The sequence below is a fragment of the Styela clava genome, chromosome 3 (genome assembly GCF_964204865.1).
Source record: "Styela clava chromosome 3, kaStyClav1.hap1.2, whole genome shotgun sequence".
Taxonomy (NCBI): Eukaryota; Metazoa; Chordata; class Ascidiacea; order Stolidobranchia; family Styelidae; genus Styela; species Styela clava.
Genome location: NC_135252.1, coordinates 6,244,837 through 6,533,194, shown reverse-complemented (window position 1 = coordinate 6,533,194; position 288,358 = coordinate 6,244,837). Strand labels below are relative to the sequence as shown.

General features: G+C 34.3%; 21 protein-coding genes and 2 long non-coding RNA genes across 30 annotated transcripts in view; 11 read left to right on the top strand and 12 right to left on the bottom strand.

Moving 5' to 3' along the window:
* Positions 1-983, bottom strand: part of LOC120342949 (sialate:O-sulfotransferase 2-like) — a 6,684-nt gene extending 5,701 nt beyond the window's left edge. Inside the window, exons 1-2 of the mRNA XM_039412006.2 lie at positions 767-983; positions 225-436 (exon numbers count right to left, since the gene is read on the bottom strand). Coding sequence (XP_039267940.2) covers positions 225-436; positions 767-855 — 301 coding nt within the window. The 5' untranslated portion in view covers positions 856-983. The remainder of the gene's footprint in view (positions 1-224; positions 437-766) is intronic.
* A 17,872-nt stretch (positions 984-18,855) lies between these two features.
* LOC120342894 (excitatory amino acid transporter 3-like) lies at positions 18,856-29,206 on the top strand. Its single transcript, XM_039411933.2, has 12 exons — positions 18,856-19,152; positions 19,825-19,947; positions 20,390-20,471; positions 20,565-20,607; positions 21,817-21,969; positions 22,300-22,460; positions 23,606-23,807; positions 24,523-24,623; positions 24,897-25,022; positions 25,384-25,518; positions 27,878-27,995; positions 28,229-29,206. Exons 1-12 carry the CDS (start codon positions 18,918-18,920, stop codon positions 28,277-28,279), a joined length of 1,530 nt encoding a protein of 509 aa, XP_039267867.2. The 5' UTR covers positions 18,856-18,917; the 3' UTR covers positions 28,280-29,206.
* A 1,965-nt stretch (positions 29,207-31,171) lies between these two features.
* LOC120342616 (N-acylethanolamine-hydrolyzing acid amidase-like) lies at positions 31,172-37,229 on the bottom strand. Its single transcript, XM_039411531.2, has 8 exons — positions 36,924-37,229; positions 36,710-36,775; positions 36,131-36,316; positions 35,389-35,509; positions 34,179-34,343; positions 33,828-34,003; positions 33,299-33,428; positions 31,172-32,145 (listed from the first exon to the last, which is right to left on the bottom strand). The coding sequence occupies exons 1-8, from the start codon at positions 37,061-37,063 to the stop codon at positions 32,005-32,007; spliced, it is 1,125 nt and encodes a 374-aa protein (XP_039267465.2). The 5' UTR covers positions 37,064-37,229; the 3' UTR covers positions 31,172-32,004.
* Positions 37,230-38,557: 1,328 nt separating this feature from the next.
* LOC120342316 (uncharacterized) lies at positions 38,558-40,640 on the top strand. Its single transcript, XM_039411097.2, has 4 exons — positions 38,558-38,753; positions 39,090-39,178; positions 39,508-39,645; positions 40,367-40,640. The coding sequence occupies exons 1-4, from the start codon at positions 38,684-38,686 to the stop codon at positions 40,487-40,489; spliced, it is 420 nt and encodes a 139-aa protein (XP_039267031.2). The 5' UTR covers positions 38,558-38,683; the 3' UTR covers positions 40,490-40,640.
* Positions 40,641-42,915: 2,275 nt separating this feature from the next.
* Positions 42,916-49,260, top strand: LOC120343142 (uncharacterized). Its single transcript, XM_039412258.2, has 5 exons — positions 42,916-43,074; positions 43,380-43,504; positions 44,551-44,688; positions 48,495-48,650; positions 49,063-49,260. Exons 1-5 carry the CDS (start codon positions 42,978-42,980, stop codon positions 49,147-49,149), a joined length of 603 nt encoding a protein of 200 aa, XP_039268192.2. The 5' UTR covers positions 42,916-42,977; the 3' UTR covers positions 49,150-49,260.
* A 135-nt stretch (positions 49,261-49,395) lies between these two features.
* On the bottom strand, positions 49,396-51,472 carry LOC120343143 (uncharacterized). Its single transcript, XM_039412259.2, has 3 exons — positions 51,261-51,472; positions 50,571-50,717; positions 49,396-50,185 (listed from the first exon to the last, which is right to left on the bottom strand). The coding sequence occupies exons 1-3, from the start codon at positions 51,420-51,422 to the stop codon at positions 50,099-50,101; spliced, it is 396 nt and encodes a 131-aa protein (XP_039268193.2). The 5' UTR covers positions 51,423-51,472; the 3' UTR covers positions 49,396-50,098.
* Positions 51,473-53,174: 1,702 nt separating this feature from the next.
* On the bottom strand, positions 53,175-54,847 carry LOC120342581 (uncharacterized). The gene is made up of 3 exons (XM_039411466.2): positions 54,615-54,847; positions 54,028-54,174; positions 53,175-53,745 (listed from the first exon to the last, which is right to left on the bottom strand). Exons 1-3 carry the CDS (start codon positions 54,777-54,779, stop codon positions 53,665-53,667), a joined length of 393 nt encoding a protein of 130 aa, XP_039267400.2. The 5' UTR covers positions 54,780-54,847; the 3' UTR covers positions 53,175-53,664.
* A 4,313-nt stretch (positions 54,848-59,160) lies between these two features.
* On the top strand, positions 59,161-63,070 carry LOC120343155 (acyltransferase PGAP2-like). Its single transcript, XM_078111261.1, has 5 exons — positions 59,161-59,324; positions 60,217-60,363; positions 60,694-60,793; positions 61,505-61,696; positions 62,535-63,070. Exons 1-5 carry the CDS (start codon positions 59,190-59,192, stop codon positions 62,645-62,647), a joined length of 687 nt encoding a protein of 228 aa, XP_077967387.1. The 5' UTR covers positions 59,161-59,189; the 3' UTR covers positions 62,648-63,070.
* Positions 63,071-64,344: 1,274 nt separating this feature from the next.
* On the bottom strand, positions 64,345-68,857 carry LOC120342853 (uncharacterized). Its single transcript, XM_039411840.2, has 6 exons — positions 68,618-68,857; positions 68,459-68,548; positions 67,562-67,695; positions 67,220-67,316; positions 66,324-66,370; positions 64,345-65,034 (listed from the first exon to the last, which is right to left on the bottom strand). Exons 2-6 carry the CDS (start codon positions 68,541-68,543, stop codon positions 64,810-64,812), a joined length of 588 nt encoding a protein of 195 aa, XP_039267774.2. The 5' UTR covers positions 68,544-68,548; positions 68,618-68,857; the 3' UTR covers positions 64,345-64,809.
* A 3,044-nt stretch (positions 68,858-71,901) lies between these two features.
* LOC120343161 (uncharacterized) lies at positions 71,902-74,894 on the top strand. Its single transcript, XM_039412286.2, has 3 exons — positions 71,902-72,082; positions 72,723-72,823; positions 74,187-74,894. Exons 1-3 carry the CDS (start codon positions 71,941-71,943, stop codon positions 74,406-74,408), a joined length of 465 nt encoding a protein of 154 aa, XP_039268220.1. The 5' UTR covers positions 71,902-71,940; the 3' UTR covers positions 74,409-74,894.
* A 3,292-nt stretch (positions 74,895-78,186) lies between these two features.
* On the bottom strand, positions 78,187-80,297 carry LOC120343137 (uncharacterized). Its single transcript, XM_039412253.2, has 3 exons — positions 80,147-80,297; positions 79,591-79,748; positions 78,187-79,221 (listed from the first exon to the last, which is right to left on the bottom strand). The coding sequence occupies exons 1-3, from the start codon at positions 80,275-80,277 to the stop codon at positions 79,115-79,117; spliced, it is 396 nt and encodes a 131-aa protein (XP_039268187.1). The 5' UTR covers positions 80,278-80,297; the 3' UTR covers positions 78,187-79,114.
* Positions 80,298-83,557: 3,260 nt separating this feature from the next.
* Positions 83,558-94,390, bottom strand: LOC120342865 (uncharacterized). The gene is made up of 16 exons (XM_039411855.2): positions 94,215-94,390; positions 92,787-92,928; positions 92,532-92,671; positions 91,799-91,989; positions 91,303-91,448; positions 90,971-91,088; positions 90,648-90,742; positions 90,014-90,216; positions 89,365-89,486; positions 88,863-89,023; positions 88,344-88,481; positions 87,168-87,301; positions 86,534-86,801; positions 85,862-86,033; positions 85,029-85,228; positions 83,558-84,402 (listed from the first exon to the last, which is right to left on the bottom strand). Exons 1-16 carry the CDS (start codon positions 94,352-94,354, stop codon positions 84,208-84,210), a joined length of 2,565 nt encoding a protein of 854 aa, XP_039267789.2. The 5' UTR covers positions 94,355-94,390; the 3' UTR covers positions 83,558-84,207.
* Positions 94,391-98,150: 3,760 nt separating this feature from the next.
* Positions 98,151-100,618, top strand: LOC120342411 (uncharacterized). Its single transcript, XM_039411228.2, has 2 exons — positions 98,151-99,047; positions 99,815-100,618. The coding sequence occupies exons 1-2, from the start codon at positions 98,204-98,206 to the stop codon at positions 99,922-99,924; spliced, it is 954 nt and encodes a 317-aa protein (XP_039267162.2). The 5' UTR covers positions 98,151-98,203; the 3' UTR covers positions 99,925-100,618.
* A 1,356-nt stretch (positions 100,619-101,974) lies between these two features.
* LOC144421014 (uncharacterized) lies at positions 101,975-104,892 on the top strand. The gene is made up of 3 exons (XR_013474873.1): positions 101,975-102,232; positions 102,782-102,912; positions 103,330-104,892. It is a non-coding gene; the product is annotated as an uncharacterized LOC144421014 (long non-coding RNA).
* LOC120342909 (tyrosinase-like) lies at positions 104,622-107,418 on the bottom strand. The gene is made up of 2 exons (XM_039411958.2): positions 105,336-107,418; positions 104,622-105,064 (listed from the first exon to the last, which is right to left on the bottom strand). Exons 1-2 carry the CDS (start codon positions 107,383-107,385, stop codon positions 104,880-104,882), a joined length of 2,235 nt encoding a protein of 744 aa, XP_039267892.2. The 5' UTR covers positions 107,386-107,418; the 3' UTR covers positions 104,622-104,879.
* A 2,556-nt stretch (positions 107,419-109,974) lies between these two features.
* LOC120341823 (serine/threonine-protein kinase TAO3-like) lies at positions 109,975-137,125 on the bottom strand. 3 transcript variants are annotated; one of them, XM_078110793.1, is made up of 21 exons: positions 136,920-137,121; positions 136,377-136,448; positions 135,355-135,456; positions 134,366-134,470; positions 133,656-133,807; positions 132,633-132,930; positions 130,117-130,275; positions 129,705-129,761; positions 128,730-128,942; positions 127,763-127,917; positions 126,189-126,272; positions 124,175-124,342; positions 123,587-123,812; positions 122,689-122,889; positions 121,826-121,953; positions 121,292-121,403; positions 114,631-114,747; positions 114,460-114,555; positions 113,799-113,981; positions 112,208-112,876; positions 109,975-112,130 (listed from the first exon to the last, which is right to left on the bottom strand). In XM_078110793.1, exons 1-21 carry the CDS (start codon positions 137,061-137,063, stop codon positions 111,774-111,776), a joined length of 3,798 nt encoding a protein of 1,265 aa, XP_077966919.1. In that variant the 5' UTR covers positions 137,064-137,121; the 3' UTR covers positions 109,975-111,773. The 3 variants fall into 3 exon arrangements, with proteins under 3 accessions (XP_077966919.1, XP_077966917.1, XP_077966918.1); XM_078110791.1 differs by lacking the exons at positions 109,975-112,130; positions 112,208-112,876; positions 113,799-113,981; positions 114,460-114,555; positions 114,631-114,747 and having other exon boundaries at positions 115,186-121,403; positions 136,920-137,125; XM_078110792.1 differs by lacking the exons at positions 109,975-112,130; positions 112,208-112,876; positions 113,799-113,981; ... (1 more) ...; positions 114,631-114,747; positions 126,189-126,272 and having other exon boundaries at positions 115,186-121,403; positions 136,920-137,124.
* Positions 137,126-142,771: 5,646 nt separating this feature from the next.
* On the bottom strand, positions 142,772-181,883 carry LOC120343567 (liprin-alpha-1-like). Of its 3 annotated transcripts, XM_078110457.1 has the most exons (32): positions 181,639-181,883; positions 180,907-180,972; positions 180,048-180,146; positions 179,479-179,580; positions 178,722-178,886; positions 177,210-177,284; positions 175,677-175,793; positions 174,529-174,659; positions 174,345-174,438; positions 173,534-173,680; positions 171,831-171,923; positions 171,314-171,439; positions 170,949-171,080; positions 170,131-170,193; positions 169,476-169,535; positions 168,539-168,741; positions 168,043-168,118; positions 167,495-167,603; positions 166,760-166,877; positions 166,103-166,316; positions 154,688-154,785; positions 154,072-154,228; positions 153,653-153,825; positions 153,045-153,126; positions 152,217-152,417; positions 150,881-150,946; positions 147,864-148,039; positions 146,305-146,402; positions 145,584-145,759; positions 145,190-145,264; positions 144,576-144,702; positions 142,772-144,211 (listed from the first exon to the last, which is right to left on the bottom strand). In XM_078110457.1, the coding sequence occupies exons 1-32, from the start codon at positions 181,720-181,722 to the stop codon at positions 144,126-144,128; spliced, it is 3,789 nt and encodes a 1,262-aa protein (XP_077966583.1). In that variant the 5' UTR covers positions 181,723-181,883; the 3' UTR covers positions 142,772-144,125. The 3 variants fall into 3 exon arrangements, with proteins under 3 accessions (XP_077966583.1, XP_077966584.1, XP_077966585.1); XM_078110458.1 differs by lacking the exon at positions 150,881-150,946; XM_078110459.1 differs by lacking the exons at positions 142,772-144,211; positions 144,576-144,702; positions 145,190-145,264; ... (1 more) ...; positions 146,305-146,402; positions 147,864-148,039 and adding an exon at positions 149,490-149,546.
* LOC120343568 (uncharacterized) lies at positions 154,825-165,714 on the top strand. Its single transcript, XM_078110460.1, has 12 exons — positions 154,825-156,296; positions 156,812-156,923; positions 157,978-158,151; positions 158,742-158,903; positions 159,150-159,246; positions 159,529-159,643; positions 160,239-160,875; positions 161,545-161,949; positions 162,308-162,444; positions 162,765-162,945; positions 163,308-163,417; positions 164,037-165,714. The coding sequence occupies exons 1-12, from the start codon at positions 155,936-155,938 to the stop codon at positions 164,696-164,698; spliced, it is 3,153 nt and encodes a 1,050-aa protein (XP_077966586.1). The 5' UTR covers positions 154,825-155,935; the 3' UTR covers positions 164,699-165,714.
* A 12,074-nt stretch (positions 181,884-193,957) lies between the features above and the next one.
* Positions 193,958-196,330, top strand: LOC120342146 (actin, cytoplasmic 1-like). Its single transcript, XM_039410844.2, has 4 exons — positions 193,958-194,127; positions 194,200-194,524; positions 194,853-195,014; positions 195,629-196,330. The coding sequence occupies exons 1-4, from the start codon at positions 194,005-194,007 to the stop codon at positions 196,144-196,146; spliced, it is 1,128 nt and encodes a 375-aa protein (XP_039266778.1). The 5' UTR covers positions 193,958-194,004; the 3' UTR covers positions 196,147-196,330.
* Positions 196,331-211,498: 15,168 nt separating this feature from the next.
* On the bottom strand, positions 211,499-217,072 carry LOC120343218 (uncharacterized). Of its 2 annotated transcripts, XM_039412351.2 has the most exons (4): positions 216,886-216,972; positions 216,285-216,637; positions 214,918-215,366; positions 211,499-212,597 (listed from the first exon to the last, which is right to left on the bottom strand). In XM_039412351.2, the coding sequence occupies exons 2-4, from the start codon at positions 216,631-216,633 to the stop codon at positions 212,010-212,012; spliced, it is 1,386 nt and encodes a 461-aa protein (XP_039268285.2). In that variant the 5' UTR covers positions 216,634-216,637; positions 216,886-216,972; the 3' UTR covers positions 211,499-212,009. The 2 variants fall into 2 exon arrangements, with proteins under 2 accessions (XP_039268285.2, XP_039268284.2); XM_039412350.2 differs by having other exon boundaries at positions 216,285-217,072.
* A 9,516-nt stretch (positions 217,073-226,588) lies between these two features.
* Positions 226,589-230,220, top strand: LOC120342673 (uncharacterized). Of its 2 annotated transcripts, none has more exons than XM_039411606.2 (5): positions 226,589-227,976; positions 228,157-228,539; positions 228,668-228,909; positions 229,072-229,328; positions 229,414-230,220. In XM_039411606.2, exons 1-5 carry the CDS (start codon positions 227,016-227,018, stop codon positions 229,605-229,607), a joined length of 2,037 nt encoding a protein of 678 aa, XP_039267540.2. In that variant the 5' UTR covers positions 226,589-227,015; the 3' UTR covers positions 229,608-230,220. The 2 variants fall into 2 exon arrangements, with proteins under 2 accessions (XP_039267540.2, XP_039267539.2); XM_039411605.2 differs by having other exon boundaries at positions 226,591-227,976; positions 228,154-228,539.
* Positions 230,221-230,835: 615 nt separating this feature from the next.
* On the bottom strand, positions 230,836-241,021 carry LOC120342674 (bone morphogenetic protein receptor type-2-like). The gene is made up of 12 exons (XM_039411608.2): positions 240,890-241,021; positions 239,416-239,470; positions 238,706-238,924; positions 237,583-237,690; positions 236,047-236,092; positions 235,453-235,542; positions 235,192-235,250; positions 233,885-234,048; positions 233,711-233,813; positions 233,283-233,425; positions 232,457-232,613; positions 230,836-232,032 (listed from the first exon to the last, which is right to left on the bottom strand). The coding sequence occupies exons 1-12, from the start codon at positions 240,992-240,994 to the stop codon at positions 231,572-231,574; spliced, it is 1,710 nt and encodes a 569-aa protein (XP_039267542.2). The 5' UTR covers positions 240,995-241,021; the 3' UTR covers positions 230,836-231,571.
* A 15,812-nt stretch (positions 241,022-256,833) lies between these two features.
* LOC120342444 (uncharacterized) lies at positions 256,834-286,605 on the top strand. 2 transcript variants are annotated; one of them, XR_013474945.1, is made up of 9 exons: positions 256,834-256,955; positions 257,559-257,623; positions 258,793-258,911; positions 260,348-260,379; positions 260,902-261,022; positions 268,628-268,731; positions 269,545-269,582; positions 270,193-270,313; positions 286,490-286,605. It is a non-coding gene; the product is annotated as an uncharacterized LOC120342444 (long non-coding RNA). The 2 variants fall into 2 exon arrangements; XR_013474944.1 differs by having other exon boundaries at positions 268,628-268,750.
* Positions 286,606-288,358: the final 1,753 nt, after the last annotated feature.

Here is a 288,358-nt window from a genome sequence, read left to right as displayed (position 1 = left end):
GTTCTTAACTAATGATTGATCTTATGGTATCGGGGTATACATATACGTACACAGCAAATTAAATGCCAATTTTTGGATACCACTTCTAATTTTATTTAATTACTTTGAAATTTAGATACACAAAAGTAGCATTTTTTCTATTATTATTCGTAATCTTCTACTCAAATTCACAGTTATAGAAAAGTCAATTTTTTTTGTAATTATTCGGTGTAAATAAGACGCACCTTTACAGCGAAGAGTATATGGGTCCAATTTGGTTGTGGGTTGCGTTTGGGACTCCCACTCTAGTACTGGATCTGGGTCTGGAGTGTCTGGTTGTTTTGGTTTAGTTGATTTCGACATTGGTTTCTCCGTTGTTGATATTGTGCTGGTGGCTTGTTTTGCCGTTGAGACCTTGTCTATGTCATTAGTCTCTTGAAGTGCAGATAATGTAGTCCTAAAAATAACGAAATCTTTGTATAATGTCAAAATTCATTGTTATGAATGGGTAATAACAATATGCATTACAAGTATAAAAAAGGTATTCCTTTCAAAGTGGTAAAATTTGATAAATTGGGTATACATTTCACAAAAAAGTAACAATCAGTATCAGTAAATATCACTAAGAGCATTCTCAATAGTGGTTTAAACTGCTTTAGTTGAAACATTTTAATTATAAATAAGATGAAACTTGAACCTTAAGACTTAGTACCCAGTTGTCGTAATCGTTGCTGACAATAGCTCATTTTAAAACAATACTGAAATATCATATTTTACAAATTACTACCTGCGTTCCATCTTCGAAGAAAAGGTTAGTATGAGCAAAAGTGCCATAGCCGCTATGATTAAACTACATTTCTTTTTATTGCTTAACATGACGGCGTTTCCTATATGTGCCCCGATTGATGTAAGGATGCAAACTGATCAACGTATTGCAAAATATAAATTAGTTAAGAACATAATATTATATTTATTCCTTTTATCTAAACAATGTAATCTGAACAATACAGGAAAACCAAAATTTATATTTTTTTACAACGTATTCGTTAATTAAATATAAAGCGGAGTTGAACTGACACCAAATTGGTGTCATTAAATTCAAATTTAAACCCTAATGTTCGCAAATATATATCTTATTAGACATAAAGCAAAATTAAGAAGGGAATCGGATTGCATTATTCAATTAAGAATAGAAAAATCTGCTAAATCTGTTCATAGTACAGGTAGTAAGATTTCTTTTGACGAGGCCCACCTCAGAATAACCTCGACAACCTGATCAGTTGACTATGGCAGGGGCACATCACGCATTTGATATACAGAAACAAACGCGTTATACATCTGATTAGGCAAGCACTGATAACCAGTAACAAGTCCTTTGTAACTTTAACTTACATGATTGAATTGTCTTGTAAAAATGTAAAACTAATTTTCGAACAAAATTCAGGCCACAGAAGATGAAAAAAAGGATCAGTAAAATAATGGATTGCTCATGGAAAAACGCTTAACAACAAATTTGACACACTAAAATTGCTCGAACATCTGACTTCCAAAATTTTTGTACCGTTTTCATCGAATTATCGAAATTTTATTAAAAAGTGTCATGAATGTGTTGGTCCCTTCAGTTTAATATTAAAAACACAAATGTACAATTGGGGTACAATATCCATTCTCAATTGTGAAACCAAAAAAGCGTTTAATGAGCCGGTTATCATCAATGTACTAATTGTTTACTCTCAGGGGGTATGCTTCATGGCTGTCAGTATCATGTATGCATATGTAGCATAATGGTAAATCATATCAGCTATCTTTATTTATTATCGAGTCGTTTCACATGCTGTACAATACAAAAGAAGACGCTTGAAATAACTTCTCGAGTTCCTATATATATATATATTCATAATACTTTATTTCAAGTATTTCTTCTTTTGGGGTTAACTTTTTATAAATGATAACTTTCTACCAAGGTATATACGACACTTTCGACTGTCCTTTGATACATCGTTGTACAACTAGTTGAATCCAGATATTCATATAAACGCCTATATTGCTAATATACTGTATTTCTTACTCTGGGTATAGTGTTACTCAAATTAAGTACTGAGCTTGCTCGACTGCCTTTCATGACGCTCAAACATAACCCGAGGGGATATCTACGTTGGTGCGTCAGGATAAAAGTATTATGTGCGATGTTCACAATCCTCATTCCCGAATTTGCCGTAGATCTGTTTAGCAATCTGCACTGACGTCGACGTAATCGTTTGTTTCGTTTTCATTGATATGAAATTAAATCATATATAATTTCCACCTTCGATCTCATCCGATTGCAATAGACTATTAGTATGAACAATATACGTTGATGTTTCTTACCAAGCGTATAACGGCGACTTTACACACAAAGAATGAAAAATAAACCCTTTCATTAGCGTAGTAAATTTACTTTTTACACACTCTAGTCCGAATATCAGAGCAAAATTATAGGTCGAATTGTTGAAGCATATAACCACTCAGGATTGTTGAAATATATTTGTAACATTTATTCAATCGTTATAGCTTGCTATAGCATGAGTTAGTATTGAACTTGATTTTCACGAGATGTTTTTGGGAAGCAAATGTAACAACACAATAGTCTAAATAAACACTTTTTGCCGCAAACCACAATGAAATAAAACGTATGATTAGATAATTAATCCGAACTTGAATATAACGTCTTTATGTAGTTGTAAATTTCAGCAAACGTTGCTTGCTGACAATGTTCTTCTACTATAAAATGCATATTCAGTCAGCAATATACTTCTACCCTATAATTTTTGAATAACCCTACATATTTGGAAAATTCAATAGTTCGCACTCTTAATTCATACAGTGATGTACTTAGTATTGCATTTATATGGCATATGCAGTGAATATTGGACGCCACTGCTTGTTCCGAATCATCAATGGGCTCTTAGATAACTGTTTTATTGAAGTCTTTCCGGATGAGGCTTTTTTGGTCTCCAAGCTGTTTTTGTTGAATGTAATGTATAGAAAACAAAAGGTTTTGCAATTCATCGGTATTAGAGAAACTCGTTACACTTTTAAACGGAAGTAACACTCGCGGCAAAATGGAGTTATTAAATGTTATATGATACAAGGAACATTCACATCACCGATTAAAATTATGATAAAGATGCAGTGGTCTGCGAATGCGCAAAAAAAATATAAATAAGATAATGGATCAGGGCTAGGTTGAGCAAATTCTATGTAATTTTGTATCAACATTGCGACCAAAAGTTGTTCTTAAATTAAATCATTTCTGTTATATGCTAACTAGGGTTGCCAACCGTCTTTTTTTTCAAAGGACAATTCTTTGGTTAAGCTTTTCGGTCTTTGTCCTTTTTAGCATTCAGAAAAGATGCTAATTGTCCTTTATTCTTTCCAACGTCGTTTTGCCCGATAGTTATAGTACTGTGTTTGATATTGTTCAGTTCTCAAAAAATCGCCTCCGTTTATATATTTGCAAGCTTTTATTTATTCTTTTTAATTTCGCTTTGATCCGGCTCAAATAGCCAAAGAAATAATAATTTTATTAACATTGTTTGGGCCAATGTTAAATTAACATTAAATGAAAAACACATGAAGATTGTTTTAGTATATATTTTTAGCTTGTATACAATTTTTATTTCATTGTTTTATATTGTTATTTCCTGCAAGTTACAAAATAAATGATGACGGTAATCTATGTATTTTATTGAAACTTTTCATAGTTGGCAACCCTAATGCTAACACTTAATTGTATATTGAATATGAATTGATATCAAATACCCGGATAATTTACAGAAAAGTATTATTGATACATATCGTATTCTTCTATTTTATAAACGGCCAAAACGTTAAAAATTATATTCTGAAAATGAATTAAAATATTCATAACGACTGGAGGAATATATATGGTCGTATACCCCAAAAACAGTGCTCTAACAAATAAACTCTTTTCTCTTATGTTGAAAATCTATTTACAACTATGAATGTGACTAGTATAGATTTATTTTTAAAAGAATGTTAGGGTTTAAAGAGTGGTAAATTTATCCGTTTACATTTTTGGCCTGAAAATCTTCAATATTCTGTCGAAAATCACGTAAAATGAAAGATATCAATTACTGTAATTTACCAGAGCATTTGCAATAATATTGTTGAATTCGAGGCAAGTTTTCTGATATTTGTAAAAAATACAATTCAATTCAAACAATTCAAAGAAAAGTTCAAATCTTGTTCTAATTCACAAATCAGAAGTATCTGTTAAACAAACTATTCATCACAATCGGAAACTTTATTCTTATATAAACAAATTAATATTAACAGTTTTCCCTCGAGGGTATCTGGTTTCAATGCATCATTATATTGTTTGGAATGATGCCGAATCACGCAAGCAAATTTGCCGCACGTTGTTAGTGAATATATTATATAGGTACATGCCTTTCAAAGTTCAAAAATTAATTTTGAGGGAAGCCTATTACAAATTAAAGAAGGAAGTTTCGGAAGAACTGAAGATTATATGTAATAATTATAAGTTTTGTACTCCTACGGTCTTTATTGTACGCGTCACCTATCTCCTTGCTTTTCTAAGGCGTGTTTTTTTCGTTTTTTTTTTTCATTGTTATTTCACATCAATTTTTACCCTCTTTTCATTCTTTCCCTATCATCCTTTCTCATTATCATTCTTTTCTTGATCACTTTCAACCTCAGAGTCAAAGGTTTACTTGCCTTACTTGCAAAGCCTACTTGCCTTTGAATGGCGTGCGTCCCGCGAACGAGTTTTAATTTAGTTTATGCTGGTAGGTGCGGGTAATTCCAATTTCTTTGTGTTGCAAAGCCTATAACTGAGTTCAACTTACTATCTATGCTAGTGACGTTACAATTGTGTGAAGCGAACAACGCTTTTCATAAGATCAATAACCGAATTTTCTTTGCCTTCAACTATTAGTAAGACTATGTTTAAAATAAAGTTGCCGCCCGCGATTTTACTTACTTATTTGTATTTGACCCTCGTGTATTAAAAGGTTGCTCAGCCTGGTTTACATGAATACCGTAATTGTAACATGCATTTGCAGCTCAGTGCGCCAAAATAAATAAATTTTGTGCTTCAACATTAATATTCTAATTCTATATTATATATAATGCAATTATACATCCAATATTCTATATATGTCAGGGGTGGCCAACACGTCGATCGCGATCGACCGGTCGATTGCCACGTTTTGAGCAGTCGATCAGGCGTTTGGTGAATTTTATTGAAATACCCCCAAAGATTGCCTCGAACCAGTTGTGTGTTTTACAACAGGAAGAATACAGTCAGTGGTGTGCCTAGAGGGGGCGAAAGGGGCCCCGCCCCGGGCAGCATGTTGTAGGGGGCAGCAAACTCAAGCTGTAAAAGAGTTCGAGTTATTTCACATGTTTTTCTCGATGTGTCTTTATTTAATTAAAAGCTGACATTATGTGTTTAGTCATGTGTGACTGACTGACTTTGGTGATGGTGAGTCAACAACGGATGTTTTACCGGCCATTACCCCAGAAAAATTCTTCCTATTCTATTTTACAATTGCAACATTTTAGATGCTCATTTTAAGGGTGGTTTCGCGAGTTGGCGCTTTGAACTAGTTTATATGTTTCAAATAATCATTTTAATTCAAAATATTCAACCCTGTTATTGTCTATCTGTCTTAACAGTGGTTCCCAACCGCCGGTCCGCGGACCGGTGCCGGTCCGCGAAGCTTTTTTGCCGGTCCGCGAGAAATTCCGTTGTTTTTATGCTGTATCAATCTCTTTACCGAAGACTTTACCGAAGAAGGTTGCGTTGGTTTATTACGCAATTTCTCTTCCGCCGTCATATTGCGACGTATTTCGCGACATCTTGGCGCCGAGTAATCACACTTTTCGCTTTTTTGGCTCCGATTCATCGCGAATGCACTCCATGAAATCTGGCAAAATTCAGAAATCTAAAAATCGACACGCATGCTTTTTCTGTTCTGCGTCATATTCCTGATTATTATGACCATCTATATAAAACGTTATGCATATTTCCTTTGTGTAAACCAGAAAACAGTCAAGAGCAGTATAATAATATAAGAGTAGCAGGCGCGGCGGTGTGGCTCAACGGGCTAAGCGTTGAGGCCTCGTTTGCAATCCAATATTGGAAACGAAACAGCAGCAAAATTCTCACTAGAGTTAATTGTGTTTATACATTATTCGGCATGTACATGTTTTTCTATGTGAGATGTTTTATGCGTGCTTTTCTTACGCATAATGGGTACCCAGTACTGCTTTTTATTACGAAAATAGATGGTAGTACATTATGTTTTACCCATTTTAATTTTTGGCCGGCACATAATTTGATAGTTTTTCTTCGTGTGAAATGTTTTTAAGTGTGCTTTTTTTGTCTAGAAGCGTATTGAGTGCCCGACATTGCATAATATTATCTGTTCCGGTCATTTCAATTTTTTGCCGGTCCGCGAGTACATTTAATTTAATTTTACCGGTCCGCCAGGATAGAAAGGTTGGGAACCACCAGACTCTATCACAGCTATTACTAATTTTTGATTTTTGCAATTAAACTATACGAGAAAACAGTATAATCATTGGGTTCCATTATCTTTGTACCCACGGACATATGCACCCGCAGATTTTAGCACCCACATACAGACTGTACCTATGAACATTGGAACCCATGAATATTTGAATCCATGGACATTTGCACCCACATACATTTGAACCCATTAGACATTTGCACCTATGTACTTTTGAACCCAACAAAAATTTGCTCCCACTACCTTTGCACCAACGTACATTTGCACTCATGAATCTTTAACTTCACGGATATTCGCATCTATGGGTGCAATGTACGTTGGCGTAAATATCCGCGGGTGCAAATGTCTATAAGTACAAATGTCTGTGGTGCAAATGTAAATGTCCGCGGGTGCAAATGTACTGGTTGCAAAAGTGCATGGTTGCTAATGTAAAACTATGGGTACAAATCTATGAGTGCAAGTTGTTACGATATGACGTAATATACCGTACAGCGCCATCTGTGTTTAATGCGCTTGGTTGTCCTTGTAAAACGTGATAGTCCTATTGTAACTGTCTTACTGTGCAGTGCTTTTTATGTTTACTGTTAATATAAGTTGAGTGATGTCGAGTCATGTGTTGAGAACCCGCAGAGAACGAAACACAAGTGTCGGTAAGTGCAAAAGTATACAGGTGCAAATGTCCTGACTGCAAATGTGCTTTCACCTAATCATTGAAATTCCTGATTCATTCTAAAATTTCCAAAACACAACCAAAAACTAACAAATACTATGCGAAAACAAGGCAATGTTAAAACCATGCCAGAAAATCCATCTGTGCGACTGCTAATACGTCTATCGTTCTATCCTCAAAACGTATACAATGAAAGATATCTAGAAAATTACATAAAATGCAAATTTCTGCTCTGGTGATGACATTCCCCATTAGAGCTAATGTTAAAAAATATTTTTTTACATCACTTTTTTTGCGCGTAGGATGGGTTTTTAATGAATAAGGTCTATTGTTTCGTCGTAATGAAGCATCATTGTTACCGCAGGACTATTGTGACCTCACAAAGGCAAAATAACCTCGGCGAAGTATTTTCGAGTTTTTGCATTTCGGATTCTAGCTTAGCGCGTAATAATTTAAATTTATACTACAGTAGTACAGTATAGGAAGGCGTGCACTTGTGATATTCACTGTCCGAGTCCAATTCACCTTGGTTGGCTTTTATATTGGATGCATTGTTGTTTTATTCTTTATATTTAATCTTAACCTTATTTCGGTGGGTGTGCAGAACGTGTTATATTGATATAATATATATTTTTAAACATAAAAAATAATGTAATTGAAACTGATTAGCTATTTTGGGGATTAGACATTCCAGATACTGAGAATTACATTCGTTTTTGGAATGTTTAGTTTTCAGGACTGGTGCATATAGCCAAGTTGCAAAATTGCGTATGTCCCCAAGTCATAGACACATTTCTGCCTAAGTCACAGTGCGCCATTATGACGTCACCTAACTACATCATACAAATTAACCTAAATCCGGTTACGATCAAAAAATTGAACCATGGCAAATTATTGACTCTCAATGGCATAACAATATCATTAGGAAGTTTTTTACGTTTTTCTCAAAACTGCTAAAAATGACTTACGCAATTCGGTTATTAGCGTTACGATATAACACTTAGGCACATTGCTGAGCGTTCACACACAATAAAAACACGTTTTATCAATAACTCACTACAGAAAAGAGTAATATGTCAGAATTGCGCTGAAAAAATATGGCTTCAATAGGAAAATTGGGAAATTTACCTCGACCATTGGCGGAAATAAAAAAAAGTTGACGGTGATTCGAAATTTTGCTCTGAACCGATTCGAATAATTTACTATTCGATTCAAATATTCGATTCGAAATACCCAATCCTAATTAGGGGCAGCATTATCAGAAACTTGCCCCGGGCAGCAGAAAAGTTTGGCACACTCCTGAATACACGCCTGAATTTCGCGTGTCTAGACCGACAAACGAACCTAAAATAACATCCGCAGTATGCAAAAGTTATTGTCTCACTCCAAGAGTAGTGTGATAAATTTCTTTCGCAATGGTAGCAGTGGAATCAAACTGCCTAATTTTTTCCAATTCTAAGCAAGCAATAAACCGCGTTGAAGGAAATTGTAAATTGGATACTGAAGTTTGAGTGTCAAGTGACATTCGTGGTTTGAGAATATTTATTTTTCGCTATTCAGATAATACATGATTACTTGGCAAGGTTCTTGGGGAATTTTCAACACTTACGACTGAAGATTAGGCAGGTCACATCTTTGAATTATATGATTTGAAGAAATATTAAATAGATGATGAAACATTTACTCCGTGTGCAATCAAATATTCAAGTTAACAATTTAAATGGAACAAAAGACTATACAACTAAATTTTTTTGGGTGAATTCATTATAGAATGGTGTCGTGCCCGTTGTTTGGGGTCCCCTAAAAGTAGATATCGTTTGTGTAGCCCCAACGAATTCCTTTATTTTTGTCGTCAATTTCAAGTTGTTAAAAGATTTAATTCAATACTTGAATTAATAAACGCTGTTAACTGCTACATTTTCTTGATAAATTACGTTAACTAACATTCGAAATGTCTCTTTATCTATCTGATCTTGATTATATTTCGGAAGCAAAGTTTTGAAATAGTATTCTAATCATTCACGGAGTTTTCTTATGAAGAATAATAAGATTAAGTGTTTGCACAAATGCTTATTACAGTTTTAATTCGGGCATGTGCGAAGATTTAGCTTATGTTTGAATCCAGTTTTGCCCAGAACAGTTATGCAGATCATGATCAAGTCTGGTAGACTTTATTTCGCATTAATGATATATCGCTAGAATATTGTTTGCAGGAATGCATTTTTGTAGGATTAGAATTGGATTGTCAAACTCCAGGATGCCTCCCAATCATAAAAAGAATGTATCATTTATGCTGGTTAAAAGTAATACTTACTCTGGACTGTTTTGAGGAATTTGTGCCTGTGAGCACGAATACGTAATATGGATTTTCATGTAAAACTAGTTTTCCAAATTAATTGGTGGCAATCTCGTTAAATTTGCGCCACGTACAATCTAAACTTGCGAAATAATTAACTCTTGGTAATGCCTCTCTAAAGACTGTTCAGCCACGTCGCAGTTTTAACAATAATGTTTATCTAAATTCTGAAGCATCTTGAACAAGAAAGAGAGCAAAAGGTAATAGGGCTTTTCGTCCTCATTATTTGCCGTTTTTTTCACGTTATGGAACAAATTTTTTGATTTCCAATCAAGTCAAGAATATATTTCTACAGAATAATATTAATCTCTACTATCTTTGCGCAATGCGTTTTTATACACAAACTTTGGCCATCAGTTCCGGCTTTCTTATGCTTATCATATTCATTCTGAAACGTTTCCCACCTCAAATCAAACATAAAGTATTTCTTCAATAAAACTATGAAGGAACAAGTGTTAGTGAACTTATGAATATTTACAACGTTGAACAACTAGAAAAAAGACATGAATCGAGATCGAGTGTGAATTTTGTGGTTGGCACAATTACAAAGCCGAAGATGATATTATTTTGGGGAACGCCAAAATTTTCAACAAAGTATTTGCTAGTTTCAAAGACTTTATCAAAAGCTTGCGGTGGTTGTATCGTTACTCCGGACAGGAACTATTTAAATGATAGTGATGTCCTTCTTTTTCACCTAGCATACTTTTCTACGAAAAAAACGATTATGCCACCTACGAGGTAATTTTTGCGTATAGATATTCAAGTTAACGAACGAATGACTTTGTACGTTAACTTTGACAACTTTTTCTCTATATGAACAAAAATATTTCAAAAAAAAACTTAAAATTGAGTAATCTGTGAATTACTAAATTTGCGCTTCGCCGAGCCTTGCCTTGAATAAGAATTCTTTCTATATTTACCATTGCAATATTTTTGATGCTGATTTTGAGAGTTTTTTTTATTTTGGCTCTAATCTATCGCAGCTTTCGAAAACAAGAATTGAAATTGACAAATGGTCCAAGTAAACACATAAACTTTAAATGGAGCACCTACCGCCTATGCTCACTTAAAATACTTCCAGTTATTTTCAGTCTTTCATTCACTGGTCGGTATCGATACGCGTGGGAAATTGGTGTTATTGCTACCCTACTCCCCTACTAATGCTCATTAACAAGTTCGAATTTTATTGAAATACCCCCCAAAAATTCTTCGAACCAGTTGTGTGTTTACAACAGAAAGAATACAGTAGGCCTACTTTACATGCGCAAAATACAATATACACATACGTAAAAAATTGCAAGTTTTTCCCTGCAAAAGTTTAAAAATGTATACAATTAAATAATCAAATTAACAACTTAAATGAAACAATAAAATATAAATTCTGTGTCAATTTCATTAGAAATGCGCCCACAAAGCCGTACGTGTGTGCAGTTATCTGCTTATTCAGTATCCATTCGTTTTTGTGTATGCCCTTATTATCGATCAATCGATTGCAAGCCTTTTTCAGGATTTTAGTCGATCGCGATCAAAAGCAGGTTGGCCACCCCTAATATATGCGATAAGAACAATTAGTTGGCTTTGTTGAATATAATGATATCTGGAAACCGTTGATATGCTTGAACACAAGAACAATACTCCCACAAATAAGTAAACTGTATATATATATATATATATATATATACTAAAAAATAGCACAAAAACAGTAAAGTGCTGGCACAACTCGGATAATCGGGAGCACCTTGCTGATCCGAAAATTACAAAGTTAACTTTGAATACTTTAATTGGGAAACTTGACGGTGTAATAAAGCGACATGGGACCAGAAATTCCTACGTCCCAATTATCTGTTTATAGTAGCGAGAGGTGGGGAGCATTACCCAGTTACTGATAAATATAACACAACTGATAAATAAAATTATCACTCCATTTTTTTAAATAAACGGGTCTTCAATAAAATTATTCAAAAATGCAGTGGCGGCGCGTCAATAGGGCCAACCGGGGCAATGCCCCGGTTGTTTTTTCGGTATAATAAAAAATATTCGTAAAATACCTCAATATCGGTTGCACAGACCGTATACACTAGCCATATTCTCCCGACATGGTTCATTTTTCGCTCGCAAAGCCTTCGCCGAACGTCGACGGGGCGACGCCGATTTTGCCCCGGTTGCTCATTGTATATCGTATTCTCTCTTTTATCTTCCACTCGCCGCGTTTGTCTCGTTTGTTTTCTGTTTCTTTCACTAAATCATCGGGGCCGATCGGGGCTAGCCCCGAAATTATGACGACACAATGCCGACGTTCCTTACAACAACGTGTTGACATATTCACGCATTCCTTCTCGTTCGTTGGTTGCTTGAAGAGTTGATAGTTTCCTCGCCTTCGTTTTTGTCGCTTGTTTCGCTATTTGAATCAGTTAGAGACCTTTAGTCCATTTGCTTTCGATTTTCCACATTCCTTTTGAGCTCCTCACTTCTTTCCGGCTTCGCATTTCTTAGCCTTAGACCTCATAATGAATAAGGTTGATGCACTACTTCGCACTCCGTTTTCGCAGCTGCCGCTGGAACAAAAATTAGAGGTACAACGTCTTGGGCCTTATCAACCAAAAAATTGTTCACTGGAACAATCCCATGACGGAGGAAAGCGTCGGCGTACATTCTGCGCAGAAACTTGGTATAAAAAACACGAATGGTTGTGTTACAGCGAAGACAAAAATGCACTTTTTTGTTTTTATTGCCTACTTTTTGCTACCGCCCGTGTAAACGTTGGTGTAAATTTGGTTTTAGAGATCTTAAACATCTTTCCGAGCGTGCCAGGGATCATCAATCTTCTATAGAGCATCTGGACAATGCAGTAAAATATCGAACATTCGGAAATGTTAATATTGCAGCACAGTTGGATGAAGGACGCGCGGTTTCTATTCGTTGGCACAACCAAAACGTCGAGAAAAACCGCCATGTTCTCGGTCGATTGATAGATGTTTTGAAGTTCATTGGTTGTCACGAGCTGTCCTTCCGTGGGCACGATGAACGGGCTGGCTCTTCTAATAGAGAGGTATTTTTGGATATGGTGGAATACACCGCATCCCTAGATACAGTATTGAGAGATCATCTTGATGCCGCAACTGTTTCGAAAGGGACATCTAAGAATATCCAAAATGATTTGCTCGACTCAATGTATAAAATATATTTACAACATTTGGCTCTGGAAATTGAGAATTGCCAGTTCCTTTCGATTCAGTCTGACGAGACAACTGACATCACGTGCGTTTCCCAACTGGCTGTGATTTTTCGGTTTGTGAAAGATGGTAAACCTACCGAGAGATTTCACAGCTTTGTACCAATCGTTGATCGCACGGCTTGTGGGATATCGGTTGTACTGAAAGAAGTGTTACAGCCTTACAACGCGAAGTCAAAATTGATAGCTCAAACTTATGACGGCGCGGCAGTCATGAGTGGGTCGAAACATGGTGTTCAAGTTTATATAAAAGAAGATTTTCCTCATGCGCATTTTTTACATTGTTATGCACACCAATTTAACCTCGACGACACATGGAGTGCTTCTTTACGCCGCAGGCAAACAACGCAGCGTTTGATTTTGTCTGCAAAGGAATGCTGTGACATTCTGGTGAATCATATAGGCGATCGTCTGCGCACTGAACACTTTGCAGCGTTCTCTTTGATGAACCCCAAAATTTTTTCAAAATTTGCACGTCAATTTCCCATCCATTTGTTGGCTACTGTCTCCAAATTTTACCCCATGATAAACGTGGGTAAATTGGAAAATGAATTGCGATGTATATACACCAATCAAACTTTTTTGAACATCACATCAACTTGCGCGCTCTATGGGTTCCTCATAGATAACACTCTAGTAACTACCTTTGCGGCGTCTGCAAAATTTCTGGACATCATTTTGACGACGCCTATTTCTTCCGCCGACGCAGAGCGAACATTCAGCACGCTGAAGCGTATTAAAACGTATCTCAGAAACACAATGAAGCAAGATAGATTAAATTCCTTGGCTGTTTTATCCATTCACATAGACGTTATTTCTGGGATGCATGACTTTAATCAGCGCGTTATTGAGCATTTTGCTTCCAAGAAACCGCGGCGTGTTGCATTTATGTTCAAGCAGTAGAAGTCTAGCAGCATATATAATTATGAGTGAGCGACGCATGTCCTTATCTTTGCATTATCTATCTTTCCTTTCTTCATTGTAACGTTTTAAACCTTATTTTAGGTTTTGTCTGCTTTCCCGAAGTTTCTGTTAATATGTCATTGTATTTATCTGGGTAAATATTGCCTTTTCTTTTGAAAGAGGTTTCAAAATAAACTATGTCTATATTTATTAATCCCTTGACTTGGACCGGTTTTAAAGACCCTTTCTTATCGTTAAAAATTGTCGCTTTTGCCGATTGGTTGTTACCGATGGAATGGTTTTTATACTCATAAAATGATGGGAGAACTTACAGCGCTCATCCTGTCCCCGTAGATGGGGGTGACTTGGTCCCGCAGTAGCTTGCCCCGGTTGTCAAAATGACCACGCGCCGTCACTGCAAAAATGATTAATTTATTAAATCTGAATATCGTTGCGGCTGAGATAAATTGGTACAGCTAAAACATATTTGGATCAACAATTATTAAACTGATTGAAAAATATAACAAATATCAATTTTTTTAAACGTTTAAACCGATTATATTGTACTACTTTATGCAGCAAGCCTTCAAAATTGGAAAACAACCTAAAAATAAATATTGCTCCAAACGTGAATACCGCGACTCCAAGGCTTGAGGTCCCCTAGGCTGAAGTCCACCTTGCAGTGATATCAAGATTCGGTTAACTGAAATTTCAAAAAATATTTGTTTACGAACTCGAAACACAAATGATGTATGGAGGCGACTGACCACTCCGTAAAGCTGTTCATATTTAACATCTTATTGTGATTCTTTTGTTGCACATACAACAATTTGCTCCGAGCTCACAAATAGCTTTTAGGTTTTAGGGCTTTCCTGTAACTCCGCTTATAATTGGGATTATTCAATCGTCGGTGACGAAATTTAAACTTGTTTTGATTGAACTGAGGAAGGCATGGTATTTTGTGCCCAGGCAATGCACCCACTGCAAATCGCTGTATAGCATATATACATAGCAATTTTATTGGCCAAACCGACAATATGATTGTTACTTCTGGTAGAATTATTGACGATTTTCACTGGAAAACTGCTATTCACCGAACCATCGTTATTTTAATGGATGAGTCAAGTATTTGTGAAAGCACTTCAAATGGATTAGAATAATGCCCTAACCTAAATTCCTGATAAGTCTAAATATGTTATGACAGGAAACAGGTCATTGATTTCAGACTACAATTTATACTTGATTCAAAGTCTAATCTTTTGTCTGAGTAGTTGCAGTGTAAAAAAATCATATCAGTAATTAGATATTTTGCAATATTTTTGAGGTAAATTTGTTTTAGAACAGTTGGGTATTTGCCTACTTGTGTTTTTATTTACTATCAATATAACATTAAACCAAATTAATCCATATGCGATACATCTGAAGATTTCCACTAGTGTAAGATCGTAAGAAAATTATTCATTGACATTGAATTTTTTCATTCGGTTTACTTACAAATTCAATAAAATTACCCATTATCGCTTCTTGTGTTACGGGAAACCCTTTTCTGTTCGTATACACGGATAATTAGGATTGAAACGCTTTTCTACACTCGAATGATCTCCTACTATTTTTCAGTATTATTTGGAAAACAAAAAACGCAATAGAATCTACTTATACTGCACGATGATGAAGCAATGTTTGAATATTTTGTCAAACTAAAGAAGGATAAGTATAGGAATCTACTCGATTGCCTTTGTTCGCGCTGACAGTAATGCGGACGATAAACCTTTTAGATAGTATTTCCTGTCCCCACAATCACACATGTAAACTTGCTCGAAGCAGTATTATTCTACAATGCGTAATTTACACGTCCGTGAGCAACGAAAAATTCAGTAGATACTTTCGCCTCTGGGTTTTGTAGGTATCAATAAGAGGCGCATTGAAAAATAGTTGCGAGTACCTTGAATTGTCTAAAACAAGCTGTATACTACACAGAGATTATCCGGAATATACATTAGCCTATGCTATGTTTGAATCTAACTTGTAAAACAGAAATTCAAGGTTCGATCGCGATTACGGCTCCCGAGGATACGGAAAAAACGTGGGAAAGATTTTAGTTTTATTTCAAAGTTTTAAAATAAGTATATATTTTTAGTGCAGACAGGGATCAGACATATACTGATTGTTAAGCAGTTTTTTCACTCTGTTAAATTTAGTTATTAGTACCTAGTTGACTAAGCCTTCGACACACATATATATAGTTGTTTTATGACTAATTGAGTTTTATTCTAAGTCTATTTTGTGCTGAACAACACTTGCTGGAAGCTATGTCATAGCGATACCACATACGCGGAATAAGAGAAACGCAATATTCACACCAAAAGTAATGGTTGTTTAAAAATATTACTACATATCCATTCACTTGACAAGTGTATTTCATTTATATTATTAAACGTGTATAAATGTATTATTCGCACTGTCTCTCCATAAAGTTTAGACGTAAGAATACGGAATTCAGAAGTTAGGAAAATTTTACCCAATTTCATATACGAATGTTTTATTTTTGTAGGATTTTGAATTTGCGAAGAGTATCAATGGTAAAAAACATCTTAGTCATGACGCGTTAGCCCACGTGAATTTGATCATTGTGCGAAAATTGTTTTTTAGAATCTTGTTACTCAGAATGACGCATATAAACCTACGTTTAAGTTTTCTTAATAACCTGAAACTTATTAGTTTATAGGTAGTCAAATTATCAGTCTGCAATATATATCTGTATTGGAGTATACGCATTTTTGTATTGGAAGCTGGTAGCCTTTCACAAAAGTTTGGGGAATTTTGAGCAAATCGTACGTCAAGCTTTATTATTTAAAATTAGAACACTCGAGTGAGACTTTCAAAATGTTTTGAAAAATTAATAAAATGTTTTATTCAATATCGTTATCGTCAAATACTGTGTTCAAACCAAAAAAGTATTTTGTACAATTTTCTATTCCACCCGTTACACAAATTTTTAAATTTTTTTTTAGTATTAATAGCCATGTACTTGCGATGTCGCATTGCTATTTTGCCGAAAGCTGTTGTTATTTCAATTGTTATTTGTAACCTTGTTTCTACTGCTGGTTACGTGCAGACAAAAGAACATTTTTACCTATACTAAAATAACAAGTTACTCGCAAATGCAAGTAGAAAGCACTCCTATTCTACGTACGATTGATGCGTATTGTCAATTTTAATTCTTGCACAGTGCCATTCGTCAATCAATCATCACACGAAGAAAAGGGGGTGGAGTCGTGGCAAGACTTTTTATTTATTTGAGGTAAACAAAAGCACTCACGTATTTTGGTATTTTTAGCTGAATTGAAAAGCCCTCTGTCTATTGTGCTGAATTTACTTTTTAGAAATACAGTTGGTTGCAGATCAGCATAATAAACGGAAGTGGTAGTATAATGAAAGTAAAGGTAATTAATTCGAAATACGTGAATAACGATTTACGGTATATTCTTCGTAAACTAAACCTCACAAGATGATTAGAATGACAGAAAAGATAGAGTGTTTATTATGTACATTATTAGTAAATTTGATTCAGTTTTGCATTTGAATTGAACGAAAGTTTTATTGTTAAGCGAGTTTTGAATAATAACAGTCTATTCATTTATCTCAGAAATATTGACATCTTTTATTATGTTGTAGAATTGCTGTTACATACTTTAACCAATATTGAAATTAACACCCGAGCACTTTTCTCTATACCCCCGAGCATAATAATTCTGAATTACTGTCTGAGAAATATGTACATAAAAACACATTGCATGTGCAAAACACATAAACAATATAATATACTATCCACAAATCTATGTGGCATTTTTAGTAGGTGTCTGTTAGTGGAGAATTTATATTGGCAGAAGATACGTCAAGATTTGGCATAGCATTAACGTTTGGAAAATGCAATTTTGACGGAATGCTCTGAAATAAACATCTGTATTACTTTTGTTATGTCTTTCCTATTCCCCCTAGTCATACAAATTAAATTTAGAAATTAAATGAAACCTCGAATCGTTTGGAGATAAAAGTGATTTGAAAATCGAACATGAACTTGACAAATACCATACTTTTTTCGACTAATTATTGCTAAACGATTAATCATTCTTGATTTATTTCAATTTACTGGCATATATAATAATGCTGAATATTATGCTTATAAAAATTAAAAGCGATCAGTTTACAATAATATAATTTAAAAAATGCCAGACCAGCAAGACGTAAACTATTACTTGGATGTATACGCATATGAATATAATATTAATTATTGTGAGTGAATATATTCACACTATGCTTATTCACGCCGTTCGACTCGCGCAAGGCCATGTATAAGCAATTATTATTATAAGCAGCTATTATTTTTTAATAAGATCTTGTCTTTCCGCAGTTTCCACCAAAATTATTAAAGCTGGCTGAGGTAGATAGGGGTCTAACCCTGATGTGTACGATGCCAACACATTCACGTCTATCGCTTTAACCGCTTGTTAATTGCGGGTATTGCTGTTTTAACGCGGTGTCAAGGGAGGGCAATTTGCAGAATCGCGAACTGCTGTTTCTGATATTATCCTCTTTGTTCGGTAGAGTTAAAACGCTGTTGATCGTGATACCAGGTGGGGAAACATAATATGCTGAAATGAAATTGTAAACGCAATATCATATTATTTACATATCGTGTATTACAGTGAAAGCGAGTCAAAAGAACTATGAATGATATAAAATATTTTGTGTGTGCCAAGTCTTTCAATTTGATTTTATTACTTTTATTTGAAAATATTTACACAATAAAATTTTAAAATGGGCATATGTGGTTTATCACGCAAGGGTAGAAGGATTCTTCCTAATTTTCCATATTTTGAATATTTGAAGATAAATTTACCTTGCAACTAATTACAATAATATTTTAACTCTTGTGCAAGTAGAAAGCATTGCAATAGCAATTAATTTTATTTATTAGGATTTCATATCCACATATAATATATATGTCTGAGTGGAAGGTAATTTGTGTACAAGAAAACTTATGAATGAATAATCGCGGGTATCTGATAGTAGACATGTTTTTTTGGAGATACTTTAAAAAATGGAAAATTGCTTGAAAATTGCCACAAATTTGTGCTCATAATTAAATATATATCTTATCATGTTAATACAGTTTTAACGATTTTTAGAGCTCGCTTATTATATAAAAACTTTACCATGGCACGTTGTCGACCACGGTGTTCAAAGGCTGATTGCAAGCAATGGACAAAACAAAATGCTTTGCTTCTTGCTACTGTAGCTGGCGTCGTACTTGGAGTCGTTCTTGGTATTGCAATGCGTGAGGCAAATTTATCGAAGTTGGACATCAAATATTTCTCGTTTCCTGGAGAACTTCTTCTCAGAATGCTGAAGATGATAATAGTTCCGCTTATTATATGTAGTCTGATTACAGGTTTGTTATAAATAATTCCACCGATTTTTCTTTTGTAATGGCGGGTTAGGTGAGAATTCAAAAAAATTCTGGTCTCGGACTTGTGGTGGTTCAAAATAATCAAAATTTGTTGCCTCAGATATCATGAATTTGGTTATTGATATAACGAGTTTTTCCGAATAATATAATGTCACTCTTATGTGTTATTTTACGCGACAGTTTGAAAATCGTAAACCTGTTTTGAAATATTGATATATCCTTTGAAAAAACGCACGCATAAGTAAAATATGGACAATGTGCTCTGAATGTCAATGTTTTCGATATTTTCACATTCATATGTAGAATTACACTATTACTACAAGTCAAAGTAAAATTTTTAGAAAAATCTGGTTTGAGATTTCTTATAATTAAGCTGTTTTATTATAAATCGGTTTGACGCAATTCCGGCCCATTTCTGCTGTTGTGATATATTTTTGTCGCTGCCCTGAACAAAGCCGTGCAAATAACTCTATTGAAAATTCAATTTGATAATGAGTTGAATGAAGTTTAATTCCGTTAAAGGCTTTCTTGTTTAGGCCAGCATCTTGACAGATTGTAACATCTTTCATGAATTTTTCAGAAAATGAAATATGATTATAGTTGCGATTGATTATAACAACAAAAAATCTTCAAATTTACTTGTTTCCCATGCAGGTGTTGCTACGTTGGAAGGAAGAGCTTCAGGAAAGCTGGGATTGCGCACAATAATCTATTACATGGGAACAACTTTGCTGGCAGTAATATTAGGAATCGTTCTTGTCGTATCAATCAACCCAGGTATGGTGTCATCAACCCCTAAACTGAACAATAAAATTATTAATTTAATATTCTAAATCTTAACAAAATATAAAAGTTAATGCACATAATGTCAATGATTTTATTTACTGTTATCACCTTTGCCCTGCTGTAACTGGTTAATTATTGTCATATGGCCTGAAGCTTTTACGTCGTAAAAGAAGTTTGATAGTTAATAAATTTTTGGAAGCCCGACTTCACACCTTCATTTACACCCAAATTTCGATGGCTTTAATTGAATATGAAAAGAATAGGGTTTCAGATCCTTAACTTGCGATTACCATGAATGGCTCTCAAACTAAGTTCTGGTACAGACCATTTCTCGAGTGAAAATTACGTATATCATTCATTACATTCATGTAAAATAATATCTAAGTCTATTTTATCTTTTGTTTATTCAATAATAAAATTGTATTTGTAATAGGTCGTTACGGTAGAAACTCTGTCAGTTCTGGCAGCAATGATCTTCAAGTTGAACCTGTGGACGCGATCTTGGATTTAATAAGGTAAAAATTTAAAAGAGTTTCACTATTATGACAGAATTTGATTTATTTACCAATGTATACAGATAATATTAACAAAATTTCTTCTTGTTCCAGAAATGCTTTCCCGGAAAATTTGGTTGAAGCGTGCTTCAGCAAGGTAAAGATTTTGAATATAGCATTCGGCAACAAAAGCAATGGTTCAAATTTGTTTGGTTTGGTCTTCTACTAATGCTGAAGCGACCATAATTAGGCGAAAGATTGTTGTTAATGAAACTCGAATTTCGACATTGACATTTTTTTCCGGTTGATAGGACTGGTCGGCTATTATTATTGTACATGGAGCTCAAATGTAATCGAAAACAGATAATAAAAACATTTAGAGACACATTCCCGCATTTTTTTAAGTCAATATATACAAACTAAGTCAAAATCTAATCTACAATCTAAGTCAAAAGTCATTTTATGCGTCGACTTTTTGCGTTCTCAAGCCACGGTTATGCTTCCTTGGTAATGTTTTTTATAATTGTCCAAAGTCTAGTTTGCGCACTATTGCAAGCTTTTAGTGGGTCAGTGGTAGCTTGTTGCAATTACCTTTATCAGGATTTATTCAATTCTTAGTAGTGGACAGTAACATACTTTTCCATAAGTAAACTATATATTAAATAAATATACATTGACATATTTGTGCTTGAAAGACTCAAGGCTTTGGAACGAGCATATTGAAAATTTTGTTTTAGATCTTCCGTAACTTTTATCAAAAATTTATTAAATACATAGAACATAATGAAAGACAACAAACACTTCGGTGCTTCTGAAGTATGCGCACCAAGATGTCGCATAACCCTAACCTGGTACACAACCTGAGTTCAGGTTGTGCGCCATCTTGGTGCGCATACTTCAGGAGGTCCAACATTTCAGTATTTCACAGTTCTTATGTAAAATGATATATTGTTATTCAATCGTGCGGATCTCCTATTTGCTTTAAATTCATGGTTCGCATTTCCTAGAAACCATTTTTAGCTTGTTATTACGACGTTAGAAGTAAAATATGTAGCAAAATGCAAAACACGTCGACACCACGTTATTCCAAATCGCCAAATTTAATATTATCACGGTTTTTTAAACAAAAATGTTCTTTCTAATATTACTTAAATAAAAATGCTGGCCAACGATGCTAAACATTTTTATTGTCTTTTTCTAAATGTAAGTTTGTGCAGAAGTAGAACATACTCACTGGCCATTGTCAACATTCTTGACCACCTAAAATAGCTGATGCATTGCAAAAATTCTAGCTAATGCGTATACGCTTGATTTGCAAACCGTTGTCTCACAAAGATTCTTTGTAAAAAAGTTACCTTTCAACTAGATCAAATCAGTTCGTGTGCCAATTATGGTTGACAGAAACGTGACAATGATATACCAAATCAATAGCACAGCCATACCAGGTGGAGCTACTACTGTCCCGGTGAAAACGAACACGATGGTTGTAGAAAAAGAAGTTGTTGGTGACTATAAACTGGTAAGTAAATTTTGCATTACGTGATCCGAAGACGTGACCTCTTTCTTTTTTTTCAAAAACTTGGAGAATTAAATTATGTTGGCATTCGCATTTATAAGATTTTAGTTTTTTTTTCAATATTCCGAATAGGATATCATTTTTTTTATCAGAAAAGGTATTGCGGTTTTTTTTTATCCATAAATGATAGCTCAAAACCCAAATGTTCAACGAAGTTAAATTTATTTTTTATGAGTTTTCATGCCTCATAAGAATTTGTGAGTTGTCGTAAACATGAAAGTTGCGATTACAATTTTATTCTAAATTTTCACTTATTATATTTTGTATTTCAAGATCATTGAAAGCAAATCCGGAGTCAATGTTCTTGGACTCATCGTCTTTTGCTTGACATTCGGCCTGATTATCGGAAAAATGGAAAACGAAGGGAAAATTTTGGTTGACTTCTTTGTTGCTTTCAACGAAGCAATTATGAGAATTGTTTACATTATTATATGGTTTGTATATTTTTATTGGCTTTATATATCTTTTACCGTATATGATAATGCATTGAAATACCTAATTCACTCAACAATGAAAAAGGTCCCTTCCACCCTTCAAGTTTATATATATATAGATTTTATTCAATTCAAAAAAATTATTTGATCCCCTTCTGAAATCATCAGTTTTTCCAAATGCCCAGCTCTAGTACAGAAAGTTACTCTCGTGCAGAAGGTTTTCTTATTTTTGTTACATTACGAATTCTGAAATCATCAGTTATTCCAAATGCCCAGCTCTAGAAATAGTACGATACAGAAAGTTACTCTTGTGCAGAAGGTTTTCTTATTTTTGTTACATTACGAATTCGGGAGCTGTCTATGTTGGCCAAGTGGATATACCCCCTCTGCATATAGATTCCAGTCCATTTACAGAACTTGATGTGAAGTAGGCGAACAAAATTAGTCATCTCCTTCTTGGTACACACACTTGAAGGCATATCGAAGGCATGATCAGTGGTTCAAATGATACTCTACACCAGGGGTCGGGAACCTTTTTGGTCAAGAGAGCCATAAAATATAAATATTTTCAATTGCATTTCCGTGCGAGCCATATAACATTTCTTCACTTAATCAGGCCTGAAATGTTTACTCAAAAGTCAACACATACAATGTCTGTATACACTTAATGTGATTATCTGATGCTGCATGTAGTCGCTGCGGGCCTTGAACGGTTGCTCACATGCAGCCCAAGTTGAAATCTACGATACTCATCGCCCTTTTTCGTTTAGGTATCTCCGTAGTGTTTTTAAAACTCTATCGCTCCGTGATGTCACAATATATGTTCCAGAATCCCCTTGTTTGTCACAATGCCTGTCTGGTAATTATCTTACATAACATAGACATGTGCTGGACGCGCCTTCTCAAACGTATTGGTCATTTCCTGCCAAATTTGGCTATAAAAGAGTTTGAAATCTCGTAACAATAGTAAGCTTAGTCTTGGGATATTAGATTTTTTTTGGGAGCCATATGCCGTCACCAAAAGAGCCATATATGGCTCGCGAGCCATGGGTTCCCGACCTCTGCTCTACACTCTACAGAACAAAATGTGTATTATAATCAATTATGCATTCATTCAAGTGGTTCTAAATATTTCAATTCTCCAGGTACTCCCCGGTCGGTATCTGCTTCTTGATAGCGAGCAAGATTATGGAGATGGACCGACCAGAGGAAATTCTCACTCAGCTGGGCTTATATATGGCAACAGTCATTGTTGGCCTGTTCATACACGGTCTCATATTTCTTCCTCTGTTGTATCTTATCTTCGTCCGAAAAAATCCAATCACATACATCGTTGGCGTGTCACAGGTAAACCATTCCAAAAGAAACCCTTTGTTTTGATTGCTGAGCTCAAATTTATATTCAAGAAATGATTTGTGTCTCCCTGGATATCGTAAAACATTCTAACATTACCACAGATAATTAGTACAGTTAAAGTACACGATTAGTACAATAAGGTATTAAATATTGGGCTATAGAAATACTTTAATAATTTTAGTAGGATTTCACTGTTGTTTTTCAAATTAATAATATTAAACACAGTCAAACCAGTTAATTTAGACTTTGAGCCAGTTCACCAAAACTATCCAGTTTCAATATAATTATCTCAGTTTCGCGCTTGATTAGGATATTGTCATGCATGGTAAAATAGTATATACGCTGATTGTAATTCTCTATTTGATTACTTAATAATATTGTACTGCGATCGTAAGTTGGAAGCTGACAAATAAGGACATTGTCTGGCAAAATTTTGGGTGATTGGTGAAAGGCGCTGCGATTGTATTCGTCGTTTGACGACAGACGATAAGCTGTCTTGTCGTTCACCATGATACCAACAACAAGTCGATATATAATTCTTGTCACTAAATTGGTGACATATTTAACTTTTTACACCTCCATAACAAACAACCAATCAAAGTCAATATATACTTTCTTACTCATGGGGGGCTATAACCAGTCCATATTTTAGAAAAAAAAATCATAGAAACTATGATAATCATTCTACATCCCATGCAATTGACAGGCTCTACTGACTGCTTTGGCCACTGCTTCAAGTTCAGCAACATTGCCGGTAACGATCAAATGCCTTGAAACTAACAACAAAGTTGACAGAAGAGTTGTCAGGTTGGTACAACATACCATATTCCAACGCAAAAATTCAGAAAGAATAACGGTCTTGCAATGGTGCTACAAAGTTAGTTTATGCATTGTGTTAGTTTCTGTTCTATGACCGCGTGACATTCAGATGCATAAATATAGTGTAAGTTGAATATATGCCATAGCTTTTTCGGTTTCGTGTTCATCCTTTTAAACGGAAATCGTGCAAATTTGATTATAAAATTATATGTGTTTTATTGTTATATCAGTGCTAATTCCTAACCTAATTTGTCTATACAGACTTGTACTTCCTGTTGGAGCGACAATCAACATGGATGGTACTGCATTGTATGAAGCAGTTGCAGCAATTTTCATTGCGCAGTCTAACAACATTTACCTCAATTTTGGACAGATTGTGGTTGTCAGGTAATATCCTAAACCCTTTCGAAGAAAAACACAAAATTCCATTCCGTTTCATGGCCAATAAAGGAACACAATTTATCAACGATAGACATGTATTTCAGATATATATTTTAATTCAGAGAGTTTGAGAACGCGCCAATGTCGTAAGGTCACTAATGAATAATTTTGTTGTATTGCTATACAACAAAAGTAAGTATTGCTACTACTGTAATTTGAAGGCTGAATATTGTAAGCTAAGAATTGTTATAATGAACTTCAGGGAAATTAGAGAATTTAATACTCTCAAGTATCCTAACACGTTCAAGTATTTTAGAATCTAGAAGACTAAACTGACTCACATAAATCATTGTATGATATTCCCCAGTATCACAGCGACAGCCGCCAGTATCGGAGCAGCTGGAGTACCGCAAGCTGGATTGGTGACTTTGTTGATTGTAATGGCTGCTGTTGGATTACCTGCGGAAGATATTGAACTCATCTTGGCCATTGACTGGCTTCTGTAAGTATTTGCAGTATATTGTATCTTGAATTTATTTTTAAATACCGTATTTTCCGGCGAATAAGACTACCCGGCCAATAAGACGAGGCCTGTTTTTGGCACCAAAAAAAGGGGTTTTTCCGTGTATTCGTCCAATAAGACGAGTAAGAAAATCGCAACCCTGCGTCTCCGTTCGACAGTTAAGCAAAGAAGCGCACTATTATTTTTAACCGATTCTGTTGTTGTATTTTTCAGTTACGCGCTAATGCACTCTCTTTTCATTGATCTTTGTCGTGTTGACGATATACGCGCCAAATTGAAAGCGCCTCATTCACTGCGTCATCAGTAATATAAGTTTATTATTTCCCCGTGAAAGATGTCTACATCTACAAAAAGAATGCGTTATGATGCTGCTTTCAAACTAAAAGTAGTTGAGCTAGCCTTACAAACAACAAACGTGAAAGCCGCTCTCCAATACGGTGTTACCGAAAAACTGGTCCGTGATTGGAAGAAAGCAGAATGTGTACTCAAAGAAATGCCGAGAAAAAGTAAATGTAACCAGAAAAATCAACCGAAATGGCCAAAACTGGAGGAATGTGTAGCGGAATGGGTGGAAGCAAACCGAAAGAAAGGCTTGACTGTCACGCGTGCACAGGTGCGTCTTTATGCACTAAACTGGGCTGGTAAAAACGAAGAAGATTCATTAAATTTCAGATCAACTAACAGCTGGTGTAATCGCTTCATGAATCGGCACAACCTAGTACTTCGTCAAAAAACCAAGATTGCGCAGAAATTGCCAAGAGATATGGATAATAAAATCGCCTCGTTCCAAAAATTTATCATTCGTCACCGTCAAAAACACGATTACCCGTTACAGATGATCGGAAATATGGACGAGACACCTGTATATTTCGATATGGTAGGAAACAAAACTATTAATAAAGTTGGCGAGAAAACTATATGGGTTAGGACATCAGGCCACGAGAAACAACGTTTCACAGTAGTTCTATCGTGCCTCGCGGATGGAACAAAATTGCCGCCTATGGTAATTTTTAAAAGGAAGACCTTTCCAAAAAAACAAAAATTCCCGAATGGAATGATCGTCCACACTCAAGAAAACGGATGGATGGATGACGAGGGGTGTATAAGGTGGATAAATGAAGTGTGGTCGCGTCGTCCTGGTGGACTCCTGAAACCAAGATCCCCGCTTGTTTGGGACATGTTTAAATCACATCTCTGTGAAAATGTAAAACAAGCAGTTAGACGGTGCAACACAGATATTGCCGTGATTCCCGGTGGTCTAACATCTGTCACGCAGCCATTGGGCGTATGTCTAAATAAACCTTTTAAAGATCGGCTGCGTAAATGCTGGAATGAATGGATGGCTTCCGGGGACCAAACTTTCACTCCAGCCGGAAATATGCGCGCCGCATCACTGGCCACGGTTTGTGAATGGGTTTTGAAATCGTGGGGAGACATTAAGGTTGGAACAGTAGAACGGTCTTTTAAAAAATGCGGCATTTCGAACGCTATGGATGGGACGGAGGACGATCTCTTATGGTTGGATGACGGCGAGGACGACCGCAATACTCAACCAACACCAACCGAAAATGACCCCTATGACGATCAGGTGTCCGCCGAAGACTGGGGTCGATTGTTTGACGATAACGATGATGATGAAAAAATTTACTTGACTTGAATTTTGTGTTTTTAAAAGTTATATATTTAAATGTCCATTGTTAAATTTAGTTTCCGCTCAAATGTTGTTTATTTGCGTTAATATTATATTATTCAAATATTTCTGCGGCTAATTATAAATCCATGGTGAGACCTCCGTATTTACGCATGGGCAATTCAAAGTATTGAAATTTGATATTCGGATTCGGTCATCGCGCAATAACTTTGATCTGTCTAGTAATGATTAACAGATTGATGTTTCTCTCGCGATGGCGTGCGCGCCCGCCTCTTTCATTTCATAGATTACTTTTGCTCGTGATGCACACGCAAATGTGGAAACTTCAAATACAATAATTAAAAAGCGTTTATATTCCAGATTTACCAAGCGAGAACGCCTATTCATCAAACTAAACTGTCGGGGAGGGCATATTATCGCTCGCAAGATATTTCATGGTCCTAATTGCAGAATAAACTGACATCGAAAAAAATTAATATTACCATATTCGCCCAATAAGACGACCCCCCCTAAATCAGGCCAAAAATTTAGGTCTAGAAAATCGTCTTATTCGCCGGAAAATACGGTTTCTTAAATAGAATAAAAACATGTAATCGGGCAGTGAATATATGTTAGTGAAATTCTTTCCATTAGTTCATGTTAAGCATTCATTCAACACGAGAAAAATAATGTATTTAATTTGTTTAGTGATCGGTTCCGTACAACCATCAATGTTTTGGGAGACAGCATAGGTGCAGGCATTATTGCTCATCTGTCACGTGATGATTTGAAGGACATCGATAAAGAAGATCCAAAAGTGCCCAGAGTAAGCATCACTGTATATTACTATCATTTTGCACTGTATGTTACAACTCCGAAAATTTTCAAATTATATTTTAATTTGTTAAAACCATTCAAATAAAACTAGCGAAAAATCTGTGTTCAGTCGGGGTAATAGATGGATGGAACGGAAGACATTGATTTCACTGTTTTGTGGTTTTTAATCGGAAATTCCTAATGAATCAGAATCATATAATAACATGAAATAATTTTCTTCAGAAGGGCACTGATAATTTTGGATACGAAAACGAAGAGGATACTCACGTTTAAAATTGTTCTGGAGATTACATATTTTGAGTTCGATTCAGGAAATTTGAGCTCAATTGTACATGTTTACTAACTTTTTTAAATTTAGTCATCATCTTGAAATCCTCTTGCGAATCTTGCGGAAATAGTTTTTCTCTACAAAATTTCATTACAAGATTACAAGATGATAAAAAAGAAAATATGTATAGGATTTTTTTTTTAACTGTTTTAATGTTTTTAACTACAGGATGACCTTAAAATACACAACCCATAAATTTCCCAATTACGTCTACAAAAATGAAGCAAATTAATTCAATTTTGTTTACTCTTGAGGTTCTGTTTTTGTATTATCATGCCCGAAAGCTTCAGTAATCTAGGGCGCTTTGCACAAAAAATTATGTCCTCTCTGGAATATACCATTTCCAAACATGTCATACTGGTCTGTTTTGATTGGAAGACGAAATTCAAGAGGTAAATATGGAACATTATGTAACTGGACTGATAAAGTGCTGATGATTAGTGGTTCCAGCAGGAAGGACGCTCCACATATTTAATCACGCCTCTGACTGGGTATAAGTGCGATTTCAGAAAAAGATAATCAGAAGGAGGTGTAACGTCGATTGGGAACCTCAGGCATTGGACTTGAATCCTCCTGATTTTTATCTCGGGGATCATGTGTATGAGAACATTCTTCAAACAATTCGTGAACTCAAAACTGCAATTGCAGAGAGATTGTTCATAGAGAAGTGCGCGTCAGTGATTGACAATTTTGCGCAACGTATGCAAGGCCGTTAAAGAAGTTTAAACTCTTTGAATATATTTTCGTAGAAGTAATTAAGAATTTATGGGTCCTGTTTTTCGGGGCACTCTGAATGATGTAAGCGTATTTCTGAATGATGTAATATAAAAATAATATTATGGAATCTATGGAAAGCTAATGAAATATGTTGATTCGTGTTTTATATTTGGGGTCGAAGGACTTTGTAGGATGTTTGTAAGGAAAATGAATATTGATGCTGTTCAAAAACCATCGATTAATGTAAGGCTGATAAAGTGAGTATTATACACATATATAGATATGAATATAGTGGGAATGGAAACTCAGACATACAATCTTACAATTAGATAGGAGCAGTTTATTCTGTTTCATGTGGCTATTATTCTGCTATCTGTATAATTATTATGGCTGGGAATGGTTAACGGTTACGATTTATTTTGATCGCTAACTGACATCTCAAGTAATAATTACTTTTATACGGTAGGATTTTTTCAAAAATCATTAGTTCATCGCGAATATATCTCCCGTGGCGTTTAATTCGAAAGAATATCACTAACTCAATTGGTAATCATCGAGAAATTATCAAAAATAATTGAAGTACTAGTATTGCTGAATATGAAAATTTGACAATGACAAATTCAGAACAAGTTTCCGGTCATGGTTAAGGATTTTATTGTAAAAGCGTCAATGTCATTCAACAAGTGCGCATTCTGTCGCAGGAATAATAGCATAAATATATTTTCATAAAGTAGCGACGAACGTTTCACAATATTTCCTGCCGCACTCATATAGTAAATACGTATCACATCGTACGGAACTGGTAGCTTCTAATCGCAGCTGATGCTATTTTTTATGATATCTTAAAGAAGTTGTACATCGAACACCAAAAATTTTGTCTAATAAATAACAAATAATTTCAGAATTTGTTTTACTAAAATACCTCCATATGCCCGAAGCACGAAGCGATACCATGACAAGATCACGCGAAATTGCTTTGAAACCATTGTGACGTAACACGCCTTGACTATACCTTGTAGTCGAATGTCATGCAACGGTTAACCGGTTAATTCTACCCGGTTAACGGTTGAAATAATTCCCCCCAAAATTTTCTGCACTAATAATTATATGTTTGTGTAAAACGTCCTATCGTATGTAACGTATCCTGGCCCGAGGGCAAAACAGCGGAGCACTATTATATTTTCTGAATTTTAACAATTAGGAATTAGAATGTTGATTAAATTCAAACTCCTAAAACAAAAGAATTCACAGAACAAGAGAGTAATTCTCAAATAAAAGAAAACTAAAGTAGGACATACTTATCGGGCTGAGTGGACTCAGACAACAAGAGGCCTGCAGGGTATTCCATTTGTAAGGTCCCTTTTCAAAGTGCCTTCAAAATTGATGTTTTAAACACATTAGGACGTAATAAACAATTTTTCAAATTGTGAAATTCTTAACTTAAGCAAACATTTAAAAAACACTTGAAAACTAGGTTTGTGTAGAATTTGTTTACTATGAAGGTTCCAAGTTTGCACAGGTTTCGGGAGGGAAAAATTTGTACGAGGCGACAAATTTCAATCACTGCGTTCGACACTCCAGACTTGTAAGATAACGACGAAAAGACTTAAAGATCAGGCACAATGTAGGCTAGTGTAGTTGGTATATGTCCGAATAGTTGAACTAGTGTATTCAGTCTTTAGTTTATAAAGTGCATAAACGCAGAATGATACGATATAAACGTTGAGATATGGCAAATGTCAGATAGTTTTCGAGAGTTTTTAATGATCATAACATGTCGTATATATTTTTTGGAACCTGTAAAATTACATTTTTATATAGTAAGTTGGCAATATATGCGTACATGCAAAGCTCAACATATAGACAATGCGAGCAAATTTAGGGATGGGACGAGTCCGGCATTACAGAGATTCGACGAATCCGAGTAATAGGTCAAAGGCTCGAATCCCCCGAGTCCGTTACGTCACAATGTAAAAGCAGAAGAACGCGTTTTTGACCATGCTACAGCATCGTGCGCTCACAAACATACGTAGTAGCTCATATTGTTTGCCTAATGGTTTCGCAGATAGCTGTTGAATCATTTTAAAAATATATTTATTTTCTTTTTTGACGGCCATAATACAAACGTAAAAGTGGGTCAATGTGCGCCTTGGCTGTGAACTGGATTTCCAGCCCACCACCTTGCGCCAATATCGGGCGGCTATTCACAAATTCTTACATGTCAATATGAAAAATAAAAAGCTTTTGACTACAATGCTTTCCCACAATTCCAGATATTTCTAGCCGTAAATTTACTATGTCACGTGCGCAAATGGTATGAAAATCGACTAAATTTGTTTTTGCAGAATGCCATTATATTTGGTTTTGTGGGACTTCTCCTTCATCTCGCCATTTCATGTTTCAAAACTAAACTCATAATATTTCAATTTATTGCACGGAAAAGACATTTTGCAACAGTATAACATCTCGTATATGTTTAGTTTTTTGAATAAAATAATCATCTATTTTAGATGCCCTCCTAAATCTACCCGTCTACAAGTGACCTCGTGTGTATGTGATTGTGAGGACGAATTAGAAGAGTTCTGTGACGACAAAATAACATGCTCGTTTAAAGTAACAAACCAAAAGTTTGGTGATCCATGCGTTGGGACTGAAAAGTACATGTGGGTACGGTACCGATGTCGGAAAAATACACCTAAAGTTGTGACTTAAATGGTCCCAAGTGCTTAACCATGAATTCCCAGCATTTAGTTAGAAGGATCGTTTGTGATTTGCGTTGATACAAATTAACGTGACTGTATCTTCAGCTTCAGCTGATACGATAAGTTTGTATTGATTTATCGATTTTTCTTTTTTCAACTTCGTGTATATTTGTGATAAATATATAAGAAGTAATATTATTAGTTAGATTTGTTATATGAAAGAATAAAATTTTGTACGTTTTTACATGAAATTAAAGTAAAATATCATCTACGAAATCGTCTTTTTCTGGAGCATCATATCTTATCATAGTTCGGTAGAGATTCTTGTCCTGAGCACTCATGATCGTCGTATGAACTGTGATTTCGTGAAATATTGGAGATGTAGATAGAACCTGTCATGTGATAAAAAAAATTCTTCGAATTCGAAAATCATAAATTAAATTATACTTACGATATAAGCAACAATATTAGTCTCGACATAACAATGAAAATAATTTAATAAGTTTGTTCAAAGTGATGCAAAGTATAGAGAACTAAATATTGCGTTCGTGTTCATAAAATTTGAACTGGAATTTGAGAGTTATTCATGACGGCACATTTTGCTCAATTAACGTATAATATGCGTGGTAGAAGTATGGTACTTCGCTACACGCAAATTAATTCAGCACGTTCATATGAAGGCTTTGATAAGGGTATAAAAATACATGCTATCCGGTCGAAAAGGGTAGGCTCGCAACGCAACTTTTGAATGTGCGACTCTATAATGGCAATTAAAATATTTTTTCCCATGTCCAACAAACATGTTGCCATGGAAAATGATGCTGGGAACTTAAACACATATCACATCACGTAGGGTCACTACATGAATCTTTGCTGATCTGATGTGGGTATATCGTTTAATTATCCCTACAGGAAAGGCGGTTTGGTGTCACCCATATAAAAATATTTCTAATGGGAGTATTGTTATTACCAAGGCTGAGGACCTGGTTCGAAATCACAGTGGCTCTGGGACCAGCTCTGAAGTCACAGTATAATCCAACAGATTTTTGGGAGCTCCAGAAGTATGTGCACCAAGATGGCGCACATCCTGAACATAGTATGTGTATCAGGTTAGGGTTCAGGTTATGCGCCATCTTGGTGCACGTACTCCTGGGGCGTCTGTTTTTGAGTGTGACCACCACCATGAAATATCTGCTTAAATGCAGTTTCGTCAAAGCTGGACTCAAACTACAAAATGAAGGGTTTAAATATATATATTCAACTTGAAATTTTTGAATTAATATTATATATTGAAATTTATAAAAATGAGCTGAGAAGGATAAATTTTATTACTTGTATGAAGTATTAAAAAATTATAAATGTTAAAAAAAATAGATGATTAGGAGTTGGAGCAACTATAATTTCTGGTAGCTCCGGCTCAACCTAACACGGTAAGCGTGGCTCAGGCCCCACGAAAATGTCAAAGCTTCATGACTCCCGGCTCCGACTCCCCAGTCTTGGTTATTATAATGTTCCGGTACATTCTAGTTCGTATAAACATCTCACTTTATAAAGTGTGTCTGCATTAATATTCTCTTGTCCATTCTCATTCATATATTCAATAACCGCATCTCTTCTGTCATCTTTAGCAGGTGGACTATTCCATGGATCGTAATTAGTTTCAACTATAAACCACCTGAATAAGTGCCAGCGAATTAATTAAGAAATGCTGACGAATAATTGAAAAATAAAGCCTTCTGAATTTTGCACTAAATTTTAAATTATAGTGAACCATTGTCTGCTAAACCTTTTCCCTATTCCCTGTTGGGGTGGTTCTTAGATTTGAATGGATAGAAAATTAATTAAAGTTAGTTCGTTAGGAGTCTGAGTTACCAGATATATAGCTCACCCAACATTTAAGAATGTCGACTATGTAAATCCTGACATAAAAAGATTAGAATTAAGTATTATATTGGCTAATTTCAATTTCACTAATAACATTTGAAGTAGAGTTAAAATACTAACTCAACAATAGCACATTACACTATAGTGTTTGACGCAGTGGCATTGAGGAATAGTATGGGAACAACGTTACCTGTTATGAGTCTTGTCTCTCATTCTGGTCACATTTATCCCTCCCCATCTATCTCTCGTTACAATAGCACCATTACCTGCCTCAACGCCACCAACTATGAAATAAATAGGAGCTATTGTTGCAGCTGTCATCAGTAATGAAATTGCATTTTCATAATCGTTTGCCTTTTCTAAAATCTTGAAAGTAAAAAGACATGTGTTCTAATCTGTAGGAAGAAGTACAGAAACAAAACACATTTATATATATATAATGATGATTATAATTATTAAGGAAGTCGTGGAATTTTTTTATTGGTGCTGTTTTTTCTTATCCAGAGATAAGTCTCTGCAATAATAAGCACTTATAATGTACCTGTCGGGCAAGGAGCAAGGTCGGCATAGATCCATTGGAAGCAAATTGGACGTTCTTCTGCCATCCACCATAATCTCTTTCATCGGCAGATAATGAAAATTTTCCAAATTTTGTTGCTGTCAAGACACCAACGTATCCCACCACAGTTGTCACCTCGTAAAGTGTCTGAAATTGTAAAACATTAATTTAAAAACATTTGATATTGTCTTCAAGAAATACGTTTGGTTCAATATAGTTTCATATGGGTATCAAGTATTAATCATCAAAGGCGTAATTTGTGAAATAGGAATTTACTATCTAATTTTGACTGCAAGAATGCGGTATAGACAGGCTTGTCCATGAAAATGGGATTCCCATGGGAAAGGTCCCATAGGATGGGATGGGACAGCATACATTTGTATTTCTCATGGAACACGAAAACCGTATGATTTTTGGGGATATGATGGTAAAACATTCCGTTATGGATTTCGTGCCCATATATTTGAGCATAGTTCTCTTGTTAGTTATAAAGAGCAAAACATATTCAGCAATAACAATATACTTCGTGGAGAGGCTGATGAACACATGTGTAATAGTTATGAATATAAAGTTAACGAAGTCCGAAAATTTTGTTGTTTTGCATGTCTCTTTATACATGTAGTCATATTTAGTAAACGCTTAACCTAAATTTAACAATTTTTAATGAATTTTATTTTAATGTGAATCCCATAGGACGGGAAGGGATGGGACAGGCATAATTGCTATGGGATGGCAATGGGACAGTAAAATATGTCCCATGGACACGCCTGGCGTATAGATCGTTTAAACGTTATAAACTACAAAAATACATTGGAGTTGAGTTAGTTTGACACGATGCCCGGTAAAAAGGTATCATCTCACAATGATCAGATGGGGTGACGCACATCTATCAGAAAAATTGATCGGAGAAAGCTTCTTCTTATTTTTAATTTGATTACAAAGTGATACATTTATGTTTCTTTATAGATATCGGAATATTTAAATACGTTTTTAAAATACATAAAAGTTTGATGAATTCCAATATTCCTGTTTTCTAATTATAGCCTTGTGGTAGCGCTGTTACACCCTGTCTGGGTGATAGTCCCCTCATTGGAAGATATGCGATATAATTAGTCACCATATATATAGATAGGTGTATCGAGACATAGATCAAAGTAAAAATATATAAGTCTGAAATCAACACATATCATACCTTACCGTTGTGTTGGAATTCTACGTCTATAGTCATGTTACGAACAAAGGGATAAAAATCAAGATTTCGTCCGTGGAAGATTTCACCTTTTGTATTCATTGCAACAATACTAGTACATGCTCTGTAACAATAATTTTAAACACTGGTTGTTACTGATAAATTAATGGATTTGCCTGGTTTGGTGTTAATTTCTAACAAGACTATACCTCCCAAAATGTAAACAAAATGGATATTTGAAAGATCCTTTCTGTTCGGGAGGAGTGTGGATACAATAGCAGACAATATCCTTGACACTTGAAAGTTTGAAGCAAAGAGCTTATTCAAATTCAGTATGGCTAATTCGCTGAGAACATAATAACATACACTTTTAATTAGAAATTGGTTTATGTGTACTCGAGAATCCTACCAAACCTATGATTAGGGGCCATTCCGATATTCGACTATGGAGTTGATCTACAAAAATCTTTCAACTTCCAACTGACTTTAAATTACAAATTTCTGCTTTTCAAAATCTACCCACAAGTAGAGGGCGCCAGACTAAACTGGAAACCCAGCACACAAGGAACATCAAATAATGTAGGATACATGCCTAACTGGTAAGCTTGCCCAGAATCTCTATGATTACTTCTGTGAACCCTGGTGATGTGAATTCTACAGGAAGTCATCAATGTTACTTGATCAAAAAAGCATTACAATTTATAATTATTTTAATCGAATATTTCAACGCGAAATAAATGCTTACTTTCCTGTACTAGATCCAAACGCATCTGCATCGTAGACTAAGTTTAAAAGAAGAATCATTTTGGCATCAACTCCGAGAAATTTACTGATTCCTGTAATTTCCTCGGCGTAAGTTTTTGGAATATGCTCGTATATATTATCAGACAATTTTTCAACAATTTTCCAAATTTCGGTGTCTTCGAATAATCTAAAATATACGAACTGTTGAAGGAACAAGCATGTTTCACAACTGTCATACTGAAAAAACTTTCAAGGAATGACTATGCATTTTTAAATACGTGAGATAATACAAGATTCCATCTAGCAAGAATTTGGCAAAAAATATCACAGCATGATTTCCATCATGAATAGTAATGATATATATATATAAATTATTGTGTATTGAAATCAGGTCATATTGGAGGTAATTATGCGTTCAACTATTGTCGATATATGGCTAATCTAATGATAGTCGTATTTGAACTGGGTGAGCAAGCTGAGGCATTGTGCTACATCACAATTAACTATCATACTAATTTACTATAACTGTCTGATAATCTGATTACTAGAGTCTGACAATGAAGCTCAACATTCAACTCACTTGAATATAATATTATAGGAGTCAATGAGAGCTCTTCTGTCAAAATGTTTCAAAACATCATCCCATCTGCAATAAAAAAGTTTGCATTGAAAGCTTTTCAAGTTTTGTTCTTATGCGCGAAGTATTGAATACCTAAAATACAGCACCAGATTGTATTATGAAAATAGTTCACAGCTGCTTTAACTCGGATATTAGAATAAAATATAAAAGTTACTTATGCTCTGGGGGTAAATCCAAATTGACAACAAAGATCGGAGCTGGAACGGCTCTTTTCCCAGTACTGCCATGAAATGATTCAGCAGCAGTCAAATCAAACAATAGTAAAATAAAAGTTATCTTCTTCTCCCAGTACATATTCTAATCAATCAATTTGATCCTATTTTCGACTACATAAAACAATGATAAAAATGCCTTATATTTATCATTTTAGTGCGAAATGTATTGGTATATTAAGAATCCAATAGCGGGCATTTAAAGCCATAAACTACTGCTCTGTTCTACATTGAGTGTTCAAAAGGTTGTGTTTGGTCATCGACCGAATCTGGTTTAATTATTCTATTGACTTCATGAAAAATATAAAGTATCTATGTCTGCAAGAATTATTTGAATTGTCCCCAGTCAAACCTGCCCTAAGCGTAAACCAATCAATGGATGTGTATTAGCTATCCCTAGATCAGATTGCATGTTGCACAAAAATCTGTTGACTTGCATCTTAGAGTTAATTATTATCAAAGCTCTGAGGGTGTTCAAATATTGTGAATACGTGTTAACGCGCGAATAATCGAACGACGGATAAGCTTTGGTAATTGTGTGGCTGATATATTCAAAGATTCGAAAGTATTTTCACGGTTGGAAAGGACATAAATAATGTCTTGTAATTGCAACTTCTATTTGTCATTTAGAATAAAAATTCATTTGTCAAACGTTTGTCCGGATTTTACTCTCTATCTCTACCCACGATGCCGAATAAATTTCTTGCAGAAGTAATCCACAATTTAGGTGCCAACGCCCAACCATTCATCTCCATCATCTTGTCCGCCCATTTATACACATACGTGTACGAATGGCATTGCATTATGTGAATTGATCATGACAGGATTTCAAGACTATATGACGACATTGTTTTTATTATCATTCAACAGTTACTTATTTCAAACAAGATGTTTTAAAGGGGTAAGCTGTATCAAGCGAGAAAATTTAGCCACTCCCACTCCTATAGTTCATTACAGCTTACAGTTTTTTTACTCGTGGAATCAATTGGTGCAAGCAACCAAGAAAAATATACTTACATACAATGTAAGACTGGGCTGTCTTTCATGAACCTACGCTTGACAGAAATATCGTTTGAAACACATATGCTCTGGCCACGGCATGCTCTTTAATCGAATAAAACGAGAACAGCCCAGGTATTATTTTGATTGTAACCATACGTGATCTAACATACTTTGACGATCGTAGTTTGACAGTATATTTCAGGTATGAGCAATGATTATTGTTCGCAGTGTATTTAGTTGGAACGCAATTAATATTGATGTCAGTAATTATCGTGTAGCGGGAAGTTGTATCGTTTTTATTATGTTTGTTTAATAGCGTAACCGCGAAATTATTGTCCTGTCTTTTGATTGGCGATAAAAGCATGCGATGCATGAAATCACTCCAACCATTAAAGTAGATTTTCAAAGAACTTCAAAAACCAAAATGTTAATAAAATGTATAACGCCCTTCCAGAATACCTATTACGTACCAATCGGATATCTATAAACATTTAAAAGCATCCTCGTTTATTAGTTGATTGACACCTGCAGGGCGTGGTAACGTGGAGTATGCAATATATAAGACGGAAAATTACGGCAAACAATATAAGTCACAGTTAGATTTGAGATTTGAAACATAATCTCCAGTAAGTTGTGTCAACATTTAACAGTCTTATAAATTCTAGTCTGTTGTTCGAAGAATTATTACCAAATTTGAAAAATGAAGACAGCAATTATCGTAGCACTTTTCGTCGTCTGCATCCAAGCTAGAATTGTGAAAAGACAAACCGGTGAGAAAGTCGTTATCAAATTGCGTTCAGTGGAATTGCTAGCCTAGAAGCAATATTATTGTATAACTAACAATTTCAAATGCCTTTATACGGTTTCTAAAACAAAAACAAGTTTTTAGAATGGAAAAATAACTATGTAACCTATATCTGATGAATCGGTTCGGGATGAACTGAAATGAGATAGAATAACTTATATAAAATTTAATATTCTTATATAATTTTACATAAAATATAATATTCAAATAATTTTAATTCAATTGAGAGAAAGTTTTGTATTGTGTTTTATAATTGTTTTATTCTTAAGTATAATACATTGTGTTTTTTTCACTTTTTCAGATGTCTTGTTTGATACCGATGTAAACGGCAGGGTTTGCTATGTTGGAGAAAATGGAAATTACACCATGGATATCTGCCCTGAAAGCGAGGTAAGATAACGCTAATAATCATGATTTAGAATTAGATAATACTAATAAAATTGGTGATCATTAAATCGTGATAAAAAAATCAATTGTAAATTTCAGAAATTGTGTCGGTGTGCGATATTATTTGCCGTCTCATATATTAGGCAACACGCAATTAGCATATAGGTTCTTAACACTGATAAATTCCGCTCTGTTTTTCATGCAAAGTTAACTGGAAGGATGTCTTATACATGCGTTCTGTAAATATACAGTTGGAAATGTCTTCATATTATTTAAAATGATAAAAACTCCAATTAGATTTCACTTTATCAATTTCATGCTAATTTTTACAGCAAATGTGTCAAACCGCTATCAGAATAGAGAATGGCAACATTCAAATCACCAATTCCTGCAAACAAGATAAAGCTTGCATGAATAACCAAGATATCAACATACAGAACTGCATTGGTGATGAAGCCTTCAGAAACAATGTGAGTAATGTATTGTTGAATAAAACTAATTATCTCGATATAAATAAGCGAGACAGAATGATCACATATGATGTGTAATGTGATACATTGTAAAGCAATAACGTAACACAAGCTAAGATCTATCCACGCAAAGTTTATTCAAGAAGTGTTCTTGTTAATATTAAAATAGTTTATTCACAAAATGATCGGAAATGCCAAATCAGACCAGCACTCTAACATGTTTCTTGATAAAGATTATAGAACGAGGATTCGATTCTTAGCATGCATCAGGTCTTTGCCGATACAAACCCACCCCGCTCAACTAAGAGAAAGATAAATGGAATTTTAACTTTGATAGCGCATTTCGATTTAGCGTATGCCTATATAAAAATCGGTACTCCTGTAGTATATGAACCAAGATGGCGGATACCGGAACATAGTGTGCGTAACAGGTTAGGGTTAGGCCATAATTTTATCCAATTTTCCATATTTTAGTTCTACTACGATTTCAGAGACTAGTCAAGTGACTCCCGTAGTATTTGTACTGCCCTACTAACCTGGTACACATACTACGTTCCGGTGTCCGCCATCTTGGTACATATACTACGTTCCGGTGTCCGCCATCTTGGTTCACATACTACCTAAAAATCTACCCTAAAATGTGCGAAAATATATATATAAATTTTAAAACCTATCTTTATTATTTTTGCACAAATATAATATTAAATTTTCATTTTTGTAGGTTCGCGTCTGCCACTTTTGCTGTGAAAGTGATCTCTGTAACAACGAATACGATCTGGATACCTTGCTGCTTATCGCCGGACAATACAGAGAACCATCCACTGTTGCCACATTTCTTGAATAGATTTTAAATTATAATGGCTGCAAGTTATCTGCTTACCGATATAAGGGACTTTTTGAACATTCATTTAGTCGAATAAATAGTGATTTTTATTCTATTTTTGATATAAACTGGCATAACATTTGTTTATTTAATAAATATGTTTGCATACCTATTTTGTTATGTTTTGAAGTGGAAGATTTCCATGATGTGGCTCTGTAGCACGTCGTTGTTGATTTTGCCAGCTGGCTCGGGCTCAATTCAAGGTTTCAAAAATACAGTGGTTCTCAACCTTTGCTAGCCTGCCGAACCCCTTCGATCTTCTGCGCGCTCCCGTCAAACCCTATACAGAGGTAGAAGAATCGTATATGACTCAGCGCCATGTTGAGAATTGTCCAGAACGAATGTTGATCATTTTAGCAAAACTCTGCAATGAAATATTTTATTTTCACAAATTTATCACTTAGTAAAATTTTATATGGATATAACATATAAGCACTCTCACTTCTCATCTCCGACTTGTCCGTAAACTTGAGTTGCATTTTATTAGTCGATCGAACCCAGGTTGAGAAACACAGGATGGAGCAGATGGACGATTATCAACATGTGTTGCTTCAATTGAAGTAGTTCCCTTGTAATCTAATGTGGAGCTAATATCAAATTACCTTCAGTAGAATCAGTTGATATTATAAGCATTCTTTATCTCGGTGTCATAGATGAAGTTAAAAATACATTTATCATTCTTTAGTAATCAACAAGTAATCAAGGCCGATTCGAGTTCTTATCAGCAAAACTTGTCGTAATGTTTTATTATGAAATTTTGCTTTACTTTTTAGCAATTTTGCACACTGAATAAAACTCGAATTTTGCAATAACTGAAAACGTTGATTGAATATCTCTCAGCATCCCAGTTGATTTCATGACATTGGTAGTTGTCGGTGTTTCTCATGGGCTGATTTATTCAACTCGCAGTCAGTTTTGTGACCGACTTTGAGAAAACATTCATATATACATTTGTTTCTTTTATTTTTAAAGCAATGTGGGACAAAGTAAATACAAAATGAAGTTAAAAAACATATCCCCCAAACAGATGAGGTTATTACAAGTACAAGTAAGTCTCAAGTCCGAAATACTAGCAGATGATATACATTATATAGGAAGATAGAATATATAAGAAAATATTAGGTATTAAACTAGAATATATAGAAAATATTAGGTATTAAACTAGTTACTAGAAGGTGAAATAAACTGGTAACAAATTATGCTAACGAAAATGACTCATGCGCTTCGTTTGTTTCAAAACCGGTTAAACAAATGTCAACGACAAGTGACGTGCCATCATTTGAACTATAATTTAAACACCTTCGGCAAAATGATATCAGATCAGATAAGATTTTTATTACAAACAATGCAGCCGAGAACGGTCAGAATGAGAGGCTTTGAAGTAAATTGGAAATGAGGTCGTTGTTAAGGCTGCAATAAAGGATAAGTTAGTTTAGCAGCATTTCAATATTGACATCGATATTATAAGATAAGATAACCTTAAGATTATATAAGTTTATAAATATAGCCTGAGGAAATATGTTTTATACTAAAAGGGACGCTTATTGTATTGTGTGTACTTAAAAAATAAACGAGTTTTCTATAACAAAATGCAGGTAAAATTATCACATTTTTATAAAGTAAATTACCCTTTGAATAGTCGTGTATATTATTTCTGACAGATTGAGTCATTTTCCAATTTTGTCAGGGTCGTTTTGCAGTAGATAATTCTTCCCTAACGCAAAAGTTAATTATTTCAAAATGTCAAGCTATTTTCATTTCACGAAGAGAATGTAAATATTATCTATTCAAGAATGGCAGACCTTTATTGTTCATATTTTTGCTTTTACGTGAAGGGTACTTAAAGGGTCAAGAATTTCCAGATCTCACAAGTCAGCTCTTTCAATAAGGTTCACATGGTTCCACAAGGTTCAAGTTTAATTTAATATAATCGTTGTGCAGTAAATGATGGTAGATCTGACTTGTGCAAATTTGAGACCTGGATTCCAAGTTGTCAAAAGATGACTATACTTTTACTTTTAATTGTTGTGAAGTGCCATACGTTTTACGTAATGATTCCCTAGACTTTCATTAGACATTCAGTTAGACTGTATAGTTTATCTGCATTGGAAAAAGTAATATTTACTGCTAAACATATACAATCATATTAACATGATTGAAAATGTGGTTAAGCGAGAGATCCTGAACTAACCAGTAATCCAGACCGAGGCTATGGCCTTGAATGCCATTCGCTAAGTGCATGAGCATCTATTAGTTATGTTGAGTTGTAGTTTATGTTATGCTTGCTAGTTTTCACCAAATTAATCTTTCACACCGATTTACTAGGAAATAAGAGTGTGGCAGAAGCGGAATTAAATTGTAGCCAAACGAAAGTCAAATGCACTGTATATCTATAGAATAAAATGTCACAGTTTACTATTTTTTCAGTTTAATAATTTTGATCATCGTGATGGCAAACTATATTTGGTTATCCTTAGCTTTTCTCTTTCTCTTGCGGCATACCAGCGCACAGACTTCTGGCAACGCTACTGCAGCATCGGCACCCTGTAAGTTCATAACGAAAAATAATGTGTTGAATAATTAAAGCAATTGATGGAATAATTTGAACCATATTTATTAAATTAAAATATGAACTATCAACCGTCAACTTGGCATTTTAAGAACAATAGTGAGCTCTTGTAATTCTTTCCTACTGTGTTATTTTTATATCGTATAGGATTTAAAACGTTGTACTCAATCCATCAAAATTTAAACTGAACGTCAACTGGACGTTTTTCGATATTTTAAATAGATGCTATAAAATTCAAATTTGACTCTATATGCAATATTTAGTTCAAATCATTTTTAACAGCTTTTGCCGGTCTGGTGAATGCTATTCTCGCTTCTGGAAGATTACAGCAATCGATTTCTGGAAGCAAAACTTGTCTTACTGGAGAAAACGATAATTTTAAAGAAGTTCGGTGTCCATCACAAAAGGTATAAAGTTGATTTCAATTATTTATAAAATATGGATATGACACTCGAGGGAAAAAAAACTGACGTCTTCTGATTACAACTCGCCAAAAATAGGGTTTCTTCAAGTTAAAAATCTTGCTTCTGTTTTAATAACATTTATTTTTTGTATTTTGATTTAAATATTCATAATATATTGCACGGAAACAATTTTTGGTTCTGCTAGAGGCAATATTTATAAAGAAAAATGTCACTCAGAATTTTGTCATGGCATCTTGGCGCTGTGTCTTCGGTCGTGATTAAACTCAGAAACTCAGTCTGAGGCCTAAATTCAGGTAGCACAATCATAGGCATTTGATTAGTATGAGATTATTTTGCCAATATATGGACCAATGATGTCTCATATAGTGTAGCCTGTAGGGATTATATCATCGGTGCTAAAGCCAGTCCATGCAAACAAATCCAACAAAAATGCACAGAATCATGTGTAGGGTATGTTGCTATGGTCCCATAGACTCTCCGTGTCGAGACTGCGCTTCCTTTCAGCTGTCCGCTTTCAAGTCTCTAGTAGTTAAAAACGTGTAAAATCTTGGTTGTGTATTATATTCTTCAGTTAAAATGATAACAATAAATTCGATATGAAGATGCAATAAAACGGTAAAATAACTTAACTCAAAGTTGAGACAAAAGCTTGTAGTCGCAGTCGGGGTGCGTGTCGCGCGCTATCCCTCAGCCGAGTGTCCTAATTTTGTAAAACACAAAAGCCGAAACGTGGCAAGCGCGTCACGGGGTCACATGACCTGGGCCTAGGTGTTACTATAAGATCCCATCCCATAAAACCAGCCACACCAGTCCGCCATGTTTCATCCAACAGAGAAACAAGATTTTTATGTCCAAGCTTATTTAGTACAAAAACGATCATTCAAATTAAAGCAATTTTGCAAGCCTTCTAGTAGAAATGAAAAAAAAAAAAATTGAGAGTGAATCTCGGTCGAATGAACTAAAAAATTAGATTAGAACAATACGAATTAGAACAAAATCAAAGGTTTATTATTTGCATATTTTATTAGGGAAATTGCTTGACGAAGATTGTTTACAATCATGATTTGGTTCATGTGATGAGAGAATGCAAGGAAGAAGAACCATGCAAGAATCTACAAAGTCAAAATAGAATACAATGTAGGGGACCTCAAGCAAAAAGAAATCAGGTGATAAAACTCGGTTAGGCAGTATTGTTATCATTACAGAAACGGTGATCTTTATCTTTTTACTAGCACAGACAAACGTGGGCTGGTACTAAATTCCCTCAGGACTGAAATATCCAACGCCTTCAGAGGACAATATAACCCACAGTATGTCCATATAGGATACTCCTGAAGTATGCGTACCAAGATGGCGGACACCAAACGTAGTATGTGTACAAGGTTAGGGTTAGGCCCTAATATCAGGTACAAATACTACGGGAGCCACTTGGCTAGTCCCAGAACTTGCAATAGAACTAAACTACGGGAAATGAAAATAACATTATGGCATAACCCTAACCTGGTACCTGCAACCTGGTTCGCATACTTCAGGAGCACCCCTTATAGCGTAGTAAAATATAGTGCTGTATCACAGTTCACAGCTTCAAGCACTGCTTGATCTTGCAATTTCTGAGTAAATATAGCCGTAGTAAGCATTAAACATTTAGTCACAATACAATATTTCTCGAATAAAAATAAACAAATTGGGTTGGAGTGTTCTTTTCTACTTCTTGTAATTTATACCGTCTGCCCGAGTGTTTTATTGTTTCTATATATAGAAAATTCTACTAACTTCGAAGTACCACTGCTAATATAATTGTATTAATTACAATGAAGCGGAAGTTAATGAATAGGGTCACAATACTCAACTGTTGCTCCCGTTTCTTGAAATAAAACGTTCGAATTTCCCAACTCAAACACTAAGAACAGGTTACGAATTTGATTCCATAAAGTCGTTCTCATTCCAATCAGTCAGTCTATATTTTCTGAGAAATACAAGAAAGTTCAACTCTATGCAACTATATCAAATTCACCAGACAATTTTTCTTGAAACTATAAATGCATGTTAAAATGCATTCACTTGAACACAGATCAAGTAAGTGGCATATTTCAACGCATCGATACCATTGAAAATCAGTGTGCTCTTTTTCTGATTTTTCCTCAGTACAGCAATATTTGCTCAATAAATAAGAGATTGTATAATCCAAGAATAGCATCTGATATGGAGTCCCAAGCAAATCGAACATTTTCTGGTTTGAGTTGTAGCCTATTATTTTTTCTGTATCATGCCCCGGCGTAAATTGGGCCTACATTTTTTTTATTTGAATTTCTAAAACTTTTAATATTGGGAAACGTATATGACATTCCTAATAAAATTGATGAATTAGCATGGATTGATAAAGTTAGGAACAAATTTTAAATATTTGAATTTAGATTTCAATCTTAAGCCAAAACACGAAAACTATACCCGACTCTTAACTCCATAGCGTCGTAGATTCAGTGTGTCCTTGCTTAGGCGTTTGTACCAATCGCCCAGTGATCTGAGTGGTTAAAACCTAATATATACAGCATCGAAATATCGATCCAAATTATTATTACAGGTGCAAATATGCCATTATTGCTGCAACACAAGCAATTGCAACGACAATGTTGCCCTCGAGAAAATATTGCAAGAAAAGTTGGGAAAGAAAGAAAAATAATCTTGGGAATAAAAGGCACGATTGGGACGAGTTCTCTATGAATGTGTGTTAGACTAATTCTGTATCTTGTGACAAACTATCTTTGAAATACATTAGATATGGTGATGAAATTTATTTTAGTCATACAAGGTTTCAGTAAGCAGGCGGAAAAGTGACTACAGCGCAGTTTAAATTTGAAAATTTAAGAAAATAGCGCATACAAAATAAATCAATGGACGAATTAATTTGGATTCCTGGTTTTTCTAGTTAGTCCTAACTTGCTTCCCCTTAAAATATGTTTTAAATAGTGTGTAAAAGCAAGCCCAAAAATATCATGAATAGCACATCTTTTATATTTTAATTTTAATAATTTAAACCTGCTTCTAAGGTAAAAGTGATGCACTCTATACAAAGTCGTACTTGCTGTGAACTCAATTGCTGCTAAATTCCCGGAGAGTTGTTCGCAGAAATATTTAGTCATTTCCTATACGGGGGAAACTTGAGAAGGATTCAAATGGATACAACTTTGCCTTAGAGATTCAGACTGGGACGGAAATATCAAAAAGCCGAATTCAATGAAATAAATTCAATAGCTTGTTTATACGATTTCCGCTTGAGCTAAAAAGGCTTTAAAAGCCAGAGCAACAGGAAATAAATTAATTTGAATCTGTACGTTGACACGCTATCGAGGTGTCATTCTCGTAGTTGAATTTAGTTTGGTCGCGTAGTTTGATTTATATATTGAGCTTTACGTTACATTGCTATTTAAAATAAACCCACGCAAGACAATATAACAAATTGCTAATAACAAATTTCAAAATTGGTTTTCATGATTTATAATAAAAACTCCGAAATATGATATAGCCTACTGATTTCGACGGTGCTTACTTCGATCAAAAAATGTAGTTTCCTGTGGGATGCAGTCAGGATGATTTATATTTATGCATTTAAGTAATGCATGACGCTGTCTGCAGCGGAAACATTTCAATACTGGATTCAATAAATTTGCACGTTCTGTACACAAGATTTCATTAGTTCCACTACACCCAAGGGAGACGTCAAGTACGAAATATGATAGTTGACCCTTTTCATAAAGATTATTGAATTTGTAGTGGGACCTGTTGATATGGTGCGAAGCTAAGAGTTAGTGAAAAGCATTGGCATTTTAAAACCTTATCGGACTAAAATAACGAGTAATAATATCGGTTTGGTTTACCTTTCCGTCAGAAAAAATGAATAAAACTCATGTGCGGAAATTGTTCTTCCAGCGTACTTTCTTGGACTCTAGGCTGGTATAAGCGAGTAGATTTTCCTAGAAACATAACTTTCCTATTTGAAAAAACGGTCTTGAATTTGGCGCCCATTATTGCTGAATTACTTCAAAAATTTAACATAATCAAACTCACTTGGTTTTTCTGCTTTCTTAATGGTATAATAATGTGTATACGTCAACGGCAGTTAGTTCAAGCAATTGTAGTATAATATAAGGTACCGCAAACAAAAAGTCGTGAAACAAAACTATGACAGAATTCTATAAAAAAAATGGAGCATTTTCTTAATGTTTGACTCGTATTGTGGATGCTGATTTGTTCGCCAGGTATTTTATCATTGTTTGGGACCGATGTTTTCAAGTTCGAGATTCGATTATATTATCTTGAAGTTTATGACATATTTCTTGCATATATACGATGACATTACCAATTTATATATTATTTATATTTTATTAAAGGTGATATCATTAGCATAGTCGATTTATTTGAAGTTACAAGGCATAAATATGAAAATTGCAGCGATTTTTCTATACACCTTCGTATCATTGACGTTGGCTGCTGAATGGCCGGCAATAACGACATCACCTAAATGTTACTTGCGCTTCTCTGAGAAATCATTTCGATTTCAATGTTCCACGCGTCAGATTGTGAGTTAACTTCCTTCATTTCAAGGTCACAGAATTATTGTATGTGTCTTGCCCATACATGCTCGTTCTAATAAATCTTATTTTATTAACTTTTCTGATTTTTAGTAAATTGGAATTAGGTCATAATTTATGGCAGTTATATTGTTCATTATTATGTCCATGTTCATATTTGAAATTAGATAGGCATCAGATTTTTCAAAAATATTTTAACAAATTTTTTTTTCTAAATCCAATTTTAAATTTCGACTTATTATCATTAAAAATGATTAATTATTTGGAAAATCAGAAATAACAACATTCATTGAAAATTTTGATCAGTTTGTATAAATTGTAGCTGACGTTGATGTTCTAGTCTAAACATATAAAAATACCGAATATTTGTCATATATTTTTAGATGGCGTGCCACACCAAGATTACATTTACGAACGGATATACGGGCCTACACGAAAATGCTGAGGTTGAAAGTCAGTGCATGCCGGTATCAGAATGCCTAGAATTGGGCAGCCAAAATGTGGAAGCGTGCAAAACTGCAGGAGAAACTGCAATCGATGTAAGATTTGGGTGTAACAGCAGAATTTCAGATAATATTTATTCAAACCCGGGTGTAATTGTTGAGCAAATCACATTATATGATCATTTCGTTATGTCAGCACTGATGCCAAACAAAAATTATTAGGAAATTAGTGCAATGTTGAAAAAAATAAAACAAAAATGCAACAAAATGAATATAAACTTTTGCTTCTTTTTAATCTACCATTTTTAGAATGTGTCAGCGTCATATATGCTATGCCTGCTGATAAGCTTTATATATATATATATATATATATATAGAAAGTAATTTTAAACTTTGCTGTAACGGCGTTTTGCTTACCAACAGTTCGAAAGCAGTTTTGTGTCTAATGTAACATTAATATAATGAAGCGTGTGCATTCTTATGAAATTATAAATATATTATTTTTTAGGGAACAGTCTGCAACTATTGCTGTTTCACAGATGGTTGCAACAACGACAACTATGTCATTGAGAGAATAGAGAGAGGGTTAGCCTAGGTTGCAACTCGCAAGATACTTCACTTCAGATTTTTTTCCAGCAGAAAAAAATCAAATAAAAAAGCGAGCATTGTATGTTGGAGTGTAATAAAACATCAAAATAAAATAAAATTGCTTGTTGATTCCATTATTTTAAACCGCAAATAGGAAGTTGACAGAGAAATATATTTTCGATCTAAAATCTAAAGGTTCTCACTCGTTCAGTGTTTAAAGTCTGGCAGATTGAATTCAGACGCTCAATTGAGCTTTAAGATTTGACATCAACGTTGTTCAATGTTAATGCAACATGAAACCAATTTTTATATCTTGCATAGCGATTGATCAGATTTTATCAAGTATATATATCGTTAGTTGTATTGTGACTTTCAGATGATGAAAAAACACAAGGATAATTGCTAGGATGAATTTTGCTTAGAAAAATATTTGCCGTTGTTTCGTAAACAGTATTGTATTGTTAATTGTACGGTATGTTGCTTCTCAACTGTACTGTCCAGACTGTAACTCCACAAAATACTGTAATCCCTATCTATTAGTACGTTATGCTAGACATATGCTAGCAAAAGCATTACATTTAATAGTATAATTGCTTCTTACTATTTATCATTGGTTGATTAAAGTACGCAATAGACATATAAAACATAGGAAAGATTTTTTGATTTTCGTAGTACAAATAAAAATGATTCCTCCCATTTAGCAACAGTATTATAAAGTGAAACGAGACACAATTTTCATTTGTTACAATAATGTTTCCAACAAGCGAACAACAAAAGTAGATGAATTCGTAACTAAATAAAAATAAAAACTGGAAAATGCAGTAACGAATAAATGACTAAGCATTGTTGAAAACGTGGGAATATACGATAATGCAAGATGATATGTCATGGGGTATGAAATTTTCATTTAAACAAATTGTGTTAGCATGAAATATACAAAAATATATTTTGAATCTTCAATCGCTAGTACTTTTGGGAATAATATTGATTTGTATCTCTTGATTACAATCATCGGTATAACAGCAGTAGTAACACACACTTTCCTGTAAAAAGTATGATACATAGTTTATGATAGAATTATAACACTCGAAAAAAAAAGACATTAGAAAACTAAACTTTTCGAAATTTGTGATATCACTGATGAATAACATTCTATGATACAGTAGTAAATAGACCACACGCTTACACTTGAGCCTATTTTCCCGTACTATGTTTTATTATTATTAACCAAACTCAGAATGAAGACTATGGCAGATAATAAAAAGTTGACAATCATCAATTCGTGCTGTATTTTGCCTCAGAATCAATAATCAGAGTTGGATTCAGGCCTCGCCATGTTCAGCCCGCATTGGGCTATCCCACTAACAACTGTCAACCACTCATTGCTTAACACCCTTAAATTTTGCGTTTTATTTATTATAAACTCACTCCTTCTGCGGATTCATCATTAAGACACAATTCATTGTTTTTATTCGAGAGTTCCATGCACTCGTTTTTCTCCATACACGATTTTGTGACTATTGCTGATTGGTCTTGATCAACGGGCAAAAGTAGCTTCGTTACGCATGCAGCTAACTGCAAAAAAGTTTGGTTCATTTTTAACTAATAAATTTCATAGCCATTATTAAAAATAGGTACATTCCATTCGAGTTTCTATCTTTCGTAGTTTTATTCTCATAGATGGCAAAATTAGTTTTTTTTTGAATAGTTCACCCAGCCTATTATTGCCAGCGGTTATAAACATATAATTGGACATGCGAGCAATACTTGAATTACACGGACACGACGTTTGTCCATACGTGCCGGTACGGTAAGAACTTAGACTACCGAGCAATACGGATTGAAAAGTATGCCTCTTCAATTTAAAAATAAAGTAAAGTTTGGATAAAATGTCGTGTACCATAAAAAAAGAAAACTATTTGCGTTCAAGGGACCCAATCCATGTTTAAATATTAAAGGTTTGAAATCGAACAGTCTATTAGCATTTTTTTAACAAATAACGACAAGAATTTGGCAAAACGCTGTGTGTGTTAGATGTGATGTTAATGTGATATATGTGATGTGTTAGATAAAAAATAAAAATTGTATCAAAGCAATTTCAAATAACAATATACTCACTCCGTCAATTTCGCATGAATCACTCATATATTTGTCATTTTTTCCGACGTAACATTTTTTTGATGAGTTCACCATAGATGAGAGACGCGTTCTGAGGAAATATAACGTGAAGGCCTGAGATGATGTCACGCAGACGACTAAAATAATAACGAAGATTTTCATTTCATCCAGCAATATTCTTTTAATTATTGAAAACTGGAAATACAATATTACTAATTGTTACTGGTGCGCTGTCATTATAATTCACTTACGATTCGATAGCGAGTAAATCGGTAACACAATTGGTACAATATCAATCGATGTTTGGAATCGATAGGTCACATGGGGGAATAATTGCCGTATTTGAATTATTTGTTTCTACTTCGTGCTGTCGAATTGAAATCACGATCTAGTTACTTCGAAATAACCCCTAAAACAAAGAATTTGTTATAAGAAATACTCTACTGTTTATTACAAGGAAGCAAAGGGCAGTCGAGGGCATTACTGAATTATAATCATGATAAGTTATCTCCCTAAGTTGCAAATCAGGTTTTAGTCTGGCATTAGGAATCAAATTCAACTTGGACAAATGATGTCGAGAATGGATTTTTGTCGGTGCTATGAGCAATATAATGCTGCTTTTTCTTAAGGTTCTTGCATATTTCGATGGCTCTTTTCCTGGACAAAAAGCTTGGTTTGCGTTCACCTCACCATATCCACAAAGAATTTATAAAAAAAAAAAATGGACAAGCAATGTTGTTTCAACTAATCTCACTGTATCTGAAATTTCTATATACCAATCTCGTTGTAGCGCTTTTTCAACAAGCGATTTTAATTCCGGTAGCGCGTGACATTTATACAAAGTGTATACGTTTAATCGAAACCGGCAGCACCCGTACCTCTGCAAGAGTAGCATCCGTACCTCTGCTCTTGATATAATTTACGTAGACTATTTATGCTTTATTTATCATTAAAAAAATAGTGCAATGCAGTACATATATGCAATAGAACACCATGCAGCACAACAAGAAACACTGCATCCTGTAACTACACCAACCGACAATGAAATCATCTGAGTTTTAGTTGATTTGACATGAATAATTACTATCTGAACGATGCATCCGTAAGTTTGTCTCATATTGCTACTCTTTGTTTTAAAAGTAGTTAACTTGCTATTTGAGAATTAAGTAGTCTGTCGCCTATTATGAAATAGATGAACCTCACCTAGTGCAGCATCAACTGCCGATCGGAAACGAACTGTCTCTGAAAACTACGGCGATGTAAATGGTTTACATGAATATTTGAAAATGTTAATTAGGTTGTATAAATTTGATTTAAGCATGTGTAATTTAAGTACGTGCATGGCGATGTTGTGACAGTAAACAACCGAATACTACTGCAAGTGTACATCTTTTTTTGGTTGCGATTGCCTCCTTCATAATTCACAAGAAAGCGGCTGTCGCCAAGTCGCTCTACCTTCCAATCTATCCTACATATTGTGATCTTTGTGCAAACGCCACATCCAGTGTACAGATAAGGTATTTATTGCATAATTAGATACTAGCAATATAAGTCAGTCATTAAAATTGTTTCCCCTAATTCGAAAAAAATCAGTAATTTAGAGTTGGTTACTATGACGTGCGTTGCTTCAGAACTCGTTTTTATTGTGAATGGGGCAGCACTAGTTATATACAAACGTGCCACTTTCTTGTTATAGATATTGTATAAATCTATTGAACAACCGGTGTCGAGGCTGTATTATCGGCAAAATGTTGTTTATAATCTTGTAGATAAAACCCCTGCTACGATACCACACGCGTAACCGCGATCCGACTCTGGGACCCCACCCGCTGGTTAGTTATGCTAGACATAATGGTGACTGCCGATTGATTACTATTCACTCTGTTTTCAAAACTGAGAAGCATGAGACAAATATTCTTTTCGGACATTTAATATTGTAATTGCTTTTTTGCATTTATGATTGATTGATAAAAGTACACAATAAACATGCAAAAACATGAGAAAAAAACTTGTAGTGCTTCATCACATTTAGAAACAGTTAAATTAGGCAATGACGAAACATGCAGAATTCTTTTTTTATATATATATTTATTAATATATAAAACACAGTTGATCGGTACATCTACAACTTACTTGATCACTAATCATAGAAAATACACAATCAGAATTCATCATATAAGATATTCAAGGTAATCAATTATTGTGCAAACATCTTAAAATTTCCCATTTTTGTTTGCAGTTCATAGTGACATTTTTTTTTATTAATATATGCAGAATTCTAAGCTAAAAAAAACTATAAAACTCATTAGCGCTTCCACGCGCCGTTGTACATAAAGAAATGCCCCTAACAAGTGTGAATGTAATATAAACAAATGTTGTCAACAAAAATATATCATAAAGTGTTCTAATCGTCTTTGGAAACAATTTTGATTTTTATTTCTTGATTACAATCATCGGTAAAACAGCAGTAGTAGCACACTCTTTCCTGTAAAAATGATGTCGTATGTTAGAGTAAGAATATACTAAACATCTACAGTTAAGCATACTGTTTCGCACTGTATTCATTTCTTAGAAAAGCGAAAAATTGCAAAACTCGTTAGCAATCACCAGTTTCGCTGTCGTAGGGCTGAAAATCAATAATAAGATCGGGCTTAGGCTTACACTAGGACTAGGCCATGTTCAGCCTCCACGAAGCTAGCCCACTTGCAGCCATAAACCACTTATGGTTTCATAAAGTTTTAATTTTGCGTTTTATTGCTCAACTTACTCCTTCTGCAGACTCATCATTAGGACACAATTCCTTGTTTTTATCCGAAAGTTGCATGCATTCGTTTTTTTCCATACAAGATTTTGTGACTATTGCTGACTGGTCTTGATCGGCGGAAAAAAGTAGTTTCGTTACGCATGCAGCTGACTGAAAAAATAGTTTGGTGCATTTGTGTTAATTTCTAACTAATAAATCTTACAGCAATTATTAATAAAGTTGAGTTTACAGCTTGGGTTGCTTTTCAATGATTAGCTCGAGATTCTGTTCGCATTTTTAATCGCATTGAGGTCGCAGACAAGTTTATTGAGTAACACATCAATCCAATTATAGTCTTTGATCGATTCCGGTTTTAAGCATATAATTGGACATGATGGCAATACTTGAATATTCGGACACCTGGAAGAATTTCCAAAAAAAAGGTCCTCTCCTAAATTATAAAAAAATAGCAAAGTTTTGGGTTAAATATGGGTCTGATGGGACAAAGTAAAAGTAAGTTCTGGGGCCTTTTGTTTCTTCAAGTACCTGAAGTTTGATATCGAAATGTCCGGAAAATGTTTTAAGGCAATTTTCAATAATAATGTACTCACTCCGTCGATCTTGCATTTAGTGCTCTTGTATTTTTCATCTTCTCCGACGTAACATTTTTTTGCTGAGTTCACCATAGAAGAAAGACGAGCTCTGAGGAAATCTAACGTAAAGGCATGCGATGATGTCACACAGACGACTAATAAGATAATAACTGAGATTTTCATTTTATCTAGTAATAGTCTCTTAATTATTAGGAACTGAAAATCTAACAATGCTAATTGTTAGTGGTGTGTTGCCATCAGTTGACAGTTTGACAACAGGTAAATTGGTAACTCAATTGGTGAAAACTTAATCGGTTGAAATCTAGAGGTTTGCATCTGTGACGTTTTATTTTTTGGTTATTGCGCCAGCCAATAAAATTATCAACTAGTATGACACAACGCGCATGGGTTTGCAAAAAAAATTATAGCTAGCTACATGATCATTTTATCTACAAGGTTGTTGAATCTTATTTGTTTTGCGGCAAATAAGATTCAACAACCTTGTAGAAGATTCAACAACCTTGCGTGCGCATAAGAGATACACAGTACGTTCACTTTCTTGCGCGAACGCTTAAGTGATAAGAAAATCGAAGTACATCTCGCAAGTACAGCACTTACACATATGCTCTGCGCCAAATAGACGTGGACTATTTATGCAGTATTCCTCGTTGAAAAAAAAAATATTTGCAATATAGCATCACAAAAACAAGAAGAAACTGCATCCTGTAACTGCTACATCATCCAGCTTGATTCGACATTAAGATTAATTACTATAAAGCGATACATCCGTACGTTTGTCTCATACCGTTTCTCTTTGTTTTGAAATAACGTACATTGTCAGTTGATAATTAATTACTGTAACGTCTGGCGTGACATGGACGAATTTCACTTATTCGGTGCTTGCGTACTGGCGTGTTGGACAGCTTATTTATGAAAAGAAATATATGGACCAGTCAACCAAAACTTTCAACTGTGTTTGTTGGGATGCACTCTTGTTTTTTATCAGCTTCGATACTTTTTCTTATATTTGATGGTACAACAACATTTCTTTGTGTATATAGACTCATTTTTGAACATGCATACAATTAACAGGAATGTTTATCGTCTTCTAAAAAAGTACAATTTCATATGACACTCAGGTACGCACAAATACCGATTTTCTTTACTACGTAGAAAACTATGTGGTTCGTTTATCAAACATTGGCACGAGATGATTATACATTCTATCTGTTGTTGAGGAATAATATTGGCTATAGTCTCTGAATACCTCATTTGGCTCGTAATGCCAGAGATTGATTTCATATTCTAGATTGAAAAACAGTACAAACCAAACAAATTTTGCAATCACAACGCCGTTACAAATCACACGTGACTGCAAACTAGAAACGTGAACGTGAATTCAGCCATATATAATTCGCGTTAGCACTGCTATGTTTGATGAGTTGGATAGACACGATAAGTTCTATCCATACAATCAACTGGCAAATATTGTAAAATTTAAATAAAATGTCAGTATTATCTTAGTCGTTAGTAACATATTAACTAATAACTAATGTAACTGCGGTAATTATAATTTATCATTGATGTGACATCTTATTTTCGTACGTTAATAGGAAATCAGTCAACGGCGTCAATTTATTTATTCTATTAAATACCAAGCAAGCTTATAAAACAGTTATCAATTACGTACGATCAATTTCAAAATTATGGGTTATTTTCAATAACTGTTCAACGGTTTTTAAGTGTTATCCAGTGACAATGGAGAAAGTAATACGTGAGTAGGATAATATGCTATTGTCATTACAAAATCGAAAATCAGCTGAGTAAGTATTTGTAGCTAGATTTAAATATCTGACGCCCTCCAGCCAAATGGGGCCAAACATAGGCACCAAAAAACGTTGACAAACAACTTAATATTAATAAACTTAACGGAAAGCGATGAGTGACATTTATAAAAGATTGCTAGCACGTAGATTGTTTTCGTAACGCCGACTCGTCCAAATATGTCGTTAAATAAAAAATTGTATGAAACGTATAAACCAAACGTGTCGAAATGATCGCATTATATTGAATTCTTCTCCAAAAATTGACCTTTCTACGTTATACAGTTACACTATTGTCCCACGATACAATTCGCAATTTCTGAGTTGGTCCTGAAGTCAGACAAAACTGGTTTCGTACACTCATCAGGTCTGCTTCAGTAATATTGTGCATAAAATGTCGTACAGCATGAAGCATATGAATCGGATTTTCATTGCCAAACTCGATCGATCCAGTAATTTTATGTACATGTCATCAAACTGGAGTGTCCAGTTTTTTTGTTTGAGTTAGTTACACAAACAGAACTTATGTTGACTTTATAATTTATTCTCTCTTCAATATCCTATCTTAGTTGCTATCCGGATTCTATGAGACTCGGAGTGTAGAGACTGTAGACAATATAATCGTTTATATATAATTTAGGCGATTCTCGTTTGCAGACTGAATTGAACAAATTACAAGGATCTGGATAGGTCAAGAAGAGGAAACTTGGAATAAAGTCACTGGTTATGAAGGGGTGGATAATTAGGTTTATATCAGGAGCTAATATTAAAGTGAGTTTCACTCAACTAATAATTTGTAATAAATATTACATTTTATCACCTGCTTGATTCTACTCCTCGTTTTGTTTCAATTCAATAGTGACTGCAAATCAAAACAAGGTTCTTCATTGTAGTTTGATTTAGTTCAAAAGGTTCGATAGATTACGTATTCAATTTTCAAACTCATAGCAGTTCTGCTTAACTTCAAACAAAGCCTGGATTAAAGCCTGGTCGGGAAATTCCAAGTACCCGAGTTTCGATGTCTCGCTCGAGACAACAAGTAGTAGACTCGTTTTGTTATGAGTAATATGATATTTTCCAGGTTTGCTTATGACTGTGATTGGTACTTCATTGCTTGTGCTTGGGTTTTAAATAGCCAAAACAGATCATGGAGACCCCCGCTAATAAATATAGATCGACACCGTATTATAGTAAAACATTGATATCGTTTCTTTTCAGTAGCATGGGTACAGGAAAGAGAGAAGGTATGTCTAGAATCTAGATCAGGGTCGTCCAACCCGTGGCCCGCGGGCCACATGTGGCCCGCCGAAGAGTTTTGAGTGGCCCGCGCTGTATTTTCGGAATTAAATGAAAAAAAATTGAGTAAAACTTCTATTTTTCGAGTAATGTAGTTAATATGAAGTTTTAATACTAACAATTTGTTCATTTTTCTGAAATGCGCTCTGCTAGCCCTTTCAAACGAGCCATGAGTGCCATTTGGAATCGAAACCAACTGAAAGATATCGATACATAAATAGTCGTATACACTTGGGCAGACAAATCCCCTGTGAGATCACTAATTTCTGACAGTCATATGGAAAATTCGCTTCGCATTGCTACATCGTCCATTTCAGCGAATATTGACAAACTTAGCGAAAAACATTGCCAAACTTCACACTAAAATATCTACGTGTAGAAAAACTTTGTTGACTTTACTGTATCTTCGTTTGTTCATTGTTATTATTATTGAGAAAGTTTGGTGCGAGGGTTTTTTCATTAAATTTTAGTCAGTGTAGCAAAACTAGAACATAATTACCATGTTAAGTGGCCCGCGCAATTATTAGTGAACAAAATGTGGCCCGCCGGCCAAAAAGGTTGGCCGACCCTGATCTAGATAGTAAAGTATTAACGATCAAAATTTTGACAACTGTATCTCTTTGTTGAATGTTTCTTTTCATAGATAGCACAGGTAGTCCTTAAAGGATTAATAAATAATATTATTAGTAACGTTAACATATGTTCAAGTTTTCCAAAGTGAATTGAGCTTGTAACTTAATGTGCCTGTGAGGGAGTCTTTTTAATCCCCATTATTATTGTGTGGTTCGGACGTGGACAGAACAACAGTAAAAACATTCTGAAACATATGAGCTTCTTTATCCGCAAAATACCCATAACTTTCTGTTCGGCAGAAGCAATCAAGTTTAGTGCCTTCCAGAGCAACGTACGAGATAGTAGCAAGATAAGATTGTTTTCACCGTCAACATAATTACTATCAGTTGAATAAATTCACAGCATGTTTTTCTACCAAACTCACCGCTTGATATTTGTTTGCACTAAGTTTATTTCTTTAATATTGGAGATAACCGTCGAGTAACGTTCACGATTTGAATGCTTGCGCAACAGCAGTTAAGTTATAAACTATAAGCATTATTTTAGCAAAGCATACACAACTAAATTTAGATTCCTCAAATTCAAAATAGCTGCATGAAAAAATGATGATAATTTGCTAGGGTGAAAAAGCATTGTTGCCACAAATGGGCATTAGCACATTGGTGGATGTGAATTGTACACGTGAAAAATGTATTCACATTACACAGCATTTGGGCAAGAGCAACCATAGGTAGCTATCTCTGGGTGGCATGTCAGGATAAAAACTGCGTCGCGGTTCAGACGTTATGGTTGCAGATTTTTGTTATTTGATTTAACATATTCTTGTTGATGAAAACATCATCAATATTTTGTTGTTTTCATGTTATAGATGGACTACTTGATTAGTTTGAACAAAGGGCAAATGGACCCTCTCGTCGAAATACCTGTGCCAAAATTAGCATTTAACACTGTTCTTCTACCTTTGATTGGATTGATATTCTCCATACTTTGGTCACTATGTTTTGATTTCAACAGGACAACGGCTACACATTGTGGGGTAAGTGGACGTGACAGCATAGAGTTTCGAGATGCTCAAATCGAATTGGCAATCCCAACACATAATTTGGGTAGGCTATACTGCATCAGAAATCATCCGGTCGTTTCAAACTATAAGTAAAATCGGTTTATTATTATATATATATACTGGAACGTAAATTTGAGTGGAATTTTGCTGAATTGGCAAGCAGTGTACCCGCAGAGTGTTTTTCCAGCTCGATTGGTCATGGCTACTGTTGTGAATGAAATTTTAGATAATGCTGTTAGGCAAACACTAGCGCAGGTCCCAACATTTAATACTGGTGAATAAGTAATAATATATATATATATATATATATTATAAATAAAAGGTCCCCGTACATTTGAACCCACGTACATTTGAACACACGACAATTGCACCTGCATATATTGCACCTATGAATTTTTATTTTGTTTTGCGGATATTTAAACCCTACCTAACCCATGGGTTTTACCACCCGCATATAGGTTGAACCCGCGGATATACACATGGGTTCAAATGTACGTGAGTTTAAATGTACGGTCACCTAAATATAAATATATATCAAAGTATCGCAATTTTGTATGGTTGAGCGTAAACCATCATAAGTCCTAATCGTTACTTGTGGCATTGTATTGCATTACAAGACTACTTGTATGTAAGTAAACTGCTGCAGCAAACGTGTAAACGATATACTGTGTGGGGTGAGAAATTTACATCACGAATCGGACACGAAATGTCGTTGAGATCTAGTGGTCACTCCACTCGAAGTCGGGAAGACTACGATACCAGTACTCGAAGATATATTACCCGTACTACTTGGTTTTGGAATTCGTGTCTATATATTTGAGCATTGCTCTATTGTATTAATAAAAGTCATGTCCTACCATAACAGGTGATAAATTATTTACCATCGATCAGCGCAGCAATTGACCAGCCACCTTCATCTGTAGTCTGGAAAATATGTATCGCTCTTCATTCAGCACCAAGACTTCTTATTGCAGTGATACACGAAATGAAAGCTAGAAAATTGGGTACATCGGTAAGTTTATACTCATAGCTTAATGAAAAACAGTTTTGTGATCAAATAATATACACATGTTTCGAAATAAAAAAGAGATGTCGTAACATGAATTTAGTAATTAACGTTAATTTAATTCTTGAGTTTTGAATTACAAAAAAACTGTTTTTACACTATACTGTCCACTATATACTGTCAATGATTCGCAGAAATTTGATTTTTATTCTCCGATGATAACACCTCTCGTGTCATTCTGTTCAAAGCATCTTAACCAATTGTTGTTGAAAATATAGCTAGATTTTTGTATAACTACACAACAAAATGTAAAGGAAAAACCTTGTGTTTGTACAGAGATGTCAAAGTATAAAAGCCTTCTTCAATTTGAGTTTGAATACAATTGAAGTTTTTAGTTTACTCATTCTCACAATGATGTCATCAACCGAGTATAAATGTTAGTATATATATATTTTTTAAATAAATAAATGTTTATATACATTCTGATTTTTGAGTTTTTTGATGCAAATAGACAACCCTCTAACATCCATCACACTTGTGATATTCATGGCCCAAACTCTAAATCTTGCATAAGCATGGTGAAATGAATATTATAGGCAACGTTACAGCTAAACAGAAATAAATTTATGCACCGTTTATTTTTATCTATAAATATTCGTCTTTGGAAATATTGAGAGATTTAACTAAAAGGTAATAGACTTACCCAAAATGTAAGCGGCAAGTTATCACTACCTGAATAAACTACTTGGTTGCCTAATTTCCGAAAAAGAAAATTGCCAAGCAAAGTTTATTTTGATATATATATTTGATGTAGAATAGCCAGAACATACATATGTTTTGTCCCATTAGACTTTTTTGTACAGCATCCGTTTCGTTCTCTGTTTCAGCGCGTCAGAACTATGTATATACTATAAATTTAATAGTAAGTTACTATACTATCTAGTTTGTCATATTTAATTACTTTTGGTAAGCAAGCGTAACTGAACAATGAAATTTTGCACATCAAAAGTAGGCAACCACAGCAAATATTTGTACATTTGAACCTTATCTGATAACAACTTACCTCTGGTTCATTTGCACTATTTGTCATACCTTTAACTTATTCAATTTTTCGTCATTACTGAGAGTTGTGATAACTATGTTTCAGTATGGCACAAAATTGGCTTTATAACCTACATTGCTTCGTCCGTTATATATTGTTGTGGAAGTAGTATATGTGGCACAGGAGATAGAAAGGAGTCTAAAAAATGGAAAAGAATATTATGTATCATCTACCTTCTTTCGCTATCTTCTTCGATGTATTTTTACTATCGGCACAATACATACTGTGAAGATCAAGGTATGTCATACACATTATGAATATAACCTAACATGTTTACATCGTTTTCAATCAAATTTCCTCAAGTAAAACAAGGTCGCCAAGACAATAAAACTTTCTAGAACAGTCGACTCGCGAGGGCTGTGGTGCCAGGGGAAAAAAGACAGATTGAACTTTCTAGCAGTCTATAGAAGCATTAAATATGCCAAACTTCTTATCAAAATTTGATTTTCTCATGGGTTCCACGCCAGAGTTGTTAAAACTCTTAGTCGAGAGTCAGAGTCAAATTCTCTCCAACCCGAGATCGGTTATAAATTTTTCCCGATCACACAGCTCTACTCTCTGAAGTCATGACTGTCATGAAATCTCCGAGCTTGTTCATGGGAATAGAATTTCCATGAGATACGTCCCGTGAGGTGGGATGGGACAGCATATTTCCCATGCGACACAGAAACCGTATGATTTTCGAGGAAATAATGGTGAAAAAATTTGTTAGGGACTTTGTGTCCATATATCTGAGCATAGCTCCGTAAATTTTGTTGTTTTGCATGTCTCTTCGTACGCTAAACCTAAATTTAACAATTTTTAATGAATTTTATTTTAATGGGAAGCCCATGAGATGGGATGGGGCAGGCATAATTGCGATGGGATGGGAATGGGACAGGAAAATATGTCCCATGGACAAGCCTGGAAATCTCCACACCAGTAGATGAAATATGGAGGTTTCATATTCCCAAACGTATATATATAAAATGTAAATAAAATAACTATAACTTTGATTTATTGTATATTATGTTTTTAGCATTGGTGCTCAAATTTCTTAGATTGCTGATCATTATTATTTTTTATTAATTTACAGTGTACACATTGTTCGCATTACTCGAATATATTGTTGTGATATCCAATATCTTCTTCCATTACGTGGCAAGCTTCGACTTTCATAATTACAGCATCAGCGTTCAAGAAAATTGAAGATTAGAATACCACTTTACTAAAGTTTGCCGAACATATTTTCTAATCTCTACCCATTGTCTGCTGGTGAATGTGGGGTATGAGAAGATTCACACTTATATTCTGTGACACGTAGGTTATATATAGCCTTGTACTTCACAGAGTTTACATGCAATCTGAAGACTGTAAATCGGAGGATTGCAAACATCATCTTTAATGGAGAGAAGTTTTGAAAAGATTTTTGAATGTTTCACTCACATAAATAAAGACTCGTTTTTTAGAATATGATTTATTGCAATGGTCGGGGCGGTGTTATCACCTGCAAGCTGCAACTATATCTCGATACAGACGTTATACCAACGTACTGCACTTTGTGTAAACAAACGTACAGTTTGACAATATTTATTTAAAATGCTGCGGCTTGAAGGTTACAATAGTTTCGTAAGATGAGTAATGAACCAAATGATGTTCCTTGGTACTGTAGACTTTGCTTACAGAACAGCTTCCCATTCAATTCTTTATCTAATGCAGAAGTCAATAACCTATGCCTGAATAAACCCTCCTTCTTAAGGCATCATCACCAAATATGGATAATGATGAAATGAGCGATTCCACGAAAATTAGTATATATGTCAGATTGTCACTACCTTTCTGCTGTTAAATCAGATATTCTATGCAAGGATTAGGTGAACCCACTTATCACAAGGTGTATCAATTTGCGTTTCTTAGTCAATCCAAGCTGTTCCAAACTTGAAGCTTGTTTGGCCTCAGTGACAATTCACTCGGATTTGATAGCAGTCAATGAAACATGACTAAACTGGCAACATGGCAACCCAGCTATATGATCCCCAGGCTTGTCCACGGGACAAATTTTTCTGTCAAATCTCGGCGTATCGAGACGAAAAATAGTAATGACAAAGATGCAAAATATATCTTTTATTCGTGCGACATTATAGAACATAAAAACAGATAAATACTAGATATGTCATGTACCATTGCAACCAGATAAATACCAAGAAATTCAACACTGACTTCTCAGTCAAGAATATTTGCATTTTACATTGCTGACTGACTGAATAATTACTAAGGTCCATCCGGTACCTCACAAGATGTCATTCGATTTGAGAACATTATTTGTCAACGGAACTATAATAAGCAATAATTTAATATTACAGCGGTTGAAGGGTTTTTAGGCAGTTTTTTTTTAATTTATGCGGTCTTTCAATAATAAAACGAGTCAACTTTTAGCATAGTGAAATTCTATAACACTGAGCATTTTTTTTTACATTTTAAATTGAAATTGCAATGGCCCTCGAAAAAAACTCACACATATATATGGTTATAATAAAAGTTCTAAAATCTAGAACAAAAATTTCGCAAATAGAAGTTCATGACTATTTTCGAAAGGTGGCCATCGACATCGTCTTTGTAGATTATCGGCAATCGGACCACACCGATCCTGGCAGCGTAACCTTTTCACAAAAATTGCAATTTTGAGCATGCTTTTGAAGAAAATATAATGCGGCAATATTCCGTATTCAAAATTAAATTGAAATCAAACTATGAAAATGATATGGTGCTGTATAAAATATACAAAAAGAATAAAATGGAAATATATAACAAGATACCAAGCAGCTACAGTGAGTGCTTGAATCTTTAATAGCCTATTTGTGCATGCATATTTGTAGCTCAGACTCTCATTGAATAATTTATTTAACAACAACAACAACTAATTTACGTATTTTCCCCATATACTTGTGATGAAACTATTCCTTGCCACAGAAAAGTTATCGGCGCTTCTAGGTTGGTCATTGAAGCGCACCCATACGGTCGATACATTCTGATTCATAGGAAATATGAAAAGGAACATATCAGCAATATCTATGTGATGAAGGGTTTGTGATAGAATATATTCATTCGATCGTTTGTCAATATTGAGATGAAGCTGGCATTGGAGAGGCGTCTTCAACCTTCTACATACGGAAATAGCAAATTTAGTTTGTTTACGAAATCTGATGCAAAATTCGCCCGTAAACGGCGAAATGCACATCCAGACTAGATAAAATGTGTGATATAAATTATCGTTATGCATCGTTATTTCTATTTAGATATTCGCTATTTGTATCTTTCCCTTCGTTCTGATGCTTCATCATTTAGAATTCAAATTTAAACAATCGAAAATGTTACTTTTCACTGTCTATTTTTCTTCTGTCTAACTGATTAGTGATCTGTTTAGGTAATTCTTTATCTTCAACGTAAGAATACTTTTCATTTTTATCGGTTTTTAATTCCTTCTCTCGATGCAATATTTGAGATTTTATCTTTGAAAGAAGTTGCTGGATTTTCTCCAAACTTGATAAACTCTTTTCTTCTTGATTTTGTTGTTGATTCAGTTCTTGATTTAGTTCCTGGCAATGAAATTAAAGGAATTGAAAACGTTCGAAGATTTTGAGGTAATGGATTTAAAATATCCACTAGTAGGGAGTGTTTATATTAAAAGTCCAAGCTTCCAGATTCTACATCTATTTTTTGTTTTAAAGTTTCATTAGATCTTGTTTGAGACACAGTGATGAGTCACAGGTTAAACATCTAGTATTTTAGACACGTTATATTAATGTGACTGCCCATACATTATGTGACAACTAGGGCTGGGAATTTCAGGGAAAACACTTTAAACGTTAACCGGGTAAAATTAACCGGTTAACCGCAGCGTGACGTTTCACATAATAATTTATAATTTTAGCTTGTTACGCCACAATGGTTACACAGCAATTTCGCGTGACCTTATCCCGGTATTGCTCAAAATTATTCACGAATCGAGATAGTTTCGTGATCGCTCTGTTGCAATATATATGTAGCGTGGATAGGACATATGCAAGTATTTTAGTAAAACCTGATTCCGTTATGAAATGTCATTTATGTGACAAATTTTCAGTGTTTGATGTGCAAATTCTACTTTGAGATATATAAAGAAAAACAGCATCAACTACGCACTTATTGGTTGGCATTGAATATACAATATACGGTACAATTTTGAAATAAAATCGTGAACAATATATTTCGACCGAAAACTGATTCATAATTAATTATTGTCAAATTTTTATAATCAGCAATCTTGATACTTTTTTAGGTATTTAGCACATTTATTAGGTCCTCGCAAATAGAGTTAGCGATATTCTTTTGAATTAAACGCCACAGGAGATAAATTTGCGATGACGTAATCATTTTTGAAAGAATTGTACATTATAAAAATGATTTGTACCTGAGATGTCAGTTAACGGTTATAATAAATCGTAACCGTTAACCATCTAAAATCGGTTAACCGGTTAACCATCCCCAGCCCTAGTGACAACATACATCACACAGGGATTTATCAACATACTTTACGGCACATAGTAGGCAGCTAACGAATTTAGAAGTATATATAGCAATCTTTCTAATTCGACACAATCTAACCAATTTGTCGATTCAGTGCAATATTCTAAGATTAAGTCAACTAACAAAGGGTTTCTAGTCTAGAACCTAACCCCAAGTAATTATCTTTAGGCCCGTTTTAGGGCATCGCTGTATTGAAGATTGTGTGCTAATCAAGAAAAAAATTATTTTACTAGCCTTGGATTTTGTTTAATAAATCATATATACTTTCATGTGAGTTATTATCAGATAAAATATACTATACAAGTCAGTATTTACTCACTTGATCAGCAATTCGTTTCAACTGTAATCTGATATTTTCAATTTCCTCTAAATATGAATTAAAACGGCATCAAATAGTTATTTCTAGAATGCGTGAAAATTATGTATTTACAACTGATTTGTATTTATAAGTAATAAAAAAATATCTCTAGGTTTTACTAAGTTATAATTCGCATTGTACTTGTACATTGTATGGCACATTAGATTCTCTTATTGCCTAAAATTTTAGAAATTGTTCGAAAACTCTTAACAAAAACAACAGTCCATTTTCAGAAAATAGTCTTTGTCACAGGAATAGATATTATTATTGTAATGTAAAGCCCCTTATACCTTATGGACCAATACAAAAGTCATCTTTCAAAGTTGGTCCGGATTTCACAACGTCGCCTTCTTTGTTTAATAAAATTTATATAAAAACCATTTTGCATGGCATCGGGATAAGAAGTCCGTACGAGAATCTCCATACAGCTGAGTTTGAAAACTTTAAAACTATTGTCTAACTAAATTTGTTTATGTAGGTAGGTAAAGTTTAGAAAAAACGTGTTCCAGCTTATTTAAACCATTTTCTCAAATAGGATATCAATAATGGTTCATTTTTAAGTCAGCCAACAAGTGTAATGTCATCATATCACACGGAGTGAAGAGGCCCATTTCTCGTTTTTGGCAAACGGTAGACGCCTCTCGAAATTGTAATTCGACAAATCGAAATCATGATTTTAAAAAGTCATTACTTTCTCTCACTATGAATTTCTGGCAATTTTTTTTAATTTAATACTTAATCTTTTGATCAGAAGTTTATCAACTCATAAAACGAGAACGTCTATATTTCACAACAAAAAAATATCTAACCTATTTAAAAGAACGCATTTTTCGACTTATTATCTCAGTTTTTCCCACCTGACTGATTTTTCAATTCCTTCGCAAATTTTTCTTCTAATTCGTTTTTTTGTTTTTCCAGTTCTTCCGTTGCCGATTTTTTCATCAAATTCATTACCTGAATAGGATGATGTAAATTTATGTTATTTTTTTCGTTTATGCCTCATTTTGAGACCCCATACACAATGGGGAAAAACGTAAACTTTCGTATTTTCTTTCTATGAACATTTCTAATTTCATATTGAAAACATCATTTACACCGCAACAAATCTCTATAAATTACTTGAAGCAAATTGAAATACTTACTAAATAAAATTATTTGAACATCCCTAATCGTGAATATAAAACTGGGTCATAAATTACCTGTTGTACTTTCTGTTCGTAAATCATTTTCATGTCCGCCATCTTCCTTTCATATTCTTCCCTCACTAGTGATATTCTTACTAATGTCTGATGATCTCGTTCTGCAATTATTTTATCTTTTTTCTTTGCAACACCTGAATTAAAATAAGAGGAGGGCATCACAATTTTTCTACCCATGCTTTACCCTACTGAAGTTTATCCAGCCCCTAACCCTATTAAAAGCCGTTTGCTGTGTGCGCGATCTTAATGTATTCAAGGCTTTCAGGGACTTAAACGTAAAAGCCAGAGACGAAACAAAACAACGTTGTTTTGTAAAGTAAATGGTGTATAATTGATTTATAGTTAGTAGTATAGGAATGTATATGCTCCCGAGCGACCGTCTTCATGTACAGGGCGTAGATAACAATTGGGATGTTATATAAACTTTATTAATATTATAAAGAACGGTTGGTCATACAATGAGTGTAGAATCTGTACACATTGATGGAATGAATTAACATTGATAGAAATTTGAGCGCATTTACAGCTATTCATTGTATCAACTTGAGTGTCGATCGGACGTTTTTATACATTCTTGGCTTGCGTTGTTTTGATATTTTACGATACTTGGAATCTGAATTGTCATAAAGAAACCATGCAAATGTCATTAGCAGTTGCGATGCAACATATAAACAGAGTGATTTCTAAATAACACAAGCTGATAACTTAGAAAAACTGATCAATTCACCAAAAATCATTTTATGTGGAGAGACTTATACACAAAAGCTAACAGTTATTACATGTAAAAGGAGAATAAATTATGGTTTCCAATTATTGTATAATTGGCGTCCTATACCGAAAACGCATCCACAACTTTCCAATTTCATAGTACTGACGACTGTTAGGAAAACAACTTACTGTTCAAAATCACTCCAAATGTTAGAATCGTGCATATAACAAATGCCGTCTTAAAAAGCTGGACAATCGTTCTGTCACTGTTCATTTTATCTGAGAAGCAAAATTGCAGCTGTCAATAAAGGAAAATGCAGAAAGAAAATCAAAAAGTTCCAGCATTACCTGAGATGGTCACTAATCTAAGACAATCCAGAGATCAGCCCATGCCCGATATTTTGTGTAGGCGTATTAGGTAGTAAGATCCCGTTATTCTGAACTTTGTAATGCCTAGTGCTGACTCATTTAGTCTTTGTTGTCGCTCGTTGTTGGCTTATTCAGTTAAAAGATCCAAAACTATATAAACTCATTTATCAAATACCTGTACCACGATGTGGACACTGAAATATGAGAGGTAAAAGAGATAACGGTCAAATCATTGAATCGTTCATTCGTGCTTGACGAAACCCCGGGGTATACATTGAGTTCAAGCGGAACAATTCGAAATTAAATGTCGACAAGCGATTGAATTCACTGCTATGAAATCCATTCTTGATCCCTCTATATCTCCATTATAGCCTAACATTTGGAAAATTTAACTCAATATCCAAGTATTGCACAAGATAGATGGATATTTAATAAAGTGAAAAATAATCACTCACGATTTTGGCTATGACACATACGAAGATACTATACCCAATCACAGTAATCTACAACATCGAATGGTTCATTGCGCAAGACCAATAACGGCATTTCAGTGTAATTCACATCAGCATCTTAATTTTGAGAATTGAGGGGAAAAGACATTGAATGAGTCCTAAAAATTCTTCGTTGCATTGCACTGAAGGGGGGGGGGGGGGACAACCTAGATTTGCCTGCATTGCCTATTCCTGCCTTCGGTACACACACACTAGTCACGCATGCTAATAGTAATTAATCATTATGTAATCCATTTTTAAGACCATATTTCGGCATTCTCCACACTATCTACAGCATATGGTATTTTCCCAAGAAAACATCACAAATTTATCTTGATAAGCGAGCGGCACAAGAACCATATGCGCTGAAAAGCTAAGTTTATTTGACGCAGAGGTAACGGAAGTGACGAATCGTGCGTGATATGATTACCAATATTGTATCATGGGTTGATATTTATATTAGTTTCACATGGGTAGTAAGTAAGTATATCGATATATGAAACTATGCAGAACTCTCGAACTGGAACTGGTAAACAAGCTTCCAAGAAAAGCTGATATTACTAAGATATGAAAACCCATTTTTGTTTTTCCGGAGTAAACAGAAGGACAGTAGCTATATGGAATTAAATAGATCATGCCGTTTTTCTTTACCTTGACCTGTCAACAGTAGAAAAAATACGAGACGCTCTACGGGAAAAGACTATTTCTTGAATCGTACCATATAGACAAATAGAAAGAAATCGATGAAGGATAAAGGGACGACCCTATTCGCGCCTATGTCGCTGTATAAATAGTCCCGGAACTTGTTTGAACTTTCGCTAAATTATTTAGATCTAGCATCAGATATTATGCGCTGATAATTTTTTATTCTACGTAGTCCTATGTAAGTCATCAACACATTACGCTCTTTCTGTATAGAAACTCAAAATCTTTTTGCTGACACCGACTGTGCTCTATGTACCCCAAAACATATCTCACATCATTGATACTGATAAAACACGCAGACTTGTATTGTGCGACCGAAACCTATAGAATTATACGGTTACCACTACAATAACAAGCTAAGATTAATTTGGAACTCTCTCCGTCTTATATCCGGGTTCGAATATTATAAATAAGGACCGCCATATACGATTAGTATTGCTAAAGACATTCGCATCAACTATGTGCCAAAGATAAAATGTGTTTTCAGCAATAATCTTCTTCGATTTATCGGTTTTAGAGGTTTCGAAGAGGTTAACATTGTCGCGTATTGTTAAATAAATATCAGTGAATACTTTAGTTTTCTCAAAATTTATGAGCCACTAAACTGTGTCCACTGCCCTGTGCGTATAATAACGAAGCGAATTGCGGAAAACGCCCAGACTAAACTAACATATAGCCTACAGATAGGCGGATAATTGCCACTTTCATAAAGTTATTTAGAGCTGGCTGGTCTAAGTTAGACTTGTATGAATTTACGTGTCTCGTTCTCCTAACACAATTTCTAACAAATGATATCAAGATCATTCGGCAATTCGGTTTTTTTTTTGCTCGTCAGTTTTTCTGCGACCCCAACAAAACAAACAAACTGATCTATAAGCATCATGGTAGAGCTAGGATTAGTGATCTACATTTTTAAACCACAGTCATGGAATCGACAGTGTGGAAAGTTTTTCATACCGTCAGACTTTATACGAGCAAACCAGCTACACTGAAAATATGCACTGCCCACTACGCGGCTGCTTTTGATTGAAATTAGGTTCATGCAGTTCTTGTGGACTTATAAGTTGCGTCGACACGCTTCGCAACTTTCCACTCTCAACACTTTCCGCTCGAGGCGACAGGATTTTTTACGCTAATATCAACCCTCGTCATGCCTTGGGCTATCCTATTCAACAGTTGTCTTACGACAGATACATCCCTTGAGAGTGTTCGGGTTGGCAAAATAACAGTCTTGGCTATTGCCGTTGCGCACTACCAAAGGTTGCTAGCTTGCAATGTAAATAGTAGCACTAACTTTCTTTGAATAGCTTCGATTACTATAATGTTCGCAATAAACAGGCAGTATCCGTCAGCGCCTTACTTAGTGAAAGCTGTTTACTTACTCGACCGAGGGAACATGCAAGCAGTCATCGCTGTCTGTGTTTAGCTCAGCTCTAATTGTTAAGCCATATACTGGTATTCAGTCATGTGCGTCGCAAAATGTAATCAATAATTTATTGATGTTGATTTAAAAGTTGTACCAGCGTGGAAAGCTCGTTCGAGTACCCGAAGTGTTAGGTCCAAATTGATTCATCAGCATAACCGAGCATGATTCATTTGGAATGACAGAAGTATGCTTTCGTGACGTTCTGTTTTATACTCCGGAAAATTAAAACATGAATAGGTCAAGTTGGATTGGTACATATGCCGCCATATGTTAAAGCGAATGAGCTATTGACGAGTTTTAACTTGAAGAACGCATTTGATGGAAGTACTTGAGGTTATCACAATCATCACGCATTATCGATATTGATTAAACCAGTATCACCAGTAATGCAATCGTTGACAAATTTTATTTCGATTTCGTCGCTTTTTTAGAACACATTTTCAAATCGATAATCTGTCATTTTCTCACATATCTATCTGTAAGGGAGGGAATGGTTACCCAGTTAACGCACTGACCTAATCATTACGATATTGTAAATTAGTCATATCGATTGACCAGATGGTCATACCCACGATAAGACGCAAATTTATTCCTAACGTGCTTTTTCCAATGGTATTTGTGGATCTTAATCCTTGTCTTATATGTTTCATTTTTAGATACATGTATATTTAAATTTTCTAATGTCATATCCACCAGTGAAATTTCGATGGTGTAAACCGCTCACACGTCTCGCCAGAAGCTTCCGACGAGTTCAAAAGGATTCACCAATTGTGGTTGAGCTGTTCATTGCAGTTTTTATTTTATGCATTCTCCTAATAGCTGGTAAGTTAATTGATTATCGACTTCTTACAGCAGACAATTATTTTGATGCATCTTATATACAGCGGTGGAAAGCAGGGGACACGAGCGAACCGTTCTGGAAATGTCGTGTTAATCAGCGAACACGTTCTTGTTCTTTGTTTTAGACGTTATGTATAGACGAAGACGACCGCAGCAAACAGATTATGTACTTCGCCGCTGATGCTAACGCTATATTTGGCGTTTCAAAATTTACGTATTAAAATTCCCATCACTTGTTTGTACCTTGAAATGACTGTAAAGTATCACTGAACGCCGTTTGTGTTGAAGTAATAGTTTTGCATTCTCATGATTTTGAATGATATTTCAAATCCAAGCCAACTCTGGTCTGCATTCGACGGGTGTTAAATATCTCACGGCCACACAATAACAATGCATGTCCGCATGCACTAATTCGGCGGCGTATATAATAGGTACGTGCGATGATAACTCGAAGTTATGTTTTATCAGTAACCCATAATCATGTCAGTGAAGTGGAATGAATACTAGCCAGGCGGTGAAAGTAGAATAAATTCCATACGGCCCCAACTGTTATTGGAATATTGATGAACAGTTACCCCGATATACCACTTGAGCAATCTTATATTCAACCTTCGTATTTCAGATATATTATGGCTGGGAGCAACACATAGGCATGAAATAAAACTTATGAAGGAATCACATTCACATGATGTTGATAAATTTCGAAAACAGTTCGACGCTCAGGTTTGTAGAATTTAAATGTTTTCATTAAACCATTAAACAAAAATAAAATGTTTCTCGCTAAGGTTATTTTTTCAAAGCCGAATTACGATCACGTTTGTGCTCGTGTTGTTTTTTGAGGCTTGTGATGAAAGCTTTTGCTCTGTTTTATTCAGAGCGATAGCCTTAGGAGCAAAACAGTCTAACCACTACATAGTGCCGGAGTACATCAAAATTGATTTTATTGTGATTTTGGTCGCATTGACGCCAGTGAATCTCGATTATCCCTCGACTCAATACGGATCGGAGACGACTAAACTTGAGAAAATGTTATTATATGGGATAATTATGTATTGTTATCAGATGAAGCTTCCTATGGTCTAGTAAAGAGGTTTCCCAACTTTTCAAGCTCGAGACACATTTACCTCTTGTAATACAAATCACGGCGCACTGAGAAGAAAAATTTCAATTTATTACCATCGAACTACAATAAGGAAAATATTAATAATATATGCAAATTTAATCAATGTGATACGTGAGCTTGTATTCCGATTACTTATTTTAGTTATATTACGAGTCGGGTTTGTCTGTGTTAGCCAAGTGAATATCTCCTGACCATAGGTTTCAGTCCCTTTACAGTTTACACAACTTGATGTAAAGTAGGCGAACAAAATTAGATACCTCCATATTGGTAAATACACTTCGGGAGCGACTGTATTTGCGCATATAAATCACCACAACGACACTGATCGTTGCAACGCTTTTAATGTTGCTGACATTGGGTTAGTGATTTGATCTTAGTGCCCATAGATCCAAGCATTGCTCTACGCATGGTGTGAGATAGATAGTTCGACTATATTGCTGTCGTTTATTCGTTTTGCTGTTGATGGAGTGCTAGTTGTTATTGTTGGTGGTGTTCATATATTTGAACATTGCTTTCTCGTTTAGCGCCTTGTACTAAACGCGGGTAACGTAAGAAGTAATTCTTGACGAAATCGGACGATATTTCGCACTGTATGGGAACCACTGGTTCAGTCACAGCATGCGGAGTACAGCGAATAGTGCCAGCAGCGTCTTTTCCACGCCAACAATTTGTGCTTAAAACATGCAAAATTTACAAGATATCCAACCCAAATATTATTGAAATTGTACTGATGGAGACGAGTGACTCTGTGGGCTTACCGTTACGGATGCGAATTGTTACGGTGGTAGGACTTCATTTACAATTTAAATTTGAAGCTTTTGAACATTCATATAACAGACTTCAATATATACATATACCTCACATATAGGGGATATATGCTACGGGTACTGCGTTTGGTCATTGAACTTTCGTGCCCATATATTTGAGAATTGCTCTGTTGTTTAATATTTATATTTTTTGAAGATTCATCAAGTAGATGCCCAACACGTTATAAAAGAAAAAGACAAACTTGAAGAACACAACAAAGACGTCGATCGCATGAAAATTCGGCACCAACAAGAATTAGAAAGGAAAATAAATGCTATCCAACAAGAACTTAACGGACTTATGGCTCTTTCTAAAACGTACTGGGAACAACACGCAATAAATCATGATAAAGGTTTATCAAATGATAAACATAGGTAGTATTCACTGTGATAAAATCCACAACAATAGTCGCAAATGAGTATTTATTCCTGCTTGAGATTAAGTATTCAGAGAGTTATCGCTGAAATGATATCAAGAGATAAATATTTCAGTGATTAGATGCCCGAATTTATAAAATATTGAAATTTGAAAATACTCCCACCTGAGATTAGAACATTATAAAGAAGTTTGTATTCTATATACCGTATTTTTTATAATAAAACTATACCCATAATATTATGTACGCGAATGCATTAAAACACGATTTATCAATTTTCACAGTTGCTATTTTAGATTTTTTTCGTCTTTTTTCTAAAAATTGACGTCCAAATGTATATGGCGGTACAGTTTTATGACGATAACTTTAATGACTACCTAATTACGGCGTTTGCTAAATAGTTTTACAAATATGTACTGTTGTATTTTTGCTTTGTGCATATACAATAAATAATGCAAAATTTGTGTTCCGAAATTACTCCAACCCAAGGAATTGCTTATGACGACATAATACCGATTTAATTCAGGTTGTGCGTAATCTTGGTGTGCATACTTCTGGAGCATCCTATGGCCTAACAATTTTTCTCTCTATCTGAACTAGTGAAGTGAGACGCAAACCAGTGGTAAATCGGCTGCCTCCGTTAAAAAAGCAATTTTGTAATAGTATCGAATTGAAAAATTATTTTCGACTGTCATACTGCAGAAAACCGGGACATTCAGGTTTACTTCCGGGGCGGCGAAAAACCGGGACTGTCCTGGCTCAACCGAGACGTATTGTAAGCCTATTTATATATATCTAAAATTCGGTAACACTACTTGGTCTAATGTTTACAACTATTCTTAAAAATTTGTCAGAGAGCATCTAAAAATTCAATTGTTACGTCATATTTGGCATTCTGTTGATTGATCGATGTTGCATAAATAAGCAAGGAAGTCTATGCTGGGAAAACAACCACTGCAGTAACACAATGCGAGCGGCGGCGGTTGAGTCTCGAAAAGAACTTTTCTAAATAAGAACATCGATCCAAAATGTTCAGTCTACTCACAGAGTAGCAGCTAGTTTGTAAGAAATGCACAAATGAACGACAACGATACAGAATTGACGTAGGAAAAAATTTTACTCAAAACCGGCGTGTTTTTCTAAAAGTCATTCATACGCGAAGCCTTTCGCAAAATCGTGACCTATTTGCGCATCTCCATTTATATACAAATGGTTTGGCCTAGTTATAAATATATACAGTCTAATAAAAAAAAACATGAAAACTCGTGACGTGTTATGAAAATCGTGTTAACGTTACAAACCAGTCTCTTCTTCAAAATAAACATGGTGCACTAGCGTTTAGCGCAACGACGTTATTTACGTTTCAAACCTCTTTGTCTGATGACAAACACTAAGCATTCCCTCTTGTGTACTATGACATCTACATTACCATTATTTCTGGCTGTTATCTAACGTAAATTGACCTAAGAGCATCAATACAATTAAACTACTGGATATTTCAACGTGACGTGATGGACTGCCTTGTTTACCTCTGTCTCAATGGCTAATCAGCTGGAGGTTTACAGTGACGTAACAATTGGAATTGAACCAGCCGCTCAGACAGTTTTTGGGCACGAAACGTTCTTGTGATGGAATCGTTGTTGTTGTTCCCCGCCACTAATGCAAAAATGTGAGAGTTGAGAAAAGCATCACCGCCACATTTTAAAATATGAAATTAGTAATTATCCAGTGCAGTTTGCGTTCCCAAATCTAACTGGATAATTTTCTTATTTTGAGCGTTGGCGGGGACTTTGTACAAAAGATCCGAAATATTTTAGGTTTGTTGTTGTTGATGTTGCAAAAAAACAATTTTCCACGCAACTTATAACCCGATTGAATGCATTTTTGTACTTAAAGCTGGAAGAAGTCGGTTAAGGCAAGAGTAGCCTACTTTTGTTTGAAACGGATATTCCTTCCTTAATATATATACTGGTTTTTATTTTCATTCATACAGCGCGCTGATAAACATCGATATATATCTCATTCTTTCTATAGTTTTTCACTTGTGAGTTTTTAGTTATGTTTATATAATGCCGGTGTAAATAGACAACTTGCGCTATTATATTTTAAGTGAGTTTAGGTCTAGCTTTAGTAATCTAAAAATTGGCTAGAATATGCTACAGGCTGTACAGCTTTTTGTGTTTTTTATGGATACTATTTTATAATTGAAACAAAATTATGATTTTGAAAAACATCATAATTTTACATATATATAACTCAAATTGCAAAATCACTTTCAAACTAAACATAAAAACTTAAATGAAGAGTTTCTGAAGTCAAAAGTTGGGGAAACCACCACTTTTGAAAAAAGAGTCCCGAGTTCGTCGTAATCGAAAAATAGGAGGGAAAACCATGTGGTCTAAACCAGTGATTCCCAAAGTGGGCGATATCGCCCCCCAGTGGGCGAAAACGATACAGAGGGGGGCGAAAAAGTCTAAGGGGGCGATTTCGCGAAAGCTGTTTTATGTTCGGCGCACTTAATTCTGTACTTTGTGTGCATTCGCAGACTTGAATCATGTGGGCGATATTCACACGCGAAAGGATTACTGGTCTCGTCTTTGCAGTAAGGTAAGGTAGTTTGCGTATCCCAGTGGTCGGCAAAATACTGCCGAAGTAAAATAATCTGGCCCGGGACGATTCACTGAATGGACCTTTCCCCGACCTTTGACCGCGGAAAATTCTTTCCATACTTTACCATTTTAAAATTTTCGGTGCTTATTTTAAGAGTGGTTTCGCGAGCTGTGGCCTGTAAAATGGGGTATTTGATTCAAACTATCATTCTAATACACACCATTTAACAATCTGCTTTTTAAAAGTACCGATAAAGAATTTTAGCCTAGTCTATCACAGCTATTTCTACACTAATTTTTGATTGCTGTATTTAAACTGAAACTCATAGAAAGACAAAGTAATCATTGACTTATTTGATTTATATTTAAATTTCCGAAAAACAACTAAATACTAACGAATATACTTCAAAAACGTGAAAATGAGGTAGTGCTCACGACCACCCCTGAAATCTGTCCGAGTGAGAGTGTCTGAGCGCCTGCAAAAGGGGCATTGTTACGTTTTTTGCATCTTGCTGATTGGCCAATGTCACGAAGTAAACAAGGAAGTCTATGTCCGGGGAAATATCCAAACGGCGGTTTTGACGATGAAAATTTTTATTTATAATCTACGCTCGAGGAGTAAATTACATTTTTTTACGTAACAGAATTTATCGTGAGACACGTTTAGAGTAAATTATACTATATCCTAACAATTTAGTGAACAGCCACTCGTTTAACGAGCCTACAATTTAATTATAATTAGACAAATGGAAACACGCAGAAAAGTTGATGCTGAGTGCAGGGGTTCAATAGCGCAGTAAATATTCGAATATATTGCAAAGCAATAAGGAAATAAAATTCATATTCATATTCGGGAGATTCATCATGCTTGATTTTTGTAAGAATGTATCTTCTTAAAGAAAATATATATTTATCAAAAATTTCACAAATCGTGCGAAAATATTCACTTCGATGTTTGGAAGTACATATTTGTGCAAACCATTATTTTCGAAAATGAACATTACAAAGAACAAGCAAAGAAGTGGGTTTGGTGATGCCCATTTAGAAAATGTTTTAATCTTGGCGTCGTAAAGCTATCCAGCGTGATTCAGCAACAAGACAGTGTCACATTAAATGTCATTGTAAAATTTTTTTAATAAGACGACTGAGTTGAGTTCACGATTGTCGCAGTTTTCGCGTGTGTTCCGTTTTTAACTCTCAAAAAATATATGCTACCCGCAAAAGACTAGCAACCCTGAATTTTGTCCTGCGATCGACATAAAATTTGCCGACCCCTGGGCCGTAGCCGATAGTCAGTCACGGCTTCTTCCACATCCGAGTCCATGAATCCAAAAAAATGGCTGGTTAATTATGGACTGGAGGCCGTGATAGGATGAGGAATCGGGGATTTTTCCGAAATATTTTGGTGCAGGTCATCAGGCTGTACGAATGAATGAAATGTACGAAAATCATTATTATAAGTTTGGAAAATTAACTTTGTTCTTATTATTTTAATGTGAAATGGGGTGAATTTAGGAAGTGAAATGCTATAAGGCAAGAGTACACGGCGGTTTTTGAGGAGGTAGGACCCTGGATTCTTTCATTTCCGACCTATTATATGGTGAAAAAGGGGTTTTCAGCCGTGCTACTATTGCTATTAGAACAATGAAATCACCTTTCCATCAGTAAATGGGGTAATTTTAGATATAAACAAAACTCGCTGAAGAACACCAAGCTCATCTATCTCATTAAAAAACACTATAAACTATGATTTGTCTTCTTATTTGGTCTGTAATAAATTCGTTTCTGACTTTATATTTTTTTGTAGTGCAGGGGGGCGATGAAGTTGTATAAACTACTTTAGGGGGGCGATGGTCAAAAAAGTTTGGGAACCACTGGTCTAAACTATAAAGGAACATATTCGTTTACATTTTAAAGCTCATGACAACATCGTAATGAAGACATATAAATTCCGTAAACATTCGAAAAAATATTGTATTGACAAGTAACATAAACATAAGAGAGGTCCGTTAGGTATGTAACTGAAAATCGTGAGGGAAAATAAGCAGATTGAGCAAGATGCAAGAAATGAGTCCAAAATTGTATTATAAATTGCGTTGTCAAGGGTTATCACATCCCGGTATCACCATCTGAATTGCATTGTTTTTATAGTCCCGTAATGACCTTCTGTAGTAGGCGGTTACGTACCCTTTCCGTCTGTAATATTCTGAAAAAATAGAGTTACAGATTCTATTGTATCTATGTCACAAAATATAGTTGTTTCATTTCATTGAAACCAAAAAATCTGCAGTGGGTGACAAAAAGGAAAAAAGGGTGCGTTGAGTAGCAATAAAATTGAACTTGAAAAGTTCTGAAAAATGAGTATGCAATACCTTTAGAAACAAAAATTTGAAATAATTTTATAATATATATGGGATTATATTTTTTTATAAATCGTTACACATATATGTGTTATAAATCACCCACACCCAATTTTCAAGTTCTGCTTTGTAAACCGTGCATCCTATTCAGAATCTTGTTTGGGATAAAGGTACGGTCAAAACAGAGACTAAGAACTAACAGCATAATTTAATACTTGGTATAATTAATTCCTTCCACATCACTGGGTATGAGGAATCGGTGTCGTCCCGAATCATTTCTCCTTTACGTGTAGTCAAGCGGAACCAGTTGAAGTAGGCTCTACTAACTGTTGCTGACGAGGAGGAACAGTTCAGGAATTGCAGATAAATGTGCCTGTCAATGTTTCATTTTGTTTAAATCAGTTGAAATTAGAGCTTCATATTTTGAGCCACAACGATTTTTTTTACTAAAACCCATGGGGTAAATTTGCTGAGCATCGGATCAGCCTTATCTTACATCGATTACTGAGGCAGTAGGGCCGGATGGCGCACCGGAAGCGTGCAAGGCTGGCTTGAATTTGGGTGAGCTCGGGACTCGCTGAAGACGGCCTGAAATATCAGCAAAAGCGTCAGCCATGCGTAATTATGTAAGTTATTGAAAAAACGCTTCATCATAAGTAAGATTGTTCTTAAAAGGAATATTTATCACCTCAAATCAATGAAATGAATTTAAAAACTTTTACCCGCGGGGAAAACTATTACCACTGGTCAATATTACCAATTCAATAATACCTTTCTTCTCCGATACAGCCGGTCTTAGGATAAAAGGCCACCGAACATCCTTCATCGTTGAACTCTTGGGAAATTGAGTAACTCGCGAAAAATCCAAAAATAAAGATGAGTCTAACACATATTAAATGCATACTGTTTATATCGTAGTATCACTAAGGCTGCACAATTATTTAAAAACAATAAAATCAATTATTACAAGTTTAAATTGATATTGCCGAAATTACCGAACCAAATCTAAATTGTTTATTTGACGAAACCCCAAATATCTCATTTGTGTCGGAAACATCACCTTTTGCGGCTTTTACTTCCAGAACATTTCACTTTTACGATTTATCGAGAAATTCGTTTCTCATTTGCACCATCATTTGAATTAAACTCATTTTCAAATATTGTTTAACTTCATCGCCAGATATGAGAGCTATACACCATCATTTAATACTACCCGGAAATGAAATAAATACGTAAACATAAGGATCTTATTTTCAAACAAGTCAAATTCAAGATAAACATATCTTTTAGGCCAATGTCCGTAAATTTCTCTTTACCAACGGTACTGGCATTGTTGGACACCATCCTATACATCAAACAGCAAAATGGTGGGGACTGACTCAGACGAGCACGCGATCAAAATAGAAGATCCTATAACCCTACAGCCAGTTTTGTCTACGACGATAAAATAGTACTACCAATTGAACTCAGTTCATTAGCTGGCTCTAACCTGGCTGTGTTTAACTGCAACTCAGTTTATAGCCTGGCTAAGTACTTCAACATCAGTTATCTAGATCGAAAGCCTGCCTACTTTTACTTTCAATACGTTTAAAATATCGCAAAGCGACGTGCTGCGTATATAGCTGTGATGCTTTATCGATAATGTTTGTCAACAAAACATTTCGTTCGACGTTTTGAGAAGGATGAACCATTTTCTTGAAATTTGACTTTTTACAATTTTTTCGGGTAATACGTAGTATGAAATGAATTATTGAACAACATCCATTGTCATCAATCTTCCGCGCTTTGTTGCATTTATTTTACTATTTCTTGTGCGTAAATTTCGTTGCAATGATGTCACTTATTGATCCGTAATTATTAAAACTGACAAATAGTAATTATGCTATAGTTTCCATTTCTGTCGAATGTGACGTTACAATGATGAACTATTAACTGTTTCATTTGTTTCCTTAATTCTTTACATTAATATGCATTACCTCGATGATTGATCAGACATTTATTTCCGGTATTTCTAAATGCGTACATCGATGTTGTATGTATAGCCATATATATATGACGCAGTTAGTTATACGACTTAGACAATTTTCTGTTTTTGGGAAAACCATACCAGTAATCCATCAATATTAAATTAATTAGATTCATGTTAAAGTTTGCCAACAGTTTCCCTTTATTCTAAACCAATCCCAAGATCGGCCATAACAGTTGTGTGAACCTATATATATATGCAAACCGACTGAGCTGGGCCCAGTCTGAATGAAAATAAAGATACAAATTGAAAATTACCATTTTGTAATAGAAAATGAATTCGTCTTTACATCGCATTAACTCAACTGAATATAAATCCAACATTAAAGTAACTTAACCTAAACTTCAGAGATTTTATTTGTGCAACTTTGGGGACTATTCATTTCCTGGAAATATAGCTTATCCTGTAAAAATGCGAGGTCTAATGCGCCACATAGGTTTCAGTGGCCTAAGGCTGGCCCTGCTCAGACCAATCGATATAATCCTATTCGCCTTGAATTTTCAGGTTTTCAAATTAATTCATTGCTTTCCCATTCGATGACTGACTGTTGGGACATCTGAAGATATCTATAGTGGAAATCATGTTTTAAAAGTGTATATATATTTATTATATTATGAAGTTGAACATGAAAATTATGACTAATTTTTTCTTTCAATATACAGATCATAGATCAATGGCGAAGAACGATAAGTACTCAAGATACCAAGAGCAGTACGCAATTTTTTGACTTTAAGGTTAGGTGGATTACGTTATTAGAGATGAAGTGAAATCTTTGGATCATTTTGCAAAGTTGATGTTCTTGTTAGATTTGGTATTTTTATTGTGAAAAAAACGCTTTTATCTGCAACTACTGGAATCAGTTAATTTAAAAATATGAAAGTCGCTAGGAGGCTTTTTAATTCATTGCAGATTTATTCAGAGTCTGGCGGTGCGATGTTCCACCATAAATTTAGCCTTTTGTATGTTCTTGTTAGATTTGGTATTTTTATTGTGAAAAAAACGCTTTTATCTGCAACTACTGGAATCAGTTAATTTAAAAATATGAAAGTCGCTAGGAGGCTTTTTAATTCATTGCAGATTTATTCAGAGTCTGGCGGTGCGATGTTCCACCATAAATTTAGCCTTTTGTATTTCGCACCACTACGTGGCATTCCATCACTCTTATTTGGCAATCTTTACAGAAAAAATCAGTGCTCAGCTGAGGCATCGATGGATACATGAAAACTTGAATGAATCATATTGAAAATATTCTATAATCGAAACTGGCTTTTGAATTTAGTTTGAAAAGAGTTCTTGGAACGACAAATATTTTCATCGATAAAATAGCTTGGGAAACTATTATTCACCCATCGTTCCTTGTGCTATCTGTTTCTTGCCATTTTCAAACAAATTAAAAATTTATGACGACCTTATCAACGGATGGATGTTTAAATACCAAGTGTGTCGTGGTGGCTACGTAATAAGAAATGCTAAATGGGTTGTTATACTGAGGTATACTGTTCAGTAATCGTACTAATACGCTAAAGTAGGACTGGGAATGGTTAAACAAAATAAAATCTCTCTCTCCTTTATACTGTACATTTTCTTCGAATATGATTAGTTCATCTCCCGTGGCGTTTAATTCAAAAGAATATCACGATATCAATTATTAACTCACTAATTCATTCAACAAATGCGCATTCTGTCACAGGAATATTATTATATTGACATTTTCGTGAAGTAGTGACGAACGCTGTCAGATACACAGAACATATATTTTTGCTCCATTTCCACATATTTCTTAAATTTGAATGTTAACTTCCCACCACTTCAGTGGGTCACAATTTGTCTTTTTTGCTGGTTCACGCTAAAACGCCTCATATTGATCCTCTGGCGAAAATACTTCCATATGTCCGGAGTACGATGCATATCTCCTGCTGTAGAGTGACTATGGGACTATCTCGATCCGTGAACGATATCGATCGATGCCAGGACAAAAACACTCAAAACTGCGTTGAAACCAGTGTGACGTAACAATCCTAAATCTGAACTTATTATATCAAACTTCATGTTACGGTTAATCAGATGATTTTAGCCGATTAACGGTTAAAAAGTTTTCCCTAAAATTCCCAGCCCTACGAGTAAATTGCTTTCGGAAATAAACAACTTTTCACGCAACCAAGAATAATCGGTATAATTTTATCGGTCATTGAATTAACCCTAATTGTAAAAAAATCACTTGATCTAAACAAAATAAGAAGATTTAATTTATGAAATCATTTAAAATCGAGAAGGCAATAAAGATCAAAACAAATATATAATCTCAATGAATAAAATATTCTGTTAAGTGCAAATAAGAATTTCCGTGTAATCGATTTCAACGAATATAAGCAAAAAACTGATAAACGACTAAAAACAATAAAGTGGTTTTTCTCAGATATCAGTACAAATAAATAGTCAGATGTTTGCTTATTTGCTAAGCATAACTTGCAAATGAAATAACAATACCATTTAGCTATTTGTCGGTCAAAAATTCTTTATGTAAGATGCTATAATCAATTCATAGAGTTCAAGAAGTTTGAAACCCTATTTTTCCTCGCTCTCATTGAAAAATTTGTATATCTAGTGACCATATTTATTGAAGTCCAGCCATAAAAACCATGCAAATTGGATACAAAGAAGTTCATTCAACAACGAACTACTAATCAATTCCAAATGAGTATTTTTGACTAAATTATCTTGCGGTGGATTATACTAATTTGCTTATGAAAAACCATGCATGCATTGATGTACAATGCACAAATTTTCTCAGTCTAGGAATTTTTCTTTACATCACTAGATTTCCGTTGTAGAAATCATAACTGTTAAAGCCGTAAAATTTGTGTCGTTTTTCTCTGTGTTGTGCAGATCTTGTGAAGCGAAGATCAGCAGATTTATCTGCTAATTCATATAAACGAGTGTTGTCACGAAAATCTGGAGCTTGTTCGGGGAAGTCTTTGTGGAATCGACGATGTGCATCAGTCTAAAAAAGTATTAGTTCGTGTAGTTTTTGCTTTTATCAAAACATATAGTCTATCTCAGTGGTTCTCAAACGGTTGGGGACGCGTAGACAATTTTTGAGGGGGTATGAAGCTAATTAAAAATAAAAATATTTGTTAGATTCGATCTTGCCTGCCTTATTTTGGATATTTACATTTCTTATTTTGCCAGCCAAAAAACATCTGCACTAATAAAAATAACAACAAATTTTGCTTGTTTTCAAAACTTGTTATTTATTTCATTATTTACGTTCCACCCACGTATTTTCAACGTGTTTTTTGAATAAAACATACTTTCGCCTCACTATCTGTTATTTGTAGCTTACTGCTTATTACATTTTTTATTGAGGGTTTTGCGATTTCGCCCCCGATCTTTTAGGGGCAACAACTGCAAATGACACAATATAAGGTTTGAAAGTAACGGAATCTTTCCCCTTTCCCTCAGAATAAGTCATTTTGCTCGCTATCGCTTCGCTCCAGTCTGATGATATGCTTCAACATCCGATGGACCGCGACTTTATATGTTACTGGGGCTACCTTACTCGATCGATAACATTCAAATCCCATTTGTAAATAGGGGTGACATTATAGGTTAATACATATCATTTACCTTGGTCCAATTATCTTGAATACCTAGAAGAGATGTTTGTGGCATTGTTGTGCTTGGTCGTGGTGTCCAAACCATTGGGTCAAATTCCGCGCTGGAACGAGTATCGTAATTCCATCTCCAATTGTGATGTGGAGTAGGTGCAGTATTTCTTTGAGGAAAATCGTTCGAACTTCTCAAAACCGGACCGCGAGGCGAAATATCTTTAAATAAATGTATATCAATATTTACAAAATTGTATTCATTGAAATTTTCTTTTGCCGTATATCCTTTGGCCTAATTCATGTTTGAAATTAGAGTTTATGTGAGTAGCTTCTATATAAATGATTGCAACATTATGTTTATGTAACAAAGCAAGGTTTCAGAGTACATTATATAATCACCGGGCCCATCGCGGGCCAATTAGAAAAATATCCAGAATTGTGGTGCTACGACAGACGAGTGATTTTCAACCCTTTCGTTTCGTTGAAAACTTTTGCCATCATAAATTGCTTGCTGAACAGCAAATAAAAATTCCATTTTTTTTTTCCAGAAAATAAAAGATCCGATTGTCTAATAATTATTTTGATTCCTGTCTAGATTTTTGACATAGAAAAGGAATAACGCAAAGACCAATAGCTCATGAACTAAATTGAATGAAGATCTACCAAATTAGAATTTATGGCTGGAAAGAGCAAACGTACAAATAAAAGTTTTCGAACCTAGGCCAGCGTAACATCGGTTGAAAATAACCTCAATAGACATGAGTAAATGTAGGTTTTTGAAACGTATGAATTTAATATAACTCAAACATAGGTAAAGTGCACCTGTTAATCTGTAACTACACCACAGCTTACTTGAATGTATTGATGGTTCGCGACGATTTCTTATGGGTGTTGGCAATGGTGTCGGACTTCTTAAATTGTGCAATTTTCTTTCTTTCTTGGTCAGATTTCCATCTCTTCTGTTCAGTGGAGAAGTTGTCACTCGAAATTTATCTCCGTACTCGGATGAAACCACACGCACAACCTGTTTATAAAGTCGTGTTATAATATCGTTTTCGGACAATAACAATTTATTATGGGCGTACAGAGCTACATTTAAACGTAAGTTTGTAATCAAATCAATCAAAACATGTACCCTTCTGGGAATCTTTTCGAACTCGTGGGTGGTCTTTCAAAACGTTATTAGTTTCTTTATTCGTGTTTTAAATATACTTTATCTTCATGGCCAACGCAGAACACTGCTACTTAGATTTGTAGGCACGTCGGGCTTGTCGAGTCATGTTTAGTCATAGACTTGAGTTCAAAATTAGCAAACTAGAATTTAATAAATTATACTAAAACTGATACGAATACTGGACCAAACAAGAGAACAATGCTCAGATATATGAACATGAAGATCGAATGACTTATTTGATTTGAAAATTTGAACAAAAAATAAAGAAATAACTCTTCAGCGACTTGTTACTGGATCGAGTATTTGCCTATATTTAAAGTGTGAATGTGTGAGTGAAATTCCAATCCTACCTCGCTGAAAGAAATACTTTTGCTAGCTCCAGTTCTAGGTGGAGATCCAGGAGTTTTTAGTATCGATCCTGTTGATGCACTTCTTCTCAGTGAACCCTCTCCAGTACGAGCAGTTGCTGGACCTCTTGCGCTATTCAAACTCAATGAAAATGGATTTGAACGGTTTACGTAACTGTCTAGTAGACCTGCGTGATTTTGCCTCGGTGATTCAACCTTAGGTATATCTCGTATCCAGGAATCACTTATATTTTTGTAGCCATCTAATTGCCTGTGTAAAAAATATACGTGATTTTGTTGTATTTGAGAAAGGCATTAGGAAGGATGGAGATTTTGTTAATATATCGTTTTGGTCGATTTGAATGAAAAGAACAATAATATTGAGCTTTCAAACATTAAATTAATATTTTTAAAACCCCTTCATAATGAATTTTAATGGGACTAAGAATCCAGGTCAATGAATATTGAAGCTAAAATGCAAGTTTTGACAAATTGGCGTGAAATTTACCTTATTCGATCCTGTTATCAGTTTTGCCAAAAATTAAGCCGAATATTCAAATTTAAATACTTATAATAAAGTTGTCTAATTTTTCATATTCATTTTTTGCAAGCCTAACTAGATTACATTTAATCTGACCTATCGTGCATGTCGGTCAAAAGTCCCGCATCGGATATTTTCTTGGTGCTGATGTCTAATCCAGTGTCAAATCTTTCTGAACTTTCATATCCCGAAGTATTCAGACTTTGCATTCGAGAATCGTCTACTAGCGACTGAAAAAGTAGATTTTTATGAAGTGGTGTCACAAATTCACGAAGCTCTATAACAGCAATTGCTGAAATGATAGCAGGTAGGCCTACTTTTTAACAAAAATAGGGATTTTTCAACATCATCTACCCAATATAATGCACTTTGAGCCAGGTAGTGGGCGTGGAGGCTGGACCAAAATCTTTTATTTAGGAAGCTAACAGAAGTACATCAAACGCTTTACCTACTACGCGATCATAGAGCAATTATTAAAAATTCATCTAATCAAGTCACTTGAAGCTTCAAACCAATGCTTTAAATCAGTACGCGCCTCGAGAATCGAAATATGTGAAGATTCAGTTTAACTTCTTTTAATGCATTGTCTCGTAAAATCAAATATCTATCAAGCTGTTCATGGAAATAGATTGAACAGAAAATATTAAAACAGTTATTTTAAAGAAAAAAAAATATTCCGGTCATTCAGCAGTGTCAGCACCTTACCTAATAACCCCAGGAACAACATCAGAAGCAGAATGTCAAATGTTGAATGATATGAATCAAACTCACCATTAAGATAGCATTTGCAAAAAATACTAATGTGAGTGAAATGAATCTCTAACACACACTAGCATTATAGGGTAGGATAGAATTCACATATTTATTCCGGGGAAGAGGAAAGCCGGTAGGACACCTATATAATAAACATATGATAAACCACGAACTCTCGCCCGATTACCAGTCCATGTCGGGTATGGGATTAGTTAGTCAGTTATTGTTTTCGGAAGCGCGGACTTGATGGTGGAGGTAGTCGTAACTGACCAGCGCTTACGTGAACCACCTCTACAGTGGCAAAGAGTCCAACAATCCTCCCGCTCACAACTGTTCCCGCATGAGATTCGAACCTTCGAACCCACGCATGGTAATGAGAGGTGAGTGGCGAGCGTATTCCTAACACTCAGTACGATGCGCATACAATCACGCAAAGCGAAAAAGATTGAACATGGGAATCTTATTCTTATTAGGTTATATATAATATACATTCAACAAAATTAAAATTGTGGAACCTACTTGCATAGCATGTTGATCCATCGCTTTGGGTTCGACTCTGTTTCCCATTTGATCAGTTTTATTTCGTAAAGCGTGCATGTCATGTTCTGCTAAATATTGCAATTCAAGTTGTCTCTGTTTATGGAATCGATCAATTTCCTGAAAAAATATTTTGCGTTAAATTTGGTGACTTTGAGATCACAGTTCATCTGAGCAAGTTCAGTTGGATTCCAGTTCACTGAGATATCGGATGTCATAATTCTGCTTGAAAATCAATAACTCGTTCGAATAATGAAAGTGTTGTATACTCTTGGTGATTTGAAGTGATTTCATGTTACAGATTGTTATGAATATTATTACAATTTTATGGTGCGATCTGTAAGCTTTCCTGATTTAAATTATTCTGTCTCCAGTTAAGGACGTATTTTACAGGAGTGTTAATTGTGGGGTCTTTTAACAATTTGATAACATTTACAGGGAATTAATCCAATTCTCTGCAATGGAAATTAGAAATTATCAGAGAAAGTTGTAGATGCAAACCTTGAATTTTTCTGTTCTCTCTGCATCATAATCTTTAAGATAAGATTGTCTGGCTTCTGCTTTTCGTTCTTGTTCTTGAATGCTTTTAGGTAAATGGTCGTATTCTCCAGACTTGAATGGGTCCGGCTCGGAAACTCTTTTCATTACAACAGATGATATACCTGTAAAATGCACATGTCATTATACCATGGATCTGATATAAATCTATGTTTTGGAACGGCTTCAATTATGAGTTTTCATTCTATAATAACGACTCAATTCATCTCATATTGAATGAACTCATAATGAACTAATGAAACTTGAGACGTAACAAAACTTTATATTTTTCTCTGCAATGCAGTGATTGTTTTTTATTTCCCATTTCTCTGCAAAAGTTGTCACACGTGAACCTGCTGTCGACAAATATTTAACAGTATAATTCAATTTGGCAGCTTTTGAAGTAATTGCGCTCAAGAATACCCAATTGGTTCACCTCCAAATAACTTTAAACAATATATTTTACCATAGTCCGGTGTCTGGGCCAGTTGATATGTTTTCCATTTGACTTCTTCTCCCTCATCGTCGTTATTTTCGGATTCACCTTTCTTATAATTTCCAGCGGTAGTTGCGGACCTCTTTCTGTACCTGTATATATATATTGTTATTAGAGGGATTTCTTGTATCCCCAAAACTTTCCTGCGCACTATAGCCATAGAGTATTCTGCACTGAGTTCATTTATTGGTCAATTCATCACTATATTGATCATGTTTGAATCTAAACAAGATTTGTAACTGAATATTTCAAAACTTTGACTGACAATAGAAAATTCTTGCCTATTCATAGTAGAGACCGGAGATGAAATCGACTTGAACGAATTACTGAAAACCGGACGTTTCTCGGCTTGCTCAATCAATAATCCTTCCACCAAATGAACAAAACGAGAATGATGAAAATTTGCGCTCATATGCCTTTTATAATCACCTTCGACAACGAAGTATGTCTGTAGAGCGACTTTTCAAGATATTGTTAGATATCAGTGGCTACTTTTATCTGGCTTCTTCGGAGCAAAAGGCACACCCCCCCCCCCCCAATTGTCCCTTGAAAAAATTTGGGCTGACTACGCTCGGGGTGAGTGATATTCCGTTTTTATTTTTAAACTAATACCACTTACCATTCGTCTTTACTTCTAGAACTTGGTGACTTGTCAGGGAGTGACGAATATTCCCGTATATCCATGACATCTGGTGAATCCGGATATGGATTTTCATCCGGATATCGAATGGGCGCTGAAATTTGTTTTCTGTTTTGATAAAGTCTAGCGTATCTCCCTTCCTGGGGGCGAGGGGAAGAGAAAGTTGGGGCAGTTTTGGGTACCTGCAAATATGTAAATATTTATGTAACATATATATAAAATTGTATCAAATATAAATAAATACATTTGAGCCTAATAAAATCAGCACGGCAATAATATATCTGTTATTGAAGGCACAAAATTCTAACTCATTCTGATATATTTAATTAATAAAATAATGTTAAAAATGTTTGTCTTAAATTTGTATATATATATATATATATATAAATGAAAACAATGCAAAAACAAAACAAATAAAAGACCCCCAAAGATCGTTATTCATGTTGTAGACGTCATACAGATCGCAATTTTTTTTTTAATTTTATCCCCATCTCTTCGAGAATATACTAAATAAAAGAATATACTATAAAAAGTCTCAACAGATCACTATATATATATATATTCTTCAACGGATAATATTTCTAATACCAATAATTTTGATTAATCCGATTACCAATTCGTCGTTTCTTGCATCACGGAATTCAGTTATTTCAGCGACCGCTTTCTTATGGTAGTCATCTAGATGCATTGCGTTTGACTCTCCGTAACCTGTTTGGCAAAACAAAAAATAAATATTGTAAATTCGATGCAACTTGTCACTTCTTTTATTATAAATTCGCATATATATATTTTTTTGGCACTCATGGTAGTAAAATTTTTAGTTTGGTGTCAAAAAAAGAGTTAAAAGTATCAAGAAATCTTATATAATCCGTTTTGTTACACAAAAATGAGACGCCACACGTTGTAAATTTTATCAATTTATGGTTTGTCTTTTACCTGTGTAATTATATTGATAAACTGTTTTCCACTGATCTCTCTCAACATTACGCAGAGAATTTGCTGTTCTTAGTTCAATGCGTTGATTTTCATCTCTTAGGCGTAAATTTGGATGAACCTAATAAACAGTGAGAAAGTAGTAAAGAAATCAACATACAGGAATCAGTATTGACCCAATTACGTAAATTTTGATAAACTCATGTTTGTGTATGACCAACGAAAATTCAAAAATTAAACAAAACCCAGTATAACAATCCCTAATTTGTTTTTCAGTAAAATATAGTTTTCCAAATCATTACGAGTTAAAAAAATATTTTACTGAAAATTGTTACCACTTTGGGAGGACTCGGATAGTATGGTTGTTTTCCCCCTGAAGGTGATTTCATCAATTGATAGAAATCCCTTTCTCCATTCCAAGTCAGAGCCTTCTTATCACTTTCGAATGGATATTCTTGAAGCTCTCTTCGATACGGGGAACCTTGAAATAGTAAATTTTACTTTCACTAAAATATCTTTCTAATTGAATTCAGCAGAAGAAGTATCTTAAGCAGAGTAAACAGATAAGTTCACCCACCATTTCAGAATTTTACTGAGATATTCGAAGTAGTAAGATTGAAAAAAACAACCATTTTCAAACCAAAATTGCATCCCATTGCTGAATAACATTGTCTTTTTGCCATTAGGCTCCATTTCATCAAAACGTCATCGCTATATATATTGACAGTTATTAGTTTATCTTCGAGTTCCTGATTTCCTGATCACACTCATGAGCAAGTCCAATTTAGTAGTAAAATTTCTCGAGTTTTTATTTACTATTAAAATTGTTACCTTTAGTTTTATTAATTATCATAACTTGATACGGATTGGCGGATGCGTTTGCATGAAGTGGAGACATAGTTCTGGAAGGATCTCCTGCAGCAGGGTCGTCGGGACTTGAGAAATTTGGAATGAGAGCAAATCGTGATGTGTGGGAATAATATGGTGGTTCAGCAGGAAACGGAAGGTCAATCTGATTTTCGCTAAAATATAATTTTAGTTCATTGTATTGTAGGCTTGCAGTGGCGTAATATGGTGTAAATAAAAATTGACAATCAAATGAAGATCAAAACAATCAATGATAAGTGCCAGCATATACTGTTTATGGCTGCAGGTGCCCATGATCCAAAGGGCGAGTATGCTTCCCGGGTTTTCCTCTCAGAAAGTTGTTTCCAAATTTCGGGGGTTCAGATATTTTCCCATTAGCGATTAAACTGTTCGTAACTTCGACCATCTGCACTGGTATATGTGCCATTTTCTGGACATTGAAATACAATTATACTTAGAAAATATACTGTAGGGTGGGAGATGGTCTCATAAAGGTATACCATAGTCCTTGTTATGTCATTGTAATGCTGGTCATGAAAAAATAAACAGTTCCGTTTTGACAAATCATGATCGATAACACACGCTTAGCAATTGATTAGCTATGCGTTTTCAATTAAAATATCAATCTACTGATAGAATGAAAACATAAATAAGCTGTTTCAAGAATTTAACAATGTAAAACCAAAATATAATTTACTTCATATGCTTGGAGGGTGTGTTGGGCAGTAACTGATCATTCGATCTCACGTGGCTTTTCTGTAAGTGTGTGATGTCATAAAACTGTTGTTCAGCCAGGTCACGCGGATCGCTGGCACCAGATCCGTAATGTCGATGCCCCTGTGCAGAATGATAAAGTTGGTTAGCTTAAAATCTTTCCGGGATAGTATGCTTTCAAAAGATTGCAAACAGCCAGCGTGCTATCGATAGTTGGTCAATAATTGCGACAGCAAACCTTTTGCACGACGTCTGGTGGATAAGTTTTCAGTTTTATAAATTCGTCTGGAATCTGAACTTTTTGCAGCCCTCCATAATCACGAAGTCTTCCCCATGGCAATCTCGGCTGCTTTTCAATGCCTGCTCGGTACCGTTCAAAGCTGGAAATATAATGTAAACTTTAGATATTTAAATAATTTTTACGCGCAAGTTGAAGACTGATTAGATATCTTGCAACGCTTATTAGAAAATTTGATTTGGACGCAGAACTAGTACACCACTAGAAAAAACGTTAGGTTAGGTCAGGGATGGCGAACCTTTCAATGAAGGGGTCAAAAATTATATTTTTATCGCGTAACAGAAGAGAGTGGGTCACAGTTACTTAATCAATGTTTGTAACTATAATTATGAAACTTCTGAAACAAATCTTATAAGCTTCTGTTGGTGTTGGTGTAGTTTTGAGCTTTACTTATGCAACGCTTCTATCAGGGACTTTATATGGCACTCGATTTCATGAAATTAGAGTACGAAATAACGAATATGAATTACCAAAAACGTTTATGATTATGTGGCAAATTATTGCAAAGAGTTGGAGGGAATTCCACTCTGATAGTGTTATATTTTTTGATCAGCTTTCAGCCACATTAAGACACTTTTACACTGCCCAATTGGTATTTCAGATTCCTAGGTTTTCATTTCAAGTTTGAAATATTTTGTTTTCTCAATGGCATTGTAGGCGAGAAACTAATAAAATGCAAGGTAACATCTAGTTCTCGTATAACCCCTAAAACAGTATACAGATGTACTTCCGAAAAAAAACAAGACGTTGCGAGAAATGAACAGATTAATTGCATTGTTGTTTTATAAACGATGTCAGAGCCAATAAATGAATAACGGTACACAGCGGTGCAGACTTTGAAACATTTGTCCATTTGAATCCACATTTGAATATGAGCGATCGCAGCCTAACTGACGGTACATTATGATAGTTTATTAATTGTTGAATTAATTCAAGGCCGGTTTTATAAATTTTTATCACTGATATGTTAGCATTTTTTTAAATTTATTCGTGCCTTGGCGGGTCAGGGATAAAATGCGGTGGGTCACTTTGTGACCCGCGGGTCAGTGGTTCGCCATCCCTGGGTTAGATCATGACGTAGAACTGGAACCATGAGGCAGAAAACGATTCGCTACCATGTGATTTACCCATTTTAATGCTCTGCTCTTGCGCGAAGAAATATATCTTTTAGCTGAAATCGTGATATACGAGGGCAATATTCCAATTTAATGTACCGTTACCGCTTGGCACAATTAGTGGTAATTACGAGAAATTTTCGATAGTTTTCATGTAGGTCTGCTTGAGTTATCACAGACCTGAAGTAACCTCATTGTGCATGCGGCATTGACCACGATGTTCAAGACAAAGTAGTTTTAGTTTACAACTTACCTGGATGGACTGACCGTGATTCTGTCAGGTTGGAATGGAGTAAATATTTCATTGGAAGCCAAATTTTGTGAAAGATGCTCGGATCCTTCTATCTGGGGATAGAAATGACGAAGTGGTAGGGCAGTTTGAGCGGCAGTCATCTTTAGGAAAATTGCAGACTGCACTTTTTATTATTATAACTTGGATAAGTACAGAAAACAAAGAAGGTGAGCCAATATACTTGTCTACAATAGAATAAATAGATCTTCCTTAACAACCTTTAAACACTCAGAAGCGCATAGCAACTAAAACTTTCCGAAGTGAAGCTTACAGATGTATATCAGAGATTAAACCTGGTATAGCTAAGATTCTCGTTTTTAGGTGAGTAAGGTATTCATTTCTCATTTGAGGACTGCGACTATGTCAAAAAACAATCGTGGGCCCTATATTGATTAGTTCCATACTTCCTTTTCAAACAATAATTACAAGACGGAAGTTAAACTATTATTTCTGAGTAAACGAAATAATGGGCGTAACTGTTTGAACAAGTATTCGTCATCTGAAGTTTTATGGCCTACCGTTTACCCAAACTATTAAAACATATTGCCAAATGAACAAGCCTGAGCAGCTTTGAAACAAAATTCAAATTTGGGTAAAGAAATCTTGAGCTTACAAGGAAAAAACCATCGGGTATTTCTTTTTGACCATTCCACACTCGATATATATACGAAAGTTGATCTCTTCCTCGAGCAATCAACTCACATGCGTCTATGAGATGAAATCATAAAACATTTCTGTGAACTAAAAAACTATTCAGTACCATCAGTTTCTCGTACATGCTATATATGTATATATACTTAAGTGAATTACTAAAACTAGCATGTTTTCAAATATATCTCTACGCAACCTCTCCAACATTCTGAAGACATCTATTTGAATTGTGGTTTTCTCAAGTTTGTTGAAAGCTTTTCAATAGCGTTTTACCCTCCACAACATGATTCAAATTAAAATGTTCAAACAAATCTTAAGAGGAAGATTATCTTTTGATAAATTTATTATTTACAGCTGTACGATGGTTTGTAAGACATAATCATCGTTTATAATTTTTTTAGCGCGGCCAAGGAAATCGTTTTGAAGTGCAATCTGAAAAGGTTTATCACTTTTGAATTCGGCTACCACTTACCAGTACCATTGTTAGTTGGATGTTTTGTTGGCCTAAATGGCTATGCATACATACACACTGGATAGGCCATTTAAATGCGCATATTTTAATACGTTTAATTGTTCTGAATGGAATTCTACACATTTCAGGTATTGAATACCGCCTGACGTGGCCTACCATTAAGATTAAACATTATCGTCGAAACATCCCCTCATTTATTCATAGCTATGTCAATCCGCCAAACAGGTATTTGAGTTTTAAAAACTTTGCCTGTTCGTTATACAAACACCTATAAAACCGACCCCAAGGTATGTTATAATTTAGCCCAACGCTTGCAACTACTGGAGTCTGGTTTTTAGAATAATCAGTTTCAAAATAAAGTATCAGAATATGTTAGTCGAGTTTTGTTGTCTAGCCAATTACTTTTCGTAACGGTAAATTTTAATCATGTCTTCAATAATACGCTACTAAGCTACCCTAACACCAAACGCAGTTACAGTCCCTACTAAATTTGACATACAATTAAGAGTAATTTTACGGTCCATTTTATATACCTATTGGAATTCGACACCAATTTTATGTCAAAATTACTAGTCATCGTATTATGCCAAACCTATAATCACTTATCCAAATACTTTTATTCATCCCAGACGAACGATCCCCAAACTGTAACAATAAAAATTTAAAAAGGTGAAATAATACCGAGACTTATAATAGGATTCAATCTTTAAAGTGCTCGTGAACAATGGTAGCAAGCGTCGCACCCACCCACTCCAACACGAACGAGTCCTTGAGAGACAAGAATAACATTCCCTTGTCATGTAAGCTACAGTTTAAAAATACATAAGTACATATAGATATATACGACGGCCATAGTAGTGAATATTTACTTTTTAACGAAAATTCCGCTCGTGGAAATACATTCCACCAATGTTTTATTATGGATAATTAGATATAGTGGTCAACTACACCAAGTCGGCCTTTGTATGAAATATTTTGCAACTACTATAAAACTACGCGAGCTATAGCATTGATATTGTTCTCGCTCCTTATTTCACTTCAAATGTTTGCCTAAAATTTTTATAACTAGCTTAACCGACAGGATTTCAATCTATATGGTCGCTCTAAAATGCTTTTATAGCAGTAATTTTATTTGCAGCAATTTACTGAATGTTACTACCGCCAAATCCAGACCCCTCATTTTCATAGATGAGCTGAAATAAATTTCCCTTGTTTTTTGTGATCTATATTTGGTCAGCCTCGATGCACCCGTTTATTGCATTAATATGAACAGTATTAGATCTCGTAAATCATAAATGCACTACATTGAGAAATTTGTTCAAGATATAAATGACACTCCATAGGATTACATTATATCTACCGCCCGTGTCACCTACCCCTTGCCCAATCTATATAATTCTCAATATTAACTCTCATCTATACTTCATGTGTCATCTCGTACAAATAGTTCGCCGTAATTACAACACGCACAACTGCAAATGATTTTTTAATAAAATTTAAATACCCTCCTGAAAGAAAAGGTAAATATCATATGTCAAAACCTTGTTTTCTGTAAGCATGGCAACAATACGCGAGAACAATTACCGGTGTCGTCAAATTACCTTCCTTCGAATAATGTTGTCATGTTAACCCTCTCGTCACAAATCAATGAAGGGTAAATAGGGCTCAAAGACCTTTATGAACAATATCCATTGAATGCCAGAATACATTTTTTTTTTATTTGTGAAGAAGATCAAGCACCAGTTAAAACAATTAGATAACATAGGGGTGTAGTTGAAGTTTGTCTTCATTCCATATTTGAAAACCATCGCCTTTTTTTGATCCCAAATCGTCTCGATCTTAAATGCTGGATAACGAAAAAGAATTTACTATGCTGTGAACAGCATACAACGAAGGGTTAACTTTACTCTCGTGTCGAGAGGTTATTTTATTGTTTGGAAAATCCATTATGTTTCTGCGAAGAAATAGTACTTGCTTCATACTTATGTGTAATTATTACGTGTATTACATATGTGTCTGATATAGATATCCAATTCACATGGAACATAAGAATTTTTCTCTTCTATTTCTGCGTTCAGTTAAAGATTAATTTATATACATATATATTGATGAAAATTATGTAAATGTACATTCTATACTTCAAACTATTATATCAACATGGTATCGCATCAACCGATCGATATGACATACGAATGTAGACTTATTCCTTCTGGTGAATGACAGTAAATCTGGTCAATTTAAAACAATCTGTGATAATGCCTTTGCGTATGTGTGACAGGTAAAGGCGACTTAAATATTATTCAATCGTATCTTTAAGGTGATATGGATTGACGGATCTAAACGTTAACTAAGAAATGTGACTCCTAGTCCCTATTGGTTATCCACCTCTTTACTTTTTTAGTTATCGTGATTGTTCTGTCGGGCAAAGATTTAAAGTTAGAAGCGATGACAAGACGTAATAATTCTACTCAAATTGTAACATATTCGGTTGTTCATTAAAGTAATTCTATCGTACTCCAGTACTTGTTATATGCGTCTCTGAACTACATTTTTGTGCCATTAAACTTATCAATTCTCGCCACCATCACCCCAGTTTGCATCAATAACACAAGCATCGTCGGAATAGGACAAGTTATCACAATGGGATATTAAGTAATTTCTTTAAGTTGGCGAAGCAGGAAATATTTTATTGAAGTCTAATCATATGACAGACATCACATGCTGCGAGGAAACAACGACTGCAGCGACAACTATAAATGGATGTCTGGCTTACTTGCCGAGTACATTCTCGCCAGTGCTTCAGTCAAATTGTCGACATCAGGCCAAAATGAACGTTTCGTTTCTTCATATAGCGATTTTGTATTTCACATGGGATTCCGTTGAGGCTCGACCACAGTTTCTTCGCAAAGGGCAGCCTACTAATGACGATTCCAGTAGGAATAAACTTTGTCCAATGCTAGCAACATCGACTGGGTCGTCAAGATGCGGAAGTCATGAAGGCAGAGGTATATGCTACTTCAGTAGAATCATGCAAATTACTAGTTCAAATACCAAACTCCAAAAATATTTTAAATCTCCCAAGAATAAGCATAGAAACAATGGTATAAATGCTCGCATTTTGGAACAAGGTTGCAAGTGTTTTGGGAACTTTGCCGGTAGCAACTGTGGAAGATGTAAGAATGGTTTTACTGGTCCGAGATGCACACAACCCATCTTGAACGGGTTCAAAATCAGGAAAACACCAGCAACGCACTACGTTCCAAAGAGCACAAAACTACGATTGTCGAAGAACGTTCAAAGTCAGATATACTACAAAAAAGTCAGCCAAGCGGCAACTAATAGCATTAGCAAAGATGGACCACTAAGCCGGGGTAAACGAGATTTGAGATATTCAAACAAATTACAACAAAAGGTCAGTACTAGCAAGGAACAGAACCGAAATCCATCACAATTATCCACCAAAGAGGGTCGCAGAACTACGTGGAGAAAATTGTTTAACAGGTTCCTCGAACTGACCTCCGATGTTGCATCACACACTTGGCATACGATCAAAATGCATCGATTCGTTTTCATTTTCACCCTGTCAGTAACTGTGATCTGTTTTGTTTCGATTGGAATCTCCTGTATTTACTCCAGACAGATACAGCAAGTTCTTATATATAGAAAGCCAGGTGAGCACTAACTTTTTCATAACCAGACGGTAGGTTCAGCTGGAGCCAGTGGTGGGATTCAGCCGGTTCGCACCGGTTCTATAGAACCGCCTCACGGAATTTTATGAGATCAGCGAACCGGTTAGCTTTACTCGTTACTGCCAATGTTATGTTGGTAACAGAACCGGCTGAAAATATGACTTTTGTGATGAAACTGACTGACAAAAAAATTGAATCCCACCACTGGCTGGAGCAATTATGAATCTAGTGAAGGCCTGCCGCATTTATCAGTCAACTGGCGAAGACAATTACAAAGCCCACAAAAGTAGAGTAATTTTTTATACTTGTTTTAATTTCGTTTTCATATTATCATATATACATTATTGAGCACTCCCATGGTATGTGAACCAGGTCAGAGTTAAACCATGATTTTACTCCGATTTTCTTTATTTTAGTTCTATTACGAGTTCAAGTACTGTTTGTGTTAGCCAGCCAAGTGAATACCCCTGCCCATAGCCTTCCTTCTCTTCACACAACTTGATGCGCAAAGTAGGCGAACAAAATTAATTACACCCATATTGTTACACATACTTCTGGAGCCTCCATTATTGCGCTTAAATATATATCATCGGCTTGTCTTACATTAAAATCGTACTTTTATGTCACTAGTAGACAATATTGAAACCTATATTTTAAAATTGTCTTTTGATCCGGTTCACCGAAATTCGACCACTGAGTTGGTGAAACTTCGACACATACATTTCAATATATGTGTATTCTTTTTGCAGACGAATGCAGAAAAATGGTTTTCAGTGATGATAGTGAACAGCTCGGAGAAAGGTATCCGCTGATCAATGAAGAAAAAAGTTATTGCCCGAAATCGATATGCATTAAATAGTTACTGCTTGAGTATAACTTTGATATTTATTGATTTTTTGAACTAGTCAAATTTGCTTACGATAAACGAGACCGATTTCCTTCAATCTAATACTAGAAAAGTGAATACAAAATTGGGTCCATTTATTGTGTATATCTGGCTTAACACTGAAACATTATCATTATTGGTTATTGTTTATTATTTATTGAATATAAATCCTTATAATTGTTATCTAATTTTGACCGACTTATAACTGTCGAGTATAAATATTTTTATATGCTATTATTAACCATTTTCACACCTTATTCTGTATTCACATTATTTTGAAAAGATTGAAAATTTTTGTAAAATATTTACTATAAAATAATGTATTTGAACTAAAAACGTTTTTTCATATGTCATTATATGAACTTCACTGTAATAGATGATAACACAAATTTTCATACTTCATTTGATCATTTTTAGAATTACAATACTTTTTCTGCTGTATTCGCACCATTTTTCTATAACTCGTTGTTGTCATCTTTCATTTATTATTATTCAATATGATGTCATGTGTTCTTGTCGATCTTCATATGTTTATAATATTATATAAAACAAAACAACACCTTTTCTTTTTGCGTTTGCCAGGCGAGATGACAGCTTATTTGCGAATCTGCAATGGGTTCGCATTCATTACTAGTTTTAACATCGCCCATCGCTGCATTGTAAATTGCAATAAAACCTCGTTTACTACAAAGACTGGTGTCTATGGTTGCAAAGGTCTATGAGTGCAAATATGAATGATTGCAAATGTCTATACGTGGAAATGTCAATCTGTGCAAATATCCGTGGGTGCAAATGTCCGCGGGGGTGCTAAAATCTCTGAGTACAAATGACCGTGGGTGAAAAGATGATGAAACCTCAGGTCAATATGAGGATGACTTGACTAGTTTGTCATTTTAGGCTCCGAATCAGATTTTGTTCATTGTATACCCATGCCCACCAATCCTATCAAATTATATTAAAATCCCATTTCCTAAAATTATTTTATACTCATTTATAAAACAGTGCGCAGCTGCGGCACGTATCTTCTGTTCATTCTACAATCCGGTATCAGATCTTCGCTAAACAACTGCTACGGTTGTTAGATATCGTTTTACAGTGTCGCAAACGCATTTTACTCCTAGTTATAGCATTTTGCTCATTCTTATTTGTGTAGATAGTAGTCAAAATGATAGAAATATAATAGAAAACAAACGTAATTTACAGATAAAAACGATTATATTGCTGTTTTCTTTGATAAACTTCTGCTCTTGTGTGTATGGCCGTCGACATTGCGGTGTATAACCAACAGGCGAGTTTTATGATGCGCAAGAATATATGGATGCTTTTTCATACCTCCAACTACTTGTTTTTGCCACCATTATCTTTGAAATTGAAAAACACTAACAGAAATACGCATTTTCGCGCAATAGTTTGATATAATAATCACGCACGTAAAAAACTATATTTCCGACCAGTAAGCCATGGATTGAACAGATATAATACAGAGCAATGAAAACACGTCCGATGTAGACGCGAGTCAGACTGGGAGGAGGCAACGGCAGTTGATACGTACAATGCAAACGCCGTCGCGAGGACTGTTGTGCTTGGAGTCAGTCAAGAATATTCACATCTGTCCCACCAGGCAGAGTAGTCACAATCATGACTCTGACTCCGTATACCTTTGCACACAGCAGTAAGATAATTTGAAATAAATAATATACTAGAAGAGAGCAAATCCCACTCCTGTCTCGTAGGATAACTCAAAGCAAGCCTAAAGGAATTGTTGCAAAGTTTCTACACTGCTTGCCTCATTGTTGCACAACTCCCAGGAAATACGCATAGCTGAATTATAAACAAATACTTTTGTATATTTACTTCAGGCTGCACATAGTTTGATCCACTTTCAGACAGGTATGGCAGGAGTGAGCGGAGCTGGATTTTCACGAGTAGTTGCCAGCAAAAAGTAATGAACTTTTGAGAATGAATCTGCGTATGCTTCTATATAAGTATTCTTCGCGTGGTCAGGACACGGAAACAAATTAGATTAACATTAATACGTTCGTTATTTCATGTGATAAATATATTATATATATATCTTCCAACATATTTCTGCCAACACTAATATATATTACTAGCAATAAATTGGGTGAAGTATTCCAATTTAACAAGTATTCAATCAGCATATAAAGTTATAGTATATTTGTATGTTTTGGACAATGTCTAACAATTTCCCAGCACTGCGGAAAGGATTTAATGCAATGAACATTATATTTCTCATAGTCCTCTGCTTTGGTGTTTTTGAGTGAGTATGTACTTTTTTAGTCTCTTTAGTCTGCAGTCTTTAAAACCACGATGAAGAAAATGTAATCTTCTTACTACCTGGAGTCCAGCCATATTTTTGCATTCGATTATCTCGTGGTATTTGAATATATGACTCTAGTGCTTGGAAATCAGTGGTTCCGTAAGTGAGCTTGTTCAAAACCAGCCAGTATTGAGCTTCCAGCTTGGATATTGTTCATAGCAATTTAACGGAAGAATTGTAAATCAACATCAGCCTATATGCTATTTTTGGAGTTTATTTGAAATCATTATCCTTACGACTTGAAATATTCACGGTCAGTTCCCTATGTAAACTAAATCGTAAAAAGGTTTTTGCTTCACCGCCACTTATCCAACACAAACAAATTGAGCCAGTGTTTTCTAGCGAGATTGCGATCTGCAATTTCCAAACGATATATATAAATAATTACGCTCCTGGATTGGTTATAACTTCGTTTTTAGGAAGCATTTTTGAAACCATCGTTTTTGCTTAAAAAAAACATGTCTAACCTTTTATTCATTATTCATTCAGGCTTGCAACAGCATCAACTAGGTCATGCGGTTCTTCCATGTTGCAATGCCCTGATACACATTATTGTTGCACAAAGCCTGCACCGTATGGATATCAGTACATGTGCACTGCAGGATAAGCAGTAGTTTGAAGTAATGTGAAATCTTCCTTTAAATATAATATATTAATTTTGTGAGGTTGTATAATTGAAATTGTATTCCAGTGTCAAATGCAGTAATTGTTAGTTTCTTCGCGATTCTCCACATTCTATTGATGTAGTAGGTTTATATTTTTGCACTGAAAAGCTTATTTTTACTTGATGTAACGTCCAATTCATTTTCCTTGACTCTGAAATTTATTCATGGCACTCCTCTTTGGGAAACGTTTATCACATCAACTCATAACGTTAAACGGGTTGAAGGCCATTAAATTGCCTTGTATCAGCGTAGATTTTCTGAAAGGAATGCAAAACTTCCCGACGCTATTTATACAATCGTTATCTGCTCGAACAAGCTGATTTACAACTAGTGTGTTGTGTATATATATGACAAATTTCTATTTTTTTTCAGAAAAAAAATCACGAACACGATTACTCAAGAAAAAATTTATCTACTGTATTCAGTTACAACCATATGTTTTATCTTTTAAATGTATTTCGTCGTATATTTCGATATTTATCTTTCATAATCAGAAAGAGCGTCATCTTTTGTGACGTCATTACATGCATTTCGACTGCTTTATCACTCAACTTTAAAGCATGTAAAGTGTTTTTGCCGAGTATATCTAAACATGCATCCACTAACAAGAGAGCTATGCTCAAATATATGGACACGTAAAGCCACATAATTTTGATGACGTCATAGCGAAAAAAAATAATAGCCTTCTGGAGAAAGTTTCAAAGCAAATGGTCCAGTAATCAAAGAGAAAAGCGATTTCTTCAAAACGTGTCAAAAAACAACAAGACTAAGAACAACAAAACGATCGCTATGTCCACTACGTGTCCAATAAATAGGAACCATTGGCTGACTTGAAATAAAATACGAATGAACAATTCCTCTAAATTGTCTCTAGCTGTTGCACGACTGTGATGGGATCCGTTAACCTTTGAACCTAATGACGCAAATACAAGATAGAAAAATCAAACTGGAGTTTGTGGACTTATTGGACACGTTAGTGGACATAACGATCGTTATGTTGTTGTTTGTTGTTGTTTATTGACACTTTCCGGACACCTAGTGGAGGATCTAAAAATCGCTTTTCTCTTTGATTACTGGACCAATTGCTCTGAAATTTTCAGAGGTTAAAGATAAAAAATTTCTTTAGAAGACCATTACTTTCATTTATTTCAAATATTCCTGATAGCACTGTGGGATTCGTTTTTTGACACGTAATGGATTTGTTTTATGCTGGCACTCTTCTTGTTGTTCACGTGCTCATCGAACGTCGGTGGTGTGTAACGAAGATTTGTTAATGGGGAATGGTCACCGAACTGGAACTCTGTGGGAATGGCGAACAGCGACGTAGGTACCGGTAGCGTCGAACGCAAGGACTCTTCGCTCTTATTAACGTGTCCGTATATTTCAGCATTGCTCTATTGTTGAACTTATCGTAATAATCCTTGACGAAATTTCGTGGTAAATTTTAGTATTTATTCAGAGCGTTGAAAAATAGTAAATCATAATAAGCCATTCTGTCTACCAACTACCGACGGAAAAAGTAATCTCGTGTCTAGTTCTTTCAAGCGTTATGGAATGCGCACGTTAGGTGTACCAAATGTATATATATGTATAGTACCAAATTATCAACTAATTAACCATATCATACTGAATAAATGAAATCATCCGATGACAGAACATTATACCAATGATTCAATTGCAATATTGCTTTATTCCAGAACACAATAAATTTAAGATCAGAAATCACAGACGTCGCAAAAATAAAAATATAGTGGAAATCAACAACGGTTGTTCACTTAGCATTACTGCGCTTATTCAGTGAAAACCAAAACTGAAAAAATAGAAGACAGTCCAAAAAATGAGAAATTATGTTGCATCGAATGCAAGGCATATATTAAAAGTGTTTTATGTCCCAGTCAAGTCCATTGTTTCTACTTTCATATTCATATAACGTTGTACTCCAAATTGTTCTTCAAATCGTCATTTTCATAAGTGTAGGTTTTTGCCAGCACTACTTTGCATTTTAGTTTCCCGTCTTCACAAGTTTTCAGTAATCCTTGTGATTCTTCAGCATCGTAATCCAAGGTAGTCTCACGATAAAACCAATTGTAACATGGGTTGCGTGGACCTGGTAAAACAACAAGTGTTCAGTATTTTTGTCAAAATCAATGTACACTTGAAAAGGATTATTTTGAAGATAAATAAATGTAAAAAAACAATATAGTTTTTAATATATATTTTTACCACTTTTATATATATACAAAATATGAGTATGAATGTGTTTAGTTAGCTTTGGTATTGGTTGAGATCAAAATGACAAAAAGTTAGGTTTACAGTTTTTATAGAAAAAAGTATCAATCTAATACATGTGACATATTTACACCGTAATGTTCACCAACCTTTTTTGATATTCTTTTCTTCCCTTTGCTCTCGGCGAAAAGAACAACATACAAGAATCAGAAGGAATACGCAGAAGATCGTGACACCGACAACAAAAAAGAATACAATTTGATCATTGATTGACATATTTGTGAAGAACTTCTGCCAATCATAAGCAAACGCCATAAGTTTGTTCCAAAAACTGTTCATCTCAACACCCACATCAGCATTACTGGTTTGCTTCAGAGCAGCAGAAGATAAACCAACTTTGGGACTCATTTGTCGACGGGGAGTTAAATCTATTCCGCCTTCAGCAACCCGGTGTTTCGGATTATGCTTCTGCTTCACCTTGCGCAAAACTGTTTTCTTTTTGATTGGTCTCACTCTTGATATTCTTTTGACCACTTTCATTTTGGTCACGGTTGACACTACTCCTTCGACTGTCAGCGCCTCGAAATTACCTTCGCTGAAAAACCTCTCTTCTGCTTGTATTAGGTTTTCTTCAAAAATGAAATCAAGCACATTATTTGGTGATTCTTTTTTATCGCTCCTTTTTCCAATATCTTCATCGATTTGTACATCAACATCGAAATCCCCGCTTCCAGCTTCAGATTCCGGAATATACTCGTATTTTAATCCTAATTCTGCAGACGTTCGAAATCCTTCAATTTGTCGCACGAGCGGAAAGAATGGTACCATAAAATCTTGAAGATTGTGTCCTACGCTAATGTTTGATCTAGGGCCGTCCAATGATAAAAATAGTTGTTGGCGCGATTGTTCTCGTAACCAAAGCTCATATATACTGTCAATAAATGCATGATGAAGAATAAAAATTGGATCATTTGCTGACGAACCCACTTCCGACATGGTGCCATTCATGTAAAGATGTACTGCATTATGCATGGTGCTGAATCCAGCCGTTGCTTCGCCGCTTTTCGGGTCCGCAAAACCTTCAATGACGTTTCGAAAGCTTCCATGTGCGACTCTGTTGTAAGGAAAAGTTTCGTAAGCAGAAAATCGAAGAGAAGTTCTCACGTCTTCGGTAGTTGGAAGTCCTGCAATCACGCTTGGGTCATAAGCTCCAAAGTTACGAAGCAGAGGGCCTTCGGGTTCTCCGTCGCATTGCTTTCCATTTAGAATATATTCATCATCTTTTGTGCATATAACTTGCCATTTGGAAAATACGGATTCGTTGCTAATGAGATTTACGTTATTGCTGCTTCTCCCGCCCATGAATTCATCGTTACACACTTCACAAGTTTCACTTTCTCTCCAGTCCCAGTATGGAATCGTAAATCCGGGTTTACCCATCAACTCTCGGACTTCATTTTCCCATTTCAGAAGAAAATAACGATGCCAAGGAAGAAATGCAGGGCCTTCGTGGGCGTAATCGTGTTCGTCGTTTATATCTAAATCTGGATTTAGTTTGGTCATAACCAGTTCAATGTCTTCCACTTCGTCAAAAATATTTCTCTCATTAGGGACCAAGTTGTTTCTGGCAACGTAGTAATGCATCCAAACGAATAAATCATATACGGATATGTTTGAGAACTGCGGTCTGGCTCCAGCGAGGATTTGGTCGTACGTTGACGTTAAAATCACATACCTCTCGCTGGTAGTGTGTTTCGATTTATCAAGAACATCTACGAATTCATTTACCTCATTTCGCGGCATCTTTAGAATGTTTTTGCGTACCAACAGAGGCATGACACTTTCACAGTTTGGTCCCCCATAACCTGGTTTGCAGACACCACAATTGATGCCATCAAAATTACCATGACATCTGCATGCTCTGTCATAAAACATCTTAGGCCACATCTTCCGTTCATCTAACGACAACTGAAATTCAGTTTCATTATCAAGATCATTATCAACAAAAATTTCAATGTCTTCGCAATTTCCACGTTGTTGCATTGTACCACACTTTGAAGAAATTCCGTCACTCGTAACCAACAGCGGACAGCATTCCCGATCATTGAGCGCAATATCCGTAGTGCAGTCTCTTGGAAACTGAGCTGAAACACCCCATACCAGTGCAGCGATAGTGCCGAATATTTGCAATGACTTCATTATTACTGTGAACACTTACAACAGCCAAGTAATTTGTGATTGTGAGCATACGAACATCAGTTTATATACGGAGTTGCAGGGAAATGACAAGCGGCTAATCCGATAAAATAAATTATGATGAGGTCGCAAGATTAATTTCCGCGTGACTCAGGAATTCACCAACTGATATACGGATGCCCGGCGTGTGGCTGTTGTTGTCAAAATTGATACGGGAAGTGCATATTAAAGTAATTGAAGTAAATTAAAAATTAAAAGCGAATGCTAATTTTTTTCACAATATCGAATATTAAAAAAAGAAATATGCTGAAAGACTCAAGTAAACCATAGAGCACTGCCAACCGAGACACAATGAAGCACGCAATTCAGCAATGCTTGAAATTGAAGGCACTTGATGAAAAATTGTCCGATGTCTTTGAGGTAAGTCCAAACTGTTGTGAAGATATTTTGAAATTAGATTCGTACATTACGTCCGGAAAAATAAAAAACATGTATGGAATGATTGATTGCCAAGACCGTCAGAACTTCTTCGGCTTGGTGTGCCGGAAATATATAAAAACATTATAAACTTGCCAACATCAATCGAGTGAGTATTTTGAAAACATGGGAAATAAAAGACTGTAAAACTGCCTCCCCTTGAACAAGTAGTTAGAATAATGTGGTAGAAACAAACGGGCGACGGTTACCCCACCACGCATCGATTGGGATCGAATTATCTTTCGAGTGTCGTTTTCTTGGCTACGTCGGAAGGGTTAGGGATGTGATGTGTGTCTACCCATATCTTAAATAATGAAAGTAAATATATCAAATGTTATGTATCTTGTTTTCTCCATGGTATATGAGTGATAACTAAATTACCGGACAGAACACGAGCTTGCTAAAGAACATGTATACTTGTAACGGTAGACCTAGTCAACACGTAGAGGATGTGAACAGTTAACAAATAAAATAATTTTCATTTTATATTTGACTTAAGAGGCTTGCTGCACACTAACACAAATGTGTTTCTGTAACGCATGATTGCCACCAGGTAAACTCATGTTGATAATAAATAAAGCACAACCGATGTTAGCAAAACGCTGTAATTTGCCGACGTTTCGGATTTCTATACAGAAAAACTTCATCAGGACGTCTGTAACGTTTCGGCTGACCAAGATAAGACTTTTTTCAGACAAGCTGCGATCTAATTTAACTAGACATGATAGAATGCCCATAAATAATTGCTACCAATTGTTGAGTTTGTTTCCAATACCAAACAATAAAATTGCTCTCCAAGAACAATACGGAAGTCAAGTCAAAATATTAATCAATGAATATTCCGCAGTTCCGTGAGTAACAATTAAAAATAAAATTAAACAATCAAAGGACATTCTTCCTGAACTCCGTCAACAGCGTTTGAGAAGTTCATGCTGAGTCGAAGCATAATCATGGACGGAGAGAAGGTAGTTAATCTCGCCCTCACGTAACCCCAATTATTAGTTAGTTATAGTATGGTGAAACTTAACACCTTTTTGCTTATGTACCATGGAAAATAAATCAACAACCAAAGTTTCAGTTAGTTAGTTACAGAACGTCAAGACAAGCTGACTGGCGCAGTAGTGGTTTCATGAATAGTCCACAGCCTTTTTGCTACGCTCGAGTCACAATGCATAACGTCACGGCTTCGGTGTATCTTAAAACGTAGTGAAACTGCTTTGTTATGGAATTAATGCCTTGAATAATTTTATCAACAGAAGAAACTGGGAACGTAGCCAAGGCACAAGCTCGATCTAAATAAATCGCATAATTATTTCAGACTGGAACATGATATACGGCCACTGAATTCGGGATAAATACATTATTATTTTAAGGGGAGTTGGTTGATAGGTAATAATATCACGACTGTTCAAATATTATCCAAAACAAAATGCTTCAATTATGCGGATCATGCCGTTTTTAGCAGGTATAATAGGTGAGAACACATTTTCTCCTATTTTAATTTCAAGCCAAAATTGCATTCGTGCCATAAACAGCATCGAGTGAACAAATAATATATCAATTCCATTCTGCATCAATTTTGAACTCATCAATAACATCATTTCTTTTTCGCGTGAAACCCATGTTGCTCTATTGATCTCTTGGGTCGAGTCCTGAAAATGACTTCCCCGACTCGTGGCGTTTACCAATTGTTTTCTAGCCTGTACAAAGTTTTAGGCATGCTGTAATCACAGAAACGTTTAATTGTATGTTTATTTCCTATCTTTCCTTGATATTCGTTTATGCTACACCACACTTTTGTAATTGCAATAAATTCAACGAGACCGGAAAGTTCTTATATTGTATTAGTATATCTACAAAAATCTGCTTAACGTTAGATGGGATTCTTACATTCATACCAGGGGAGAGGAAATGCAATAAAATGGTTCAAACATATGGTGAACCAAAACTTCTCGGCTACCAGCACATATCATAAACGAGCATATTTAGCCAATTATTTATTCCCTTCACAAACATTCAGGATAGATAAGGCCGTAACCGACAATCGAACGCCTGAACTACCTTTCCTTCGACAATGAGGAGTCCTATCGCTCGTATTCAAAAAAAAGGCAAACGCGGACTTTCAAATTTATAATTCGTTGGATGAAAGTGCACAATAATCATGGCTGATACATCCAGAATACAAGTTAAAACAATATTATATACATTACAATTTTTCTTAATTAGACAAGCGGGTCTACAACCCCACAAAATGTTTGAAATAAATTAGCGCTAAAGTTTGATGTTCAATATAAATACATTGATATGAGAGATGTCCAAACAATTGAGTAAAAAGAAAACAAGATTTTTAGATTCAGAGAATATAAACCTGGGGCAATTTGAGCCACATGCAGATCAGGGACGACTTGGTTTTTCAAAAACATAAACAATGTTTTTTTTTTAAATGCATCTAGTCACTTTCGTGAAATAATTCAAGATTGAAAGCAATATGATTTTGAGTCATAACTTGTAGCTTTGCATTGAGATGTCTTCCATATCGATCTCGTATGGCGATATTGATGAAAATGGATTTGTCTGGATTTTACTCAGATCAAATTCTTCAATGTGAATGAACACCGATAACTGATTTTAATGCTTGGAATTACTTAACAAAGATGCCATATGATATATTGCAAAAATTACATAGTATAGTTTGGCATATATCATTGTTTTAAATACAGCTCTAAAATCAGATTTGACTAAACCATTAAAAAACAATACATTTTCCCCTACAAATTGCCATAATTGCATCTCAAATATTTAATTATAACAACTGAATTAGAAATCTGTATATGATTTTAAAAGACGGCCAAACAGAAGTTGTTGCCCTGATTTGAGAGTACAATTCATTTGTGGCCTACATATGATAAAACAATTCTGATCGAAAAAAAAAACATGTTTATAATTTGTTTTACACTAATTGAAAAAAATAATGATTTTCTTATTCAAATAAAGCTATTGACAGAAAATTCATTAAACTGAAATAAGTATATCAATTAACTTTTCAATGTGGGAATTACTCCTTTTCATAGATTTATACCTGTATAAAAAGCTCAAGTGTAAACAATAAATAGTGTATACATGATCAGAAGAAAGAACATTATTTTCACGTACAAGAAAATAGTACGTGCATGGGCACATTCTGGGGGTAAAAACTGATTTAACCCCAAGCTTGGGATGTTATTCACATGACATATCGATGGATCGTTTCACAGCTCACTGGGCTAAAATATGTGCATTTTATTACAATGATGAATTGCGTTTGAAAAGGTAATTATGCGTATAGATTAACGAAAATAGCGTCATTCCTTTCTATCACCACTTTTTCAGAAATTTAACTTTAACCCTAGTTTGCAAATACCTGCTGACAATTGTGAACAAATTTGAGCGAATTGAAGACATTTTGACCTATATAAAGCTAGGTTAGACTCCAAATACAACAAACACTTTCTATCCAGAGGAAAGCACTGTTATAAAACATGCCACAACATTCAAGACCATTATATATTATTATTTAACATCCGAAAATAAATCATTTTCAAGCTGAAGTAACTAACCAGATGAAACGTATCACATTGTCATATCATCACAGTGGCTGAATCCAAAATGTGATGGAAGTTCAAATCTACTGCGCCCCACAGAGATTCCATTATGGTAATACGCAAAGCATGATTTTAATATGAAAACAACCCAGGTATGAAGCACTACGAAGCGACTTTTTATGGCAAAATTACAGCCATACAAAACATGTATAATAGAAAATGAAAATTTTCAAATTACCACTGTCATGAATGATAATATAAATTAGCTCATGACAAATCATTTAGTACTGCGTATAATAAAATGGCAATTATATAGTTTCTAACAAGATTTCTTTAATGGAATGAGGATGAAAACGAGGTTCCGCTTACACCACCTGTCTGTTTATTACGAGAAGGGGATTCAGAACGTCTATCTGACACGAGTCTATCACCGGATATTTGAATCCGAGAATGTATTTGCCGACTTGATTGATGTGACGAACGTTCTCCCCGATTCTGTGTTCGAACAGGCAACGGACTGTCATGAGAATTGAGGTACCGTTGCTGTTCTTGGCGGGCCGACCATGAACCTGTTCGATCTGCACCATCCCAACTTCTACCAGACCTAGCATGTCTTGAATTCATATATCCAGATGAAGCAGGCAGGGATGTTGTTGACCCATGATGTGACATTCCACTAATTTGCTGCATCTGTAAAAAAAATATAAACACGTTTTAACAACCATTATTAAATATAACTAACAGATTATATAGACAGTCAAACTCACACCGGAAGAACTTGCTTCAGATGGCGGACCTCGACTGCTGGGTCGGTTAGCAGCCATTAACCTTTGAACTATTGAATTATCATCTGGCTGTGGTGTACTTCTTGATGACTGTGACATGACACGATCCATGTTAGGATTATTCCGCCCAGTAGATGCATTCATGTCAGATTCCAATACCCTCCGTTGCATAACCGGGCTTCCAGTCATTATACGGGAACTATTATTTCTGTTACTATTAGAGGAGTCCAAGCGTTGATAAGAGTGGCCTTGAGAAGTTCCACCTCGAGTAGGGGCGTCAGAACTGGATCTGCCGGCTTTGTGAGAATATGGCTGAGACGGATGAGAAAGTCCAGGACCTTGTCCCACTGCACCGACAGATCGTATACTGGTGCCACTGCTGCTTCGAGGCATTCCGCCATGTGGCCCACTTTTTCCAATAGCAGACGTGGAAGCAGACACATGCAAATTCCCTGGAGCAGAGCCCTGTGTTCCAGACTGCACATGGGGATCAACAAACACATGATCACCATAGTTTGTTATGACGACTGTGGAGAACCCCATACGCAAACTTTCTGCGTCAAAATTTTCTATTTCTCCTCCTTGTTGTTCAAGCAAACTTCGGATTCTCTCGCGCCGCTCATTCTGAAGTTTGACACTGTCTTCCTCCATCTGAAAGAACAAGAAATAGTCGTTAAACCAAAGTACCAGTACTTGTGTAAGATAAATGCTTCGGATAGAATTTTCCCTACATCGCTACATGATTCACATGTTTTGTTCACTGAATATAACAGCAAACCAAATAAAACCTCCCAACTTTTAGTCATCATTGGCATTGGAGGTTTTCAGGTTGAAGTTTTATACTAACATTCACTTCGAACAAGGCTCAGTACAAGCACCTACTGACATGCAACAGACTACTATTTTTGGAAGGGTTGAAATCTTTCGCGTTCGACATTAACAACCCAATTTATTACAACCTGGGTGATGTGATGGGCATGGATTTAGAACCCAAGAAGTGTAACCTGCTATGCTAACAAGCAGTTAGTCTAACGCAAGGGTGTGCAACATTTTTTGTCGGCGGATCTTATAAACTAAATTTTACTTATTTAAGATTTTAGTGGGATACTTGAAATTCCGAGTTCTTGTATAGTTTGTTAACATCAGCTTTGACAGAAGTTGAAGCAACCCTTAATTGACTGGTCAAACATTATGTATTTTTACCCATGTGAGCACCTTTTTATACATAAACAGTCTGATTAGGATTTTATGATTGATGGGGGAAAATCCGAGTGTTGACAAGGGCCACATTAAATGGCTCAGTGGGCCGAGGCCCACAGGCCGCCTGTTACACACCATGGTCTAGCGATTTAATTGCTAGGCCGTCTCTCCCAGTCAGCATGCCCATTTGTATTATCCTGAACAGGATGGAGTAAAATCTCAGAGGCTATCCTAATTCACTCAGGAATACATAGATGCACATGTTCATGTTCAATGGTTTGGCCCATTCCGACATTGGTATTTTTGAATAAAAATTAAAAACATTTTGTTTGGGTTAAATGAACGCAATGGGAAAAAATGAACGTAAAATCACCTTCTGTTCCAACATTGCTCTACGAAGTGACACCTTTTGTTCTAGATCTTTGAGTTCCTTCTCATGCTGCTGTTCCATAACTTTTTTCACCTTGCTTTGATAAGCAGTCAACAATTCTAATTCCTGTTGTAATTGCATTTGTAACTGACCACGTTCTTTCTCTTGGCCGTCAGACAATTTAACCTGACAAAATTACAATTTTGAAAAATTTACTTCGACTTCATAAATCCTGAATAATTCATGAGTAGGGAGAAATATTAGTTTTAATAAAGAGAGTAATTTTGGAACGAAGCATTAAGACCAAATAACTAACATGGAAACAGAAATTTCAGCAAATTATTACTTTACCAAATAATAAACGCCATAATCGTGTGACCAAGAATTACATAAAACAGCAATATGTCAGGACCGTCAAAAATGAGAATAGTTATAAAAAAAGGCACAAGCAATTCTTCTATTTTTATGTACTAAAAATTCAAAAAGATTTGTCGATTCGTCACAGAGAAAAGTGATTTTACACAACACCAGCAAGAACAATTTACAAAACGATTCCATAGGTTCATTACACCAATATGTCATTTAGATTGCATGGACTCCAACTCTTTATTACTCTTTTTGAATCAAATTTAACACTTATCCATAGAAATTTGTCACTACTTACAGATTGTTTTTGATTCAGATCCGTTATTGATCTTTCGTATTGTTCACCCAACAATGCGAGTTTTCTCATTTGCTCTTCTTTCATTCTTCTTAAAACCTATTAAAAAATCATAAAATGAGGAACATTTTTAAACGTTTCTAAATAATTCAATATATAAAAAAAAGTACGCACCTCTTTTTGCTCTTTTTTGGGAACAGATTCTAGTACATGATTTCTCCATGCTTTGTATTGCTTTTCTTGGATTTTGACAGTTTCGTGAAATTGTTTTTTGATCTGATTTTCTTTCAACTAAAAATTTGCGAAACGACGCATCAGAGTCAGTAATGCTAACACCGATCACAATACGCGTACATCAGCTTCCGTTGCTGCCCCCCTAACTCAATTTGAGACTGTTCTGCTCGATTTCTCAAATAACACTCTTTTTTTGACCATGTGTTTTTGTTGACGAGGCCGAAATTTAATTTGGTAAATTGGCAGCAACAGAGCCGTGTTCGTGTATTTGCAAAAGGTATAAAAACGAGTTTACAAAAAAGTTATTATAGTATATTAGCATGTTAATATTTAACGATGTACAAATTTTGATTAAGGACAATATATAACTATTATTACAAGCACAATAACATGTAAACAAGTCCTTGTTTGTCGTCCACAAAAACACAAGGTCAGAGATAGTGTTATACTAAAGCTACGACACTGAATCTTAACACCTTAGTATTTGATAGCAGATAGCATGCATGGTAATATTTATTATTATCAATTAGAACAAAAAAAAGAAAATATCAGGCAGTTAATATTATCAAGCGCAACAATGCATGCAAAGCGGACAGGCATTTATCCAGAACAGGGATATGGTTTTCTTATAAAAAAATTGGTAAAATTACTGCCATTCAATGTAATCACAAAAAAACGGGTTATCTCTGCTTGGATTTGTCTCAAGTATGGTCTGCCGACGAAACGGACATTCAAGTAACAATCGTTCATTTAATAAAGTCTATTCTTGACAAAAAGCAAATTTAAAATCTCTAATTAGACATATCCTTAAATAGAAATACGAGTCATAGAATCCATTGTTTAAGTTGAAGCCACATCTAGAAGAACCACACCAAAGAATTATTGTCCTTCTGAATTATCTTGCTCAACGCAAGAGAAATCTCTACTATGGTATCGCTGGTAATTTAAAAGAGCATTACAGACACAAGTTAATACCAGCAGACAACAGTCTCCATTCACTCCAAAAACATTGATGTATTATAGTGTTTTAGTATAGCAAGTGTATACCCCACCAACCACAATAAAATATTGATAAAACGGCTGGACAGCAGGGATGCACAAAATAAATCAAATCTTGGGATTGATTTGAAATTAATTCTATTTCATGTATTACCTGAATTTAGAAAGAATTCAGAATAGATTCATTTGAAAATTTTAATTTGAGCAAATGAGGTCTCATAGTATGACCTTCATAGTCATACAATTTTTGAAAACTGTAAGAGAATAGAAAAGCAATCAAACCACTGTTTATCATCAACTTATTTGAATTACAAAAACAAACTTATTAAATATACATTGACTTCATTCTTTTGAACATGACTGAAATTATAATATATTTTCAATCCATGTTAAAATGAATTCGGAATAATACATCAGTTCATGGTCATCCCTGCTGGGCAGGCTTTAAAAATTTAAGGCACAGAGTATAGTAAATAGAGTTCTCAGATAAAATGATTACTTGTAAACTTCATCCACACATAGAAAGCAAAGGCAAGAAGCATTGTATTTACAAAAAAAACACCAATAACATGCAAAGCACTAGTGAAAAGGCCATCTTTTTTGCAAGTATACTCTCAATTTATTCATTTCAATGCTTAAAACAATTTTTGAACAAAACACTGAAACTGGATTAAAAGCATAGTACATGGGCAGTACAGATCATACAACTTGTTAAAACAAAATGACATCCATGAATATTAACAACAATATAGAAACATTTTTACCGATCATTTACAACAGTATATAACAAGGGTCCCTGGAACACAGAGGGGTTCGAGATATAGTTTTGAGCGGTCCGCGAAAATTCAATAAAAATTTAAGAATGGAATGAAGGGAAAAAACTTTCCCAAAGGATAACTGATATTTTTGATATCGACAAAGGGTTCGTCCTTACAACCCCACAAAAAAAATTTAGGGGACTGTGTAAAAAAAAGTTTGAGAGCCCCTGGAATATAAGGATTCATGGCATAAGAAGCTAGTGTGAGCAGAAAAATTTAAAAAATTAAAGAAAAAGCCTGAATAATATGTAAATTCCTATGATGTGACTTTGATGCTAATGTTATTGATTTGCATGTCACAGTAAACTAATTGAATATTATCGAGCATTTGAAGTCAGTCTGTTAAAAATTGCAAGGTTTATTATGCTGGATCTTAAAAAACTCTGCAAACAAAACTGCATAAATGCTGTCTTATAAAACAAAATCGGTGAATAAAGGTATAAAAAAACTTGGAAAATTCAATCAAATGTGGTTGAGTAATGAAATGGAGTAATAAATACAGAAATGTTAATGGCAGTACATGGAATAACAAATAACTTGAATCCGGAACAGATACTAATTCAGACGAGCTACTTCATAAAAATAGATCTTGGGGTGGAAATCCCATATCTACTGCGACCAAGACCAAATTCAATTGGGTAGACAATAATAAAAAGGAGAAAATTTGGTCCTTTTAAAAATAATGGCTCTTATGTGGTGATTTCTGCAGAGATTTGTATGAATATGAGGCGTGAAAACGCCTCATAAAAGCTTTTCTCAGATACTTTGCTGTATTGAAGCACTCAGGAATTGCGAATTAATATCAATATTTTCACACCAACTTGCTCAAAGCAATAATCAAATACAAGCATTCCGCACAGCACAAAACAAGCAAAAATTCACACAGTAAGTAAATTGTCAAGTTTAAATACATAAGGCACATTTTCATCAAGTAAATGTAAGCGGAAAAAGTTTCTTTTCTTTCTGGGTTCATATGGCATTAGATAGCATAGATAACTTGCAATCTTTATCATTACGAAAGCATTCTGTTCTGGGAAGGTAAAATCCATTGCAATAAAAAGTTAAAAATGATGATTCTGGAGTAATATATAAATAGCAATGCTAAGTTAAAAAAAAAGGCATTTCGACAAAAAATATTGGTCAGTCTCTGGATATACTGTTTTCATCAAGTAGAATGTTAGCTAAAAAAAATACAATACTTTATCGAGATATTTCCTATTAATTATATTTTATTGTGAATTCACAGTTTTATAAAACAAGCATTCTTGATCTTCATAACACTAGCATTTAATTAGATGAAATTGCTCATATAATTCAAACAGTTTGACCTCTGTAAATGACCTTGAATAACAGTTCAACGCAAGCGAGGCTACTCACAAACTAACTATATACAGTTCAATTAAATTGTTTATCTCATGGCTCTCTGGAATTATACAGACAGTAATAAAGGAATGAAAAAGCATTGCACTGCAATGGAAGAAATTAAGGAGGAAAAGTAGAAAAAATGAACTCTTAGGCATCACAAAATTACGCTGCAAAAATGTCAGATATAAATTACCCTGAAGGAAGAAATAATAAAGTAATTTGGTCTTTGAACTTTATATATTTTGATCCTTGTTAGAGCTTGAAGTTTTAAAATAAATTATTTTGTTCTTTAAATAGAAGAGTTACAAATTTTGGTGACGGGCTCCGCTGTTTTGACCCCAGTTTATTTGGTTTTCATAAACTTGAAGACGTTGAAGTATATATTTATATTCACAAATCTGTCTATCAGACCCTAATGCTCATATGGGGACCAAGGAACCGCGATAGCAGGAGTGCCCAATGGCCCCATTCTCATTTTATTTCAGATTTGTTTCTCAGGAAATGTTGAAAAGGTTTTGAAATGACCAATAGTTTACAAAGTTGGGTACTCCTGTAATGTGTGTACCAGGTTGTGGTAGGGCTATAATTTTATTCCAATTTTCCTTATTTTAGTTCTATTATCAGGTCAGGGACTGTCTGTGTTAGCCAAGTGAATATACACCCTGCCCATAGGTTTCAGTCCCGTTACACAACTTGTATGTAAATAGGCGTACAAAATTAGTCACTTCCATATTGGTACACACACTTCTGGAGCACTCAAATTTGTTCTTGAGAATATTATTAATATCGTTTAATATAGTGATACTGATTTATGTTATAACTACCGTAATATATAAAATAAATTTAGTACTCGTGTTTTCACTCAACAATAGATAAATAACCGAAATAACAACTCTTGATATGAATAAGCCAGAATGAATTAGTTGATAATATAACTGGCTATGCTCTTCAAGCAAGAAATTTTCACTTTTCGGGCATTCCTATACTACTTGTTGAGAACGTGGACCAGATTGTTTTTAAAAAAGATATTTTTACAAATGTTAATGGAAAATTCAGTGATTAAGAATTGAAGTGAAACATGGAATCAGTGTGCAGATGATAGTTGCTCCAATTACTGTATATTTAGGAAAGAAATAGAAAATAAACAGAATCATAAAGAGAAGAACGATTGCAAATAATTTGAGAATTATATTCTCAGAAGAACCCATTGATGAGAACTTGCTGATGATATGCTTTCCGCCACGACTAATCAATCCGATCCATATTTTCAAGCTGTTTCCGATACAGAACGGAATATTAGAAGCGCTCTCATCGAGATCTTGTAAATGTTGCCATGACGACTGAGCAAATTCTTTCCAATCGGTATTTCTTACATTGGCGTAACTTTTTTTTACTGCTGAAACGAGCATTGAAAATTTTTCTTGCACAGATAGCGATTTCCACTTGGAGACAGCAGAGTGATATTTGATAAAAAATACCTTATCCATTTCACCACTCGACAGACGTTTGAAAAAGTCGCTTTCGATGATCTGGACTGCAGCTGTCGAGCAAATCCCAATATAGGGTATCAAATAGAATGGATGATAAACTGTTATATAAATTAAGGACAGTAAAAACATCAAGAACATTACAGCAAAAAGAAATTTCTTCATCGGCTTCTTGAGATAGAACGTTGACATCCCATCTGGTGTATCATCAAATTCACTTGATCGCCGCGATTGCTCTAATGTTACTGTCCCATCGCTTTTCAAGTATGATCTTGGTCTGGTCAGTGTAAAACTTTTCCTGGGATTTAAAAGGTTGGGTATATTTTCTGCCGGTGTAATAGTCTTGGTGGTATCTGCGCAATGATGCGGTGTTTGTTTCAGCTTGTGACCCATGGGTGAACTTCTCATTGCCTCTTTTAAACGACACACTTCACATCCTTGGTAATCTGTTTGGGGCTCATTTGACGACGCGAAGGTTTGTGCTGGTTGGGCGTTTAGAGCTTTCGAAGAAGCGACGCGTCCAAAGGATGAATTGTTCAAACTCTGAGATCTATAGGGTTTACTTTGGCAGCTTCCTTGCTCATGGTCAAGCACTTTATGTAATCCAAACTTGAGATTTTGTAGCTCTGACCTATTCAGCCCAAGTTCATGTTTGCGTGTAGCTTTTCTCATAACAAATGGCTTAATAGTAGGAAGAGGTTTCACTGGTGTTGAAGTTGTTGTAGGTCGCCATGGTGGTCGCTCATCTTGAGATTTCTTTGGCTTAGCTGGTGACATCCTACGTATGACTGTTGCAATGTTGGAAGAGCCAGAAAAGATTTTAGTTCTTTCCAAAATATTTTTACTAATATTTCGTTTTGAAGAGGTTTTTCCGGCACCTGTATTTAACCCAGCTGAATTCCTGGACCATTCTGCAGCCCTCGTTAACACCTTCTGTCTCAAATCCTTTGATGAATCTGCCATGGACAAACTGCCACTCGATCCTGAAGGAATCCATGGTTTCAATTTCGAAGACTTTTTCGGTTTATTCTCTTTAAGATGGCCTTTGGTGACATCAGGGAAACTCTTACTTTTCTGAGGCTTCTCAGGACTCTTCGGTTCTTTTTGTCTTGAATCTGCGACCCCAGAACGTGATCTAGAACGCTCCGTCACTACTTCTTCAGGAGAAGGCATTTTAATACCCGGATAAGTTTTACATAATTCAGGAGGGAGTAAATCCAACGTATCGCTATCTTCGGCCGCCTCGCTCACAGTTGGTGATGTGAGAGATTCTGGGATAGAATCTAGAGTGTCAGAATCTTCATCTAAACCCATATCCTCATCACTTGTATCATCTGCGTGAAGATCTACTTCCGCATCATCTAAATTCGATTTGGAGAATAAAAGTTTCGATCGTAGTCTAAGAACAACCTCTTCCTGTCCTCCTTTACGCATTGTATTCAATCCGACGCAAAGATTTTTCTGTTCCTCCTCATCTTGAGTTTCTGCTGCGAGTTGCATCAATTCCTCTTCAGTAATGTTGATGGCATCAGTCATGGAATAAGATGATGATTCAGTGAATTCGTTTTCTTCGTGAGTTCTCCCATTCTCTTTGAAATTCTTCGATGCTTCTTCAAATTCATCATCCAATTGAAAGTCGATCAATAAATCATTTAAACAAATAAGATTACTCAAAATATTGTAAATAGAAAAAAGATCATCCTCTCTCAAACAATCAACCATATTTAACAAACTAGCTAGACCACATAGTTCACACATCATATCATTACACACATCAACACAATCACTAAATTTGCTCGATTTGGAAGGTGACATTTTGCTCTCTTTTTTATTGTCCTGTTTGCGAGTAGATTTCTTCTTAACAGCACTGGAACCACCTGACAAGAAGTTGGAACGACGCGAACTTGCCGATTTATCGGATGCGCCACTCACTTTTAAACTCTTAGGTTGTTGTCGAATTGCAGCGAGATGCTTTCGTTTGAGTTCCGATTCTCTTCTCTGTGAATATTCCATCTGATTCGATAATTCAGTTTGGTGCTGAGATCTGATGATAAAGAAAATACAAAATGAAAAAATGATTCACAGGTCCACTTTGTGTCCAATAGAAAACAATTTTGAAAGCATGTAACACATTTTCAAATTTAGTATTGATGTCACTTTCTGAAAGGGAAGACCAAAATCTAAAATTATTATTTTAAAAACATTATAAAATAAATCTTTGAATAAGAAAGGATATACATATTCATCCTGGAGAGAGAATAGCCGATGAGACGGCTCAATCATATGGCAAACCACAGCCTCCAATCATCGGGTTATCAGTCCATGTTGGGTAAGGGATTAGTTAGCCAGTTATTTGTTTCCAGCGCATGTAACTTTCATAGTTGTTAATGGCAACGCTTGAGAAATCCTAATCCTATGAGCTTCACTGAAGAACATACAATGTCAATAGAATATAGAAAAACCTACTTCAAGTGTTCTATACGCTGAGTGTGAATGGCATGAAGATGTTTATACTCGAGAGATTGAGTGGCATCATGTTGTCTCAATAACATCTCGTGTTCTTTATCCTTATGTTGCTGCTTCAAGTTCAATTCCTGAAAAAAATAACTTAGTTTCAAATTTATGTTTTTAAGAACGCCAATTTCTTCATTGCATACATACTCCATTTATTGGATACGAAATGTACCTATGGATCGTTTCGCAGCAAAATTGTTGTTTCCCTTTTTCTTCACAACTAATTGACCAATCAAATTCAAATTATCAGTAGCTAAAGATGAAAGAGGTCGCTAAAAGGGCATTACTGTAATTTCCTATAAAAAATTTTCTCAGTTTCACAGATATTTGACCAATATTCTGCCGATTTTAGGAATTCATGGGCATACTTTCATATGGCATTCAGTAAAATTATTTATGACATTAGATAGAAATTTTTCGAATATTCGGCTGCAATTTATTACCGGATATATTACCGTATATCTTCGCATATAAGCCAAGTTTAAAACACACAAAACAAAAAAATGCCAAGGTCGGCTTATACACGCATATCTTTGATCGCACTAGACACTTCTAAATAATTAAATTATTAATAAAAATAAAACATAAGAATAATGGTTATCAATTTCACTAATCCTCTTCTGCAAGCATTTGCTGTGTTAGGTGCCTACAGTGTGGTATTAATAGGGTCGGTTTATATGCAAATTTTTTTCTATAAATTCACTGTTTTAAGGGGGTCAGGATATACGGCAGTCATATTTGAGTATTACCCACTTAGACTTTCTAAGGCAAACCTACTTAGAAAATAAAAAAAAAGAATAATATCAACTTCCAACCTCCCGTAATAAATCCTGTTCAAGATTGTGTCGTGACAAGAGTGCTTTTCTCCTATATTTTCGAACTTCTAATTCCAATGTTTGATTGTAACGTTCTCTGAGTTGATTCTCAGCCTGTGAGTGCATCGTTACAAGGGTATTGATCTGCCTTGTTAACCATTCATCACGAGCTTCTTTATTGCCTTGCATTTGATTAGAATCCTGTATACATTAAGATGTGTTTGAAAAACTAATAAAAATCGACTGCTTATTAACAATTGGTCAATATTATTGATTAGATTGGAGACAGGAAAACTTGTCAATTATTGTACAGTCAATAAAAAACTATCCACTAACTATCCACTAGGGGAAATTACAATTATATAAAAAGAGTTGTTTGACTTATTGCTTCCATGTGTAAATGGAGGATAGATATAAAAGTTTTGAATTAATCAATATGAATAAAGACAACAATAACAGTCAGGGATTTCCAAGATGAACCAAATATTCAAAATTGGTTATATTTCATATTATAAATTTTTTATGTTAGGAATAAGTTAAAAACTCGGTAAATACTGAAAAAAATAGTAATATGTAATTCTAGAAAATTTATATGATGTTCCGATCAATAAAAGCCTATTAATAATCAATCAAAACAACTTTTATCTGAAGTCCTTCAAAACCATGGGTCCCAAAGTTGATTGACCGGGAGCCAAATTAGAAGCGGAAGAATAATTGCGGGCCAAGTGAGGGGGATAAACTGACAATAATTTGAGCAAATCAAATCTCAAATTACTTGATTTGTCATTTTCAAAAAAAACATTTAAAAACATATTCAAACTAGTAAATTGTTTTACCACTAGGTATAGCTTGAAGAAATTATTTCGATTTGTGGAAAAATAATATTCGTAAAAATTACCTCTTTGAGCTGCTCTTTCTTGCCTTTGTAATCTTTTTTCTGTTGCTGTAAAAATCCCTTGATTTCTTGATCTTGCATCTGTCCGATATGTTTCTGATATTTTTTATCGTCACCCTGTTGTTGTTTGGCTTCTTTTTCTAATTCTTGTTGATGTTTTCTTACCAAACGATCGAGCTCTTGAGCAAAAGCAGATCGCGTACTTTCCAACTCTTTTACAAGTTTCACACTGCAAGAAAATAGCATACCATACAAATGTCAGATATCAACGGTGTAAAAAATTTCTCACAGAATTTACTCAAAGCAAGGCCACACACACTCCATCAGAAGAAAAAGACTCATCTCTGAGTAAAGTCACAGGTGAACACTGAAATACTAAAAGCTACTGACTTTGTATAGATTACGGTAATAAGGTTTCCAATAAGCGCCAGCATATGTGGATTAGCATGATACATGTATTAGTTTCTTATTTAACATAGTATTTCATAAGGGAATAAATTCGAAGCCATACAAAGCCATCAGCCAAACCAAAAGAAAAATTTTATTTGAATATTATTCTGCTTTATTAAAACAAGTCTCAAACTTTCCGACCTATATTCATCCATTTCGTTCTTCAATTTCTGTTCAAAATTAATCAGTTGCTTCTGGTGTTGCTGTCTCATTCGTTTATAACCCAGCATTTGTTCTCTGTGTCGATTGTCTTCATTATGCTCGTACATTTGCCGATGAACAACTTGAGCTGAGCGTATTGTAGCAAATCTGAATACAGAATTGGGCAATGTTATTGACTCTTAATGACAACAAAATAAAGGTAAAAAAACTTTTCACGAACAGTTACGACTTCGACCTTGCATCTTTCAGTTATTCTGTGCTGTATATGTATTCCAAGAAATTATTAGGAATGAAAAATATCAAAAATATAATATAATGAAAAATAGCTCCTAAAACTTATTTTATATGTAAAAGTGACTTATAAAACTGGTTTAAAAATAACAAAAGCATGACAGCTATTATACTAATTTGAAAAGTAGTATTAATTCCGGAATTTCGAATCAAATGGTAACAAACAAAGAAATAAATTAAACCAAAAAATCAAAACTATCTGCAAAAATAGGTTTATTAAATCGCAAATACTTTGTTTAAAATAAAACAAATACAAAAGTTATCAGAAAATATACCGTAATAGAAACAAGTAGCAATGATTTTTAATATTCGACAAAATTTGAGATATAAATAATTTTCTATCATTTTTTTTCATGATGTGTTTTTTCATAATCAATGAACAGTAGAAAAACATATAAAATCATTTTTCGCAAATGACTGATGCCTTATTAACATACAGCCTTTTTATATAGGCTACTTCATACCCAATCATCATGCCAGCAGTTTCAATTCTATTTACAACTTAGTAATGCACCACTTGGGGGAAAAATGAATTAATTATGAAGGAAATGCGCTGTTCAAATCACCATACTAAAGTCATAAACCAGTAGAGCACACTATTTTATATTAGCTGGAAAAGAATTCTTACACTAACACACCACAGTTTAAATCCGTAAAAAAACCTAGGTTCACTTTATTAATGAGTTTGATAACCAAATCTGCTCAATGTTTTTTTTTTTTAAGTACAAGAAAAGGGCTGAAAATAATCATCAAATGCATATTATTTAAGAACATACTTCATATTTACTTCAGTTTCAGGCAATATTTTTCAGGTGATGGGATGTTTATGGCAACCTTCCCATATAGTTGTCTCATAATTTCAAATATAATTTAAACTATAATATTGAGACACCCTGTATATTGGACAATTGGCTATTCCGAATTCTTGTATTGGACCATGTTCAACAAGGAACACAACACATACAGTGAAATCAAAATAAACAGCGATTTGATTGTTTATTTTTTTACATTTCTCAGAATTTGGGTAAATGATGGAGGCCCTCTTTGGTTATGCTATGAGACTTCAATAGCTCTCAGTTATATTTTTATATTTTTTTTTTATTACTTGAAATCTGCAATTATCCAGACAAACCAAAAAAATAAAAATGAAAAAACCTTTATCACAAATGATTATTTTGTTTTCAGAAATAAGTCTTCATAAAAATAGTAATCAGCAATTAAACATTCAATTTCCCATTATTGAGAAAAACATGTCACTAATTAAGCAAACAAAACAAGCAAATTCCAGTAATTCTATGTCTACCTCAATCAATCAACTCAAAAAGTCATCACATGCAAACGTAGTGAAAAAAAAATTTAATTAAAATAAAAAACAAGAATCAAGTCTATACTAAAAGACGTTCAATGCTCTCTCTCATTTAGATAAGAAAAACCTATACCAATAATTATAAATATAACTTAAGTTGATAAATTCTAACAAATTGAAGTTCTTGAAATCAGAAAATTTAGATTCATTATTTGACTATTGTTTGAATATCTTTGATTAAAAGCAACCCGCATTCCATTTTTAATAAATCTATTTTTCAATCATGTAAAAATGTCACATGGCTGTGACAATCATTTGTCAACTTAAAAGCAAACCAGAAAACTAAACACAAGTTTGAAAAATCTCAAAATTTGGCAAATGCATTTTCTATAATACCCAGAATCATTTTTCATGAGTTCATCTCGTCTTTTGATACTCTCTGGGGTTAAGCTGTTTCGGAAGTTATATACGTCGGATTGCCTATAATAATGTAGCAGATATAGAGTAATAGCGACTAACAATAAGTAGGAGATAGAAGATCTGTTCTGATATTACAACACCCTTCTATGATAAGATGACTTCTCTCTGGAGAATGTTCAGCATTTATAAATGACTCCAGTCACATGAAGCATGATGTTGAATATTGGTTTGTGCGTTAGTTGGTATCACAAGTTAAAGATCTTGGTTTCAAAACCCATGTCCACCATCAAATCCAGTGCATAATGAATTGGGAAGGCAATTCAAGCAAATATCTAGAGAAGACTAAATTATATATGCTTTCTGGAAGCACAACATAGTCATGAATCAAACAACATCATATTGTAATTTCTACCAGAGCTGGGGAGCTAGTTCTAAATCGCAGTGGCTCTGGAATCAGAGTATATTCAAACTGTGGCTCCAGCTCCGAAGCTTCATTTTTTATGTTGGAACTGGGCTCGAGCTCCAGCTCCATAGTTGTAGAGATTTTAAGCAAGGCCAGTTAACCACTACCATGAGGGCATGTCGGATTAAAAACTGTGATATAAGGGTTTTAAATTTTAAAAACAAGTTTTTTACTTTTGAATATAGAAATTCAAGTTGAAAGTTCTAACTTAACATTAAGAATTGAAATTTATAAAAAAAAAAAAATTTAGGCCAGAAATAGTAGATTTTATAACTTGTATTAGGTTTTATAAATTATACTCTTAAAACATAATTATATGATTGGGAGCTGGAGCCACCAAAATTTCTGGTATCTCCTGTGTCATCTCTATCTAAAACAGTAAGCTTGGCTCCAGCTCAGATTCCCCAGCCCTAATCTCTACATTACACTTTACTTGTGAATTGAAAGATAGAAAAATTGTTAAAATAAAAAAGGGAATCTATAGTGAAAGAGAAACCATTTAGGTAATCAACTGTTATTAAACTATTGAACATCGAAAATATACTCAGTGTAATCATGTCTGATAATCTATCAAACGCCAAGGGTTGAATGAGAATATGGATATTTTTATTTTGAGAATAAGCAGTAAATTTGGACACGGTCAAAAAATTGGTCAATTCTACCTGAATTGCCCATTAAATTTTGAATCGGATATCTAACGAAATGTGGAAAAAAAAAGCGAAGGAGGTACTCCTGTAGTGTGCGAACCAAGATGGTGGACACCCGATTGTAGTGGGTGTACCAGGTTAAAGTTAGACCATGATTTTATTTCATTTTTCCTCATTTTAGTTCTAATTACGAGCTGGGCCACTAGCTAAGTGACTCCCGTAGTATTTGTACCTGAAATTATGGCCTAACCCTAACCTGGCACATACTACGTTCCGGTGTCCGTCATCTTGGTTCGCATACTAGAGGAGTACCGCAAATAAAACAGCAGTCAATTATTTTTTTTCTCAGTCATTAACTATCATAGTATGTCATCCAACAGTTCGAATAAGAGATAGCATATTTTTTTGCAAATGCCATGAAAGAGAGCAAAACTACTAACCTTTCTCTTTGAGTCTTTTGCTGCATTTGAGGTTTTAATCTAGATCTTGCACCCGGTGATTGAATTCCTGCTATTCTCGCAAGTTGTGATTCTTGCTGCTGACGGGTTACTATTGGTGATGTTGTTCTTCCCCCGCTCGGAGAATAACTTCTTTGCTGTTAATTGAGAATGAAAATTTAGAAACTTTCTATCTAGTCATCATTTTTAACCCACTAAGTATTTCTCTTCAAGTATTTCATCAGTCTAGTGAGCGTATATGCCACTTTGGTATGTGACCCCAGTGGTTATATGATCTCAGTAATTTTAGCATTATGTTAGGGTTAGGAACTGAATTCTATGAGAATGTCTTTATGAGAAAAAAAAATACCAAAGTGGCACCATCAAGTTTGGGTTATGACTCATAAATTGTACATAGATCATGATGTAGATGTACATAGAGCAAAAGAAAAATGCTATTACAAATGCTCTCAATTTTAATATGATGACATATGTAGTAATCACACAACCTGGAGGCATAGCTCAGTGGTGTCTAAACTAGGAATCACGATGCACTTATGTGTCATCATGAAATACTCTTGATTGGGTTGGGACATAGAATGATAAAAAAATGTTATAATTAACGCTGGGAGTTTTGCTGGTGAACATTCAGCCCATTATCCTTGTTCATGTGCACAAATCAAACTGCATATTGCATTAAATGCATTGTATTTCAGAAAGTAAAATAAATGGGTTTGAATAGCTTGGAAAACCTCGCAATGTTAATTTATTACACCATTTGGTATGCATCAGCAGAATCTCTACTTACAAGAGGTCCAAATTTTCTATTTCATACATCGGTAGAGATTATATGGTGATCCAAAAAACAGAACCCTGATCATTTCGAAATATTCTAAAATGATTTCGAAATTTATAGGGTTCTTTTTTTGGGTCACTCTGAAGAAAGAACAACCAAATAGCAAAAACTCACAGGTCTGTTGTCAATAGTAGCAGTGGCAGCAGATGATGAAGCACCTTGTTCTTCAGATATTGCAGCAGTGGTTCCGTCTTGACTGTTCAAACTACCGGAATCACTCACACGTGATTCATTTAAACTACTGATGCTACTACTTTTACTGCTGCTTGCGACGGATATAAAACTGCTTGGATTTGATGCGATAGAATCTGTACAACTGACAGAATCCTAAAAAATAAATTACACATAAAAAAAAATGAAAACAAGAAGTCAGATTCTCAAAACCAAATAATATACTGTTTTGAATAAAATTCAAAAATTTCTTTGAATATGAAATAACGATATATTCTAAATTCGGTCAACAAAGAATAATAGAACTCAACAAGTTTGGATTTTGATAGTTGATAGTAGTAGTTGAAGACAACTGATAATTTCTCTATTTTTTACAATTTTCAAAGATTAAATTAATGTATTTTTGTAACTGTGAGACTCCAATTGCACAAGATTGTGATTTGTGATTAGTACTAAAATGAAGTAGGTTATTCACAATACTGAACATAATTAATTACGAATCCATACAAATATTTGATTACATTCTGGACATCACTGCAATAAGTATTGATTCCGTAGTTCTGCTACGAAATTCACTCTATTCGCTCAAGTTGTGTAAAGAAAGAATGATTCATGAAAAACAGTTTATGAAGTAATCTCCGTGAACAGAGACTAATTTTAGTTCAAGTTACAAATTTTGTTACTAGAAAATGAGAGCATTCAATTTTTCAGTTTAGTCTTCGTATTTGATTTTGAGTTTTCGAAATTTGTGCAATTTCATATTTGAAAAATTATTATTCAATGATATAATTATCTAGAAAGAGGTTACAATATTTTTTACAATTTTTCCCCTGTCTTTGTTTATATATATTGAGATAGTACACATTCCTTTCAATATCATTTAAACAAAAACTCTTATGCAATAATAAAAACCTTTACCATATCATCATCTGTGGTATCTGCTTTTTGACTTGCAGCAGTAGAAGAAATAGGATGCTGAAAAGAGGAAACAAAGAAAGATAAATAATTTTATGTAGATATAGCCACTGGTCACAATGGATATAGTGGTCAAGTGTGCTCCTGAGTAGTGTGGGAAAAAATGTAACAGGTTTTTAAACGAGGATCATCTTTTTATAAGTTATATTTGGCATATAAATGGACATTTTCATTTATGGTGATTTCTGAACCTCTTGCTGAACAAATATTTAAGTTTTATTAACTAATAGTCACAAATGTACTAGGGAATATTCCATGAAAAATATATCTACTACCCTGATAAATACACTTCTTTTCACAACAAAGTAGTTTTTGAAATTAGAGATGAAAATATTATAGTAAAGAGGTTGATTACTTGTTGGCTAGGAGGCGAGTCTTTTACTCTATTTTCAGCCATCAATATCTTCTTCATTTTCCTATATTGCAAATTGTCCAAGTCTCTGACAACATTTTTCGTTCTTTCAATCAAATCCAAAACACAAGTAGGTGACCGCTCTTTTGTTAGGAACGTATGCTGTATGGAAATAGAAATTGTATTTATTGTATGCTATAATCAAGAATTTCTGTTAATATTTCATATTTGTGACTAGAAACGTTTTTCAGATACTGAATAAGCTTTCCATATGTGTGGTATAGTACAGCATGCATAACATGTTTCTTTAAACTTAATGGGGTTGTTTTTGTTTTTTATTACTAATCTGTCAAAGTATCATGGTGGATGACTCTGGTATAAATATCCATATATATTAATTTTGTGCAACAAAGTATATTCTGCAGGGAAGGCTCAGCCTTGCAATTTCAAAATGTAAACCATGCAACAGACAGAGCAAGAGTAGAATAAAAAAAGGAACAAGAATATAGAAGGCTCAAACATGATGGTTTCTAAGTTTTTCAATTTTATTTTGGGAATATCTGACTTTGGTCGGGTGAAATATCATAGAATTAATAAACATGTGTATTAAGAATTCTGAATCACTATGTTTAGCTGTTTTGATTCTAGCTGTAATATACTAGTACTTAAAAAATGCATACAAATTTACACTAGGGAAAAGAAAAAAGAGTTGCTCTGTTACTTCTATAGAGCACATACTTATATAACTATCATTATATTATGGTCATCATAAGGAGACATACAAACATTACCATTTAATACAATGAGACAATGACCTTTATTAGAAATATTGTTCTAAATATAGTCAGTTTAAAGAGAAAAGATCAACAGAGTTAATAACATTGTCATTTTGTTATATTTCATTTGCATAAAACTTGGAGTGTGTTTAAAAAAGAGCCTTTTCTGAAGTAAATTCTATATTGCAATATGACAATGTGTACATATTATATTGTATATAATTAAGAGAATGAATCACTGTTTATAGTTAAATTTTCTACTGTATATTATTGCCGCCATGTTTGAAATGTTAGTGGTTAACAGAGAGCCTTCTTATATTATTGATAATTGAGTATATATATATATACACATGAGTTGCTAAATAATTCCAAATTATCTAATTATTCCAATAAGGACATAACTAATCGAAATTTCACAAAATGACTGAAGTCCTAATTAAAAACAATTAAGTTACATATAATGGTAATAAATTCTCATTGACACTTTATAATTAGGTGACAACATGTTCATAAGTAATAACCTGCTATAACCTTTCTATGACACACAAAACCCTACAAGTGTATGAAAATTGATTGGATTGGTAGTTCTTCTCAGATCGTACTCAAATTTCACTGAATACAAGTTTTCCAAGCCTAACCCATAGACCAGACAGACAAAAACAAAGTAATTCACTATAGCGATAAAATTCTACAATAATATTTTTGAATATGGAATTGGAATTTATTCCTAATTGGATGCCACATGTTGATGAGATGAATGTGTACAAATCAATTTACAATTATTACAAGAGGGAATTTGTAATGCTTATTATTAATAGTTTAGCTGTTGATTTTCAATTTAAACACTGTCGGAAGTTAATTGAAAGATAATCGAATGCTTGAAATGACAAATTTTTCATTTTCATTTAATTTTCTTTAACTATTCCTAAAATCTAGATTTTACACATTTCAAATTTATAATAAATTGATTCATTCATTATGAACATTGTTCATAGCTCATATTCTTGTTTTATCTGTTATTATAGCCATGCTATGCTCTAGTTAAAGTTTGATAACACTTGTATAATATAGAATGAGATTGCCCTTTTGTAGCTACAAACCCTTGACCTTGGCTTGGTCAAGCATCCTTGTGACCAAAGTGCATGAAATGAAATTAACTTCGCAATCAATCATTGGGAAATTTAATCATTTGACAACATATCATACATGAAAACTTAGCATAGCCGAATGTGAACTGTAGGATAAATAAATAATCTTCTATTTCTGAACACATTCCATATATATTTGCCATCACCAATAACAAGGTTACATAGTTGCATGATTACAGGAAGCCAAAATACTATTACAAAATCAGAATATTCTAGTATTTATTCTAGTATTTTATTCTAGTACTACTTTGAAATGCTTTCCTAATTATATTGACATGAACTGCTTTTAAGTACGAATTCATCGAATTTACTAATATGCAATTTTCGCTATAATTCTTTATAGTCTCAGTATCTAATGACACTGCTATTGTTGCCCTAACTTCACTCTAAGAGTGAGTTACTGAGTGAGTGCTTCAAGTTTCGAATCAATCGATGTTGACCAATGTGCAATTTGCGCTCTTAATTCTTTATAGTCTCAGTAGCTCATGGCACTGTTATTGTTGCCCTTACCTCACTCAGTGAGTGAGTTACTGAGTGAGTGCACATGACCTGTTCATGACATGTTTAAAAAAATGTTCAAATCAGAAAAACCAACCTGTAAAACGCCATCTGACGTTGGCCTATCTTCTGGTATTTTTTGCAATAAAAGTGACACAAATTTAATGAAGTCTTGCGACCAATTTGTCGGAACTTCTTTATCACCATCTGGAAGGCTTTCAGAAAGTGTGGGTGGATCATTTTGTGCAATGTGATAAAGTGCAGACATGGCGTTCATGTTGAATAATGGAGGTTTACGTTCTGCAAGTTCAATGCATGTTATTCCCATAGACCATATATCAGCTTTTCCACTGTACTGGCCTTCATCCATAGCAAGAATAACTTCAGGAGCCATCCTGAAAGATAAGATCATCTCTTTAAATAAATGCATGTTTTCAGAAGCTGTATTCTGAGAGTTTGAAAAAAAAACTAAATTTGGATGAAATAAGAAGATGTTTTGTGGTTTTAAAGAAGAACTCCAATTCCAACTCCAAGTTTGAAAAAAAAACTAAATTTGGATGAAATAAGAAGATGTTTTGTGGTTTTAAAGAAGAACTCCAAATCTTCTCTCCATTGCTATAATTTAGTAAACTTCGATTTATCTTTCAACTAGATTTTTCTGAGTTCTAATTGACCTGAAGTCTTGTTGCTTGGTCACTTCTAATTGAATGGTTTTTAAGATGACATTAAATAAGAGTGGCTATGAAACATTTCACACCCAATCATGAGTGTTAGCTGATACTATGTTCATCTATCCTTAGTCTATGAAAATGAATCTATCAGATGTCAGGAATTGGCGAACAGTAAGATACAGCAAAAAGGATGATTAATCTGTGATTGTGAGACTGCGGCATCCCAAGACCAACCCCAGACTTTCGCTAAATATAAGATATCATGTGACCACCCCCTACATATCACAAGGTATTTTCTCTTCTCAAAAACAAAAAATAAATGCAGATTGTTACCCCAAGTAGCAAAAATCTGCAATTATTGAGGACAGCCAATACTGAATTTTATCCAATGTGAATTTATATTACATAAACAGATAAAGATAAAATAAAAAATAAAAATGTTTGCCCACCAGTATGGAGTTCCAACAAATGAATTAGCTGGAGAGACTATAGATGCAGAACCGAAATCAGCAAGTTTAACATGACCGCCATCTGTCAGTAATATATTACCAGCTTTTACATCTCTGTGAATTTTATCGTGCAGATGAAGATAGTGAAGACCCTGTGAATACATAACAAAAAATCGAAATTGTTCAGAAAATATGAACTATTTTGAAAGCATAGTTTTTCCTATAAATAGTCCATTAAGATAGTATTGTAGCACTGTTCAATCTTGCACCAAGTAATAGTGAATATAGGACTGTTGGAAACTTTTGCTGGTAATTTTATTGGGAATATTGAAATGAAAATGAGGAATCAACAGACAGACAAATATTTATTAAGTCTAGCAGGACATAAAATATTATAATCATATTTAGAACTTTTGATTTGAGATCAATTGAAAATTTTAATTCTGTATTTAAATAAAAGAGGCAATGCCTTTTGATGATACAGTAATTGATGTCTCCAGCTGTACAAAAAACCTGAACGAAGGATAGGCCGTTAGTTTGTCACACAACCATACAACACATCTTCTGCTTATTATACAGAAGAGGTTTGACACACACACTCTAATATGGGTACCCATAACTTCAACGTTAATCTATACCGAAGAAGGAAAGGACAAAGCAAACAACTTGTTATTTAAATAGACTCAAATTTTAAGTAAAACTTCACCAACCTGCATTGCGTCATGGATTATTCCGGCAATTTCATCCTCTTTCAAAGAATTTTTATGAACCTCTACAAGATCTGATGCCGAGCCAATACAGTATTCCATAACAAGCTTGAGAAAAAAACAAAATCACAAATAATCAAAAAAAAATTCTCAAAACCTGCCTATTCCCAAACCACCGAAACAAAATAGTCAGGGTTGTCCCAAATACATTACAAAACAATAATATCAAATTTAGATTGCGAAATATATATTAAACTGGATAATAAAAATAATAAAATCAATGTATATCCAATGAGTTTGAATTTAGAAATACAGAAAACATAAGAACAAACAATGATTTGATTGGCTCTATATATTTTAACAGATTTCAGAAATTAAACAGAGGCATTTTCGGTCAGACTTGAAATGATTAAAATGAAACTTATAAATTATTTCCAAAATCAGGCTTACTTATATAGCCTACTTATGAGGAAAATTCAAAATTTATGTAAAGATGCCCATATATGGAATAATATTATACTGATAATATTATCCATGGTTTTCCAGAAATCTGGGCTATGCACCTTTGATCCTTGCTATGAACGAAGATACACACAGATATAATGAATTTAAATATATTGATAGATTTTTAGTTCTGCATTGCTGAGCAAACTTATACCCGCCTTGGTAATACAGGGAGTGGGTAGACTGGCCTGGACCTGAATTGGGATCTCAAACATGTAATGTCAACTTCCATCTGCCAGAGACCGATACACTGGTATTCTAAATTTGTTTCAAAAGTTTTTTTGGAAATTACTTGCCACATTCAGTACTTGAAAAAATCAAGTGGTAATACACTATTCAGTATGGACATTGATTGACATGTAGATAATTTCTGTCAGAAATGAATTGAACCAAAAATAATTTCATTAACGCCACGCTAAAGTAGACCTAATACACACCGTATAAAACTTTAATATATTATAAAGCGCACAATAAAAAGTGTAGCATACCCATGCTGTGTGTTCTTTAAGATAGCAGCCTTTATAGTCCACAGTGTTTGGATGTTTGATCTGTGTCAAGAACTTTACTTCTTTGATAATGTCTTGCCATTTCTGTAGAAGCAAATAACATTCCAATGTTGCATAAAGTCAATAAACTTTCTAATTGTATTTCCTGGTTGCTCATGACAACTAAGTAACATCATGCAGTTTTAAGCGACAGTAAAGGTAGATAACCTTAGTTACAAGATAAATGAATTTACCTAATTAACATCGAACTAGACTTTATTAAAATAACATTGGAAAGGACGGTTATAGCGTATAGCCAGTCGTACTACCCTCCCAAACATTAATTTAAACAAAATATGGATTTAGAATAAGAATTACATTTTGATCCCGATAAATGAAAGGAAAACCGATAGACAACTTAATCATATGGCGAACCATGTCCATTTCGGATTTGAGATTAGTTACCCAATTATTTCCTTCTTTCAAATGCTTGAACTTGATAGTGAAGAAGGCCGCAACCGACTAGCGGTTACATGGACTACCCTACAATGGCAAGCATTCCTCTAGCACATAATTATCCTCAAGAGATTCGAACTTGTGAACCCACGCATGGTAATCAAAGGTGCAGTGGCGAGCGCATTCCTAAATCTTAGTGCGATGTGCCACACTGCCGAGCCTTATTCTAAATGCACTCAAACAAAGAGTAGGAAGAAATATTTCAAGACACAATGCAATGTACAGTTTGGGAACTACTGGCTTACAGGAATACTCTGTAATTCAAATCTATTTGATCAATTTAATTTTGATAATATGAAGCTAGATTGACTGAAAAACAAAAAATATTTACATGCTAATAAAACATTGAGTTTTTCTAAAAATATTTGTAATTAGAAATAGATATTGGTTTTCTACTTTATTAGCATGTATTCAGATCTAAAAAGAATCGATAGGAATTACATTCTACAAGGTTGTTTACCTACTGTATTGTGGACACTATAGTGAGCTAATATGAATACAAGACAAACCTCTAAGGACTGTTTCCCTGAGTATGACATCTTCTTAATGGCCACGACTTCATTGGTATCAACATTTCTTGCCTGAAATATCATTTTATTTAGTGACAGAGATTTGCAAATTCAAAACCCTACCCCACATTCAAATCCACATGCGGTACAGTAAAATAATGATTTACATTTTACAACATCTTCAATATATGAAAATTAGGCATAATAAGAACTTGGTAAATAATTTGTCAATTTACATAATATTTAAAATCAATATGAATTAAAAAGAAGAAATGTAATTGGCATTGTACATCAATATGAAGAATTTCACACATATCTTACCATTACCATGAAGCTTGAGTTGGAAAATTTATCTCATTAATTTATTAACAGTAGTCTTTATGATGGTTTCACACAAAACAGCAGAAAATGACCGATTTCAGAGAAACATTTTACTAAGATGTAAAAGTCCAATATATAATTTTAAAACGCTCATTTTATCATCATGAAAATTTCACGAGGGTGGGGTAGGCCTACTTAACATATAATATTAAAATAAATTACATAGTAAACTGCTCCGAAACTTCCATGTCCAATCTCTCTCAAATCATCAAAAAGTTTTTCTGGGTCTATATTGAAAAATAAACTTGCGATGTCTGGATCTTTCAAGCTTCCTGCTTTTGAAGCAGTGGCCTTGTCCGGAGCCATTACAAGAAGAAATTAACTACTTTCTCACATAATCGTCATAACATTATTGCTGTTAAAAAGTGATGATGAAATACATTAGGAAAAACTTTATTTTTGATAAATGAAAGTTTAATACTTAAAACCAAAGTCACAGAGTATTGTCTTTGATACTAATAAATAAAGACCAAGATCAAGTATTTATAATACTTTCCAAAAAAACATATGCCACGCATGGAAACTTTAAAATCCCAAACCATTTATGGTTAATTAATGAGTCATGGCATAAGCCTGGCAGAAGAGCAGCAACTGAATCATAGCATGATAATGCAGTCGGAGCGTGAGCTGAAGTTGAAAATGAAAACATATTACCATGATTTGTTCATTGAAACAACAGTGATTAAAACACAATATATTGGCAAAATGAAAAATACATTGCTACGAGCACTTTTTGAAAAAGATAGCTGTCAACTCAGAAGAATTTGCATTAAAGACTGATTTCAAAATATTCAAGAACATCATTTTTTTTTGTATAATAATGCTGCAAATATTTGAATTTAGCTATACTTGATTTATTACAGGGGTTGCCAACATGTCGATCTCCGTATGATGTTGAGTGAATTTAATAACATATCCCCAAAAAATGCCTTGAACCAGTTTCATGCAGCGCCTGTTGTGTGTTTCGAAATCGATGAATACAATATTGTACATGCGCAAAATACTATCTACGGTTCCATTATTTGAGCCCGAAAGAGCATATTATTATATTTAACAAATGCAAATTTCGCCGCTACCAAGGTTTAGCAATGAACATTACGAATAACGTGTGTCTTGATTTTTCGCTGTTCAGATAATACATGGATACTTGGCAAGGTGTTTTGAGGAATTTTCAACAATTACGACTAAAAATTAGGCAGGCCTCATATCTGTATGATTTGAATAAATCTTAAATAAATGATGAATCATTTACTGCAAGTACAATTACATAATATTAACAAAAATGCAGAGCTTATTGGAAGCAGTGGAATTTTTTGTATGAGTATATGCAGTTAGTTATCTGCATATTCAGTACCCATGCGTTTTTTATATGACCTTGTTACGATCAGTCGATCGCAAGCTATTTTGAAAGCGATCACATCTAAAACAGGTTGGCCACCTCTGATATTTTATATAATTTGAACAGGTTCATGAAACATTTATATATAGGACTGATTGACTTTTCAACTTGACAGCAGGCTTGGCAATTTATGGTATCTATATAGAGATCTAGAGAGCATGACCAACCTAACTATGTAACTAACAGCCCAACCACTGATGCTTCTGTCACTCTATTCTTTCCAGCTAGAAAAATTTACTTATATAAAATAGACATAATTAAATTCCCTAGTTACTATTATTAGGTTTGCTATTGAAATGTACTGATGTATAAAGTTGCCAACAAATATTCAACAAGCAGGCATGAATTTTTTAAAGTAAATATACCTAAGGTGACACACCGATTTATTTTTACCAAATGGCAATTTAAAATAGAAAGTTAAATTATTACTTAAATAAGTGCAATGCAAATTTAGTTAAAACTATACACACAACAATCGGCACTCCAGAAGTGTGTGTACCAAAATGGAGGTAACTAATTTTGTTCACCTACTTTACATCAAGTTGTGTAAAGAGACAGAAACCTTTGGGTAGGGGATATAATTGGCTAACACAGACTCCGAACTCGTAATAAAACTAAAATAAGGAAAATCAGAATAAAATTATGGCCTAACCCTAACCTGGTACATATACAGACATACTAGAGAGTACTCAACAATTTGTCATTCGAAGTGCATTGAGGTTACACTATTTCTAAATTGAAAAATGGAATTAACATGTATCAACCATTTCTATTTATTCCCAACATTTGGTTCAATAGAACAAACACCCTATTCATCTTAGAAAAAGGGGGCGTCTGGCACGACGGCAGATGCGTCACATGCCATGCTTGTTTCAAGAATAATCTGAATTAATCGTGGCCGTCGCACAACCAAAATTGTGTTTATTTTTTTTTTGCTAAATACTCTCGAATGCTATTACAAAATTTTGTTTCTTTCGATAAATCGGATCACGTGATCAAAATCGCCGTTTTTGCTAAAACTCTCGAAAACCCACAGCGGAAAAACATTTTCTTCAGTAAATCGGATTATATTTTCCCGAGGAATTCGATGATGACGTTTTTAGATTGCGTTTCTTTGTAGTTTTTTGCGCAACTTCATTTTACTGTCTTTTTACTGAAATTGAGGGACAACAATGTCTAGACGTCCCCCAGAGGAGGGTGTTTGGCAAAATGGGATTTTCTGAAGCGAGACAATGTCTCTCGATCTGTAAAGTGTGCCAGACTCTAGGGTTGGTATTCACTGTTACGATTGATCTCTTTTAATATGGGGGATATTCTTGAAATCTGGGAACTGAACTATACAAGCGACAAGCTCTGAAGTTTCTGCGATTTAGTGTAACTTCAAAAACATGATCCTAATTGAATATCTCAGGTCAGGCAGAGTATAAATGATTTTTAAGGCTGAATTTAGGGTGGCTTACCCACTTTGCGGCCATGACCTTTTTGCGACCATCAACTTCATTGATTAAATTAATGCCAGAAAAATTAACGAACCGCGACGATATTTCTTACGCATTATCGTCTACTTATCCCTCGTAGCTTTGCGAAATTACACTAAAATGCGGCCACAAACTAACTCATTGTTCCTTTAAAAAAGCTTGAAAATCCATACAATATGAGAGATACAGATATGAAACTTGGCAGGTGGGTAGGGTTGTTTCTTTTAACCATCTTTGAAGTTTTGCGTTTCTACATTAAAAGGAGGGGGAATAGGGGGGGTGCGCATTTCCAATACGTCAATAATATCTTTGTCGACCAATTTGCGACCACCGTGTTTTTGTCTGTTTGATTGCTGTGATGCGGTGCTTTGTTTATATTTTGACGAGTTGGCTGCGCATGCCCTAGTCTCGACGCAGCAGAAACGATGTTCAAGGCTTGAAATCTGTGGTCGAACACTGGTCGTTCGTTCGCAAATACGTCTTCAGTGTCGTACCGTACTTTGGTGGTTTGTATAGCTTTAACCCCTGGTCGAAGAAGGTGAATTCGAGGTTTAGCGTGTAGAATAAATGTCAATGCAACTACGGAGAAAAAATTAACGGGTTAGAAATATTGGTTTTTGTTTTATAGCGGTTTGAATGAAATGGTCCGCAGACTGGCTACACCACCCTAAAGGCCTATATCAAAGATCCTATTTTACACACAAACTATCTTTTACTGTCTTCGCAATAATCTATTTCAAACCAGTATCGTTAAACTTTATCATGATAAAATTAAGTTATGAAACCTACTTGTTTTGAACTCACATGGTGAATAATTTTATTTGTCAGATTGCGCGAACACAAGAATGACGAGTTATGAATTAAAATACAGAAACACCTTCCCGTACAAGCATTCTTTCTCCATACAAACCGGCACTATCTGCCTGAAAAAAGCTGTAGCTAATTCCTATTTCCAACCTCGACGAAGGCAGCCAGTCTTCTTGAGGTTGCTATCAAACTTGGGTTGGGCGTTGGTGGTGTTTAGAGTCCACTTGAGTAATGATGAAAAAAATTATTTGCGATAACCATGTCTCGTGTATATTTTCAAAATTTCTATAAAAAGAATATTATTTTCATGAAAATATATAGGGCATTAGGAATCAATAAATTATTTTGTTCGTCATTTGTTCAAACCGTGTCTAGTCATATTTTGTACTTTTTGCCACGCAAAAACAAGAGTTGAACTTTAAATACGGCAAACGGATATCCGTGCGATGGAGATCACGTTGTTTTGAGCAAAAATGGAAAATCAAAGATTGTGTTTTATGTTTTGAAAACCTAACAGACTTTGAATTCGAATTTTGTGTCAACTATTTTGAACGATAGAGACAAATATAAATATTGTAAACATGCATAGGCCGCATCAACAACTAACATAAAGGATCGCATTCTCCATAAAACAGACCAGAATGAGGAAGAATAATTTTGTTTCCTCATATAGCTATACAGATACTAAAATGACTACTTTTGATTTTCATAGCTAATATATATTATTCTGTGGTTTAATGACACAATTTTTTGCTTAACACGCATATTTTTCATATCTCAAATATCAAACAGCGCACTTCAGTAGTCAAATTCATGCATCTGAAACAAATAACTGGCGCATGCTCGACAAGGACTGGTAACCGACGAGGGCCAGGTTCGCCATATGATTAAGCCGTCTTATCGGCTTCTGTCGCCCCCGGGATAAATATGTATATCCTACTGCGAGGTAAAAAACATAAATAGGTTAATGGACATAAAGTCTAGAAGTGGGACGAGGTTCGGATCCGGACAACATCGCAAATCTGCATTTTTGGGACTGGGATTCAAATGTGGATTGCATTTAATTTTTCACCGAGTGTTTATTCAATTTCATTTTTCACAAATTGGCTATCCGGATATGTACGTATACCACTGAAAAGATTTTTCGAATCCAAATAATACCGGACCTATCCCATTCCCAATAAAAGGATTTGAGTAGTTCATGTCCGAAAGATGCTTCGCCGTGAAAATTTGGTTTATGAGATATTCATGTTCGAAAAACACGTGTATGTATTTTCCGTGTATATCAAATAATAATTGGTCTATCAATTCGTATCTATTTTATTAAAATCTTCTATAGTTGGCAATGAGCAGGTTTAATTCATAGAGAGCCCGAGTTGTATTATGAACCTAAATCGATGAGACAGGCAGAATATATTAGACTTTACTAAATCGTTGGTAATTGGAAATAAAAAACGCAGGCATAAATTCCCGAACTATAATTCGTGCTAAAGCACACCTCTCGATATGTGTTTAGTTTTAGAAGAATTGGCTTTTTTAGTCGTCAAGACGGACGAATTCTTTGTTTCATAACTTCACAGCGCCTCGGGTGAAATTATATTAAAACAGATTTTGATCTTCGATATCCCACATTTGTTACTTAGCTTCGTTTCTTAGATTTTAGTATTCAGCTAATCCCAAATTCCCATCGATGAATATAAGAAGTTATAATTAGCCAAAAACTGTTCACTCCGTCGTTGACATCGAACATTTCTCTTGCCAGTGTTTGTTTTGTGTTTACAAGCTACCGAGTAAGCATAACTTTATATCTAATCATAAGATAAAAACAATTGATATGGATTTTTAAGAACTCCAAAAGGATCCCAATTTTGAACAAAACCACTGAAGTTCATAAGATTATTTGATATAACCATAATTGTCAATACTAACAAACCTCTTGTTTCAAGTTTAGCAAAAAACCTATTGAAGACAAAGGATGGCCGCAATACTATCTGCTACTAGTCATACAATTCAAGCCAGACGTGGGCAAAGTACGGCTCGTTGGTTAATTCAATCTGGCCTGCCTGATGCTGCCACAACCAAAATGAAACCAAATTTTTATGTTTTAGCTAAAAATAGCTAAGGAATTTTTGAGATTGCGGTTGAATCTAGTTTTGGCACAGGCTTATTGTTTTCCACCTTTGCTTTGTAACACTGTAAATATTGTTCATAAAATGTAACTTTTTACATCACACTTAGACGGCCTGCCAGACTAGGTGGGCAAAACTTTTGGCCCGTAGTTCAAAAACCTTGCCCATCCTTGAATTCTAACCTACATTTGAATGAGTCAATTAAGGACATTCTTATATTTAGGAATGGTGTGCAAATATGAATGATATGCAGCTCAGCAAATACAGTCATTATAAACAACCCCAAGAATATTGTTTTATCACTTATCATTTTATTATGTTACGAACAGACATACAATAACAAAAAGTATTACAGAAAAACAGCATAAATAGGAATTTCAAGAGAGAGATAGAGGGTGTCACATCTTACAATTTCAGACATTCAAAACAAATAATAATCATAAAAACTAAAAATATAAATGAAAAAAAAAATAATAATTTTGCACAGGAAACATGGCTGGATGAAATAATATAATGCTGAATAACGTTCAACGAATGATAGAACAAAAAGTGAAAAATGAAGTACAGAGAGGGTTACAGCCATTTCATAAAAGGTACCTTACATATATAACATGCAATCCATAGCCAACAATGTCATTTCAACAGTACTGCGTCCGTTATGACAAAACAATCCTAGGAATTACTGATAAAATTAGGTAATTCTTACAGGTTTTGTTAGATGTGATATGTTAAAAATAATATCACAGCAAAGAAGTAGGACAGAAGTAATCAAAATTAAATTTTTTTTTATCAAATTTTAGAATTTCTGTTACTTCTTTATCCATCAAATTCATAGTATTTCTAATTAGATACTATATTATGATTCTGCCATATTGTCATTTAATTTGATAAAATAAATTAAACACAAGTACTAAGAAATACAAATGAATCAAGATTTGACGATATATCTGGTATAGTTTAAAAATGAATATTTTCTCGATAACAAATATTAACAAAAATTGGAAGGTCATATTTTTTGAATAAACAGTGATTTTGAATATTTTATTTTGATATCTATGCTTGAATTCTGTGAAAGACATTTTTACGTTCTGAGACCACTTCTAATCAAAAATGCGGTATGAAAAATCAACACATATTTTAATACTTTGTAATAACTTATTATTTTTTCAATGTTTACGTACATTAAATTAATATTCAAGGTAAGAGAAAAGGAAATTCCTAGGTATATGATAAAAATTCCTTTGCATTAATATTATCGCTTACTGCATTTAAATAATAGTTTGAATAAAATGTACCATACGAACAACAAATTGTACTACATGATGTACGAGATATATAAATATTATTATATGAATGCACAATTTTTGTTATAGCAGTCGAAAAATTTATTCATCAAGTTCAGATACCAAATAAATGTTACATCTATTTGGATCACATAAAAATGCTTCATACAATTTCATACCAGGAAGATGGTAGCACCATGACAGTTAAATGAGAAATGAATTCATAATTGGCAAGGAATATATTAAGTTCACATAAAATTTGTGTCTTTTTGTTAACAAGAATAAGTACGCAGTTGTGAATCAGCACCAATCAGTTTTTCGTTGCCTGTCGATGTTCCAGATACTTTAACACTGTTTGCTGTTGGTACAATACCATAAAATAAAGATTGATGCATTAATTTAAGAAGAACTTAATGATATTACAACAGGAGAATCTTAGTCTAACCAACTTTCAATACTTCAATTAAGTCCATGCTTCCATGGTTCGTCATATGATTAAGTCGTCTTATCGGCTTTCATTATTCCCGGGATAAATATGTAAATTCTATCCTACCTTAGCAAAAAAGTGGGGCCTTACAAAACTCATTTTGAAAGCCATATTTTTCTAAGAAATATTCTCCCATTCCAAGATTACTATATCTATCTATTTTAGAAAATGACTTTGGCATATATTAAAGCTATAGAATCCCATGCCGTGATCGAATGATCTAATTTTGCAATACCTTCTGTTTTTCCTTGGAATGGACTGTCTGATCTAGTTCCTGGTAAATAACCAGAATCTGCTCCACCGTGTGTTCGAAAACGTTTTCCCCATGGAGCTGAAGTTTGTTGAAAGCTTCTATCTTCGCCCTATTGGGTAAAAAACACTGAATTGTAACCTTAAACATGTTGTGAAGCAAAGAGAACAAAAAGTGACATAGAAATTGGGGCACTCCAGAAGTGTGTGTACCAATATGAAGGTAACTAATTTCGTTCGCCTCCTTTACACCAAGTTGTGTAAAGGGACTGAAACCTATGGGCAGGGGTATTCACTTGGCTAAATAGAACTAAAATAGGGAAAATTGGAATAAAATGATGGCCTATGGCCTAAGTATTTTTCATCACTTTACAACTCATCATGTTTTATTAGTGAAAAAAATTTATCAATCGTTTCTAGGCAAAACAATATTGCAAGAAAAATATAGAGAAGTATAATGTGACTGCAATATCAGCATAATTTCATCCGAATGTTAAAAGAATTGCATCGAATGTAATGTTGAGGTATTGTACTCATGACTTTAAAAAGGTTAAATATTTTTTGTGAAACATCGTAAACCATTGCAAAAAAATTTCATACCGATTCATCTTCAAATTCCCTACTGGTCCCAAGCGCTAGCAAATTGCTGTATTCTCTCTCCAAGACTTGTCGTGCCTGAAGGACAAAATGTTATCCAAGTATCGTTATTCAAGACTTACTTACTGGGATACTTATTTACTCGCTTGAATGTCCGTTGCCCATGATAAGTTAACTTTCATTAACAAAGGTAACAAAGGAATAAAATCAAAGTTGTCGGATTTGGCATTGGGTTGGTATATGAAGTTAGAATTCCAGACCTTGAAAGTGGGAAATGGAGCTCGAGTAGAAAGTTTCAAGCCAAGCCAAACCAACATTGTCACAATTTGGTTACCACAGAAGCATGTACGACTTTTCTCCTAATGCACTACCCTAAATAGAATACCACTTAAAATACCTGTGTATTCTGCATTGGAATTTGTAGTGCGAGTGCAAGGGCATCTGCATCAAAAGCATCATCTAACGCAATTACTGAACCATGTACGCCAGAATCTTGAAGTTTTGGTGCATATTCACGAAGTCCGATATTTTGCAGCCAACGTATCACACGTTGATTACTCCACACAAGAACGTCTATAAGAAGAAGGTGGTTGATTTAACAGACTTCGATTGGAAAGTAAAAATAGACACATAAAAATCTGAATGATATTTTAGAACGTCGATCAGAGAGTAAAAGCAGGCACATACAATTGTAAAAAGGAAATTTCGAAATTAAACAGTCGAGGTAAAAGAATATTCATAGATTTATAAATACATTCTAAATTAATCAAAAAAATTTTGGTTGATGAAATCTATTATAATTTTGTCCATTAAGACAGATTTACTGGTATTCCCGTAGTATGTGAACCAAGATGGTGGACACTGTAACTTAGCATGTGTACCAGGTTAGGGTTAGGATATAATTTCAGGTACAAATAGTACGGGAGTCGCTTTGCTAGTCTCCGAACTCGTGATAGAACTGAAATAAGGAAAATTGGAATAAAATTATGGCCTAATCCTAACCTGGTACACATGCTACATTCCAGTTTCCACCATCTTGTTTCACATACTACGGGAGCACCGAGCACAAATGTGTACAATAATTAAAAAGTTTTAAAGGAAACAGGATAATATCAAACCTTTCACTTCATCAGATGAGGCTTCTCTTCGAGTATCCAAATCTTTTCTGTTGTAATTGAGCCTTTTCAAACACAGGATGCCGTATTGCAGACTTGCTCTGAAAAAATAAACAATATTGAACAGACCATATTTTTTTTGTCATCAATTTGGCCCCCAAAAATAGCATTTTCAGAAAATTTATGAATAGTGAATAGAAGTAAATTAAAAAAACAATATATAGAATACTCAAAAAAAAAAAAGCTTCAAAAAAAAAAAAAAATATTCCGAAGGCTGCCTACATGATCTTGAATTATCATAACTACCCCACTGTACATCTCTTCTATAAGAATCAGAATTTTACTACTTCAGAAGTACAAGGGATTAGTTGGAGTGACATCTGCACAGCGTAATAATACAACAGATCATAAGTTACAGTTAGCAAACAACAGAAATATCACTGAACACAGTGGATAAGTACTTCCAAGTTGTCTCTCTGAATTTTCAAGTATGAATATGTCATGGATTGCAAATACTCAAGTAGAAATCATAAGAGGATCAATACTATATGTTGCGGTTTAGGACATCCAAAAAAAGTACCATTGAATCATATATGGCACATGAATGAAGAAGACTTTTGAAGTGATTCATCCATGAAACATGTTCACAACACAACTCAACAACTTACTGGTTCCAGCTTTTTAACTCCACTTAATCTAGATTTTGACCCAATTAATCAGAATTACCAGAAAGGTAAAAGAAAGTGTGTTTAGGTAGACAGTGAGAGGTTCATCAACTCTCATTATTATAGTCAGTTAAAAATAGATTACAACGAGTTTGTGACATATTTTGGAAGGTACAACAAAATGCAAGTTAAAGTGCAAAAGTTTAATATCAGTGCGCTGTGCAGTTAAATTTAAAGAGCAATATTTTGCAGAGCAAATATTAAAAATTATTATTTTGGTTCATTCAATATAGTTCAGTATTTTATCTCTAGTCTGAATAGCTTGCTTGATAGTACATGAAAATGCATGAACGTATATGAAACATAAAAAAAAAGCTGTAGATTTATTAATGTACGAGAATACAATATGATATCGTATTCATCGATAAGTCATGCAACAAGATCGCTTAATCACATAACAAAGCCGTATGGTTAGCAGTTGGAACAGTTGTCAGGAATAAAGAAACTTTCGAAATAATAGACATAAAGAGGTTTGTCTGAAACGTTTGTGTCTGGAATGGCAAGAACGAATCGAATGAAAGCTAAATATATTAATGATTTTAAATATAATTTAGAACAGTTTTATTAAAAAAATTTATTCCAAGTTAGCTGTAAAATAGAGAACTTATCAAATCATTGTTTATTTAATCTTACTGAATTTCCAAACTGAAACTTATTGAACCAAAGTGGCTATTTGTTCCTTGCTTCTTTGCCAAATATGAGCCAATTTTGAAAAAAATTCAACATTTCATATTTAAAATTTTATCTTTGGATGTATTTACAAAAGTAGATCACTCAATTGTAACATCCCCAGTCAAAGTGAAACAGTATAAATTCAGTATAGACAGGAATTTTTACCTGTGAAAACCGTCGAACATTTTCAGATGTTGTCGCAAGTCTTTTTTCGTTAAATGATCCAGCATTCTGGCATCGACTAAACATTCCATGAAATAAGAACGATACTGAGACAATCCGAGACTAGGAAGCCACTCGTTTCCAATCCATTCATGGTTCATATCACCATACGCAAGAGTCTGTGTATTTAAAAAGAGTATTCTTTTAAACTTAAAATTTGTTTGTCATAATACTAGACTACTGGAAAGCTTAGAAATCTTTTTTATAACTCAATCTATGTTTGAATGTTGTTAAATAGCTTATATTGAAAAGCAAATTTGTATATCATAAAATTTTAATGAGAATATTTTTGACAACCACATTTAATGAAATTGTGTGAAAATGAGAATATTAAATAAGATTAATTTTCGCTAATTATAAAAATTGGCTAATGGCTACAAAGTAGTAAATTTCGAAAAAGACAAAGTCTTATCAAAATATTATTTTCATTTTTTAAACACTGAAAAGTTAGTGAAGAATAATGATACAATAACAGACAATCTTGATTTACAAAGCCCTAGTTCATTTTTTTATTTTATTAAAAAAACAATTTCCATGTAACAAGGTTAAGAATATTTATCATCAGTGTCATGATTAGAAAGTTGTGGAGTAAACCTTTGTATGTGGTGGTCTCAATTTATAAAATATGGAATTTCAAATAACCATTTTCGAGAATTGAAGTCCTATGTGGCAGGATCATTATACCTTCGTTTTTGCAAAACTTGATGAAAACTATATTTAGAAAGTTAATTGAATGGCATAAAATGAATTTCAAACTTTTCAAATTTCAAATTCCTCATAGATAAAATTTGTTAATATCAGTGCTAATTTTTTTTTGTAAAATCATTTTAAAAATTGATGTTCGGGAATAAAAATTCATCATAGCTCATGGGCATTACTATTACTAATTGGTCATATTGTAATCCCTAAAATACAATTTTAATCTTGATTGACACTTTGAATGGATATGAGGTTATAAAAATTTGCTTCGAACTTTCAAATCATTAAATTAGGATTGTTGATTGTATGCATGAATGTTCAATATTCAAAAAACACCACTGCAAATAAAAATGTGAATAATAAAAAATGAACTGTGAATATATTTATCACTTATGTTGATCAGTATAAATGTGTGAATGCATTTGATTTAAAGAGCGCTAGAGGGCTGAGTAACAGCAAGAAAATTCAGCCAAAAATAAGTGAGGCACCAACAGCTACAGAAAATATTAGCAGAGCAAGGTCACAGTAAAATAGTAATTTACAAATATTTAGCAACAAAATAATGTTACCATCTTACTGTGCATAAAACAGAGGAATAACAGAGGCCCTGAAGGCAATCAGTGGTCTAAGCGGTGATGAATTTTTTATGTTTAGCAAAATTTCAAAAACAAAGATAAGCCAGTATTACAAATTGGACTAAGTAATAAAAAAACTAATTATACAGTCACAGACAGACATAGGGTGCCATGATAATTTCACCCATGAAAATTTCTCATTTTGTCTTTTCCATTGAGTGGAACATGAATAGAAATTTTTGTTGATGGAAGAAAATCTGTTCATGTATAGTTTAAACCAATATTAATTTATTATATTTTTCCTGTCTTACTAAAAAAAGCAATTTACCTCAGCCCAACCTCCCTCTTCCTCCTTGTGAAAGCAAGCATGATTAAAAAAAAAGTTTTGCATATGAAAAAAATTTTGCTCAAAAATCCCTGAAATTTCACACTGCACATAACAACATGTAGTCACTACACTAAATAATAAATCGGCGCTCCTGAAGAATGCGTACCAAGATGGCAGACACCATAACGTAATATGTGTACCAGGTTAGGGTTAGGCCACAATTTTAGGTACAAATACTACAGGATTACTTGGCTAGTCCCCAAACTCGTAATAGAACTAAAATAAGGAAAATTGGAATAAAATTATGGCCTAACCCTAACCTGGTACACATACTACTTTTCGGTTTTAACCATCTTGGTTCACATACGGGAGTACCAATAAATCTATATTAACGGTATTTTAAATTTAAAGATTCAGTTCGTTTCTGAAAAGAGATTCATTATCACATTCAAGAAAAGGAAGTTTCGAAAATTGAAAATATTTTTTTATAATATAATTGACCACAATATTCAAATCTAAAATCATGCATCCAATCATCAGTTAATAAAGGAAATAGGAAATGCTTAACTACAGCATAACATTCTATTTATATATATTTTAAGGAACTAAGAAAGTTTAAGAAGAGACGCAGATAACTACAATGCTCCAATGTGCCATTAGAAATAATATGTTCACAAATTTGAATTAGAACGCTGTCTTGAGAGCTCAAACCACAAGAAGTCAGATTTTTATTTCACAGAGCTCATTTGAGGCAAAAAATGAATTTAAAAAACAGAAACTTCAAATATTGGCAAAGAAGGATTAAATTCGGTCTCTCACAGTTATGATCACAATTTTTACATAACAAATTACCCCATCGACAAAATAATTTTGTATTTTTCTAATGTTCATCCAATAGCATACATGCTCAATATTATAATTACCCAATCTAATCAATACCTCCTTATACTCGCATTACTCCCTGTTCCAGGACAGGAGTTGTGGACATTAACCACACGACAGTCACTCAACAGATTTCAACAACAATAAGGCAAATTTATAATATTTGAGATAATATTCAGAATGATAAAAAAGTTAGGCTATACATGCCAGAATTAAAATTATCATGAAACGCAGGGTTTTTGAGATAAATTTTCTAAAACTGTTATGAATATTAGTATTAGTTTAGCTAAATGAAATAACCGTTTATATAACGAAAAGTAGAACTATTTCGAGCATTTCGAGGGCTTTCGCCATGTCAGCCAACTAAAGTTGACGAAAATGAAAATATTTGTGCTAGCACTCAAATAATTCACTAGCATCATGCATGCAACGCGTCATAAGAGAAAATGGAACACGACTGAGACACACTATCATACCGTAAGAGGAGTTTGACTCGATAAACTGTTGACTTCCTCATGTGTCATCCACACATTTCCAGTTGTCTGATGATAGTTTGGTAAGCAAAATTAAAATTGAATTAAAAAATTAAATTTTCTCAAAATATTCTTAAATTGTTTAAGCAATAGTAAGAATATCTTTATTATTGAGCTATTTGGAAGCATATGAAAAAAACTTTTACTGTATTAAAAATTGACAATTTCAAAATGTAAACTCCAGGTCTACAACTAAAGATATTACAATCCACAACGAAGAACACTACAAATGAATATAGTAACACTCGATATAATAAATTCTTGATTTTAGGAAGAATTTAGAATATTTTCATTAACAAAAACATGTTTTCTGCATGTGGTACACCTGATGTTCATGTCAATTTGGGTTTATTTATAATCGTAAAAACATCCCTGTCCATTACAAAAGTACTGTATATCCTCACATAAAAAGCCGTGTTTAAAACTCAAAAAAAAGTTACCAAACTGAGGGGCTGGCATTACACTGTTCACCATGAAAAATTGGCTTATACGCGCATAACTCTGATCGCACTCAATTATGCAACAACTCGAGCTCTCGAAGAGCGTATGATTTGTATAATTTCGTCGTTTTCAGGGCCCGGCTTATATGCGGGGATATATGGTAGTCAATTCCTTGGAATAAATATCATTAAGATAACTTTCAAAGATATGCAACAAAATTATTTCTTTGAAGCCCGGGAACTGGAAACAAAGAAAGCTTACTAAGACTGTTCTAAAAACAATACCCAAATTTCCTTGTCTGCAATGTAAATAAAAACCAGAAAACACATTCCTATCGAATCGAATAGCCCATCTGTAAAGATAGTAAAACAGATATGAAAAAGCATACATGTTGTTTCATACACATTTCGCTGTAAATAACCGGTAGTAGTTTAAAAAAATGTTCAAAGCAATCAATATGCATTTTTTGTAACAAAATTATGTACAAAAACATTCAAACACACACGCACAGAATTTTAACTCAAAATTAACGTTCATTTATTTTTTTCTGATGTATCAAAAATCCGCTTCAAAAATGTAGTGGGGAGCTGCTGGCTGCATATATGGTTCAAGAATTCATATGCCACTGATGAGTGGGGTTAAATTAATATATCTTTGTTAAGTTGGGTTAGGTTTGACAGTTGAAAAATGTAGTCTATATGTAAAATGTATTTATAAAATTCATATTCGATAAACTATCATAATATATCATTTGTATTTTTGTATTTATAAATATGGAAAATAGAAAATATACAATGCAGTTGCAATAGTAAGCAGTAAAAGTTTACATGTAACGTACCGTTCTTGAAGTGGGTGGTGCTGATGGGCTTGTCAAGCTGATCATTTCATGAATCGCCAGTCGCAGTTTAAGTCTGTGTAATGGATTACTGATGCCAATCTCCCGTTGTATTTCTGTGTCTGATAAAGCAGACATAATGGCACCAGACTTGACGTTGGCACGACATGCAGCAACATACCAAGCTGGCATCCCGACCCATAACTATAATGGAAAAAGATTTGTTAATAAGGATATACCGTAAAATGTGTGGGGATTGGAACATAAAAACCATTAGGCATATCTTTGATTCTGCAATACGTTTTTAAGCAGTATACTCCTCCTGGTCGTTTCTCCGTTCGTGGCATGCGACAGATTGTTGCTGTTGGAGTCATCAAGGAAACTATCAAAAAGGCCCGGAATGTGGAAGAAACCAAAACATCGGCAAAGGCCAATAAAACAAACGGGAAGAAGTGACTGGTAGCATCTAGCGCCCAACAAACAGTCTAAACCTAAAAACCTAAATTTAAACCTAGTTTAAGAAAATTCCTAAATCATGATTGTCCTAAAAACGAATCAAATATTCAAATACACTTGAGATTGGTGATATGTAATATGGGAACTTCTTAATTTTGGAATTGGAAATTTGTTGTCTTCGGCGTTCGACATCTCATGGTGAGACAAAAAATCTTACGACTTTCAAAATTTAAAATTGTCTAACGTGACAGTTTCAAAATGTATTTAAAAAAGGAAATGATACAGCTTTGCCATCCCTGTTCGTAATCAAAATATTTTGCCAGTGGATATTTCACTTAATTAAATTTATTTACCCAGAAAGAATAATGGGCTCACCTCAAGCCAAGCAACCACTGTTGGACCACTCCATTGTGCAAAGGTTGTACCGTTTCTACGAACTTCCTCCAGCATTTCATATCTGTACAATTCGAAGGAAATATAAGTCACTATTAGTTAGTACACAGATATTTATGTGGTTTGCCAAATACAATTTGAAAGAAACAGTCTAAAAGGGGTCATATTAGGGTCAATGAATATGACATTGATATGGAAAAATATGAGTATATCGCAAAGGTTTGTATTGTTACAAAGTCTCAATTTTGCATTAATTGTTTGGAGAATTTCCAAGATTCAAAACAACCAATTGCAAATAATGTCATTTGGAATCGATAAGTTCAAATCCATTATTCCAGGTGACAAGCAGTATCGAAAATCAATCTCTTTTTTACCTTATTATCATCAAATTACCAAAAGGAATTGTTTTATACTCTAAACACATTTAATCAATGTAATATATTAGCTTGTTTGAATGTCCAATGTGGCTAGCTGTATTGCTTTTCTTATTATCAGGTTTGATTTTTTTAAGGCAAGATCTAATCATTCTTCATGCCAGAGCAGAAAATGTTACTTGTGATTCGAGTAAGATAGACAGAGTATAATCTCACTTTTTTTTCATTCTTCTTCCTTGTTCTCTTTGATGAACAGAACCTAAAACATCCATGGAATCGGATGATGTAGTTTTATCATCTGTATTAGATAAGTTCGAGCCAGATATTGAGAGTTGATCGTTCACCAAAGAAGCGTTTATTGATTGTTGTTGACGTTGCCGTAATCTCAGCTGTGAACAGGAATGATAAATATTGTTGGAAAAATTATAAACTTTCTTTTAATTTTGAATATCGCTACAATCCATGTTGTGTACATTTTTGAGATATAACAAAGTAGCTGTTTTGTGGAGTCAGTGATTGTGAAAAAAACTTTCAGGAGTAAAAAAAATGAATCTTTTTGTTACAAAACTGGTGCATGACCCTGCTTTGAGCAAATTTGAATAAAAAATTAAATCTATGAAAAATTGTCAAGCAACCTTATCTTTCTTTCCAAACAATCTTCCAAATGAAGACTTTATTCCTCCTTTCTTTTTACTACCAGCAGGCTGAGATACAGATGTGGTATTCTTATGTACTGAATCTTGGCTTCCATAACTACTGCTTGTCGGTGTTCCACTTGAATCATCCAACGACCTTAGATTATATACAAGTCAAAATATTAAGATGGACGTTATATTATCTATAGATGAAATTGACTGTAAGGTAGAGTTTCGAATAACGACCTAAAGGGTGTGGAGTATGGAGGAATTTATGATAGACTTTAACTTCAAATTCAAGGTTTTTTCAAATAACGACTCCAGCTTGACAAGAATTTTAAATTTATTTTAACTTCAAATTCAGGGTATTTCCAAAAACTACTCATTCTTGACGTAAATTTTACCCCTACGCCAGGCCTAGGCTCAGACTCCGATTTTGAAATATGACTTTGGCTCCGACTTACCTTCTCAGAGTGGTTTGTAAATACAACCCTGGCTCCACAGCACTGAGAGAACTATTGGTATATGGTCATTCAAACAAATTGTTCATTACTCATCCGTTTCTTTCCTGAAGTGTTTTTTTATTTTCAATTTATAATATGTTCTAAATACATACCCTTTAGTATCATCCAAATCAACTGGAAAACTTCCAATTCTTTCAAAAGCAGATTTTGATGAAGGAATTGATTCGAGTTGTTCGATGCTGGAAAGTGCCTGAAGAAAAAATAACTTCGTTAGCATTGAATAAAAAATGATCAAATGGAGAAGTGCAATAGTTCAGGCTGCTTTTTCACGATTGCCAGCCGACAGAACAATATGAAATTCTATATCAATTTCACACTCTAGAAAGATTGAAAAAAAAAATGATATGAAAATAAACTTCAAAAGTTTAAAACCTGATAATCATCTAAAACGGTGAAAAAATATAAAAATAACAAGATGGTCAAGGTGGAAGGTCAACGTACTTTTCAATGTATTGACTTCTTTCAACAAGCGTTGAATGCAGGATGCTATTTATATACAACAATAATAGCCATCGATGTATCTTTCGGGAGTTATATACAACAAGCATAGCCATAAATGTATTTATTATTCAACGAGGTATCCATGAATATTATTGGAAGAGTCATATGAATTTTCATTAGCTGGTGTGGCATTTATTTTCTTCGAAATATATATTGTGTGTCTTAAAATATCCTGATACATAAACTGTGAATTAGTCTTTCTCCTGACTAAAATTTTGAAATTTCCAAATCACATCAACACAATTTATGTTACAATATTATATTCTTAAGGAGTACCCCTTATGAAATCAAAGATATCTTTTTTATAGTTCAATTATATATGACAACAAATAGGCACTAATCTAATAAATATTGAAGAGGACAATGTTAATTGACAAGTGAAGACAGATACACACAATAGTATGTGTGATATACTATCAGTTTAGTGTGAGTATCTGACCCTTTGCCTTTCATATAGAATTTTAATCATCTGTTGAGTGAAGTGTTGTTTTCACATATTGTTACATTGGATCCATTGTATAACATAGAGAAAAAGATAGAATCGAGTTCCAATATGTTTTTGTTTAGAAAGAACAAAAGCATTTTGAAATTTAATACTATCTTCGTATTTTAAATACCATTTGATGGAAGAACACTCATAAATAAAGCATGAAATGCATTAGAGTTATTAGTTAGATGGAAGCAGACAGCAAAATTGGACCAATTTAATCAAGAAAGGAAATTTATTCAACTGATATTGCATTTTTGAGTCTTATAAAGAATACAAGAAAATCTTCTTTAATATTAGAGATAATAGGTTTTTATGTTTGTTGTGAAAACGTTTTACCTATTCAATTAAAATGGATGTAATGACTGAAAGAGCAACGCTATCCCAATCACAAAATATCTCGTCTGTTTACCAAACAGTAATCGGAATGAAGGATATATTTTCAGTAACTGACAACACAATTCCCTCAGTGTTGATTACAAAAGAAAACCTTGCCAGATCAAAAGAAAACTTTAAACAGAGAATAAAAATGGGAAAAAACAAGTGGAGCTTGCCAGACGCGGAACATAACAATAATATATTACATATGCTGCAAACAAACAGACAACGGAGGGGAAGAGAATTTCGAGCAAAATCTAAACGAAGGATTGTAACTCAGGATTCATCACGATCTTTTCTTCCAAACATCTCTGGGTCTATTCCTCAAACTGCAGGTTAGTGAAACATCAAGTGTTTGTATAAAATGTCAACCTAATTTACATGAAACTCAGAATGAAATATCAAATAGGAATACATGTTTAGATAACAATAAATGCCTCATAGCATAGTTATTACTCCTTTAGGAAACCCAAAACTGAAAAAACGGTTGATTTCCACAATGCTTTTGCAATTTCATGTGGAAAAATCATCATTTCTCATCAAATATCTTCCAAAATCGAATCATAGAATTTTTAAAAATTCCTTGAATATCTCAGTTTAAAAGTGGAATATATTGGATTTTATCTACATTGTTAGCTATGGGAAATAGTATAAATAGAAATTCGTACATTAGAGAATCTTTCCTTACATGGTTCAAATTGTCGAGAATTTAATTCAAATTCTAGAAAATCAAAGTATATGGGCAAAGAAATCTCATTCAACTAATTTCAATATAATATATCGTGTACAATATAAACATTAAAATACTAATATATCATTCAGTATATTGTTCCTTCTGTTCTAACCACAGGTGGTATATCAAGGAAAAAATCATCGAAAAGAAAAAGTCGTTCAGTCCTTTCAAATCATGAAGTTTTATCACAGCAGGGAGTGCGTACACATTTACCAAAGTTTCGAAAGAAGTAAGATTAAGAATAATAATGATGATTTTGTGACAAAGGTTGCCAAACCACGAGAAAAACAAAATATAATAAGACACATTCTAGAATGGAATAACATTATTAAGATTGGGTGGCACGTCGCTTCAAGCTCGGATCTTACTTAGTTGGCGTCACAGATCTCAGGTTCAAAACTCCATGCCCACCAGCTCTCCCAGGGTTTAATAAATTAGGTAGGCAATGCCTGACCGAAAAGTTTCTAGTTTAATTGTGAAAATCGTAGTCCCCGATGTATCATTATCTGCTTGTACTACAGTGCTTCGTTTAAAGTGAAATTTGGAATTGAAAGAAAACTTCTTCTTTTCCTAAATATTTTTTGTTGATGATAACCAAACTTAGGTAGTTACTTATCGATCTCGATCGGTAAGTATGTTGATAGATATTTGTCTGTTTGTTTCACTTTCGTATGCTACACGATATCTCTATTGTCTATTGATTTTGGATGAATTATGGTATGTCATATAATTAGCGAGTTATTAATTAATTAGTGATAGGACACAAAGTGTCGCTATTGAGTCAGAGCGAAGGAATCGAAACCGCAAGATCGATAAGTCGGCGGTCCCTGATCGCTATCCACCGTAGTTAGTTATTTAATGCACAGTTGAAAATTTCATATGACCAAACTCATAGTTCAATTGGTTTTTGTAGTAGTATTATTGAATAACAGTATGTATTGATTTGTCTGTTAAAGTTAGAAATTGGTATAAATACCATTGAAGTTTACATCTTGACTGAACCCTATAACTGACTAAACTTTCAGCATATGACTTAGATAAACACAATGATAGATAAAAGAGTCTTTCAATTGAATTTACACATAGCCCACAATGAAAAGTACAGAAATAGAAATTGATTGAAAATGGAAGATATACAAAATAAAATAACACAGGCAACCAAAATATTTGTGTTGGTAATACTAGAATGCTGTTTTTACAAAAGCCAAGCACAGTTATTAATAATCACTACCATCTCATACATTTGTCATATATTATATCATAATATTTCATTAAATTTCCAGACTAAGTTCAGAAGTGAAATCAAAAGACGAACAAAAAATCATTAGAAATATAAAGTTTTGGAGGGAAACAACACCTATAAGTCGAGCTGGAATTTACGACAATATTCCACAAATTGATAAAGATACTGCTGAAGAAAGTAGAGACATGATAGCTCAAGAAGAAAGTAATGTTGGGTGAGTGTGAAGACAAATCAGATAGATAATATCCACAAATACAATAAATACAAAATAGAATTTGTTCTAATGTACAAGGTACTTCTAGTGCAATTGAAAATTGAATAAAAAAAATTTGAAAATCATGTTATATGATAGTTCAAATATTCAAATTCTGGTTTTAGTTATTTTAGATAAAATAATAGATTCTTTTGCAGCCATTATTGGCTCAACAATGTTTCATGAAGTAGGTATGTTTCATTCACATAATGATAGGAACTGATTTACCAGCGTTTTATGTGATATCGTCCTAATGATAACATTATGTGCATAATATATGAATAAAAAAAGGAAATTGAGCCCAAAATTAATAACCTAAAATTATGTTATATATTATGCTTCGAAAAATCCCTATTAATTTGTTTGTTTTAATCAGTGTTTTAAGTATGCAAAGTGACTAATTATCCAAAGAAGGTATGCATGATTGTGATTAGAAATTAATAAGCAAGATGATATGAAAAGAGGATTTTAAAATACCACATATGTATACACTGAAACCACTGGGAGACTATTAAATACTAAGATGTGACGATATTCATTTCTATTTCAAGGAATTCACAGAATCCAACTTGGTCCAACAAATTTTCAATGGAGAATGACACACAGAAGACACAGAACAAATTCTATGCAAGACATATGGCTTTAAGGGATAGACTAATTGAGTTTGAAACAATGCACTATAGAGAAGCAGTAACAAGAATAAATAGATATCGGTATGCCAATTTTTTTAAACATTTTTTTAATACCTCAATAAATGATAAAATAGTAAATAAACTTGAAATAAAAAAAAACTATTGAGAATAAAACTCCCTATTTTATTGAAGGATCTGATCTTAAATAATAAACCAAAAGTTTAAATTTATAGTCCATTGCACGATATTTAGTATTAAACTCGAAATCTCAGGAAAATGAGAATGTGAAAAAATCAAAAAATACTGACATATCTGTTATGATTATAGAGAGAAACTAAGAAGGCCCCAAGCTACTAGAGCTGGAAAACTGAGACAAACAAAGGAAGCAAGCAGAGAAATGGATCAAAGAAAAGATAAAAAAGAAGTTGGTTGTTCATTAAGACGAATAAGTGGTCTAATATACGAGATATCTTTGAAATATTGCATGAAGTTCCAAAGACAACACATCTAATTCTAAATATTGAAAAAAATTGTAATATTATTTTAATGACTTACTAAATACAAAATATGACAATCCAATCACTTTTGCTTTCTCAAACCGAATCTAAATTAAAAACATTAACATTTGTATTGGGTCATTCTAATTAATTTTAAGGCAAGTAAAGAGTATTAATGCTTCTGCATTGTTTTTCAATTTCAACAACAGAGACAAGCTATTGAAGAGGATGATAATAATAACAATGGTGGAATTTCACCACCAGGAATCAGAATGTCACCAAGTAAAGAATGGAAACCATACATTGCAAAAAGACATGCTGGAGGTATAGGTTATCTTTATGGACGGGAAATCTTAGTAAATTTGTATTTTTATATATCATTTGAATCAGCTGTTTATATTTCATTTTAAAAAATCATTGCTTTCCATTGGACATCACAAGAGAGAAATGCTAAGATATGATGACCAGAGCATGACGATCAAATGACCAATAAGGTGGTGTCAGTGTGCATGAAAAACAATAAAACTTGAGGTGACATAGCGAGCCCTTGAGGAAATAAAAAGTAATCGCTTTCTAGCAACTTCCTCCAATTTTAAATAATAAAAACCTAAAATTGATTGGGCTATTAGTTTGTATTTTTTTTTTCTTTTCGTTTTCGTATTTCATCAAAGAACACCAACAGCAAACTAGCAAACAGATTTATAGCTATAAGTCCACCATATAACCAATGATTGTTTAGCACAGATAAATGTATCATATATTTCACTTTTTCAGACTTTTATACAAGACTAAATTTCAATTTAATGTTAATGGAATGAATTTGGTCTTTACGATGGAACGTCTTTTCAATTCTGCTGATAATTTTACTAATAATACTAGTTGAATCCAAAATTTAAAAACTACACCAAATCTATTCAAGATAACCAGCAAAGTAAGAAGCACTCAGTGCTTCACAAATCTGGAGGAAAAATTGACAAAAAACAAGGAGACAAAACCAATTCCGCCAGAGTTCCACAGACAACAATTCCATCAAAACATCGCAGTACCAATCCAACGCCAGATGAAGACATAACATATCCGATACATATTGAAAAACTATTGAGAGACTGCACACCTCAGAATATAAAAACAAGCGACGTAGATAGAAGTACACAAGATAGAGTTTCGACTCGTTTAAAAATGACAACAGATGTGGCCACGGGATTACCAATAGTGGAAGGTGTCAATGAATTTAAAGGCAAGATGGAAATTTCTAATCACAGTAAAGGAAAGTCTATCCTCATTGATATAAGACAACAATATAACGAAGGACAAAATCGAAATGATGTTGATACTATACAAAAATCAGAGGAGTTGGCCGAAGCTGGAAATACTGAAGATGTTGCTTCTGGTAGTACACGAACAATGCTGGGCACGAAACTGCGCCTGCTATTACAGAAAAGTTCACAGTCGGAAAGAGAAAGTAAAACAGCTGGAGGCAGCAGTCAATTGATAGAAGAAACAACAATTGGTAATAATCATCCAAAAACGAGTGGTGGTAAAAGATTTACCCAGAAGTGAGTATCAGTAGTATCTGATTGCTAATGTCTAAAATAATTCACTATAAATTTAGCACATATAGTCAAAATTTATTATTTTTTCATACTGCTTCTGAAATATGTCATGAAACAAAAATAAAAACAAATCCAGTCTTTATTATCACCTGGATATAAAAAGCCATTTAGGTAAAGACTGCAGACTACAGACTAAAGTTCAAATATTTTTAAAAATGCCATTCAAATAGCCAAATTGGGTCATGTTCAACAACAAGTCATGTCGAAGAAGCATTTTAAAGTCAATGTATGTAAGAGTTTATTTTGAAAATGCAGGAAAGTTGCAGGTTCACTGTGACTCTATAGGTTTTCCATTTTTCAGTATTTAAAAAATGAGGGCCTTTATGATTATACTGTAAAACTCTCATAGTCCAAAATGAAATATTTCATTTAAAACTATTCTAAATCAAATATTTAAGAGTCGAATATTTTTAATTTTAAATCTGTACTAATATTCAATTTGTAATAGGCCCTCATATTGGATAGATCTTATCAAATTACAGTTCTGAAATTTAGTACAGTAGTGTTGAACTATGGGTGGATATAATGTATTTCACCATTGCAGCTTATAGATTACACTAATACAGTTTTTCAGTCTGACCTGGCCTTATTCTCTACTCCTTATTGCATTAGGACTTCCAAGTTTTATCCACCGGGATCGACTCGATTCCCAAATGTCACCAAGATCGGAAGTCTATCGATGTCATTTCAAAGAGATGGTAAACAAGAATTTATGATGAGAGGAATAAAAGGAGAAAAAGAGACTTTTCGTCCAAAGCTAAAAGATATTATAAACAAGCATAACAATGAAGAAAGGTTGGAAAGATCTCAAGCAAAAGTGAAACAAAATCAAATCCGTATGAATGATGCCAATATATTGATGTTAAGGAAGGGAACTCAAGATACAGAGATTGAAAAAGACAAGGCAGATGACAAACCACAAAATCTAACTTACAAATCATATTTGAGAGGAAAAGTTGTGTTTAAGAATGCTAGCTCAACAGTAAATGAAATACAACATAGAGGTGGACTGAGTGGGTAAGCATGGGTGATGGGGGTAAATATTTTGGATCGTCAAAAGTATATAAATATCTCCATTTGATGTCTAATCAAATGTATATCCAACTACAAGAGCAATTTTATGGATATTGTGAAATACTGAAATATTTATAAAGCTAATATGAACATTTTATGCCAAAAATTAATTTTAAATTATAATGAAGCCAATATAACATAGAGATTCTTATTTACTGTTATAGAAAATTCAATTCTAGTAGGGATAGAAAAAATTTCTAATGGACAAGAGAATAATATGGATATCAAAATCGCCTTTGCAGACAATATTAACAAAACTTATATATTTCCAGGATAATAAAATAATACAACTTCATTCCAGACTTTCATTTGCAAGATTATCTACAAATATGAAACAAGATGGGAGAGAAAAACAGAGAACAACAAGTTCTGTGAAAGGTCCAACCTCAAGAGAAGTTGAATATCCAACAATTCCAATAGCAGAAAAAAGAAAAAATGGTCAGTAGTTACAAGCGTGAGAACTCTTTTCCTAAGTCAACAAATGGTGCAAATGCTCAATATACCGGTAACTGAATAGAATGAGCTATTGTTTCAATGGCAAAACACCAATAAAAAATAGACATTGACAAGAATATACTGAATATTGCACTGCATGAAAGTGGAGTTTTCAAGTTTCGCAATTCCTGTGGCCTCGAATTAGGCCTACGAGAATGTTTATGTATGCACACTGAATATGTAAACAGAGTAATCAATTGTGACATGTATGAAATTCAAAAAAAAAACTGTCTCTAATCATTTTCCCTTTCAAACAAATTTAGGGATTCTGAATAAAGGGCTAAACATTCCTGTAGTTGTTGAAGGGCCTGTTTCTGAAAAAGAATCTGCTAAAAAGGAGAAACTAATACAACAACAGAAGGAACAGTTAATGCAAGCTCGACATATGTTGTTTGATCCGAGTAAATTGGCAATTACAAGTCTAACAGCAGCTATATTAAACAGGTAATACATAATTTATAGAAATATTTTCGAATGAAAATAAAACAAATAGGTCCAATATGCCATTTGATGGGCTTTATACAGATGAATATTGAACAGCAGCACTTCTATGCAATGATTTATCGGCTAGATCACAGACTGCTACCTCTATCATAGCACCATACAAGACAGCCACACTGGCAATAATAGTAGTTCTGAGATCTGGATTCAAGTATATTCAATTTTGATAAGTGGCGATCTCTCCATTAGGTATTACGGTCTATATTTTAGCAGACGATTCATTATTTTCATTATTTTTTTCACAACAACCCTTAGCAAAATGATCCATAGATACACATTGGTCCAAAGATTATAATATTTTATAGTGAATTGGCACTGAGAGCTCCATCAAGCAGTCCAGTTGATTTTACCCGTGGATTTCAACAACGAATAGCAATGACATCTCAAGGATATATGCAAGGTCTAGATCCAGCAGGTAAAAGAGTAACAAAATTATATATATAATACTGTAAAGCTCATTTAAATGAAGTGCAAAATTGTCACAACTAATTAAATTTTTCTTTGGGTAATTTATATACATATAATATATTATAGCCTATATTTTTGAATATAAAATATCTAACAAGTTTAAACTAGCTCATGCTTCACAATAAAAAGACATAATAAGTCAATAAATATCTTTTCATAATGAATTATGAAGCACACATCACATCAGCTTGATTTGTTTTATAGAGGGACATCCAATGATTTAAAAATTTGCTATCCAGATTAATAGAGATAGACATTTTATAACTTATTTTCTATTTTTCATAGTGTCAGAAGTTAATTGAAGTGTAGTTTAGTCTGTCTAATGCCAAATGCTTAAAATGACAGACAAAAATTAGTTAAATTATTCGTATATTCACATATTCATTTCATCAAGTATATCTTGTCTTGAACATATTCGAATATTAACTGTTGTGTCCATGGATTTATACTTCCATATAAAAGCAAAAAATACTACAAAAATTTGCTTAGCATGAGTTTTATATGATAAAGTTTTGTCAATGCTATTTTCAAAGATATTAAATCACCCTAAAATGTATTAACCACAGGTCCAACAATGAAAGGATCAACAGGTAGAGTGCCATATATACCAATGAATCAAGCAGATGGATTATCGCCCCTACTAGACCAAGGTGATGAAAGACAGAGAAATTCAAAACTACCACTCCCCAAGGTCTCTGATCTAGTTGACCTCCAGCGTTTGTATGAAGCCGTGCGACAACAGAACGGTACTGCACCTTTTTATGTTCCGACTTCGTCCATTGAAGGAATTAAAGATTTACAACGAAAACATTTTCACAAAGCGCAGCTCAAAAGACAACCATTTTATCACTATCCGTATCCTTACCAAAACGTGAACAATTTAAAGCAAGACGATGGTATACCTTTATATATAGTGACTAGCGCTGCAACAAAAGTACACAAACCGATGAAATTCAATCCAAAGTCAAATACTACGGAATCAATGTCATGGAAATATAATTATAACAAAGGCAAAGAAAAGCCTCCAGTTCCGCCACCCAAGAAAGAAGAAATCAATCTGGTTTATAATTCTCCATTCCATGATAAGCAAATCAAAAATGATCAGAATAACCAGAACAGTATTGCGACGGATAAATACAAAGGATATACTGGTGTACGAGGTGTTATCGTCTCAATGTCAACTCCATCTAAACCACTGCAACAAATTGAAGAGAATTATGCAACTTAACAATTACCACCAATCCTAAGTTTAATTTTGCGAGAAAAAAAAATCCACTGGTGACAAACCACACTTTGTAAACATTATACACCAGTAATCCCCAATCAGTGCCATTAAGTCTTTTGGTAATATTCCTGAAAGTTGTGGATCATTCTGAATACAATCTGTCAATAATGTTACGTACAAATGGTATCTACCAAAGAGATGGCTTCTCATCAGATTATAGAAAATCGCCTTGAAACTGGAGGATGATATAAGATGTGCCATGATGAAAATAAGCTATCACATGCAAAAGCTTATGAACTAACCAGAATCTCTTCGGTGTACCCCATGAACTGAAAACTACTGCTAATAGCGATGTTGATGATATTGAATGCTTCAATCTTTTCCTAAAAAATACCCTACTCCTTATCCTACCTTATACTTTTCTATAACTCTAATATAAATAGCACTGCCTTTCTCCTATATAAGATATATGAAAATAAATACCGAACAGAAATCTGTCTGCGAAAAATGTCTGATAAACAGGAGTAAAATAGTAATTTCAGAAGACCAATGACAGTATAATTATTTGATTGTAAGTAAACGAATAAGGTGTTTTCACTTTTCTTTTTTAATGGGTCTCTGGATAAGGAGTCAGTAGCAAGCATGCAGCGATTTCGTATTTCGAAATGCCAGTTCTATATAACAGACCAATCGTATAACACTCGCTAGAACTCAAAGCCTAACCCAGAGATACTAACATACATTGGACCGGCATATAAGCCGCTAAATGTTATCACACTCACAAAAATTGAAGTCGTTATTAAGAAACAATTGGGGGCATATGTTGTTATACTGATGCAAGGCTAAAAAATAATATATATATATACACAGTACAACCACATGTTTGTGATAGCCATGAGCAGTTTCAATAAATAAATATTCCTTCTTGTTATTAGCAGACAATTTTTAAGTTTCCCTACAAAGGTGAACAATACAGTAATCCAAACAATTTAATTAGTGCCTCACCAAGTACTATTAAAATGAAATTTGTAATCTACTACCATACTCACCTGAAGTACATTGAAAATAGTTAAAAGATTTAATATGTGAATATATATCTCACAAATCATTTGTATTGAATGAATCGCATTCATACTGTCTATAACATCTTTCAAAATGCATCTGAAGTGTTTCTGGCCACTATATTCAGAATATGATAATCACATAATCATGTAATCTAAGTATGCTTGTTTGCCAAAAAATTTTGCATGAAACTTCAAAAATTTCAATAAACTAAGAACTCATTGAGTAACTTTCTTCAAAGATTGGGTTTCCTTTAATTTTGAGTGAATGAACATGGCCGTAAGCAAATTTCCAATAAATTAGAATGACATTAATAAGTTAACAGAAATATATAAAAAAACTCACATCATGTTGATGGTGTTGGTGTGGCAGTGTATGTGATCGGACCTCCCTATCTCCAGGATATGCGACTGTTCCTCCATCAAGTTGAAACATGGGACGACGTGTGTGTGGCAGTGTATTCGAACCAGCTGAAGAAATATCTGATATCTGTCCTCCTACTACATGCTTAATTTCTTCTGTTCTACGCTCCGTAGTCTGCTTCTCTTTTTGAAGAATACTGTAATTGAAAGAGATGAAATAATAATAATATTAAGAATTGCTAGAGTGAGAAATAAAAGGTAATTTCTTGTTAATTAAACTAATCTAAATTGTTTTGCAGTTTCAAATGGTCAAGTCATCACTAGGATAGAAAAAAATCCTGAACAAAGAAAAGAATTTCCAAGAGAATGAAAATGGAGAACTCGTTGCTTATTACTACCGTTTTTCAGGCCTTAATATTGCATTACAACAAATACTATTATACATGATTTATTTGATGATTTACGACTTGACTACACACTTGCTGTTCCTCACATAATAAGAACAAACACAAGCAATACAGAGACTGTAATGTAAGACTGAATGGGGTAGCAGCCGAAAGAATCCCAACAAGGTCAATGATTACGACAATGCATCAAAACGATCCATTATAAACATCATGTATATGAAAAAAACACTTACTGTATTTCTTTATTGATCATATCAAGTTGATCTTGCAACATGGTGGCGAGTGAGTGAGCGTTAGATTGAGCAGCAGGAGACATATCAATGGCAGAAAACACATTGTCACTCAACTCATCTAAATGGAAGGGTAATAGTTAGAAAGAGCAACTAATATCTATCCCAACTAATATAATTAGAAGGTGGAACACTTGGGTATTTCCATAGTATGTGTACCAGGTTAGGGTTAGGCCATAATTTTATCCCGATTTTCCTTATTTTAGTTCTATAATGAGTTGACGGATGTCTGTGTTAGCCAAGTGAATACAACCGCTGCCCATAATAATCAGTCCCTTCACACAACTTGTTGTAAAGTAGGTGAACGAAATTAGTTACCTCCATATCGGTACACATACTTCTGGTGTGCCAAAACTTGTATATCTACTCACAGGGATAGCCAAAAACGAATAATTCACTATTCCGAATACATTCTAAAAAAATCTTTTTGAATATGAAATATCAAATATATTCCGAAAGAGGTCTCTTCAGCACAAAAAATTCTTCAAGACAATTATAAATTCATAGAAATCAAATCAAATTTGGTCATGCAGAATAATTGAGATAAATTGTTTTAATTAGTATCCTTCATTTTATTCCGTCAAAAGTTAACAAATTTTTTTTCTATTATAAAATAATAAATGTTCAAAAATATATTGTTAAAAAAAACATATGGAGGAAAAAATGAAATAACTGTACTTGTACTGTTGGTAGTGGTGTGAGTTGACAATGTGCCTTCAAACGTTTGTTGAACTTTATTCAATAAAGCATTATGTTGATTTCTTTCCCAATCTGAGTCAATATGATTCTGAAATATAATACATATATAATAAATCAGTCACAAATAAGGAGTATTACAGAAGGGATATTATGATGCCTTAGTTCTGCTCACAGTAATAGCGATATAGGTACACCCAGGTCCAGTAAAATTTCAGAGAGCAAAATTTTAAAGGATTGTACTAAAGGTGTGTGTGTATGTATGACGTATTGAAACAAAGAAATTTGGGGTGTCAAATAATACCACAATTGTAGCGTAGCAGATTGCTGTGTGGACCTACTGTTTATAGGAAATTTGATTGGCCACAAAATGATAAACTGTTTTTATTCCGAGGGTTGAAAACAGAAAATTTGAATTTAAATTGAGATCCTATTACAGAGTTATCATATAAATTCCTGATAGACAAATATGATCGTTTACATGTGTGTTTTGCTGAATATTGTTGTTTTCATATAATAAAGCAGCATACCTGATCATTTTCATCTCTTTGATGTAATTTAGAAGAATGAGGTGATATATAAGGTTTCCCAACAAAATCATTTGACCTGAAATAAAACATATTAAAATAGTTATTAAACAAATGTAGTATACACACAAGACAAAACAATGCTGATACCGAGAAAAGCCCAATAACTCAAATTTCAATAGCTGATTGAAGACCTTTCTGAAATGAAAGTGTATAATACTAGGATAACTTATTTAAAAAAGGGGATGGTTTTCACTAGGTCTGTGTTACAATTGATTGCGCATTTCAGTCAAAAAAAAAATTGACTCAGGCTTTAATATGAAAAGAAAATATATATTGAATAGCTCCTACTGCAAAGAAAATGAAATTTTGATAATGAAAACTTGTAAACAAAAACAAGAGTTTGGCTGCAAATTAGACAGCAATAAGATATTGCTACTGTCAGTACGGATATACAAACAGAGTAATTTCATGTGCAATCCAATTTAGAAATACACACCGTAGCCCTGTGAAATGACTTGTTGTGGACGGTTGAGTAATTGTATGATTGATTGTAGTGATAGGTCTAGTACGCATATCTGGAGTGCTACTGCCTTTATTCGATTGTTTCCACGAAGAAGAAGATAATGAAGCTGAACTTGAAGAAGATGAAGCAGTTGTTGATAGATGAATACCAGATGTTGAACGATCGAAGGACATTAACTAGAAATAGAAAAATTTAATGACACTCATAACAGCTGAACAGAAACTAACCAACACTTTGACTAAAAAGTATGTTTGATACACTCTTTCAATCAGCCTTTAGAAAAATTGAAGGATTGTTTTGGACTCCTGTTTATATTTCTGTTTTCACATGAAATTAAATGTAAAATAGGCTAATCCTTCTTTTTCACATTGTATAATATGGTGGCTAGGCTGATCATGTACGTAACGCATGGAGATGCCATACCTAATTAGTTTGAAGAAAGGTTTTTTTTTTAAATTAGGGTATACTGGTTGTCTTTTCTATAAATTCATCAATTTTGTAGTTAATCACCACTGATTTGGTCAAATTCACCAGAATGAAATTTGTTATGCATTATAATTCAGCTTGAATAAAGCCATTTGGAAAATGTAGCCAAGAGCGCGATAAAATTGAAGATCAGTAAACCAATAACAAATTATCCAAAATGTAGACTTGCATAAGGTTATACTATATATCCATATAATGCTGCAAAATACCAAACAGTAGATTTCAGTCACTATTTCTAAATTAGTCAAATTTATTTTCAACAAAGAATAGCAACATCGAGGCATGTAATCATTCAAGTGAAAAATTCTATACTGTACATAAATAGTCTGTGTTGATTCCTCCAAAATATAACTAGGGGAAAAAAGTGTCAAGAGCCCAATTTATAAATAACATACAAGACCGTAAATGGTTGTTCTAAACTTACCTTAGTTTTATACAATGCAAGTTCTGTTTCGACTTTTTCCAGTAATCTTGTGAGTCTGTCCTGTAATGATATAATTAAGTCAATGACATACAGTATAATAAACCCAAATATTTAAATTACAGGTGAAAAAGGTTTTGGCAATTGCAAATATAGAAAGAATCTGTATTTCCAGGCAAGACGGAATATCCGATATTCTAAATATAATCAGAAAAACTATTTTTGAATCTTGAAGGGAATGGAATATTGATTATAATCCTAGAGTATTACAAAGAAAATCATAAATTAATATAAATCAGAAAATGTAAAACTCGAAATAAACGCATATAAAATATTAGTTGGGACTAATGAATTCATTTTGAACTTATATTATAATATATGTATACTTGTTTTCAAAAAGTAAAATATATCACAAAAATTTCTTAATTTATTAGAAAGTGATACTTTGCTTATTTATAAACAATAACTGCTCATTATTCGTTTTTTCTTTGCATTATTTACCAATTCAATCCACTTCTAACTCAATTTTTTTTTTTTATATTAAAAATTATCACGTCATTTTGGTCAAAAAACTTTAATGAAATTATTTTAAATTGAAGTATGAAACCACTTGGTCATTATCATAATTGATGTGAGTGATCATTAAATGCAATCATACTTTATCTAGTTTTTGATCTTCAAACTCTTTCCTTATATCATCAACTTGTTTGTTGAGGTAGTTCTAAACAAAACAATAAACATAATAAATTTAGTATAGCATACTATAGTATCTAGTCTAAGAAAATCCTTTGAAATTTTTTTTTAAAGCTGAAATAATGGCCAGCTCTGTTAATACTTCCATTGCGATTCACTTAACGACATAATTATTAAATAAAATTCAAATAAAAATAAAAAAAACAAGCAAATTAAAAAGTTCCATGAAAACTCTCAAGATAGATGAATCATTATTTCAAAGCATGAACTGATGACAGGTTAAGAAGACCAACTACTGACTGGAAATGGGAGATACAATCAATGGACAACTTTACCAATTCAAGGAATTCAAACACTTCTACAATAAATTCAATATTCCATAATAAAATAATCATTTCAGAATAGATTGAGTATAGTAAATTGTTCGGTTTTGGTCACCCCTGACAGTGCCAACGATTTACCATATTTTACGGACCAAAAGCTGCTATTTAATAAATCCTATTTTGTTTCCTAAAGATCTATCGCACGCCCTAAATGCGGTTCCTAATGTATAGATCAGATAGTGCTTTATGATTTATTGCCTACACCCAAAACCAGTACCGGTACTATTGCTTTATAATTTATAAACAAACCGCCGTCTTCAACTTTTTGAAAACAGCCGCGCCTTATAGCCCAATGTGCCTATGTCTGAATAAAAAACTCGAACTGTGCAATTTATTGACAGTGTGCCGTTAAATACAGTATATAGACAGTAGAATACCAAAATGGCGAAAAAAACTATACCTTCTCTTCCAAAGCTGACATTCTTTCTTTCAAATGTAGTTGCAAACGTTCGTTTGATTCTGCCAGCAGACGATCGACTGTGCTAGATAAACGTTGATTGTGTTCTTCATTCATTTTCTCGCGCTGTCGAGCCTGATACAAATTGATATGAGTCAGAAGCAAATTTCATCTACAGTACAACTGTACAAAAATTTTAAAAAATTGAGTAACAATATTTGAGTTTGCAAAAAAGTTAAAAGTTAATGGTAATATTTTCCCAAATTAGAAACAACTTCCCAGCATGCCAGACTTTCACATATTAATTCTCAAAAACTCCTCAAAATGATTATATAGTCATGAATTCCTAAAAAGTACTCATAACCTACTCTATTTATTTCTTGTCCCTTCTCTTCTAATTGAACGTTTAAACTTTTTAATTTTTCTTCTATATTTCCATGTCTTTCCTCTGCTTTGGTCAATGCTGCGATTCTTTGTGCTAGTTCTGCTTCAACCTTCAAATTGAAAAAAATTGTTAGTTATTGTATGTTTTTTCGAGCATAGACTTCCTTGTTTATATCCCTACCAATGAGCAATCAACAACAGGTTCAATGATGATGTAATATTTGAAATTTGTCAGTCACTCGGATGCAATTTTTATGCAGAAATACTTCCAGGTATGGTTGTAAACCCTGGCTCAATTTCGTGGTATTGCATTTGTCAGTTTTTGGTTTTAAGGATAAATCAGAAAACTCGATGGTTATTTTGTCATCAAAGAATTTTTCTGAAATCAAGGGTCGGAGAAGATTTAATATAGTAAAAGTCAGATGGAGGTCAAAAAATCACTAGTCATTAATATTATTCTGAATATAAATAACCAGCGAAGCAAAAAATAACAAATCAAACCTCAGGCAATGCCTCTGCACGTCGTAGAGATTGTTGAAGCTTAGACTCCGCAACTTTGATTCTTTCTTGAAAAAGGGAATTTCGTTCCTCTGTCTAAAATGAAAAAAAAATCAGACTGTTAAACACAACAGAAAAAAATAAGATTGGCGACTCTAGTTTAAATATATTTTAGTGGTTTGCTTGCTTGTAAATAGCTTTCTTGTTGCCATTATCATGTATTGCATTCCAGATAACCATTTCGGCAAATTATTTTTACATTGTTTGCAAAAGTTCTAAAAGGCACTTGGCTTAATACAATTTATATCCTTTTTTATGTGAATTTCTTCTAAAACAATTTCGAAAGTTTTTTTTTAATTTCCTGTTAATGATCTAGTTAATGATGGTGTATATTTCATGAACATTTTGTTTAAACTCGCATTGTGAGCTACGCTGCTCTCTTGGGTTGCGCATTATGTTGTGATTGTTACTTAAAAATTAGACTTCAGCCATTATCCATCTCTAATTGTGATTGTTTCATGATGTTTATTTCCTAGAAAAACAAACCACGCTTGTCATTATCAATAAACACATTTAAATTTATCTTATATCGAAAAATTACATGATCCATGGAATGAACTATAAAATAGAGAAACGAATATTCACAATATGGGTCAATTTGTGGAAGAAGAAACATGAAATTACGACAGCAGTCAGCAGAGTGCAGACAAAGAGCATATACTTCCTGCTTTATTAAAAAAATGTCATCCAATTGACGAACTATAAGTGATCAATTATATACGCATCATGTGCATTGATTAGAAGATGTTTAGTTATTTATTCCAGTTGATTACTTTAAATCCTCAATCAATCACAAGCTCTTAAAAATGTTTAAAAGAAGTCTTTACTACTCATAAAAAATAGATTATAAAGGAAGAACTCCATAATAGTGAAAATAATTTGGAAATTAAAGGTTTGGACTTTGTTAAATAAGCAATTGGTTTAGTTTTCAATACAGAAAGGAATTTCTGTCAACAATAACAGCATCAACACTGCCAACAAGGCAACAACTAAATTCTACTAGAACGATCCATTCCACTTTCTATCCAACAAATCTTATGATCATTAAAGCAGAATTATGTGGACACACTAAAATAAAATATCTTTTGCCACAATAACATATATTTTTGCATAACAACCTCGACAAAATAGACTAGATATTTTATTAATTTGCAGAGAAGCAATGGCACATCAGTGCAACTTTAGATCTGAGGCATGTAAAGTAAGAGTTGGGAATACAAAAATGGTAATAGCTTGTTAAGATAATAAATGTGAAAGTTGCACTGGTTTCCAAAATGAAACTTTTGGAAAAGAACTTTTCCCAAGGATGTTTCAGACAATGTAATATACAAGGCCGTAACAACTAGCAGGTCCGTGGGTTTAAAAAACCTTTCAGATCACAAAAAAGTGAAATACTTTTTTTCTACATTTCCAAAAGAGGGGGGATTGTTCCGACCTGCAACCCCCCTGGGTTGGCCCATATATACAAGCACCCACAGTTTTATAGTAAGTCATATTCTAACTCTCATTAATAACACCATAACTTTTACTTCACATTTCGATATCATACTTCATTTGATATAATTGTACAACCCAGCACTGGCAATGTTGAGTAATTTGAATTATTGATTTTTCCACCAAATAAAAGATAATTTACAAAGACTTACTTGACGAATCAAAGCGTCTCTATTGGCTAATTCTGCTTCTAATCTATCGTTTAACTCGTGTACAGAAGCAGCTTCCCGCTGAACACTCAAATACCGACGTTCCAGTGTTGTGACTCTTTCTTCAATTTCTTGTTTTGTGCATTGACTCTGAAATTCAGTCAGTAAAAAAATTAATCTTCACCCACATCAACAGCTATAAATGATCAGTGCTTGGCAACATAATCTATTATGCTGTATATCAGCTGAAATATTGCAGGTTAAAATTTCACATCCAAGAAGTGAGCATGTTATCCTGGTTATTAGAGCATTATGCCTAATTTTGTTGGCACTGTGGGGTAAAAATTACAGATTTGAATCCTATACCCCCCAAAAATAGAAGTGTATTATTATATAGCAGTGTCTATTCAAATCTTGTTAAAAGCATCAATCCAACCGAAATCATATTGACATTAACTACTGCCTGTATCTATATAGCAGTGTTTCCCAACTCGACGCCCTGACCCATATAAGTCCGCAAAGAACGCTGGCGTATTGTCCAAAGGCGTATTGGTCACTACAGATCTCTAATAAACAAACCGTAATAAAATTAACGTTATTTTAAGTTCGCCGCAATTTATTTTGATGCAGAGATAGTCCGCGGAAAAAAACGGTTGAAAAACACTGCTATATAGTTTCAGTAGTCATCCTTTGAACCTGAGTGAGTTTTCATAACCTTCGTTTGTGCGAATTTTTTCGAAAAATTTTAATCTTTATTACATTGTTTAATCTAGGTATAACGGTGTTTAAATAATTGTACTAAACTAAAACATACATCTTTTATTTCTTTTTGTAATCGGCTGTTGACTTCTTCTGATTTTATCAAATCTTTTCTTGCTGTATCAAGATCTAGTTCTAATTCTGATACTCTGTAAAATAAATATTTTTATATAACCTTATATCTCATATAATCTTATATATATAAAGCTGGAAACTTCTTTGGCCAATCATGTACAAACCTGGCGAGAACAGTGTTATTTCTATGCCGCATATGTTCAATTTCAGTTTTTTGTTTTTCTATAGATTCTTGAAACTGTACAATACGGTTTGCTTCTTCCACTGCTTCAGCACTTCCGTTTAACTCCGCATTCTATAACAAAAATAAAATATGAAAAAACTTGACTTAAATTTATGGACACTAATAAATTGTTACCATATCAGAATCACTATCATAGATGAAGATCTATTGGTGGACCAGACAATTTAGCAATGACACCAAATAAAACTTCTTTTCTGAGAAAATTGCAATAAAGAACATCAGTTACAAAATTATTTCATTTCATTTTTTTTGTTTGAATATTTTTGTATTTATAAGTCTTATTTAGAACATTTGTAAATTTACCCTAAACCTAATTTTATATTAACAATTTGATGTGCCTGGTTTTAATTTATGATTTCATTTTTTAATTTGTTTTTATATTTTTATTAGATTGTTTGAATTTTTCGAGCATCTGTCAACAAATGGAATGGTACACAAATGAGTGTGTACAACTGCAGGATGGCGCCCAAATTACGAGCCCAAAACAACTCAGTTCCCCTCAATACCGTTGTCAGATAATAATATTTATGAAAATTCATTAAAACATTATACTTTCAGAATTAATAGGTAAGCAACTTGTTTCTTCAAAATAAAAATTGAGCGTCCTACTTTAGAGCAAGATATATGTCAAGCTAGTACCGTAGTGCTTTTACATCCCCAATAGATATAACTTATTTCTGGTATCCAGGCCGGACAGCGACTGTCATAATGGCAGCCAAATAAAAACAGCGACTGTTATGATAGCGACTTAACTTTTTGTACAGGAATGACAAAACAAAGTTAGGTTTAGCGTGTGAGGGATGGAAGGTGTGTGTGTGTGTTTGGGGGAGGGGGGGGGGGGGGAGAGTGCGTATGAGTGTACAAAAAGGTGAGTCGCTTTCATAACAGTCGCTGTTTTGATGCATTCGCCATTATGACAGTCGCTATTATGACAGTCGCTCACTTGATTACATCGCTATTATGACAGTCGCTAATTGGAACCCGAGCCCTTATTTCTGATCCTAACCTAGGTAGGTAGAAGAATGGTTGAAGATCCCATATTACATTAGCACCAAATAATGAGCTTACTTGTGAAATACTAGTATCTTTTTGTACAGAGGATTGAATTTTTTCATCTGCATTCGCACCAGACTTTTGCGATATATTTAATTTGAGTTGACAAACTTGTTCATGAAGATATTTGTTCTGTGAATGAAAAAAGAATATTATCATACCGGCATGCAAATAAAAAATCATTCTTTTTACTTTTCAATACAAATATCTTCAAAACCAAAAATGTAATCCTGTAATGATTTGTCTGACCTGGGACATGTTCAGTTAAGCACATTCCAACTATATACTTCGAACATGCTTATCTGCAGAAGTCTGACTTTGGTGAGACGAAACGCTACAGAAATATATTTGTGTTAGTGTACAGCAAGTTTATTGATAAAACAGTTATCTTTATTTTGCTATAGAATTTTTTTCACAAAACATTAGTATTCTTCTATTTCTTGGGAAATTCCCTTTTGTTAAACCTGCAAGTTTTACAGTAGTCTTTTTTTTAATTTTTTAAATCAGGGGTGTGCAGCCTGCGGAGAAAAGTCAATTTTGTATGGCATGCGACCCGCAAGATAAGTTTTTAATTTATTTTAATGTGGTATGTGCGAGTATTCAATCCCTTTGTGTTGCAAAGCCTATACCAGAGTCCAATTTATTATCTATGACATTACAATGGCTTTTTTGTGCCTGCAACTACCAGAAAGCCTATGTTAAATTAGGATGTGACTCATGGTTTCATCTAGTTATTTGTATCTGGCCCTCCTGTATTTAAGGTTGCACACCCCTCTATTAAATTATTATATATTATCTATATATCAACTAGCAAGGTATACCTTAAACAAACACGATTCAAATTTCTAATCTAAATATTTGCCAATGACCTATGTTCAGGAATGCCCAAAAAAATTTGAATGTTCAATTCGATTTGAATTTATTTTATTCAATATTTTCAACCATTAATTTTTAGAATAATTTGACATGTTTTGAACTAAGAAATTACAATTTTGAGCAATTCTAGCAGTATAACTAAACATTCCACCAATTAAATTCTGAATTCTGTAAAAATAGAGAAACCAATTAAACCATCAGTTATCCTAAATTTCGAGCATTTCTAAATTCAACTCATTGAATTTACATTTACATCCACATGTTCTATGTTAAATAGTTTAACACAGGGGTGGGCAATTACTTTTCTGAATAGGTCAAGTTCAGATAATAGACTTGATTACTGGGCCGAAGGCTCAAAACTCAAGTTTATTCACAACAGCTGGTCCATCAGCTAGACTGACGTTTATAAAACAATAAGAAGCACAATGGAACAATCGGGGTCATCGTGACATTTTTTTCAACAGAAATTTTGTATTTATAAAAACTATAGTCGTAATTTCCGCAGACACAAGTGGGCCAGATGAAACACTTCCACGGGCCAGATCCGGCCCCCGGGTCGTAATTTACCCACCCCTGGTTTCTTATTTCACATTCATATTATTTTAGATAGTATACAAAATAGCTGATTGAACTGTTTTGGCATCCTTGTATATATGTTACAACAAATCTTACTTCACGATTTGATTTCTCTAGTAGATCTTCAAGTTGCATTCCTCTTTCTAATGCTGTCTTTAATTTTTCTCGAACCTATGACAAATTGAGAAACAGCTTGTTAATAACATGATACAAAATTATTTATCACAATGAAATAATAAATAACATGAAGCTTGATAACAGATCTATTCCCTAAAGTTTTTTAACAATAATATCTTTTTATATCGTTTTTTATCTTATAATATGATCAAGAGACTAATGGCATGTTTGCACTCCAGTGCTAATGAAAGTGAGGGCCATAAAATACATCAACATACACATTCGAATTGTTACTAAAATAATATCACAAACTAAAAGTTTCTAATATGAAGTTATATTAACTCCACCAAATTTATCTTTCATGAAATTTTCACTAAATAAAATTATATCATAATCTTCAAAAATTTAAGTATTTATGTGAGTAATTTCTGGTAAGCCACCAGTTTGATATACCAGTAGATCTCACAGAAAAGAGGTTAGAGTTTTCACTTTCCACAATGGGTGCAATCGAATGATTTTATACAGAAAGGATATCATACCAAAATCTGGCATAATGAACTAACTGCACCGATTAGAATAATTTACTATTCGATTTAAAATGCCCAGTCCTATTTATTAGTCATTGGATATGCTTACTATCAAGAATTTCACTTTGCAGCAATAACATGAATTGAGATTTTGACATTGTTTATCTCACAGAAATATTGTTTGACACAAGCTATTAATAATACAGCAGCAAAGTTGCAGTAGCCAGACCTTGCCTCCTTGACTGTGATATGTTAAGGAGACTCTCATATCATTTTGAAACTGTTCCATAATCAATCTGTACTTGTTTTCAAAATCCTAATAACAGCGTCAAATTTAAAATATAATGTTTATATTGTCTGTGTGTTCTCACCAATTGGGTTAAAAGCCTGTGCTAATATTTTGCAATAATAATTAATTGTTTTCAATTAACATAATTCCTAGGTTATGATAATTTAATAAAACAGTGGTTCCCAAAGTTGATTGACCAGGGGGCAAAATTAGAAGCGAAAGAATATTCGCGAGTCAGGAGAGGGGAGCGACTGCAAGGGCGCAAAATCGTATGTAACCCTAATACCCCTTTGTATAATTAAGATATCGATATAATTGAATTGTTACGAAAATACACATGCTTGAATTGAGATATAACAATTGGAGGTATCTAAAACGCAAAAAAGTAAAACATGGAGTGTTCAAAAGTTCGGCGGGACATATTAAATCGTTACGTGGGTCGTAATTGGCCCGCGGGTTGCAGTTTGGGAACCACTGTATATAATGTTATGTTAGATAGTGAAAACTAGACAAAAATATACTTATCATGAAATTAGAGTTGTACAATTGCACTATTGCATGCATATTTCCACGCTAAGGTGTTTACATTATGACAAATATAATAATAGAAAGTCTTTCTATATCTAAGTCATTAGAATGATGAACATTCAAGAGATCACAACATGCAACATTCACCTTCTCATCGAGAGCTTTATGATGTTCAAAAAGTGATTTGAGAGCTTTCAAAACCTCAACTTCACTTGACACACCGGTACTTTGTTGCTGCTGCCGTTTGACGACTGTCATACGAAGGGAGCGCTCATGACGAGATACCAACGCTTCAAGATGTTCCAGCAGCAACTGAATAAATTTAACAAAAACTTGAGCATTGAATTATTCTCACTTTCTATTCTATACGAAATTGGTCTGATAACTGAGTAAACACATCTAATATATCCATCAATAAACTGTACAATTAATGATATGTGATAAAGATTGCTAGCTTTTTTAGTTATGAGCCAAATTGGGTATCAATGTACCAGGGGTGTGGAGTTTACACCCGAATCCGTGCCAATCAAAAAATGGCTTTGGCTGTGGCTTCTGAGTGATAACAATTTTGACTCCAGCTCTCTCTCCAGACTTCAATAAAATCTAAATTTGATAGCTTAACGACTAACATATTAGGTTCATGAAACTCATGATATCGAAAAAATGAATGACATCAAGCAGAGTTACTTGTTGTCACAGAGGTATCAGAATTTTCAAAAAGGAAAGGGTTTACAATCAGAATCGAAAATTATCATGCAAAGGCTCTTTAAACAGTCACTACAATTACGCAAACCACTTATTACAAAATTTTTTTTTATTGATAACAATGGCGCTTGCCGCGCCACCTCATATAAACATCAAAATTGATTCAGTACTTATCATGAGAATACAAATACATAGATACCCGTGTATTATTTCTTTCAGCTTTTAATTCAGAAATTTCTTCCTCATGTTCTAAAATTCTATCACGAGATTGATTGAGCTCTTTAGACATAGCAGCATAATCCTGATAAAGAATGCATACATTGCAGATGAATAAAGCATCTAAGTTCAAACTTAAGAATATAATAGTACATCATTGATAGGTTTGATTTTTAAACGCTAATTAATACAAATTTTTAAGTTATTTTAATCACATATTAGACTATTGAATGGGCGGAATCAAAATAAAATGCTTTAGTTTGGAGAAAATTTCAGATTCAAACTCCAGTTCTTAACTCTGTAAAACTTTGACGTATGTATGCAAATTCTCCCTTTTTCCATTGGGAATGCCTAGTCAACCGAAGTTCTGTTGAATTCTTCTCGCAGAAAAAACAAAAGTATAATTTAGCTTTTGTTCACTTATCAGCAAGTAGCAGTCCGATGCGTCAACAGCAACAATAGGCAATAATAGATAAGAAAGGCTCTTCCTGTTTTATACTGTTGTTTATTAACCTTTTTGGATTAAAACCTATAAGTAAAAAAACTACTTACAGATGGCATCGAATTGGTCAGTTGTCTGTTGAGAAAGTCTCTTTCATGTGAAACCTCTTCCAATTTCGCTTTTGAATCTTCAAGTTCATCTTTCGTTTTCTAAAGAATTAGCATGAATACAAGATTAATTAATTATTACAAAATCTATCAATGTCAAATATATTGTGATATGTGTAAAAAACGCAACGGCCATCGCACCACTGATTACATTGATTGAGTTTCTCAGTTTGAATCCAGCGAGAAAGAAGTATGTGTGAGAAGATTACTTGATTCCTCCCTGTCATAAGGTGGTTCATATATAATCACTGGTCAGTTACGACTTTCTCCAGGTATCCGCATATCAAACAATTGACTAGTAACTATTACCATACTAGGCATCAAACTGGATGAGAGGCCAAAATTTGGGTACTCCCGAAGTATGTGAACCAAGATGGCGTACACCAGAATGTAGTATGTGTACCAGGTTAGGGTTAGGCCATAATTTCAGGTACAAATACTACGAGAGTCACTTGGCTACTCCCCGAACTCGTGATAGAACTAAAATAAGAAAAATTGGAATAAAATTATTGCCCAACCCTAACCTGGTATGCATACTACGTTCCGGTGTCTGCCATCTTAGTTCACATACTCCGGGAGTACCAAAGTTTGTCCTATTGTTGAGCTGTCATATTATTTTCAGTTTCCCCGAAAAAGTATGTTGAAAGGAAAAATTTCAAAAAAAGATGCCAACTTCAATTTATTGTTTCTTGAAAAAATATATTTTTTCTAATAGAATTTATTTCGAGTTTGGTTAAGGCTACAGATTACAAATGTTTAATATGACAAAACCCCAGTATCTCTGATGCATCTTGCATTTTACCTGTAAAGTATCAAGAAGTTTATCTCTTTCATCCAGTATGGTTACCATCATATTTTCCATGTTTGTCTGAATAGAAAGAAAAATGTAAAGTGTAAAATTCACTAAAACAAATTTGTTGAAAGCAAGGTCACACACACATTCATTCAGAAGTAGAGAAGGTCATCTCTGTGCAAAGTTACAGCGACTACAGGAATGTTAAGATTTCCTGAAACTACGAAGATTATGATGGTGCATAACGCACAAACATATGCCGATTGGCACAAGACTTCGAACAGTTCAATTCAGTGGGTTCATTGAAAAGATATCGGGAAGTAAAAAAGTATTTGGTATTTGTCAAGGGGTGGGTATACTGACTTGTTAGTTTTCCAGGAGGGACAAGTACAAAAAGTCCAGAACGCCACAGTAGATTATCATATCAGTAAAATAATCAGTGAAGTGAAATTTTGTCAATAAAGAAGAAATCAATAGGACATTTCAACATCATTTAGTGATTACATCTTCAAAAAACAAACTTTTAACAACAGACAATCCGAAGAAAAATTCAACAAAATCTATTTTAAAAACACAGGACATTAGCAAACAAACATATTAATTCACAAAAAAACAAATCATCAAAATTAATCATGAAAAATAGGAACGGTTTACCATAACAAAATAAACAAAATTACAATTTAATTTGAGAAAATAATCAACATATTATCAAGAAGCAAAATATTGGAATATCATTCTTACTTGATCTTCTTCGCCATCACTGTTATAAGAGCCGGCCCGACTGATTTTATCTTCTGAAATTGTGGGCATAACATCGCACATCATTTTGATATGTTTTTGAAATGTACCGATATCCCAAATGAAAATAAACTGGGTGCATTTGCATCTGTTGACTATTATTACCTACACAACAGCATAAAAGAAGTCGATAGTACTGGCTTGTAATCACATTATATGGAGATACAAATAAAAATAGAGTTTAGCTAGTATCTGTTCAGAAAAAAAAGCATTTACCGTAGATCAGGGATGTGCAAGGTTTTTGGACTATGGACTAAAAATTTTGCTCACTCAGACTAGCGGGCCATCTAAGTGTGACGTAATAATTTAGCTATTAATTTCAACGAATCTTGGTGCAGAAAAGAAATGCAAAACAACAGATCATTAGAAACTCTCGGGAAACGATAGACAGTTTTATATAGTAGGCCTAAATGCAGAATTGGTTGAAAAGCAGAAATTTCTCGCAGCATCAGACGGGTCAGATTGAATCACCCAACAGGCCGGATTTGTCCCGCGGTCCATGTCAAACATAGATAAAATACTAAATTTGAAACATACTGTACCAATATACAGTACAGCACACTATCCAAATTCCAAGAATTTCCCTTCATTTGGCTCAATAAAACAAACACTCCATGTGTCTCACAAACGAGGGGCTTCTGGGACCACGTCAGATGCTTCATATCGCACCATGCTTGTCTCAATAATATTCTAAATTAATCGTGGCCGTTACATGACCAAAATTGCCGTTTTTTGCTAAAAACTCTTGAATGCTACGGTAAAATATTTTTTCCTTCGGTAAATCTGAATATTCTTTCCCAAGGAATTCAATGATGACGTTACTAGATTGCGCTTTTTTGTAGTATTTTGTGCAACTTCATTATACTGTATTATTACCGATATTGAATGACAACAATGTCCAGACGCCTCCCAAAGGAGGGGTGTCTGATCATCTGTAAAATGGGTTTCTCTGAAACGGGACAATGTCACCCGATTTGTATAGTGTGCCATACTGATATAGGCTAGTATTTCTTGATAATATTTTAAATTGCAATTTGAGATATTTTGCACTATTATCATAACCAAATTCTTGAAACTTTTGAATGTTGATGATTATCTGATGATTTTGGCCAAAATGCTTAAACGTCTACAAATAAAACCTTTTCTATATCAATGCAATTCAGTTTTAAGCTCATGTGCAAAATCTAATATATGGTAAAATTACAAACTTTCAGATTTTATCCATTGTCGCATGAAAATGATACAAGATAAAAGAGAAATTCATGAATTAGTTTTATTCAATTTTTACAATTCTGCAATTTTTGATTTTTTTTTTTTGATGAGATAATTTGAAAAATCACTAATTCGGGCAGTTCAAGTCTACCGTTATAACCTAAAAGTTCTTTAAATTTGTTCAATATTCAAATCATCGAAAATGCATCGACTTCTATGGGTTCTCTGTTGAACATCGTCCAATTTAGAATATATCATGATATTCCATATTTTAGAATGTAGTTGGAATGGTAAATTATTTGATTTCGGCTCTCCATTTTATATTTGTATTCACATGCAGAAATAAACAAATATATACCGATATATATAACATTATCCAGTAAATCTGTAAATTGAATGTATCGTACAGGCCCACAAACGTCATGAACACGCTGTGACTATATCATTTATAGAAAGGTTTAGTCTAAAATAATAAAATTGATCAAATAACTTATAATCCAAGGTATCAGTAATAAATTAACATTTCTTGAGTTTGACGCCCACTCACTGCTGCACTGACTTAAAAATATAAAAAAAATAATATTACGGTGTCAAATGCGATTCGCTTGAAAACTGGAAAAGGAGCGTATGGGCGACAACGATCAGACTCATTAGAAATATTTCATTAATATCCCAGGATCCTGTGAGGATGAAACTTCTGGTCCAAAACCTGAAAACGTCCATGGACTGAAACATCAGTCAAGCTGTCAGTCTGTCGGCACAGACTAATAAAGTTACTGTGCTATTACCGGTACCGGTACTGCCCTAGTCTAATGACTCACCTGCCCTAAGACTGCAAAACGGTGAACACCTTCATTAAAAGTTTTAGACTAGCCCTATTTCACGCTGAATCTCTGGACTACAAGACTAGGTAGGTTCTGGCCTTCTGGGCTAAACTGACTAACAGACTAAAGACTGAAAGATGACGAGTAAACGGTATATATTGAAAATAGGAATCATTATTTTATCAAACGACCAGAATAAACACCGGTAGTGAAGTCCCATATTAACGAATGGGTACCTGTACCAAGTTAGTTAACTTATTCCTGATATGTATGAAGGCTATACAATAAGCGAAAAATCGGGGCAGCAGGAGGCCCTTAAGAAGCTGAAAACAGCCAAATTAGGTAGTAGATGTGAGCGGAGTCTGAACGTAAAGCTGTTTTTAATCGATATTTCATTTAATCCCGCTGCAATAGTGGAACTTTCCCCGTGTGGTTAAGATCGGGAAGATTGAAAAATTTGTAAAGGTTAAAAATGAACGGGTTGAATGAAAATTTGCGAATTGTTCTGGGTCTCTGAGTTTAACACTGATGTTATGATTTATTGAATTTTACTTCTGTCGTAGGCTTTCTTCGAATTATTTGATATGTTTGTTTCCGAACCCTTATACACTATTGTCCTTTTTATATTTTTTTGTGGTAATAAAATTCATATATATATATATAGATAGAGAGAGTGAGAGCGGCATTTTACATCTACGACCTTTTCAAATTAGACTTTCGCATTCTTTTTTTTCAAATAAAAAATAAATGAATTCAAATGACTGAACTAAGTTGTTGATAGAGCAATATTGGAAAAATCGAGCCCTGGTCTAGTGAAGTTGAAAAGACGAATAGAAGAAATGGGACAACAAATACCTTCCAATAAATTCAAAATGAAATAGAGCCATAAAGCATTGTTACCGGTAACACAAATCTCCAAATACCAAATCAATGAATCAGAGGTAGTAATTTAAATTGACTACAAATTTGCATGCAAGCAAACTATCAGGTATTCGAATAGATTTTGATTTTAGGCGTAAAGGGCAATCATAAAAATGAGAGTAAAGTGAGAAACTAAATGCTATGTCTATCGTCGGATGCGAAATTTGATGATGAACTCCACGAAAAAGACTGCTTGTACAGCACAGGTTTTAAAAAGCACATGAATTTCAATTGCTACTGTTCAAACTGAAGTTGGAGGCCAGGGCTTGGAATGTTTTTGGTATATTTAACTTTGTTGGTTGTTGTTCACATTTACGCTGCTACTATTTCTCGGCGGTGTGCTAAGCGTTAGGAAAACGTGCCCCCACTGCATCTCTGATGACCTTGCGTGGGTTCGCAGGTTCGAATCCCATGCGGGGATGATTATGTGCGATGGAATTGCTGGACTCCTCGCCGCCGTAGGGTGGTTCACGTAACCGCTGGTCGGTTACGGCTTCCTCCACCATCAAGTCCATGCTTCCGAAAACAAATAACTGGCTAACTAATCCCATACCCGACCTGGACTGGTAACCGGACGAGAGGCCGTGGTTCGCCATATGATTAAGCCATCTTATCGGCTTTCCTCTCCCCATGGATAAATATGTAAATCCCATCCTATTATTGTTGTTTAGCGTACAGTCAACTATTAGTCTTGTGCGTTCAAAATCACATCAATTACCACATGCTATGTACCGCTTGTTTATTCGAGTGGACTACATTACTGTTATGTTTTTGTATACACTATAGTAGAAATTGTATTTTAAAACTCCACACTCATGTACTCACGTCCGAATTGTCTTTCGATTTTTTATCTTTCTAAAACGTGTATTGTAGTTTGGGGTTAGTGAGCACGTGTATCAGCACGTCGAACATGTTTTTGGATTTTCCCTACTCTCTTGAGTTTTTGTATATACAGATATGCGTTTGTTTTGTGATATGTATTGTTTATTTGTTTTGTTGTTACGAATAAACTTACTTACTCAGGTCATGGTGGGTTTGCACGAGGGTTCAGACGTTCGTCGTGAAATGGAAACCCACGCAATAACTGCTGGACTGAATAAAGTGATGAACTTAGACACTGTTTTGTGGTTTTGTTCCACGTAGTTTGAACTCTTGTAGACCTATGCACTTATTGTTGTTATCGAGTCTACGCAAATAACTGGCTAACTAACCCCATTTCCACCATTAGGATTCCTCTCCACGGGATAAATATATTTGTCTGGTCTTCGCGCGATACAAAATACCGTGTTTACCCGAAATTAAGACCTAGCCTGAATTTTAAAAATAATTTTAATATGAGCCCTTTCCTTAAAATAAGACCAGGTACATAGCGAAATTTTCTTTCGACCCAATCGATGATTAATCTGAAACGTATGAGAGAGGAAAAGGTTCAAATACCTGAGGTAACGTGAGAATCACGCCACGACCGTATGGTTTACGTCAATATTGGCCATTTCGTGATATCAATAATATTATACGTGTCAGATAAAATAGTCCGAATAGGCAACACCCAAAATAAAGGGAGGTTCAGAGTGCTGCAGGTGCCACGGTAACAAGATGTTGCTACATAGGCCGCGAGCCGAGGCCATTTATCTTTCAGTTTCGTAGCGCACATAAGATAACTACCTGAAAATGATTTTAAAATGTTTGACTATTCAACAGACTTATACTACTATATAGGCCACAGCATATTTGGAAATAATAATTAATGGCTGTTTCTGTAATGCACGGTTGTGTGAAAGAGAAGAAAATAATCAATTTTACTAATGTCGGTTGGTCTAAATCTAAATTCATAGAGTCGACAAGAACCTGGGAAGCAATGAAAAGTTATGCCGGAGTGGAAAGAAGTAGCATTGGAAACGATTGAGAGGTGAGAAATCAAGTTGTAGACAGACAGTTGATGTTTTAAAATATAGTCTATAGTCCATATTCATACTGTCATAGGGCATTTCAGACTGTGATATATCAAAATTTAGTGTACTAGATATAGTATAGTAATGATATGCAAACACTGCTGCACTGTGGTACATGCAATGAGCATATATACGCTCATTGAGTACACCAGATAAAATGCATTATGTATTCAAGGTATTAGTTAGTATTTAGTGTTATTTTTACACTCATGATGTTCCAAATATGATTTTCTTCCTCATTTTAGATACTGTACTACAAAAGAAAACGGCAATGTTCCACCAATCCGACCTATCGCAGGCTCTAATTCCTGCTTTTATCAGTGCTATAAAATGGATTAAACAAAAAGTCTTGAAGCGTAAAGGTATACGAGAATCATAATAGTTGCAAACAGCTTAGATGGGCTATTCATATTGAAATACTTTAGCACTTTTCTGCAATTGTAACTGCCCATCAAACTCATGTTGGAGACTTCATTGAGGTTGTCAATTCATTTTTTTCTCAACTATGAAGATCTTTTGAGATTAACGAGGCATTAATAAATAAAGCTGAGGAATTTGTTTGTTCACTGTATGAATAGGATATGGAGAATGTAAATGATACCAGGGCACGTCTATTCAACACTGGCAAACATAAGGATTAAACTCTCCACCTAACAATGATTCACTGAAGAAGCATGTGGCCCTCAAATCAGTTCTTGAGTTGGCAAACTGCAAGTGTAAGAAAAATAGTCCAAATAATTTATGCAAGTGTGCCAAAATCAACTTAAATTGCACAGATTTTTGTTTTTGTATTGACTGCAAAAATCACAGTACACTTATTGAGGAAAAGTCGATTTTCGAGATAGTGGATTTCGAAAACAATTCAGAAGAAAGTGAATTAGATATTGCAGTTGATTTATTAAGTATCATTTATTTGTTTTTTTTCGGACATTTGTTAGTGTCGTAGTCCTGTTTCTAGAAATAATATTGCCTTTGTTCAAATACATAACCACATAAACTAAAAAAAGACTAATTGTAATATTTCTGTTCACTATGTTTTGTACATATTGTACTTTCATTTAATTTTCTTGACTTTTCCGGTAAATTTCTGAGTGAGAAATAACTGATATATTTGTGTTTTCGTGCTCACGATGTTAATTTGTGATTTCATTGCTTAAAAATAAATACGTTTGATAGCTTCTATAAAATGGATGTAATTTTTTATGCTGTTCTTGTTGTAAACTGCTTGTGGTTATTACATAAAATTTATTCGCTAATGTGAATCAGCGTTGTTGGTGTCGTTGCTTTCGAGGTCACCCTCGACTCCTGTCACACAAAGTATTTTTTGTTGTTGGTTACATGTATGCCATATTTTTCGTAATCTACCTAATAAATTATGATTGACTGAGGAAGTCCGATTTTGGTCAGGCAAAACATTACAGGAATACATTTGTGTTAGTGTGCTGTAGGGCTCTCGAATTGCATAGTTCTTATGTATGTGTTGTAAACTTATGGTTATTGAATATTCAATTTCGCACCAGGATTGTGGAACAAGCTGTAATGGGTTCAGTATGTTCATTTTCACACAAAACTGAAGAATTTATTTAGTTACCAGATGTGCGCTACGAAACTCATTTTCTGGGCGTTTTCAAGGCTTCGCCTCACGGCCCATATCCGTGGTAAGGATCTACAAGTGTTTAATAACTTACTTATACATTTTTCAACAACGTCTTAGCATAACTTAACTAATAATAACTAATATAACGATCAGTAGAGGTTGCGCGAGACTAACTCCCAATCCTTTCTCTATGCCTTTGCGCTAGTGGATCCGTATGCATGTAATGCAAGGATGCTGTAGCAGGAATAAAATACCATAATATGCAATTCAAGAGTCCTGCTGCACACTAACACAAATATATTTCTGTAACGTTTCGTCTGACTAAAATCAGACTTCCTCAGACAAGCAGTTTACAAGAAACAGGAATAAAATACCATAATATGCAATTCAAGAGTCCTGCTGCACACTAACACAAATATATTTCTGTAACGTTTCGTCTGACCAAAATCAGACTTCCTCAGACAAGCAGTTTACAACAAGTTTGTTCGGGGCGGCTGCCCCTTCCGCCCCCCTCTAGGCACGCCACTGTAGAGGAAGCCGTAACCGACCAGCGGTTACGTAAACCACCCTACGGCGGCGAGGAGTCCAGCAATCCTCTCGCACATGATCATCCCGCATTGGATTCGAACCTGCGAAGGGTAATCAGAGATGCGGTGGCGAGCGTATCCCTAACGCTTAGCACGATGCGCCACACCGCCGAGCCCGACTCAAAGATTCCAGATTAGTTGTTTATTGTACGGCAACTTCAATATAACAGTCAAACAGATTAAACAAAACATCACTAGAGAACAGACAACACAACCGACCGCCAGCGTGGCAGCCGGAGAAAGAAAGCGAAAGACACAGTTTTCCTCTCACGTGTAGTGAGTGGTCGGAGTCTACATCCAACAAAACAGCATTGAATAAGGGTCAACATGCAGTCTATAAACATATAAATATATATTCACTCAATATAAACGCGGACGCTATGGTCCGCGACACAGGTACACGTCACATCTACTAACACCATTTTACCAGCGGTAAACGACACTGCAACAGGCCAACCCGTCTCTGTCATGCTTGTTCCCCGATTTTTCAGCAAAGCGATCTCCATGTTCTGAGGCCTTACCGTAAGCAAACCGATGCGCTGAGCTTAGCGTTTCTGACCACGTGAATTGCTGTGGCATTGGAACCTGATTTGATTTTTATCTGAAGCTTTAAGTCTTTGAACCTTCATGCCCATATTATGTTGTTAGCCTTGCTCTCTTATTTTAAACCAATTAGGGGATTTGTTACTCAATGAAACCATTTTGATAAGTTTGATTCTACATTACTTTCAAGAACATCGATTTTGTTTACCATCAAGAAGACTGACATACAAAGGTCTCGTATCGCTGTACTGCCGTAGTCTACTACTGCCTGAGACTGTCAGACGGTGAACACCTTCATTAATTGAACGCGTTCGTGTGTCCTCCGCAAATTTTTCATTAGCTGCGATGGTTGCAATTTTGTTTCGCATCTAGAAAATTGCACAGTATGCGGCGTCATCTTTTTCTAAATGCTACTCCCAAATACAATCTTGGCCTACCTTTGTTATGTTGCACCAAGAACGAAAACGCCGGCAAAATACATGGTTGGACAACCATGCATCCATTATCGATTCCATTCTCCGTATAAAAACCATTCAAAACAGTTTTGGTTCAGACAGATATTCAATCATTTGTGTGCCATTTTTCGTGGTTTCTCGTGTTATTTGTCGGTTTTCGGTTGTATTTTGTTTCAAAAATCAGTTGTAAATCAAATACATAACTTGATTGTCATCTTGACTTTTTAATGATCTTTAGTTTGGTTCTAATATTCAAAAATTCCCGGAAAAGCTGCGATGGACTAGACTAAAAATAGCTATTAGTACATATAAACGTCATGGGGTTTTATATGTTTATAAAAAAAAAATGGTGGTTTCAAACAGGTAAGCTAGTTTGTAAGCGCCAACTCCACAAGACGCTTCAAAATAAACGTAAAAAATTATAGGTCTAGTAATCTAGTTAATACGAACGGGACAGCAAGCATGTTAATAAAACAAATTCCTTCATAAGTTTTCCTACAATTCAGATATTTGTGGTTTCAGAATTGCGGAATGAATGATAAATATTATGCTACATGCATTGTATATAAAGAATTACTTGACGACCACATTTCCTTGTGTATTTCTCAATCATGGCCACCTGTTGGCACAATCTAATTTCACAAGGATTTTCTATAACGATGGCGTTTTCTCATGTCTCAGAGTATAAATCTGTTTATGGAGTTGAAATAAATATAGTCGGTTGAACACGTTATCTGTCAAATAAATATTTCTTCTCTTCATATTTAGATAAATTCGGGCACGTAAGCAGTGTCTGTAAGGAGTTAAAACGCACGAGCGGAAGTCACGCGACTGAGAGTTTTTATCGGTTGATAATCAGCAGACTCTCGGCTGGCATTAACATCTATTATAGAGGGCTTTTATGCGCCAAAGCTTTTGTCATCAAACGGAATTATTAGGAGTAGGAAGTCGGAGTCAAAATGATTCCTGCCTGGCGTCCGAACCAAAACTTTTTCAAACCGTAGTCGACTGTAAATTATTTTCAACTCCGGGGCCCTGATCCTGATAAAAAAATATACCCCAGCAGTTCATTTCAGGCGTATCGCGAGAATGGTACCCTTATTTTTGCTTTTATGTTTGTGGCATAGGCTAGCTCTTGTTATCAAAAAAAAATCACAGTTTACTAGGTTCCATACATCTACTTTTACCCATGCATGTACAACTCCTCAGAAGTCAAATAAGCCTACAATAAGATTGTAATGCCAAATGTTTGTGAATCGCAGATCGTAACAACAGATAACGAAATACGCTTAAAACCTTAACGCATGTATATGTGATATTGTGATCTAACCAAATTGACCAAGAAAGTTTAAGTAAAGAACGATGATGGGAAATACGTCATCAACCTTCTTCGCATCAAACGTTTCTTGAAAATAATCATGAAGTAAATGAAATCGGGCAACAACGACCTTGTTTCACGCAAATAACATGCTCTATTAGCAATACCTGGTGAAATGTATTAAAATACACAGTAAATATCTTTATGTTCTCGCTACAAGAGTAAGGCCCAATTTGTTGTTATTGATCACGTGATCAATATGGTCACCGTCAAAACTTTCAAGTTCGAATAAAAGGTAAATAATCTTATTCTCAACGAAAACTCGTTTTATCTATTGTTAAAATGTCTCGGTGAGATCTTTTGTTAATATATAATCTTTTTGTTTTCGTGATAAAAATAATCGTAACGAATTCCGGAATCGCTTGTTTATCCGTGTTTTTTCTTTGTCGATAGTCTATTCATGCTTCCCAATAGGCAATTCAAATGCTTGAAACTTTAACAAACGAGGGGGGACGATTAGTCGTCAAACCATTTATTTCACAAACGACGCCTTTTTTAGTCAGTGAGACTTTTATTGGTACTTAATATTCATATGCTTACTATAGAAATTACCGTAACACTCTGTTTGGCTTTCTACAGAATTTGATATATATTTCATTAGTATAAATAGGGTACATCCATTGAATTTAAAAATAAAATATCTTATTCCCCGAAAGATCGGAGGCATCCGCTTTGCTGGGCGTCTTTAAGTCAGCGTATTTAACAAACTAAGAAATCGCTTACACCTCCTTGACATTTTCGATCTTTCATTGCAAGTTCTCAATGTCTATTTTATTGTTTATAAGTCAGTTCATCTAACTAGCACGGCTGGCGGATATGACTGGTCGTATTTATATCGGTTACCGGGGATGCCATAGCTGAGATAAAAAAAAACTCTACCGAATGTCATATATATGAAAGTACGTACAGTACTTAATTATATATTAGGTACTTAATTTATATGATAAAAAAAATTTGGGTAAAATACCTAGCCTCAAAAAACTCATGGATAGTTTAATAAAAACGTGTTCATTTTTCCATTTTCAATTTTGACCAGGAAATGCCTTCCCAACTCGCTGTCGGGTACGGGAGTGGTGTTACCGTTAAATCGCATACTGAAAACATCGTTTGTGTATCAATATTTGCATACTTATTTCGCTGACCTATGTGTATGGAAATTGATGTGGGTATAGTTGAAGTTCATGGGTGTTTCCCATTCGTAAATGTGAACCGTCTCTGCATCGGCCTTCATTATGTCAACGATTGAATTTTAATCAAGATAGATGGGTACACACATCAAATGATTTGTGGGCATAGAAATATCGTCTGTTACAAGTTACGGGTCACTGCCAATGCTCCAACAAGATGTACAGACTTTGTGTCTCTGACGCACGCTATGTTTATGCTGATTTTTTGTTTAGTATAGATTGCTCGCACAGATTTTCAAATGTGCCCGATTGTTTCGATGAATCAAATCCTCCTAATTACCGAAATATTTCAATTATTAATAACGGTTCATGATACAAGGCGACACCATAACTAAATATACAGTCGAGGTACGCGAAGAACGCATTTCTGCAAACAATCTCGTTATCGTTTTTGTTTGTCTTTGTTATGCTTTGTACCAAATAAGGAAAGTGTGAATGATTTTATATTATATCGGCATGATCTCTAGGTAAACATATATATTCCGTGTATTATATTTCAGACTATGTTCAAAGACGCATCGAAGTGCTGACGTTGAAAATACTTATCAGTACTTAGTATACGAGGAACATAGTGCCAGGAAAAGGTATGAAGTTTTAGACAGTATCCTAATTTGGAAAATGAGAAATCAATCGGCCGTTGCTCTTGCCAGTTTATTTGAAATCCGCAAAATTTTCATAATGTTTTTAATTTTATTCAGCAGTCGTATAAGTTAAAACAGTTGTGAAAAACGTCATACTGCGCCATATAAGCCGCGTGAACAAATCTTTTAATATAACATCTCCATATTGGTGGCGTTTGTGAATGCGTGGGATGGGGTGACTCACCCTTCGACATTTTATATTTGGGCTCGTTTTTCATAACATTTTATCACAAGCTATTCTCATAAGGTTATTGTATGTTGAGTTGATGTATTAATCTTTGTTTGTCTCTCCACCTCGTAGCATACTAGGACCCAATTCAACAGATTACAACAGCCTTGATATAAATATTATGAATATGGCGTTTATCCATATAAGTCTAAAGTAATCATTGATATTCAGTGTCATAAGACTCGTAACATAGCGTAAGAGATACCCCGAGATCGGTTGATTGCAGTTACAATACAAATATACGCCGTTTTGTTTGAAGAACTAATTTCGGCACCAAATAAGGCAAGCAGATCGCGATTGGCAAACATTTTGGATCGCCACGTTGTGTATATACGTTATATGTATTCGATACCGCCCAATCAATTTAAAGGGTTCCAGGCTCGGGTATGGAGACTCCGCATCTAGACCTAATGTCGCGATAAAGTTGGGAAAAGATAAGTCGTAATTTTCAACAAGAACTATAGATTGAGGAAGATAGATTGTGCGTTTATATCGCGTTCGAAACCAATTTTTAAGGATAGTCGTAAACGAAATTATTTACATATATATAGATATAATTTAATGAAAAGGAATGAATGGCCTAGCTTTTAAACATTTAACCCTGAAACAATAAATACGATATAGAGCAAATTAAAAATGAAAGAGATGTTAAAAACTTAACAACAGAAAATTCCTGACGAATAAAACTTTCGATCAATACCTGTGCTTTTTGGGTTAAAAGACTTTTTTAATCACAGTTTAAGCATAATTCATTAGTTTAGAAAACAATACATAATTAAAAAAATGGATGAAGATGTTGCTGCTCTCGTTGTTGATAATGGATCCGGAATGTGCAAGGCTGGTTTCGCCGGAGACGATGCACCCAGGGCTGTGTTCCCGTCCATCGTCGGACGACCAAGACATCAGGTATGATGTCTTGCAAATAATATGACGATTTTATGCTATAACAAGTATAACATTTATATACTTCTTTTATAGGGCGTAATGGTCGGAATGGGACAAAAAGACAGTTATGTAGGCGATGAAGCTCAAAGCAAAAGAGGAATCCTAACACTCAAATATCCAATCGAACACGGAATTGTCACCAACTGGGATGACATGGAAAAGATCTGGCATCATACTTTCTACAACGAACTCCGCGTAGCACCCGAAGAACACCCGGTTCTTCTTACCGAAGCTCCATTAAATCCAAAAGCCAACCGTGAAAAGATGACTCAAATTATGTTCGAAACTTTCAATACCCCCGCAATGTACGTCAATATTCAAGCTGTACTTTCACTCTACGCATCTGGAAGAACCACAGGTTAGAAGAATCCTTCCTCCTTGTCAAATTTATTGAACATACCCAATTTCCCAGTGTCTAAGAAAAGAATAGAATCACAGAATACACAACGACACTGCGATGATACGTTCACTGTAGTAACATATCATACATGTCCTGTATCGGGTAGTAATAATTGGTCTAATTAACACCTATGCAATATAATAAATCGATGGAAAAATGGGAAACATTTTTACTAATACAAGGGCGCTTATGGCCCACTATAAAGTAGGCCCAGATAAGTATTTGGGCGATTCGTTACAGTCAGCAAATATCGTTTGGGCATGACTTAAATATATATTTTTTTCAGGTATTGTTATGGATTCCGGTGATGGCGTTTCACACACTGTACCCATCTACGAAGGATACGCTCTACCCCATGCTATCTTCCGCCTGGATTTGGCTGGACGTGATTTGACAGATTATTTGATGAAAATTCTGACCGAACGCGGACATTCTTTCACGACAACAGGTAGGTAACAGCATTTGAAGGATATGTGATTTCAGAAAGTGAAATGTCAAAATATGTTCTTTCAAATCTTATTTCGACCTGCACTGGATAGCACATGAAGCCGAATTGTGGCCAAGCAGACGTTCAATTTTGGTTTAGTTTAATATTGAAGCGGAATCGCTGACAGAAAATGTGCTATCGGGACGAATTTATAGTTCATTATAGTTCGTAGTAAATTATAGATATAAAGCAGGTTATACCGACACACCTAATGTGAGATAATTGCACATGACGTTATGAATAAACCCACGAGATAGCGACCGGAGACCGCCGACTTCAACCTCGCTTTCGTGAGATATCGCGTAACAAAGTGTCTAACAGGCAGACAAACAAACAAATACCTATCAACATACTTACCGATCAAGATCGAATCAGTAATCATATTGTTGCTGTAATACTTTTCCTGCAGGGTCATACACTGACTCCTATTCCTATTTGCCTGCAACGTACCACTTTTTCTGATACGCTCTTTTTTGTAGAATACTTATTGACTATTCAGCGTTATTACTGAAAAATTAATTAAATTGTCATCACATATGGCACTTCATTGACACATAATTATATTTTATTCATAGCTGAACGTGAGATTGTTCGTGATATCAAAGAAAAGTTATGCTACGTCGGTCTTGACTTCGAACAAGAAATGCAAACTGCTGGCACCAGCAGTTCAATCGAAAAAAGTTACGAACTTCCAGACGGACAAGTCATCACCATCGGAAACGAAAGATTCAGATGCCCAGAAGCCTTGTTCCAACCATCCTTCTTGGGAATGGAAAACGCTGGAATTCACGAAACCACATACAACTCCATCATGAAATGTGATGTCGACATTCGTAAGGACTTGTACGCAAATACCGTCTTGTCTGGTGGAACCACCATGTACCCTGGTATCGCCGACCGTATGCAGAAAGAAATTTCCAATCTAGCACCTAGTACAATGAAGATCAAGATCATCGCTCCACCCGAAAGAAAATACTCCGTATGGATCGGAGGATCTATCCTTGCCTCACTTTCAACCTTCCAACAGATGTGGATCTCCAAACAAGAATATGACGAATCTGGCCCTTCAATCGTACACAGAAAATGTTTCTAATTCTTTATATTATGGAAAGAAAAAATAATCTAATCAATAATTGAATATTTTACCACTTTTTATGCAATTATAGAGCGTCAACGGTCATTCTTTTATGTCTGTAATTATCATTTTATGCCAGATATTGTCTTTTTAATATTTTCGAGAAATGCCGACATAATATAAATATCGAATTTAATTGAAATTTTGAACTTGAAAATTTTCACAATTGAATGGATGCATTTCAGCTATTGTGGTTTGAAACATTTAGCCTACTAACACTAACTACATCGGTTAGCAAACCAATCGGCATCTTAGTCCTTCCCAGTAATAAGAATGTTAATGTTTAATTATTCAAAAAAATAGAAAAAAAAAGTAAATGTTTTTGCGACGAAACAGGTAGGAATAGATCAGAAAATAGATAAATGAGCGATTTAACAACTCGAATAAACCACTTTATAACGCAGCGATACCATTAGTCGCACAGTTTGATCGATGCAAGTTAAGTCAGGGTATCGCTGGAGAATAAGGGTGGAATTTAATTCATTTAAAACATGCGAGTACAAATTTATTAACAGGTTTTTCATAATATAAATAGGCAAAGACCAAAGTTTCGTTTGAAATGACAAGTGAAGTTTTGTTATTATGTAGTTAACGAAATAGAAGAGAGTAGTAGACAATAGTGTTAGAAAGACCAAGACAACAATCGACTCGACTTTTTTTTCACATTGCTCCGACTGCTGCCATAAATTCCTTCTTAACGTTCCGATCTATCAAAACGTCTGTAAAAAAGGCACGTAATCCCTAGTTGATTATAGTATTATCAATCTCTGAATCATAAGACTATCGTATAAATGAAATTTTCTCATTAGTCAAAATCAATATTTTGCATCAACTGTTTTAGTCCATTAAAGCTTAAAGACGGCGGCGGCGTTGAAGGGAAATGGGGTCTTTGTTGTAAGTAATCTGAGTCTATTTTAAAAGTCAGTAACGTATCAAAATAGCATATATATATACAAAGAGTATTGGCTTTTTGAATTTGATGCTAATACTTTTGTAAGTGTATGTTATAAGTTTAGGGTGTAGCCTACTCAGATGTGGCCTATTTTCAGATGCGGGCATAGAGCCCTTTGAGTATGAGTAAAAAAATACAAATTGTATAGTCTATCTTTGATAATTAAAGCAAATGTTTTGGTTTCGAATCAGAGTTTTAAATTGAAAATTCGTATCGTATTCTCAACGCTACGTTTGTCACTATGTCCTTGATTTCAGAAACAAAAGTGAAATGCATAAATGTGAGTCACATCGACAGTAGGACTTCCATCTCCAACGTTAAACCAAAGTTATTGCGAAAGTTCGTGCATTGCTACAAAAATGTAATACAAGATTGATTTTTATTATAATTTCTACGTGATGAATCGCATTCTATGATTTAATAATATTCTAGAGACATGATCAGAACTATTTTCGAATCCCAAGTCACGTCTCTCTATTATGGCTGGGAATGGTTAACCGGTTAACCGATTTTAGATGGGTAAGGGTTACGATTTATTTTACCGTTAACTAATATCTCAGGTACAAATCATCTTTATAGTGTACAATTCCTTCAAAAATGATGGCGTCATCACAAATTTATCTTAGAACATCCCTAACTGTATTGGTAAGGGCTCAATAAATGGGGAAAATAATTGAAGTACCAATATTGCTGAATATGAAAATGTCACACCGATAAATTCAGAATCGATTTTCGGTCGAAATATATTGTTTACGATTTTATTGCAAAATCGTATATTCAATGTCATCCAACAAGTGCGCAGTTGCTGCCGTTTTTTTTATGATATCTCCAGGTAGAATTTTCACATCGAACAGTGAAAATTTGTCACATAAATGACATTTAATAACGGAATCGGGTTTTACTAAAATACCACCGCTGCATATCTCTTGCAGCAGAGCGCTCATGAAACTATCTCGATTCGTGAATAATTTTGAGCGATAGCGGGATAAGATCAAGCTAAACGTCTTTGTAATCATTGTGACGGAACAAGCTACAATTATGATTCATTACGTGAAACGTCACGCCGCGGGCAACCGGTCAATTTTACCCGGTTAACGGTTAAAGTGTTTTCCCTGAAATTCCCAGCCCTACTCTCTATAGCGATTGAAAGAGGCGAATCGAGTCTTCCTAACACATCAGAAGCAAGAGAAGATGAAATCCATAATAGGGTGTCTGGTTCAAAACTGTATTATCTAATTTACATTCAATAATAGAAAAAAGGGATTCAGAGAGTTCAGTCTTTCATCTTATTTTTCTTTTATTTAAGGCGCAAATCAAACGAATAACTGACAGTTTCCAAATCAGTTTTGTGATGCCAGTGTCGCCTTGCTCCAATTACTGCCATAGATTCTTTTTCAACTTAGTGGGCATAACGATCGTTTTGCATTATTTTTGGACACCTAGTGGAAAAGTTAAAAAGTCGCCCTTCTCTTTGATTACTGGACCAATTTCTTCAAAATTTTCAGTGGTTAGATGGAATTTTTTTCTAAAAGGGTATTGCTTTTATTCATTTCAATTATTTCTGTTAGCACTGTGGGATTCGTTTTTTGACACGTAATGGATTTGTTTTAATGCTGGCACTCTTCTTCTTGTTCTTTTGATCACGTGCTCATTGAACGTCTGTGGTTCCTGTGTAACGTAATTCTTGCTTTGCTAAGATTTGTTCATGGGGAATGGGGAACAGCGCGTACTTGATGTTATATTACAGTAGTACCTCGGATCGCTGGTGTTACTACAGTTGTGAGTCGGACCATCTTGCAATTTCAATTCCTGTCACAAGACAGGAACTTCTACAGATAGGGCAGTTCCGGTACCATAACACAGCGCGGTGACACTGAACTAACTCGTAACTGTCTCGTAGAAGAGGGGCTTGCACTCACTGTTATAAATAATATATTTTATTGTTGGGGCTTTCTTAGAATCGGTAAACTGTGCCATACTGAGTAAGACACTGTAACATAGCCATGTAGCTGCTTCACTGTTCAGTTTCATTCAGGATATCCTATATATATAGGTGCAATGGTGATAAAATATTTCGTTTCGTTTTGCGTGTCCATATATTTGAGCATGGATCTCTTGTTTCTAATTCCAAGCGAGCAAAGAATCGGACTTAGAGAAATATGTAAATTAGATACTGAATTTTGAGCAGTCATGTATGTTATTTATGGTTTAAGAATATTTATGTTTCGCTGTTTCGAAAATATGGATACATGGCAAGGTTTTTTTTGAAGAATTTTTAACACTTACGACTAAAAATTTTGAATGAATGATGAAAATGTACTCCGGGTACATGTACATGATAAAAATAATAACTTAAATAAAACATAAAAATGCGATTTTTGTAGCGATTTTGTTGGAAATGCGGCCACAAAGTCGAGCTTATTGGCAGCGGTAAAATTTTTTGTATGCGTGTGTGCAGTTATCTGCATATTAATTACTCATTCGTTTTTATGTATAACGTTATTGCCGATCAGTCGATCGTGAGCTTTTTTGAAGATTTTAGTCAATCGCAAGAGAGCAGGTTGGTTCATAATCATCAGGCAAGTATGTACATAATTTAATGCTGCTCGTCGAAAAGTTCTACAAGGAATTTAAAGGCAAAATGAATTACCACTATATATATAAATATGAAACTTCCTGCATTGAAGACTTTTCATAACACAAATAAAAATTGAAATAGGAGCAAAATCACATCATTTTACATTAGCTAATTTGAATTTTTGCATTCAAAAAGTTCCAATAAAATTTATTTGAACCTTTTCATTGGTTGTTGTTGCAACAGAGATATGACAAGAATTGCGCAAAGGTTCTTGATCTGTGACACATTTTTTTAATGATCTACTGGTTGCTTGTTGAAACAAAGCTGCTATTTTCAACACAACATCTATCTGAGATATTTGACGCATCATCTGTCGTGAGTGAAACCATATCAGCAAAATGTACGGAAGGTAAATAATGTTCTCAGTGTACCAGGTAAAAACAACTTGTTATGGAATTCCAATGTCTAAACAACAGTTCCATCTTAAAAATAAGAGGTAATGCATAATTGCATTTCATAACCAGCTCAGTTAAATGGAAACTGCTGCGGAACGTACACTTCCACCTGAAGCACGAATTATATATATATATATATTTATATATTCTGCAGAACTTTGCGCCTGTAAAACCATAATAGTTTCGTAACAACACATTTGCAACCACGAACTATTGAACCCGGGACATTTGCACTTGCATACTTTTGCACACAGCGAAATTTTCACCCACGGACATTTGCAGCCATCGACATTTGCGCATTTTGCCCATTTGTCCGTGACGGCAAATGCCAGTGGGTGCAAAATGATACAGGTACAAATGTCCTGAGTGCAGTTCACGGGTACAATGCACGTGGGTGCAAAAATAATGGAACCTAGGAGTTACATGTGTTTTTGTAGTTAAAATCTAAAGCTGTGTAGTTAAGCTTGAAAGGAAAAATCCAGAATGAGTTGCGCATCCTGAAATAGTTACATTATTTTTTCGTTTTGTACTCTTTCTGTGAGTTGAATTTATTGCGAAAAACTGGTTCCACTGCAAGAAACAAGTTTTTCATAAACATTTTCTGTATTTTTCGAAGTATTCTCCTTTTGATACTTCACTAAATAGTTCCACATTTGTGCTGCTATAGTTTCAAATGCTGTTTTAAAGTTAATTATTAGATATGCCTCAATAAAAACTTCCGCTGTTTGAACATATGGATGTGGGATTTGACTTTGTGTGGTAACTGTTAACTAATACATAGCTTGTTCGAAACCTACAATCTCACCTGCTATTTTCGATAGCTGTTTGCTAAATAGACTTAATCACAGAATATAAATTGTTGACGACGACAATATTGTAGGAACGAAACCTCTGCTTGCATAATATATATACAAACTGTGAATCAAAATAAAAGGAAGTTTTTCTTGCCTAATTTATGAGAATTAGACATACAACAACATATAATACAAATAGTATGAAAATATTCTGAATATAAGTGAAAATTAGAGCAGTTCTGAAGAGAAAAGATGAAGAAATCCACGTTTACATATATAATTTCTGATTTCTTACAAAGCTTTCTCATGCAGCCAACCATATTTTTCCTACCGTGTATTATTGTTAAAAGTTGTTTATGATGTGCTTCCATTTCCAAAATTAAAGCTCAGTTCTCTTCATAACTAAATCTAATTTCAACTAACACGTTTTTCGTTAATAACCCATTTTACAGATAAAAATGCAAAGACACTGCGTCAAATTGGTTTTTCATAAGGTCCAAGTTTTCCAACGAACATAACGTTTTCCAAATGAGCAATTTTGTCAGAAATTGCATGGCCTATTTTGATAATTATAGACAAGTTGTTGATTTATAATTATTATTCTCTGAGTTATTTCTGATTGAAAAACGGTAATTCACTACGATCCGGTTGAGTTATATATGTCCAAGTTCCCACTGACAATCAACGCCAGATGTCACGCTTAGACCAAGTGATAAAATCTTTACCACAATTATATATAATTCTTAAATATACATTAGTTTTACAAATATAAATATTTCATAACCATCAGGCAAGTATGTTCATTTTTTATTAATGCTCGTCAGACAGTTCTATAAGGAACTTAATGGCACAATGGAATACAATTATGCAAAATATGAAACTTCTTGCATTGAAGACTTATTATATATAACACAAATAAAAATAGAAATGTGAGTTGGCATAATCACATCATCTACTTTTGCTAATTTAAATTTGCTAATTTGAATTTTGCTTTCGAAAAGTTCCAAAAAAATTACCTGATATTGCAATAGAGCTATGACAAAAATTTCGCAAATGTTATTTATCTGTAAAACAATTCTTTTAATGATCTGCTAGTTGCTTGTCGTTCTTGTGAAACAAAGCTCCCTTTGTTAACAATGCAATTATCTGAGATTTTTGACACATCTGTTGTGAGTGGAACCATATCAGCAAAATGTCCGAAAGTTAAAAAAGGTTTTCGTGGTACCAGGTAGAAACAACTTGTTAGGAAAGTCCAATGTCTGAACAACAGTTCCGTCTTATATAAAAGGTAATGCATAATTGCATTTCATAATCAGCTCAGTCAAAGTCTGATTTGCAATTTTTTTGGAACCATGTATTTTTCTCCCCGATTATAGTTGTGGATGTAGGCCCTACTGTACCGGATATAGACGAGGACATGATGTCTTTTTAGATATCAATCATTACATGTGCAAAAAATGATGATAATGCCTAGAAGTTAGGTATATGTCTTACTAAAAAGTAGTAAATGCATTCATGTAAAAATGTGCTCTATTCCAGGATGCGCAACGCATTAGGGATCTTTATAGAAAATAAGAAGCTTTCAAGCTAACTACACAGCTTTAGAGCTTAACTATAGAAAACGCGTTAAACCATTAGTTTCTGTTATTTTTTCACCGACGTACAATTGCACTCGTGAACTGCACTCATGACATTTGTACCTGCATTCTTTTGCACCCACCGACATTTGTCATCATGGACATGCGCGCAGGAACTAGCGTACAAATGTACTTGGGGACAATCTATGTGCGGTTCCAAATTTGTTGGTGAAAATGTATGGGTACAAATGTTGCTGTGTGTAAAAGTATGCAAGTGCAAATGTCCCGGGTGCAGTCTTCGGCTGCAAATGTGCTGTCACCAACCATTATGGTTTCACAGGCGCAAAGTGTTGTGGGTTATATATATATATAATCGTGTTTCGGGTGGAAGTGTACGTTCCGTAGCAGTTTTCATTTAAGCATTCGGGATCGAAGATTTACAACAACTGTATCACTAGCATCATGACTGTAGCAACTTTGAATTATTAGGTAACGAGCCCGCCACATACCTATAACAGGGCAGCTTTAGAGGATTTTTTACCGTTTTGTACTCAATCTTTGATTTGAATTCATTACGAAAAACCGATTTCACTGCAAGAAACAAGGTTTTCGTAAAACTTTTCATTATTTTTCGAAGTAGTCTCATTTTGATACTTTAAATAGTTTCATGTTAGTGCCGCTATGATTTCGAATGATGTTTTAAAGTTGATTATTAGACATGCTTCAATAAGATTTTTATCTGTTGGAATTATTAATGTGAGATTAAACTTCGATGTGGTAACTGTTGACCAATGCATAGTTTGTTCGAAACCTACAATTTCACCTGTTATTTTCAATAGCTGTTCGCTAAATAAACTCAATCACAGAATATAAACCGTTGCCGACGACAATATCGTCAGAAGAAAACATCTGCTTGCATAAGAGACAAACTGTAGACTACTATATTGTATAAAATATAAACAAAATTACTTCTACAATATTTGACAGTTTGAATACAGTATTACTAAAACATGGAACAAAAAGTCAACCCGAATGCTACTACGCAAGATGAAGTTTCCACTCTTAGTGGTGATAGCCAGAAAGCTAAAAATAGTGCTTTGGTTGCAAACGAAGATGCGACTACTTCTGTCAAAAAGGGCAATGTTGAAGTACAAATAATCATAAAAGGTCATGCTAACATTCCCGTCTCCGTGAAAGTCGAAATTGACGTTGGCGTTGATCAAGTTTCGCAGACTGTTGTCAAGTAAGAAAAGATTGTCTCTTCTGCTGACAAGAAAAGTGAAAGTGCTGGGCCTCTAATTCATGAAGACCAATATATAGAGCCGGATGACGAAGTTGAAAATAATGATAAAGAAGAAGACGAAGCAACTGCCAATGATGAAGATCCTGATACTCTTGCTGAAATAAATGAAAATGAGTCTTATGTTGATGAAAAAATTAGGAGTGATGAACACGTAGTAGAAGAATACGAAGTCGCCAGTCAGGATTCGACTAGGGCACTCGTTGTTGACATTGGATCCAAAATGTTTAAAGCTGGATTTTCTGGTGATGAAGAACCATGTGCCGTGTTCCCCACTGTTATTGAGGTACCAGATAACATAAGACAGGTTTGATAAGTATTCGAATGGAGAACTTTGCAGCTTTGTTTTTCCGGGTCGAGTGCCTATTTGGTCAATTGGCACACAAACCCCGCGCCAGGTCTTAGGAGCCGAAAAGCCCAACTTCCTGGTCGCTGACGCCGAATCCTGACGCTGGTTTTGAGCTATTTTTCAGAATTTAAAAAATTATCTTGAATAATATCTCGGAGAAGAATCAGATTATTACAAATATCTATTAAATCACTAAGTGTATTTCATAACGAAAAAGTGGGAATATTCTTGAATAATTTTGTATAAAAAATAAATGTGTAAAAAAAAACATAAGCCAATATGACCTTAATTTTTGTGTTATATTTTTTGTCAGATGACGATAGCAAAAATAGGGAGAAGGCATGGTGAAATCTTTTTTGGTAATGACGCAATGGAAAAGGGCATGGTGACACTAATATATCCCGTAAAACGTGGAATTGTCGAAAATTGGGATGGAATGGAGTTATTGTGGCAACATTTGTTTGAAACCGAGCTTAAAATACCATCTGATAAGTATCCTATCCTGCTTACGCAACCACCACTCAGTTCGTATGAAAACCGTGAAAAAATGGCTAAACTTTTATTCGGAACGTTCAATGTTCCAGCGCTATATACCGTATTTATATATCATTTATTTCTACCGAAGTATTTCTCTGATTGTTGTTTACCTCATCATTTATATTGAATTCTTCAATTTGACGCTGGACTAGTTCAGAAACCTTCAAACTTGTACGCAGGCTATATGTACAAACGATTATGCCCAGAAATTCCCAGTTACCATACGTCCATACTCACAGAAACATAAGTACAATAGTTGTAGGAGACTTTAAGATAATTATCATTATCATCATCATAATTATCGTTAATTTAGTTGTTATGCTATCCCTGCAATGTGGTCGCACTAAAACTAAATGATACTTTTAGAAATGGGGCTGAAAATATGCTCATTTTGCGGAAATAAAAAATTTAGATCGGTGATCTTTTTCACGGGTATTGCCATTGGATCAGGAGATGGCATTCCATTCACTGCGCTAATTTACAATCAACATTCTGTCTTTCCCACGGTAAAGCAATGGCATTTAGCAGGATGCGATTTGACTGAATACTTGTTGAGACTTCTTACCGAAGAACTTGGACCACATGAGTTGGAACGTAAGAATATATACATTTTCATATTAATGTTTTGTTCTGTCACGAGTGCAATGTTTTAGAATGAGGGCATCTCATTTCCTTCCATAATTAGATTAAATTGCAGAATCCATCATCTGCTTTGTTCATTATGATCGTCATCAGTTCAAAAAGTTTTGATTTGTACCTTTTTGAAACACGTTTTTACTTTCAAAACAGTCAAGCACGTTGATGATGTGAAGGAAAATATTTGCTACGTCAGCTCCGATTTTGAAAACGAGATGAACGTTTCTTGGAAGAAAAAAAATCTTACGAAGAGACGCACGTACTTACAAATGGAAATTCTGTGATGCTAACAAAAGAGAGATTCAGATGCCCAGAGGCCTTATTTCAACCAAGCAAGATACAAAATGATTTGATAGGTGGTATTCACGAAATGGCCAGCAAAGCCATTATGGAATGTGATGAAAACGTTCGCAAAGCCATGTACAAAAATATTGTGTTAAGTGGTGGGTCCACGATGTTTCCGGGTTTCATTGAACGCCTGAAGAAAGAGCTATCTGATCTTGCACCAGAATTGACAGAAATTAATATCTGCGCGCCAGATGGAAGAAAAAATTTAGCATGGATTGGAGGCGCAAAGCTTGCCGCCCGGACGGAATTTCATCAAATGTGTGTCACCAAAGAAGCATACCAAGAATACGGCTCCAAAATTGTACATGAGAAATGCCAATATGTGATCATATGCATTTTTGTTCTTTCGAAATTGAACTGACTAATTAGTTCTGCGCTCAATGTGTAACGGTAATTGATCAAGAATTTCGCCATATGATCCAAGTACTCGTTTTCACTGGGCCTTAAATCCAACAACGCCATCTGAAATGTGCTGCAATTATTTCCGATGTAATAAATTCATCTAAATAGATTGTTAGAATCATCTTGACAACTGATTCAACACTGACTAACATTTTTAAATCTTCTCATCGGAAAATGATACCGTCTTAGACAAAATCATTGCGTTTTACAAAATTTAATTTTAGTCCGAGACTACGATATATCTTTACCATGATTTAATTTACTAACATTTCATTGTCTAATAATTCAAAAACAAAATATATCTGTGCAATTTTTGTTATGTTTCGCAATTACAATAAAATTACTGCTTTGTGCTTAGTTTGGATTCTGAGTTGGTGATTTTATGGTATATATATACAGTTATCATGCTACATATAGCAAGACGGAAAACTTGTTCAAAATGTAAATGTCAAAATGTAAATTCTCAATTTTTTTTTTACATAAGCGACTTTCCATGGATTTGTTTTTAGAGTAAATTGTTCAAACCTACGAGTTCCTCCAAGAAAAAAGTAGAAGTGTTGATAGAGGAGACGCAGATTCAAATATAATGTACAATAACGCACTCGGGGCAACCGACGTACTATATCCTTTATGATCAAGTGCAAGTAGATTCTGATTGACATGATATTTGAAAACTTGAAGTCAACACTGTACAGAAAACGGATATATATTTAGAAGGGAATTTTCAGCAGCTGGAAATTACCTTAAAAACTAGTTTTTACTCAAAAAAAATCGAGAATTTTGCGGATGGGGAAGTAATTACGATAAGGAGGCCCGTTTGCAATAATATTGGAAAACACTAATACGACAACAAGGACTGCGGTACGCAAGTAATCACGTTTCGCGCAGCTGTCATTTCGTATGAGATACCTTTCTTTCCTAATCGTGGATTCATATCTTTCCTAACCTCGGATGGAAATTTCTCTTCCTTAGCCGATTCTGCGGCCTATTACTTATCGATTTTAAGATCGGTAAGTATGTTGATAGGTATTTGTCTGCATGTCTGTTTGTTTGTCTGATAGATGAACGCGATATTTCAAGAAGGCGAGGTTGAATCTGCTCCAAATTTTGCATGTGCATTCATCATAACTCGGATCAGAAGCCTATTGATTTTGGATGAATTATGTCGTATAATTAAGGAGGTATCAATTAATTAGTGATGTGACACGCGGTGTCACTATAGTAGAGGCATGAATCGAAACCGCAGTTTCGATCGATAAGTCTTCGGTCTCTGACCGATTTTCTCGTTTTTATTTATTGGCAAGCCCAAACTGGTAAATACTAGGTAGCTTTGTCAATGAGTAAATTTGAAGTTGCGTGAACCAGAGAAATGTCTCATTGCAGTACAACAAACCACTTTGATTCCGCAATTGTCCCGTTTTTTGCATATAGCAAGATTTCGACAAGTTTTAACGTGCAATAAACTGATATCCAGAAATATCAAAGATAATGGAAAGTCTTTGGTCTATGTGTTATAGACCAGACAGCAACATATTTCAATCAAGTCGCCAACGGCACAATGTTTACTTGTTTAGTAATGTCATAAGTACGTAACGGGCCTACTGCACAAAAGCACAAGTTGGCCAGCGATAATTGATATTCTCAAATAAGTTGCTATGTCACAAGACTAAGTGGGTTAGACACATTAGTTATCACATAGGAATAGCCTTCTTTTTTTACCATTCCATGAAATACCGGTAGGTAACTTTTGCGTGCCGAAAATTGGCTTCCTTCTCATGTAAAACGTTTCATACTTGAGCAAATTTGTCGGTACGAGAAATCTCCGTTTGCTGAACTCGACTTTGCTGGACGTGAATATTGATATATACTATTCTCACCCCTATCTATCGATTTTGAAATAGATTATCAAATCCTGCAAACTATGACAGATGGTGCTGACGAACATCACGTCGGTACTGTAAAGGCGTTGATCTAGCAACTAGTTTGCAAACGGAGAGGCGGTCACGCTTGAATGAATGAAAAAGTGCTTTCAGCAAACGTTCGGATGAAGTATCGAGTATTATAGTGATGTAATAATTGGCGCTATCATCGAACTGTGAATATGAAATGATATAGCCTTATTAAATATGCGGGTAATATCTTAAACACCTAAAAAATGGATCATCCAACCTTTATGTTGCCGAGACTTTGCTATTGTAGTAATGAGCATCAGGATGTTTATTCCGACAGTCAGTTTATACTCACAATTTAATCTATTTCTGTGACCACTTATTCCAACTTAAACTTGATGAAACATGAGAAAAAGTAGTCACATACTAAACACAAAGTCCAGAGCGCAGAGACCAATGACAACGATGCGAGCCTTAAACGCCAAAATGAAGAGACTGGCAATCGGCATGCGGAAAAATTCAGTTGTCAGATTATGGGACAGTCAAGTTGTCTCATTCAAATTTATTTGGGATCTTATTTGTTTTGAAGCCCTGTGTGTGTAAAAAAAAATAATATTAGCAAATCATCACTGATATCAATATACCGATATAAAGCTACTGCGCCTATATAGTTGTATAAATATCTCAACGCTAGTATAACTTTTGAAAACGGTGGCAAACGAAAATTTTCTTAAACGCTACCTAGTGGCTATAAATTAATAGTTAATATTTATTTATGGCTACAAGGTAGCGTTTTAGAAAATTTTACAACAATGTAAATTATTATGCATAAGACTCGAAGTCTATTCGAAAAAGATAAAAGTACTAGGCTTCTGGAGTCGTATTACATCTTCAAGCAATGGCAATCAGATATAAATTGGATCATTGCGGATAAATTGGTTTTTCTCTCAACAAAAATTGGCTTAACATCCAGATTAATAACGACAACAAAAAATGTTCAGCAAGACAATTCTTGTTGACATTTCGTGTTCAATAACATACTGAAACGGACCGTTGCCAATTTTAAAAGTTGTTAATTGTCAAAGTGAATTGAATTGATTAAATAACCACAAAAATTGCGCTTAAATCATGCAGATCATAGAGTAGTTTTGATAAATATCTAGATGAAACACTAATCTGGTTTCGCCGATGTATTGTACAAATTTTATACAGCAGATTTGCGGTATAGGGCGAAGGTTTCATCTAACACAAGGATATTGAAGAAAAATCGACACTGAATCTGTATCAACTAAGTTTTAGCTATAATTTTTACTATTTGCAAGCCCTTCGGTTGTGTCAGTTCAAAGTTCGGACTGCGACTCTGTAGAGTTTAAAAATGCAACTCCAATTACGTTCCAATTTCAAATTCTAGACTGGACTGCTGTTGTGTATCTTTTGAAATAGACCATATAATAAACTTACTTGTTATATATATTGTGATTTGCAACATGTAACACTGTGCACAGTAAAACAACTTTTTGTGGCATAATATTTTACGCTTAAAAATAAATAATAATACTGAAAGATTGTGTATATTGCTTTGACAGTTTTCCGTAAATTTTTTTTATTTATCAGCTTTTAATTGGAGCAACACATTCCGAAGCTCTATATGTCGATTGTCGTTTTGTAGGCAATTCTTACTTAAATCGATGGGTTTAGGATCTATTACACCTGTAAACGGTTACAAAATGCCATTCCCACATAAATATTTAAAACTAGATCCGCTGCTGTTTGATGACGAAATAAATTAATATAGATGGATTATGTCGGACAGGAAATGCCTGGATGTCTCCACGAACGTAAACATTAAAGCGAGAATAATCTTATCTTGCAACTGTTTTAAATTTCTTTTTCGTATAATGCAGCTGTAAATACCTGAGTAGTGATGCAAAGAATGGTCCTGTAAATACACTAATCTGTTAGCCTGTGCATGCAAAGCAAATTAGCAAATTCCTAATTGAACTCCTATATCTTATGCGTTATCACAATTATTGTAAATTTAAAAATAAACCTTAACACATGGAAACTATTTTTTAAAATTTTGGATTGCAAGAGGTCTCAATATAGCTTGTATACCGAGGGCCTTTCACTTTTTGATGATTTTTATCAGGGAATTTAGTAAAGCGTATCTCAATATTTCTGAAGTATTTTTGTTTTCAATATTATGTGAAATTATGATCCTTTGATCCGAAAAGTCTGTTTTTGCAATACATATTCTAGGATACTTTAACGACATCTATTTAAAATATGCCGCCATGTTATACGATCATCTATATTCCAATATTTGTTACTTGATTGTTACGATTGTGTTTGAACAATGAGAAACTTCAAAAATAAAAACAGTAAATAAAAGAAGAGAGATATTATTTGAAACGATAAAAGCAAAGATTTTCTCAAAGGTTACAGTTCTCGTTTTTCACCTGTGTTAAAATTGCCCGTTTAAAATGTGGATTATTCTCTTTCGATTTCTGTAACGTAATACTGGTAATTCCGCGCCCTCGGGGTATTTCGAGTATTGGTTTTCCTTCTCAATAATTATCATATATCCGATTTCAATCAAACAATTGAACTGGATTTGGACTGTTCCATTTTTTTATTCTCGAAAGTTCCACTTACTTACCGGTACTTGTGATCGTGAATTTATTTCACATCAAAATGCAAATCCAATTTTTGCTTTTTACGAAAAGGATCGAATATCATAAGGGTTTTTATTGCCAGAGCCCATAAATGCTATGAGGTATGGATCCTTGATAACCTAAATAGAATTTCACAGGAATGCTAGAATATACTATTATTGTATCCCAAACAATTAGATAGTATTCCAAACGCGCAATCTATTAATTGAGGCTTTGAACAGAACTTTTATCGCTTCGTCTCCGACAACGGTTCGGTGCGGGAGTTAGCCCAGTATTAAAATAAATAAAAAATGTTGTTTTTGATACGTTTTTATAGCAGTACAAATAATTTTACCCTTTATCCTTGGATTTGCAAAAGGGTTGCTATTCTGTTATATTAAACGGAAGTATTTTCTTTGTTTCGTACATAATAAGCGCCTACCTTGGCGACGAAAATTTACGGGTCACAGAAAATCCTCAACTGACGCATTTTTAGTAAACTTTTGTCTACAATAATAACTATTTTCTGCTGGAAAAATAATATATTGATGTTCGATATAGAATTTCAAGTCGATATACTTTTTTCAGTGTTCATTCATTTTAGCGGTTTTACTTTTTAATATAAATTTTGTTGTTAAGTAAAATGGACATGGTATTTTATTTCCCTAGTAAAATAATTATTAGAGAAACCGCTTCTTACTAATATGTAATTCGTTAGCACCTTACATACGGATGAAGCGCTTGAGTTGGGGGTTATCAGGACGACGTCATTGACTTTTTATCACTAATATTCACGCGGTCGGTGATTTAAAACATAATATATCTAAAAGAGTGTTTTGAATTTTCTATATTTATTAAAATGTGCAAATGCTCGTTCCAATAATTGACCTGAATGCAAGTAAAATTCATTTAATGACTATCATTTTATCTGAAAACAATAAAGGCTACATTTAGAAAATACTTGAAATAAAAACAAGAAATTCAAGCATTTGTATTGTGGAGCAAGAAATTGAATTGTTTTGTTTGAATTTCAGTATTGAAATTGATATCATAGAAAATTTGGCTCCGATATTTACCGTTGTTGGAAAATATTTCGATAAACCTTAATCACAAAGATACATGAATAGTTATTATAAAAAATCGGTCAATTACCACAAATTTACTATAGTCCTAACTCCTAACAACCCAACAGAACTTCGTTCTTATAAACTAAACAACATGTCACCGGCAGTTTTATTTTTGAATCATGCAAAACGCATAGACCATATTCATGTATAGATAGTCTCATTTCTTTCTCGAACGGGGAACAAACTATTTTTTTCAAATTAAAAATCAAACATTTACTGCTTTTTAATTCCAACTAGTTATTCTGTTGGATGTATTTTGGAAATCAACTACCGAATGTTGTAGTTCGCTAACAGTTCCATTGTTGGGTTGCATGACAATATTGGAATTTGTTTGAAAATCTGTTCCAACGTTCGGTTTATAATGATTTGTTTTCGAATTTCGATAATCAGAAAAACCGTTCCATCCCATACTCGTTGGAGATTGTATGTGTTGAATGGAGTTTGTGGTCTCTTCTTGAATGTTTCGTCGACTATCTGGTATAGTGTGCGACCGAGGATAATCAGAGGCGCTTGTATAGCTTCTCAATTGACGCAAACCAGCCGAAGCTTGGTGCGATATCTCCCAATGGCGTGGATTCTGCATTTCGTGTATATTCGACTGATAGTCGTATCCGGAATACCCGGTGATATCGCTGTAGGATGTGATGGGCAACGAAAACTCTTGTCCCGACAATGTCGACGATCTTGCCTGTGGAAATCCTAAACGTGAAGTCAACAGCATACTACTTGGAGATCCATGTTGGTTGTGCAACATTTGCTGCTTCAACATTTTCTTACATTTCGATCTCCGATTTTGGAACCAAATTTTTACCTGAAATTCAGAAAATTATTCAATATTTAAATTGAATTTATTGTAATGATCTTAATAATTTTATATGGCGTATACAAGCGAGTACAAGTCGTTGTTGAAACAATTATAATGAAAAAGGCGGTAAAGCAAAGCAAACTAATTTTTGAACCAGAAAAATTCTTTTTTATTCCCGAAAATTCTACTATAAAATTAGGCAAAACTGCTCAATATGATGACATAAACAAAGTAAATGTTGTTAGAAAATTGAGAAATAAATTTTACAATTGACATTTTGAAGACAGTCGCGTGATTCAACAATTGGAGAACCTAAAATGTCACAAAAATGATGATATGAATAGACCTGAGTTGAATTATTCAATATATTTTATATATATTTTACATTGATTGATAAGAGCTAATAGTAAAATGCAAGAATAAATAGTCAATGAGTATTATACGTGCCGTCAAATCGTTAGCATTGACGTAAGCTACATACACCAACACTCGTAACAAGTACCGGTAAATGATCTAACATAAATAAATTATGGGTTAGTTGTTACAAATAGCCTCATCTAAGTAATTCAGTAGCTAAATCAATCGTTTATTTTTTAACCCTTATGACCATCCACATGTGATAATAAATTTCAAACGACAAATAAGACTCACACAATATTTCATGAACATTGCTTTCTGAATACCTGAACGGATTTATAGCAAACTGCATTTTTATTCAAATATTGGCGGGGTCAAAAACAATTTTATATAGCCACGGGGTGTTGTGTACATTTACCTCTTATGTAGACAGACTTTTGAATTGGCTCATACCGCGAGATAAATATCCTAATTTCTCCTTTCAATTGCGTAATCGGTATAGCAGGCGAATAAATTGGAGTAATTTAGTAGTAATTTGAACGACAATGCAAAACCGTTGGACGAAATTTCGCGTAGTTTGATCACAAATTACCCATAACATTCACCCATTTAGCCATTCGATTCCTACTCTATAAATACGACAAGCGCAACAGAAAAATTTACTAAATGATCATAGCGAGACTAGACTTAGGTATGTTAAAAGGTGGTTTTCTGTCTGTGCACTTCATCAGAACGGGATACTGATATGCCCAATTCTGTGCATCTTGTTTATCAGATAAATAGCACCAAGATTTATACCCCAGATTGAGTGATAAAGAATGGATTAAATCATACCCATCCTGTAGTTAGCACCCTCATCGGAAAGGGATTTTTTGTCGGTTAAGAAAGGGGGCGGAAGGTAATATCTGATAAAGAAGTTAGCATTTGTTTGTTTGGCGTAAGTTCGAGTACCAAGATCAGTCCTTACATCAGAGTTTTTTTGGTTAATAATAGTGATATATATTTCCAAAAATCGGATGACATACTGTGATAAGCGCTACTTTAATATCGGATATTTTTAATAGCCGTGTATAATCGTATTTATTATATAAAAAAGAACATGGTGTTATATCTTTGATTCAAAAAATGATAAACTTTGAATAAATGTTATCACATGATTGCTGCGGGGTATTTTTGTTTTGTATTATTCAATTGGCAAAATGGCGTTAGCGAATTTCGAATTCTTTCTGCACATTTAGGTCGCTGGGGTTACAATTTCCACGGAATTTTCTTGTTTGTATCTCATGATAATCGAGTGTCCCGTTTAAGACAAAATTTGATATCTTCCTGATTAATAATTTACGTCTTGTCATTTGCGTCTCATTAGAAGAAAATTGCTCTTAAATTTATTCTAAACAATGACAAATAGACTGCAATGCATCAAGTTCATGAATTTGTTATTAAACCGGAAAGAGCAATTTTTATGAAGGTATATTTAGGAATGGTAGTTAACATTTTACTGGACGTTATAGTGAAGCGCAATTTTCTTTATTTTTGCAAACATTTTAAAAAAATTACGTATTACAAGAACAATTTGTTAAAATACGAAGTTTTGGCATAGGCAATGTACGTTTTTGTCATTTTATGAATCGTGATTAAATTAATTTGTTGTTGTTGTTTTTCTTTGTTAACATGAACACTACAATGAATTTGAATTACACAAAACGGATTTACTGTTGCATGTTATAAAGCTAACTTCAATAATGTACTGAACTGAATAATGTTTAGAACTGAACTATTTGAACTGAACTTAAAATTATTCTTGCCATTTCCCACCGACTACACCCGGGTGGTACATTTAATAACGAAAAATTCTTCTACGCGACAGTAAACACGTAACAATATTTACTCGAATTTATGAGATTTCAGTTTATATATATATAGATTACATTTTTTGATAACATTTGAAAAGTGTAACGAATAATCTTACTTGAGTTTGTGTAACACCCAGGGAAGCCGCAAGTTCGGCACGTTCCGGCAATGCTAAATACTGCGTTCTCTGAAATCTGTGCATGAGCTGTTGAAGTTGAAAACTAGTGTAAATGGTTCTTGGTTTTCTGCATTTCTTATTTTTCTTTATATTTTCTCTGTTGTTTGAGGAATTTGATGGCGGAATATCTGAAGACTGTGCGTCATCATCACTCGACAATGGCGACGCTTCCCCATGCGTTATGCCGCCATTTTGATGGGACGAAAAGGAATCGGTCTCGAAGACACTTTCATCATTTTCGCTTGCGCTTCCGGAATGGGTGTTTCCTTGTAGAGGGTTCACGTCAACCGCTGGCACACTGTTGTTTGAATATGGCATTTCGTCAAATTTCTGTGGAGATGAATTTGCATTCTTCACATCAGTCGAAAGTGTTTCTTTTCTATGTATGCCTGAACAACATAAATATAACATTGTTTTATTTGTTCGATTTTCAAAAATTATTGAGGTTCACAAAACATGTATAGAACTATAATTCATCATAATGTATTGCACATTTAAAAACACACTATAAAAATTCGATTAGTTATAATACCGTATGAACAAAGTTTTGACAAATATATTGCTTAATCAACAATGCTCCCAATCACAGTGCGCTTTTAACGTATGTTGACAATAAGATTTATGGTGACAAGATCCCAATAAAGCTGAAACCTCAATAATAAATCCCAGAATATGTATCGCTTGAACGCACATTTTTGTTTGAATGACTGAAGGAAAGGATACAAAATCTATTTCAACATTGACATAATGCGCTCAATTGGCAAATTCACAAAAACTTTCTGGATCCGGAATCGACGCCATGACATGTCATTTTGAAACCTTTTATTTGCACTAACGCCTTAAATAATTATCAGTTACGCAAATCTGTCGTGTGGAATAATTCTAGTGGGGGCGACCACCAGCGCGCATATAATTAAATGCTGCCTGCCGAGACGAACACGCAACGTCTATTCAGTTGTCATTTGTTCATATTCAAGGTAGTCACCCAAAACCTTTTGCAATATCTAGATATTATATTTAAATAAATATGCCTTTGTCCATATTTTCTAAGTTCATAGAATAAATACATAACAAATTTTTTATTTTACAGTGATACAATCTTTTAGTTTTCTCTCTATCGATATAAGCCAATATTTGTATAGCTATTTTTTTACGTGTAAAATTCGGAGATTTTTTGTATAAATATATATATATATATATAATTATTTTGAATTACATAAAAAAGATCAAAGCCACATAATTGAGGGTTTAAATTTAGCATATTTATATATATACACTAATTTCAAAACAAAAAATCTTAAACCTACCGTTTATTCGATCGAAACTTGAAGATTGTCTCCCAAAATCAGAGAGGTTTTGTTCAGATGTCAATGTCGAAGATTCTTTTAATGAAATACCGTTAGCATGTATGCTTGCTGTATTCAAAGTCAAATGTGAATTTGATCGCTCTGTTTTGTCGAAATACAAAGGGACTGTATCTTCTTCTTTTGCTTTCCAGAATGACGGCATTTGCCAAATTCCATGCGGATCCGTTGGATTTTCATGGCCATTGTATGGTCCGCATCCATTTGAATAGTTTAAAATGTATCTCGGATCAGGTTGATAAACTCGGTTACTTGGCTCTGTATAATTTTCGTTGTTATAATTTGAAATCATGGATCTGTAAGGAGAAAAATTTTCTCGATATGATTCTTCTCCTTTCGCTTGTCGATTTTCGTCGAAGGTGTCGCGTACATTTGTTTCGATTATGCCGTTTTTATTGTGGTTAATTTTCGAGTTCTGAAATGTTTCGTCAGGCACAGTTGGGACCTCATAATTCATCGTTGACAATTCTAGCTTTGAATCAAACTTATTTGAATTTGAACACCTTTCTTCCACTCCTATAATACCCGCGTCCCAATACCTTACCTCTGATTCGTTTGCGGTCATCTCTCTACAACACTCGTTTCAAAAGAACATTAAAGTATATCAGACTAACAGTATATTAAACTCATTTACTAAAAACAAAATGAAAGTTCTTAATTTGAAAGAGTTATTTATTAAATTTATATAGTAAATTAAACGCGAAAGCAATGAGGGATCCAATTTTTTCATTCGGTTCTTCAAAAAGCCATGTTTTGTCTATCAGTGCTTAAACCAAAAAAAATTTTTTAAAAAAATTTTTTCATTTCTATATAAGATCTAATTCAATTATAGGGCAGTTTGAAATATTCTAAATAGTCTAAAATGGGATATCTAGTTATTTCTACAATAAACTGAGCACAAAAATCATATAATGAGGTAAATGCAATAATCGCAATAAGATTTAAAACACTACTTTACAAATCTTTAGTCAGCTCATATCATAACCCATTTCTGCAATACTCCTTCGATTGTTACGACAAACCCAAATTTGTACGTCAGATTCTAAGCCACGAGAATAAAAATAGCTTTAGGGTGTTCTACTGATCCATTTACTGTAACATCGTCTTGCGACACTCTCGTGTTTTTGTTATATCTGTGATTATGTTAAAGGGGACGAAAATTTCCTTTGAAACCTAACACTGATCGTCTGGCCGCCATGACCTCTAAACTGCCCGAAGTGACTTCCAAAATAATGCTTCATACTTGAATCAGCTTGAAACAATTTAGAAATTAATTTTAATCGAAGTACCATAATTTTTATATTCATATTTGTGAGCGGCACTTGAAAGTTTTTAAAACTAAGTGCGCTGCTTCTGCTTGGAACTTTATTAAATTGTCAAGCGTTTTGTCAACGTTTTTGTTTTATTCAACATAGCTTAGAGACCTTACCATTCACAACCACATATAAACTGCTCAAAAGAAAAATGAAATCAAGTATATCAAATCACTTAATATCGATTTCTAATCTGAATATCATCACTAAGCATGGCCACTATAGAGACTAATTTATCAGGCATGTTCCGTAGATGGTAAGTAAAGCGCGCTCAATTCCACAGAAGTCTAATGTGAACTACCGGGAAATTATATCTAAATTTTCTCTTAACCTCCCGATATCGCATATATTTGTCTAATGCTTCGCGTAATATACAAGGCTATTTTAAATGGCGACGGAACCTTTGGAATGCGTTTACCTTATTGATGCATCTCCAAAATCACGTTACGGCTTTTCTCTGCTCGTTTAGAAGCTACCATTTATTATTCATTGACTGTGAAATCTAATATTATACAAAGGGTTTTATCCTATTGTTTGTTGTTTGCATGTCAGAGATAATTATGCAACAAGCTTAAACCTTCATCATCATACATCTTGTTCAACGAAAAGAATTTCCTGTACAATTTTGTAAACTCACATCAATTGTTGCTAGCTGACAGAATTGTCATGAAAAAGGAAATATCAACAACACTAAGACATAAGTACGTGTTAGCAAACGGTCGTCATTACGTACAATTTCCATTCCTGCTGTCGACAATAAAAAGTAAACCCGAGTTTTCAAGCTTTGGAAAATCAGTATATATTCATTTTCAAGTAATGTGATTGAATTATTTTGAACACTGGAATTAAAGAAATTATGCTAACAACACCTTATTAATCAGGATTTAAAAAAAATGAAAACTTTATCTCGTAACACAATAGTATTTCCAAAGCAGTAAACACCATGATAAGTAATGGGTGCATACAATCGTTGAACGACCATATCAAAATATGACTCCTGTTGTCAAACAAATATGAATCACTATAGTCCTTGCTTTTTTGACGTATTCGTAACGTCATTATGTCATTATCTTGAAGATGTTTTCATTATTATATTTCTCAATTTTACCTCGAAATAATTTGTCAGAACGCAGCGTGCTAAATCAACTTTTTCATCACGTTCCACAAAATTACTAAAACTGGGTCTCTATGTAAGCAGGCATGGGGGGAGGGGGTACTAGGATGGATACAACTAGCAACACTGCTTCAGTAAACTAAAATTAATAACATTTGAGTCATGAAAGTATTTCAATTCAGTGATTTTCTTAAATCAACCTTTGATGTCGATCGAATTACTTGAAATCGACGCAAAATTATACGGTGTCAAGGGTTTGTAAACACAGACAAACTTGATCAAAATAGTTGTGTTTGGTATATTTTCTGATTAATTTGTTAGTGTATTAATACATTACGGAACAAAGATGTATAATGTAAAGCTCACGCTTTTATAACTGGTTTGTTTCAACGACATCGAAAATCCAAAATTTGTTAGGGAAAACTTGGAATTCAATTATCGCTATGACACAAAAATTCAATCAATATTTTAGATAATTATACATATAAAATATATTGCTACTTTTCACTTGAGTAAACAAGTTCTTAAAGCTGATTAATAGCCAAGTACTTTTGATTTAGATATCTAATAAGATTTTCACTTCTGTACAATAAAAACTTAATATATTATTTAATACTGGCGATGTATATCTTAGATATATTTGTGGGCAAAGAGAAATAGAGGAACATTTGGTAACGCTTCCAAGCATGCCAAAACTTTGCTTCAAATTAGCGCTTCCCATCATAACCACTTGATAATGAAACCAAATTTGATGAATGATTGTTCAAGTAACAACAGTTGCTCGGAGATATGTGGGAATTTACCATATGTGTAACAATAATAAACAATATGTGTAAATTACAAACTCTGCTAAAATGTCTGGAAAAAATACTTCCCTGTGTACTTGAGATATGTATAATGATATATTTATTGCTACTACTTGTCAATGTATAACTGAATATATCTGAAAAGTTGAAGTTTGTTTCTTTCTCTACTTCGAAGAATAGCAGAGGTTGTTTGAAGTGGCAAAATTTGACAGGTATTTCTTATATTTTATGTATCAAACATTTTCATGTATCATTTTATCGAGAAACCTCATATTATAACAAATGAATAAATCATAATTTCACTGTGATATTTTTGTGAGCAATACCCTCCTGTTATAGCCAGACCATGACACAGAACTTGTGACAAAAAATAAATCGCTACATTTTGTAAACAAACAGTAATGAATTTTGTCGCTTCTAAATTTGGTGCATATATAAAGAAAACTAACTTAGTACACCAATTCTACATTTTCTGTCATCGCACATGCCTATATATCTCCCAGTTTGATATAACAATATAAGCTCAAAGAGACGTGCTTATCCTGTTCCCCCATCCTGCCTGTCTGATAGTGGGTAGATATTTGGACTCTGCATATTGGTAGCTGCCTGGCAATAATGTCACTTCGTCCGTGATTGATATAATCGTATACCACAATATATATTTCTCATATAAAAATAAGTTAAACGTTCATTACTTTCAGTTTCAAATATAAAATTGCTTATTTTGTCTCCGTAAAAACCCCAAATCTATTATTTACCCCGAAGAAGCTAAAAATAATATAAAATACTTCTCACGTAACCACCAACATTGTTGACTACAGACTTTCATCATTAAAAATACCCTGTGAAAAATATAGGTTTTTCACACTAAAAATATCAGTAACTGTGTGGTCGTTTGGAAATGGTGTTGTCAACTTTAAGATTATGTTGTGGCTTCGCATAGTTATGCTCTTTATCATTAAAAAGATTCTATTATGGAGAATTAACTAGCAACACACCTTAAAACTGTACTACAATTGGTGTACCGCAAAATTAAGGTAAAATTGATATTATATTATTGGCAGTGTGAAAATAGAAACGATCAAATTTCTATAATGCGTCTTATCGCATTATGATGTGACAAATCTTCGAAATATGACGCAAAATAAAAGTCCATTCGTTTTTCAATATAATATGTCTCGAACAACGCGATGTACGAAGAAATGCGTACGTATCTTGAAATGATAACATGAGAAAACGATTGTGACATTATTTGCAATAATGGATTCAAAATTGGAAAAGAGAAAAGAAGTCAAACGTGCCAAGTCTTGTTTTAGCTAAATTACGCTGTTGTTGAAAATTTGTACGTCAGTATTCGCATGTGATCACATGTTATACGAAACTTTTAAAGTACAGATATTGAATGCTGAGAAGCTTGTTTCATTGTCAACAAGTCCCAATGTTACAATTTACATAGATTATCGAATTTGTTCCGTTTTACTACTCTTTTAAACGAAAACTGTGATAGGCAGCAAGAAGTGCAATTTTGAAATCAGCAAATTTAGGCATTCGCTGCATATGTTTATTTCAAAATACTCTTTCATGTTTAGTATTTTTATAAATATTTTGAAGTTTGGAGAAATTTTTCATGCTACGCCTATATGTAGTAACTTGACACGAACAACAAATTTGAAAAAATCCTGTAATTTCGATTAGTAATAACAGAGAGTGTCAGATATCATAAACAACGTAGTCATCTTTTAAATATATGATTTTTTTAAAATAGAATTTTTCAGATGCGTTTCACATAATTTCTCTGAGCGGGGCTCGACACAAGATGACACTAATAGTGATGAATAAACAAGGTTGAAACAATCTGAATTTACCCGGGTCGGATTGCTTTTGAAAATTTCATAATTACAGCAGTTGGTTGGACTACTGATATGTCAAGAACTCGAAGTCTGAGGTTCGAGGTTACATCGACAACAGTGAAGTTTACTAAAATGATTGAATCCATATGGTTGGGCCTTTCCCGATTTTTTTTTTCATTATAAACACCATTGTTTATGTTTCTCGAAGCATTCATTTTCTAGATTTTTTTTTCAGAATGATTTACAAAGACCAATTATTTTATATAGATGTTCCATTCGGTTTCAAATTTCATCTGAAAACTGTGACCCAAATCAGTTTTGATAATTGATTCTAGAATGCCAACAGCGATGACATATTAGCTCAGCACTTATATTCATTTCTCTAAGAAATTTAAATATCTTACGCTTTTTGGAAAATTATTCAAATCTAAAAATCATCTTGATGGTTTAAATGAAAATCCCGTTTTTTTTCATGTGTACGATCGTGTTAGCTCATTCTCCTAACTGTGTTCGCGATTGCCAAAGAGAGAGATACGGATATAAGCTCTATCCAGTACTCTGGTTGAACGCTCCATAAACCTCGAAGTGCGTCGTAAACGTAAGTAGGAAAGGATCAAGATTTGGAGCTAGGATTCGATATCGTGTGTCATGCCATGTTAACAAGTTTTTATTCGTCTTTACATTTATTAATTGACGCTTTTATTATAGATATATTCACCTTTATGAATCCCAGAACTATAATATTTATTCAAAATTAAGTGATTGGTTGCAAAATATCTCTATAAACGTACATGTGTGATACATCCCGTGAGTTTCCTTTGCAATCGTTGGATGAGCTGTTAAGGTGATATAAAATACATGTTGTTGTAGCCTAAAAGTGGAAGAGTGGCATCTCTTTACCACCTGGGACGACATTACAACTATGGGGCAAAAAATTTCGGCAATAACGGAGAAGTGTCACAGATTGGCATGCAAACATTTCAACGACGCCTAAACACTTTTAGAATTAACTGGGGTCGGTGGACAAAATCCAGCTTACAAGCAAGGTTGGAATCGCACGATATTCATATCTTTATTCTTGGCAAATAACAAGAGGATAAATATTCAAACGCATTTTCTAAAGTAGTCAGAGAGTCACTAACATCGCCATTTGCCGAGCAGATTCGAGTTAGAGCTCGCGTTGATGAGCGTGTATTATTGTAACAGTCGAATCTCTTTTTGGAGCTTCAATTGTGACGCCATGGACTCGAATGATTGGATTCGAATTCTTGGCCTATGACTCGAGTTCGCCTAATTTGACCCATCCCATTCACAGAAGTAAGTCAGTTTTCAAGAGTACTCGGAATAAAATAAAACTGACATATTACCGCACAGTCACAATGCTTCAAAAAATAATGGTGCGAAAGGCAACAATAGCATGAACATATGAAAGCAAACTTTGTCAAAGTACGATTCATCTTCGTTGAATTTCCAACCCAGATAATAATATATTCTGACAATATCTTATTTTATGATTCATTTCGCTACAACGGGATTTCTTCTCGTTCTAATGATTTATTTTTGTGAAATGCATGTTTTGCTCAAATCCATAAAATGTCATGTTGCAATACTTTGGCGTTCATGACTTCTATTCCCTCTGCACAGTCTTTCCACAACAACTTCTGTATCTCCAATGTTTTGTTTAAACTTTTTAAAGATCTTTTGAATGCATTTTAAATGCCTTGAATGTATAATGAAAACGAACTTTACCGTTCATTACCTTTGGCTGTCTTTCCCCCGTAAATATAGCATGAAATATCTCTGTTACGGACCCATTAACCGTAAACAGATAAAATAATATGGTTCGGTGTCAGAATTATGCCCGCCATTCTTTTTTTATTATTCGAAAATTCATGTTTAGACACATCTGACAACAGACGTGGGCCATGTATGCTGAATCCAACAAAGATTACGTTGCTTTTATTTGGTAAAATAAACGTAAAATATATATCATTGTGAGGCAATTCAAAAGTTTCAGTGTTTATGACATTGAAATGTCCTTCTTTACCAATGACGTTGAACTGTTATCCATCAGTGCCTCAATCCAGGTTTCTACGCCCCTGGACTGGCTTATTGTTTATACTCGTGCCATTTAACTCGACTTATAAAAGTAAGATTTTCATGCTGGAAATATTACTACAATGAAATGTGTACAAGACAGAATTATAAGTCGTTTTGTTATGATTGTAAAACACATTTAGTTAAGAAATGAAAAACATGATCAACGTTGCTATATGGTTGATATGCCTCGATGTATATTTTAAATTCAAGTAAATATCTTTGTGGTTCCGAGCTTATATTACTGGATTGCTGTTTAATCTTGAGATGACCCCACTTACTCCAATAGTATACAATTATTAATTTATTTCAGATTAAACAAATTTTGTATGAACAAACAGTTATGCAATGTGAAGATTCTATTCATGATAAATAAAGAATTTCTGTTGGTCTATTTAGAACGCAATCATCAGAAAAATATCGTAGAATTGTAACGTATGAGTCACTGGCAACGATTCGGAAACAGAAAGACCAGGAAGAAATATAATAATATAACTGCTGTGGAGAATCAAAGCATTGGTGGTGCCAAAGGAGAAGACCGCGTAAATAACATTTCTGTGTACCTAATCGTGTGGATATTATCACACTATTATTGAATGAAAAAAAAATTGCGTACATACAATTTTGGATCTTTCGTGAATTAAAGTAATTGACGAAACGGCGGATGAATCATTATACTACATAATAAATAGGAATTGTGTGAATAAGTAGTTTTTATGCATCAACTATTAATTAATATTGACAATTTTTTGGTACTCCCGAAGTATGTGAACCAAGATGGCCGCCACCGGAACGTAGTATGTGTACCAGGTTAGGGTTAGGTCATAATTTTATTCCAATTTTTCCTTATTTTAGTTCTATTACGAGTTTGGGGACTAGTGTTTGTACCTGAAATTATGGCCCAACCGTAACCTTGTACACATACTACGTCCCGGTGTCCGGCATATTGGTTCACATACTTCGGGAGTACCAATTTTATTCATAAAATAACGTTTTATCAAAATTTTCAAAATCAAATCAATATAGTCGATCAGAGTATTAAATTGAAATTTGTGTTTTGACAGCTAAAATCAGTACACTCGTTGAAATAAAAATACAACATAACGCGCATATGCTAATTAATATTTTAATCAATTATCAAAATCGCATATAGTATGCAACGGTGGTTGAAACAGATTAACGTTAATTATGCCCCAGGCATAAATATCGGTCACGACCTCTATGCAGGTGTACAGGCATTTTCATTTCAAATATAATAGAACAATAAGAATTAATTGCGCTTCAAAAATCTCCCATTGTTCTCTCTTTTTTATCTTTACGCGGTATCTAGACATAGCATATATGTTATTTTTTTCAACAAACCAAGGTGCCAATTAACTCCGACAAGATTTCTGAATTCTGCGGAATTACGGCAATAGTTTTACAACACTCTGATACATACATAACAAAACACATAGTTAGTTCATACACACTAGATTGTCTTGCTATTCAAATATGTTTTATAAATTATTCTTTCGTGTAATTGAATAAAGGTCTGATATTGGCGAAATATGCATCGCAAAATATTTAAATAAATGTGCTGCTGAAATAATTACACTTTGCCGTCGTTTTATATAATCTGCTGCGACAAACGCAGGCAGAACATTGAAATATCAAATGATCGAAAATTTTGATAGTCAATGCCACCACGAGGGCCAATAATTAATAGCTATCAACGACATTATTCTATCAATCAAAACTAATCACACTACATATATTTCGAAGTCTGTGATTTTGCTCTTGAACAACATCTGGCGGTATTACATTTTCGTTTCCTCACATTGAAGTTAATTACACGCTTTCAAATATTTTACCCCAATGATCACCCTGCTAAGTTTAAATTAATTTATAACAGTTAGGTTCACGTCCTATTTTATCCTGTTTAGATTTGTTTTTCTATCAACTGATCCAAATATTAAAATGGACCCTTTCACGAAATTTTTAGCATCCCAAATGAGCACGTCCACGTCGTTCCTAGCAATATAAAAAATGTTAATCACGTTCAAGATACCGAATAATTTTCAATTTATATAATGTATTCGTTCCTAAAAATAGTTAACTATAGACACGGGATATCGGCTCACATGAATCATCAACGTGATCTGAGAAATTCCATATAAGTAATTCGTAATCACACGAAAATAATTAATGGTCAATGATGCATGTGTATGTATACAAAATGTACAATATCTGGTCACAATTTACGCCGGAAACATCCATGAAGTTCAAATCAAAATATACCTCTTTTCAATGAAGACTTTAACATCTTTGTTTTGCGTCGACCACAAATATCCACTGGATTGAAGATGGTTGGTTTGTATATCTACACGATTTATTACACCCCGGGTAAGGCGGTAGTATTGGTCTGGGCAGCAGGCACGCAGTACCTAAATTTTGACAACAGGTATAAGATACAAACGAATTGCGTGCCTACGTGCTAATCATTAGAATATTATCAAATTTTACATTGTTTATGATATTTTTTTACTTATATCAAATGCCATAAATATAGTTCATGTTTTTTGGGTAATTCATGCCTAAAAATCAGGTCGTTTAAGGAAACGATATCCCTAACAATTACCAGATTTTTATGCGAGATAACAACTTATTTGTGTTGCTTAGCGCTAAAATTCAAGTCTTTATCAGTAATATTATTTCCTAAATGTTTTTATATCTTGAATATTTGTCATCGCAGTAGTCAGTAATTACTAATCAACACAATGATGTCATTCTGGCACATAACGAGTTATTGTTTTGCATAAAAATCATTTTTATCAGTAATCCAATTCACGCAAAGGTGGTCATTAACTGGGTTTCCCTCGAGCAATAGAGCGATAGCGTACCCGACTCCGTCCAGGCGACGTCTAATTTTTAGTTTTTCTTTCTTATCGCGCCGTTCGTCTGAGCTATCGTCCCTGTCCGAGATAGCGAGCGACAAAGTGTTGACTATAAGTCGCTCGGTCGTCTACCGTAACACCATTCAGTCGAGTTCATTCATCGATCAGATAGTTCGATCAGTTTTGAAGTATTTATATTTGGGAAATAAGATCGAATACTAAAATCAAACATATCTTATGGAAAGAATGGACTCTTACATGTGTCGCACCTTGGTACTTGCTAAGGATTTATGAATTGCTTCGACAGATCTTAATATCGAAAATAAGCAAGTTTGTTGAATATTACGCAGGTCAATTTAATTTTATACAAACTGTTTGTATAAATAGTGGCAGTAAAGAATATAGGTATTGGGTAGAAATTTGTAGGTGGCGAAGACTTGACTAAATCAACTTTATTAGATATTTTCTGAACACTTGAAGCCCAAATATAATCGTATTTGAGAAAAGAATGATATAACTCGAATGTTAACAAATACTGTTTTACTTTTACAGATTTGATATTTATTATTGAAAATAATTTTCACCAGTTTATATATATTGAAGAATATATTCCAGAGCATGGCTAAATCTTTTCCTGTCGAGTCCGTGCCTTTCAGTCACTCTCCGTTCTCACATTTTATGCCACAGGCATATGCAGGATATTCAAATCCGTATATGCCAACTGCACCACCAGCATATCCCGGATATTCGTCACATTGGAACGTTTTCCCAGAGCAGAATTCTAATGCAGAAATTGACTCTACACAATTCAACTATCAACCAAGAATATTTGAAACGGCACCTTCATCAACAACAATTCTTCAGCAACCTAATAACGATCAACAAGCAAGAACTGAAGAACCATCTAGAAGTTCAGAATCTCCATTATCAAATTGTGAAAAATCAAGCAATGTTTCTTCCGAAATGTCGCCGTCAAAAAGCAAGTCTTCCGTCATACCTCAACATTCAATTGTGAATAATGCCGACGGTTTAGCCTCTTTGCCGTACAATTATACAAATAATATGCCTAGTTATTATTCTGTTCCATATGAAGGCTATTATGCTCCTGATATTGCACCGAAAGGGCCGTTTAGACCGTTCGAAGACAACACCCAATTTCAAATAGAGACAAAGAAGAACAAATCAGAAACGACAACATTAATCACTCCGCCTCCAACAAACGATTCACAAAATTTTGCAATCGAAAACTCCTTTGCCCAATTTCCAGGTTCAAATTTACCATCACAAGCCAATATCGCACCTCAATATCCGGAATCTTATCGAGGTAGCCTTGCAGCCGGAATTGGTTATACTCTGGGCTACACTCACCAGCCCAATAGTCTGAAGAGAAAAGCAGATGATGTAGACACCCCACCAACAACACCAGAGTCTCCGGAACACGATGACAAAATCACTACATCGTCACAAGACTATCCTGAATCAAAAAGACCACGATTCTCTGGTACTGAAGAGGATTGTTCACTCGCGGATGATCAAACAACGGAAACAAATGTACCAGAAAAAGAAGAAAACATTGAAGGTTGGTCCCAATAATAATTATTTTTAAATATTGAAAAAATTCCAAAAAATTTTTATATAGTAATTGGTATTAACATAAAATATCAAAAATAGTTAAATAGTTCAATGAAGATCCAATAAACATTTTCAATTTTTCAAATATTTCACATATAAAATAACACTTGTAAATAATTTCTAGAAGAAAGTTCATCTGAAGCCATCGACAACCTTGACAACGTGGTGCAACAACGTCTTCCAAGTCCGGAAAATGATGATATTTGTGAACTGACACCATTGGTGCCCTCAGTTCCATTAGAAGAAGAAGCACCATCATCACCCGATCGAAGTTCTCATAACAGTTTGAAATCTTTTTCCGACCAAGAATCCGTTTCTTTGGAAGAGTTCAACAATGACGAGGAAAAGGAAAACAAACCACAGGGCAAAGGAAAGAAAAAAAGAAACGCCAGAACCGTCTACACGAGCTATCAGCTTCAACAACTCAACGATTATTTCAGAAAAATTCAATACCTTGCGCTTCCTGAAAGAGCACGCTTAGCAGCAGCTCTGGGACTGACACAAACTCAGGTATGTAACCAATTTATTGTTTCATTTTATATATATATATTACAAGAAAAAGAGATTTATTCACGATCACAATTATCACACAACTCACAATTATCATTCAACTTTTTATAAAAATTTATTTCACGCAGGTAAAAGTATGGTTCCAGAATCGTCGTTCAAAAATCAAGAAAATGATAAAATCAGGTGTAAATGATCCTGAAGAACTTGGAATTCTCGCCGTTGTTGACAACCAAGCACCCGAACACGATGAACGAGCTCAAACATCGCCAGCAACCTCCGCCATACCAGCTATGGGTGGTCGTTCTGTGATGTCTGATGGCATTGGATCAAGATATGCTCATGGAGAACCAAATTCTCATTATACGTATGGGTGAGTAATGATGTACTTTTTATATACCACTCATCTTAGATTACCAATGCTTGAAATACACTCTAAAATAGTGAATAACTAAAAACATGCACACTGCGGTATCTAGGTTCGGTTCATCGGAAAAAATATAAAAATCTTAACAATTATTCTTTCCATGTTCAGAATGCCACTCGGTCAGGATTCTCAAAATAATCCGGCTGCAAATTATCAATCTGGTTCCTACCAACATTACCACCCTAGCATCGTACAACAACACAATCAGCCAGGACATAGCACAAGTTTGGTAACTCCTCTAGCTTCATTGGAAAACATCCACGAAGGCTACGGCGGTAATGGTGCTGAGATGAACGGAAAAATTCAAAACGGTTATCCCGGAAATCAATACAACGATATCAACTCCAGTAGTGAAATTCAATCAAGTGAGTCATATTTACCAACAGATGCAAGAAACTTTTTACCAATTCCAAATTTTTCAAACTGAATTATCATGCTTTTTATTTCTAGTTCAACAAGAAAATATTCGTCACCAGAACTATTCATCATACTACAGTCAAGACACTGCCAATATGGCCCAAGGCAACCCAGACTCACTATATGGATCATCAGCCGGGTATTATCCAACTTCTCACCAACAGCATAATTTGTACGCAGATGCAGCGGGACATGATGTCATGGGACAGATGAATGGAAGATATTAGTATAATATAAATGTATGTCAAAAAACAAATGCCATGGCGATGTTCGAGGCGGGGGTGAAGAGTCGACCGACCCAAGCCAGATCAGCGGGTAACTTGGCGTCCACCTGCCCTGCAAGTTCATATGTCTTCTTTTATTTGGTAACTCGTGACTGCTCAAGTTATACTTGTAACGGTTGGACAAATAAAAACATGTGAAGTATATCACAATTGCCTTAATAATTTTCAACTATTTTTTTTGTTTTTAAATATTTTACTACACTTTGATACACTGATGATATTTTTGTGCCTTCCTATTGCCAAATAAAATGCATGTTATTTAAGAACAAGAAAAATAGAGTATACAAAAAAGGGGGAATCGTCAGATACGTATGTATAGCACGTTTTACTAAATTCTTGGTATTGGTGGGAAAATCGCTCTTCTCATTGACCACTGAATCAAGGGCTTCCAAATTTGAGGAAATATATAAAGGTGTTGCCTGAATATTACTAACATATATACTTACATGTTTACTGGACTTCGTAAGTCCCGTTGCTTCATCCCAAACTTTGCTATTTTTTTAGAAATTGCAGTAGATTATTTTTCGATCGATTCGCCCAGAGCCTCAAGAACGGCTTACGTAACAATACTGCTATACCTTCTTGTATGATTGAAAACAAAGCGCACATACGCATCGTTTCGGTATTAGGTTGTTGTTCATGTTGGACACGAAATGGACCTCTTGATCATTTTGTTATATTTTTGTTGTTGATCATCATGTTAGTCTTTCGTTTCTTCGTATTTTTCTCTCCTTCTTCTTGTTATGAAAAAATCGTTTTTCTCATTAACCACTGGACCAAATTTTTAGTGGTTGAAGATTGTATTTTTCGTGAGAAGGGAATCACTTTTATTTATTTTAAAAATGTCTGTGGCTTCTATGGGATTCGTTTTTTTGTGTGCGATGACGTCATCAAAATTAAAATTGCGTTCCATGTGGCGGTTCCGCTTTCGCGTAAGATCAAATCTGCTGCTCAGCTGAGATACGATACCAATAGGCTACCGTGACAGATCACATACCCGTACTATTTTGTGTTCATATATTTGAGCATGGCTTTCTTTTTAGTCTTTCTTTACTTCTTCTTGCTATTGTGAATAAAATCCCCCTCTCTTAATTACCGACTCTAATTATTACACCGTTTCTTTACTTCTTTGAAAGTTTGAGTCAAAAATTTAGCATGAATTTGTATATTTGCGTTCAACGTTTTTAACATTTGAAAAAAAAACTCCTATCGCATTATCATCATATCACAATACTTGTGATGGTAAGTCGAACACATATGGAAGTTTTCAACAACAGGGTACTGCCCAAAACAGAACCCATAGAATATATATGTTCCAAAAGACCCTAATCACCCTATATATACATTGACTGTGTGAACTTACGAAACACATACATCATCACCACTTCTATCATTCTACATGTTCAAATTACTCAAAAATTTTGAAACTCATAAAACCCGGCAACTAAAATAGTGTTTCTGCTCGCATAGAAAAACAGGGCCAACTAATCTTTACATTCGAAACCCTTTCACAAAATGTAGACAAACAATCATTACTGAGATAACAATCGGCGAGATAAAATTTCCCTACAACAATCTGTCCAGAATATTGACACAACTTCATAAAGATAATAAGCACTAATACTCCAAACTCTTCAAGATATTTTGATAAGAAAACAAAAAGTATTCATAACGTAACTCATTAGAACTAAATCAAAAATCACGAAACGGTGTTTGGTATATAGCTGTTATTGCTCTTGAAAGTCCACTTTTAGGCGATTACTCTACTGTTGTGTACTGCTTTTATCAACCATAATCATTCCAAACTTATACACCACCGTAGATTGAATTTTAATCCGACTTGAAATATCAGAGACAAAAAAATCTAAATTTGTGACTTAAATAATCAAATAACAGCTCGAAACTTCCTAAACAATAGATTCAAGATTTCCCATTTTATTTATAAGATGCATGATACGGTCACGCATGGATGTTGCTGTGAGCCTCGCGTCTTCGTCGTCGTCCCACGCCTCCTCAATAGTTTGTTCAATATCGGAACATGACTCTAATATATCAAACGCCGTTTTTGTATACCTTCTCTCCAGAAAAACAGTTTCTTCCGATTTTTGAGAGTAGCCATCTAGTAATTCCGGTAGCAGGTAATCTGATTTGAAGGAGCATAAACTCTGGCTCCCAACGTCGGCGGATGAATAACTTGCATTGCCGGAATCAGATGAATGAGATGAATCGATTCTTAACGAAGATCTTTTGTATTGGGATGGAAGAAAGGGTCGCATTTTATGTGTTACAACAATGTCATAAATTGACATTCCGTTTCTGCTCTCGTTTTGGTATGGCAGTGATGCTGGTATAATGTTGCAAATATTTCCTACAAATTGATTCCAATATTAATGTTTGCTTTTATGTCATAATTTGTAAAACTTAATATATCTAACCTCCAGAACCTTCAAGACAATGAGGGTATCAATTCGTTATTGTACTTAATTTTGTCTCAGAAGGTGGAATAATATAACAACTGCGAACATATACAACCTCGGAATGGATTAATTAAAATATCGATACAGAATGACTTCGTGAAGCGAATATGATGAATGTGAACATTATTTTTGGTATGGAATCAACACATGCAAGCAATGTAACGATAACGGTATTTATAAACAAAATTTGAACTTAAATGGTTTTGAATAGGCTTACACATTTGACTTGCAAGTGTTAATAAATTTATGCATTTCGAGAATATTTATTTGTACGCAATAGCAAATTGTTGGCCTCTTATACAGAATATCACGCACCGTAGAAAACACTACATCTTGAAATTACTTCCCACATCACCAGTGCAGTGGAGTAAACATCAGTTTGTTTGAGTGAAGTTTTGTATTTCTTCATGTTAACAGTGCCAAGCAGAATTTCTGGTGCCATGTAGTTTAGTGTTCCCGCTGCTGTAACACTCTGAAAATTGTATGTTTCATATATTTACTTATCTCCCATAAGATTGCTTGGAAAGTAAATAGGGTGCAAGTGGAAAGTGTGAATAATTCGATTTTTAGCCACGTCTTGCATAAATAACTTACTCAAGAGTGTTTTATACTATATGCGCACAGAATACAAAATAAAAGCGATGGATTGGAATAAGCTTTCCCGAAGTATGTGAACCAAAATGGCGGACACCGGAACGTAGTATGTGTACCAGGTTAGAGTTATGTCATAATTTTATTCCAATTTCCCTTTTCTTTATTTTAGTTCTATTACAAGTTTGGGGACTAGCCAAGTGACTCGTATAGAATTTGTACCTGAAATTGTGATCTAACCCTAACCTGGTATACATACTACGTTCCGTTGTCCGCCATCTTGGTTCACATACTTCGGGAGTACCGTCAAGTCTGTCTGAAGTTGAATAAAAGTCGAACCTAAAATCAACTTTAAGTCGTGACTGTATTAGTTGAGTTGCTTCAACTTATTTTCGCTTTACCATTTATATAAGCAATAAAAATACTCCTGGAAGTGTTCATTCGTACAGGATATGCCATACAATAAGAGTATCGGAGGCCCTCGAATATGTCCTGGAATTGACCAACAAAAAGCCTAATATTTTATGGTGTAATAAATTTATATACGTACGATGTTTTCCTCTTCATCTAACTTATCATTAAGGCAGATGAGAGACAATCCAAAATCAGATATTACAACTGTCGCGTCATCTTTGATGAGAAAATTGTTGCTTGTGACATCTCTATGAATGATTGGTGGCGTAACCTTGTCTTCTGCCAAAAGTAAATTTTTTGTTAAAAGCGATTTACGCCCAAAGGCAAAAGAAAACTCCGTGCGATATGTGTTATAACGTTATTTTGTCCCCAAATTTATCAAATTAGTCGGAGACTCAGAATAAATTCTTTTTTGTGTGTGTCTGTATTTCTTACTCCAAATTGGTTGATATTCAATGAATGGAATTATTTGAAAATCTGTAAATCATTCCTGGATTAAATATCTCTTGTTAAGTAGTCTATGGTTATGATAAGAAAAATAGAAACAAGTTTTGTCACAAATACCAGGATTGTGTAAAAACGAAATTGCTTCTGTGATGTCGGACAGGATGCCAACACAAGTTGTAAAATCGAGTATATTGGTTTTCAAGTAGTTTCGAAGAGATCCCTGTAGAAAAAATATAACCAGTTCCTTAGTTACTAAATTCAAGGTAAACCGACAAACAGGAAAAATGTTACCTGTGTGCAAAATTCAAGTGCTAATCCAGGATTGCACTTCGATGATGAATAAATCTCCCCTTCAAACTTGACAATGTTCCTGTGGTTACATTTTTTCAGGATTGAGTGACACCTTTTCTCTTGTGCATACATTTTAGCGCTTTGAGCCATTGAAACGTAGAATTCTGAAAACAAGGTGATTCACATAGCCCGCTATTTTACCTTCTGTAAATACAGATTACGCTAAAGTTTTTCTTATGTGAAAATGTTCCACGGTAAAGTTAACGCAAGTTCACCCAAACTCAGGCTATGGAAAATCCTTAACATATAGAGGCGGTAGAGCAGTGGTTTTCAGCCTTTTATGGTTCGTGACCCCCTTCCGGCGCATTTTTGCTCTCGTGTCCCCCGTACGTCATTCCAAAAACTAAACGTGTTGGATTGTATGTTTTACGACTATTTATGGAATGCAAAAACAAACCACAGACAAGGAAGACCAAGCTTTTTAGTATACAACGAATGTGTATCTTGCGCTTTGGATTGTCTGACGAGGTTCCTAATTCTAGGGACCGTAATTGATATAGCCAGACGAATGTCACTGTCAAACTTGAGACGGTTTTGATGCTAACAAGATCAGAAAAACCAGATTCCCACAAAGGTTGTCACAAAGTCTTCCACCTGCGTATGATTTTTGTCACTTCACTTTTGGAGTTTAGGTGGACGTAATGATTCACTGCTCATTACATACGAGTAATGCAGGTATAGAACTGTCATCTCGAGTTACTTTAGTAAAGCCAACGTAATTGTCGTTTCATTTTCGTATTTTAGGCATTATGAATTTACATATGGGATATTGCATCTATAATGAGATAGCGAAAGTTATCTTGCAGTCTAGTGAAACCGCCCGTCTGCAGGTTAGACGGCCTATCAGCAAACTATTTTGATTGGTGGATTCCAAATTCCATTATGATCAAACAATTCAGGCACGCACAAGAAAGTGTTTACTCCCAGTGATCGCAAATAACCTATATAGGTAATAAAAATGCGATGAACGCCAAAACAGGGAATTTGATTTTGGAAGGAAATTATGCAAACGAAGTCGCCTTCGTCGTCGGGGGGGACAGAGCCCGGTTGAGAACCACTGATATAGAGTAAAATATTTGAATTGAATGAATATGGTACCACGGGGATAATAAATACCATTAAAATTTTATTTTTCAAGAAAACAGACTATAGGTATTTATTTATATAACAGCCACAGAATCAAGTTGGTCATCGCTTTGACATAAATGTTTAATAAACTAGTTGACAAGATAAAATTACTTTTCTACCTTTTATGCAGAGCATGTTGTCGCTTTTATCAGATTTTACACTGCGGAGACTGATGTGTCTAAAAATGTTAATCCAGTTTTGATTGGCGGAATAGTCTACATAAAATGCCGGTACGGGGGAATATTCTTGAGACTAAGTAAAATTGTCATCAAAATAAAACTAAGAAGTTTTTCTACGGATTCATTTAATTAACATAATATAATATGTTTATGAAAAATGCAATTTAGTGTGAATAAATAAGCATTAACGATCTAACTTACCCATATCTCCCCTGATAAATTTTACCAGCGCAATCGGTATTTGATATATTGACTTTGTGTTCCAAATCTTTATTTTGCGATTCTTCTGACCTAAGTAGAAATATATAAAAATAAAAGTAAGAGCTACTATATTAACTGTATGTGTTTTCATCCGAATTTGAATTCTACTGTCGGGCTGCTTTACGAACCATGTTCAATATTTTTAAAAGTCTGTGTAAACATTTCGATTTCGAGTTTTGCTGAATAATATTGGGCCATTTTCTCAAAATTAACCATGGAATGTTCTTCATTTAGAAATGTCACAAACTACCCCAGAAATACACAACAGAAAATAGTGAAATAGGTTGCGTGCTGAGTTTTGGGTCAAGTATCTGTTTTCGTTCTGGCGTAGAGTTACTAACTGGAATGATAATCAATCTACAAAGGATCATTTTAACATCAGGACCTCTCTGGTTCATTGTAATGATCACTCGTACCTGTTTAATTCGATAGTTAAGTGATGAGCAGAGCAGGCGCTTTCATTGCTGGAGGTAAATGTTATTTAGTATAGATAGAGTATGGATAACAAGTAATTCATCTACTAATATACTGTACCTACTATCATCCGGTGTATCATGTACGCTTTTCAGTAACTTCATAGCTGAATATAAATGATGTTACAGCGATCACTTCATATGGCAATGCATAAATATTTGATCAAAACCAAAGATGATAAGAAACCAAATGTCAATTAAATCTAAACCAATTAATCTACAGTCTGTTGCGTCGTCAATCTATGTTCATCACGCATGCTTAAAGCAAATAATACAATAGCTGCTGCGTTCTTATCGTCGTGATGAGCAATACTTTTGAGCAGTGGCTTTCAACCTTTATTTTGTTGATCGGAATCCCAATGAAACAGTGCAGAGGCTCAAAGAACCTCTTGCAGGTGGATAAGTCTAATAATTATTTAGCTGTATGCAGCTGGGACCCCAGATTACACAGAATCACATCAATATCAGATGTTGCAGTCTACATGTTTGCACGCATTGTGATATAAAATTTGACTACCGCGTACAAAAACGTGGGAAGTTTCTAAAAATTACACTACCCATGAAAAAGAGAAAATTGTAATAGCACATTAAGGCAAACCTTCCTTTTACATATATACAGTACTTGTTCAAGTTCTACGGCCGGAGAGTATCGACAACCTTTTGTATGACCAATGAAACCCGTAAGTAAATACGAAAAATAGGGAGTAAAACCTCATATGGTCGTGCTTATCAAACATTGAAGGATTAAGATATGAAAATACAGTTGTTTATCGAACCATAATTTTATTGCTAGAGAGATCGTAATAATGATATATCCGTTGCCGTAACGAAAATCCATGCTTTTTCCATAAACAAATTTTTTTCTTTTTTATAATTCAAAATCATATATTAGACGGGGTGGTCCAAACCCAGGCTCGCGGGCCACATATGGTCCGTCGCTTCATTATCTGTGGCCCGCGCCGCATTCGAAGAGTAATCAAAATATCGTATTTTAAATTGCTTCTCATAAAATAAATCAGAAAAATCGTTCGACATATTGTTGTTATATCACCACTGTGATTGAATTGACTAGTATGATGGCTAGCTGAAGCAACAAGCGAAGTTGAATAATGTGATGGGCAGTTTAAATTGTTACCTAGATTTCTATCGTTTTGGTTGGGCTAACAATATAGCATGATAGAAAACTAAAAATCGAATGCGGATTCCATTAGCCTAGGTTGGCAATGCCTGTTAATTATGTGTTTACACAATAGAAATGCTTGTTTTGTACTACACTGTTTACCTATTCTTGGTACTATTGTGGACCGCGACCAGTGCCAAAATAATTTTGTGGCCCGCGGAGCCCACAACCTTGGACCACCCTGTATTAGAATATATCTTGAACAAAAATTTTAGGCAGACTCAATGATACACACAGCTTCGAATATAGAAGCTGTGTGACATTTGTTTTTTTTTTCATAAAAGATGCTTGCAGAGAAAGCATGCGTTTTTTTTTTAAGAAATTCATGTATGTCCATCAATGATAAAGATAAACAAATTTGAAGTAACCGGAACCATTTTAAAATCGAAAAATTCAACTCAAATATAAAGCTCATACTTTTTGAAAGAGATCCTGATATTCTTTTCCTGTTATACAAAGACACACATGCGAAACATAATACAGCTAACGATACGAGAACAACATAACCGAGTTCCGTGTCAGCATCTGAACAATAAAGTTAAAAAAAATGATTACTACATTTTGACTTGATATCGCGATTTTTAAGCAAAATTTTGCAACGGAGACGATACAGACTTCGTGTAGTATAAAGGGTTCTGATGTTTATGGTAAGCAATTATAATTTGTTTTTAAGAGAGACTTTATACAAATTTTCACAATTCAAATTCGTGTAGCTATTGTTGGTATTGCTATTGGATGTTATATCTGTTTATGACAGCCTCTGTTGAACTTCAATACACAGAAGTTGACATCTTAGCATCATGTGCGTAATAAAGAAGTCAAATATTATAAAACAATTTTGGGAAGCATTCTTATTCCAGTATCAAATATACCTGTCGCATATGGCTACTATCTTTCGAATTTATAACGGAAAGTGAATCTGCGATGTCCAATTTTCATGCCAGTCGCCAGTTACAAACAAGAGCAAATATAAAACGGTAAACTATAAGTTAGGTTTTATGTTTACTCACATTCATTCAAAGCACGTAGTTCTTACGTAATAGATATTTTTATGAGTATAAGGTTGTAAACACAGACATTATGAAAGTTGAATTTGAGACAGCGGAGACTTCAATTTTTATATTATTAGAGAGTTATTTCAAAAAAATGCATATTTCCCAAGAGGCGTATTCCCAATTTCACTACAAACAAGTACTAGCCTTCACTGATTATAAGCAGCCACTACTATCAGAAAGACAAAAAAATCTTTCGGGTTCAGCATTCTTATGCAATTTTTACTTGGGTGAGGTGATGAGAATGTGATGTGAACCCTGGATTTTTACCCTGCGACTATATTAAAGCAGTATTTGTAGCTTTGTATTTGATTTCTTGGGTCGGACGGTAAACGCAAGTAACATTAGTCGAAAAGGTGTAAGCATATTTGTTAACTATCAATTACGTACATACAATAAAGTAAGTGTTTGTAACTAAAATACTTTGATTTGCGTGAAAATCTGTAGCAAGGCACTTTTGAGCACAATGCAATTTCAATGTTACTTACTTGGATATCCTTCAGTAGACTCTATGAAGATTTCGTAATCATTGTATGGTATCTGTACTGATGTCAAAGCATTTGAATCGTTTCTTTTCACAAGAAAGTCGTTGCATAATTTTCCTTTGCAACAACATACATGATTATCGCAGGCTGTTGCAAATGCTTCGCATTTATAATATGAACAGTGGTCAGTAGGAAATCCATCGGCTTCAAACTGGTAGCATCCTGATGAATGTAAAATATTCTCTGAGAATATAGCAGACTCTGTCTATGATAGCATTGTTCGTCGTTTTTGCTAATTTGCACGTGTCAAAGCTTACATGGCATACTATAGTCAGGTTGATTTGATTGAAATTCCTCCAGGGGCGCGATTTATGTTCCGAGCGATACCAAGTTAAGATCACACAAAATTGCTTTGGGACCATTGGGACGTAAGAAACACAAGTTATAACTTATTACGTCAAACGTCACGCTGCGGTTAGCGGTTAATTTTACCCAGTTTTCCGTTAAATTCCCAGCCCTAGTCAATATTTTATGTTTTGGGGTGAAACATAAAGTACATCCGTACAATTTTAAGATTAATGAATTATTTCTCTGTATAGGGAATATCGAGAGGCGCGTTTACGAGAAGATTGAAACACAAATCATCATCAGCAACAGACTCGGCAGGGGATTGTCGCAAAGCGTCACTATAAATTTGAATGTTATAATTTTACCTTGCTTGATAATTGAAACAGTCTCGTTAACGTACTTCCAACTGGCGAAGCAGGCCTGTGAAATATAAATGCCACATAGTGTTAAATTCAATATTGCAAAAAAAAAAATTTAATTAATAAGCTTAATTTTTAAATTTTAACGCCGTAAAAATTATTGTACCACGCATAGAAAAGATCTAGCTATTAACCTAAAATACATTATCGGATTTCAAAATAACAGGGGAAAAATTAGAAATTAGAGAGGTGCTATTTGTAATCAAAAACCCAACAGTTAGTCAATTCGGTAAATATTTACAGTGTAAAATCGTCCTTCTTATTATAACATGAAGTTTAAATTAAAGCTGACTTATTGCAGAAATTACGTTCTTTCAATCTTGACTTCAAAAGTTAGGATAGCAAAATCAATTTGGCATGTCAAAGCTCTTCATTCCACAGACGTGAAAGTTTTAATTTCAATCATAACAAATTTAAAACTGTTCGTTTGCTTACGTCAAACTTAAATTCATTATCGGCCAGACATTTACAATTTTTCAAATGCATTGTTTCTTTCATTTTAATGTTATTTAGGGGTAGGACCGAACTTCAGTTCAATATCAAGGCCAGGTACGGGTCGTACAGGTGCATTACCGTTAATAATTACATTTAAACAAGCCTTGATTATCTGCGGGATAACATTATGAAGTGTTACATCAAATATTTGTCTTAACACTTTCTACTGAGTTTATTGTTTGTTGTGTGGGGATTGCAACATTGCAGTATTGTTTGACAGGAACTAAATCCTAGGAGCCCCACTACCCCCTACTTTGATTGAAATTCTGAAAATCAGTCTGTCCATGTATATTATCATGGCGGAATAGATCAGAATTTATATACAAGCCGAGCAATATGCTGCAGTTTGGCACATTTTCCCATTTCTTCCTTTCAATTTGTCGAATACATATTCTATCAATTGATATTTATTCAGTAGACCAGGGCTACTCAACTATTTTTACCGAAGATCCGCATACAAAACTTCAAAAATATTTGGGTCCGGACTTTCCAGAAATTATATTTAAACACGCACTTCCTCGACAGACTAATGATTATTAGCTATATAAAGTTGTTTATTATGGCGTTAGAGTTCTTTTCCTATTTATTCAAACCTATAAAAGTGATTTTATAAAAGGAAACTTCAAAAATGGGACTAATGATCCAAAATAAAGAATTAGTCGCGGTCCGAATCGAATACCTGAAAGGTCCGGGAGTCGGACCGCGGTCCGCCAGTTGAGTAGCCTTGCAGTAGACTATAAAAGCCTTGTCCTCTATGACCATAGGCGCGATTAAAACGATTAAAACATTTGTTGAGATAACGTTTGCAAAGATTCTTGTAAATCTAATTTTTGTTACTAATAATTTTTATTTTTTCTCCTCAAAAACAATGCAATTAGAATAAAAATGTTAACATTGCAATGTTGCAAAAAAGTAAAAAATATACCGTAGTTTCCTCTTCGCAATATATCTGCTCCGATTTTGCACCGGCGTCTATATTAAATGATCTGCACTTCGTTGGTTCTACAGTTGTAGTTGTAATTACCGGCATAATCCAGCCCAAATTTCGTATTTTAAGATTGACTAGAAGAAAAAATGATATATTAATTTACGACCACTGACTGACCAGCTGATCAAATAGTGACCCGCCATGTTTTTTCGATGGCCCGCCAAGTCACACATAATTGCAAAAAACGCACTAAAAGTCAGTGGTAATTATGCCGGCTACTTCTATCAGACAACATGTATTTAGGACTATTCTGTCCTATTCCGGGGAGCTTTAAATCACAAGTTCAATAAGTTCATTATTAACAATAACTGTCGCTGCAAATTAATTACACACTACTTTGTTTGTTGTTATACATGTTCATGCGATTACCCTTATCGATATTTTACTTTCATGCACGCACCTCGCTAGTGAGTGAGTGTGTATTATATGATGACGCGCCTGTTTTTGAAGTATCTAGAAATAGCAAAATCTATTTGTTCAGTTCCAGCATCTAACGAATTAGGCGAAGGTCATTTGTTGAACTTTAATGTATTTGTTAAACAAATGTGTGGGATTTTGTGCCCTTCCCTGTTGTTACATTGTTAGTAGCACTTGTTCGCCCTGTTGAGTCCGGATAATTACGGAATGTAGTAAAACGAATAGGAGCTTCTGGTGATGCGATTATCTCATACCGTAATCAAGTCTGCAGTATAGTATAAAGAAGAAAACAAAAACGCAAATCCTGACAATCTGACAATGCTTCTCTACAGTTTTATCTATAAGATATTTTTGTCTCAATAAACCATGCTGGGCATTCTGACTCCTAAGATCAAGCTTCTTCTTTTTTGTACCTAATTACCGTAACGGGGGTATATAATATTATGATGAGCTGGAAAAATCGTAACTACCGGAACGCACCTGATTCGCAAAAATGGAATATATTTACAACACAACGCGGACGTTAACAGAAAGTTTTGTCTGGTCTAAGAGCCGAAGAACTACAATGAAATATGGCGAAATTATCTGAAATATGTCTGTGTAAGCTCGAAAAAATATTCACAGCAATTCAATGCAAATGTTATCATTAGAAATGTATGGGATGAATTGCCATGGGTCCAAAGTCGAGGAAACATATATTACATGTTGCCGATGTACTAATTATTTTTGTGATGGTATGTAACAAGAATTACGAATTATGATGTACCTAAACATAAATTATTAATAAGGTTTGCCAGAGAAACTGGGCTTTCTGTACCATAATTTTATTCCAACAACAGGAACGCAAATGCAATAAAATGTGCAACAACCGGAACACGGTTCCAGTGCGTTCCGGCTACAGCTCACCACTGGGTATATTACGTTTAACTTATTATGATTTAAAAAAAGATTCCAATTCTGAGGACATGAAAAATGTTTCTTAATACATGTGTTGCGTATAGCTAGGTCGGCTTATGGGTGTGTATATGAATCAGATTACAACAATGCTTGAACTATATGAAGTTGAGGGGGCTTAAGAGCAACACATAGTACAGACCCGGTCGTTTATTAATTGATAATCTATTTTGAATCTCTTGAAGAGAGTCCAAGACCATTAAATCGTTTAATAATATTAAAGTTTCTGAAAACTCGCCATCCAAAGATATTCTCAAGCAGTGCTTTTATTGCGTAAAATGAAATTAACAGATACAAAACAACCATTTTTATACATACTATTTATTCTAACAGAAAATGCTTCAAAGTGAGAAAACGATTGTTTTCCATCAACGAGTTTTTGAAATCGTAGCGTGGCAGAAAATAAATCGATAACTTTCAAGTTTTTTGTTGTAAATCACGCGACCCAAGAGCAATTTCAGGAGACCCGGTTTTCGGTCGCGACTCATAGGTTGGGAAACACTGCTCTAGGCTAACTTAGATATTCATGTATATATAGTCATAAAGATAAACACTGATCTAACCGCACTTGTCCAAACTGAAACACGCTTTGCACGACTTCGGTGAATAAGCGAGTATGCTTTTCTGGGAAGCAATTTTAGTTTCATCTGACCAAAACAAAATGCAGTAGTACTTCATACAACTTCTCACGTTCATTAATGTTAATATTTAGATAACGCGTTTCGTGCCTCCCTAGCATTAACCGCTTATTTGTGTGATACGGTTAGATTACCATAACAGTGGTATCTAAAGGAGAAACGGATCTCATATCAGAGCGGGAAACTCAAGGCATGACATGCATAAATTATTCTGTTATTATGAGGTAATACATTCATATATAATATATATATATTATTAAAACCGCCTGTCATTCCTCCTCTCTTCAACGACCCGAATTATAAACGTATCCAAGAACATGGCGGAATTATTTGACAAATTTTTTCCAAATATCTGCAGTCTTGATTCAAAATGACATAACCCCTAATGATAAGTACCAATATTAATTCAAATTGCCAAGCCCAGCTCCTCGACTACTTCCAGGCCTGAATTATTTCTAAAAATGTTCTTCTGAACTATCTCCGATTTTATACAAATTATTCGATAAATGTTTGTCTTAATCCCCTTTTTTCAGACTGATGGAAATCAGCTATCGTTGTTCCCGCTTTTCAGGACGGATCCTAGTGAATATCATCCTTTTGTCTATTATAAGCATGGTATTTTAATCTCTTGGCAACACAGGACTTACTGACCAGTGGCCACCCAAAATCACATGGTTATTAGACAGACAACCAACATGTATTTTGTCAAAAACGTTGTACTGATGAATATCTGAAAGAATATACCACCACATACCGCCTCATTGAATCAGGTGAAGCTAATTCAATTGGCTTGGATATTTCAAAGACGTCTGATTAAGTTTGTCATACGATTTTATGCACGAAATTCAATATATATCTGCTCAGAATTTTGATAATTTCTTTCTGATTGCAAAATGAACGTTGATATTGATGGCCAGCGCTGCCAAACATACCGAATCTCATCAGAAGTCTAGAAGTCTTTCAGACCTCAATATCTGGACCTACATTGTTCCACAATTTATCATTGATTCCCCAGCTAATCTCACATGCAATTCACTCATTCATGCTGACGACACAGCTCTTTATTCTTGTCTTGCCGCGCCACTGCATGAAGTCGAGCGCTCCCTTGAAATTCTTTGAAGAATGAAAAATTTGCCAATATATTTATTATGTAATTAGCGGTGACGAGTTGCTAAAGATAAACAAAGGAGTGAATCCGCAACCTAAATTCTCTAGATTTGAATGCGACAATATAAAAGACTGAAAATAAAACGGAAAACACCATAAATTTTGTTTTAGGACGCCTGCCACAGATTAAAAAAGCCTTTGTAGACATCGTAGATCGCGAGATATCTTGTGCCCACGGCACACATTATCATTGCTTTTTCTTGTTCATCCTACTACCGACGGAGCCTGACTTATTTCCGGGTTATGATGATATATGAGATAATTGATGTAAAGTATACTTAATCAATTTTTATTGTAATAAAATAACTTTCACTCCGTGAGATTTCATTGCAGGGCTTTTTCTAACGGTGATATCTTTTAATAATGATCTGACTAGCAGCATTGCAATAAAGCCGAGGTGCTGCAAGATCAGCTCAGATTTGTCGAATTCGCTAAATCGCACAAATAACAAGAGAGCTATGCTCAAATATATGGACACGTAGCGCCACCCAGTGGCAATAATTTTGATGACGTCATAGCGAGAGAAAAAAGTAATAGCATTCTGGAGAAAAATTTTATCTTTAACCACTGAAAATATCAAAGCAATTGGTCCAGTATTCGAAAAGAAAAGCGATTTTTTAAAAATGGAGACGGAGACAAAGATTTGTCCCCTGCCGATATTTGTCCCCTGAGTGCATACTTCCCTTCTAAAATCACTGATATGCATGTATGGAGCATTGCTGTTATATTTGAACTGGTACTGCAAATTAAAAACAAAAACATCAAAATATGATTGGTGCCCGAACTGCAAACTATATTTCCATCGCTCATTTGAGTAGTCTCCAGTAACTCCGCTCAGAAATCAGTCTGTTTCGTTTCTAGGTGACTGCGCGTGAGATTGCTTTGAAGCAAATTTCCTTTGAAGATAATACACATTTTTCTCAAGTTCTGTGTTGTAATTTTCCACTGAATTCTTTCGGAACCGCGAGTTGCAAGAGCACAGACATTGGCAAAAATATTCTTCCCTACAGCTAGAATTGAACTTTTTTTTAAAAGGATTTTGGATTAAACTTCCGTATGTTTCTCAGGGCAAATGAACATTGTATCAATATTGCACTCTGCTCAAAGGCGGTGCCTAACTGACAGCGCTGTAAGATAATAATGCAAGAGTTCGAGCCCATGTCTAAAGTAAAACACATCAAAATTTACTTCGATGATGTACAAAAGATGTACCTGGGAACTCAAATACTGGATTCAAAACATCCGAAAAAAATTAATTCTAGGTGATTGTATCAACAATATGTATCAGGGTTTGGACCACGCTGTTTTTTGTTGTTGTATTAGAAACTTTTATTCATCCATATATATATATATATATATATATATGCTGCAGTTGGGCTACTCGTTTTCTGTGGCATATGGTGAGCCACTCACAGCGTTATTTTTAGCGGTTTTCAATAAAAAATGGTATTATATGACAAAATTTCACGCAAGTAATACAGTTCGTTTTAAATATAGTGGAGTTGGTGCCCAATCGTCGTCGCCCAATTCCGAGGGACTACGTTATTTAGCCTATTTGCGGGAATGAGGAACATCATTGAATATGGTCGACACCGCGAGCTGGCTATTTAATCATAGTCCATCATTAAAAACGTTCACGCTTCCCCTAAATGCTTTGCTTGTAAGCCACTGCCCACCTGTTGAATATATTTGTAAAAATATAGTCTGCAAAACACTCTGCCCGGAAACAGAGCTCAATGACCTGTAAACATTGAAATCACTCGAGTGTGACTAGATTGACGGGTACTCGCATCCGAGACCCAAAAACCCGATTTTGCAAAAAATAAACCTCTTCCTTTGGCCTGATCACTTTTGTGGGTTTTGTCGTGACAGACCTTCTTGCCAAGTTTGGCACGGATTAGTTCCCTGTAAAATTTTCGTTTGTTCCCGAAACCCCGAATATACTTTCGTATCAAGTTTCGTCGTGCGTAACGACATCTGACTCCGACTGCGCTTTCGAACTGAAGTGCTCTCGGTTGCCTAATCACAAATGAGTTTCTCGTGTAACAGACGATATTAGACCATTCACATGAAAATATGAGACTACTCATTTAATTATTTTTATACTCGTAATAGATGACACACATGGAAAAATAATAAATTGACAGTATACATACTGAAAAGTATTGTTCAGGAATTGTTCAGAACTAAAATCTCATCGTCTACAAAATTATATTTTGCGAAGTAATTGCAATTTCAAAAATAGAATAGACTATTTTATTGAGGTCAAAGTGTAACCTGAAAAGAGATCTAATAGCGATATTTTGAAAGTTGTTCAAAGTGGAGTTTTGAATACCACATGACAAAATTTTCATAATTTCATAAATTGGATTATCTGTTAAATGACTTATTGCTGAAAGTTACGAAGTCGTGAGTTAAACTTCAAACACATATAAGTGAGCGAATTTTCAGTCAAACTTAATTTTTTTTTGCATTAGTCGATGTGAGAATTTTATAATTATATCTTAAGAGAGTGGTTTCAATTACCTATATGACCTCGGTCCCCAAAATGGAAAATTTGTTCTAGTGCATTTGGATTAAAATTTTTAGTATATTCGGATATATTTCAACATAAGAAAGCTAAAAATGTTATCATCAATAAAATTCGAAAAAATTGGATTTCAAATTTATTTTTTTATTGTTTTTTTCGGCCATCACTTTTGATATATTTGATGAAAACCAATGATGTCAATACCAATCACTTGGTATTTCAGAGACGCATTAAATTCGCAAATAAATGGGGTTAGAAAACTAATTATCGCATATCGAAGTTACTATAGGGTTTCATCGATTATCTCAATTTTGTGCGTTCGATGTCGTTTTTTGTTGTATTCAAATGTATTTGTCTATAATAAGTGCATTACACGTGCTTTACATCACTTTTAGGCAAAAGAACTAGAAAATATCAATTCATGATGTTGAGGGTCTTGAAATCGCCATAATTATTAAGTTGTTTTGCGATAATTTATTGTATTAACAATTGAAAGTGTTTATATGAGCAAGTTAAAACTACACGTTGTATTTTGGTACCTCCCACCATTAAATCGAACCATCACCTGAATAATTACCCGTTCTTTGAAATAAAATATATTCTTTCAAATATAGTTACCATTTCCAGAAAACTTTTACCATTACCAGAAACTTTTCCTAATAAATGCAATATTTCGTGTTCTGATGACCGTAAGTTGCATAATTATATATTTAAAACGGGAGAACAGAGGGAATGGGGGTGGAAAACGAAATAACTCGGCATCGTCAGGAGCAATTCAGACTTTCCGTACATAGACGTGTCCTAATTCCTACGTTGCCACAAGTCTCAGCAACAAATTGTACCCCATTTGTTTAATTAGGAATGCTGTCGCTAAAAGAATAACATGAGCTTTTAAATATGCCAGAGTTCCAGTTCGTTAGAAAAATTTCAAGAGCTAAGTAGATCTTTTTAATCTGAATTTCAATTTCAGGCAATATATATATCTGAGTGGGATGCGTCCAAATTAGTCCACAGTGTATAGGCCATTAACTGATTTGCTTATTTAATAGTCGGAAAATAGTTACGCCAGTTAATGTAATTAATCTTATGTGTTTACAACAATGCGGAAAAATCCTAGTAAAAGTACACAGTAATCAACAATAAATATCACGATGACCGCTATATATCACGCACCACACTTTTTCTAGTATTTCGTTGTCAGCGATTCAAAGTCCAGAAACGTTATGAAGGTATTTCGAACAATTTTTACAAAATGAATAAAAATAACCTATATTCATTTGCCAAAATGGGCATGGTTTCAGAATCCAGTTTCATTTTTAAGATAAGGGAAAATCAATATGTAGATCAAATATTGGTTCGCGTGTTTCGTGCCGAAATTTTAAAGAATTTAAAAACCAATTGAAAGATGCATTATCAGAAACTTAGAAAAGAGGGGCGATATTACATATTAGAAAATAACCTGAGTATCTTTAAGAGAGAATGTAAGAGTAAATTTATTTCTCATTTACTTTTAGTTTCACACCAATCGCTTATTCACTTCCTCATAAAGCATAAGGTACATGTATAGGTACATAAATTTTGAGTTTGAGAATTAGATACAGATGTTAAAAAAAGACATTCCTTGTCGATCACCAACATATTTTACCAGGCTCGCACCGATTTCGATTGTAGTTTTGTTGGCATACTCAGAATCAACACTCACTTAGAGGCCAGCTTACAATGCTATATCACTTATATTCATGAATGGTAATAGATAAACTTTTATAGTGCACAAGAGGGGTTTGGCTGATAAATAACTTTCCAATCATACCAACGGTTTGTGGATATTCGGCCAATATGTCTTTTTTCCGATATTTGCTGAACAACTTCTTTTTTCAGATCAACCATATGATTTTTCTTGCGATATTTACTAGTTTTATCCTCACCGAATTCTTCATTCTCCAAATACCATCTTCCCTTCCACATGTTTTTGAATGACTCCGAATTATCTTATATACTGTACAATGAAGCACATATTTCTTCAATCATTTATTGAACCGCTTTAACGTCTTTCATTTATTAAACCCTCAAAATGGAAGCAAAGCGCTTTGTTTTTTGTCTGTTTTCTTGTTAGCATCGTAATTCACCACATCTGCGATTAGGAAAACCACGCTAACGTTATTTGATCTAAAATGCATCTTCAGCAAAAAAATGATTTTGTTGATTTGGTTTGGGAAAATATAATAATGTACCGGTATGAATGTTTGGCGCTCCAGAAATATGTGAACCAAGATGGCGGACACCGGTACGTAGTATGTGTACCAGGTAAGGATTAGGCCATAATTGTATTCTAATTTTCCTTAGTTCTATTACAAGGTCGGGGAATACCCAAGTGAGTCCCGTAGTATTTGTTCCTGAAATTATGGCCTAACCCTAACGTTGTACACATAGAATGTTCCGGTGTCCGCCATCTTGGTTCACATACTTCTGGAGTACTGAATGTTTCATATTCATTTATCGATATAGATAGGTACCAGTTTATGGGACGACGTCGCCGCTTTTTGTTAGCTTTCAAGCAAAATATAAATAAAGTCGGCAATAGTCAAGCATGTTGTTAAGAATATGGAATATGTTGCCAAATCAAAAATTGTTATCATATGTATTATTAGTTAATTTTCTGATTGAGCAATGCTAGAATGTACAGAATTGATTGGTTTGAAAAACTTAATCTTTAATGCTCAAAACAAAAACTAATCAGGTGTCTATGAAACTAATGAATATTTGACATTATGATAGTTGTTCAATAAATTATATTCACCTTCAAGTAACGAATTGAACTTTGGCAACTTCATTCACAAGTTGTGGCAAACAGTGATTCATATCCAGGAGTTCAAATAAAACTATTATTATGCAACTTACTAAATATTAGCTGGCAGAACAAAACAACATAATTAGTTTTTTATATATGGTCCATTGAATTGATATATCAGCAAAACTCTGAAAAGAAACTCTATAAACACTCCTAATAATATCACGAAAAGACTCTATTCTGTCACTCTGGAGAGGATTATTATGTTTGCTCCATATATTCTCATGGCTTCTCATCCGACTTCTCATCGCTCCTGACTAATCAGATACATACTATATATGACGTAATAAGTCCAGTCTGCAAGTTTGCACATTTAGGGTGAAATTTACCATAACAGTACTCCAAGTTCCAGATATGTTTCCAGCGAATTATTGGAATACAATACGATAGCGAAAAAATTGTCCTGTTAATCCTCAAAATCTTGTCAAAAGATAACCGGGTCTAAAAAGAGAAATCATGACATATATTTGTAGCCCCAACTTAGCAAAAACAACTACAAGATAGATAGCTGGGCCTAGAAACTGTCGACAAGAACCAGAATCACAAAAATTTTCACACTTTCTGCTCATAAAGAAAATAAAGTCCAATCTATTTGTGCGACAGCAAAATGTGGCACAAATATTACCGTCGCCCAAGTACAGCGAAAATAACCCCGTGTTGTCGATCAAATCAATAAAATAGGAATACATATATATAAATTGCATATTTGCTATTTTACAACCGACCGTTATGAATATTTTCGATGGGTGCATTGGTTTCAACATAATTTTAGTAATTTAGAATACTGAGTCACCACGTGCTATTTTTGTCAGGTTTTGGCGTGCTCGTTTCAAACTAATTCCATAAGAGGAGAAGGCTGAAGTATTAATCGCAGTGCATTTTATGGATTTTCTCAAAATCGCAATAATATATGTAAAGTTCGACTGGTTTCTATTATAGTAGCACAAGATACTATTTATCTCTGAAAATAGGAAATCTGATAACAATGATTAACGTATTGCAAGTGCTTTTTGACGGTTTTTCATTGTTTTTACACGTTTTAGCAAGATAATCACCACGGCGTAGAAATAAGAATTGTAATTGGTTAGGACTGCAACACGAAATAAAAACTTCATCACAAAACTTAGATTTTAAAATGTTTGTTTGTCGAATACGAAATTTACCGCAATTGCAAAATTCGAATTATTCTTTTGCTGAATATGAAAATATTTATAAAACTTCGAATTCTAAACCTTTGTTTACCGAACATGAGATATTAACTTCACAGCTGTTTGAGTGAGTTTCAAGTTCACTAAATGTTTCGTTTCTGCACATTTTTCAGTCCTATACATCGTTCAAAAGAATATGAGACAAAATAAGCATATGGTTTGCCTTGAAGTGGTGGGAGTGACGGTGTCGTAGCAATTGTGTTCATTAGACAGTGGGTAAAAATTTATAATTGAGTACGCTGTGAACAATCAAATGGCGATAAACAAGAGAGTTATGCTCAAATTTATGAGCACATAGCGCAACATAGTGGCAAAATTGTGATGACGTCATATCACACGAAGAAACGAATCCCATACAGCACACCGGGATACTTGAAATAAAAAAAAGTAATAGCGTTCTAGCGAAAAGTTTAGTTTCAAATTGATTAGTCCAGTAATCAAAGAGTTTTTTTCTGTTACAAAGAACAAGTACAACAACAACATAATAACAAAACGATCGTTATGTCCACTAACGTGTCCAATGGTGACCGTACATTTGAACCCATGTCTATATGCGGGTGCTAAAACCCATGGGTTAGGGTTAGTATGGGTTTAACTATCCGTGAAACAAAAAAAATCCATAGGTGCAATTGCATACAGGTGCAATTGTTATGGGTTCAAATGTACGTGGGTTCAAATGTAATGGAACCGTGTCCAATAATGCAGAATGCAGCCAGCCTTGCACAATAGATACGACGGCAAAATAAATGACATGAAAGAGGAAACACTTAAAAGTTAGATATCAACCCTAGCTGTCTAGATTCACGTTGGATGGATCGTTTACAACGTAACGATTTGTATATGTGACGAATGAGAATGTAGTTATGATAAGTCTCCGCGGTCATTTTCTCACGGTGTTTCGTATTTCCACTCAGAACGAGGCTTCACGGAAACTGTAACTCTGACGTAAAAATCTGAAACTTGCGGCTTGGTAGGAATATACTGCTAGACCAAGCAGGTTTCGAACCTAAAATACTTAATTCACAACAGCCGTGTATAGAGGCAGGGTGTGTGGTAACTACATATGCGTGTTATTTGGGTTTTTAAAATTACTTATCTAGAATTAAAAAAAAGTCGGTGATTTGACAACTATTTTCATTTATAAGTTTACCGCAATACTTCCCACTGAAGTTAAACTTTAATTACACATTGTATTTGAGATGTTTTTAACAACTGATTCATTTCAGCATTTCAACCCATTTTTCTTAAATGTGTGATAATTATGATAAAAATACATTCGGTTATTATCGATTGTTCGAGCAAATATTCATTTCATCTTAAAAGTATTTCGAGATATTAGGAGGAAGTAAAAATCTACCACGAAGGGTTAATTTATACTTTAAAAAGGATACCTAAGTTCATAATATGCACCATTTCTTACGGCGATGAACGAGATCCGTCAAAGATTTTAGGCTAAAGCGAAATGTTAACAGGAAAACATGTTTCTCACTTTGGAAGGACCGTTTGCAAACGCGATGACCACTACACTACGGAAAGACATCAGGGTCGGTTTCAAGCCGATTTCACGAACCACGGGTGTATACGTTTCCCTATATAGAAGTCTCCCAAGAGTATTGTTCATTTTAATATGACCCTCCGGCGTATGCGTTTCTGTGGTGTAGTGGTCATCACGTTCGCTTTACACGCAAACGGTCCGCATCGTTTAAAAATTGGTATTTATCTAGTTAGTGTTAGGAATGATTTGAAAATTGGAATTTCTTGCGCAATCTTTTTTTTTTCTTTTTTAATTTTGAGTGGTAGCGAGTGTGTTTATTTTTTGCCCTAAGATCCGAAATTTTGAAACAAACGATTTCAGGGCATTTAAAGTTAGACACAAAGTGGTAAGAACGTCTTTTTCAATACTATTTTGCTCTATTCTAGAGCTATTCACTGATATTTGGCCGTTTTGGGGCTTACTATCAGTTCATCCTCCAAAGACTTACGCTCAGCGGCACCTAGTCGCTACCCCTGCGCTACGGTGACTGACGAGGACACCGCCGTCAAAATATTACTTATAGGCAGATTTTCCTCGAGGCAAATTCGGTAATTAACATGCTGCGTTTGTTCGTGCGGTTATATATGTTTATTGTATATTATTACTAAAAGTTTGTAAGAAAGGGATAGGATCCACATATTGGTCCGGTGTATGTATGTATGTTTATTCGTCTCGTAAAAGCAATATAAAAGAATTAGTAATTATAAATACTGAATACGGTATGTATGCACAAGATCATACTGGCCTAAAACACGAATATGAGTCATACATCCCTTTTGATATGTATAAATTATATTACGGTACATCAAATACGTATAATATGGTCCTTTATACAGACAGTTGTGCAAGGAGGGTGGGTGGGTTTGGTAACAGAGGTAAGGGTGGAGTATCCAAAACTGTGTGTACAAAGGAGTTTGTATAACAAAACAACATCTATATATATAAATACAGACACAACACAACATGAAACGCACTGCATGTAAATATAGTAATAAGATTAAGAATTTGGATGTAAGTACAATACCATTGAGTGATGATACCACATATATACTATAAAACGTGGAAATGGTCAAGTTTAAAGGGTGTGTACATATATGGTGTGCACCACACAAGGGTGATAGTGTTGTGAGTGGTCTATGGCTGTTCTGGCAAAAATGTGACCCTAAAAGTTTTGGTGCAATGTGATAATGTTATGTATCAAGTTACTCACTCTTCTAAGGTATTTTCGATTTTTGGATTCTGCCAAAAGCGATGAAGTTTCAAAAAATAAAAATATGAAATTTAATAAGAAGCATTTCCACACACAATCCGGTGGGGGTGATGAAAGCCGAAATGACTGCGTAATCAAACCTGAGTACCACGCCCTTTTGCCAGGTTACCAGTCCGTGTGGGTTATGCGATTAAAAATCGGTTATGCTGTCCAGTTAGTCAAGTTATCAAACATGGAATCATTTATTGATGCAACCCAGTGTTTTTTTTTTTTTTTTTTTTGGTGAAGCATAATTCCAGTGGAACATTTAAGGGGCCCGAGGAATCCAATAGTGCGATAGTTCAGTTGTTTGAATAGTAGGCTACATATAGAAAATCTAATACTGGAGACACAAAATTATATTTATGCAAGTGTCGTAAGTTTTATAATATTGGCGAATCTAAATGGATTACGAGTTGGATTGCGCGAGACCAACTTACTGTACTTCCAACATGTGGTCGACTATATCATGTCTTTTTATAGTCTTTCTTGGCAGTTTAGTGTGTTGGCCTGTAACTTTGCGCAGATATCGGTCTCCTGTATTTCTGAGTGAGTGCGCGTGATGTTACCAAGTTAGGCTTTTTCAGCTCATCCTCTCCACGGACACTGAGTGTACAAATGGATCTTTACAAGTCAGTGTATTAAATATACATTATCCAACTGGAGATCCAGAGTTCAGACCTCAGTCCAGTCGCGCTTATATGAAGATCCTACCCAAAGCGAAACCCATAAAGGCACAAGTAAGCTTTCCTCACTGCTTCAACTTGTAATGAGCCGGAATCGATTCTCTTGCGTTCTTCCTTAGCTTGGAAAGTTAGGAGAGAGCCTTCAAATGATCAATGAAATTGTGCAAGATGATTAATGAAATCCATCAGTCGATGTTATGGTTGACACGAATCATCCAACTGAGCGAAGTCGGGCCAATTTTGCTAACCAGTAAAATTTAGGCTAGCCCTACTCGCGGCCAAAGTTAAGAAGTTGAGACGTTGAGCCCTAGTTTCGTGGAGCTGATGACTTTATGTAAATGTTTAATCTATGGCTGCAAAAATTATACATAATGAGATTTTTTCCTCCGGTAGTGGGGAAGCCTACAAGAAAACATCTTTTTTATATGGCGTTCGCTTAGGGCTAAATTGGTCGCCATGTCAATCACGTCATCGTAAAGTTGTCGCTCAACTAACGACTGTTGAATATCGCGTCACCGTCGGCCTAAAGCTGACAAACTTTTTGCGGGTGGTGGCATTTTCGTTAACCGTCGGCCTAGCTTTTTGATTGTCAAGTTCAATATCAAGTTTACAGCTTTTGGTTTTGCTGTAGGTAAACATGTATTCCTAAAGGATAATGGCAAAAGGTCAACTTTTCTTCCTCCACCTCTGCCTGGTTACACTTTAAAATGCGGAAAAAATTACTTATGTTTGCTAAACTCGATTCAGTGGATAAATAATAATAGATTGAGCAGATAAATAAAAGTACTTCATTGTTACGTAACATTAGAGGGCACACACTACGTAATGAAAATTAATCAACATAGAAAGGTGAAAATAATTTATTAATCCATATACCCAGCATTTGAATTAAAAAACAAAACAAAAATATCCAATCATATTTTAGGTATTTGCGGCGCATTTAGCAACTCGCTGCATTGCATCATTTTTCTTTATCAATTTCATTTTTGGTGTTCCGCGAAGCGACCTAAAAAGTGCAAGTGTTCTGTGGCTTGGGGTAGGGGTGGCGGAAGGAAGCCGCCAGCAATCCTCTGGTACTAAATTATCCCCTACGGGATTTGAACCTGCGAATCTAAGCGGGGTAGTCTTAGGTTAGAAATCAAGCGCATTCCTAGGGCTTAGCACGATGCGCCACTCAACGCAAACGTAGTCAACTGCAGTGCACTGGCTGACATAGATACTAAATACATTAAAATACGTGTATACCCTTCCCCTGGGTGTTGAAATCTCAGGAATGTTCTTTACGGCCTCACATACCTGTATCATGATCGTTCTTTACCAAGAGGTCTTATCTAGAGACAGACTCAAAGTGCTTCAAACGGACCTAAGGTCTCCGCGATCTATTCGTCTACTCAAAATGGCATTAATAAAATTTAAGCAGCAGCAAATACATCTGAGGTATTAAATAGAGTAATTTCAGTTCACCCATCAATATTGATCGCTAAGAAACAATTTGTTTTTGTTACGTTCTTATTGTGGGGCTACGTCAATAGCAGTCCACCTCTTCACGAGATCCATAACACCAAATATTTGAATGGTCTCGAATAGTTGATCCGGTGACCGTACATTTGAACCCATGTACATTTGAACCCATGCGTATATCCACGGGTTCAATCTATATGCGGGTGCTAAAACCCATGGGTTAGGGTTAGTATGGGTTTAACTATCCGTGAAACAAAAAAAGTTCCATAGGTGCAATAGCATACAGGTGCAATTGTCATGGGTTCGAATGTTCGTGGGTTCAAATGTAATGGAACCAGTTGCTCTATATATCATCAGTTGTTGTCGTCGGTATGCTCTTGTCTTGAGCAGTCAATTATTTACTTCACATAGAACCGTGATTAATCTCGTTGCTGATGTTATGTATCCGCCGTTTGGTTTGGGCGAAGAAATTACTATATAGTAGGCATCGAAACAACGTCACAATATGACCTCTCTTTTAACAACATCGCCCGCACGTTATAGTGAGAAAACTTAAAAGAATTCTTGGCTATGCGCCAGTTAATGAGCTAAGATTTGTACGCCAATGCAGAGAATGCATTGATATAACGCTGAACCTGTACACGCCGTTATTCTTTCATTGAGTTGTAGGACGGTTACATTTTTGATGGCATTCACGTGCGCGTTTACTCGACAAATGTAAACAGACAAATATAATGGAATTGCTGGATTCTTTGTACTAAGCTCCCGTCACTGATGCAAAAATGTGTGATCTGAGCTAAACACCCCTGTCAAGTTTTAAAATAAAAAATGAGTAATTATGCAGTTAGGGTTTTGGGTTAGAACGATTCGAAAATTTGAATTTCCGGCTGAATCTGCACCCCTCACCTTAACTGAATAAGTACTATTTTTATTTAATTCGAGCGTTGGCGGGGTGTTGTTTTGGGGCGGGGCTTGTTACAAAAGATCCTGAGAATATTACTGTGAACTAGGTATTATACTATGAATGAAGCAAATCCAACCGCCATTTGCATTCTGCAACTTTGAGATCACGCTTCAGAAGCGTGATCGACTCGTAACGACAACCTGGAGTAATTAAAGTAATCAGGTCAATCATTTGATTACCAACAATCAGATAGCTTTTTTCGTCAGATATTTGTGCGCGGGAAGCCACAAGCGACATCGCTTTCAGTCAGTCACAAATGTTCGTAATAGGATAAGATTTGATTTTGTGTAGGATGTATGGATAGGCTGCCTGTTGGGTTAGGACAGCGAGTTCGAAACAATATTCAGGTGAGTTAAATGTTCTTTATACCCATTGTTTTCATTGCTATTATATTGCTTTCATTTTACTATTGTATAAGTGGTAAATTAGAGGTTTTCGGGCCTATACGACTTGGACTTATTTCCTAATACAGAAGTCTAGATTGATGGATGATTCTCTTTTGCACCCAACTCACTAACAGCGGGTTAAAGGCCAAACTTAAAACCTATATGACAATACATAAGCTTATCATGAAGAAACTTAAACGTAATACACTTACTTTCAAAACTTTCGCAAATGTAGCGCAAAATCCATGGTTTAATAGAGATTCGCCATAGCCTTTTTACTTTAATATATTATTGTGTATGGATTGGATCTTTGTACAAAGACCCTACCAACGTTCAAAACAAGAGAAATAGTAATTATCCAGTTTAAGTTAGGAATGCAGATTGCACTGGAAATTCAAATTTTTAAATCATTCCTAACCCCAAATGGATAATTACTAATATGTGATTTTAAAACGTGGCGGGAGCTTTGTGCAAAACATCCGATAAATTCAGTACCACTGTCCATTGATTATGCTAGCTACAGTTCTGCGACAATTTATTTATCAATATCTTAACTTTTTTCAGATGAAGAAATATTGGAGATGAAGAAAGATTCAAAGACACGAACTAACGAACGAGGAATATTACAAGTAAATAATTTGAACATTTTATTTGACGCCTATTGATTCCTGTATACCACTGTTTTTGTTTAAAATGCTAAAAAATTCGATGTGAGCGCACCGCGTCTCTGGTCTTGCGATCAGAGTCAGCATTGTTATGTCACTTATCTGATCATGTGTTTTCTCTCGAAATTGTAAGATTTATATAAAAAAGTCAGACCCACGTTCACGTTTAAAATGCTAAATAGTTCGATGCAAGCCAACATTGGGTGCTCCTGATGTATGCGCACCAAAATGTCGCATAACCTGAATCATAACCAGGTACAAAACCCGAGTTCAGGTTGTGCGCCATCTTGGTGCGCATACTTCAGGAGGTCCGAACATTGTTATGCCGCTTTTTTGATTCTGTGCATTCTATCGAAATTGTAAGATTTAGATTTTGCACAAGCTTTAATAATTGTGTTTCAAAGCAGAAGTCCAAAAAAGTACTATAAATATAGTATCTTGTATCAAATTGGTGTACTCTTTGCGACCCCTAAAATTCGTTGCGCGCTTCCCTGCTGGATAGCGATCCCCAGTTTGCGATCTCTACCGTGAACAATGTGATAATGCTACAAATTACTGATCAGAAGTAATTAATTAGTCATATACTCCATGAAAGAGTTAAATAAATTCATTGAGTATTTTATTGTTATTGTGATATTTGCAATTTGTGCAGTTTGAAGACTACACCTGATATGTTATAGAGTTTATATTTGAAATTTAATGTCAATCGCTGAATAAATTTTATTCGTCTATTCGTCTAAACTTTCTAAATTTTAAATTTTATGAAATTAAATATTGAAATTTACCCGTTACGTATTTTATTAAAACTTACGTATATTTTTAGAAGAAAATATTCAGAAAAGAGTCCCACTTTAACAATACAAAATGAGGTACCATATGATACACTAACATATCATTTTAACTAAAGGATGTAAATTTGGTGAAATCAGCGACATAGTTGAAAATGACCTCAATTGAATTACATAGTTGGTTTTTTGTGTCTTTAGCATAAGCATAGCTTTGTAGTGTCTCTGTCAAATAACATTTGTGTGAATTAACTACCTGAAAATGGCATAGTTGGCTCCATGAAATTTAGTTTAATTCAAATTTAGAATTGACTTACACAAAATCACGATCTATATATTGATTTTCAGCGTTTTAAAACACTGCTTGAAAGTCGACAGAACAATTTATCATTGCACCAAAAGAAATTCGTCAAGTGTCAGATTTTCATCACTGAGTGAGATGGAGGCCTATCAAGTCTGAAGAGCAAGTATGTAATCATATCATTTGAAATCTTTCAATTTACATGTCTATAAATAAATAATATGTTGTATTATTTTCGGGAAATCGACAGACAAATTATTACTTTTAATATTTTGAGTATAATCGCGAAATTAACTATTCTGTACTACAAATTAACTGTAGCAATATCCGGTGAATAATGGCGTAGTCAGTATAGCGCTGCACGTTCAGGGGCTAACTGTTGTGTTGTCCCATCTGCTGTTGTTTCGTTTAATCGTCCAAACCGAAAGACCAATTACAATCTTGTAATGTCAGGTTAGGTAAAGTTCATTGGGTAAGCATAAATAAAAGGCGTTTCATCGCAATAGGGCGTCACGTTGTGATTACTACAAACAGTGAATTTTTTTAAAGTGATACTATAAGTTAATCCAGCAGTGTATATCTGCAGAGATACTGAAAGGATTTGAACTATGCCTCGTTAAGTGCGATTCGGTTAAAACACAACCCCAACTTAATAACCATGCAAATATTAAAACTCATTGTTTACCTTGTTTATCATGGGGTGCCTATATACACACTAATATGCCTAATTTCCCTGAAATCGTAGTCCTGGCCTTTTTTATTAATCTGATGAGCGTTTTTGCCTCAAATGATAATGGTAATCAGACTAATGTCTTAAATTTAACTGTAGCTCATCGTGGTAGTAAACAGTTGATAACCATGTCATTGATGTTCCCAACTATACTTCAAACTGAAATCGCCCCAAATTTCCAATAATGATATTATAAGAGTGAGTCATACTAAGTGTATTAAGATAGCCGTTAATCTTACACCTTAAAGAACTCGTGTCCCAACTAAAATTTTCAAAAACAATACTGTGTAAATTATATTCAACCAAGTGTAAACTTTTTTTGGTCCATATCCCCTTGGTAAAAGTGCTAAGTATTCATATGTTCAGGACTGTTTAAATTTAGAGACATGGGAATATATGTCATATTTTCCCTATTGTTGGTGCGGGTCACGTCGTGTTATGCCTAATCACGTGTGAAGAGCTTAAATATAAACTCTCTTTTATAATCTCTACTGAATGGTGTTAGTTGGATCGTTTATACGGCACACGCCGTCAATATGAGATATAGTAGTTTCAAAACTCTGGAATTCTTACTTTTTTAATTAGATATTAGAAACTTGGGTGTCGCTGCTCGATAACCAGTTTAAAGATCACTATATACATGAGATCCCACCAAATTGTAAATCTACTATAGTCAGCCTATATATCCGTTGCTAGTAGTCTCTGTAATCATACCGTCCCATGTTCATAAGTTTTCGAATCTGGAAATATAATCCTTATTTCCTTATCGTTTATTCCGTAGTAATAATCTGTCGTGTTCTTATTTATATATATATATAAATATATGTCTACAATGTCTGTGGCTGAAGTTATTTATTGACCTATATTTTCAGGAAGTTGCTCGGAGGGAAAGACTATAGAGAAGGTAAAATATAACACACTAATAAACTATTAACTATTTAAGATTTAGATAATGAGATACAACATAGCACACTGAATAAGTACTCAAAATAAAATATAAGTAATATTTATTGATTTTTTGAGGGGCGTAAAGGAAAAATTTGTTAGATTTTATCTTACCGCCTTATTTTTGATATTTTCATTTCTTGAATATGTAGCCGTATTTTCAACGTGCTCTTCATGAATATAAATATATTTTATATGATGTGTTGCAATATTATACGCTGACAAATCATTCCAAAGTAATATTTATAATTTAGGGGGAAATCTGTGAATAATTTGTTAATGAACTGAAAATTAATATTTTCATTTTTATGTATCTAAACTCTAAAGTATAAGCATAGTTTCTCTGTGCTCCTGTCAAATTACATTTTCTGTAACTTATAAACCCAAAACTTAATAATGACGTAGTTCGAACATCTATATATAATTCAAATCAATATCATACAAAATTTACCTACATTTCATTATCTCAAATAAATTTCAGCTTTCTGAAACACTTCTTGAAAGAGGGAAAGACAATTCATCATTATATCTAAAGACATGCGGGGTTATTCGTCCGATTATGCATCACTGAGAGACGTGGCTGCCTCGAGTCTAAAGAGCAAGTATGTTATTAAAATCTTTTGAATCTTTCTAATTTACATTCATCACCACTATTCACGGATCCCCACAATCAATTTTAAAATTGGTATCTATTACTATTCCTAAATAAGTTAAAATTACTTTACTTAATTTAAATGCTAAACATTTTAATAGGCTTAATACCAGGTGAATTTGCAACCCAATTTCTTAATTGAAAACCGGCATTATAAAATATCAAAACTAAAATCTAAAACGGAAGATATCACCATAAGTTTTGTTCTAGCAGTCTCACAGCAGATTGAAAACGCTTTTCAGACATTGTAAATTTGTGTTATGTTAGGATTTCTTCAAAATGTATACCATATAGGAACTGAAATGGAAACACAGTAAATTGTTCGCGCGATGTACCTTTCGTCTATTTTGAAACTACCGATGGAGCCCAATACGACTTTTTCTCTGTATGTGACGATATATAAGATAATTAAAGCAAAATATATCGAACATTTTTTTTGCAATATTTTAAATTACAATCGTTCGTATTTTGTCGATATCTTTAAAATAATTTTGAGTGCCGAAAAAACAAATCAAATTTGATTAACTTGAAAATACGATTCCGGTCTACTTATAGTTGGCAGTTTGGGACGTATTTCGTGCAATTTTCAAATAGTGATTTTTCATTTATTAAATAATCGTAAAAGTTTTCCCGACTAAAATTCGAGTAACGAAGAACACAAATAAATTACTATGACAAGATATTTTGAATGCTCGCACCGGCTATGAATTGAATATTTTACTCGAGAGATAACTTTTTATCCTCTGCGATCTTACTTATATATAATGTCACATTTGAATTTGCGCTCGTTGTCAGATTTCGACACTACTGATGTCAAATTTTATTAGTGTTATTACTTCTTTGGACAGTCACAAAATTGAACAAGTCAGTATTTTATTAAGTAACCGGAGCGCCTAAGTTTCTCCCACGGAGCACTTTGAGAACCTATGCCTTAATAGACCAGGGAAGAAATTTTCGTAAAAGTGTTTGAAGTATCGTTGTACATGTTTAATAGCTGAGTTTTAGGCAGAATATTGTACAATTTTAGCATCTCTTTGAAAATTAGCTGTTTGCATCAAATAAAATTAAATATTCACTCCAGCTCACCATATTAAGATTTTGTGGCAACGCTTCCGAATGGCCAAAAACTTAATATGGATACGTAAATGGAAATTGTCTGTCAAATAAAATTTTTTTTGGAAAACCCCCCAAATACTTTATAATATCATGATTCGGACAACTATCGTTTTTTTTCTGGCTAATAAGTGAATAAGACAAGAATGAATTTTAGCAATAAAAAACCGTGTTTTTGTCATATTACCGTCTAATATTCGGAATAAAACTTGCAATACTTCCAAATTTTGTCAAATTTTCGTCATTGTTGAGAAGGAACTTTTTCCCTTGTGTTTGCAGTAATACTGTTAGTTTAGGCACCAATGCGCGCTAATAATTTTATATGGCAAAGTCTTTAGAGAACCGGACCGGTGTTCATTTCTTAGTATCGTTGGCATGAAATCAGGGTTGTCCAAAACGAATCGAATATTCGAATGTATTCGAATATCAAAGTATTCGAATACCTTTTCGGCTGATTTTCGAATAATTCCGAATAGTAGCCACTTTTCGCCGTAAACGTGGTGTTTCGTTTAACGGGAATCTTCAAACGACTTTTTACGCTGTCTCACGTATTGTAATGACGATGAAATACAATCGGCACTTTGTTTGTTCATATTCTGTGCGACCGTACGTCGCATAGTGTTGCGACACATTTGCACATTTGAGAAAGTATGTTAATTTTATTTCTATGTGACCTGCTTATTATTATATCAATCATGATATTTAATCGCAGGTCGGTTATCGTTACTTTAAAGAGAAACACGGCCACCGACATAAAGTGATTTGCGACCATTTCGTTTTGCCGATTCAGCAAAACACGACAGGGACAGGAAAACACAGCTGCGAAATAACCCGTGCACGTACAGTGTAGTACTTGTCACATTTCAAAATTATTTCAACATTCGGGTTGATATAGGTTGTCCAAAATGATTGCCGCTTTACAACTTAAATTTACCGCTCAATTGTTAAAAATAGTTAATTCTGTGAGTATGATTCTACCAAACTAACATGATCTGGTTCTAAACATATAAAATTATTAGCGCAATCAGCATAACTGAACAACAGGGACACAATTTTTCTACCCGTATTATTGGAGGCCTATATGGAAAAAAACTTTTTGAGTGCTAAAAATAGACATCGTCCTATTTGCCATGTGGACTTATTAGCCGGGAAATACGGTATTTATAGCCGTCATTGTTACGATATCCAATAAATTGTCAAAGATGGAAAAACAAGTCGATTTATTAGAAAATAATTTCTGGCAAATAATTTTGATAACGATAGTTAAAAGTATCGATCCTTTACCACGATGATTTTTTGTTGCGCAAAATAATCCAATCCATGACTAGTACCAGCATTTAAAATGTCATGCCGTATTAATTTAATTTTGTTCAACGTAACTCATGGTTGTATCGACAATCTGTGGACATAAAATGTGTGGTAAACTGACCGATATTATTAAATATTGATTCCCATTTTTATATTGATAAAATAATGAAAGTATTAGTACCAAATACCACGGGTATTTGTGGACATGAAATCAGGCTAAACTGCCCAATTGTAATTAATTTCGGATTCGTATCTACAAAATAAAAAAAAAACTATTATAATTCTGAAATGCAACAGCGCGATCTGTGGCCTTAAAATGTGTGGTAAACTGCCCGATTTACCAACATTTGAGTTATGATAATAGAATTAAACTAACACGGTAAGGCATTTTAAATAGTGGTATCGGTCATGGATTTGAATATTTGCGCAGCACAAAATCATCCTAGTAAAAAGTCCATACTCTTAAATACAAACCAATGGCAACCATTATCCAAATTAGTTTCCAAAAACGGGAAAAAGTATAAATTCTTTTTCCCACATGCGACAATTTTTTCGTGAGTACGAAAATAAGAATCAAAAACTAATTATATTCGGCACAATATCACGGCAATCTGTGGACATAAATTGTGTGGCAAACTCGCGATTAATATTAATTTTTGATTCCTATTTTCGTATCTACAAAATACAACGGCGATCTGTGGACTTAGAATGTGTGGTAAACTACCCGATTATAAATAGTTTTTGATTCCTATTTTCATATTTATAAAATAATAAAAGTATTATTACTCAATATTACAACGGCGATCTGCGGACTTAAAATGTGTGTTAAAGTTCCCGAATATAATTAATTTTTGATTCGTATTTTTGTACTCACGAAAAAATTGTCACGAGTCTGAAAAATAACTCATACTTTATCCCGCTTTTTGGCAAATAATTTGGACAATGGTTGGTATTTAAAAGTATGGGCGTTTTACTAGGATGATTTTGTGTTGCGCAAATATTCAAATCCATCATCGATACCACTATTGCCATATTAATGTAATTCTGTTATCATGACTCATGGTATTATACTGCAATAATCTGCAAATATGAAATGCCTGGTAATATAGCTAGGTTGTAACTTGTAGATAGCAGTTATTTCATTGCTTATTGTATGGAAATTCCTACATACATTTAGATAAGCTTCAATTAGTGGAATTTATCTTCGAAGTATTCGAAATAGTGAACTATTCGATATTGGCCATCCCTGCATGAAATTTAATGGTATCAGCAATTATTCACTGGGGCCATGGTTCTCAAAGGGTGGGGCGCGCTTTGCAAAAGGGGCGTAGACAATTTTGAGGGGGCATGTAGCTAATTAAATCTATTTTTTGTTTGTTGGACTTATTCGTGCATTTTTTGGATATTTACATTCCATCCCCGTATTTTCAAGGTATTTTTGAATGAAACATAATATATGTTATATGTAGCTTATTGCTAGCTAGGTATTTTTGAGGTGTGGCGAGCATTTTCATAACAAGAGTTACATTGTAATTACCACAATTCGTAAAATGACAGGCCATATTCCATTTTAATGGACTTTATCTTCCTCCCTTTTTTTAGTGATCCATTCCATTCTTGACCAAATAATGTTTCAAAAATGTGACCATTATACTCGACTATGGATGGAGTCATCATCGGAGTAGATTACATTCGTTGCATTTTGAAGCTTTTCTTGCTGTAATAATTAGGGCGTGGCATCATCAAAATCGTCAAGTGAAGTGTTGAATTAGCAAATTCCGTAAATAAAATTGTGAATTTCTCGGTAACGATTTTACCTATGATAATGGTCGCGGTATTGTTTTGTTGGAAAAGAAAACGTTAAAACTCGAGGTGATCAATTCTAATCAGCACAAAAGCAATTGGGCAATGCAGCACCAAGCAATTATTTTGGCATCAGGTCGCGCATGTAAGATATCGTTAATGACCACGTAGAAATGCCTTTATTTCAGCTTTTAAATCAACATTCAGGATTCACGTAATCACAGATTTATCTTATCACAGTATCTAGTTGATTTATTCCGGAAATAACACTGACACCAGTATGGACCATAAGAAACTCAATTACCGTCTCAATAAATGTGTGCGATAATATTATTCACTTAAAACTGGGACGTTTAATTTGCCAACGGCGATGAATTAGATCCAAGCCAGCGCAAAAGATAAAAGTTGGGATAAAATTGGAATTTAAGAACGCTCCTTAATGTCATTAACATCTGTCGCCGATGTGAACGCATATAATTCTACAAAAATTTGGAACTTCGATCTCCGCCGATCGGCAAGAATTAATACGTGCGCACAAGAACAACAAAGGTGGTAATATGAAAACGTTCAGGGGGCAAAAAAGTAGCGATAATGACGAAATTAAACAGTAAAAATCGCTTTGCTGCCAATTTTCATTGTTTCTAATAATTTCCAAATCGACCTCCGACCTTCTTTCTGAACTCCTGTTGCGTATAAAAAAAAACGCGAGAGATTGAGAGCTGTTGAGAAAGAGCTGCGTGTTTGTCTCTCCACAATTACAGAATAAAATATTTGAAAATCATCGAAACAGACCTAAATATCACAATAAAATACCATTTCTGTTTCTAGCTACCGTAATCATAGTATTCATGAGCAAACTTACAAAAACATTTATTTGTAGCTCTGAATCGGAATGTGTCACGTCTTTCCAAGCTAAAGTTGACAAGCTATATTATTGATTTCGGTATTTTATTTATTTTCATGCCGAAATGATCGACGTCAGTTAATTGCATAATATAGTTTATTTTCAAAAATCTCGTTTGGAGTTCCGCCACAATTTTAAATTGAAAAAAGTGTTCCGCGGTACAAAAAAGGTTGAAAAATCACTGTTCCAAAGAGTTTTTTTTCTTTAATTTTTGGTGACATTTTCGTCAGCCACAATCTCAACTCAACCCGTTTACTAATTGAATGGCAATTTTTTTTTTGATAGCACTTGTATCATTGTTACAAACGAGTTCGTAAATGAAAGAATCCAGGTTTCTGACTTCTGTCTTTTTTGCATGGTTTGTCAAATTATGAGAGATTTTCATTAAATAGATACATCTTTATAAAAATCACGTATCGATGCATTTCTCAAATATAACATATGGATTTTATTTCCTCATTTCATTGCATTTCATGGAGCTCCATTTGAATTAAATATTTTCTGCGCTGTTGGAACCCTGCCCTGTGCAGCGTGTTCACATTCGTCTAATTATATTTAAATTGTAGGATCGTTAAACGATTAACTGTTCACTAAATTATCAAGTTATAATATAATTATAACCGCCCACTCTGGGAATCACTGGTTTATACCACCTGGTAGTAAACAGTTAATAACCATGCCATTCATGTTCCAATCCAGAATCGCAATAAATTTTCAATACTGGTAATATTGGAGTGAGTTTAATCAAGTACATTAATATAACCGTGAATATTACTAACTTCGGTACTGGTTAACCATGTAATTTGTGTCCCAAACTGAAATTTTCAATAAGGATAATATATAAATTAGGCCAATTGCACAAATGTAGCCGTAAATCCTACACACCCGACTTATACTTCCCTTGGTAGTCCTAGTAGCCAATACCCATACGTTTCATGTTGATATGTGTTCGAAGCTGGCAATCCTCGGTACTACCAGTAACCATACAATTCATATTGATAAGTGTTCGAAGCTGACAATTCTTGTTAGTCCAAGTAACCATACGGTTCATATTGATAAGTGTTCGAAGCTGACAATCCTTGGGAGTCCAAGTAACCATACGATTCATATAGATTCAAGTGTTCTAAGTAGGTTGATAAGTGTTCGAAGCTGGCAATATTCCTAATGCGCTGTTATTAAGTGCGAGTATTCATATCTTATATGCATGCGTGTATGTAATATGTATGACGCTTTATTATTGCAAATATTACGACTCTAAAATCGTTTATCATGAGGTACCAAAGCTAACATGTCCTTATCATTCTGCGTACCATATACCATTTTTTTTATTAATCTTGGAACCCGTTTTCACCAGAGGGTATTAATGTAGTTGTTAATCCCCTCTCCCAAAATTCGTGTCCTAAAATTAAATTTCCTATGATATACTATAGCCGCAAATACCTTATAACCAGTATAGACCTTCATTGGTGGTGTTCCTAGAACCCATGCCCCTCATGTCCATGTCCCCTCATGTCCAAGTTTTCAAATCTAGAAATATATTCCCTATTTCCTCATAGTTTATTTCGAGTATTAATATGTTATGTTCTTATAATGAATGTAGAATGTCTACAATCCCTGTGGCTAATTTAGAGGACCTCAATATTAGGTAAATATAACGCACAATGCCTGTGGTACACAAACATTTTAAGCCGTTCAAGTTTGGAATATCTCGCGTCTCGTGTAAATTACTTGTATATCTATCAATAAATAATATCTGCAATTTTTTCGGGAAACCTGCTGACAAAGTATTATTTTTATTATATTGAGTATAAGCTCAGCTTTGGTTTGTCTGTCAAATGGAATTTATTTTGGAAAATCCTCTAGTCTAAATACTGTATAATATCATGATTCGGACAACTATCGTTTTTTTCTGGCTAATAAGTAATTCCAACCGAGTGTATCAATGTGAATTCTATACGATTTGGCATTGGTTAACTACGCCATGCAAGCCCCAAAATAAAATATCGTTTCCAGTGGCGATACTGTAACGCAGCAAATCAGCAAATAATTTTATTTAAACGAAAAATTAATATTTTTATTTTTTTTAACTTCTAGTATAAGCTTAGCTACTATATGTCCATGTTAATTACAGCTCCAAAGATTGATAAGAACATAGTTTAAAAGACTATGTCTTTAACCAAATCTCTTTTCTGTATTTCTGTTAAATAGCATTTTTTGTGATTTAAAGAACTTGATAGTGTCTTAGGTCAACGAAATTTAGTTTCACCTAAAGTTAGATGGACTCAGTATACGCATGAACATAACATTGGATTGATTTTTTTTATGTATTTTTAATATAAGTTTACCTTTGCTTTACCTCTGCCAAACAGCACTTTTTGTGATTTATAAATCCCAAACTTGATAATGAAACTATATATTTATTTTCAGTTTTCTAAAACACTGCTTGAAAGAGTCATTGCATCAAACAGAATCGACATTGTTAATAGTCTGGTGCATCACGGAGTGAGATTGACGCCTATATAGTCTGAAAAGTAAAGAGCAAGTATATATGTAATCTTATAATCTATCAATTCATATTTTGTCACGTATAAACTGATATATATATCATGTTCAATCCCGCTAGTCAGGAAGAGCTGCAAATATTTCAATTATCGCACAAGATGTCCAAAATATTATCCATTGGGAACCACTACATTAGACCGCTTTCCTTTATCAATTTTACCCTTTCATTTTTGTTTCGCGAGGCGAGATAAAAAGTGTAAAAGTTCCGTGGCCGAAAAAGTTTGGGAAACGCTGGTCTATAACAGTATTTTTTTTTTTACCTGGGTTCAATCGAATTTTTGGTGTTCGTTGGAGCTGTTCCAGGGGTTCGACGAGGGTCCTTCAAATTAACACAGTTTTATATTATGGCACTTTTCTATCACATCGTCTACAAATTATGCAAATTTAGCTACAGTTCATCTCCGATATTAGAACTTACACGTTCAACAACTAATAAATTAGCAGTAGAGGTTGCGCGAGACTAACTCCCAATCCTTTCTCTATGCCTTTGCGCTAGTGGAATTTACCAATGTGTTTAACATTTATCAATGTGTTCTAGGCTCAGATCTTGATAGCCAGGGTCCTTTTAATGTGATTCTTTGAAAGGCGTTGAATTCTTTGCTAGTAGTCTCAGTAATCATACCGTCCCATGTTCATAAGTTTTCGAATCTGGAAATATAATTCTTATTTCCTTATCGTTTATTCCGTAGTAATAAACTGTCCTGTTCTTATTTATATATATATATATAAATATATGTCTACAATGTCTGTGGCTGAAGTTATTTATTGACCTATATTTTCAGGAAGTTGCTGGGAGGGAAAGACTATAGAGAACTTGAAGGTAAAGTATAACACACTAATAAACTATTAACTATTTAAGATTTAGATAATGAGATACATCATAGCACACTGACAGATCATTCAAAATAAGTAATATTTATAATATTGAAAATCTGCAAATAATATAGAATGAATGTAAATGGATATCAGTATGCTACAAGTTGTCGTCTTTGTATCTTTAGAATAAGCATAGGACAATTTATTGAGGGGCGTAAAGGGAAAATTTGTTAGATTTTATCTTTCCCGCCTCATTTTCGATATTTTCCTTTCTTGAATATGTAGCCGTATTTTCAACGTGCTCTTCATGAATATAAATATACTTTATATGATGTGTTGCAATATTATACGCTGACAAATCATTCCGAAGTAATATTTGTAATTTAGGGGGAAATCTGTGAATAATTTGTCAATGAACTGAAAATTAATATTTTCATTTTTATGTATCTAAACTCTAAAGTATAAGCATAGTTTCTCTGTGCTCCTGTCAAATTACATTTTCTGTAACTTATAAACCTCAAACTTAATAATGACGTAGTTCGAACATCTATATATAATTCAAATCAATATCATACAAAATTTACCTACATTTCATTATCTCATATAAATTTCAGCTTTCTGAAACACTTCTTGAAAGAGGGAAAGACAATTCATCATTATATCTAAAGACATGCGGGGTTATTCGTCCGATTATGCATCACTGAGAGAGGTGGCTGCCTCGAGTCTAAAGAGCAAGTATGTTATTAAAATCTTTTGAATCTTTCTAATTTACATTCATCACCACTATTCACTGATCCCCACAATCAATTTTAAAATTGGTATCTATTACTATTCCTAAATAAGTTAAAATTACTTTACTTAATTTAAATGCTAAACATTTTAATAGGCTTAATACCAGGTGAATTTGCAACCCAATTTCTAAATTGAAAACCGGCATTATAAAATATTAAAACTAAAATCTAAAACGAGAGATATCACCATAAGTTTTGTTCTAGCAGTCTCACAGCAGATTGAAAACGCTTTTCAGACATTGTAAATTTGTGTTATGTTAGGATTTCTTTAAAATGTATACCATATAGGAACTGAAATGCAAACACAGTAAATTGTTCGCGCGATGTACCTTTTGTCTATTTTGAAACTGCCGATGGAGCCCAATACGATTTTTTCTCTGTATGTGACGATATATAAGATAATTAATGCAAAATATATCGAACATTTTTTTTTGCAATATTTTAAATTACAATCGTTCGTATTTTGTCGATATCTTTAAAATAATTTTGAGTGCCGAAAAAACAAATCAAATTTGATTAACTTCAAAATACGATTCCGGTCCACTTATAGTTGGCAGTTTGGGACGTATTTCGTGCAATTTTCAAATAGTGATTTTTCATTTATTAAATAATCGTAAAAGTTTTCCCGACTAAAATTCGAGTAACGAAGAACACAAATAAATTACTATGACAAGATATTTTGGATGCTCGCACCGGCTATGAATTGAATATTTTACTCGAGAGACAACTTTTTATCCTCTGCGATCTTACTTATATATAATGTCACATTTGAATTTGCGCTCGTTGTCATATTTCGACACTACTGATGTCAAATTTTATTAGTGTTATTACTTCTTTGGACAGTCACAAAATTGGACAAGTCAGTATTTTATTAAGTAATCGGAGCGCCTAAGTTTCTCCCACGGAGCACTTTGAGAACCTATGCCTTAATAGACCAGGGAAGAAATTTTCATAAAAGTGTTTGAAGTATCGTTGTACATGTTTAATAGCTGAGTTTTAGGCGGAATATTGTACAATTTTAGCATCTCTTTGAAAATTAGCTGTTTGCATCTAATAATTAAATATTCACTCCAGCTCACCATATTAAGATTTTGTGTCAACGCTTCCGAGTGGCCAAAAACTTTATATGGATACGCATTATCGCAAAGTTACCTTATGTCCAGGCTTGTCCATGGGAAACGTGCCATGAGATGGGATGGGATAACACACCTTTGTATTTCCCATGGGACGCGTGGGACACGAAAACCATATGATTTTCAGGGAAATGATGGTAAAAATTTTCGTTATGGATTTCGTGTCCATATATTTGAGCATAGCTCTCTTGTTAGTTATAAAGAGCAAAACATATTCAGCATTAACAATATACTTCGTGAAAGGGCTGATGGACACATATATAATAGTTATGAATAAAAAGTTAACTAAGTCCGTTTTTTCGGGAAACCTGCTGACAAAGTATTATTTTTATTATATTGAGTATAAGCTCAGCTTCGGTTTGTCTGTCAAATGGATTTATTTAGTAAACCCCCCAAATACTTTATAATATCATAATTCGGACAACTATCGTTTTTTTGTGGCTAATGAGCGAATAAGACAAGAATGAATTTTAGCAATAAAAAACCGTGTTTTTGTTATATTACCGCCCAATATTCGGAATAAAACTTGCATTACTTTGTTCCAAATTTTGTCAAATTTTCGTCATTGTTGAGAAGGAACTTTTCCCCTTGTGTTTGCAGTAATACTGTTAGTTTAGGCACCAAAGCGCGCTAATAATTTTCTATGGCAAAGTCTTTAGAACCGGACCAGTGTTCATTTCTCAGTATCGTTGGCATGAAATTTAATAGTATCAGCAATTATTCACTGGGGCGATGGTTTTCAAAGGGAAGGGCGCGCTTTGCAAAAGTGGCGTAGACAATTTTTGAGGGGGCATGTAGCTAATTAAATCTATTTTTTGTTTGTTGGACTTAATCGTGCATTTTTTGGATATTTACATTCCATCCCCGTCCATCCCCGTATTTTCAAGGTATTTTGAATGAAACATAATACTTGTTATATGTAGCTTATTGCTAGATAGTTATTTTTGAGTTGTTGCCAGCATTTTCATAACAAGAGTTACATTGTAATCACCACAATTCGTAAAAATATTTTCATAGCTATACTATACTTATGAAAAAAATTATACTCAAGATATAAGTACCAGTACTTCTTTATCGATTTCTCCTTGAATCCTCCCTTGAAAACGTCTACCTAACTGCTAGAACAGCATTGTATCAATAATAATATAGAGAGGAAATCATTAATTCTAAAACATTGAAACTCATTTCTATGTATAATGAATTAAATTGAGTACACACTGAGTTTTCGCGGATACAAGGATGTCTATATATCCTGTGTCATATTTATATGTATATTGCCTTCTTTTATTGATAGCATAGTCATTATTTTCTTGCATGGAATTTATTGATTTAATTTTTTGGGCCAATCTGGCTAATCTTATATATGTAATTTGAAAGTATCATGGGCTATGACCATGGTAGTAACCAGTTAACCGTGACATTCGTGTTCCAAGCTAGAATTACATCAGCTTTCCAATAACGATGTGATATAAGTAATTCCAACCGAGTGTAACAATGTGAATTCTATACCGTTTGGCACTGGTTATTTACGCCATGCAAGCCCCGAACTAAAATATCGTTTCAAGTTTTCAAACTTCTTCGAATTGTGACACCCTCCAAAAAATATGCTCAAGTTGCGACTTTTCGTGGAAACCGTATTAAACCGTACCTTCCAATAAAGGACCTTTTTTGCAATGAGTTTTATTTAAACGATCAAAGAAAACTAAATCGAAGTCAGTGAAATTGCATTTAATGGGATGGGAATACTTGCGTCTTTTTACAACTGTTACTAAACCTTGGTAAGATTTGTGAGAGCCGCACGCATTTCTCTCTCAACATTTACTCGAGATCGATATTTTGTTCGTATTACGACCATGGTCGCAAATCTTGCTTCGCATGAATACGAAATCGCAAAAGGGATCAGAGTGCGCAACGCTTTTTTTTTACCAATGAAGGATGATCCTTATTGAAGAAAATCCAAATTTCTTTTTACATCGATTTCGTTTAAAAACGACGAAGAAAAGCAGCAATGTTTTGTTGAAGCAAGATTTTGGCCAGTGAAACATGTTATCTAATAAGCCCAAACGGCATTTAGTATCATCGCATCCCCAGTTGCAACAAAAATCACGGAGCTTTACTACTTGAACAATCCAAAGTCAATGTAGCCTACGTCGTACTTGCGTTTTTAGCCTTTTCTTGTTTAGTATCATTTTCACGCTTGTATTATTACTTTTTCTACGCGCCGCAAAAGAGATTCCGCAAAAAAAAAAAAAATACGACGCCCACTTTGAAAACCACTGCTGTAACGTATCAATATAGCCGTAAATCCTATTGGTAATAGTTCGTTCATGTTCATAACTTTTTGAATCTAGAAATATATTTCCTATTGCTATATCGTTGATTGCAGGTACTAATATGTTAGGTTATTATGTGTATACATCTATATAAATGATCCAATAGAATAAATACACGGATTTGTCTATATTTCTTATGTTTTATTTATATGGGTATTACTTTATTGATAACATGGTTCTTAATATTCTGTGTAGAATTCACTTGTTTTTTTTGCACAAAATAGTATCATACTATAAAAAAGAATCCGACTAAGCGCAGAAATGTATCTGTAAATTATCATGGTCTATATCAGTGGTTCCTAATTTTTTTATTCGCAGTAATATATACCCACCCAGTTTACAAAAACATTTGAGGTCAGAAACGAATATAATACAGAACAAATAAACAAGGTAAACCATAGTTTATAGTGTTTTTTTCAATGAGATATATAAGCTTATTGGTCTTCCAGAGAGTATTTTTTTTTTAATTTTTGGTGACATTTTCGTCAGCCACAATCTCAACTCACCCCGTTTACTAATTGAATGGCGATGTTTTTTTTTGATAGCACTTGTTTCATTGTTACAAACCCCTTCTCTACCACAAACGAGGTCGTAAATGAAAGAATCCAGGTTTCTGCCTTCTGTCTTTTTTGCATGGTTTGTCAAATTATGAGAGATTTTCATTAAAAAGATACATCTTTATAAAAATCACGTATCGATGCATTTCTCAAATATAACATATGGATTTTATTTCATCATTTCATTGCATTTCAAGGAGCTCCATTTAAATTAAATATTTTCTGCGCTATTGAACCCCTGCCCATTGCAGCGTGTTCTCATTCGTCGTATTATATTTAAATTGTAGGCTCGTTAAACGATTAACTCTGCACTAAATTATCAGGTTATAATATAATTATAACCGCCCACTTTGGGAATCCACAGTTAATAACTATGCCATTCATGTTCCAATCCAGAATCGCAATAAATTTTCAATACTGGTAATATTGGAGTGAGTCTAATCAAGTACATTAATATAACCGTGAATCTTACTACCTTCGATACTGGTTAACCATGTAATTTGTGTCCCAAACTGAAATTTTCAATAAGGATAATATATAAATTAGGCCAATTGTACACCCGACTTATACTTCCCTTGGTAGTCCTAGTAACCAATAACCATACAATTCATATTGATAAGTGTTCGAAGCTGGCAATCGATGGTAGTCCAAGTAACCATACGATTCATATTGATAAGTGTTCGAAGCTGGCATTCCTTGGTAGTTCAAGTAACCATACGGTTCATATTGATAAGTGTTCGAAGCCGGCAATCCTTGGTAGTCCAAGTAACCATACGATTCATATTTATGAATGTTCGAAGTAGGTTGATAAGTGTTCGAAGCTGGCAATATTCCTAATGCGCTGTTATTAAGTGCGAGTATTCATATCTTATATTCATGCGTGTATGTAATATGTATGACGCTTTATTATTGCAAATATTACGACTCTAAAATCGTTTATCATGAGGTACCAAAGCTAACATGTCCTTATCATTCTGCATACCATATACCATTTTTTTTTATCTTGAAACCCGTTTTCACCTGAGGGTATTAATGTAGTTGTTAATCCCCTCTCCCTAAATTCGTGTCCTAAAGTTAAATTTCCTATGATATACTATAGCTGCAAATACCTTATAACCAGTATAGACCTTCATTGGTAGTGTTCCTAGAACCCATGCCCCTCATGTCCATAAGTTTTCAAATCTAGAAATATATTCCCTATTTCTTCATAGTTTATTTCGAGTATTAATATGTTATGTTCTTATAATGAATGTAGAATGTCTACAATCCCTGTGGCTAATTTAGAGGACCTCAATATTAGGTAAATATAACGCACAATGCCTGTGGTACACAAACATTTTAAGCCGTTCAAGTTTGGAATATCTCGCGTCTCGTGTAAATTACTTGTATATCTATCAATAAATAATATTTGCAATTTTTTCGGGAAACCTGCTGACAAAGTAATATTTTTATTATATTGAGTATAAGCTCAGCTTTGGTTTGTCTGTCAAATGGAATTTATTTTGGAAAATCCTCTAGTCTAAATACTGTATAATATCATGATTCGGACAACTATCGTTTTTTTCTGGCTAATAAGTAATTCCAGCCGAGTGTATCAATGTGAATTCTATACGATTTGGCATTGGTTAACTACGCCATGCAAGCCCCAAAATAAAATATCGTTTCCAGTAAATAACTTGATAGTGTCTTAGGTCAACGAAATTTAGTTTCACCTAAAGTTAGATGAACTCGGTATACACATGAACATAACATTGGATTGATTTTTTTTTATGTATTTTTAATATAAGTTTACCTTTGCTTTACCTCTGCCAAACAGCAATTTTTGTGATTTATAAATCCCAAACTTGATAATGAAACTATATATTTATTTTCAGCTTGGGAAACGCTGGTCTATAACGGTAGTTTTTTTTTTTTACCTGGGTTCAATCGAATTTTTGGTGTTTGTTGGAGCTGTTCCAGGGGTTCGACGAAGGTCCTTTAAATTAACACAGTTTTATATTATGGCACTTTTCTATCACATCGTCTACAAATTATGCAAATTTAGCTACAGTTCATCTCAGATGTTAGAACTTACACGTTCAACAACTAATAAATTAGCGATCAGTAGAGGTTGCGCGAGACTAACTCCCAATCCTTTTTCTATGCCTTTGCGCTAGTGGAATTTACCAATGTGTTTAACATTATCAATGTGTTCTAGGCTCAGATCTTGATAGCCAGGGTCCTTTTAATGTGATTCTTTTAAAGGCGTTGAATTCTTTTTAGTATTGCTTCTAAATTCTTTTCTTGTGGTAGTTGTCGAGTCCGGAGTTTGGCAGGATCCGTTCGGATACAGAAGTCACGCGAAAAGACTAATATAACGATCAGTAGAGGTTGTGCGAGACTAACTCTCAATCCTTCCTCTATGCCTTTGCGCTAGTGGATCCGTATGCATGTAATGCAAGGATGCTGTAGCAAGAATAAAATACCATACTATGCAATTCAAGAGTCTGCTGTGCACACTAACACAAATATATTTCTGTAACGTTTCGTCTGACCAAAATCAGACTTCCTCAAAAATCAGACAAGCAGTTTACAACAAGGACAAGAAAAGAGCAATCATGCGGTTTAAATATGGCGATAAATAAATTTGTTTGAAATTAATTTTGACCAAACAATGAAAAAACAATTATTGATATTCAGAAACAGATTGCGAAATAAAAAAATGCGATCGGTTCTCAGCATGGAATAATTGTTCCGCGGCGTGCTTGATTTCACAATAAGTTTTACTAGAACATTTATCAATGTGTTCTAGGCTCCGATCTTGATAGGATCTTGATCATGATAGATCTTGATAGGAAAGGTCTGAGCCTAGAAAAATTTTTCAATTCTGATTTTTTTATTCGCCAAGTTAGATCGAAACAGCTAGCGACTCCGATCGAACGCTAGAATACGCGTGTTTCAGCAGTTTTTGGAGTCTAAAAAGCGTTTCAAGGTACGGAAGATTGCCATCTATGATACAGAAAAATATTTTTTTTTCTTTTTAAAAGAGGGGAGGGGGTCGACCCACCCCCGGACTACGCCACTGTGCAGTGGTTAGTTCACGGGCAGGTGTGCAGTTTTAGCCGGTATGCAATAAATTTTTCTGCTTTGTTAATATATCCAATTTCAATATATCCAATTCATATCTAATTTATCAAATTACATTTTCGGTCATTCATAAACCCAAAACTTGAAATAGTTCATATAGTTCACATAATGACGTAGTTCGAAAAATTGTTGGTACATTCAAATTTTTACCCCCCAGCCGAAATTAAATCAAAATAATTAATTATTTTTTTGAAATTAATCACATTGAGCCACCACAACTTTTTGTTGAATCAAGTTTTTTTTATATTAGTGCTCGATTTAATGAAATATTCAAATTTTCCCCCGCTTTTGTGTTTCATTCTCAATTTCGTTTGCACTGTATATTAAATATTTAAGTATATTATCACAGTTGAATATGTTTCTTTGGAAAAAATGAGATTTCGGAAAACACCCCCGCTCGCTTTAAAATAACAAATTAATAGTTGTTCAGCTTGGGTTATATGGTTCGGGTTAGGAATGATTTGAAAATTTGAAATCTGAATTCGGGTGTTTTTTTTTTGAAGTTGATGCTTCCATTGGATTGAATTTAAATCTGTCATTAACTTAACTCAATCTACCCGCCCTCCATTTGAGCTAAATCTCATCGGAAAACTTGATTAGGGCGCTTTGTTTTTTTTTTTGTTTTTTTTATTGCAACAAAAAAGTAAAAGCAATTAGAAAATAACAGTATGTCAAATGCAATATTTAAATAATAACACTAATTTTGGCAGTGGATTATCACCAAATGGCAGAGAATAATAAGAAATTTTATTTTTATTGGGGGGGGGGGGGGGGGGGGTGCAAGATACAAATTCTAATATATTGAGTATAATTCAAACAAATAAATTTATCTATTCAAACTTGGGCATATAATAAGTTAAGAATAATGTTTTAAACATATAGTTGCAAGATTCAAATTATAACATATTGAGTATAATTCAAACAGATAAATTTATCTATTCAAACTTGGGCCTCTTAGTATTTTTATGTAGTGACCATTTCGCATGTGCTAATACATTATCAGTATGACCTTGGTCATTTAAAATAATTAAAAAAACCTAGTTTCATGGGACCCTTATGGATAGCTTGACACTGAAATCATCTAGCAATATAGACAAAATTAAAATAACAAAACAAAGTACAGTACATGGAAAAGTTGACCACGTTTTGGAAAATGTAAACAGATCATAAAAAAGCTCATTCAATTATTCCAACTCGTCATCTGAATCTGTAACCAACACTATTAACAACTAAACCAGCATAATATTGAAATATAACTACATATAGAATAATAGATCAAACCTTTACCATTCGTACACGAATTGCTAATTTGTATTCATTTTTAAGACCAATAGCAGTTGTAAAGATGAATACCACATTTTAATAATCACATTGTTTCAATAATATATCATAGGCAATATTAACTTGCATTTATAACATTATTGAACTTCAAGTAAAATTTCAATCCTTTCATCCAATGTAACATTTGCTCTTTTAGCTTCAGACATGTACATTATAGCAGCTTTCAACTTGCATTTAAATAGTGTACGTAAAATGGATTGAAAATAATCTCCATCAAACACAACAAAATTTCTAAACTCCCAAATAGCTCCCTTTGCACAAGATATTATCAATTTAATTGATGGGGGTGTATTATACAGAAATATGATTGTCCTGATGTTGTACATATCAGGAGTAATATCACACCATTCCCAAAATTGTTTCATATACACACATTCGTAAAACAAATGTCTGCACGTTTTAATATTATAACTACAAAAATGACACATTCCCCTTTCGTTATCAACCCAATGTCTCACTTTGTCACCTGTTGCTAAAGCCAAATGAGCGATTTTCCATCCTAATACTTGAAGTTTTCTTGGAATATATTTATCTCATAAGTTCACCCAATAAATATTCTCAGTTGCTATACTATATCTTTCCGACAAATGTTTATATTTACTGATCATGTATTTTTCATGCCAAAAGAGTTCTACATATCTGGAGTGTAATTGTTTAGTTGTTGGTATTTTTTCAAAATCAAAACCAGACATTGGATTTAATGTACTATAATTATTAATGCCTGTTAGAAGAATAATTTTCCATTCCATGGGTATAACCCTTACAATTTCATAAACTATTTCAGTAATTTGTTTCTCGCAATTGCATTTCATTGGCTGACTCATTTTGCCCCACCTTGACCCAGCTACTTTCTCAGCTATAGTTTTGCAGCTGTATTGAAATAAATCTTTGATATAAATAATATTTCCCTTTATCCAATTTTCAATGTTGTCTGGATATTTTGACAAAGGTATCATTGGATTCCACCATAACACTTGGTTAATAATTTGGTACTTATTTGTTATTTTCCCCTAGTAAATCCCATGTCTTTGAAATGATTGATCATATCTATATAAACTTTTGGAATGTTTGGATTCTTTGAATTGTATAGACAGAGATGTAATATTTCTAAATTTTTCCTAGTATTTTAATCTCATCATATGATACTCTGATGCTTTCTATTTCAGTAATCAGGTGATTTTTTAACGTACCGCATAGTAATATTTGTGATTTACTTTTATTTATAGTAGTTCCTGTAGCCTTTTCAAATTTATCAACCTCTCTTAAGGCCTCATAAACGGATGGAATATTAGTGAGAGTTAATGATGCGTCATCAGCAAACCCCTTATATTTTTCTTCATTTCCAGCTACTGATACAAATCCTTGTATTCTGAAATTATTTCTAATTGTACATGCAAAAGTTTCCGCTACGAGAGTATATAACAGGGGGGGGGGGGATAAAGGACAGCCTTGTCGAACGCCTCGTTCTATTTTAAAAAACTTGCCCAAATATCCGTTTGTTATAATTACAGCACATGTGTGATTATACAAAAGTTTTACATACGAGATGAATGTATCCCCAAAATTGAGTTTTTTCATAATATTCCAAAGAAAATCCCTATCAACACTATCGTATGCTTTTTGCCAATCAATAGACAAAATGGCCAAATCTTTTTGGAACTTATTTGAGAAAAAGATATCGTCTCTTATACTTAATAGATTTTCATGAATATTTCGACCATGTATAAAGCCTGTTTGATCAGGGTGTATTAAATTTGGGATTACATATTTAAGGCGATTAGTTAAAATCTTCGCTAACAGCTTATAATCAAAATTTAATAATGAAATAGGTCTCCAATTCTCTAGTCTCAGTTTTTCTCCTTTTTTATATAGTAGTGTAATGACAGCAATCTGCATTGATTACGATAATCGCTTCATTTTTATACATGCGTTGAAAATTACATAAAGTATCAATTTAATAGTGGACCAAGAAATCAAATAAAACTCCTTGGTTAGTCCATCCAACCCAGGAGCTTTATTGAGTTTCATTGTTTTAAAAGCTTCATCAATTTCATCTATACTAATACAGTTATCAAGTTCATTCTTTTCTTCTTGGGAAATGAAATTTGACAAATTCTCAAGAAGCGAGTTTTGCAAGTTTTTATCTAGGTGATTATTCTTTTTATATGGCTGATAATAAAAAGACTTTTGTTTCGCTTGAATATGTTTTAAATTTGTTAAGATTTGGCCATTTTGTGATTTAAGACTTTTGAATAACTTCAGTTTACCTCTATAATTTTCTAAATTTAAAAAATATTTGGAAGGTTGCTCCCCTTGTTCGGTCCATTTGATTCCGGATCTCACAATTTGTCCTTGTATTTTTTTTTTTACTATTCTTTCAAATGCTTGTTTCGAGGCGCATAATTTATTGTAAGATTCAGTACAATGAGGTTTTTCTATATGCTCATAGTAAGCCTTTTCATATTGATTTTTAATATCCAGCTCTATATAATTTTCTTCAGCTTTCATTTGTTTGGCGCAATGGCAAGACCAATGTTTGAACTTGACTTTGATTTCATCACAAAATTGCAAAGCAGTACTTTGCTTACATTTTTTGATATCTCGTAACCATTTTTTAGTAATAGTTCGAATCCCTTCCACAAAATATTTATAATCCCGCAACCTACTATTAGATTTCCAGTATCCTGGCCCTCTCAGAGTATTTTCTATAAACAAAATTTCTGTTACCACTGGATGATGGTCAGATAGTGGTATTCTAATAGCATATGACTTTTCTATGGATGGTATAAGATTTTTAGATATGTACCATCTATCTAGTCTCCTCTGTATCATAATATTTCCTTTAGAGCCTTTTTTATGCCATGTATACATTTTATCATCGGGGTGTTGATGTCGCCAAACATCAATTAAGTTATACTTATTAACTATGTTTTTTAATTCTGTTACACTTATATCCCCAATTTTTCTGTAGGTACATAAGTTTTCTTTATCTTCATTTTTCATAATACAATTAAAATCCCCCCCTAGGAAAATTTGATAATTATCTTGAATATTTTTCTGACTCAAAGTATTGTCAATAGTAATATTCAAGTCTGAGAAGAATACACTTCGAATACTAGGTACATTCGGGGCATACACATTAATAAATAAAGATGGACATTCCTGTATCACACCAAATGCTATTATATATCTACCCTGTCTATCAATATCAATAATTTCCAATTCTATGTCAATATTATCTGATAATAAAATTCCTACCCCTTTACTGGTACTGGAGTAGTTGGACCATATAGCTTCAGATCCCCATTCCTTTTTCCATAAATTGGCTTCAGCAACAGTATTACAATGGGTCTCATGGAGGAATACTATATGTGTGCGATTGATTTTTAGAAAATCAAATATAGTTTTTCGTTTGGTGTTATTTTGCAATCCATTTATATTATAAGTCATAATTGATATTGGATAAACTTTTGTGTTATTCATTGACAAGATAACTTGTAGTAAGGGCATGTCAGCATTACAAATGATGTATCATTATAATTCCAAAGAATTTTGAATTTTAAAGAAAATTAAACAAACTTGCCCAACAGTTATTCACTAATTTCAACTTCTTTTGTTGAGCAGTATTCTTCAGTGATCATCGGCTGTTAATATTTTGTGTTATGAATTTGAAGATTGGCATCGTGCATGTCTTGTGTTGCTTCGTTTTCTTCAGAAAATGCTGTGCTTGTTTTTCTTCTCTTATTGTTTAACTTTTGATAATCCAAGTTCATTTTGAAGACCAGTTTATTTATTATTGCTTTGGCACCTTCTGAATTTATATGTATCAAATCTTTTTCATATAGGCTTTCGTTGTCGTCTTTTAGGAATTGTTTCGGACAATCAATGAATTCAATTTTTCTTTGTTGAGTTACTTGTTTTAAGATATTATTAATTCTCACATGGCTTTGTTTTCTCTGTGGTACTACGGCCAAACAGAATATATTTGATGCCTTCTCTTTTGAAGCATCTATGGTTGCATTGAACTGTTTTTCAATCTCATAGTTTGTATCTTTTACATGATTTGTGCCAAAACTTAATATCAAGTTGTTGACAGAAAAGCTATTTCCAAAGATCCAATCTGTAGCATTTTTGAAAGTTCCTCCCTTCACATGTTTAATTTTCAATTCTTCAATTTCATTTGCTTCTTTAATTCTTTCTACTTGAGAATCACCAACTATGAGAGTTTTTCTCTCCATATTTGACCAATTTTTATCATTTAGTTGTTGTTGGAGTTGTATTAAAGACTCAACAGCATCTATTTCTTGCTGTAGTAGATTTGGAGTTAGCTTTTCAATGCTCATTTCATTTTCAACAGTCGTATGTTTTTTATTTGATTTTTCATTGCCTGGTATGCCATCATAATTGTCTTGTGACTTTTGCATAGTAATTGAATTCTCATTTTCACCATTTTCTTTTACCATTTCAATATTCAAATCATCTGTTCTTTGTATATCTAAATTGTTCGATTGTTGCGTTTCCATGTTTTTCTGAATCTCTTCTTCAATTTCTTGCGCAACTCTTTGTTCTTGTTGCTGCATTTGTGGTGTTTTGTATCTACAATTTCTGGTCAAATGGGGCATTCCTTTATCCCCACAAAACTGGCATAATTGCCTGTTCGGACATTTTGTCGCCAGATTTGAGTCGCTTCTACAGATGTAGCAATACACTCCAATGATAACTGGTCTAGAATCATATGCCAGTTATAACCTCGCCACCACCCATGTCGAATGGTATTCTCAGCCTCCTGGGAACATGTCTAGTCAATATTATTTCTATTTTCCTAACTCCATCAGAAATGCTATTGTCATCTAAGGTTGTTCGAATATTCAGGCATTCTCCGAATGGTTGAAGCATGATTGATATTTCTGTATCTGATATATCATATGATGTTTGACTCATGGAAAGATGAGTGATATCATTCCTGTAAATAGTCGGGTATGTGACGTAATCCTCATTTTTGTAATTGTGGGTATTCCTTCTTTCAACAGTTTTTTTACAGCTTCATCTTGCCGCAGTGTGATAATCCACTTTTTCTGAATTTCATACACACATGCGATATCTTTTTTCTCTATTTTATCAGAAATAATATGGATAACATCTTCTCTTTTTAAACAGGAATTGTTATTAAAGTAAACCACTATGGTGTTTCGTCGTCGTTTGATATTAGGGTTTGCCTCAGGATTGTTGTTACTTGTCTTGGTAGCCCTATTTCCATCATCTTCTTCGTCTGACATTTTATTTGTCAACTTTCTTTTTCTTTATCATTTGATTTCTTGTTATAAAACCGAACACTTTATCAAACAGTGTACCGTAAAACGTAACCGTAACCGCTTAGGGCGCTTTGTGCCAGACGCTTCCCGATACGCGTGTGCCTTTCGCTCAGCCGTGTCGCGTTGAAAATGAGAGAAATTTTTTATTTATTTTTTTTTTTGTTTTGGTACCGCTCTGATAAATACAAGCGAAATCGACTCGACAACAAAGTCTCTCACGAAAGAAAAAATTACGTCACCGTTCTGGCAAGCCCAAACCTTGCTTTTGAAGCAAAGTGAATATTCAATTAACAAAGGGCGCATGTTTTCGCGAGTAATTTCGAGCGAGCGCATTTAATGTTTGTTTATTATTGTGCGGGTAATGATTACTAGCTTATATACGCGCTGAAAACGATTGCTCGCTAGCTCAAATTACTTTCTTTCAAGTCATAACATATTCATCTGTATATTTCTAACTTTGAAATACTTACAGACATAAAACTCGGAAAATTGAAAATATGATAAAGAGAAAATACGTGCTACCGTGGCCCCAAACAATCGGACAAGCATATATCATGCTTGAAAACGACGCAAAAGTTTCTTATTGCTTTTGTTTTGATTTACTCTTTTGACTTAGTGCACGATGAGACGTATACGTAAAGGATATTAACTCTTACTCAACAAACATATTAGGGTCAGATTTTTATGAGCATCTAAGTGCTTTCCCGGCATAACAAATTAGTAGTTGTTCAGCTTGGGTTCGGGTTAGGAATTATTCAAAAATTTAAAATCTTATTCAGGGATGTGTTTTTTTTTCTGAAATTAATTCTTCCATTGAATTGAATTTAAATCTGTCGTAACTTTAAATGTATTGGATGGTTACTACCAGTAACCATACAATTCATATTGATAAGTGTTCGAAGCTGACAATTCTTGTTAGTCCAAGTAACCATACGGTTCATATTGATAAGTGTTCGAAGCTGACAATCCTTGGTAGTCCAAGTAACCATACGATTCATATAGATTCAAGTGTTCTAAGTAGGTTGATAAGTGTTCGAAGCTGGCAATATTCCTAATGCGCTGTTATTAAGTGCGAGTATTCATATCGTATATGCATGCGTGTATGTAATATGTATGACGCTTTATTATTGCAAATATTACGACTCTAAAATCGTTTATCATGAGGTACCAAAGCTAACATGTCCTTATCATTCTGCGTACCATATACCATTTTTTTTTATTAATCTTGGAATCCGTTTTCACCAGAGGGTATTAATGTAGTTGTTAATCCCCTCTCCCAAAATTCGTGTCCTAAAATTAAATTTCCTATGATATACTATAGCCGCAAATACCTTATAACCAGTATAGACCTTCATTGGTGGTGTTCCTAGAACCCATGCCCCTCATGTCCATGTCCCCTCATGTCCAAGTTTTCAAATCTAGAAATATATTCCCTATTTCCTCATAATTTATTTCGAGTATTAATATGTTATGTTCTTATAATGAATGTAGAATGTCTACAATCCCTGTGGCTAATTTAGAGGACCTCAATATTAGGTAAATATAACGCACAATGCCTGTGGTACACAAACATTTTAAGCCGTTCAAGTTTGGAATATCTCGCGTCTCGTGTAAATTACTTGTATATCTATCAATAAATAATATCTGCAATTTTTTCGGGAAACCTGCTGACAAAGTATTATTTTTATTATATTGAGTATAAGCTCAGCTTTGGTTTGTCTGTCAAATGGAATTTATTTTGGAAAATCCTCTAGTCTAAATACTGTATAATATCATGATTCGGACAACTATCGTTTTTTTCTGGCTAATAAGTAATTCCAACCGAGTGTATCAATGTGAATTCTATACGATTTGGCATTGGTTAACTACGCCATGCAAGCCCCAAAATAAAATATCGTTTCCAGTGGCGATACTGTAACGCAGCAAATCAGCAAATAATTTTATTTAAACGAAAAATTAATATTTTTATTTTTTTTAACTTCTAGTATAAGCTTAGCTACTATATGTCCATGTTAATTACAGCTCCAAAGATTGATAAGAACATATTTTAAAAGACTATGTCTTTAACCAAATCTCTTTTCTGTATTTCTGTTAAATAGCATTTTTTGTGATTTAAAGAACTTGATAGTGTCTTAGGTCAACGAAATTTAGTTTCACCTAAAGTTAGATGGACTCAGTATACGCATGAACATAACATTGGATTGATTTTTTTTATGTATTTTTAATATAAGTTTACCTTTGCTTTACCTCTGCCAAACAGCACTTTTTGTGATTTATAAATCCCAAACTTGATAATGAAACTATATATTTATTTTCAGTTTTCTAAAACACTGCTTGAAAGAGTCATTGCATCAAACAGAATCGACATTGTTAATAGTCTGGTGCATCACGGAGTGAGATTGACGCCTATATAGTCTGAAAAGTAAAGAGCAAGTATATATGTAATCTTATAATCTATCAGTTCATATTTTGTCACGTATAAACTGATATATATATCATGTTCAATCCCGCTAGTCAGGAAGAGCTGCAAATATTTCAATTATCGCACAAGATGTCCAAAATATTATCCATTGGGAACCACTACATTAGACCGCTTTCCTTTATCAATTTTACCCTTTCATTTTTGTTTCGCGAGGCGAGATAAAAAGTGTAAAAGTTCCGTGGCCGAAAAAGTTTGGGAAACGCTGGTCTATAACAGTATTTTTTTTTTTACCTGGGTTCAATCGAATTTTTGGTGTTCGTTGGAGCTGTTCCAGGGGTTCGACGAGGGTCCTTCAAATTAACACAGTTTTATATTATGGCACTTTTCTATCACATCGTCTACAAATTATGCAAATTTAGCTACAGTTCATCTCCGATATTAGAACTTACACGTTCAACAACTAATAAATTAGCAGTAGAGGTTGCGCGAGACTAACTCCCAATCCTTTCTCTATGCCTTTGCGCTAGTGGAATTTACCAATGTGTTTAACATTTATCAATGTGTTCTAGGCTCAGATCTTGATAGCCAGGGTCCTTTTAATGTGATTCTTTGAAAGGCGTTGAATTCTTTGCTAGTAGTCTTAGTAATCATACCGTCCCATGTTCATAAGTTTTCAAATCTGGAAATATAATTCTTATTTCCTTATCGTTTATTCCGTAGTAATAAACTGTCCTGTTCTTATTTATATATATATATATAAATATATGTCTACAATGTCTGTGGCTGAAGTTATTTATTGACCTATATTTTCAGGAAGTTGCTGAGAGGGAAAGACTATAGAGAACTTGAAGGTAAAGTATAACACACTAATAAACTATTAACTATTTAAGATTTAGATAATGAGATACATCATAGCACACTGACAGATCATTCAAAATAAGTAATATTTATAATATTGAAAATCTGCAAATAATATAGAATGAATGTAAATGGATATCAGTATGCTACAAGTTGTCGTCTTTGTATCTTTAGAATAAGCATAGCTTATCACAAGGGCGTGGACAATTTATTGAGGGGCGTAAAGGGAAAATTTGTTAGATTTTATCTTTCCCGCCTCATTTTCGATATTTTCCTTTCTTGAATATGTAGCCGTATTTTCAACGTGCTCTTCATGAATATAAATATACTTTATATGATGTGTTGTAATATTATACGCTGACAAATCATTCCAAAGTAATATTTGTAATTTAGGGGGAAATCTGTGAATAATTTGTCAATGAACTGATAATTAATATTTTCATTTTTATGTATCTAAACTCTAAAGTATAAGCATAGTTTCTCTGTGCTCCTGTCAAATTACATTTTCTGTAACTTATAAACCTCAAACTTAATAATGACGTAGTTCGAACATCTATATATAATTCAAATCAATATCATACAAAATTTACCTACATTTCATTATCTCATATAAATTTCAGCTTTCTGAAACACTTCTTGAAAGAGGGAAAGACAATTCATCATTACATCTAAAGACATGCGGGGTTATTCGTCCGATTATGCATCACTGAGAGAGGTGGCTGCCTCGAGTCTAAAGAGCAAGTATGTTATTAAAATCTTTTGAATCTTTCTAATTTACATTCATCACCACTATTCACGGATCGCCACAATCAATTTTAAAATTGGTATCTATTACTATTCCTAAATAAGTTAAAATTACTTTACTTAATTTAAATGCTAAACATTTTAATAGGCTTAATACCAGGTG

Coding starts and splice junctions, on each gene's coding strand:
- LOC120342894 (XM_039411933.2), top strand. CDS start 18,918: ATGGCACGTTGTCGACCACGGTGTTCAAAGGCTGATTGCAAGCAATGG. Junction 24,624..24,896: donor GTTGACAGAAGAGTTGTCAG/GTTGGTACAACA, acceptor TTGTCTATACAG/ACTTGTACTTCCTGTTGGAG. Junction 27,996..28,228: donor AAGATCCAAAAGTGCCCAGA/GTAAGCATCACT, acceptor AATTTTCTTCAG/AAGGGCACTGATAATTTTGG.
- LOC120342616 (XM_039411531.2), bottom strand. CDS start 37,063: ATGTACTGGGAGAAGAAGATAACTTTTATTTTACTATTGTTTGATTTG. Junction 36,776..36,923: donor GATTTACCCCCAGAGCATAA/GTAACTTTTATA, acceptor TTTTTATTGCAG/ATGGGATGATGTTTTGAAAC. Junction 33,429..33,827: donor AGAGACAAGACTCATAACAG/GTAACGTTGTTC, acceptor GCACTTATTCAG/GTGGTTTATAGTTGAAACTA.
- LOC120342316 (XM_039411097.2), top strand. CDS start 38,684: ATGAAGACAGCAATTATCGTAGCACTTTTCGTCGTCTGCATCCAAGCT. Junction 39,179..39,507: donor ATATCTGCCCTGAAAGCGAG/GTAAGATAACGC, acceptor TAATTTTTACAG/CAAATGTGTCAAACCGCTAT. Junction 39,646..40,366: donor ATGAAGCCTTCAGAAACAAT/GTGAGTAATGTA, acceptor TCATTTTTGTAG/GTTCGCGTCTGCCACTTTTG.
- LOC120343142 (XM_039412258.2), top strand. CDS start 42,978: ATGGCAAACTATATTTGGTTATCCTTAGCTTTTCTCTTTCTCTTGCGG. Junction 43,505..44,550: donor TTCGGTGTCCATCACAAAAG/GTATAAAGTTGA, acceptor ATATTTTATTAG/GGAAATTGCTTGACGAAGAT. Junction 44,689..48,494: donor CTCAAGCAAAAAGAAATCAG/GTGATAAAACTC, acceptor ATATATTTTTAG/ATGGCGTGCCACACCAAGAT.
- LOC120343143 (XM_039412259.2), bottom strand. CDS start 51,422: ATGAAAATCTTCGTTATTATTTTAGTCGTCTGCGTGACATCATCTCAG. Junction 50,718..51,260: donor ATTCATGCGAAATTGACGGA/GTGAGTATATTG, acceptor ACTTTTTTGCAG/TTAGCTGCATGCGTAACGAA. Junction 50,186..50,570: donor ATGATGAATCCGCAGAAGGA/GTGAGTTTATAA, acceptor TACTTTTTACAG/GAAAGTGTGTGTTACTACTG.
- LOC120342581 (XM_039411466.2), bottom strand. CDS start 54,779: ATGAAAATCTCAGTTATTATCTTATTAGTCGTCTGTGTGACATCATCG. Junction 54,175..54,614: donor CTAAATGCAAGATCGACGGA/GTGAGTACATTA, acceptor CTATTTTTTCAG/TCAGCTGCATGCGTAACGAA. Junction 53,746..54,027: donor ATGATGAGTCTGCAGAAGGA/GTAAGTTGAGCA, acceptor TCATTTTTACAG/GAAAGAGTGTGCTACTACTG.
- LOC120343155 (XM_078111261.1), top strand. CDS start 59,190: ATGGACCCTCTCGTCGAAATACCTGTGCCAAAATTAGCATTTAACACT. Junction 60,364..60,693: donor CTAGAAAATTGGGTACATCG/GTAAGTTTATAC, acceptor GTGTTTGTACAG/AGATGTCAAAGTATAAAAGC. Junction 60,794..61,504: donor GTCATCAACCGAGTATAAAT/GTTAGTATATAT, acceptor ACTATGTTTCAG/TATGGCACAAAATTGGCTTT.
- LOC120342853 (XM_039411840.2), bottom strand. CDS start 68,543: ATGAACAGTGACAGAACGATTGTCCAGCTTTTTAAGACGGCATTTGTT. Junction 67,696..68,458: donor ATTTGGAGTGATTTTGAACA/GTAAGTTGTTTT, acceptor ATTTTAATTCAG/GTGTTGCAAAGAAAAAAGAT. Junction 67,317..67,561: donor ACGAACAGAAAGTACAACAG/GTAATTTATGAC, acceptor CATCCTATTCAG/GTAATGAATTTGATGAAAAA.
- LOC120343161 (XM_039412286.2), top strand. CDS start 71,941: ATGTCATATCCACCAGTGAAATTTCGATGGTGTAAACCGCTCACACGT. Junction 72,083..72,722: donor ATGCATTCTCCTAATAGCTG/GTAAGTTAATTG, acceptor TTCGTATTTCAG/ATATATTATGGCTGGGAGCA. Junction 72,824..74,186: donor GAAAACAGTTCGACGCTCAG/GTTTGTAGAATT, acceptor TATTTTTTGAAG/ATTCATCAAGTAGATGCCCA.
- LOC120343137 (XM_039412253.2), bottom strand. CDS start 80,277: ATGCATTTAATATGTGTTAGACTCATCTTTATTTTTGGATTTTTCGCG. Junction 79,749..80,146: donor GGCTGTATCGGAGAAGAAAG/GTATTATTGAAT, acceptor AAACATTGACAG/GCACATTTATCTGCAATTCC. Junction 79,222..79,590: donor GAAGGAATTAATTATACCAA/GTATTAAATTAT, acceptor CTATTTTTTCAG/AATATTACAGACGGAAAGGG.
- LOC120342865 (XM_039411855.2), bottom strand. CDS start 94,354: ATGACTGCCGCTCAAACTGCCCTACCACTTCGTCATTTCTATCCCCAG. Junction 91,990..92,531: donor ACACCCTCCAAGCATATGAA/GTAAATTATATT, acceptor ATTATATTTTAG/CGAAAATCAGATTGACCTTC. Junction 85,229..85,861: donor CGAACCATCAATACATTCAA/GTAAGCTGTGGT, acceptor ATTTATTTAAAG/ATATTTCGCCTCGCGGTCCG.
- LOC120342411 (XM_039411228.2), top strand. CDS start 98,204: ATGAACGTTTCGTTTCTTCATATAGCGATTTTGTATTTCACATGGGAT. Junction 99,048..99,814: donor TCTTATATATAGAAAGCCAG/GTGAGCACTAAC, acceptor TTCTTTTTGCAG/ACGAATGCAGAAAAATGGTT.
- LOC120342909 (XM_039411958.2), bottom strand. CDS start 107,385: ATGAAGTCATTGCAAATATTCGGCACTATCGCTGCACTGGTATGGGGT. Junction 105,065..105,335: donor AGAAAAGAATATCAAAAAAG/GTTGGTGAACAT, acceptor TTGTTTTACCAG/GTCCACGCAACCCATGTTAC.
- LOC120341823 (XM_078110791.1), bottom strand. CDS start 137,063: ATGGCTCCGGACAAGGCCACTGCTTCAAAAGCAGGAAGCTTGAAAGAT. Junction 134,471..135,354: donor TTAAAGAACACACAGCATGG/GTATGCTACACT, acceptor TTTTTTCTCAAG/CTTGTTATGGAATACTGTAT. Junction 133,808..134,365: donor TAATCCATGACGCAATGCAG/GTTGGTGAAGTT, acceptor ATGTATTCACAG/GGTCTTCACTATCTTCATCT.
- LOC120343568 (XM_078110460.1), top strand. CDS start 155,936: ATGGATGTAATGACTGAAAGAGCAACGCTATCCCAATCACAAAATATC. Junction 159,247..159,528: donor AAAGAAAAGATAAAAAAGAA/GTTGGTTGTTCA, acceptor TTTCAACAACAG/AGACAAGCTATTGAAGAGGA. Junction 162,445..162,764: donor AGCAGAAAAAAGAAAAAATG/GTCAGTAGTTAC, acceptor AAACAAATTTAG/GGATTCTGAATAAAGGGCTA.
- LOC120343567 (XM_078110457.1), bottom strand. CDS start 181,722: ATGATGTGCGATGTTATGCCCACAATTTCAGAAGATAAAATCAGTCGG. Junction 168,742..169,475: donor TTGCATTGTATAAAACTAAG/GTAAGTTTAGAA, acceptor TTCTATTTCTAG/TTAATGTCCTTCGATCGTTC. Junction 153,127..153,652: donor GGAAGAAGAATGAAAAAAAA/GTGAGATTATAC, acceptor CGAATTGTACAG/ATATGAAATGCTGGAGGAAG.
- LOC120342146 (XM_039410844.2), top strand. CDS start 194,005: ATGGATGAAGATGTTGCTGCTCTCGTTGTTGATAATGGATCCGGAATG. Junction 194,525..194,852: donor CGCATCTGGAAGAACCACAG/GTTAGAAGAATC, acceptor TATTTTTTTCAG/GTATTGTTATGGATTCCGGT. Junction 195,015..195,628: donor ACATTCTTTCACGACAACAG/GTAGGTAACAGC, acceptor TTTTATTCATAG/CTGAACGTGAGATTGTTCGT.
- LOC120343218 (XM_039412350.2), bottom strand. CDS start 216,906: ATGACCGCAAACGAATCAGAGGTAAGGTATTGGGACGCGGGTATTATA. Junction 215,367..216,284: donor AAGTTTCGATCGAATAAACG/GTAGGTTTAAGA, acceptor TATGTTGTTCAG/GCATACATAGAAAAGAAACA. Junction 212,598..214,917: donor TGGGTGTTACACAAACTCAA/GTAAGATTATTC, acceptor TCTGAATTTCAG/GTAAAAATTTGGTTCCAAAA.
- LOC120342673 (XM_039411605.2), top strand. CDS start 227,016: ATGGCTAAATCTTTTCCTGTCGAGTCCGTGCCTTTCAGTCACTCTCCG. Junction 228,910..229,071: donor AATTCTCATTATACGTATGG/GTGAGTAATGAT, acceptor TTCCATGTTCAG/AATGCCACTCGGTCAGGATT. Junction 229,329..229,413: donor CAGTAGTGAAATTCAATCAA/GTGAGTCATATT, acceptor TTTTATTTCTAG/TTCAACAAGAAAATATTCGT.
- LOC120342674 (XM_039411608.2), bottom strand. CDS start 240,994: ATGCCGGTAATTACAACTACAACTGTAGAACCAACGAAGTGCAGATCA. Junction 235,543..236,046: donor GATACACCGGATGATAGTAG/GTACAGTATATT, acceptor ATTTCTACTTAG/GTCAGAAGAATCGCAAAATA. Junction 233,426..233,710: donor TTCGTTTTTACACAATCCTG/GTATTTGTGACA, acceptor TACTTTTGGCAG/AAGACAAGGTTACGCCACCA.